Here is a 288,358-nt window from a genome sequence, read left to right as displayed (position 1 = left end):
AGAATGAAGTGAATAGTGCAGTATTTAAGTAAATGTACTTAGTTACTTTCCACCTGCCTCATTGTGACTTGTATAGATTTGATAAAGGAAATCAGTGAGGTATGGTCTCATCTGGTACATAATTGAAGTTAATTTTAAAACTCTTTATGGTCTTCTCCTCAGAGTGTTATGGGAACGTCAGTGGTTCTCTGGAAGTGGAAAGTAACAATCCCACCTGCATCTTCGAACATGTCTACCCAGACGGAGATGTGCACTGGTTTCATGACAAATACTCCAGCCGGCCTGAACAAAACACTTCGAAACGCGTGGAGAAAGGGGGCTGGCTGACTATCCACAGTTCCCTGAAGTTGGGAAATTCATACGGGGCCTTCAACTGTTCCTTGGTGAGCACCAAATCTGGCAGATATATTGCGAGCTATGTGGTCCAGAAACCTGAAATCGGTAGACTCACAGGTGGAGTTGAATCAAAGGGACCTATGAGGACATTTTTATTTATTTCAATCTTACTTGGTGTCTCTCTGCAATAATGCATTTGCCAAAGAAAGTCTGTGTCACAGAGTGTGATAAGACATCAGATAAGGAACAATTAGGTACTGAGATTTATGGGTTTTTGATTTTCAAAATCCGGGTCAACAGCACTCCCAGTTATGTGCGTCATCCAGCATGTTCAAAGGTTTATTATTCTTCCTTTTAACTCTCAATGAGGTCAACAGGGTAATTACAGACTGTTGTGACTGATAATCATTACACTGTATAAACTAACTTGACTTAACTTTTCAGGGATGAGGGATGCACACATACAGAAACACACACACACACACACACACATAGTGTAACTGTAAATGTTCAAGGACTCCTTTTGGCGACTGGTTCAATTCTTAATTTCAGGAGCATTTATTTATAGGGTGTGGGATGAAAATGTCTGTTGTCCACTGTGTGAGTGCACGCTTTCTGCAAGAGCACCATGAAAAGAATATCTGTCCGTCTTGAACAGAATGAAAAGCCCTCAGGAGACGAATGGATTACACGCTTCAGAGAAACAGAAGCCTCTGTGTGCAAAATATCAAATAGTCGGACACAGGAGCTCTCATGGCATGCAACAGCTCTGTTTGTGGTTTGTGGGTGGGTGCTGCCCTCTGGTGGAGTAGATGTGATCACTAAGACGTGTAAACTAATTAAGGGTGCATTTAAAGGGTTAGTTTGCCTAAGATTAAAAAAATAATAATAACTTGCCTCATTATATGGTCATGCAGACACCTTTTTTTCAATCCTCTGAGATTTCTGATAAGCCCAAAACATTGGAGTGAAGGGTTGTGGTAGGCATGCACTGTAAGATGACATCGGTATTGGCCGACTTTACAGCGAAACAGCGGCATCATGTCAAAATGAACATTTCTGCTGATGAGATGATGCTTTACTTATGTGCAAGTGAAGTGAACAGTTCACAAAGTATACCAGCTATCTTAAAAATCCAATATTATGCCTGTAGTTTGTGACACTCACAGGATGAAAATGTGGAAAAACTGTGTAAAAGTAAAAAATAGGACATATTTTTCTGTAGAAAGTAGTTCTAATAAACACTGGGAGGCTTATTTGTGGCTTATCCGGATGGATTTCTGGAGAGAAATGTTTGTTTTGTTAAATATCATTGCTCACTGTTCTGAGCACCACACATGAATTTCAATCTTCTTAGTTTTATTGGTGTGGTTGAAGAAATCTCTGAGATCGATATCTTCAACTTAGGCAAACATGACCAAAACCACCTGTGGCAATTGACCACTGAAAGTAAATGAGAATAAGATATTGTTTGTGCCCTTAAATTAATAGCTTTGCGAAAAATGATATATTTTAAGTCTGACCAGCAGTCAGTTTCCTGGGTACAGCAGATGAGCAGGATGACAGATCACTTCTCCCTTCTTTATCTCGCCCCCCTGTCTCCCCCACTCAAGTCTTAGCAGGTGTAGCTTGAAGCTGAAGGACAAACACAGCTCCGGGGCTTAAACTCTGCCTTTTTAACGCCTCAGTGCACCTTCTTTAGACGGGACATTTCAGAGCCCTTTCAAGTCAGAATGACTCTGTTGATGCTGTTATGAGGTCGCTACCACACAGTGGCAGGTCGTGCTTTCACCGAGACGTTGCTGCAGCTGAGAGCTCGCCGGGTAAACAAATATGAGGTCACCTTGACCATTCTAGCGCATGTGGATACATCCAGATACAGGCATGACAAACACACACATCTTTCCTCTGTGACTCTTTCTGAGGTTTCTTCCATTTCTTTTCTTTCCCTGCTATAAGGGTTTTCCTTACTCGTATCAAGGATCTACAGACAGACAATGTTGTTTACTGTACAGATTGTACAGCCCAATGAGGCAATGTGATTGTGATTTGAGGCAATATAAATGAAACTGGCTTCACTTGACACGACTTGCAGACTTGTTTTGATTTATTTTACTTGTAGCAATGTCTCTTTCCTTTTGGATGCACAACAGACAAAGTTTAAATGAATCTCTGTAAGTTTTTTTGAATGTTTAAAACAAGAAATTTCCTTCACTGATTCTGGTCTTGTTTTAAATGCTGGCGCCTCGACATTCATGACACCAGATTAAGCTTCAACCATTTCATGAATTGTTTAATGTTTAATTTTGTTTTTGTTTTGTTTACTTGTTTTTGTTATATGTGGGGTATTCAAAACATTTTAGCTGACATTAATGTTTACAGAAAAAAATCCTAGTAAGAAATCAGCTTTCAAAATGGAGCTTTTAAAGGGAAATAAAGAACAACTATAAATAAAACAAGCTGTGGTTAGTAGTTTATTCATGTTATGATCTGATGAAGGCTTCTTATGTTGCTTGGATTGTGCCTGACTAGTACATATTTTTTTGACATATACGTCTGCCAAATGAAAAAATGTAAATGACTGTGCACCTTAAAGAAGTGTGTGAAAAAAAGTCTTTAAAACTTGAAATTACAGACTGAATTGTAGGTACAACACTATGTGTATAATGAGGGAATGAGTTGCTGGCACACATCAAAAAATGTGGATAGAAAATTGCGGCCCAGTTGGCAAAATTAAATGTTGGAACTGTGCAACGCTAATATGAGTTCAGCACGTTTAGATTACATGTGACTTTAATGCCAGGAGGTGAATTTGATGGCGTGACAGTTGGCAAGCAAAAGAAACACTGTTTAAGATGACGTTTAAACATTTGTGAGTGGGAAACACTGGATATTTTATCAAGAGGTCAGGACGTGTTACAGCTGTGTTAGTGGCGACAAAAAATTGGTGCAGACGGAACCAGGTAAACCAATACATGATCATTTCCTCACCATAACCAAGTAGTTTTGGTACTCAGTAGAGCACATACTCCCAGCAGTCCCCTTTAATCCAGTCAATCTAATCCAATGTCAAACTTGATAGCCCTGTATCAGTCTAAATTATAAACCCACCCGTAACTGCTTAACCATAATTAAAGCACCTGAGCTGGGATCCACATCAATTATACTCACACATTTTTTTCGTCTAGATCAATGCATTATTCTCTGGGGGATTTCACAAAATGCCCTATCCTGCATTGTTAAAGGCGTGGGGGATTTTTTTTTTTGGATACATCCCGTTTGTCTGAATCCGCCCCAAAAGTTAATGGGGACAGACACAAGTTAAAAGATAACATCCTTGGTGCAGCTAACAATACACTGAACGTAAAGAAATGTAAAGTTTCAACATATCCTGTCTTTGCAGAAATGCCAACATTTCTTCTGGTGATTGGGTTGGAAAAGTGTCCAAACAAACTTTGGAAAATTAACTTCAAGCTTTACAAGTAGGGCAGAAAGTCCAAATGTCATTGCTTGATCATAGTTGCAACATTAACGTAATTTAGGCTTTAAGTTGTTCTTTTATGTCAAAATGAAGCTACACTTGATTCTTGCTTTTGATTTTGTAAACAGGCAATTTACAATCCCACCTCAAGTTACAGAGTTACAGTAACACGTGATGGAAGAAGATCACATTGATTCTCCTCTGATATTTTGCTGAGTCTGATCCAAACTAACATGAACAAGAAGACCTTGAAGTGTTCAGAAAACCAATGACGAACAAACTCCATGTGCAGACGAAGATCATGTGTTATGACTGAAACCTCCACAACAGCTACTGAATGGACCTGGAATGGTATTGTCTGCTTTATATCAGTTTAAAGGGAATATTTTCTTTTATACATCTGAGCATTCTGGTTTTCAGTTAGACAACAGCAACGAACTGCATCAGTGTCTCTCTCTGTACTTGTAACATGCACTTCTTACCACCAGGGGGAACAAGTGACACACTCAACAGTCACCCTCTGTGACTCCAAACTGCTTCATTGATACGAGGGTGCAGGGTTCAAAAGGGCCAAATTACTAATGAGTGAACTCACATAACCTTTTTACTGTGCAACAGTTTGTTCCATTATGAAGGTCAGTGTAACTACTATATAAAAAAAAGTGAAAACACATAATTTACGTGTTTGCATTTGAATTTCTTTCCTTTATTCCTCAATTTTTATTTTGCGATATTAACATCAGTCCTACAACACATGACATATAATACATCTTATTTCAAACAGACTCCCAATTCTCACCGCTACACAACATTGACACAAGAGGAGTCAACCTGTTCAATCTGTTTGCCTATAAAGCTGTTGTAAAGTACAATTCAATTCTAAAATAAATAAATAAATGTAAGAAAATAATAAAAAGACAAACATTTCTCTGATAAAAATGGTTGCTCCCCCCTCGTCTTCACATTAACAACTTGACAGAAAAAATGTACGTGCCACTCTTGATGAGATATTTTTCTGTCCTGTCCTGCATGACGCTCTTTTATATGCAGCTACTTTTCCCAATTCTGCCACCCAGTCCTGTGGAGGATGCTCTCCAGGCGTCTTCCAGTTCCTCCTGAGAATGATCTGCCATCCAATCATAATAGCAGTCTGGGTTAAATACTTTTGTGATTGCAAAGAAACAGATAACACCTGACAATATTTGGATTTATTGCTCCCTTCACTTAATTATGGTGCAATACGTTTAGTTGATGTTGACACTGATCAGCAGGAAACATGGGCCTTATTTTCTGCAAGTGGCCCTGCTGCCTCGTTACATCACCTCTCATTGTTTGAAGTTTGCTTCTCCTCTGAGCACCTCATAGGGGCAAAGTACACACCACTGAGATGTGTGTGTGAGTGTATACAGGGGCTTCAGGTCAAGTTCCCATGGTAACTGCGAGGTGTCTCACTGTGTGTCCCTGGCTTCATCTCTTATGTTTGTGTGTGTGTGTGTGTGTGTGTGTGTGTGTCAGGCCAATTATCCAGGTGGGCTGCGTTATCTCCTCCGAGAGAAGTTTACATTATCACCCCTGACAGCCTGGTGGTCATTGGTCAGGTGAGCGGCCACAGATGGTTATATCATACACAATGAGCAGGAGGAGGGGGAGGGGGGCAGATCAAATGAGACACGATAAGAGACTGACCGACAAACAGCGAGACAGGATGGATAGATGGAGGAGAGAAGAGAAGACAGATGGATGGAGGAATGGAAAGAGGAGATAAAAGCCAGATTCTGTCAACAAACGGGAGATTTATGTGAAGCACTTATAGCCTGTTACCTAACATTACGGTAAATGGGAGTCGGCTCAGGATTAATTGCCCCAAGAGCTGATGTACACAAGGATCGGCGCTGTTGTGACAGTCGTGGCACAGTTTCTGTAGACTTCTGAGAGTTTTCTTGCTGTCTGCATCATGCACTCCTTCTAGTGCTTTTTAGATCCTCTGCATATACTGCCCACACACAATGTTTTTTTAAAGTGTTAAAACCATGTGGAAGATTTATCTTTATTCACAGCCTGCAGCACCATATGTTGAGTTTCATTCAGGTCAGCGTAGGAGCAAAGTCAGATCATTAAGCAGCAATACCGCAAAATACACTATTACAGATAAATGTCCTGCATTTAAAACTTCAGTGAGTGAAAAGTGTTGGAAACAAAATGAACTCATCTTGTAGAATTGCCCCTGCCAGTGTTATATTTTTATATCAATGGACAATGAACGTAAGTATATGTAATATAAGTAGTAAAAGCAATGTAAGTAGCACTTTAAAGTGGCTATAAACGATAAACAACTTTTTATATAATGACATCAAACAACAAAGGGAGAAACAGGTTGTTCGTATTGATGAACCTACAAAGAATTACTTGCAGTTCCCCTGGCTTCACAGAGCTGTACAGTGAGTTTCAGCCCACAGGGACAGTTTTACTTTGCCAGCTATATTCACTTTTACTTTAATATGCAATGCATGACTTCTACTTGGAATGGAGAACTGGTATTAGTACTTCTACTTTCCCTTTCATAGGAGGTTTTGATAGATAGATAGATAGATAGATAGATAGATAGATAGATAGATAGATAGATAGATAGAAATGTATAAATAAGAATAAACATCGATACGCTCTTAAGCTATGCACCAAACGCTGATGCCCCAGTTGTTCTCAGCAGCTGGGAGACCAGCAACAAAGACTATTGTGCCTGCAGAAAGCCTCACAACAGAAAGTGTGAAGTCTTCTGAGCGCCATAATTAGACACCATGTTACGGCCTAAGAGCCGTCAGTGGTTGTGTGTGGGTGTGGCTGCTCTCCTCTGTCTGCTCCTGTGTCCTCCAGGTGCTGCCCTCCCCCACCGGAGCAGGTGATTGTGCATGGCTGTCTCCAGTTGTTAATCAGGGGAATGGTTTAAGCTGGGGCCGGAGTTGTGGGTGGTTCCAGTGGGTCATCCAGCAGCGTCCTTGCTGCGTGTGTGTTTCAAGAGCGGGAGCAGACTGAACCTTCTAGTGTTTTTCTGCTAGTGGAAACTTGTTTGTGGCTTCCCTGTTCTTCTAAAGGGAAGTTAGTTTTCTGTTTGCATTTTCATGTTGTGTGTTTAAAGAGTAAATCTTTGTTTTTTTTTGGGTAACATAATAAAACCTGAAAACTGATTTGGGAGTTACATTTTCTTTTGTAATGTGTTACTCCCCACAGCCCCTAGACCTCCCAGGGGACGTAACACGCCAAAATACTAGAGCTGAATACGAAGACACACAGTTTATGAAGTCTTACCTCCAGGTGTGACAGCTATGATCCTAAGCTTGAAAGTTGTTTGAGTGTGTCCTAATTTGATCTTTCTAGAGTTTTTTCCCCTATTTTTTGTCGGTTTTGATCCCTCCAATGTAGACACAAATAAGGATGGCATATGGCACCTATGTCATTCAATGCCCAGGGCTTATAGCACCCATATGTGACAACACACTCTTGTCCATGTTCCTGCCAGTAAGCTGAGCAGAAAGCTATATGTTAAAGGGATTCACTGACTGAAATCTAGAATAAAAGGATGACAATGCCCCAACAGCAAACATGCGAGCCAGGATTCTGCAGATAACAGATATCTTGAGGATTATGTGTTCCTCCACATCGTACGTTCAACCTTTCAGGCTTTGTCCTTACAGGGACACTTTGCATTCATCCAGCTCACAGATAGCAGCCAGGCATGTTTGTTTAGTTGTGTGTGTGTGTGTGTGTGTGTGTGTGTGTGTGTGTGTGTGTGTGTGTCGTAAAGGGAGTATTTCGAGTGACTGCATGCGCTCCTTGCCTTGGTTGCCCTGTGAGACTACGCACAGTTATAATCCTCACCTCTCAAATCTAGCTCTCATTAACATAATGCTTTGCACAAGTGATGTGAACTCGGCAGATTTGCAAATGCGGTAGAATTAAGATTGTATGTCACAATGTAAATGTATAACGCCTTTAACTGCTCACATTTTGGAGATTTCCTACATTTGAGTTATTCCTCTACAGGATTGACCCAAATAGGACCAGATTAAAATATAGTCAAACACAAATTCATGATCGAGAGGTATTCATGAGAATCTGCACATTTCACATTTTTGAAAAGGGACAAGACTGGTAATGGTGTAGGATTTGCCTAATGCAGCGATCATGCAATGATGGCAATATGGGAAGAAAAGGAAAAATGTCTGTCATTCAAACTCAGCAGCATCCATACAATACGTGTCACAAGGTTCAAGGTAATGTGTCATTATACAACACAGGGTTGCATAATGACACACAAATAGAGCTTATGTACACCTATCTATATACATACATACTGTCCTTAAACACATACTGCATTTTGTGTCGGGTTGGATGTAAACAGCAGCAACAAGATGGTTGCTGATGATGATATGGTCAGTCTACTTTGACTGCATGTGAGCACCGAGCATCAATGACATATATCTGATATCTAACTTTCTGTCACTGGTCAGTACGGTAGAGTGCAAACCACGGCAACTTCAAAATTCCAGATACGCCCTTTTCGCGACAGGCATTTTGACTAGTTAAAGCAGAAAAAGCACAGGAAACATTAATGATGGCCTCCTGGGACACTAATAGAATGAAGCTATTGTAAACGTTACTGGTCCCACCTGTGCTTTTCCTGCTTTGACAAGTTAAAATGTCTGCCATGGACAGGGTCTGATACAAAACAGAAAGTTGTGTGGTGTGATCTCAGGAATCGGATGACTTTAAAAGTTGAGTGAACACGACATAATCAGCCTGGTGAAATGACTGTGGAGTGTGTGTTAATACCAGGTGTAAATAGACCCTGGGAAAGATGTTAATCAATCTCAGTCTGTACACATTCACACTGTGCTGACACAAGGTGTAATGAGCGAACATAAGTGAGAGCACCTGTGCACGTGAACCATGTCACGCTACAGACTGAAAACCTGCTTAGGATAGTGTGGATTTTGCACACAGCTCAGAGCTCTGCAGGCTGGCAAAACTGTGGCATCCTTAATGTCTTTAGTTACACCTGTGCTTAGTTTCCTGCTTTGCGCACAAGTCTGCTTCTAGGATTTAGAAGTTGTTTATTACATGCTGCAGTATACCACTTCAGAGTTTACACCCTGCTGTACTTCAAATCTAAAACTGCTCTAAAGAAGTTAGATTACATGAAAGTATCTTTCAAGTAAGTGAGTCGTCATATTAGAGGATTAGCTGCGCTTCTGCTACTGAGGCACAAATACGCTGAAAGATCAAATTTATATCACAAGCGTCTTCCTGATGTCGAGTCAAAGCATCCTCTGTAAAACGACATCCACGTGTCAAAGCACGAATATCTTTTTGTCACATTCAAGTTCAATCAAACTAATTAGCTCTATAGTTCCCACTGTCACAGGATGTGATGTGATGTGACATTTTTGTCGCACATATTCTGGAAATGGTGAGAAGAGTGATTAATGAAAGGGGGAGAGCTATATCCATTTCACAGCCGGTTGAAAGTCTGTTTGTCCTTCATCCGGCAGTGTTTAGTATAACTGGAAGGGCTGATGGGATGTCAGAATCTCTTTTTCTTTGAAAAAGGAAGCAGCTTGTCTTGCTTGTCTGTTAATGACTTAATAAGAAAAAACAATAATTAGTGGGTTTTTTCCCAGTTTAACACATCTGTGGTGTTGTAGTAGTTATATGTGATTTCTCATTAAATAGACTTCGCACTACAGCTCCAATAAAAAATGTGTTTTGATTATGGTTGTTTCAGTTAGATGTTTAATCTTCACTGTGCAGGGTATGCAGAGTTTGACACTTAAGTACGGTGGCCCTGAGGATCAAAACACAACAACACTACAGAAAACACAACATTTCAGAAATCAAGCTGTGATTTGTGAAACGTCATGTTTTTATTTGAAATCATGTTTTCTGAAATGTTGCAATTCTGGATACGTCTTGTGTTTTGTGAAGCGCTTGAAATGTTGTGTTTCGGGATATTTTGTTGAGTTTTCTGAAATTGCATTTTTCTGAAGTGTAGTTGGTTTCTGGATATATTGTTGCATTTTGTGAAATGTTGTGTTTTGTGAAATATTGTTGTGTTTTCTCAAATGTTGTGTTTTTCCGGGTCTGGTCTGAACCCTCAGGGGATGTATTTCACTTAAATGTATTTGATAAATGTTTACAATTATGTAAGACTTAAATGGCCATAAAAAGCAGCAGACATTGTAAACATGACCAACAACTAATATACCTACTGTATCTTATGACCATTTTGTCAATATGTAGCATTGACCTCTTGTTCTGGAAATATTGATTGCTGTTGTATCTTATCTTATGTAACTACATCCTGAAAGAAAACAAGTAGAAGAGGGATGCTGTATGTCTGGCAGTGAGTATAAGGACAGGGATAGAGGGTAAAGGAAACAAGTGTTTGGTTAAATAATGGGCAGGTTTGATTGTCAACTGGTTTACATTACCTGGTGATCCTTGAGAAAACTCCAGTTGTCCACAACAAAATTCAAAGCTGAAACGGTGAGCCACACTTTGGTCCGTTTGCATGGACTCAGTGATCCCCTGTTGCTCTGGGGCTCTTACTCACATCATCAAAGGAAAACTGGCAAATCTTTTGATCAAAGTGAAATAAAATGGCAAAATTTAGAGGCTTTCTAGATATTGTTGTGCCCTGCCTTTTTCATTAGTGCATGAAAAACAATTATCAGTCTCAAAATTGACTGTGTCCTCTACTTTACCCTCATATGGAGCGGGTATTGGTATTTCCGGGATCCCATCTATGAAATGTGCATATCTTATTGAACCATTCTGAGTAGCACACAATCAATATCTCATCCATCTTTCTATGTAATTGCATCTAAACATATGAAACCAAGCAAACAAATGGTGTCTTACCAGATATTGATGACAGTACCAAGTCTGTGGAGGTGGTCTGTTAGATAACAGAGAGAGGCAGACTTAAATCAAGCCCTTTTGAATCATATTTGGATCAATACAGCTTCATCTACCGTACTTGTTACATAACACGTGGTCTCTGGAGGATCACAATCCCCTCCAGGTCTCGCATGAATGGGATGTTGATGAGCGCACATCAAAAAGTCATCTCTGTCTGCTCCCTGTGTGCATTACCTTCCCATTCATCTCACTTTTCAGCTCCCAGGAGTAGGAGATGAATTTGTGGTAATTTATGCTCATTGTCAGTGTTTCCCTTCAGTCTACAGGTCTCACCGCCCACCACCCACCACCCATTCTCTGCATGAGCGGACTAGAGACGAAACTGGTATCTGATTGACATGGTTCAGTGTGCTCGCAGAATGACGCCCAGATGGTTCTCATTACTCGGTGACCCCGCGATCTTTACAATACGTTCCACTTCTTTAGTATCCTGCCACTGTCTGTTCGCCCATGTAGTTATGTAAGCTTTATGTAACACCTGGTCGTCAAACTTTCAAACCACAAACTTATTCTGGTAATTGCCCTGAAAGCTAGGGGAGCATACCTGGCTCTTTATTTTCAATAAGGAGGTTGGCATATCCATTAGATCTGAGTGCTGCACAGTGTTTGGATGACTTTGAAGTGACCGAGGGCGTAGGAGGAAAGACAGGTGGAGTTGTTTGGTGAGTGGGTCTAATGTGGTTTCCAATTACGGAGAAAAGAAGAAAAGACAATCGGAGGGTCCTGTTTGAAGAGTAAGGAACCTTAAATGGAGGTGGCTTGCTCTTCAAAGGGGATCATCCTCCGAAAATGACAGTCAATTTAAAGGCCACTCTGAAATGATTCTCCTATATTTCACAGTATTGGAGAAAATTCTTGAGTTACTGAGCTCCTACTTTATTTTCCCTTTCTGTCTGATGGATGATTCATTCTTAGGGTACAAGTTCAAAAGCTTGTATGGGAAATTAATGAATAAAAGTCAGAAGCAGGGATTTCTTCCATCTCATCTCAGTTTTCATCTCCCACATATTCACATCTTGTTCCATCATATTTTGTGCACAATGAAAACCACCCAATTAGTGAAAGATAATGGCTCTGACACAACACAAATTAAATTCCATCTGGGCTGATCTTTCACAGATGGTATTTGATTTCACAGTAATTCCTGTAATAAAATGACTCTTATGTTTATGTTGAATCGTCCTTATTCAAAGGATGAAACTGGTACAATTGAATACTCAGTGAATGAATGCAGCATTCACTCCCCGGTGTTTTAAAAGAAGCTGCACCAATACACATTCTGGCACTGTATGATTTTTGAATCCTGACATGTGACATTTCTTTCTCCATCCATCCATTTTCATCCACTTATCGGGGGTCGGGTCTAAGTGGCAGCAGGCTGAGCAGGGTATTCCCGACGTCTCTACCCCAGCAAAACTTTCCAGCTCCTCCTGGGGGATCGTGAGGCGTTCCAAAGCCAGATGAAATATATAATCCCTCTTCACTTGGGGCAGGAGCTCACCCATCAACCGGCATGTGCAATCCAGTGTTTTCCAGCAGGGACCCATTGGCCTCAGACTTAGAGGTGCTGACCCTCGGCCCAAAAGCTTCATACTTAGCTGCGAACCACCCCAGTGCCTTCTGGAGATCACGGACTGAGAACAGAAAAAAAGAACATTCATCTGATAAACGTGACGTCTTTGTTTCCTCATTGATAGAATCCTAACAAGTCACGAGCAAATGGGTTAATAAAATGTTGATGCAAACAGTGATAAGGTAGTCGTTTATACGCATCACACACTCAGAAAAGCCTTCTTCAGTCCTGTGAAATAAATACACACTTGCTGTTCTGGAAAAGTCAACAGAAAACCACCTGATCCGAAGACAGCAGGCCAGACAAAATGTCCTTTGCAAACACACACACAAGGCTAACACACACAGAGCATGCATGCACTCACGGGACGAGCGAGCACACAAGCAGACGCTCATTAAGGTGCGCAGGAAATGTGCATCTGTGAAATCTTTCATGATCAGCAAACAGTCAGATTTCATTCATACATCCTATTTTTGGACTAATGTTTACACAATGCAAAAATAATAGACCTCGTATTTCTTTTATTTCCACACAGATATCACACACACAGACACAGAGAATGCAAATGCACACCTGCACATATATACACACATATTTGTCCAGTAGACTAAGTATTAATTTGGTGTTTGATGTACCAAATCTGTCGCCGGATATACGGTGAACAGAGAGATTATGACCCAAGAGCCACCCCATGTTGTTTTTTTAAGATAATTGTCCACAAGCAACAAAGTAGGTCATTGAGCAAAGTGATGCACTTGGATCGCATTCACATCCTGTGACAGTTCATGAGTCACAGTTTCACATTCAACACCCTTACGCAGAGAGAACAGGACAGGCGCGGCCAAATAGCATTTAGGTAAATACACCACAATTTACTTATCTGTTTTTTTCTGTGGTTTGGACAGTTTTGTGTAGTATTTCCATATTTTCTGAAAATGTCTGTCTAAAAATAAAGAAGTGGGAGGAGGAAACAACACAAAAAACAATATGTGCACATTTTGCAGCCAGCATCATGGATGATGGCACTGTGCATGGCTGCAGAGCTCACCAACAACTCTACGTGGTGCCAGCAATGACTGCCACACATGTACGGTAAACTGGTCACTGAACTCAAAAATCATGCTTATGAATGATGCAAAACTGATTTTCATTATCATTGTATTTGCTTTTATATTATTACAATGAATGACAAAAAATATATACATCATGAGGAACTGACCAAACACTCTAAAACAGAGATTACTGTTGGAATATAGAGCTATTTAACCCTCATTTTGATAAGAAAATAATGCTTACAGCAACTTTAAAGTAAAATGGCAGCTTGTAATGTCAAAATGCATTTAGTACCTATATAGATTGATACGCAAAAGCACAACTACTGTAGATGCACAGACATGGGACTGTCATAATCAACACATTTACATGATATAAATGTCAATAATGTAACAGGGGGCATGGAAATTATATATATATGCAAAAAGGTATGCTTTAATAGGGCAACAGATTTTATAATAAATCAACATCACGTTCTTTTCTTTTCTTTTTTCTCACTGAAATTTGCAGTGAAGGTCTTTGGCAACTTTATCATTCAGCCATGATAGATTGCTGCATGGCTGATTGCTCTATGAACATTTGTGCCATGGAAAAAATGACACTCTTCATTTGCAGGGTCATTCTGGCCCCATCACTGCATTGATAGACAGCCCAGTATAGATAACATTTCTTATTGTAATAATAGTTTAAGATGAACATATTTCATAAATCATAGTCTTTGTATCTGAAAACACATATTATAAAACAACAACAAAGCCATCCTCCGACTTTAGATTAGATGCAGATTCACTGTTGTGAATTAAACATCAGGTCAAAATAGAGTTATAGTTAAAAGTCTTGGCTGCATAAACAGGTGCTTAGGCAGAAAAAAAGCCTGATGTCAGTATAACCATCCTGAACAACACAAACACAACAAACCTGAGGTAAATGCCCAGCGAGAGCCTGTGCAGCAGTGGGGTAAATGAGGCTGAAGAGCTCTGAGGGAGGCCGGTCGAGGTTGTTCTGACCTCTCTCTTCAAAGAGAGATTTCTGAGATACGATCAATCAGGCCTACTTCTCTTTACAGAAGCCCTGCGGAGCTTTCCAGATGGATGAAGACCTTTCGAACTATAGGTCATCATCTCATACTCACGCATGGATGCACACACTCAAGTGATGAGGGGACGCTGCTGTCAAAACCTAAAATCCTCACTGTTTATTTTTTTCTTTTGAACCCAGAGTCACAAGAGGTTTTCTGTTTGTTTGACATTTGATATTTATGCTTGATTGATGTTAAGGGACATGCAGACTGATGGTTGAAGAGGTCGTATGAGTGTTTAAGCTGATGTTTTCCTCTCTCACACTTCAAATTTTCTAGATCATTTTAATGACATTTTTGTGACTGGTAAAAAGCTACGAAGAAAGTGACTACCTTTAACAATGCAGCCACGTTATTGTATTTTTCCAGACTACTCCAGTTCCTGTCGACGATTTCATAACCTTGGTGACAATGAAGTTAACATATGGCTGGATGTACTGTATATATCCTTCCTCTCTTAAGTAGAGTAGGAGCAATCATACAGGCACAGTATGTACTGTTCTGTCCCCGTGGCAGAGAAAAACATCCACCGGTGTGAAAAAAAAACAAATCCTACAGAAAAGAAAGAGTCCGCTGGTTTCTCTGCTCCAGCACAGATGTCACTCATGAGTGCCACAACTGATAATAAAAACTGTAGAGGCGACTTGTCACAGGCAGTATACACAACAAACATCATCCCTGACAGGCAAGAAATGCTGAAGTAAAAACCTGAAGCATACAGGGTGAGAACATGATTCCAGCTCAGCTCTGGGAAATGACCCATTAGGCAAAGTTTTACAGGCATATGGAAGCTCATCTGTTTGTGAACACACGTTTTTGCTTGTATATGAACTGAACTTGATCATGTGATGTTACCTAAAAAAAAAACAACCTGGATGAACTACACGAACGTGACTAAAGGGCTGTCCAAACCGAGAGCGATCACTGTAACATCAACTACAGTATAACAATAACCATGTGAGCATCCACACTGATAAACGATAACGTTCTGTAAAGCGAGCAACACTGCTTATTCATACTTTTTGAGTCAACATCAATTATCCTGCCCATTTGTCTCAGGTAAAATTATGTTTTTTATGTGTAATTTGCATCCTAATAATCAATATTATAACATTATATAGGAGGGAAACGTCCCCAACATCAAGCTAATTGATGGCCCTGTATTTTCGGGTGAATTCTGATTGGCTGTCAGTGTTTCTATCGTTCATCAAATCGCTCTGGAAATGATTCTTACGGCATCGTTCACCTCTGTCACTGTCGTTATGGTTGTGGTATGGACCGATTTTTAAAACGATCTATCTATAATTGCTATTATCGGTCTTGGTGTGGACGGCCCTTACAAGTCCACAGCCTTGCTGGTGGTTCTGTGATGTTGTATGAAGCTAAATGCTTTTTGTTTTGAGTCACTTAAACATGTTTTACTAGAGATACTTTATTTTGTCCAGTTCACCATGATTAAAATAACAAATAGCTTATTTTGCTGTTCATTCTGACATGTCCTTATGCATTCATGTGTGGTGTTGCTGTCTGATTACTGCAGTCATTCAAAACAGGCTCTCCTCAGTCCCTGGCCAGGTGGGCTGTGCTTCGCTTCATTCTCACATTTGTCAGTTAAACAGAGTGGCACAGGGTTTCCATGGCGAATGATAGCTTTAACAGGTATCGACCAAAGTGGTGGAGACTGAGAGAGAGAAAGAGGGAGGAAAATAAGCTTCTGTACACTCCATTAGCACTCTAACATGGCAGAAATGAGGAGAATGAGTTTTCAGCTGCTGTGTCATCTGTTGCAGCTTTCTAGGTTTACCTCTCAACAAGCGTGACCATCATCACCAACTAAAAGCTTCATGATGAAGGACCTTTACGTCCCCACTAGAGCATCCATCTCACTGGACTTGACCGCTTCATCACACCAGTATTGGGAAAATCTGTGTGGTCAGGATTCCCTTTGAGGCCACAAACATGGATGACAGAGCGCCGTATTTACCTGAGTCCTTTTAAAAGGCTGATTGTATGATTGACAGCAGTTTATTCCAGCATTCAACCCACTGTAGCGTACAATAGACGTGACCTCCAGGACTTCAGTGGCTTGTTGATGAAGCTGTAAGCCGAGTAGCCTTGCAATTCTGCAGGATCAACCGAGCAGATAATTGTGGCAGCGTGCGAGAGACCTGTGCCGACTTTGTTTGTCCCAGTGTTTCTGCTTCTGTGTGAAATCAGCACTTCCCTTCTCGGTGGAGAAGATGTGCGAGATGTATGGTAATAAGGGGCATTAGCATTAAAATGCGCTCGTGCTGTGTTCCCTATCTGAGTGGATGTCCTTTCCTTTCAGCACACGTGCTCCCTGCATGCTGCTTTAAATCTCTCGTCAGTATGCAGAACAGGCTTTAATCGATTTCTCCACACCTTCATCCCAAACGTGTGTACCGTATGTCCCATGTGGCTTTGAGCTAAAGTCATTTGTTGGAAATTAGAAATTAGATGTTGTGAGTGATTGCAATCACTGTGCTAAAATGGAAGTATTGATAACTCCAGCCACCTGCATGCTTGCATCTGACGGTGGCTGTGTTTTACATGCAGAATGCAGCCGTGGGGACCCGCACGGCACATGATTATTATGCTCACTGAAGAGTATGAATGCATACTGTGCACACAGTTGCGCTGAGCAGCGAGATTGACATTCATTTGCATTTTGTGTCCAGTGGGTGAGTTTGAAAGCAGCCTCCATTTTCTGCTTTATTCTAAAATGAGTCCCAGATACATTACTCCTCTATCTGCTGTATATTAATCAGCCACACTGTCAATCCAGCTGACCCTGAGGAGGGCACTTCATGTGTACTTTGCTGTTTGGAGAGTCATGATTTTCGCAGAGGATGCATTGTTTAATCTCAGTTACACAACAATGCCCCAGATATTCTTTGCATTAGCACTGACTAAATCAATAAGCCATACTGCTACAGTGGGCGTAGAGGTTGCTCTCGTGGTTGTACAGGCAGTTTCTATGTTTTATGTGTGTGTAGGTAGGTTCATGGGAATGAGTATGTTTTCTATACAGCTGAGCACCTTGTAATTCAAGGTCGTGAGTGGGCTGGAGTCCTGAAAACCCTTATCGGTTGTTACAAAGCGGGATGTTTACGAAGGAGAACAAAGCTGTCTCTGGTCTTCAGCCCGCAACTTCCCAACTGTCAGTCACTCATTTAGCTGTCTCTCTTCCTCTCTTTGCCCCACATACATGTACACAATCACATTTACTCAGCACTGTTCAAAGTACTCATGCACAGGTTTATATGACAACAATACTCTTTGTTACCTTTTTAAGTTGACCTTTGCAATTGCATTCAAATGCTAATATCAGCTTAAGAATTTCAGTGAAAAGTTGAATCTTTAATATCTCAGTATCTTATATGTTCCCCTTTTTGCTTTGATGCAGTCAAGCTGGCATGGACTCCACAACCTCCGGCTCTTAGATCTGAGGCCTATGCGGAAGAACCAAAAACTGCAATTCTTCAAATGGCCACCTGATGCTGCCTCCAAAAGTGAGTCAATCCCCGTAAGACTCCATGTTAAAACACATGTTGATAGCCTGATACAAAAAATTGTTTTGGTCTCTATAACAAACTCATCCCTTCATGGCAACTGTATGCAGGATGAATTTTTATACGACTTACTCAATTAAATAATATTAAGGCTTAATTAGGGCAGTCACTGAACAATCTCTCGGCCATATTTGCTGTGTTGATGCTTTTGGGAGAATTTCAGTTCAGATATCGGACACGTGTCTTTCTGTTTGGTAAGTTGGACTAAGTTGGAGTTGAGGGACAGAGGCCCGTGTTTTGGGGTTAACAAGTGACTCCATTAGCGTTAGCTTCTTGAGGAAAACACGTAGAGTCGAGGAGAGGACAGAGTTTGTTTTATTAAAAAACATTCATTTACTTTCTGAATCTTCAAACCCTCCATTATTTCCAGGTTTAAATGACAATATTAGAGATTTTCAGTGTGGTCTCTGATCACACTGTATGATGTAGACTGGTGTCTGCTGGCAGGAACTACTTCAGCAGCTATATTTCATAGAGAGGGATGCATACAAAACTCAAACATCTGGGTTACCTGTAGCAAACAGATCAAACCATTTACTAATTTGCTGTAATTGTAGCTCATGTCCCTACAAGCCAGAAAGAGATCCCTTCTTCAAGAAACTTCAATGTAAGCAATGTAAGACATAGTTCATGATAAAAACGGCAGGCAACACTCAGAATTGAAGAATATTGCAAAATGAAACTGAAAATAATCCTTCCCTGATTGAATTCACGTCTGGTGGTGGGAAATCTCTTCCTTCACAGAAACGACCCCGTGGAAACGACTACAATGAAATGCATGAATGTCTGGATGTGAATGAGTAGGAAACCCTGCAGAAATGCTATGGAAACCGATCACAGCTCAGTGGGGCTCATTATCTGCCTCGGTGAAGAGATGGAGATGGAGGTGGGGGTGGGGGTTCGCTGGAAGAGGAGACAGGAGACAGGATGATGAGGAGGCACAGACGAGTGAATGTGAAAAGGGTGATGGAAGAAAAGGAAGAGATGGAGAAAGTTTCAAGAAAGAAAGGAGGAGGGAATATATGTGGTCAATATTCTCTCTGCTTTTCAGACCAGGGAAACAATAAGACACTATGCACCATCAGAAGTGGAGGTTATAATGAGTTTTATAGAAAGGATTTATTCTTTAGGTGGTGGACATTTAGTCACACAGTGTGTTAAGCTTTGAGGCGTCCTGTATGGGGAATCAAGCAGTCCGACTGTAGCAGGAGATGAAGCCTCGTCATTTATGAAAAGAGATTTATTCATGGGGAAGAAGCTGGATTATTGATTTAGGAGCTTGCTGTGCAGTCTCCTGTGGTTCAGCAAAAACACTGCAATATAATAATTCAGCTTTCTTTACTATGATTCTTCTACTTTTCCTTATCGTCATATTGTACTTTATATATTGCTTCATGAGATGAATTTAACTTCGAGCTAATTTAAAGTATGATATAACTATTTGCTTTGTGTGAGGTGAATGGGGTCGCTTATAGTGAAAAAAATCAGAGGTTACCACCCAACTGAGCAGCTCTGCAGAGCCTTTTAGCCTCTCTTGTTTTCAGCACATTCACTGAGTGTTTCACTCTCACTGATTTCATCAACCTCCTTTTCAGCAGCAGCAGCTGTTGCATAAAAAAAAGGGGGAAAAAAAGAAAAAAGATTACACAAACATGGCCCAGCACCAAATGAAAAACAGACAACATGATCAACTAACTGGTGAAGAAGCTCAAACTTTTTGTAAGCCCAATAAGATTTTTTTCTGGAGTTCTCTCACCCCCTCCACAGACTCATTCAACCCCGCTGCCTAAAGGAACGGATCTATCTATCTAACAAGTTCATACAACATGTATTTTTTAGCAATTCAACTGCAATAAAAAAAGGTGGAATTATCCAAAGTAGATGAAAGTAAACAGAACCCGATGGTACGATACCTGACAGGTAGCAGTGTAGACCTTTGGCTGCTGACAACCAGACAGTGAAATTAACCAACAGTTGAAGCTGCTGCCTCGATGAAAACATGCAAACATATAGCCTCGGTACATCATGTTTGAACATGTGACTAATGAACCAGAGACTGCCCCCCTCTGGCCATCCTGCTAGCGGAGTAACACCTGCACACCGACACAACACAACCGCAACACAAAAAAGGAACCTGACAGGGGTGAAGATCAAAGCGGAGCTAAACAGAGAGTAATTATTGGAATTAAAATAATCAGGTGGCCAGAAACTCCAGTGGAGTGTACAGTGAAGCCTAAACAACCAGAGTGTGCACAGTACTGGTGATGTGACCTGTATCAAGCTCCCGTCTGACTCTTTCACAAGCAGGGCTCAGCTGTCGATCATGATCTCACACACACTTCTTATGGCATAAAATAACGAATTAAAACTTATCAGAAAAATGAACACTTGAACACACATCAGACTGATAAGAACTACTTCAAATGACTTTTTCAGTTTGGCCCATGTCCCGTCCGCTGCATGGATGGGGCTTGGGTCTATGACCTGTCCTGCAGCCAGCCACTAGGGTGGGATCGAGATGCTTTGACATATACTCAATATAGGCATTTTCGCCAGAACATCTTATTAAGATTATGTCAGGGCTGGGCTGTCAGCTGGTTGAGGAGTCGTAGTAGTGGCTAATAATCCATAATTGAAGCTTTAAAAGTGGTTTGTTAAGAGTGTTGAGTTCCAATGTTGTCATCAAGAGGAGCTTATATCTAGCCGGATTGGTCATCTGTTGCTAGTAGCTGGAATCTTCTTCGACATAACAAATTACAATAATGTAATACTACTTTTTCCCACAATATCACTATCTTCTGCATGAATTCCACTTACTATCATTCACCCTTTAAATTACATTTCTCATTTTCAGGCCCAACCTGTAGAAAGCGATATACATTTATTTAATGCATCGAGATTATTTAGTTCCCTCACCTCACAAAAATGACCTCAATTTCCAACAATGGCCTCATTTCCACACAGAAGCACAAAAAAGGCAATTCCAGAGGCAGCATCACACCAAGTGGAGAGGACCATTCGTCTTAAAAAGAGTAAGTGCCGCCCATATGCTGTGAATTGTCACATGCACTTGATTGCTTTTTTTTTTTTGCCTTTGGGGCCAATCGACTTGCACTTGCACAGTGTTGTGCTGGGACTTTTACCCAATCACTGAGGTACTGTAGAGACGCTTTTCATCACACAGTTCAGTTGACAGAATCGAGAAAGGATAGTTTAATCCAGCTTTCTATGTTGGACCTGTGTTTTGCACCGTAGGGGCTCCCACACGCCCTGGCAGACCACAATGCACTTCAGCAGAGTGTAATAACCTTCGAGATGGAGCACGGAGGGCAGGATAGAGCTGTCACATGCTGCCTTCCTCCTCATCCTTTGGAGGTGCTGAGGGCATTATGCATGAGATGGAAAGAGCCTGATTGTGCACGATGTGGGAGAGGAAGGCAGAAACAAACTGATTGCAAAATAAGGAAAGGCAGGAGGAGAAATCATCGGGCGAGGTGGAGGCAGAGTGGAGGAGAGAGCAGTAATCAGGATTAAGGTGGACGAGGTGTATGCTGGTCTGTGCGATAACAGAGTTGTGTGTGTGTGTGTGTGTGTACATATCAAAAGCTGATTTCCTGAGATATTTGGCGTCCTCTACCCTGTGCAACACACTGACACAGTGTACAGGGGTTTTCAGAATCAGTAAGCATCCGTAATCTTTCAGTAAGCGAGGTGTAAAGAGGCCCTGCGGGGCGGCTTGTTGTCAAGGACAACATAAGGCTCTGCCATCAAAGCTGATGGGAAGCTCACTGTGGTAAAACTGCAAAGCATTTACGGGATTTACCTCCATCTGGTTGGACTCAATACAACATTTTGTTGTCTGCGGCAACATTTTTAGTGCTGCTGTGCACGCAAACACACTGCAGTATATAACACCCAGTCTCTCACTTCACAGGGTCTCTCTGCACCTAAAACCCTGAGCCGGGATTATGTTTCATAAGAGTTTGGAAGAGCTATTTTTCATAATAAGTGTTATTTATAGATGACTGAGACTACTGTCAGAGTTGTAAGCATTTTGTAGGCACAGGTCTAAAGATCTTTTCAGCGTGTTACACCAAAATGTTACTTCATGTCTTACTTCTATTTATGTGAGTCGACAACATGGTATAAAAAGGAAGAAATATTTTTTGCAATTTGCATTATTTACAACAGTTCAAAAAGTAGTTGCTGCTCCAATTTATTACCTTGATGCTCAGTATCTGCATTGTCTACATTTCACAATATCTACACGTGTATCTATATCATTATACTAAATACATCTGGTTACACTGCACTAACATCTGTATTTATACTTTTATCTACATCTGTATTTATCTCGACTCACACAGCACCTATAGGTCTGTGGAGAACATTATTTTGTCTCTGCTTGTCTGAACAGCAAGTTTAAAGGTAACCCAGACTGGATCTGCAAGAAACACCCAGGCATAAACAGAGTAATGTAGTTTCTGCTGTTCAATGCAGCCAGGAATGCACAGATTTGTACATTGGGGAGACAAAACAACCTCTCCATAAACGAATGGCACAACACAGGCGGGCCAACTCCTCAGGTCAAGACTCTGCTGTCCATTTACATCTGAAGGAGACAAATCATTCCTTTGAGGACAACAATGTAAACATCTTGACCAGAGAAGACAGATGGTTTGAGAGAGGAGTAAAGGAATCCATCTATGTCAAACTGGAACGACCGTCTTTGAACAGAGGAGGTGGCCTAAGACATTACTTATCACCTACTTACGATGCCGTACTGAGTTCCCGCCCCAGACAGCTTAACAACCATTCACACCTGGGCTCACCTTGTCTTAGCAACCCACATGAAGGCCGGTTGGATCAACGTCCCACAAGTGGCCCTAACGACTCCATAAGAACAAACTTACACAGTTTAAAAGCCTGCAACTCCCCTCCAGTTAGTTAGAACTGAAGAAGCCTCTTGGACGAGAGGTGAAATGTCTGCAAGAAACTGAAACACCTCCAGCTGCCCATGATACAGCACTCAGATTTACCATGACCTGGATGACTGAGAACCTTCATTAACATTTATGCACAAGCCAAATGAATATGCATAATAAGACATGGCAAATGCGTAGACACAGTAAAATTGACTATAGGACTTTGGTGAAACCTGCCCAGAAACAAATCAAAATCTATTTAATCACAAAAATAAAGATTTTCTCTTATCTGCCTGATTTCCTCTGTACCAAGTATTTATTAAAGCATATGTTGGGTTGTTAAGCACAAAAGGGCATGCAGTCAGCATCAAGTTCTCATTAGCATTCATTACTAAGATTAGAACAGCACCACTTAGCCTCCATATGCATAAACTGATAAGGCTTAATCTTTGTTTTCTTTCTGGCTGACACATATCTGCAAAGTGACAGCCGGCTTATCCTTTTGTTTTGTATGAGGCTGAGAAACAATCTGATTAGTTTGTGCTGAGTTCTTTGAAAATAAAATGTCTAAATAAACATTTTCATAACTAGGCTTTATATTTACCTTTGTCAAACTATTGTCGGCTATATGTGTCAAGTAACGTTAGCATCCATTCCTCTCCAAAAGCTTTATAGTTGGCTGAGGTTCCCTATCAGCTTTAGGCCAAACAAGGGCCAAAAACACAAAGAAGAACAAACCCTGAAGAGGTGGTGGACACTAATAAGCTGATTGACCTGACAGCCCTCTCATTTCACTAATGAACTGTTTACAGAGTGAATACACTGAGAATAATAGTCAGTGTTCTCCCTGTGCCTCCGCCAACAGTAATGTTAACATCCCTCTGGCTGATTCTCAACTGTGTGCTTCATACATCAAAGCACTTAACCAAAAATAGTTTTGAACAGACCCTTACCAACGTCGTTGACCTCTTTGGCTAACGATGACTCAGTTGCTTTGCCTGCATGGGCATAGATTTGAATGTTTTTTAAAGCTCCACGGGGCATCTATTACAGCTAGAAATTCTTACAAGACCTCAAAACCATCAAAAAATTGAGACTATGAGGTCCAGGGGCACTGCACAAAATTCTGGACACCCTTTCTATGGGCCCCTTCCTGCTTCCAAGGCTGTTCATTGTAGTACTTTTATGGGCCCTCCTCACATGAGGGCCCTGTATACTCAGTCCAACCCCCCCATCCCCCATCCTACGCCCCCGATGAGGTCAGCTATGTCACTTCCACCCTGTTTTCCAAATAATGTTACAAACTATTAGAGGCAGCGACACAAATTTGAGTAATGAGCTATCTAATATTCAGCACCAATGTTAACATAATGTTCAAGTGATAAGTTTGTAATAATAATAAGAAACTATGCACTCATGAACACTCATGAAACCCAACTTATTCACAACCTTTTAGTCCTCAGATCTGCATCAGGTAAAATTCACAATCTAATCATTGCAAATAAAGTGAGTAAAAGTGATCAACAGTTTGCAGAACATACCTGTTAATAAGACCATCGACTACAGTTCAAAAAATGATGAAATAAGAGAAATAATATATGTAACGCCACAGCATCCCTTGAAAAAACTATTGCATGTTACTATCAATGTTACAGGCAGGATACTGTTTTCTAAACAGCTGCCTGTTGTGTCAGGAACAGTGCCGATGAGAGCTGTGAGAAACACGGTTGAGTGCCAGAAAACCAAAACAATGAGCTGAAAGTTGCTATACTGTGTCTTTCAGCTCATTGATGATTGAGCCCTTTCACATTACGTTATTTGATGCATTGTTTGTATTAAAAAAAATATTATAGCAGCGTGAAGTTGCATGACATTTTTAAGAAAGAATCACAATATTCATTTGTTTCATATACTAACTAATTTCTATGTTGTGTTCTTAACACAATAGGCCTACTGTAATAGTAGCTACATTTTTACATATAATGAAAAACTGAATAAATTCCATATCTCCCCCCAAAAAATGCACACAAAAGCAATTAAAAGCAGTCAATGATCTAATGGAATATAATCCTGTTCATTCATGCAGAATCAGAAAAATGCATTTAACATTTTTGGAGCATGCTGCCCATCTTCTTTTGCCTGTGAATGTCCCCAGGCAGAATGTAGCTGTAAAAGAGAGACTTCAGTTTAGACTTTAGATATCTGACAGTGTGTTACACAACTGAATGTGACTTGTTAGCACATGGATGCCCAGCAGGCTGTTTCCCTCCGCTGCCTCTGACAGCTTACCTGTCAGCTACACTGTGCCGTGGAGAGGGACTAATACAAGATGAAAACACCACTCCTCTTATCCAAATACACAGAGGGGCGACACACACACGTGCTCACACACTCAGCCTGGGTTCTTTGAGGAGAACAAAAGCTGGTAGATAAGCTATTTTGATTGATTGATTAATATTAATTTGTTTAACATTTGGTTATTAGTGTTGACAGGATAAAGCACTGCCCACGTTCTCTGCCAAGTGACCCAGTTCTGTCACTGTGTCGGCACACCTGAGCAGCTTCTGATGAGCTGGAAAGGTGGAAGGTAAACAATGAGAAAGCCAACAAGGCTTTTAGGCACTCCCCAATTTGCTAAACAATTTCATTTTTAAGGATTTTGTTGTCACCCCAAGGATATTTAGTTTATCACAAAGTTTATTAGTAAAGCGTTTGAACATCCCACTGTTCAGAGGGATGGGAGCAGCGACAAAAACAAAACTACAGCAACAAGCCATCACATCACACCTGCTTAGAAAGTCAAGCACAACAGTTAGTGGCACATTACCTCAAGGCTGGTGTTCAAGATCAATAACTAGAGTAAAAGTACCAGTAACACAAGACAAAACACATTACCAGGAACTTCTGCATCCAACTACTTGAGCAAAAGTACATTAGTCTTACTGTAACGACAAAAGTAAATCATCACATCAGTCATCAGTCATATCACTGGCAGATGCTTCAGTAGCAGAACACAGAGCAGTCAGCAAGTCTCCAAAATCAAAGACTCGCTATGACACTCACACATCAGTTGCCTATCTTGCACTGTTTTCCATTGAAACAAATCCTCATTCATTCTTTTTCTGGGGTTTGCTGAAAAGCATCTTGGAAATGGAGGGAGTCAGAAACTGATGATAGCTCGAGTTCCTGGTAAATCTGTACTGTTACTCACACAAACACACACACACAGTCAGTTTGTACTGTTAGGAGCTAAAATGTCTGTGCTGCCATCACATCTGTCTTTGTGGTTAATTAGTCTTTCACCGGTGGAGCTCTGTCCTCACTACGTTTAGGCTAACAAACACATCAGCACAATAGCAGGTCAGTAAGCTGTGATTGGCGTTGCTATCCAACAGAGGCGTTTTAATTAAAGCAAATGGACTTTCCCAGTAGGGATGTAGGGAATTCCAATTTGTGGAACGAGCATTTCTAGAAAGACCGACTTTAATGCTGCCATTAAGAGAAATACATGGTGTACCTGGTTAGTGATTAAATCTCTCACCTCGTTGCTCCACACAGCCGTTAGAGCACAGTAGATCAGTGTTTTACTGCACAGGCCTGCATTTAAACAGGACTTTCCAGGAGATTGACACACACACACGTGTGAACTCATGCACAGCTGTTATGTTGATCTGTCACATAACGAGACGAGAGGAAGCATGACGAGAGAAGACAGGAGAGTTCCTTGTTCACGCCGATTAAAAGGAGCTATTCGCAGCTCTCACTGTGCTCATTTATTCTAATGAATTAATATTATTTTTGACTCATCATGAGCTCGGTTAAATATCTCTGACATGCATGCAGAGGGAGCTCTGTGTATCCGGGAGTCCTGCTGAGTCTGGGTCGCAGGCACAGCGAGGGCTCAGGGGCTAAATGAAGGACAGCGAGACGGACAGAGGAAGAGTAAACCTTCTGAATCATGCAGCAAGCATGAAATGCGAGCCTGCGAGCCACAAGATGATGTACTTTTGGAGGAAGTTGTCATCTGCAGTATTCTTACTTCCATTGAACTGTATGAGCAGAGCTGACGCCTCATACATAAAGAACAAGAGAAGCTCTCGTTAGACTTTCTAAAATTCTGTAGTTTCAACAGAATTATTTATCAAAGCTCAACCATGACTCATCTGGGTTGTCATGTCCTACTAGAGAACTGCTATAGCATTACTTACGGGGGGGAAAACAGCACGAAACTAAAAACAGACACTGTAACTGAAGGAGTTTGTGAAAATAGGGGAAGACGACATGTATGCATACTTATTTAACCTTTACAACAATCGTTTGTTTATTTCTTTTGGGTCCACCAAAGTAAAAAGGATTCATCGTCAAAAAAGGAAAATAATGTTTTCAACAAAATGTGGAAATCCATCCAATAGTTGTTCCAAAAAGGTGGACCAAGCACAATTGTGTGTAAAACTTACATACCATGGTCATGAACCTGGGTCAGATTACATCTTGATCCAATAACACCAACAGCAAGCATTGCTTTTGGGTCATTGGTAGTGTCATGGTCTGAAAAGTGTGTAAGTAACAAGATAATGCTTTGGAAAATTGTGTACATATAAATAGGACAAATCATCACACATGAAGTGATACAATGTTGAGTCATCTCATGTCTAAATAAACGGGAGCAGGAGGGGGCTGACAGTGATGGAGAGGAACAGATGAAACACAGTGAACAGGAGGACTTTCATTTACTCGTCTCTAACGTCACTGAATGACTCAGGGAGGATTCAGACAGGTGGTGGTAAATTTGATGGATTACAGTCCACAATGCCCACTTTGGATAGATGGATGGATGGTGGTAGTATGTGTGTGTTTGTGTAGATGTGCCACAACTTTGCAAAGTTGCACAAGCCACTTTCCTGTTGTAGACTTCGATGAATCCCCCCAAAATGTTTTAGTTCAGAGTTTATTTGTAGAATCCTTGGATCAGCTTGTAGGTTCAATCAACAGCAATGCAATGTGACAGCTTTTGTTCTGAGGCATCTGAAAGCTACTGCACGTCTCTAAAGTTTATGACCAGGAGAAGTAGGTCAAATCATGCCTTTCATCCACCGTTATTGGAGAAAACTGTCAAAATACACTCAAACAAAAGAAGCAAACTTAAACTGGAATGTATCCTGTGGATGAACTATAGTGATTGATAAATGACGAACATAATAAAAGTTGTGGCGACGATGATTATTTAGGTTAACTTTATTATCATTACCTCACAGACTCTAAGGCAATGTAATGACACAGTGTCCTAGATACGTCTCAATTAGTGAGTCCACAAAATGATAGTCAGCCACAAATTACCAGCGATCACACACAATTAACACAATCATAGCATAATATCATGTCAGTGAGCTCCATTGGCTTCATAAGGGGTTGTGAAAGAAAAAAAACTAATTTACATGTTGGAAATAGAGTCTGATAAGGGCTCTACATGATGTATCAATTTTCTTTTCTGGGTCAGATCTTTAGAACGGCGTGTGTGTGATTAACATATCATCTACATGAGGGTTGAAATAGGTGGGCCATGATGATAGTTACTGTTAGCTTGCATTGCAATAGCGTGGTTGTCTAAGGTTAGGTTGAATCATGTGAGTGGGGAAGTTTTCAAACACAAAATGTGTTTTGAATACACATAGTGAGGACTTAAGTATCTATATCACAGGTCCAACACTCAGTGACCAAAAGATCTCTCAGGTTTCTGCATGTTGTCCACAACAAACACAGCCTCTGAACAGCTGATTATGTTGGTACAAAGGATTATATGCTAAGCAGGACAGTTGAAAAGCAAAGGAAACACATTGGGGGGGTTGTTATTTAGTCTACCCTCATTTACTAGGGTGGCCAAAATAATAAAAACACCTATCAGTATAAAGCAATACAACTTAACGGTGCCACAAACTTCCAAAATGTTGCAAAATGACTGCATTAGTTTTAGGTAGGTGTACCTAATAAGCCGTCAATATATTGTCCTCTAAGTACCAATATACAGAAATCAGCCTGAAATATACTCACCATGTGTACGTTTTTAGCTGCTGTATACGGACTCCCCATGGGTTGCACAAACCCTTACTCCAGAAGAGAAATAGAGGCCACAGTGTCGTCAGAGGCCTTACTTCCAGTCCACATGTTAAATGACAATCATTATTAAACAAACTACCATTTCTTTGTATGACGTGTATGAATGTCTAGTAATACAAGTGACAAAAGGTACAAAAACATCTGATCAATATTATTACTTTAAGGAGTTACACTTTTCTATATTAAAAGTAACACAATCTGCGTGTGTTTTGGTTTAGCCAGGTGTGAAATTTAAAAAGAGGGTAATGAAATGAGCACCTATGAGGAGGAGGCATAATATATAGGGCAATGATTTGGGGCAAGTTACACAACATGTTCCCACTCGGTGACTAAAGTGTCGTTCCATGCACACTCACACCTACAAGAGGACTCTTCTCAGCGTCGCCTGTGGATGACTCTTTGTATTTTGCTGAACTGTATGAAGCTTCGAGATGCAATTTTCTGGACAAGTGAGCAATTATACTCACATAGATGGATCAAACGGCCAACAAAGAACACACAGTTTCATCAGTCAGCCATCAAAACTACAGACGCAAGGCAGCGGATGAACAATCCTGGTGATAATGTCATATCTCCTGAGGGCCATCACGGCCAAAAAGGTTAACTGTGAGTGGGAGAGGGTGACAGACTTTTGGATGGTTCACGCTCAAGTCAGAAGACTATCCCTTCTCCTCTTCGCCTTCATTCACTCTTACCCAGACAGTGCCTCTTGGCTCTTATCCTTTTATGTCTTCTTGCTTCCCTTGATAGACAGCTGCCTACTCATCCCATCCATCCAGTTAAATTGAACTTCCTCTCGCTTAGGCACATGGGAGCGAATTACTAATCAGCATGCCCTTTATTAATCCAATTAGCTGCTCCATCCGCAGTTGGAGTCATGATGGCCGAGGGGAGTTACTGTATGTTGCTGCCCGTTTCTGGGTTTCATCCCACTTAACTAATCCAAACATGTACGCCAAATCTAATCTTAAATTGATCGATGACACTATATCCATTGTCTCTCCCATTGAGCTCTATGCCAATTTTGATAGAAAAGTGAAGCCATTAAATCTGTATCATTTTCAGTTAAAAATAGGATTCTTCTTTGTCTAAATCTCACTTCCATGTGATTCAGCTGTCCTTCCCTATCTGTGTCATATAAGCCAGATGGGTGGATTTGTCACTGGTTGCCTGTGCTCCATCAAATCCACAAAACCATGACAGACTTTCAGATTAAGAGACAGATTTAAGGTTAATCATCATCAGCTATAAAGGAGCTGTGACTAAATTTGCACCTATAGATGGAAATATACAACATACAAGACTGCAAATGCATAAATACACACATACATAAACGGTATATTTATGCAACGAGCGGCTCAAATTAAATTTGGAATTTCTCAAAATGCTTCTTTCCTCCACATTTCCAGTTTCATCATGTGGAAGCTCGGATCCTTGGAACCGCCGCAGTGATGAATCCGCTTGGATGTGGCATGACTGATCGCCCAACTGTCACACTGTTGAGCCCAATGCAGACTGACAAGCCATCTGACTGCTGTTGACTCACACGTGCACACTTGCATGTCGACTCTCACACAGAAAGTGGGAAAAAGCGGAACCCGCTGCAATCCAAAACCCGTTCACCTCTTTCTGAGCTAATAACAGGAAATTCTTTAGGTAAGAGATTCGGAGGTGTATATTGTTTAAATGCATGAAATTGTGTGGATTCTAGACCAACATCAGAGATATACATTGGCTCTTTTTGTCAGATTTAGAAAGGCGTAAATGATTCTGTTTGCTGAAGTTTTGGCTCACATGTAAACTGCATCATGGTATTTTAGGATGTAACCGTTAAATGCTCCAAGTGATAAAATGCGAAACAACTTCTTTTTGGCGTCCATGTTGCTCCCACATTCCAACTTGACACACATGAACACACCAATGTCGGACGAACAACTTCCCAACCTTGGAAAGTAGGACCATCCGAGGAGCACGTGAATGCAGCATTATTCCAAACCTCCTGCTAACATTACCCAAAATGCAACAGTTCAGCCGGGGATTCCAGTGTGTAGTGCTTGTGGCAGGTAATTTAGCATCAAGCCACTAGCCTCAGGCAGAGATGAGGAGCGGGCTACAGAGGTTCTTTCAACTCCCACATCCCCAGATTGTTTTAAACTTGCAGTCTTCATCAACCAAACCACCAGTCGAGCTCATCAAAGAGACTTTCATGTGTGATATCGATGGAGTTGGTCTTTAGTAATTCATTTATTCATCACATCTGTACATGAAAACCATCATCAGCAGTGAGCTTGTACGACAGTTCTCATCATTAAACATCAGTCATGATTTACAGTGCTTAACCAAGAAACAATGGTTTTGACTTTATGATGTTTATGTACTGTGTTGCAGAGATATATATTTAAGTTAGCCGCATTTCTAACTGAGCTAACTAGCTAACAGCAGCTACAGTTAGCAGCAGTTAATGGTTACATGTTGCCCAGCTTGTTTGAGTATGAATTTGACAAGTGGCCTTTTCTTACATATTGCACCTTTAAAGAGCTAAAATAATAAATGTAACACATTAATTTAGGATGCCAGATGACAAAAAAATAATTCCAAAAATATCTTTCAGCTCGATCCAGGAATGTGTACACATGGTCTGAGGTATGAACAAGGTCCACACGTTCTTTTTGATGAATACTAATTTTTATCAACACACTCTCCCTTGGTGTCAGATTTATAATCACACATACTTTTCACTGCTATTCTGACCTATTGAAGTGTGAAACTGCAGACTGTAGCTGTGATTCTTTCCCTTCTTTCACCTCTTTTTTTTTCTCTCTGGCAGGAACACACACTCATGAAGCAAGCGTGCCCTGGAGTTGTCAGGACTGCTCGTCTCGTCTCCAGAAGCGTCTCGTCACTGAGTCACATTTATCCCAACAGATTGATTATACAGCAGGATGCATTAATCCACACTTCTGGAAGTGAGTCATGGGGTTGAGCTGCCTGCTCGAGTGCTTCTCGCTCGTGGATCCATCCCAGCGCATCCACGTTTTTAAATGGAGAGATAACGTGTACTTTAATATTTGATTACAGCCCACTATTTGAGCTATTTATGTTTTTGAACTGAGATATGGTAATGTGATTTGACTGATAATGAGGCTATGAAATTCAATACAGCTTAATTTCACAGGAAGCTCGCAGTAGTAAAAGGAACTGAGAGCGTGTTCACGAAATAGTTTATCATGTGAATGTGGAGACATTTGTAACTCTTCTCCAAACATTTCAAGCACTAAAGAACTAAATGATAATCAGCTTTCAGGGTAAATAAGGACAACAAGAAAGAACATGATTAACGCAGTATTCCATCAGAAATAATCCGATTCATGTGAGGTGTAAATTGCTTTGTTGTGAACACGTGCAGATTAATGCTTGCGTGACCCCGTTTGCCCTGCGAGGCATTAAAATGATTTACTCGCTAAAGAAACGTTTCTCATTAGTGACGCCTTAATCAGCCCTCACTCACCTGACTGATTGTTTTTTAATTACATTAAGATATCAACACTCACTGCCCTCCAGATACCGTCATGTTCTCACATCAACATAAATATTCCAGTGGCATCACTTATAGCAGAGTTCGAGATGGTTTAAATAATTCAACAACTTCAGTCTCGCAGCATCTCTCTTTTTTTGTCTCGACCCCCATCCTCCACCACGATCAACATCTATTTATCACCTGAGCACGTTTCACCAGGAATCAGTATTCTGAAGTTGTAGCCCATGAAGACCAGATATTAACATAATGCCCAGGAGTATTTTTTCCAGGCATGGAGACTTACATACTGTACATCCACACGAGCGGCTCACATCCAGCACCAGTGTGCATAATTCAGGCGCATTAATTTGGGGATTTTCTCACTGATTGATTGGTTGCTGTTGCCGTGTGATGGTTATTACACCCAGGGGGATGTGTGTATTGTGGAGAGGCAGCTGACATATTTGCAGGACAGAGGGAGGTTTGTCTAATAAAACTCTCCGGTGATTTGTTGTCAGCCTCCTTGGCCTTGTGCTGAGATGCTAATCAAGAAGGGCCAGTCAATTATGTTGCCATGAGTATCTCTGCATGGCTTGTGCAGATGCAGGATCACTATGCTCTGAAATATCCTGGTATGTGATGTTCAACATGCGCAAAAAATTAGTTCGAAAACTGCTTTTGTATTTTGTTATACTTTAAGATATTTTCAAAGCAGCATTATTAGAGGTAAACAGTTCAAAAGATTGTTGCGATTGAGTGCCACAAAACATGACAGATGTACACTGGAGAGAAAACTATTTTTGCATATTCCGTTTGAATGTCCAAAATATATAACAGAGCAACTGAGGCTGAAGAAGTGTGGCCTCAGGGAACAACCCTAATCTGTTTAAGTAAGAGTGTCTTGAAAATCAGGTGATATTGTGCTTCACTGCTCTGAATCCCAATGCCTTTAAGAAACAGGGGAAAAAATGAAGCCCTATAAATAGACAGAAAGAAGGCATCTGTGCAACCTGCAGGACACACGATGAGCAAGAATGTAAAGAATCATCTTCTCGAGCCTGTTTTGTCTTATTTTCTTTTGCATCTCTTGAATTGATTTGATTCAGTCACATGAGGAGGATGGGGCAAGTTTGACTTGAGGTAACATTTTTATGTTGTGAAAATGCTGTGCTTATGTTCTGGTTAAGTTCAGACCAAAACCCTAAAAAATATAACAGGTGTACGGAAGTGGCAGGAATACAAAATGGAAAAAATGACAGCACTCACAGAGAACAAATCCTATCTTTTGTCGTGGGCAAAAAACAAATGTGTGTCAGGTCTAAACCTTCATCAGCATGATAGCACATACCACACATGACAATAAATAGGTGAGGTTCAAACAAGCAGCGATGATGGCATCAGTCTGAGTAACCGCCAATGTGAAGAAAATCTTGTTTTGGTTGGCAATTACCCCAGCTGGAAAATTTTCTGACGTCTTGTCAAAAATATCCAGCGGTTTCACGCAAACAAATGTTGGAACATTGTCTTGAACAGTGGTCTCTGGCTTGGCGGCTTGTGTGTTCCTTTCACCTCCTGACCTGATAGTCATCTCACATATAATATGAATGTGATGTGACACAAACTGTAGAAATGTTGATATGAAACACACACGTGTTTTGCAGAAATATAAAATACCAATATTTTATTTCGTGATTTGACTGTGTAGAACGAGAGAGATTATTGTCTTGTTGACATGTTAACAAGTCATTAAATTTTTTTTTATAAATATTTTATTAACTAATCAGGTGTCATTATTGATTAAATTACAACAGCACAGGCAGGTAATAAATCTTTGTAACAAACAATAATACTTCTTCACAGTAACATTTTTATGTTTTTGTTGTCAACTGTCAACAAATCCCATGAGAACACCAAACACAACGAGGCATTCGTCTCTCAATGCTTTATGACTTGAGGCGCTCAGCCCCATTCCCATTGGTTCCTCTTGAGGATGTGTATCTGAAAAGCGGGTCACAAATGTTCACTTTCATCTTTTAAAAAGCTTAAGCAATTTCCTAAAACGGAAGGGAACTGTAGTTTTTAGCAAACAATGTGGAGTAAATGGTGCATTTGGGACTTTTTTCAGCTACGTATGAATACACATTTAGTGCTCTGTGGATCATTGATGTGTTTTTATTTTTTCTTGCAACAATAGAGATCTGTGTCACAGAGGAATGAGGTACAGTTGGATAATCATAATTTAAATTCACTAACAATACTTGTTGGATCCATTTATTTTTAGGGTTTTTTTTGCTGGCAATAGTAAAACATACAATATGAGCAGCCTTAAAATCAGGCTCATTGGGTGGAGCAATAGTTGATCCACATAGGACAGGAGGTCACACATCTTATAATATCTTATAATAGATTAGCTAAGACAAAGTATAAAAATAAGTAAGACAAAATAGAGGACATAACAATGTCACATATTTTGACAGGAAATCTCTTGACCTAGTGTTTGGTAACTATTATCACTGCATGTCTCTCTGTGTGACACTAGGTCTGAGATATGAAGACACTGATAGAGGTTGCCCGGTCAGACGTGTGATTTGACTGTTGACGTATAATATCCTGACAGACATCCTGTCAGCTCAACACAAAGAATTGCACTACAGTATGTTACAACAGGCTGAAGGCTCCATTCCCAAACATAATGACAGCAGGGATGTTTGCTTTATCAGCTACTTGGAATTATGACTCTACTTTCCAGATGAGGCGTCTCGATTCATGCGAAAGGGAAAAAAAACAGATGATTTTTCTACTTAAGGAAGTCATGAAATAAATGGCGAGGGGAACAAAAGCCAGCTGTGCTGTCATAAAGTCAAATCACAATCATAAAGACAGTACGATTTCTCCCATTAACATTTTACTACTTAGTATTTACTCACCTACTGCACATGTACGACTCAATTTGTTTCAACAAGGTGAGATTAGGAACTGACGCTGGCAGACTGAGAGGCCATTTGGAGTACGCCTAAGCACCGTATCAACAGAGAAGATTTTACAGTGGCGACAGATGGCTGTCATGATATACATCAGGGCAGGAAAATAATAAACATGGAAAATACAGAACCAATGGATTCACAGAGGATACCATATCTACTGCCCTTCACTCAGTCTTCAGGTACCTGGAGAATAAGAACAACCACATCAGGATACTGTTTGTTGACTTCAGCTCAGCATTCAACACAATCTCATCCATGAAGCTCATTAGAAAACTAAACACTCTGGGCTTGAGTAAAACACTCTGTAACTGGATATTGGACTTCCTCACAAGCAGACCCCAAACAGTTCAAATTGGCAATCGCACCTCCTCTACGTTAGTGCTCAACACTGGAGCCCCTCAGGGCTGTGTGTTCAGCCCCCAGCTGTTCACACCCATGACTGCGCTCCCAGACATCAAGACAACTATACTGTTAAGTATGTGGGAGCCTAAATTCCCGATCCAGATTCTGGTCAACTTTTACAGTACAACAAAAAGCATCCTGACTTGAAACATCACAAACTGGCACGGTTCATGCACGGCCCAGGACAGGAAGACTCATCAATTCATCATCAGCACTGCATTTTATAAAATAGATGAAGCACAAGGAGGGACTCAAACACTACTACTTAGCACCAATACATTTTGAGGGATTGTTTGCCAAAACAAACTTTCCACGTAGTCAGTCATATTTGCTTAGCAATACAGCACCACCAATTTGCCAATCCCAAAAGGTAAAGTCTGGGTTATTACAGCAGCATAAAATGGACTGTAATTGACTTGGCATCAAGCTATTAGTTGCTGAACGCCAGCTGGTCAGTAACAGGCCAGCGCCTGGGATAAATTAACAACAGAGAACAAAGGACAATGAGTCAGACAGAGTCCATCCATCCATTATTATAGACTCTTAATCTTTAGAGGGTCACAGCCTGGACAATTCAGCATTCAACACGACCATACACACACTCACATTCACCTACGGGCAATGTAGAGTCAAGACTTAATGACTTGGTCACGCAACGCGACTTTGAAAGTCGTCAGATTGCTGCGCTGCTCACACTACACAACTTTCTGTTTTGTAATCAGGAATATTGCAGTCGTTGTGGTTTGCACACAGCATGATCTGCTACTGATCTTTCAAGATCAGTGTGGTAGAAGAAGCCCGCTTGGCCCCTCTGTCTCCCGTGAATGTTACACCCAGGACCACAATGTTCCCTTTTTCCCACATCAAACCATCAACAGCCCTCCTCTGACCCTTCTTGTAAGAACAGAAGTAGGGTAAAGAGTCCTCCAGGAGCAGTGAAGGTTAATTCACACGTAGGGGAATATTTATATTTGGCATCTGTCAGAATTCAACACCATCATGTTGTGGCATCATCTTGACAGGATGACATTGCTGTGCACGAATCCCCACAGGAGTGTCGATGCAGACGTTCAGGCCCAGGGGCCAAGACACAGTCCACTTTAGCATCAATGTACAGAGCTAAGGCCATTCCTGCTCCATGAAACACAAGGGGCTCATAGCCACAAGAGATCGTTTCAAAAGAACACACAAAGAAAACTAATAATAAAAATGAAGAATTGTTTTTCTAACAGCAAAATAACAAGGTGATTATGACTTTCCAGTCAGTGATGAAGACATTAACACAACTAGAGACTGGAAGAGGAATCGCAACACTCGAGCAACAGGAGGGGAATAAAGAAGGAAAAAAAGAGTAGTCCCAGGTGTAAACAAAAGGACACACACACACACACACACACCCTTAGGCAGAATGGCACATTCAGTTGTGTCACGACCCAGGTCACGCAGACAGAGCAACCTGCTGAATAGGCATTGAAGAAGGTGGTTAGCAGAGCAGATAAATAAAGGGATGATTACAATGATAAAATGCATCCACATTTTCTTAAATAACATGAGTTATGGAGGCTTCGAGCATAAATAAATACAGCCTGTTAAATAAAGATCTTTAGGTGCAGTAGAATGCGTTGAAATGAATCGTCATGGCTTTCTTAATGTTCAATGAAGTACAACAGTGACTTTTCTTTACACAGAGCAAGAACAACTTTTGCCATCTGGTCATTATCATGACCACAGGGCAGCACAACCCCAGACAGAAATACAAGAAAAAGTCAGCACCCACGATACCACTTTTACTCTGTGACATGTCAAAATGTCTCTATGAAAAGAATGATGACCTAAAGGAAAACGTACTTATTTATAACATTGTATAGGATCTTCATCGTATTCAAAGACTTAAGTTATTTTTTATTCCTGAGAATCAACTTTCCCTTTAACTGCCTGATGTACACTTGTTATTCATATTTTCCTAAAAATACTTCTCAACAAGGTGACTTAACTTTTTGTGGAGAACTAAACCAGTCTCAGAGGTGGGAGAGAATAAAGCAGCATGTCTTATCTGCATCAATTTTTGGTGGAAATTAATTAATTTATTATTATTTATGTAAAAAGAAAATATTTTTGAGAACTTTCCATAATATAGGAATTTCTACTCCTTTTCCCTTCTGGCTCCATGGTCCATCAACCATGCACACCTCTTCGCCTCTTCTTCTTTCTTTTATGGTCGAGAAGACTGCCAAGCAAGTGACAGCAGTTCAAGACTGCGTATTTGTAAATGTGACACTATTGGATATTTTTAGGGAGACCTCATGACAATTTTCAGCTGTGATTGTGGCAACCAAAACAGGTAATACAAACGCCATTGATCCTTTCCTTACCCTTACCAAGTGGTTTTTGTGCCTAAACTAAACCAGAATATAAGCACAACACTGTCACGGTAAAATTGAAAAGGGGACTTAAAGTAATAATCTCGAAGATTTTCATGTGATTAAATATATGTTAAGTCACTATCTATTGCTGAATGAGGTAACACAATGATGATTGAGCCTAACGCCCACTGATGAAAGTCCTTGCATTTGCTGTTATACCAAAGATGTACACTGGGTGTCGATGGCGACTTTCCCAGAAAATATCACTAGTGGTACACAGTTAATGACACGTTCACCCAGCAGTGGTTGGTCGACCAGAGGGAGTAGGTGGTTCGCATCATAATGACCGGAATAAGTTAGCCTAATGAAGTATGTACTAGGGTTGGGCCGATGGCTGATCCTAATATAGCTGATACTAATCCTTGACCATCGTAACATCGTGATTTAAAAATCTCCCCACCAGAGGGCACAATTAAGTGGTGTGTCCCCTCAGAGTTGTCATAGGGCAAGAGTTGTTGTTTGTGACATGTGGGGAGAGGAAATGAAAATAAGTATGTTGCTGTTCAGTGCACTAACATAGTCTCCATGTCCTGTTTATTATTGTCTTATTAAACCAGCTCAGTTAGGCGCCCCAAGACAGTCCGTTAAATTTGTGGCAGCAGTGTTTCTTTTCCCGCGGGCCACTGTTTCTCTCAGTAATGCCATTTTCATACAGTTTTCTTAGCCAAGCTGCCTTGTTGAGTCGGCCAACGTTGTTTTATGCATATGAGGCTGAACAAAGCTAAGTTACGGACATGTCGTGAGGAGCCGAGGCCGCTTTTAAACCTGGCACACGGATGTATGTCGGTGGAAAAACAGGAGATAATTTCCTCTGCAGGGTGATACAGTTGGAGATTCATGTCAGAGCAATGGTGGAAAACAGCGGCGGGTACAGTGGTGAGCAAATACGCAACTGCTGCCTTACGACAACACTGAGGGGGCACGCTGCCTCAAATTCACAAACAACGATGTCATCGTCCATCGCGATGTTTCACTGTAGACATCGTCATATGCCAATTTGGCAGACATCGCCAGACCCTAGTACGTACATAACGTTACTTTTATAGCAACCATTTTTTATTGAGTAAATAGTAAGTGTTATAATTACTGTCTCAGACAACATCATTCCCTTTACGCTTTCATGTGGTGTTGTCACGGAGGCGTGGCAAAGCTGCCAACTGACAACTGCCAGACATCACAGCTGACACTGGATCTCCCGGAAGCAGTGAGGTCCAAAAATACACCTGCAATTGCCACTTCCAGAAATCTTCAAGATTGCCACTTTAATAAGTTATGTTTCAGCATATTCAGGGTTTGCAGAAACATGCATTGCCAACATTTATTCTGGGTTGCAGCTAAAAGTAGTAGAGTAAAAAGTACAGTATTCACCTCTGAAATGAAGTATAAAGTACTTTAAAATTGACAGTATACAGCACGAGTAGCTCTTGCATAAATGCACTCTGCAGACCCACAAAGATACAAATTATATAACCATACTGAAGTGTGTTCTCCATTCTCATTTGGGTGTGCAGATGCTTCCCTGTCTTGGCAGGACAATCTGACCAGAATCATCAACAGTTCAGAAAGCCTGATTTAAATTCCTCAGCAGTGACTGCAGCCATTAGCAATCCTCACACTGTGTCAGGACAGTGAAGTCGGCAGCTAATATTCCTACAGTGCTTAGCTCTGCTCCACTGCCCATCAGGTATACTGAAGCCCCCTGGGGAGACAACGTATGGGTGCATATTAAAAGTGTGCGTCAGTGGGACAGGGGTTACAGTGTTCCCTGCGGCTTATCGCAGTTCCACGCTGTTGCCTAACCTAACAAGGCAAGGGAGAGTCACGGTGTGTGAGACGATACTAGTCTCAGGGGACATGTAGGAGGATCACGAGTCAGGCTCACTCCTCTAGAACAAACTCTGACGAACTAGAGGCAGCAGGCAGGACTCAGTCTCCGACTGTAAGAGGCAATGCATCATATCTAATTGGACACCAAGGACAGCTGAAGGTGATTCACACAGAGTCATGCGTTACCATGTGTGACTGAACTGATCTAGAAGCTGCTCTCCCTACAGTTTGCGTACGGTAAATGTAATCAGCTTAAGGAGAGATAAGCATCTTCAATTTATTCAGAATTAACACCACAAGGAGCTAATCGTGTGGTTTGAGGTTTTGACTTGCCTTAATACTGGAGAAATGAACCAACACATTGATTATGGAAACAGGCAGACAAAACTAGACGCTACATTCACAAACAAATGATAAAACTGAGGTCAAGAGTCAGAAAGTTTCTTGCTGATTATCATAATATTGACTATCTATGCTGCTGCATGCACTGAAGGATGTTAATAACCAGGTTGCTGCAGGAGTCCACACAAAGACCATGAGAGTGGAGCTTCAGGTCTAGATCATTGCACCGGCTTCAAATGTGCCAGAGAAGACATTTTAAACCCTAACCCTTTCTGATGCATGAAGTACTATATGCCACTATATGCCAGCCACTATGTTAACCATCCAAACCTCTGAGACAAAACGTGGAGTGGCAGCACTCAGTTTTTATGCACTACTTGCAGAAAACATCTGCAACAACGAGGGCTATGTTCCAAATGTCATACTTTTTCTTTTTACTTTTAGTACGTACTGCAGCTGCCCTTACAAACTACATTCTGTTTGTAAAGTATGCATACAACTGTGGCATACTGATACAAGGGCACTGAAGCACCAGGTCATAGGGGCTGTCAATGAGTGTCTGTGTCGTTGCGCTGTGTCCTGCACTTTTGGCACATCGGCCTTTGTTGGCAGCTTTATGGCCATTTGAGCACATTGAATCAGTGGCGGAGCCAGTTGGTAGAAGATATCACTCTGGCTGTTCCGCTAATTGATTCAGTGAGAAGAGAAGAGAAACAAAACAAGAAAGGGAAAGCCCTTTTCTCCACATTTTTTCCTTCGCACCAGTGCCATTTGCAACTTTTTATCAGACACATTTTTAATTAGACTTGGCAAAATTAGCGAGTGTTGTCAAAAAGCGTTGCTTTATCATATAAACATTTTTGTATATCTGCAGTCACGACTCTTCCAGTCTACCGCTCCCTGCTGGTATGGAGAGGTACTTCTCAAGCAGTTGGCCGTCAGCTGTCTTTGTAGTGTGTTCATGTTCAGCTTTTTTTTTTGGCTCAGACACTGGTGATGTGAGGCGACGTAACAGTCAGCCTTTGTCGCCACTAGTTCTTTGATGTCAGTTTGGTCTGGGCCCAAACGTTGCACCTTGACATTGAGCCTTTTGCTCATACATTCATTCAAAAGAAAAAGTATGAGATTTGGAGCTCATCCGTCTGTGCTCTCTTGGCAGCTCAGTCGACTCATCTTCCTCCTGTGCAGCCGATTGTGCGTCAGAATAGCCAGAAATCGTATTTTTAGCTTGTATTTTATTAGATTATTTTACAATTCTATTTATCTCTCTTAATATTGCCTTTTGGTTGTTTTTACACATTATTTTGAATTTCATTTTGCTGCCTTTGTAGGTCTTACGTAAAGCTTTTTTGGAATTGCCTTGTTGTTGAAAGGTTCCATTTAAATAAACAATCCTTTTCTTGGATTTCAAAACTGATCTATAGAACCAACTGTAACTGTGTTACTATTGTCTCATGTTGTGCACAGTGGATACATAAATACAAGCAGGATTAGAGGAACCTAAAACGGGTTTCTCAAAAAAAGGAAACTGACCTTCAAACTAATCCATACATGATTATAGTAAACGGACAGGATCGTTGTCTATTTAATGGGATCTCTCTTCACACAGGTGACCAGAACATTGTGTACATTTCTATTATCCACACTTCTACACGCTGCAGGTGGTAGTTCTCATTCACAGCACATTCAAAAGGAAACTGGGAAGTAAATATAAAATACAAATATTTATTTTTCATCTGATATGCCATTTAGCATTCCTGTCACCATCAGATTCTTAACAGCAAACTAATAACTGGTTGCAGAACATGCTTAAAATTCATACAAAGGGATGTCAGAGCTTGAATCATCAGAATTTATGAGTAAGGTTTGTTTATTCATGGGACGATCCTGTCTAATAAAGTGGAAACACAGAGTTCATTAATCATCCACAAGAGCAGGAGGGATTTGACTCTGTTCTGGGAAGACTCTGCTGCAAGAAAATCTACATATTGATTGATTTCAAGACATTCCCTGGTATGACTCTTTATGTCCTTGTTCCCTTATATTGTCAAAACAATGATGGGCAGATGTCGTCTTTCCTCTGGAGCACTCTGATGTTATAATCAGCACCCTGCTCAAACATTTTCCACGCTCTGCTTGCTGTTTATTCACTTTCAGATATCTCCTCCTTTCTCTCCGTACGCTGATTTACATGCTCTGCCATCATTGGTTGCCTGATTGTTACACTTCAACAGGCTGCCTTCTGCCGATTGGTTGCTGCTGCAGGAGGGCATGGAAGCTCTCTCACCAAAACAGGCATATAAGGCAGCGCGTGTGGGATCAGACAGAGGAGCAACCAATAAGTACGTCTAAGAAGCTTTGACAGAGAGCTGCTGAATTTTAAGGAAAACTACTTAGAACAGTCAGTCAGTGTGAGGTTACATTTGCATTAGGTTTTCTAGCAACTGAGGCAGCTTTTGGTACATTATCTTTGCTCATTTTGGCCCAAAGAAAGATAAAGCCACTATGTCTCTGGAGGTGAAGGAGAAGACCCAGGTGCGTCTAGTGTTTCTGGGGGCAGCAGGAGTGGGCAAGACGGCCCTGATCCAACGCTTCCTCCAAGACACATTTGAGCCCAAACACCGGCGCACAGTGGAAGAGATGCACAGCAAGGAGTATGACATCGGTGGGGTCAAGATCACGGTCGAGATCCTGGACACCAGTGGCAGCTACTCCTTCCCGGCCATGCGCAAGCTCTCCATCCAAAACAGCGACGCCTTCGCACTGGTGTACGCCGTGGACGACCCGGAGTCACTGGAGGCTGTCAAGAGCCTGCGAGATGAGATCCTGGAGATCAAGGAGGACAAGTACACACCCATTGTGGTGGTGGGGAACAAGGCGGACAGGGAGGAGGCGCGTCAGGTGTCCAACGATGACGTGCTGTCAACCGTAGAGATGGATTGGAACAACAGCTACCTGGAAGCTTCGGCGAAGGAGAACGCCAACGTGGTGGAGGTGTTCAAGGAGCTCCTGCAGCAGGCGAACCTTCCCAGCCGGCTCAGCCCCGCCCTGCGCAGACGCAGGGAAACCTTTCCGAAAGACACCAACTTCCGGCCGCCCATGAACAAGACCAACAGCTGTATTCTGTCATAATGGTGGAAGGAGGAGGAGAAGTTTTGTTTCATAAATCGACAAGAGATGAGAGCATGGAGGGTCTGCTGTGCTGCTGGACACAGAGAAAGAGTTAAAGAGGAAAGCCTGACTGACTTCAGTCAGTGGGGGTGTGAAGTGAAGAGCTGACTGACTGAGATAAGTGATTCTGGACTCACAAAGACTCCTCAGGGTTCACAACTGAGAGGAGAAAAGACTGAAGAGGTGAAATGTATTGAGACTGAACTTGAACAGCCTGCCAGTGGAAAGAAGGAAGATGCATTAATTACTCAGTTGTTTACTTGATGTAATGTTGTTGCTGCTTTTTTGGTGACATGCTGCTGGTGTTTAGATCAATGTATAGCGTTTGGATTTTAAATTGAAATGTTCACTTGCATCAAGATATTAAGACTGTTCCTTACAGATTGTTTACTGCGAGAAAGTGTGTATATACATATGTTGTGATATGTGAAGAGTTATACGTCTCATGTAAAAATGTTTTAATTCATCTGTAGCACATCATGTTTACAATTTTTTGTATTCAATTTGAATTTTCCATTGAGCATGCGTCATCTTTGTTTTTAAAAATGTGGTGAAATGCAAATGTAAACTGTAAATGCACTTTTCATTTTGAAATGACGATTCAAAATGATGTCTAGGTTGTTTTTATAAATTAGATTTCTTTTTATATGGCATATTCTCACAAATGTTATAATTTTGTTGTCTATTTCACAAATGTAAGTTGAATGTGGATCTAAATGTGTAATAAAAAGATATGAGCACAAAAACATGAGTTGTGTGAAATTTAATTTAGTCAATGTAATGTATAGATTATGTATTCAAGCTCACTTTTTAGAAGGAGTTTTAACTGGTTATGAAACAGTCTCAATTTAATACTGATGTCTCTTTACAACCTACTTAAGCAAACAAGACCAGCAGAAGATCTCTATTTAGTTTTTCTAAACGCCCGCCACCAGGTCTGCGTGCAGACTTTTCCAGGCAAAGTTACAGCGAGATCGATGTTAGCCATACAAAAAGAAGCAGGATAAGACTTTTCTTTGGATAATTTTATTTTGGGTATTATATTTTGTTTTTGATGGTGGAAACACTACTGCTTTTGTCCACAAAGGCACATAATTCTGTAAAGGAGGTAAGTTATGAAAAGCAAGTAATACATCAATCATTCATTTCATGAACTTTTAAAAAACTCCTTTCAGGTAATAATGTCAGTGCAGCAGTGAACTACTATATATATATATAGAAATAAATTAACAAACAATAGATAATATACACTGAACATGTAGCAAAAATACCATTTTAAAGCTGCAGTACATCGTGCTGTATTGTGGTTCTGCTCTTATTTGGATTGCAACTGGATTAACTTTACATTTGTTTGACGCTGGGATTGATATCTTTGTCCACCAAAAACAGAATTGTGAATTTTTACAATGCATTTGCACATGGGGTCATGAAACCTTACAGCAAATGTTATCCTGAAAGTGACAGATCTCTCTACATTTGTTAGAGGAAAAGTGACTTTTCCAGGCCACAAATATTGAGATGAATATTAAGATGAATATTGAGATGGCAGGAATGGGAAGAATAAGAAGATAAAACTGTGAAATATGCCACAAAAAGTATTCTGTACATTTATCTGTTGTTATCTGATCTCTGACGCCATCTGTTGATGAAAAACACACATTACACTGTCTGACACTAGTAACAACTATGTGAATGTGTAGCCTTAGTGCATCTAATGAGGACTCAGGCTAAAACCTTTGAATTACAGTGGTTTGAACTCGAAGCTCAGGTTATAAATGCTTTGATTTGTTACTTTAATATTGGAAACGTCACTGATTTGTGTTTTATCAGTGTTCGGATAACCAAAACAGAAACATGTGCCGATGTCATCATCCATCATCAGTCTGGAGTGATAGGACTGCATGTCCTATGCGGCATGACAGTAAGTACACAATAAAGTCTGTTGATAACAGTTTTTTTTTCTTAACCATAAAACACATTTTAGCGTACAGTAAACGATTCAAACACTCACTTCTGGAAAATGATTCCAACTGAAGATGACTGCAGGTATGACCACTTAACGATGCAGTGTAAGCTGGCCCAGGGCCTGAGGGGATTGCAGTCAAAACGTTAAGCAAAATAAACCAAACTGTCCTTTAGGATCACAAAATTTGAATACTAACCTTCTGTTTAACCAGTTGACAAAAAGCATCACAGTGCAGTTCCTGAAATAACTGCACGGTTCCTCTTAAAGGCAACCTGCCGAGAAGAGACAGTTGAAGTGCTCAGGTCCGAGCCCCCCCATCCCCCCCCTCCTCCACACTCCACTCGATCAGATAAGACCGAAGTTTCCTGTTTTAATTTGAGGAAGTAGCCGGGTAAACGTTTGCGGGCAGTTCCTCTTTCAGTCCACATTTAAACATTCTTCCGCACTCTGCTCTTGTTCATTTGCGAAGGGAGAGAGGCCTCACAGCTTCAGTCACGCAGGTGTGTGGATTTGTCATCTCGTAACTCAGAGTTCTACTTTTAATTTACGTCTGACATGAAATTTATTTATTAACTTCTGAGGTATTTTAGTAGGTATTTTTCTGGAGTCATTTTACAGCACTAGCTTTACTTTAGTATAATTTCTATTGGCATGCAATGCAGTCAGATTTAAGTTGTAGTGCGGCAGGCCATTCATACAGTTAGGACTCTTTTTCTCAGATGTCTTCGCCCCTGGACTTGGTCAAAGCTCCTCAGCAGATTAATGTGACTCTGAGGCGTTTAGAACAAGTTCAGGGTCTTGGGCAGGACACAGCAACATTATTAAATAGCTTGTAATGAAATATTAGCTGTATGTGTATTATGTGCATAAAAACAAAGTTGTTGTTTAGTCCATTTGGATAACTACAACGTATTTTTTTCTTCCTCTTTGGAAGAGTAAAAATAACCGTAGTATGCGTCATCTGGATATTTTTACTCTGACTGACTGTAGGTCATGGGTGAACGTGTAAGATACACTTGTGAATTAGTCATTTTTTCCAACCATGAATTAAACAAAGGGAATTATCTTTACAATTGCTCTTAAATAAACAAATCTACCACCAATAAGTAATTTAAAGGTTATTTAACAGTGACTGTATACCGTTTACTGTATACTGGTAAGAAACTTGATCTACCATCTAGTTAGTTAGCAGGCAACAATGGTCATTCACCTTCTATCTTTTATCTTCATGCAGGATTTGTTTAAATAAATCAAGGAACAATGCAACAATCAAATCCTAAATCATTTCCCTACACTGTGCTGTATTTCCTGATAAGTGCCATACTCATTTTATGACTGTAGTATATTATAGACACCTAATGCAGTGCAGAGCTTTTTGGCACAGGCTTTGTGATGAGCACTTTTTGAACTTACTGTAACTGAACACTGCAGAATTTTCATACATTTGCATGCTTCATAGCGCAAGTGGCCTCAGCTATGACTGAAACTGCTACTGAAAGTTTAGCTTCAGGTGTGAAGCCACTGTACTGTATATTTCTGACACTTCTCAGAAATCACACTTAAAATGCAAACCATGTGTAAACTTACTAATGCCAGCTGTGATACTGTGCTACAATCCAGCATTTGTAACTTTAAGTCTACATGGTTAAATAAAGGAATGAAAGACTTTTCTCACCCGAGAAGAATTTTTATTTGTCAAATTCTGATACATTATGTTGTGCTATTCATGTTTTCAGATTTAAGGAAGCATATATAATTTCAGTGAAACGGTTTGTATTGTTTGTACAGTCCCACCATGTAACAAATCAGAGAAATAAAGCAGAGTTTGCTTCATATGTAACATACAGTAAATAAAGCCTGTTTCTGTCAACATGTTTATCAATAAAACAAACATTAACAACCTTTAAGGTTAAAACAGACACTGCAGTAAACTTGTTTCTTGGTCATCGGTGCGTTTCTTTGGTCATGGTTACGTTGTGTGTTTAGGAATGTATATGTGAGCGTTTGTTGCCTTAGTCATCCACAGCGATGTTACGGAACAGATAGGCCATAGACTCTCCGTTGTGGATGCGGCGGATGGCCTCGGCCAGGATCATACTGACGTCCACGGTTTTGATTTTTGGACACTGCAGCTTCTGCACTTCATGAGGCACAGTGTTGGTCACCACCACCTGGAGGTGCAATATAACAACATTACTGCATTTGCTTCAGACTTTTTTCAAGATAATACGAGACTGCCCTATGAATAGGGTCTCGGGTAGCACCATGACTTCTCTCTAAAATTGGCTAATAATTTGACAAACACGGGGCTTCTTCTAGACTAAACTTTATAAATCTGTAACTCTAAATATGGGCATTTCATTGGTGGAGCTGGGTGAAGTAGTACATAACCTAGGAATAATCAATGCATGACAAATGTTACATGGAAATTAGATTTTCATGTTAATCTGCATATAAACAAACCAACCATGTTAGTGTAATTATTAGGGATGAGTGATGACACCATTATCTGTATCTGGTCAAACAACTAAATGATCTGTATCTGTGACTGTATGTGAAATGAGCGGGGTGTAAGCATGAAGTAGGTGGTACTAACTCTAAGTTGTTAACTTCAGTCAGCTTCCCAATTATGATTCCCCTTCATCACCAGTATGGATACTGACGCACTGGCTAACACTTAAAAAGAACATTTTCTGTAACAGATACCGCGAGTAGTAACCCAACCTTAGTAACTATTTATTTAATGTCAAAACCTCACACAAGACAGGATTCCACTATGATTAAAGTCATTGCTCATACTGTGTATTCCCAGTATGTTTTCTTTTTTACAATCTTCTTCTATATTCACAACTCAGTGAGACATCAGTCAACGTGATGTCAATATGTCACAAAACTGGCCCCATTTATTTGTCTCACACAGCTCCAAAAAAAGGAGAATAAGAAGGGTCAAATATATTTATAGGAGTGATTGATTATGTCATTCATTTAGCAGAGGAAGGCTGATCTGATATACAGCGTGTATATGTACTGAGGTGGGATTGGTTTACATTGAAGCCTCTGCTAATATTTATTTTACTAAATAACTTAATTTGATTTGTTTACTACGACAGTTATAGGTCGACTTTGAAATATTAAAACACATATGACAAATTTTTTAAGCGTTTTTGAATGTTAACATTAGTGACAAGATAGGAAGAACAGGTATTTCTGTCATTCACTCAGGATTTTACCTCATCGATAGCAGACTCCTCTATTAGTCTTGGTGCATCTGCAGACAGCAGACCATGTGTAGCCATGACGTAGATCTTGTAGGCTCCCCGCTCCTTCAGGATTTCTGCTGTTGCAACAAAGTCCTCCACATCATCTATGATGTCATCCTGAGAGAGTGACCACAGAGTTAGGCATCACGTGGCATGAGGAAAAATAGAAAATGAAAAACACTTGGTCAAACACAAAATATTTCTAAAAGCTGAAGAGGGACCAGTGTTTGATAGCCTTAAAGCCAAGTCCCACACAGCAACCAAAGCTAACATTAGCACGCCTACAGCCAGCACCAAAGAAGTTGTATCCATGGATGACGAAACTTTAAGTGACGCATGTGCAACTTTATCATTAATCTTTAAAGCCACTCCTCACACTATCTTCATAATGCATATGCTTTATGAGATCCTGTGTCTCACTTTGAGGAATGAAGTATAAGTTGTCATGACTCAAAATCATTCACATGAAGCATGAGGTCTTACAACAATGATGGCGATTCTTCCTCCTACGTCTCCAACAACAGTGATGGGTGGCTTCTCCTTTGCCATCATTACTGAAAAGACACAGATGAAGGAACATTATTTTCTAGAAAATACTTAGAGTCTGTCCTGTAACCCCAATCAGGAACGGATTCTTAGAGTGAGGTAAAATTAAAGGAGGTTAGGTGAGAAGGGATTTGGTTAAAAACCTGCAAAAATCATGCAAGAGAGCTCTACCCCAACATGCTTCCAGCTACCACAGCACCAATCTAAAAATTGCAGGCCATTATCGACCATCTGAGGGACAATTTGAATTGACAAGACTTTAGATGGGTTTGCGTGGTGCCACTGTATGTGATAACTTTTGGTATAGTGGTAGATGGACAAGTGGGTGTAGAACTGAGCCTCTTTTAGAAACCAGAAACCAGGATCGATCATTATTTGTAATCTAATCAAACACTTCTGTGACATTAAAATACTTAGTCTCTGAAAGGATTTCAAGTAATAATTGATCCATGTCTAGAAACCACCACATCTGACTTGTAGGGGCCCCCCAACACTGAGGCTCTGACCACACCAGTAACCATCTTCCAAACAACACTAAGGCAGGTTCAGAGTTCCCAAATCCATCACAAGACCATCCAGCAAAGCTTCTGTGCAAAATGTTAGCATGGTCAAGGTTTCTGGGTGTGAATGACCATAAAAAAAACTAGAAACTAAATACAGTTTTCTTCAACAAAACTCATCAAGCAACAAGATGCAAACGAGCAGAATTTTATTATACATCATAAATATCAGGCTGCTGCAGTGGTTATTACTTGCCATGATTATGTTCATGTTAGGAAATTAATGTACTACAATCTCTAGTTCAGTGGTTCCCAACCTTTTACTCTAATGTACCCACACAGAAGTAAAGTGCCCCTTCATTAACATCAACTGTTTAAGTATGTTTATGTAAACTGATTTTAAAATTGTTTTCATGAAGTTGAACTTTCAATGATCAGTTTGGTAAAGTTTGCAGTCGGTCTACCAGTTGGGAGTGGCAGCAACAGAATTTCAGCTATTTATTCATCACTTAAATCCATTTTTAGCTTTCATCAGATCTATTTTCAACAATTTTTCACAACTTTAAATTTAGCTGCAGTTAGTCGTTATTCTGGCGATATGCTGCCCCCTGTTGGTTTGGAGTATGAATTTGAAAGGATGCCAATTCTTGCATACTACACCTTTAAGATGACAATTTAGTAATACTTGATTATCATCATTAATAAATGGTAAATTTATTGTTGGTTGAATCTTAGACCTCATTGTTAACAGTGATATAACTATTAAGTTGTTGTTTACTGCAAAGTCGCGACTGATGTTTGAATGCTGAATATTTTATAACTACATGGTATTTATTAACCATTTACAAACATTGTGTCGCTGCCGACCGCATTATCATCACCATCACCATCACCATCATCATTATCATTATCATTATCATCATATCATCATTATGTTGCTGTTAACAATTACGATGACACTAATTGAAAACTTGCACGATGTGCTTATGCATCTTTTAATTTTCATTTATGTTGTATGACGACAATTAAATTACCCTGTAGCTTTAGCTTATAAAGTTGCAGCTAATGTTTATAAACCTTCATGATTGCTTCATAAACAGTTTATAAAGCATTTCACAGTTATTTATTAACTTATGTCTAAATAACTATAAATGTACCATGCATTACTTTATCCATCTAATGCTTAAAAGTTATGGATAAATGGTTGAACTTTAGTAAGGAGATCATTTGCTGCCATTTATTAATTTCTTTATTTGTTATCTATACACGTCTCTCCTTGTTATGTAGTGGGTCGGGTGTTACAGCTGAATCAGTAAGTGGATATATATATATATACACACATACACTAGCAGACATGCTCTCGGACACCTTAGACTTACTCCCTGGGGAATAGGTACCCCTGGTTGGGAATCACTGCTCTAGTTCATAAATGATAGTCTGCCAAGTTATGTGTAATGTCATAACTTGGATCTCGTTCAGAGGGTTAATGTTAATTAGCACGAGTCATAATAAATAGTGATATTGCACACAGTTGCCTGTCTACTTGTTTTTTTTCCCTCCACACCTTAAATGTAGCTATTTAGCAGCCTGAGGATATCACATCTGTTGTGACTCACATGACATAAGTCACTCACGTCAGATTTTCACACCAGTAAGAATCTCACAAGAACCAAATTCATCACACTGAGAGGACGTGAGACTGAGGGCTTCCAACAAGTATCACTGACACGTCAGGGAAAACAATTTTCATCTTATGATGTAAGCGTCCTTTCATTTATCAGGACAGTGCAGCTCCCTGATATTAAAACAGTGTAAAGTATTCTCCCTTGCTACAAGCAAAGCATAAACAGACACTGTGGGTGATCAAAACAACTGTACGGGCTATATCAATCTGCTGTCTGCTGTGCCAAGACTCTTGTATGTAGGATGGGAAAACCTGTGTCAGTCACGTTCCAAGTGTTTCATTCTCTAATTCATTTAAATTACTTGGTGAACTCAGAACCCAAATTTGTATTGAAAGAAACATCTGAAGATAACCCTTGTATTTCTGAGACAAAGTGCTAACTGAGAGGCGGTAACGCATGCCCTAAATTCCTTTATAACCTCAGTGGTCAGCTGGGGGCAGTGTGTGAAATGTCTTACGTCAATAAGAATGCCATCAATATTCAAAGCAGCTTGGATGTAGCTCTAGGAAAAAGTTAAACATAAAATTGGCTGATGGTTTTCTGCACTGGAAGGGGACATGAAAAGACCTGAACTTGCAGTGAAGTGAAAGGCTGATATACTTGTAAAAGTACTTATATCCTACGCAGTGTGGGGAAACAACCCTCCTGTCGCTGCACAAATTGACTTCATGAACAGCTGTTCACAATGTAATTATGAGGCCATGTATTGATATTAGTGAGTGAAAAATAAAGTTTTCACTGTCTAATCCACTGCTGCCTAAACTTGTGTCTATAGGAGTTTATGTTACTGTTAGCAAGGGTTTTTTTGGCCTAGGGTGGCACAGAGCTATAATTATACTCATTGAAGAATCACTGACACTTTAATTCTCGAATGCCCAGATGTGAAATGAATTGGAAGCCCTCAGTAACTCACTGTCATTCCATGCAGTGAGGCATAAACAATTAACAGAAAGCTCAAGCATTACGATCATACTTGGGAGCTCTATCCCAGGAAAAGTAGTACGGTGTCTGCTGCCTGTGGGGGCTAAAGATAGGATGGTACAGAAAATATTAATGCACAATTAAGACAATCAACAGAACAAACAAAACATTACAGAGCACTTGGTAATATCCAAAACATCTATTTCTCTGAGGAGCAGCTGTGTTTAGGGGTAAGAAGCTATTCTGTACCATTAATGAATGAATGAAATCAATGCATGTGTAAAGGCAGAGGAAGAGAGAGAGACATCTGGAGAGAGCGTGATTCAGCTCCTGCTTGACAGACGACAGACAAGGCTGACATCACATAAAGTACATTTCCGAGCCGAAGGGGAGAAAAAGGCAGGTGGTAAATTCAGCTGAAAAGAGAGCAGACTGGACAAAATGAGATGAGGAGGGAAATACATCCAGCTCAGGATGAAGGCACTGTCAGTCACTGCCTGTAGTATTTCATAGCTGGTTACAACAACGCCTGCGGCAGGGCTGACCTGAATCATGCTGAGAAAAGTGTAAGTGTGTGTGTGTGTGTGTGTGTGTGTGTGTGTGTGTGTGTGTGTGTGTGTGTGTGTGTGTGTGTGTGCGTGCGTGTGCGTGATTGCAGGGTCAGCATGGGCATTACTTTTGTCTTAATCTGACCATTTTAGGCAGCTTCAAGAGAAGACTGAAACCCGAGAAGGTCAGCCCTGCTACTGGTCATCTGAGTACTTAAATTTGACAATTTAGAGAACAAAACAAGAATCTTCAACATTCTGCTGTTCATTTCAAAAGGAAAGTTTCCTGCCTGCATTGGACACTCCATTTTAAATCCATCTACAATTTGTAAAACTGCATATAATACAGCTGCGTTCCAGTCTGCGGCTCGCTTTATGCCTAACTTAACGCTGTGCACAATGACATGATAAACAATTGACCTGTGTGATAAAAATCAACATCTTGCTCTTCAGGGAGAAACTTGTGACTGACAGAGTCAACATAAAAATTCAAATCAGTAATGGAAAATGCAATCAGTCATAAAAAACTGATTTTCAGTAAAGCAATAACAACTATCTGTAAGAGACTATCAGAGGGTACAGGAAAGGGGGAAACAAAAGGAGTAGACACTTGTGAGCATGTATGTAGCTGCTTTGCATGTCTTACATGGCAGCTCCAGGCCGGTGTGTCCTGTGGTGGTGCGGGACAAGGGGGGAGAGTGTCGACCGTCAGCCATGTCCGACTCAGAGTGATCGGCCTCCCCGTGCATCACCGCCAACCCCAGTCGCAGCCTCTCGGCATAGGACTGAGCTCTGAGACACACAAGACACAAGACAAGACAAGAGTCAATGAAGCTGTCAACACATACAGATGAGTATATGGGCACAGAAAGGGGTGAATAACGAGAATAGAAGCTTGAATACATTTACGAAGACATAAAGCAGTAATGTGAAAAGAACAAAGCACAATATGAATGCACCGCTACAGAAATAAACAATGACAGTAGGAAAAGTGAGGAAACTAAGAACTGAGAATTGAGTGTCGCGGGTTTTTTATGTTACCTCTTAGCAGCTGAAGGCGACTTTGCAACAATGATGGCATTTCTGTAGTCTGGAATCTGGGGAAAGAAATACTCTTTTACTTGCTGGAATAAAAAAAACTTTGATCTTGTAAAATTATGTGTACACATTAACTGTGAATTAGTTCCAAAACTCATTCTTTGCATGTACAGTAGAATGCCATCCTTGTCCAATGTGTAGTGTAATATAGTCTCACCTCCTCTTGGATATACTGAATGAGGAAGGGGGAGGCTCGAAGGTTGTCGACAGGGAAGGTGAAGAAGCCCTGGATCTCTTTCTGGTGGAGGTCCACGGTGATGATGTGGGTAAGCCCTGCAACACCAAAGACACCAGCAAAATACAGTATGTACTGGGGTGGAAATTTGTCCACACAACCATAATCTGTATGCAATAAACCAAACATACAATACAAAATATAAAACAAAATTTAGGTAAAAGGTTAATAAATTGAGAAAAAACTGAGTGAAAGCTTTGGGGGAGTTCCTGAATTAAGACATCTTCAATATACATCTGGTAATCAGAATAAAAGCAGGAAATAATAAGGAAGCCAAAAGAAGTATTTTTAAGTCATGTGATGACATTTGAATACCTTCCCTGGCCTGTGCCTGACACATAAATTATGCAACCACACAAGTTGTACCCAATTGCTGGTGACTGATTGTAACTTAAGTCTGGGACAAACCTGAAGACTCGCTGAAACCTCTAAAGACTGGAAAAACCACACACAAAGACTGTTTCCACTATCTTGCGCAGATTTTGTAGTCTTTGACAGTCAGAAAGGAACGTAAACCTTCACATTGAGTAAATATACAAGACAACCTGTGTTTGCCACAGAATGGCTATGTACCTGTGGCAGAATGATGACAGATTGTCCACTACTTAATTGACCACAGATGGCAGTATGTATATAAAATGCTAAAAGGCGTCGCCAACTATACTTGAGTGGCCATTAATATACCAGGGCAACCCACCACAAGTAAAGTCTGTGTGTGGGATACACTGCATGACAACACACTTGCATTGACTGAACAGCTCCACAAACCCTGCAAGAAGACCAATTGTTGCGTAAACTACCAAAACAAATATGGACATCAACCTACAGCTTGCACTAACCTTTGCAGTAACATTTACACTTAAAAGGCCAATAAGGAGTAAAAAAAGGGCAGAGCTTGGATGAGATCTTGGATGGACAGGTGTGGGCAACACGGACTTACACAACCTCAGGCAAAGTTTCATCAGTCATCAGAAAGCTTGTTTTATTTTACTGACTTTGATCTCTGCTTTTTATTCAGTTGGTACAACAAACAAATCAATAATAATTTCAAAACACTGTCCATACCAGCTTTAGCTAACATGGCCGCAAGCAGCTTGCAGACAATGGATCCTCTCTTCCTCATCTTGCACTGCTTGCTGTAAGGAAAGTAGGGAATGACGCCGATGATGTTATTGGCACAGGATGTCTTCAGGGCGTAAGCCATAACCAGCAGCTCCATGATGGCCGTGTTGACATCTCTGAGAAAGAACACATTCAATGTAAGAGACTGTACACAGATATCACGACCCGCAGAAGCACTGTGCCGGTGTGCAACTACTCTGAGCCTGTGGTCATTCACACAGACGATCTAAACAGGCACAGAAAGATATTGTTGATGGGGACTGATGAGTCACATGGGCTGTTACTGAACTCCACCCTCAACAATTTTTCCTCCGAGCCCAAGGGCTAAAAATAACCTTGAATTTTACTGGTTGTTGTCGTACAATCAATCAAGTTTCAAGAAAATGGCTCACTGCATGACTAAACATAACCTAGATATGAAGCTCTGTTCAGGAAAAACACTTGACAGTAAGAAAGGATTTTCTGACAGGGAATTACTTTCCCCGCTGGCAAGAAATCAAAACTATGACACTTCTGATACGGTACCATGACGTTTGTTATTTTGATGACTATGTTTGTTTCACTACTGTAGAAAGATGAGGAGTTGTTGGTGTAACAGAAGACTGTATGTAGCCATTTTGGCCTTGGCAGTTTGTTGAAACCAGATATCTCAGACAGGCAGGACAGGGGCCTGTTCAATCTGCAAACACTCAATACAGGAAGCTGCAAAATGTGAACTCTCTGGACTGGGATCTCTTGTTATCTTTCAGAACATGCCTCCAAGTCACAGTAAATAACTGATTGACAGAGCAAACAAAACTCTGCTGGTTAGTGAAGTGACCATAGTCAGTGTTGCCTTTTCTGTTTTACTTGGTTGCTTGCTGCAGCTGGAAACAAGGCATATGATAGGAACCAAACACTCATTTTATGGGCTTTAAAATTCAGAACAATAAGGCAAAAGAAGCTCAAAAGCTCAGTAGAGCTGCAGAATTGGTTGACGCTTCACTGAGGATTCGTCACATTAAACATAGTCATATGATTCTATGTTAATATAAAACATGATTGCATTAAGAGCATCCTTGTGTCTCACCTGGGAATGGTCTGAATGATAAAGATGTCCTGCCCACGGACAGACTCTTTCACGTCCACTCTAGTCTCTAAAAACAAAACAAGCACAATCATTGTGGGTTCAAGACAAATGCAAAAACAAGTGAGATTACACTATCCACAGCTCATTAATCTCATAACATTTATTGTGGAAATGAGAGATTAGAGGATATTTATCAGTCTTACCTTTATTTGACTCTTGATAAACCGCTGACTTGCCCAACTCCACGCCTAAGCGTCTGGAACAAAAATACAGACCACAGAGAGTAGAAAAACACAATTAAGAAATTGCATAGGGCATGTTCTACTTTTTTGGATTTCTAGTAAGACCAGACAATAAATTGGTTAATTAACTTTGAAAACTATGCAAGCCATGACATGCCATGTTTACATGCCACATATTCTCAAAGGCTTCCACCAACTATCAAAAGCAGTGAATCAAGGGGAAAAAATGTGGCAGCCATGTAAAGCTATAAATCTTAAGGTTGTGTTAGGTTTAATCATGTCATTTGTGAAAATTACTGTAAATCCATTAACCAGTTCCAAAGAGGAAAATGTCAAAACAAAAACAAAAAGCACTTGGCATAAGTTGATATGAAAATTTTGCGCAGAACAGTCTGGTTTAATCAAGCCAAACTCTGAACAAGCCCAGGCATCATGAATACAGCTGTGCCTTGGGCAGAATATTATGCTGTACACCGCAAATATTTGAGGGCTCCACCAGTACAGTCAGCAGGGATCCCACAAGGCAATACAGGCCTGTCTGCCTCTGTAGCCTCGCCCTGTTTACATCTTAAATAAAAACAGCAAAGATATGGGAGTAGTTTTTTCTAACATGGGACAGACACAACCGTATTAAATGTTTTCAATCGCTCTCACATTTAGTGAAGAATAAGTTGTTTGTAAAAAAAAAAAAAAAAGGATGACTTTAGGTCGAGGGGTATACACACAGCCCAGTCACCGCATGTACCTCAGAAAATGTTAATGAATACTAAATATTTACTGTGTGCTCATGTTGTTATTTGACCTTTGCTCCACAATAAAAACTCTGCGTGGCTCCAGAATGGCAATGTAATCTCCCTAATAATGTTCTGCAATGTTGCCAACAGTGAAAACTGAGCAAGTAAAGTTGTTGTTTTCCCCTGTGTGAGCAAAGCAACTTCTGCTTGGCTGTCTGACAGGTCTGCAGGGCTGTGAAAAACATGGCTGTTCCCTGCGCTCAGCAGGCCGACAACAAGAGAAGATATGGGTGTTTGCAGAGATCTGAGTCACACAGTCAAGTCAGTCAGTGTTTTCATAAGGACTACGTATGCTTTACAATGATTTTATTGCATCTCAGTTGCTTTTACTTGTTTTTCTACAGAGACTACTTAAATAATATCTGGCTGGCTGCCATCCAGTGTACAGTAACTGTGCCCTGCTTACTCCCTCGACAGAGTGTCTGCACAGTACACTCCTTTCATCTCAATTATTCACACTGACAGGTCCTCTGAATCTCCCGCAGCACGCCAGGACAAAACCCCTGATTAGTCCTAATCTAATAAAACAGATCTTTCATCTTCACAGCGTACATGCTCAGTGTGTTGTTAATCTGGGATTAAACTTTTAAAGGAAATGCTGATGAAGGAAAAAAAACATTTACAGACTTAATCAATATAGCCCAACAATGAATGTGAGAGGACTTGTTCAATCAATCAACTCTGCAAAGGCTGGAGACGTTTCCTGTACTTTTACCAGTATTTTGTCCCAACATTCAGTGTGTAAAAGTTGGATCATATTCATGCCAACAACTATGTAAATTCTGATTATAATCAGGATGGAAAAGACGGTGAAATAGTAAAAGGGACATTACCTCCTATAGGTGGTTTCATAGCAGTAGCGTTGTCGAAAAAAGTTTTAAATATAGATACATATCAAATCTGAATATTTGAAATGGTTTAAATGCTCATTTTCCCTACCAGTCCTAGTTGCATTTATTCACTCTCCTCCTCCAGAAGTAGATTAACTTAGATGTTGTCGTTCATAACACACAGTACACAAGCCTTGTCATATTGATCTTTTAATAAAAATGTCAATTTGTAGGCCCTCAATGTTGTGTCAGTATTTCCCCTTGGGACTGATCATGGTATAGAGTATTGATACTTTTCAAGGTATTTCATTAACGTTAGAAATACCAGTCTCACGAAACATTAGCAGAAATTAAATCGTGTTTTTAGATAGAAATAAGTGACGCCTATCTGATGTACGGGTGCTAAACCTTGTTTGTAATGGGGCGTAAAAATTGTAATTGCAAATGTAAACCAATAATGTGGTGCATGGAAAAGATAAAGCAAAATAATATAGACAATCAAACTGTTTTACAATGTGATTACATACACAAGCACCCATATGGGAATAAGTGTTTGTGCAATGTTTAAGTACAAGTTTAATCCTCCCTGAGTACAGACTGTTACTGCTGTTTGTAGAAGTTCATATACTAATACAAACACATGTAGCCCCACCTTATTATTATCACCCTATTTTAAGAGTACATTTCCTCCTTCTTACACAGATTCTGGACTATGTTAAGTATCATAGTTTGTTGTGCCATCACACCTTCATCTTGTTGACAACATGTGGTGTGAATGCACGAGTTAAACCTATGATTTCCACACTATACACAATGCATAACTGCAGACACGGCCGTACATTGAACTACATTCAAAACAAAAGCCAACACACCCACTGACCTCCATTCACTTACAGCTATGGCTCCCAGACAGGTGTACTGTCCGGATACGCACATGAAATACTTACAATTGTACTGCACTGCTCAACTTACTCTGTGATCTTCTTGGCTAGCTCGGTGCTGGCGGTGGTGGAGTTGGCAGAGAAAACACGGTATCCACTTCTTGAAACATTCATTTTCTTGTAACCATACGACAGCTTTGGAGGGTGAGAGACAAGAGACCTGTGACCCCCAAAACGCCTAATGGGCATGTTTCTTAGGAGTCAATGCGATGTTTGGTTAGGTTTTCCTCCAGCAGTGCGTTACTAGCCAACCTGAGGAGCAGTTTCCACGCTAAATATCCAAACTACGGGTGGTTTAGACTTCCACCGTTCATCTTTAAGTAAACAATACAAAACTCACGCAGCACTGCATATAAACTAAAATAACAAAGAGCACATGGTCCACATGTAATCGTGGGAGCAACACTCGTGCTGGTGATACCGAGTCAACAACCGCCTTCACATCGAGCAGCACCACGAAAGCCCCAGTCTACCCAGGGGTCGAGAGCAGATGGAAAGCTTAGCTCTGTTTCCATGCGGGTCACTGGGTCTTTATGGTCTCCGGAACACACACAGCGGGTCGTGTTACCGGGAAAGACGAACTACAAGGTAGGGAAAACTTCTCTGGTGCCGCAACAGTCTGACAAACTTCAAACTCCGCCACTGGGATTCAACCGTCGCTGCTGTAAACTTTGTAGCAATGCGGCCGGAGCAGAGGAAAAACGCCACGAGCACACGTTCATTGGTTGGATGAAAAGGGAGAGTGACGTTGAAGAGGGCCAATCAGAGAGTGGATCGAAACAATAGAGGGCGTGTGAGTAAGTTTTGACCAATCGGCGAGTGAGACTCGTGTGACCTAAAATTAAAGCGCAACGACAGAAAAAAAAAAATCCAGTGGGAAAGTTTTTAGGCATTGTTGTAAGAATGTATATATATATATATATATATATATATATATATATATATATATAGCAGCTTTCAGATAAATCTAGTGGAGGAAAAAGTGCAATATTTGTCTCTAACATGTGTATGAGCAAGTTGCATGAAATTAAAAATATACATACGTGATGTAAATAATTGTTGTTGCTACCGCTGGTCTCTTAAAAAGAGACAGCCTAAAAAACATATCCCTGCTAAAGTCAGTTTTACGGTTCACGGGGAAACATAAGCATGTTAAGGCACATCTAGGGTGAAATCTAATTTAAGATAAGATAGAACTAAAGCCAGAGGAAATTATTGTGCCAGTGTCTGCTACAAAAATGTACAGTACTATAGAAAAAACAGGAACAACCAGTGAGTTCCCCAGGTCATGGTCACACAATGGGCCCAGTTTAGGACAATAAGCGTGTGAAATTTAAGTGAAATATCCAAAATATAAAGTGTTTAAGGAGTAAAAAAACGAGTTAACTCAGGTAAAAGAATAAACTATAAATGAACTAAATAGAAAAACAAATAGTTTTGTAATGACATTGAAAGTAAAATTGACAGTGATATTGTTATTGTTATAAATAGTGACTATAAATAAACTAAGCCCATCAACATGTTGACATTCTAATGACTACTCATCAGTACTCTCAGTAGTTATGCTGCTGACAGTCCCTAAAACAAGGCTGAAGCTCAGAGGAGACAGAGCATTTGCCGCCGCTGCTCCCAAACTCTGGAATGAGCTGCCTCTCAACGTTAGACAGACCTCCTCGCTCCCTGTTTTTAAATCTCTTTTAAAAACCCACTTTTATTCTTTGGCTTTTAGTACACCTTGATTTATTTCCATCTTGTTCGACATCCTCTAACATGCCGTGAGCTTGTTTGGTTTTTTTTACGTGTTTTTTTATGTTCATGTTTCATGTTTGTCTCTTTTGTGCTTCTAACTTAACTTTTAAATTATTTTATGTCTCTTTTAAAAATGTGCTATATAAATAAAGTCAATTGATTATGGGTCGGCCCACACCCAACCTTGAACTTGGCCTTCATTTTGATCTCACTTACATACCTGTAAAGTTTCTTGGCTGCATTAAAATGAAGGCAGGTTGTGAACAGGGGTGGGGTGGGTGCAATGGCCCCTTCCCTCCTTCGTACCCTCTTTCTACCAACGCCCTTGCTCAGACCACTCCCATCTTTGAATTGGTCCTCAGTTTGTTCGGAAATACACACCTGTGATGTTTTGTGACTGCGTCGTGCACATAGTGCTGGAAGAACACTGGAGTCATGTGCAGTACACTTTGTAGATGGTCATGAACCTGACTCAACTCAACTTACAATGATTTTTATTTTCAGAATAAAAATTATAAACTTTTTAGGTGAGAAAATTTTCTTTACATGTTGATGAAGGTTCCCAGTCATCCAGGTCATAGTAATTCAAAGTGCTATATTGTAGGCAACTGAAACAAGTCCAATTGCCTACGATATAGCACTTACAATTTCCTTTACATGCTTTCATAGTATACAATGTAGGCTATGCCTATGCTGAGGAAAACTAGCATTTGAGTGCAATGTATTTTTTATGAACAGTATAAATCACAGTATCAGTATCACAGTAGCAACAGTTTATGTAATAAAAGTCAGATAATAAATCATGAGCAGTAAAGATGCCTTGTAAATCAGTGGAACATTTCATAAAAACTGCTTCTGTCATGTTTATATATTTAATTAGAACACCAAAGTTAACCAAAGACAGTTAACTACTACTATAAACTGAGGAGGTCGACACAAATGTGACTAATAGCTGTCCTAAAGCAAAAGGAATGTAGCACATTTGACATTATAACTTCATGTCATTTTTGTTCAAAATGTGTCAATGGTTTCTGTATCATCTATAGAACATGGGCACACACTTAATGGCTTTTTTGTCTGCAGTAGAAAAGTGCGTACTAGCAATGTACAGTAGATTCACAGTCAGTAAATATAGCTTTAGTTCTATTTTAATCAAAATGTCAAAAAAGAAGTAGCTGAAAAAGCATGTGTAAAAACATTAATGTGTTACTATAGGATTTTCAAAATGCTTGAACTGCACCAGCTTAATGTTAATTGCCTAATTATACAGCTTTTCTCAGTTGTTCCTCCATTTATTCAATCCTAGAAGCACAAAGAATGGTGTCTATTACACGTGAACAGGGCTCATACAAACATACTGCTGCTGGTGTCACATGGGGAAGTGCATTCATCTGCTTTTGTTCAGTAGACCAGCATGGCACACCTGTCCACTGCCAGCTTTGGCAGCACCACGTAAGAACAACGCCACACCCAACACACCACACCACACCCTCGTCGCATTCCATTTCTCAGGTGAAGCTCCGGGGTTTTGCGCAGACTGTTGGATCTGTGAGGTTGTTGGCATCTACCTATTGATTAGCTGGTTTTTGAGGCTTTTAAACGCTGTCAACAGTTTTATGTCTTTTGGAACTCGCTCAAGTCGACAACTGCAAATCCTGCATTACTGCCTTCAATTTCAAACCATCTTTGATCTGTTATTTCACCAGACCAGTGATCTACACATAAGCGACCAACAACCATTGATAATTCTACTTCCTGTCTCGCCGGTTTCCTTCCTCTTTTTAAAGGTGTCAACCACATTTTCCCCTGTATTTAATGCTTTGATTTTTTTTCTTTTAAGATTTCGTTAAAATGCAGGTGATACAGTTTGTCTGTCAGCCTTTCAACACCTTCTCTTTTAGTAGGTCCAAGATGACCTGCCTCTCTTGGCTCTCCAGCTCAAATCTGCGTTCCCTCTCTTTTCTCTCCGCTCCCAAACGTTCCCTCTCCAGAGCGATCTTACCTGAGAGTAAAAAAAAAAGAGAGAGAGAGAGAGACCTATGAATTATTGTCCATTTCAGATTTCAGATTTTTCAAATGAAATGGAAACTCACTATAATTCAAGTGATGGAAATAAAGAAGGTTTTTAGAGCATGTTTATCAATAACATTGCATCAGTGGAGAGGATTTATTGCCCCTTTTAGTTACAATTAATATGACTTCATTTGCAACACTAACATAAGTGACAAATTGTGGCTCTAAAACTAATGAAATTCGACTTTGCAAGATAAAAGTAAACCCGAAAATGGCACCTATAACATAGCAAGGACAAATATTTTTACCCCGTTTTCAGGTTGAAATCACACTACACTGCTCTCCACAAATCTTACTCCGCTGAATCTCCAGCTCCTCCCGGCGCAGAGCGAGCTCCTCCTCTCGCAGTCGCTGCTCCGCCTCGGAGCGTTTCTCCAGGAAGCTGAGAATCTCAGAGTAGGTCTGGCAGCAGCACTGGCAGGGCCGCTTGGCCATGGGCGCGGCTGAAAGCTCTGCCATTTCCTCCCGATCTTCTTCCGGTTCTGCTGTGTTAATCATGTAAAATTTTACAGATAGCCTAAAATCGGATTTGGTCAGCACCATCAACTCTGAATTCACAGCACCTTGATTTTCTTTTTACTTTGTGCTGTGGGTATCAAGTGACACGGTCTGGTCCTGTCTTGTGTTTTTTACCTGCAGTGGGTGTTTGTGTGATTGTGATGTTGGGCTTGTCCTGCTCTGGCAGATTTAGTTCTTCCATGGCCCGCTTTCTCAGGTCATCCTCCTATAGATAAGATGAGGGAAAGATTAACACTTCTACAACCATAAGGACAAAGAAAGGGGAGGTCACAAATAGGATGTAACTTAATAGTTGGCCGCTATAACAATCATTTATCTGTTAATCATTAACAAAACATGAAATATGATGGGAATTTTCCATTAGAATAATGTTTAACCACAGACATGATCTAGGTTCGATGGCTACATTAGCAGTTAAGAGAACAGATACAGTAAACACGACATGTCTGACACCTACCTGATACTTAGTGCTTTCCCCGCTGGCCAGGAGCCCCTTCTCAGCCTCCAGCTCCAGAACCTCATGGAGCAGATCCTCCTTTTGGGCGTACAGCCTCTCTGTTCCAAATCTGGGTACACCAAAAGCACACACACATTAAACTTATGTTTTCTTTTCGAACACCACGATCTCCACCACACATCCAGTCCAGGGCCATTATTTCAGGAAACAGCACAGATTTCTCTCTGAATTGAAGCGACCAAACCAACCTGCGCAGACTGGGAAAGTCTTGTTTCTTATAGTAGTCGAGAAGCAGCATGGTCCTCTCCCTACACCTCCTGGCATCCACCTCAAAGTTTTCATCCTGGAGGGCTGCAGTGATGATCTCCCCCACACGGGCCCAGATTCGTCCTGGTATAGAAAGATGAACGAGTTTACACACGTTTGAATACACGGTTCAAACAAAATGGGCCATTCACTTTGTAGCCAACATGTCTCTTCTTCCAGTTGTGTGATGGCTTTCTCCTCGTATGTTTGATTGATTTGATCTGCTCTCTTACTGTTTGATTGTTAAGTTGCTACTGACGTATCAGATAGATATATAATTTTTTCTGGATTAGCATCATTGTAGCTCCACTGGAAACGTTTTGACGAGACCACTCATTGGCCACGCAGGAGCGGCAGCTCTCTGCATCCAATCAGATTTCAGATTTCCTTTAAAAACAGGACTAACCTGGCTCTTTGGAGGCAAAGGGGTTCTGGGCGATAACCTCCCGCAGAAGGATGATGTCATGCCGCGCTGAAAAACGCACCTGCCGCTTACGTGGGGTTGTGGAGGGGCCAGCGAGGGAAAAACCTGAAATTGGGAGTAGAATTCAATAAAATACCATAGATACAGTGAGGTGTGAGAAAGGGATATGGATAGAGAAACCAATCATTCAGATGGAGGCTCTGCTTCAGCATTGCTCTGACCTCTGATCCTAATGAAAAGGAAACAAATAAATATCCCACAGTTACATTATAATAGTTATTATTATAACTCTGCTGTTAGCTAGGAAAGCCAGTGTGTTTATGGGACCAAAGCCGTTATACTTCCTGGCATCAGACTGCAAGTTGTGTTCAGGCTTGGGGAGCAATGGAATATATGTAACAGCATTCACATAGTTAGGACACTAAAAAAGTAACTGCATTTCTTTAAAGTTACAAAAAATATTTCACATCACACGAGTGTGTATTAAGGACTTCCTTTTTTAAATATTTATTTGCACACATTTGGTGTTGAGGTAATCCTAAAGTAACGGAAAGCAATCAAGTTACACTACTTTAATATTGTGATACTCCGATTAGGTTAAAAGGTCAAAAGTAACTGTAATAGAATATATTTCTAAAGTAACCCTCTCAGCCCCGGAAAGCAATCAAGTTACATTACTTTACTATTGTGATACTTGGATTAGGTTAAAAGATAATTAGTAACTGTAACTAGTAACACACTGATCTTTCTTTTCTATAGTAACTGAGTATCTACTTCTGTGACTACATGTTATTCCTGTGTATGTAACTACAAAGCCATGATGGGGAGTACACTGGGCCTGTGCTTTGGTGCAGAGAGGTGAGTGGACACAGCAGCAGAACTGCTGTTTGGCAGATGACAGCAGCTCTGTCACAGTTCACAAGTGCAAGCAGCCTTCAGCTCCGAGAATCCACACAGAGACCCGACACAGACCGCCTGCACAGCAGTGATAGCCCGACAGAGGCTACAGCACGTTCACTGCCGAGCCTAAACGTCAGAGGAGGAGGAGGAGGAGCATTTGTGCACGGATTGAGAAAAGCACCAAAAAGCCGTTTAGGAGATGTTAATACACAGTGAGTGGCTAAAGGCGCGTTAGACGTGCAGGTGGGAATGTATCTCACCGTTGTTGATCGGCACTTCCACCACCACCCGTTCCATGTTTCTGTCCGGCGCATCCGGGAACCGTCTGACGCGCGCTGTACACGTCCACTCACCAGTACAGGTTCTCCACTGACGTGTAACTCAACTTGGCGGAGAATCAGAAATCTGGCGGAAAAAGGAGGAAGCGCTCTTCACTTTTGGATGCGCGTACCGTGTGCGGCCACAAGATGGAGCCAGAGCTCTGCCGGTTGATGACCCTGAGGGGAATGACGTAGCGCGATGTGAAGGAGATACCCACGCCTGCATGTGCTGCTCACACGGCTGAGGGTGGCGTAGAGAGCACGAGGACATGGTCACATAGGTGTATTAGTGATCAGTTTACTCAATGTTAAAAATACTCAAAAGTAATAGGCTACTTGAGAAAAAGATTCCTAAAACATTATGGTTTATTCTGACTGCTGTGAATGGTTTGGAGGCTAATGTATACAGTGAGTAATGATTGAAAAGCTTGTCTGCACCTTCATGCTCACAAAACCATCCTGGACTTTGCAGACGTGTTTGCAGTGACGTCATGGTGATGGTATAAGAAATTTAAAAAGCAATTCAGTGTGTTAATTTCATTTATGACCTCTGGCACGTCCCTAATGAGTCCTCTGCTTTGGCTAAAAATGATTTACTTGTATTTTTTTTTATTTCTGTGCAGCAATCACTTGTTTCTAAGGTGATTCTGCAGCCGTCCAGTGTTAAAAATACCCAGGTATCACTTCCAGACAGCAACTTTGAAATCAAATGGTACAAGCTGCACTTTGTCTGTGCAAGTTGAATGTGTGAAGGTTGTTTGACAGACACTTTGGGTGACTTCAACTGCTGGAAAACTGTGTGCCGTCTATTTGATAGTTCCCTGCAGTGCTCATCTGTTTATTCGACATTCAGGTCACAGCAGCAGATGAGCGATATATTACATATTTATTTGGTTTATCTGCAGTCGGTCAGAAGCACAGCTGCGGTTAAAACAATTATATTTCAGGCATGTAGCCAGAGCTACATGACCTGGGATGAATGCCAATAGAAAATAACCTTCAGTTGTCTTAGCAGTCAATTATAAAACCACCATAAAGGCATGGTGCCACGCTGGTTAGAGTATGACTTCCAACTTTAAGGTTGTGGGTTGAATCCCACTTTGGGCACATGTTTTTCCAGAGATTGTGCTGAAAATTTAAAATGCAAAAATACTTTAATGTAGAATTATTTGCTCATAATGAGTGTACTTCAGAAATTTGCTTGTTTTTAGTCTGCATTTTCTCAAAACAAGCATTTATTTTTTATATTAGGATAAAATCAGGAGTTACAATATTGTGTTGTCTTTTGAGCACATACGCACTGACAGGAAAATAAACAAGAAAGATGTGGAAATATCTTAGGGTCCTCTGGTCTTGCAGGTGCTCACACTCACACTCTGTCATTGCTAGTTTAGCATTTTTTCTGAGTGAAGCCACATTTGCATGACGTCACTGCTGACAAAATGAGAGGGAGATAAGCAGGGGTGCAGACCCGTGACCTGGCAACCTGCCGCATCGTAATCATTTGATTATTTGGTTAGAGATGCTCGGGGAGTGTTTTGAGGACACATTTGGAGGGAGGGAGGGAGGACAGGAATGGAAGCAGAGAGAGAGTGGAGGGAGGATTGACTGGGGGATGAGTCAGAGCTGGTTTTTTTTTTTTTTCAAAGAGAGGAAATCAGTTTTGTTTTCTGCATTGGTGACTTTGGGAGAGAGTTAATAGAACCTGGCAACCTTCCAAGTAAAGGCGCGAGTACTGCCCACGCTCTCATTACCGGTGACTGTGATGTTGAGTGTTGCTATTATTTAGAAACCTCTGGACTGAAGAGAGACACGAACGAGAAACAGTGGGGAACAGAACTGTGTGGAATAAGACACAAACATTTCATCAAATCACTTTTATTGAGTGCGATTATAATCATCACCTACTGCTATCATACAGTACAAATCATCAGTGTGGTTATGCACATGAGAGAAGAGAAAGCTGGCAGGCTCCAGCTGCCTGCACACCAGCAGCTGCTATCCTCACAGCTCTCATGTCACCGGACTATTAATTAGCCAGGACACACAGTCCTGGTCCTAGTAGGATCAAAGAAGTTTTCCAGTAAGGGCTTTGGAGTGGATCGACCTCCACGAGATCAACATGAAGAGTATTTTACTCTTAGCAACAATCTGACAGCCCCCAAATTGCCTCCTCTCTACCCTTTCGCAGTGTTGAAAAAAAGCCTGTTTCTACCTTTGGACACACGTCAGTGCATCTGCTCTCCTATTTTTGCAGCATGTTACATTCGCTGTGTTCGGTTGTAGTTATTTGAGTCATTTTGTTAAATATATCCTTTGCACCTTCATTCATTAAAGGATGAGTTCAGCCAGAAATTAAAATTTTGTCAATATCTACTCTGCTCATCTACCCATACAGATGGAAAGTCGGGTGACGTTTTTGTACAACAGTTTTGAAGCCACAGCACAAAAACTAACAATAACAATAAACAGTTGAGGTCAATGGACTTGCCACACATCACCTCATTAGCTTGTGAGTGGGTGACAAATGTATAATAACATATGTGGTTGTTGTGATCATGTTTTCCCACATGCAGCTTCCTCCCATTACATCCAGTTAGAAGAGAAGCCTTTCTAACCACATGAAGACTGTCATTCAAATTCAACATCAAAGACAAACTGAGAATCATATTCAGCTCCTAAAAGAAAACACAAAGGCTTTTCTATTAAATTTGGTTTCTTTTCTTATCCGTGCAGACAGAAACTCACATCGGCTGCTTTATCAAATTATACAAGTAACATCTTCTTTACAGTATCTCTGAAGTTAAATGGAAGTGAAGGAAAAGCCATTTAAGAAAAATCACGAAAAACCGTCATTAAAGCACATTTTTGAAGGAATATTTTTGGGAAAATGCTTTTTGGGATTTTGCAATTCCAATGTAATACCATGAGTGGCCACTAGGACAAAAAAGCAGCAAGACTGAGAGGTGGCACACAATCAAGCTCTCTTAATACATCCATGAGGCGGGCGTGTGGACCTCCAGAAGTCTTATAATTAGCATGAGATTGCTAGGCAACCAGCTGCAACTTGACGTGTTAATTAGGAAGCTTTAGAGGTGCTTGTATGGGCCTGCAACACTGACGCCCATTCTCTCTCTAAGCAGGCTCTCAGAACGTGAGACCATCACCAAACATTCTTGCCTGATGTGTGAGATCCGGATTCGCAGCGCCGAGGCCAATCATGATTTTGAGTCAGAGCTTCTCAATTATGGAAAACCCTATAACTAAAATTAGAAACCACCTGCCACACATTCACACTAAGTCTCAGGGCCTTTGGCTTTTGAGAAGTCAGACGTGAACATCACCTGCCAGGCAGCCAGCTTTACATGGCTGGGTACGTGTAGAATATGAACCAGTATCTGTATGCATCTTTTAATAGTTTATCAAGATCAACATGATTCTTGTATTTTATGTCTACTGTTTTGCTGTGTACTGCTTGGCAGTGTGTTGATGCTTTAAATCGTGTACATGGCTATATGTGCTGGAAATTGTTTGCTGTAGCTGATTCTTTACTTTTTACTGTTAGTCTGCATGGCTTGTGTTCCTTCTTGAGAAGTTTCATTGCTGCCTTTGTGAGGGGTGGACAAAATATCAATACTGCAATATATTGTATTGATTATCGATACAGCGGCACCAGATATTGATTTTTATTAAAACATTCAGGTACTCTAAACAGATTTCTCTGAACATTTTGACTTACCAGAGTCACTATGTCATAACTCATCATGGTGTGAACTTCTATAAACTTAGTTTACACAGATTGAAAAGAACTTAGTGAACAATAATTGTGTCCTTCCTTTAAACATTTGTACTTCAGATCTGTTCTGCTTTTCTGGAGTTAAGTGTTTTGTCAGTTTATGGCTATTTAGCATTGGAATGACAACATGGACAAGTAGCAGTCAGTGTGTGTGATAAAGAGGCACTAAGCCAACACTGTATACACTGTTTAATACATTGTTTCATCTCAGTTCATGTCGACCTCTGTGAAACCGACATGACAATGCAGTGAATGAACACACACTTCCTCCACTTTGCCCTTTTAGTGGCATTTTGAATTCTTAAGTCAGACAAATATTGCTGTGTATGGTGAGATGATTGTTTTGTAATCTATCGATTATCAAATAATTGCTAAATCATGATACTAACTGTACCATGGGCAATGTATCATGAATTGAATGCTGTCTTCGTTCTGTATATTTTATTACTTGAAAGGTTTCAAAACATCTCACTAAAGGACTACAGTCGGCATATTTACATTAATATTGATTAATGTGTGTTATCCCTATAAATAAGTAAACAAAACGTATATGTTGTTTTGAACTATGGAGAGTTGAGTGCAGTGTTGGAGCTAAACTAAGCTAAGCTAATCGCTCCCTGGCTCTAACTTCATATAAAGCATAGCTGTGAGAATGACACTGATCTCCTATCTAACTCCCACTTAGAAAATTCAAAACATGTTCGTCATCTTTAGTGTAAGTGAGCAACTCTCTTTCACAGCATATTCAGATTACAAGAAAAATGATGTAATAATAAGACTCTTGAGACATAAGATTGAATTTATTACATTTGCAGCTTTAACTGAGAACATTTAGGAACCCTGTACCCTGAACATTATAAAAAACAGTCACATCTCTTATTCATCCCCTGACAGTTTTACAACACATGCAGCTTTGCACTAGAATCCAGCGGGGTTTAAACATAGCACGACTGAATGATACAAGTGAGAGTGTAGCATCGGGTCACAGTAACCATAGGAACAAAGCAGTGACAGCTACTGTACGTTTCGTTATCACGCTCGTGCTCCTAGCTCAGGTACACAAACTGCACGCATACACACACACACATTTCCTTACACGCAAGTCTAAACACACATATACTTACAGACAGTGAGCTATGCAGAAGGTGTACAGGATTATGGTGTTTGAATGACAGTTCTGCCCTTTCCACACGTAGCGTTCACTGAGAACTGGCCTTGTGGGAAATCAGTGTTTTCACTAAGGATGACTCACACTTAAAGATCAGACCCCCACCTACCACCTCCCTGCTTTCGGCCACTCTAACCTTTCTTCTTATATTATCCTCTCTCCCTCTTCTGCGACACGGTGACTCTCCTAAAAGGCTGCATGGTCTCTTCCATGTCTTCCTCAGCCCAGTGAGGGGCTGTAACACGACCTCCAGCTGGTGTGTACAGCTGGGTTTATGTGTAAATGTAAATTGAAGTCCCCACTCAAAAAATAATAACTGATTAAATAGAGGTCTTTGTTATTTTGGCTTGGATGGTAAAATTTTTGTTTTTCCGGGGTAGCTATAGGGTGTTGCAGGAAAAAGTCCTAATACCTGATATAAGTTAGCATTTTTGCACTTCCAGTTCCCTCGTCTCAAAGTCAGTGGTATCAAAGGTATGTGGTTAACACAAGCTTAAAGGCTGATTTATGGTTGCATATATGCTCCAAACAGAGCTGACACCATAACCTACGCAAGTGACCTACACTCTAATGAGCATTTGTGTGCTTGTGAGCTGTACTTTCCCCTTTAAACACACGGACCCCTTCGGCTCACGGCTGGGTCTCTGGGCTTCAGAGAGCGGACAGACAGAGTGTCTGCAGGGAGGGCTGCCTCTCCATTCTCACCAAGCTTGTACGACTTGGTTTCAGCAAGGCGATGTTTGCCACCGGGCTGCGCGTTGAGGGGCAGCCTTCCCTACAGACATCCAGCCTGTCTGCTCTCTTTAGCCCAGAGACACTCCGGCAGTGAAGAACGGCTCTAGAAGAGAAGTATAATTCAAGAAGAGCAGCAGTCGGAGTCACAATCCCTGACTGCTGGTCAGTGTCACTGCGACGTACACGTTACATACGTTACATTTCTGGGGAGGTGCATGTCAGGCTACGGCGTAGTTTCAACACGAAAGCATAAATCAAGTTTAAGAGATTTTCATGTTTTGTTCAACTAAATAAAACATGTCAGTGAATAACCTGCATGTTAATTATAAAGTCTTTACGTGTCTTTAAGAGCGTGGTTGCTAACATGTGGCTAAATGAGACCACATGGGTTATCAAGGTCATTAAATGTCATTATGCCAAACACGGACACTCATCTTGTGGACTGTTGTTACAAACTGTTCTAACTCTAACTTTCCAACTTAAAGATTGATCAGTTTATAGTAGTGTGTATAGTTTAATGTAGGAAGCTGAGTGGTGGTGACACTAAAATCATGTGACCGCCATGCAGTTCGTTTAAAGCGTAACTTTAGCTTTTTATTTTAGCCAACTGCAATTATGCTTCAAAATGAATAAAAGCGGAGCTCGGCTGCGAAGATTATCTTTGTGAACAAAATCATTTTTGGCAATAATCTAAAATCCAGTTGAAAAATCACATAGCCTTTTTGTCGAGGGAACCAGGGCGATGCTAATTTCCTGGTTAGCCTACAAAAATACTACCCTACTGCACTCTACTTGTATCTGTTAATCTAGCTATTACTGTCTTTTGTCAAACACATTTCCTCATCAGAGTGGCACCTCTTTTTACACAATACTTACACACACCCATTAAACAAGAGGAAATCTTTTCCTGCTACAGTATCTTTTTCGTTTTCCTACTATGGCTGTTGCATATAGTGTTTCAGTATTACTGGCACACATCTAATTCCCCTGTGGACCTCACATGACAGCACCAGACATGGTTGCTTGGCGATATGTGACCCAAAGCCTCTATGACAGCGTTGAGACTAAATATGAAAAGATACAGCGATTGAACAAAAGAGACAGCTGTATCCATCCCAAGGACAAGCTGGGGGGGTGAAAATGAGGAAACAGTAACAACTGAGTCAAAGAGGGATGGGAAACAAACCGGGAGATTCACTGTGAAACTAATCATCTATATTGATTAAAGAGATTTAAGAGACTTTAAATTAAAAGCTGTGTTATCTCCAATACTTTCCAGCCAAGTACAGCAGCCTCGTGTTGACTTAATCTCCAAGCAGTTGTTAGTTCGTCTCAAAAAGGGATTCAGAGGCTCAATTATGTTTTTTTGAATCCTAAGTACTGTAAGCTGTGTTATCCCCAGAGTGAATCCAAAACACGAAAATCACCACAATTACACCAGCAGTATTATTCTGTCTTGTGTTATCTTTTATTCGTCAACCATGATCGCGCTCCAGTATTTGTTTTTGTCTCATCTGTCCGATCCATCCAACCTTACACATCGACTCATTGTAAAGATATGGGGTATAGAAGGTTGCTATGGCAACTATTCTTCTTGGCAACACAGAGATCTGCTCTATAGTTTGATTGGCTGTCCCCGTGCCTAACGTATAGGACATGGATACACCTTCTATAGGTACATACTCAAGCCACAAGTTAAGATAAGGTAAGGTGGGAACAAATATATCATATTCATTCATAGTGTAAGTGGGCTGAAGAGTCTTTGAAACATGAAGTACCCACTCAAAACGCTGTCAAGTGTGCCTTAGTGATGCATATGATGACTATCTTTAGCACTGGAGTGGTGACATTCCTTAAAGTTACACACTGATTTTCATATTTTTGAACACATTTGCTTCAAATTAATGGGACCTCTCTACATGCAGTCATGAAAGGGAGGGACATAGACATGAACCCTGATCAAAAATCTAGAGGTGTGGCTAAAATCAGTCTCAGCCCAGGGAGTAAAACTTGTTTCAGTAGTGATGTGAAAATGCAGGACAGCATTCCTGGTAAAATATAATATAAAATCTATGTAATTTCATGAACTTCACTTTAAAATCAAATAAAAGTAGCCTATGATTTCATACATATTAAAGCAATATTATGTAGAAAATCGGTTGTGACAGAGACACCATTCACCCTGTTACACACACTGTACCACCAAAATGATTTTGAAGCTGATATTTTAAGGTACAAAAGTTACATAATGTCGCTTTAACTGTAATAACCTCAGTCTAGCAGTCTGCAGCAGTCCATATCATTTGTGTTTCATTCATGTGTAAACTGTCTATATGCACTAACAACTCATGTTGAGACCACACAATGGACACCCTTAATACTGTATGTGTCCCCAGATAACCCTGCAATCACTATATTCCCCCTCTGCTGTCAGCTTGTTAGTCCTCTCCATACTGAACTATCTCTTCTCATCATAAATATGTAATAACAAACTGAAGCAGGGTGACCGCACAATCTGTCAAAAAGTAAACAATAGTGACTACTGAGGATTAGCAACCTCTCCTAAATTGTATTGCGTGATGTTCCTCAATGTTTCTTTGCAAACAAAACAACAGAGGACACACTGCATCTCAACAGTGCGCAACTTGGAAAACATGTAATTCATTAGTCAAGTTTACTGTTACTAGAAGAAAATGGAGTGTGACGAGACATTAGTTATTTCTTCACAACCACCACTTTTCAATAGGTCATAGCAATTTGGATACGGAGTCAAATCACAGGCACCTTCTTCCAAATAGAGCTCCCGACTAATGTCACTTTCATTAGTGTTATCTCCTTAATGCTGATTATACAGTTCCGGCAGTGTGTCTAGACTGGCCTGCTGACTTCTGCAACAGCAGCTACTTTTTTAATGAGCAAGATGACACTTATCACAGCTCAGTTAGGTCTTTAAATATAAAACTGGTAGGCGAGTCAATCCAATTAGTGTGTATACCATACATGCCTGACTTGTGCTATGCTTTTTCTGCCCTCCAAACGCTGCCCTGTCTGCCTGAGAAAGAGAAGTTAATACACCATGTTGAGTGGCTTCTTTTTATAAACTTATAATCAGAAGAATTTGGATGAACAGTGATGATAACAGAGAGTTTAACTGAAAACAGCGGTGGGACGAGAGGCGTGGGGAGCAGAGACAAGGGACGGAAACGAAAATCGGATATGAATGAGACAAAACGGATCCAACACGAGACAAACTTGGGTGTGAGAACACACCACGTGATCTTTGCAACATCCTTTACTCTCCCGCCAGAGAAATTCCCAACTTTTGTCTGCAGCGCTCCATCCATGCTTCAAAGTCTTTCTCGGACTGAAAAGCTGAAACTGGAAATATTGACTCCCATTAGTGTTCGTGGCCCCCGTGTCAGCCCTGGAGTGGGGGCTCCCATTATGACTCCAGGCTACATGATGGAGCAGGTGAAGCCACAGCACTCCTTCAGCAGGGTGAGGCCTGTCTTGGTGAGGGGAGAAGAGGCCTGCTGAGCCCTGGATGGCACCCGTCGGGGGACACCTGGAACCCAGAAAAAAAAAAATCACACTGTGAATCGCACACCTCCAAAACCTGTTGTGGTTGTATTGTGTAAACTTCATCTATTGCATCTTATATTCAGACGATGACGACAGGTCTGAAAGCCTCAGTACTCTTCTGCTTTATGTTGAATCAGGCAGCGGATGTGTGAAGATTCATCCTTCAAAGGCCTCAAGAGGAAAAAACATTGCACAGAAAAACATTTGGAACCAGGAAGATATTTTCTGCTGCTTATTTCCCATTGTTCCTAAAACTCAGGGGCGTGATGAGGAGCGGCTCGGGCCACCCCTGAAATCTCATCTGGCCAATCCATGTGCCGCCTCATAATCCTAAACTGTGATTGGCTGGCCAGAGGTCCAACCAACTGCTTAAGACTTCAACTTTTTAAATGTCCAGGATGGTTGTAATCAACAAATTCATCATGTGAAATCAAATCATGATTTGAGAGAGAGATCTGTAAAGTAGATTTGAAATTTTGGTAAATTATACTGTCACTATATTTTTGAATGTTTTCTTTCGTGTAGCTTTGTATTAAGGCGTCGCTCTGTTGTGTTGAGATTGGTAGGTCTATTTATCTGTTAAATTCAAATAAAAAAGGTATTTAATAAACTGTAGGATACTGTAGTGTTGGTCATGGCAGTAGGAATGAGCCGTTTAGACAAAAAATGGTAAATTAACACGTGTCTTAATGCCCCCCCCGCATAAGTTAGTGCTCTATACGGCCATGTCAGTCAAAAAACGTCTGGAAATCTCGCTGCTGATTTGGTGTTCCATGTTGACACTTTGATGGAGCACAATGTTACAGCATTAAGCTTAAATACCTGTCTTCTTCATACGTCTCGGGAATTTGGACTTCAGGAAATCGGCCATTTCTTTATCCTCTTCTTTCTCCCTGTAGAAAGAGAGACAAATTGAAATAAAATCAATAGAAATACATGAATACATAAAACACCTGGACTACTTAAGTCTTCCATTGCCTTCAGATCACAAAGAGTAGATATCCTGAGGATAATTGTTATACAGACATAAAAGTCAAGTATGGTCTCTACTTTACACTGCCGGGACTTGCCATCTATTTCACAAGCACAAATATGCTTGAATATTTCTTTCTCTTCTCTTTTCCTCTCTCTTATCCTTGTTGCCTTGTCTTGTTGCCTTGTCCTCCTCGGTAAGTGAGAGACACAGTTACTGGGAAGGACAAGGCGCAACAGCACAGCAGAGTACAAGCAATACAGTGCCAGATACAGGTAGTGATAACTAAAAGGGAGAAAAAGTAATATAATTTGTCATAAATCTGGAGAAACACAAGAGAAATGTGACCGTGAGAGGAAACCAGGAGAGGCCAAAGAAAAACAGGAGTCTCCCGGGAATATGGGAAGGGTTGGTATAGGCATAAATAAATTGGAGAGATGAGACACCTTCCTACTGGATAAGAAACCTAATACACTTCTTGCGATTAGAAAAGATTAGATTTACTCTGAGAGGCTCTACAGAAAATTCAATAAATCTGGCAGCTACTCTTTCTATGAAGAGATTTGAAGATTGAATAAACGCACCTACATATTTTGCATTTTTGGATGTTTGCAGAGCCTTTGGGGGTGGGAATCACCTGAGGCCCCACAGTACGATACTATCATGATACCTTGGTCTCGATGTGATATAATTGTGATTTTAAACAGTTTTCAATGTGCTTGACGACACGATAACATACACTGTGATTCATTTTGTCACCAAGGAAAAACTTTCTCACTGTCTCTAATAAGATTAAGTTTTAGTTTGTTCATATCACCTAAATCATTATTATTGCAGCTAAACGGGATCGTCAAGCAGACAGACTGACCAACACTGTCATGAAACCTTTCATAAAGGCTGCGTCCAACTTAACTGGATGGAAACGTGTGTGGACTGTGTGTACTATTGCAGGGATTTTGAGCAGTGCAACTTTTTCAGCTGATGCAGCAGCAGTAAAAGCAATTGATTTTAATATTCTACTACCAAAAAGCTTCATTTGTATTTGCAATTTTAAAAATTGTTACTATGCCTCCGTAACACTGACTGTACGAACTGCTTAGGAAATAAAAGCTAAAACACGAAAGCTGCAGACAGAATTTTCTTGTGAAAAGACCGTCACAGTAAAAGCAGAGACACACTACAATATAAAACTTCTAAATTTATCAGCGTGGACAACATGGCCTTGAGCGCCGTCACAGCCTCTCCTCCCTGCGATCCATTACCACACTGTTGTTCTCCTGCTTCCTGCCTCTCACCTTCCCAGCAGCCCCTTCAGCCTTTTCACAGCATGCTGTCAGCTGCCAACACAAAGTGTTGATCACACAAACTAACAGTTCTTGATACCTTCTGAGAATCAGAGTGGTGGGAGGATTAAACCTAAAATGATGCTTTATACTGTTAGACCACATCTGGTCACCCGCTGTCGAGTCACATTTGATCACAAGTTAAAAACCTGCGAGGATGTTTACGCTTCACCGCGATCAGCATGAACAACAAACAAAAATGACAAAATAGATGCAACCAGTTTATGTTATTAAACTATTGGCAGCTTGTTTTGCAGTGCTCTCACTGGCGCATGCTGACACATCTTTAATTGAAATGGCTCTCTGCTGTGCGCTCTGAGGTTCACTCCCTCGCAGAGCAGTGCCTCAGGAAATGTTCCAGTGTTTTAACACAGCGCAGTGGGGCGTCTTTGTGGAAGCACTCACATGGATGATACTGAAACAAGACACAACTTTCCCAGCGATACATGCAACGCTCCAACAGGAGCCCGGTCGGTCTTGTTACAATTGTAATGAATCGTGCTCATTAATACGCGTCATCAATGATCTGAGCTCCTTACATGAAAAATACATGTCAAACTTTCAGTTTTTCCACTTGTGTGAAAAATTCCTTGAGACTTTTTTAGGGGGACTGCATGAATGCCATACTGAACATGTGCTGCGTCTCTATCTGCTGGATGTTTATATGTGCAGTAGGATTTCATTTTTTTCCCCCCATTTTCAATTATTAATTCACAGCCTATAGTGACAGACACCAAAGGACTCCTACCAAGCCGTAATGAGGCAGAAACACACCTGAGTCGTTCGAACTCCACATCGTCCACCAGGAAATCTCTGGTCTCCACCAGCTTGTGGATTTGCTGCAGTAGCTCTTCTTCCTTCTGCCGGTCCTCGTTGGACTTGTCATTATCTGCAGCACAAGACAGCCGAGAATCTACTGCTTGTTTGGTAAATGTGTTGATTGGTTGTTATGCTGATAGTTAGATGAGGAGACTGATACCACTCTCATGCTCTGTGCACTTCATTTAAGTCTGGAGCACAGGCAAAAATCCCAGGGGTGACAGGGGGACACGAAACCCCCCATCCTGGGAAAACTATGATTTGCACAGTGTTTGCAGAGGCAAATACAGCAATGTAGCCTCCAAAGTTGAGGCTACAACTCATTAAATGCTCAGGGCATGTAAACACACATCTGTATCGGATTACTTTTTTTTAGCCGCCGTGTAAACAGTTACGTTGATTCTCTACTTTTTCAATCAGATTGAGGAAACATTGTCCATTAAAACACAGCTACTTACTTTTTTGCCTTTTTTCCCCCTCCATTAACAACTATCAACATCCAGAGGACTCCTACCTGGTATGGACACTAATTTATGCAGGTCCTTCTTTAGTCGAGTGATCTCCTTGCACAGCTGAATGTCATCCATCCTGCACCAGCATGATGAAACAAAAGAAACACATATTAGCACTGCACAAGCCGCATATCAGCTCAACTTTCTACTTTAAAAGGTGAAGCGAGGAGTGCAATCTTGACTCTACTGTTCGGGAAAATGAAATTCAAACAACGAAGGCTCGATTTTGATCTTTCAGGCTCTTTCACAGAGGACATAGCACAATCTCTTCTGAGCAGAAATCCCTGTGATGGGTCTGATAGCTTTCACTGGCCTGTCAAATCAGTGGATCATTACTGACACGGAGGTGGGGTGGAAGACCCTGTGGAGTTTGAGGTCCTCACGTGACCCCAGTATCACAGCAACAAGGTCTTTTTTAGAGACACACACATACAGGTAGCCTATTCAAAGTGTCAGATTTAAAAACTACACATTAATCAATGTCAGCGAAGCGAGAGCCTCGTCACCACCGTGCCTCGTCTACCTGTCATGTAAAGATGCTCCCCACAGACGTGTAGGTGGAGAAATGGCCATGAGGTCTGGAATACAAATGATATGCTTTACTTATCCTACTGGAAGAAAACACACCTTGCGGCTTTGTTTGTTTGTGGATGGCTTGGAGAAAATGTGTCTTCAAATCAAGACTCTCCATCTCGGTCCTCTCCCCTCCTCCTCCTCCTCCTCCTCCTCCTCCACCTCCTCCAGTCTCTCATTCTCCCACTTTATCTGTTTGTTTCGTTCTTGCTACTCCTCACACGCCACTCCTCACATCCCCCCGCTGTCTGAGCAGCGTTGCTGCCTATCTTTCAGAGGAGCAGATGAATAAATATCCATGCATTAGGCTGCTTAGAGGAAGCAAAGGTACAGCCATTGAAATTTTAATGGGGGCCAGCTTGGGGCTTGATGGAGAGAAATGAGGGGAGAGAATAGAGGGCAGTGGTGTGTTTCTGAAGCCAAGCTGTGCACCTGAAAAGGAAAAAATGGCTAAAATGGCCAACTGGTCTGGGAAAACCAAAAGCCTGAAGATGGAAACACTTCTTACCTCTGTACTACGGTCTGGTATGGCTTGATCAGTGCACTTTCTTGACTGAGTAATTATTTGAATCATTCTTTTATTCAAATTTCTCACAGTATATAAGATGTGCACCCACTTTGAAAGGGGGGCAGGCTAAAGTTTTTGCTGGTTTTTTAAGATTTCATCTTAAAAAAGCGTGTAAATACCATCTTATCAAATCAATGCAGGATCTTGGGGATGCAGGAGACTTGGACTATGACAGACCAGCTGTATGAAGCCATTTTATGTTTTAGCATTTTTTGCTTCAGTTACTTGGGAGAACGCTGCCACACTAATTTTCCAGAAATGGACTATGAAACCTCCCCAGAGTTTCCATCGGCACCGGGGTGAGTAGATACAGACAGAATATTAATTTTTGGTTGAACTGTTCCTGTTTATAAAAATCCAACTTGTCCATACTTATGTCAGCATGTTTACTCACATGTATCTGAGCTCCGACTCCCTCCTGACCAGGACATCCCTGATCCTCTCGATCTTGAAAAGCTCCCCTTCAATGTCGTCCGCGGTGATGGTGGAGTCCGCCATGGACACCACGTCGTCCTCTGAGAGAGACAGAGAGAGAAAGAGAGAGAGAGAGAGAGAGAGAGAGAGAGAGAGAGAGAGAAAGACACCAAGAATTTTTCTTGCTGAATTTTTTAAAAGACCTAGTTTTTGACCAAAGTGCAACATTCTGATAACTGACAAACACAGAGACACATACACACTCAGGAGCTCCTTAAATGTATCCTGATAGCGACTGCAGAACAATAACGGCACATGAATCTGCATTTTCAACTGTATAAACAGCTGCAGCAGCTGTACTTTGAAATTGCTGCTTGTTGAGGAGCAGAGCATCACAGTCAAATTACCATGTGTCAGTGGCTGGCACAACTCCCATGGCTGCTCTCTCTCGCTCTCTCTCTCTCTCTCTCTCTCTCTCTCTCTCTCTCTCTCACACACACACACACACACACTGATTAATTGCGTCAACCAGGTTGGTGGGTCAGCCCAGGAAATTAGCCTCCCCCACTATGGCTGTCAGATACACACTGCAGCCCTGTCTGCCCTGCCTCATTCTGCTGTCGAGGGATTAGTTCACTGCTCAGTCGTTCAGTGTCAATCTTTCAGAAAAGCATACAGTAATCCTCTGGTGTAATCCTCACACAGTGTCTCTAGTGTGAGGATTTCCTCCCTGTCTCTGTTTTATATCATTGTAAGTGGAACCTCTTTGAGGTTTGGACCATTGGTCAGACAGAAGAAAACATATGAGGATCTTTAGGATGTTATGGTGGACATTTTTCTCAATTTTCTGACATTTTAGGACAAAAATCTGCTGTGAACATTAAATTTCATTGATAAAGAAAACACAGCCAAGTCGCCAGGATAAAATTATGGCAGTTAATGTTTATATGTGTCATGTGTACCATATTGACATCTCAACAGTAATATTGTGTAATATTACATTCACATTACATGTTTATGAGCCCTGGAGTTACAGGCGAGAAGGCCGCCAAGTCAGTGACCATAGTTTGAGACTGCAAAACCACTGGATATTTTTGATGAGAGACCATGGCCTTTCAACATTTGCAGTATCACACCACTGGACATTTTTATGGACAATTTCCAGCTGTGTTTGCGATAACAAGAACCGGATAGTTTTAATAAAAAGTCGGAACATCTCTAGCTGCGGTTGTGTCAACAAATCTGTGCTTTTTTAACGAGACCCCACGACATCTCCAAACGTGTTAGTGACGACCACAAACCGGTGTTTCAAGACAAAACATGATCTTTTCCCAACCCTAACCAAGTGAGTTTTTGTGCCTAAACCTAACCAGAGCGGATAACCATAAGCACAGCGTTGTCACAGAGTAAATAAAAACGTGAACATGTAGAAATGTAAAGTTTCAAAGTATCTGTGGTTTGCAGAAACCTTTTCTGGCAATTGGATCGTGAAAACATTACCTTAAATTCTGGGAAATTGTGATGAAAACTGTTTTTCATTACTTTCTGACAATTCACAGACAAAATAATTGATCAAATAATAATAATAATAATAAAAAATTAAAGTGGCCGTTTAAAGTGATCTCAAGATTTACCTTGGATACAGGAGAAAAAACAGAATAGAATAATCATTGTAATAAATATTACAGTTTACAGTCTGACTGTGCTACAGTATGAACATTCAAGAGAACTGAATGTTCTACATGACTTTTGGAAATCGTTGTTGGGGTGAAATCAAGGCAGGGAAACATCTACACTAAAAGAGGTCTCAAACGTAATCAAAAGGCATTAAATAATTGAAAATACCTCGTATCAAATAAATTCAGCATACTGCATGTTCGGAGGAGCAACAGAATGATTCATGATTATTTCAGACGGTCGTAAGTAAACCCTGTAGAAACGTCCTCTCTCACACAGCGCCTCTGTTTTCAAGTAATTAATAAATAATCTCAAACTGCACAGAGGACGACTTGATGAACAGTATTATTAGACTTAATGCTGTGTTTGTATCTGTTTCATTATGCATGTCAATCCCTGTATTTCTCCTGTTAACTTTATCCTTTCAACTTGAACAGACTTTTGGTAATAAAAATTCAATCAATCTAAAATAAAGGAAATAATATAAACTTGTGAAACGATGTTTGCTAAAATGATCTCAGCCTCCTTTTACAACAATGTGTGGGCCTGCTGCGAACAGCTCTGTAATGCTTTTTAATGAATCTGTCCTTGAAAACGTTTGTCTGGAAATACGCCAGCATATCAAACATTTCACTATACAGCCAATTTTGTTTTATTTAAAATACATATAATAGATTTGATTTACCCTGAGATCCAAGTGTAGTCGACCTTCTTAATAGTCAAAGACCTGCAGTGAAAACAGCAGCTCTGCATTCGAAGGAAATCACCACCGCCTGCTCTTGATTTGTTCCATTTAGCAGTCTTGGATAACTGTCACTTCCCCACAGAGAGCTGCACAACATGGGGGCCCAGACGGACATAACCAGGGAGATATCAATACCCCCACTGACTGACAGTCCCTGACTCCTCCTGGGGCTCTTAATTCCTCTTTATACACTCACACTCACACACTTATACTTAGTAGAGCTCCAGTGTGTAATATCTCTATTCTAGTCACATTTAGCCTTGGGGAAGGTAGGAGCTGACTGGGTTCAAAGTGCTATGAAGACACGTCCTCTGCACTATAGCGTGAAAAGAGGCAGGATAAAGAGAGAGAGAAGGATTGTATGACTTCAGGGTAGTAGTAAAAGCACTGTGGGAAGCATTAACCATGCTCGGTGGTAATTGTTGGTTTACATTCACTCATATCCCTGCTGGCATTAAACTCTTTATTTGGGGGCTTGTAGCTGCGGCCTGTTTTGTGTGACAGACACAAAAGGCATCCTGAAATACAGACAGACATCTGCACACAGACACTCTGTACTCCGTTTCTGTGACAAATATATGATATATAAAGCAGCAAAGAACTCGATTTTCTAAGGACACACTGTTGAAATCTTGTTACTCACCTAAACATAAAAGGAGGACACATTTTATTCACTTTCTTTAACAACAAAATAATAAAGGAGACCTATTATGCTTTTTTAGCCACAAGTCTGTTCTGATGACTTGCAACTTGACTCGACAGAAAATATATCACATTAGACTCCTTACTTGACTTGACTTGAGACATAATGACTTGAAGTTTGGCTTTTTGTAGTCTGGCTGTAAGTATTTCACTCTCAAAGTTATGTGGAGGGAGTATTTTTTTGATTGAGGATAAAGTTCTTTGTTTATTTTTTGTTTGTTCTTGTCTTTTCTCTTTATAAAGACTTGATAGTGCCGGTAAGACTAAAGTTTCTTGGGCAGGGAAAACGTGGCTTGACCAGCTCAAGAAAAAATGACTTGAGACGTGCTTGAGACTTGGACTAATTGGCTCACATCACATTTCTGTTTATTGCCTTTATTGTCAGTGTGCCAGCAATGGAGTTAGAGCCTGGAGGCAATTAGTTTAGCTTAGCATTAAAAACAGAGGCAGGTGGAAACAGTTCACACATTAACATGTTGTATCGCGTTTGTTTAATGTGATTGCTTCTTCATTATAAACTAAGCTAATCACCACCCTGTTTGAACTCCAGTTTGTTTTTAGCTTTATGTTTTGTTATTTTGGTACGTGTGCATGTTTTTACACCCTTTACCATTTTCTTGTGGGGTATTTATTCTCTGTACTGTCTACTGGCTAATATGGAAGCTAATGAATTGCATCACTTTTGAAAATTAACCTTTTTTGTACTGTTGGTGGTGTTTTTAAGAGCAAAACAATCAACTTAATCTAACTCATTTCATTCCATTCACACTGTTTTATTTGCCTTATCTAATAAAATAATCCTTGAAGGTTAACTTTAACGGTTTCTAACTGAAATAAAACCGCCCTTTTTTGATAGCATACAGTGCACAGGTGTAAGAAACAACTATTAATTAAGTGCTGGAAGGGAGCCATCGTTAAAGCTAATTAGTTCCTGTTACCTGTGCTTTTCTGCTGTGATGAATCTGAAAGACACGGAAATGTCTGCTGTGATAAAAGGTCTCCTAGGGTTCTCACAAAGATAGATTGGAGTACGTGATTCATTACATTTTCAAAGAGGCTTTTGTTGTCACGGTAGAGGAACGCACGTCTGTCGTTATACGTGTCCAAAAAGTGGTGTGCGTCTCAAAATACATGCTGATTTAGAAGAAAGTGTGAGATTATTATAAGCCAAAACAGAAAGTGTACACACAAAGAGATTTACTGGAGGTTGTGTTTAGTTTAGTCCAAGGCCGTCTGTGGGTCTAAGTGTGTAACCGGAGTGAGAAACTGAAAGAGAAAAAAAAACAGAAAGCCACTCAGTCTTTGTATTCTCCAATCAAACTGCACAGGGTATTCACACTGCATACTCATTACTTTCCAGGTGCAAAGACGCTGAATGTTAAATTACGACAGTAACACCTACTTCAAAAACCAGATGATATGTTGTGTGTAAAAGTACAAACAACATCTGCTGAAAAAAAATCACATGACAATTGTGAAACCAACTGAGTTCCTTAAAAGAAATGCCACTAAACAAATATGACTGAAAGGCAAATTGCTATCGCTGTTGCCATAAACTACAAAAGTACAATTTAGTTTTATTTAGATAGTTTTAGTTTAATCTCAAGGTCCTACTGGAAAAATCTACTTATTGAATTTAGAAAGCACTAATTATATAAGGCTTAACATAAAGTTGAATGGTTTGAAGGGGTAATTTATAAGAAATGGACAGAATTCAAAGTTAGCACCAAAACTATTTGGCTATCTTTGCCTGTTGCAACTAGCTGCCATTAGCAAGTAGCTCAGTTAGCCATGGAGCTAAAGTCAACCGGCCTCCCAGTGAACAGGGTTGGACACTAGACAGGGACTGAACACAGCCTTTGAGAGAGAGAGAGACTGAGACCAGTCTGAAGTCACAGTACAGAGGTGATTTACAGCAGCTCTGATTAGGACTATTATTCTGGGGACGAGAAGACACGGCAGTCATGGACAGGAGACGATGAAGCATCAGAGGGGCCAGAGAGAGTTGGGCATCAGCAGTGGGCGAAAATGGCGTGTAGAGCTGGAAGATTTTTACATCTTACTCCGTAAATTTAAGATTCATTTCCACTAAACCAGAGCTGATTGTGGAAAGACAAACACCAAGACTGCTTTGGTGAGTTTTTAGTTTATGTTGAGTATATGTTTGAATGAAGTGTGTGTTACAGTGAGTTTACATGGCAGTTAAGCTCATTTTAGATCAATAAAAGATAGAAACTTGACTTTGTATGGTAGTATTTTTTGATTTTTGTATAAAAATATATTATTTCTTGGCATTTTGTGAGTTTACAGTATTTTGTGTTCTTATTAGGCTAAGAAACAAAGCTTTTACATCTCCCAGCTGAAACAAAGTAGAATGAGACAGGGCGGGTTGGGGCTAGCTGGTTAGCATGCTGACTTCAGCAGGCATCTCTGTCACATAGTACATAGACGTCTTTGACATAATGTCTAACACTGTTGTTTCTTCACACTGTTGATGAGTAAAATTTCTACCTGTACCTCATTGAGATGTATTGTATTATACTGTTTTGTGGTACTTTTTGAAGGACTGCACTGGTGGCATTAGGCATGATCTCCCAGAGAATAATAAGGAAGAGAGAATTATCTCATTAGTTAAACCCAGCACAATTTCATTGATGTTGATTAAAATGCATTTTCTATGTCTGGGGATTCCTATGAAGCTGAATGAAACACCAGACTGTGCTGGGTTCAGGTCTCCTGTGCAACCTGAAGCGTTGTTCAGTATATTCTTACATCATTAGAGACAACATGCTCTGCGTCAGAGGCTCTCGAGGACAGGTTATGTTGCCACTGAGCAGTTATGACTCATCACTAGACCTCACTGAAATGTTCCCTCCTTTACACCTTCTCCTCTCTCACAGTTTCTCTTCTCCCATTGCTTTTCCTCATTTCACCCTGTACCACCCTAACACATCCCCTGCAGATGGGAATTACATCATGAGCTCAGTTTACAGTCTTTGCTCTGACTCCATCCCTCCTCTTTTCACGCTGCCACAATGCGCTTTACGCCTAATGAGGTAGAGCAGCATACTGACAGACAGATCAGCCAGATTAGAGACCGAGAGGCAGAAGAAGTGGAGGAGGAAAGAGGAGGAAGGGTGAGGGGAAGGGGGTAAGATGAATAAATGAAGAATCTTCCAGTGTGAAGGAAAAACAGATCTGAGTGTTAAGAGAGATCCTGCACAGCTTTCTTAACTTGCCACCTGACTGATCACGTCAGTTAGCTTCATGGATGGTGTGTCAGTACGACCGAAATGCCTTGGCAACATCTGCAAAAATCAATGGCCATCTGCGATGTAGAGGAATAGAACTGAAACGAAAATCAATCTGCTAATATTTTGATTTTTTGGGTAAAAAATGTCAAACATTGTCTGTTTCCAGCTTCTCTAACATGAGGATTTACTGCTTTTAGCCAGTTTATTCCATTTTAAATTAAAGTTGGGGGGAATTTGGACTGTTAGTCGGACAAAAAGGACATATGAGGACATCTTTAAGAAATTGTAAAGACACTTTTCTCTAATTTCTGACATTTTGTAAACCATGCAAAATGAAGCTTCATCGAGAATGAAAACAACTATAAGTTTCAGGCTTTCGAGGACTGTCACAACGGTGTGAAGCTCTACAGTATGCAATTAACAGCTTCAGGAACTTCTGACTTAATAGCCTATTGAACGCTCTGGCAGGTGCCGGTGTCTCGCATGTGGATCATTATTTCTCACTTGAGGTGCAGTAATGGGCCCTCACTTGTTTCTTACCCAACTACACACGCACACAAATGTTGAACAGACACCTGTGGATTCTTGACATTTTCAGAGCTGCAGTCTGGACTGCAAATAGAAAAATACATTGATTGGCTCTATCAGCTGTTAAAAAAACAGACCCAAGATATAGAAGTAAAAGATCACAGAACTGTAGTAACCAGTTTGCATTGTCGTGAGATGAGATTGAACACAAGCCTAAGAAGCCTTGCATGCACATTATGGTGAAGCCTATGTTGTAAAATAAACAGCATAGAAACAGATTTAGATGATGCCACAACACATTCACAGTACCACTGTCAGACACTGTAACTCCCTGTACCAGCGTGATGGTGATGAGAACATGAGGTACAGTTGCAGATCAGGAGAACTGAGAATGATACATTTTATTATAACTTAATCAATAGTAATAACGCTGCAGTAACCTGGTTTGTTGGTGTCTCGGGTCCATTCTGTGCGCTCCAGTGAACCATACTGATGATGAGGAGATCCTTGCTTCCTCTCCATCGCTCAAGCAGCTTGCCTCCTCTTCTCCCTACGCTTCCAGTTGCAGTGTGTGGGAAACAACTACAGGGGGAGGGTCTTGCAGTGTCAGACTGCTGCTGTGCTTCATTGAGTCATCGTCGGCATCCAACCTGTAGAGGCAGAGAGAGGGAGATGCTCCGGTGGTCCCCACCAGCTCAGGCAGGTGCCGGTGTATGTGTGCGGAGCGCGTAAGAGTCTCCGTGTGTTAACCAGCACTCAGAGTGGAAAGGTAGTGACTGAATAACGGCATCTGCTGGCTGCTGGATGCAGTTACAACACGGGCTGAACTATTAAAAAAACACCCCTTTTAATCAGCTCAGGATTAAAGTTGTGGCAATAATAGCGGATTTGCACTACATTTACGACAAAACACAAACACTGTTTTTACAAAACAAAATCATTTATTTACAGACTTACATTTTGATTTTAAAGGTGCTCCTCTTTGGATGAAAATAATGTGCAAAATTGATTATGAATATAAAAACTCATGATTTTACTTCCTGCCCGGCTGCAGACACACACGCTCACATGAGTTTATGTTGTGCACTAAATACCTCATCACTTCCTGTTTCTGAAGCTGTTGACCTTTACTGTTTGAGATCATACCTGTGTGTGAGCATCAGAAATAGGCTCCTGAGCTATTCTTGAGTACAGTATGTCATCTAATAACTTGTATATTATATAGAATGTGAATAAATAGTTATGTTAAATCTTGCATGCCCGTAGAGGATATCAAAAATGTATGAATTGCAAAGTAATGGCGGTCATATTGCGTGCTTTAGACACAGCTGCTGCACTGTTGCTCAACTCCCTCAAGGAAATTGATTTAAAAAAACTGCCATTTTAGTTTCAGTTTATCATTTCCCACCGACTGTACAAAAACAAAAACAGTGTCAGGGGGGATTTTCACACCTCCAGGCTGATACAGTTGTTTGTGTGCAAGTTTCAATTTGAGTGTCTCCAAGTTGAGCTCTTCGTGTTGTACATCATCAAGCATGCAACACAGAATCTTGTATATTTGATAAGTAGACAGTGGCGCCATGGACAAAGTCAGCGGACTCGAGTCTTACAGCTACTTTATATGTAGAATGATCTACGTCCCTCTGACAGACTAAAAGACAAAAGTTGCTTCTGTTCCGTAGTAATTCGTGACTTGCACGTGGCTTGTGCACTGAACATAGTGTGGTTCTTGAAACTTTCTAAAACAGCTTCCAAACACTAAACCCAAGGCTTATATCAAACGTCTGCACCTTCATGTTACAGTTATTTGGGAGGTACAAGAATGGCTGGAGTTACTTGGATGATTCAGCTGAGACGAAGGATACTGTGAACAGTCAGCTGTCATCGTACCAGTTTTTCAACAATCTGCTTGTTTCAACAGCTGGCAGGGTGTCGGTGTGTGTGTGTGTGTCTGTGTGTGTGTGTGTGTGTGTCAAGGAGGCGGTAAAAAAGTAGTGTGTCTAAGCCGTAGAACAACTGTTACAATCGACCTTTCAAATCTGATTTTACAGATTCCCTGTCAAGGATTTATGATAATGTCACATGATTAGTGATCCAATTGTCAGTGGTCCTGAAAGGTACATACCCATTGCTTACTTGTTTTTCCCTGCTGGTTTCTCCAGTCTTATAGGTAATATTGTTCTTAAGCATCATCCCAATCTGCATTTATTTACAGACTGTCTTAAAGTATGTGTACAGTAGTATTTGACTCTTGAATGAGTTCAACCATACCCTGCAGTTAAATAACATTTTGTTCCTGTGAAAGAAGCACCGCTGATATCCATCGGCTGCATCCAATGTGCTCCATTTGGCATCAAGTTGATTTTGATTCACAGTCTTGCTCCACACATGGCGGTCAGTCCCGACTGACAGAAGTGAAACAATTTGGTGTCAGGAGCAGCTCACTATGACTCAACAGCGATTCTTTTTGTCTTTCCGTGTAAGACCAGACCAATAAGCACCAGTCATTTCCTCAACTAAAACCTGAGTGGTTATACTTGAGTCTTTGTAGGGTAACTCCATCGTGTCAAGTGATGATGCCAGCAAATGTGTTGATTGGTAGAGGAAGTCCTTTGTTCATGTATTTGCTCAGTCCAGCGTCTTTGTCCTCTCCCAGGTTGAATTTGGACCTCATGGTTTTCTGGACGCAGTATCCAGGATCAAGACAGGGGGAGACCTCGATGCTACAACACAGAGATGTTCAGAGTAGAGACATCAATTTGGGTCGAACACAAACCAGATTCATGATTTTTTTTTATTTTTTTTATTAACTGACCAAATTAGCTACCTCTTCTAAGTTTGCAAACTCTTCTTGTTATAAAGAAAAACATGCGATCGAGAAAGTGGAGTAAATCAAGCTGTGGCACAAAGTAGATCCTAACAGAGGCCTTCATTCATTGAAGATCCCTTTGGTCTGCCAGTGCTTTATATGACCTTTATTCAGTGATATAAAAGTTACTTTCAGTCCAGATGAGTCTGAACTCTCTTACCTCTGCACATCTCTGTATGTCCTGCGACAATCTCTGTCCAGCGTCACAGTGAAAGATCGACTCTCCAAACTGCGAATCTTAATGTTGTTGGTCCGAATCTTTGATTCCTGAGAATTTCGCAATGAAACGATAAAAGGATTTATTGTTGTACATTTTACATCCCATTAATCTTTATGAGGATAATCCTCTACAGATATTTGAGAGGTTTGTCCTCAACTCACCACAATGTTGTTCTTAGTTTTTGTTGGAGATTCATTCAATGTCAGTGTCAAACAGTTCAGATCTATGAGAGGAAGGGAGAGAAACAAGAGGCGTGAGAGGACAACACAATCATAAAATATAAAACAAACATACAGAGGAACTTGGAACTTTTGACTCCAAGTAAGAAATACTGATCGGGTTAGAGAAAACACTGAACCTTCTGTTTCACTGGAGGGAATAGCGTTGATCTGAGCGCCTGATGTCCTGACTGAGATTCCTTTGTCAATGTCTCGACCACTCAGTGTTACCTGGACACACAGAAACGCTAACAATAAATATAGTACAAGCAAATATAAAGAAAGATGCAACAGAACTGCAAACGAAGAAGCATAAATAGAAATTGACAATAATGTGGAAAAAAAACAATATATTAAAAAGACAGTATAAAAAATATAACTAATTTAAATGAAAGAGCTGTACAGTTTTATCTTAATCAGACTTTGTGAAAGAGTACAGTATTAATTTAAGGACTATTTGCAATATGCAATACAGTAATCTAATAGGCAATAAAGAATCATATAAAAAAACAACTTACCTTCCTGTAATTCATCGAGACAACAGCTCCACATACCTCCCCTGTGCTCTTCTTCGGTTTATCTATTTGTGAAACAGGCACGTTGTTACATGCAAAGCTGTGCACATACAGTAAAAGCACAAATAGGCCAGAAAACATTGGAAAAATAATGTAAATGAATACCCAGTTCACCTCTGAGTGACGCTGAGATCTGTCTGAACTCAGGAAACTCCATTTCTAGATGAGTAAGAAACACATCTTCCACAGGATCCTTTGTCCCGCTGGTAAATGTGATCTGATAGAAACAAACAACTTTTTGTGAAAAATGTGACTGTATGTAATGTAAACTGCTCAGCTCAGTAGAGGCTTCAGCCTGGAAATGACACACAACACTTTCAGTGCTCAGAAACTGACACCTACACAAACAACATATCATACTACCTTAACAAAGTAGATGGTGAAGTAGACAGGCTGCTGGCCGGTACGGACGTAGTAGGAAATGACATCAGACACAAAGGGGTCTTTTGACCTCCCTGGATTGGCCTGTTGGTAGAGAAGTTAAAAGACATGTAAAATTAATCCACCCGCCTGCATGATGCTGGTACCTCAAACTCATTTTGGTCCTATCGAGGGAACATTATGAGTCACTAAAAGGTCAACCGCTTGTTATGTAACACCGTTACAAGTTCTTGGTAATGAGTTCAGTTGTTCAATAATCGGCCCTGGCTTGATTTAGTACAGAGGTAACTCAGCTGTACGTTTAAAGTGACTTAAAGTTAATGGTTTTGCAGAAACAAAAAAAGATCAGTGACTTGAAAAGTAGGTACGTCAGATTAAATTTAGTTGAGTATTAAGAGAAAATGAAAAACTCATTAAACATTTTCTACAACAAAACATCTATTTAAAAAAATAATTCTTATAAAGAAAAGTCACCTCGAGCAATTAAGCAATCTTCCCTTGGACTGTTATTTCATTCACATATCGTAATATTAAACTAAATTCATTTTCTAGAGATTACTTTGCATATTTTTTTCAATTTCATGATAATTCTGTTGCTTGTTTAAGGCTTACAGTGTCAGCACCGTGTCAAAATGTCTCAGCTCACTGTAGCTGTGGTTTCAGTGAAATCAACATATTTATTTTCCTCGCGGTAAAAGATGTTATGCAACTTCCTGTGTTTCAACTTATGCAGAGAACAGTCCCCCCGCTGACTAAATGGGATGCGGTGAAGTGATGACATTTTCGTAGAGTGAGAATAATTAAGACAAGACAAGAGTCCACGGTTCCTATATCTTGCAAGTCACTCAAACTAAAAACAGACTTAGTAGTGTTTTTCTTTAGATTTGTTTCCGTACCATATCAGCCAGCTTTGGGATCATGCTGCCTAAACTCTTGATGTTCGAGTTGTACCATGGGTCCACCATGCTCAAGTAGGAACCGAGAGTGCAGGGATTCACCTTGGATTGAGGGAGAAAAAAGGAACATAAAAGGTGAACCAAAAATACATCAAATTTTGCAAATGAACAGCAGTGAGGAAACAGAACAAGTCTGAAGGTTTTATTTTTTGTTTTGCTTCTGCATGTTTTTATTTCTGCCACCAAAAGACTAGTGCTCCCTTGTTTTTATGCATTGACGCTGCACCTGGAGCTGTACATGTTCAGCGAAAACCATTCTGAATGCGGGATCTGTCTCATATGAGGCACACATTGTGCGTCAGCAGTGAAGAGTGCCTCTGTCCTCTGCACATACTTGTTTGAGGGAGGACAGCAAGTAATGAAAGAAATGACGTGTTGTGAATTCCACTGAATTTATGAAGGTTCATGTAATTTTTTTGAGGGGCAAAACAACTCAAGAAAACAGTGACTTTAGAATAACAAATTACATCAGATAAAGAGAATAAATATGATAACTAAAAACAGATTCTTAAGAAGAAAAAGAAACTACCGTCCCAAGAACAGCTATAGAGTTTTGTACTCATGGACAACTTAATCTGTTGATTATATTCTTGATTAATTGATTAATTGTTTGGCCAAAAAAAAGTCAAATAATGAATAATGTCGCTCAGTGTTTCCCAAAGCCCAAGATGACGTCCTCAAATTTTTTTGCACGACCCTAAAAATGCTCAGTTTCCTGTCATAGAGGAGTAAAGATACCAGAAAATATTAAATTTTAAGAAGCTGCAATCAGAGAATTTGCACTTATTTTTTTCAATTATCGAAGTGATTGTTTGCAATTAATTTAATATTTGACAAATAATCAATTAATGTTTGCATCTCAACTTGACACTCAACAAAATGCAACAGTAAAACCACCAACAAGTGTGTATATTTTCAGGAACAATTATATCATTTATTTTCCTCATCCTATGTAATTCTATCCTATTTTCTTCAACCTTGAAGTTTGTTAAATCACGTGAACGCTATCATATTAATAACATAAATAGACAGCTGTTCTCAGGAATGTTCTTTGGAATATCGTCATTCATCACTAACCGGTTTCCCAGCATTGTACATTATTCCTTAAAAAAACACACAAAGACAGCATTGTAATGACCACTTTGACGCACTGATCCTCTTTTACAACACGTCATTCGTCTTGTTAGCTCTACAGGTGAAGTGACACTCACACAATAATGGGCCGTTGGTGTGTAGACAAGAGGAAGTTGGTTTACCTTGACGGGGGAGAGGGGAGTTGTGGCCCTGCAAACAGGGATGTAGTAAAACTGGAGGTTGACTTTCATTGTAAGAAAAAGCCTCCGTGCTTCCCTTTTCCTGCAAAGACAAACCAAAGACATGTGAAAAATGTGACAGTGGCACGGTTAACTGAGCAGTTTGAAGAGGTTTGGGATTTCAACACCTGACATTTGTAATAGAAGAAGTAGTGGTTTAATAGTTGTGCAGTTCAGTTAAGTAATCCAATTACACTGTTATGGGGCTTAAATGACTGTTAGCCTTCACACAGTAAATAAAGAAACTTAGGACACATCTTGCTTTCTATTACTGGGATAAAAATGATTTCCACCACCAAAATAAATATAACAAGCAAATATTTATAGCATATTTTATATCCAAAAATATTTTTCCATCTATTGTATATACTTTTTTGTATTTACTTCTTTAATTTTCTTTTTTTAAACTGTGACTGCAGGGACATAAATCAAACTGTGAGCAATATATTCAATCAGCTCAGTCACACACTAATCTCCAGCTGCTATAAGAGAAGGGACAACATGCTCTGATATGATGACTTCCTCACTTGAAGAAGAAGTAGGCCTTAGCCAGGCGACCGAGTACCCTGTCATCCCCCATGGCGACTATCCTGGCAGTCAAGTGTCTCTGCTGTTTGGGGAAAGGGTTCTGCAAGGCGTTGCTTCCTGCCCGCCTCTGCAGAGTCGCCCCTCTTCTTCCTCCTCTCCCTCCATTTCCTCCTCCTACTGCGAGGCTTGCGTTGTCCTCCAGGGTGTTCTGCATCAGCACCATACTGTCCTTCACAGATGGCTTCATCTTGATGCCTCCGCGCCGCGACAGCTTAGACGTATCCGGCTCACTGGGAGAGGAGGAAGGTTTATTGTCATACTTGGAGTCCTAATTATTCTAAAATGATGTAAGGCTTGGAAACCAAAACAAGTGATGCAAATAATCCCAGTATCAGCGTAACTGATTCTTAAATCTTTCAGTTTCCAGGATTGAAAAACAAGTGACCTAAAGTAAATGTGAGGTGAAGATTACCTCCTTTGTTTCAAGTGAATTCAAAGTGACTTCAAGATGATCAACATGGGAGAAATTGACTCAAAAAATCAATAAACTAAAGCAGATGAAGACCTGTTTTAAAACCTAAAAAAATAAACAAAAAAAATACATAAAATAGCTCCATATAGCTGAAGCCACGAGATCCCGACTTGATTTTAAAATACTTTATTTTCACCCTTGATGCATGGTAAAGCTCATACATCCACTTCAGACGAGGTGTGCTCTTACTCCTTAAGCGTAGCAGCTACAGCGAATATTTCGGCTTTATAAAGGGTGTAAATAACCTCTTTTAAAATTTGTATGGAGCCACTTTATGTAAGGCAATTATTTTTTTTATCAATTAATCTATCGATTATTTTTTCTATTAAACGAACTATTATTATTTTATTACTCGATTAATATATCAACACATTTACCCCAAATAACATTTTAAAACTTTTCATTTATATTTCAATATTTTATTCGATCATCTTTAATCATCAACAAACAAATATGATGCACTGCAGGGCATTATTCCCCAACAAAATATAGCCCAGTCTTAATTGGTAATCTGTGTAATCCCAATATATATTACGTTTGGGTGGGAACAAAAAGTAACTAGTAACCAGCATGCTTAACCTACTGTGCATGCTTGGTTCCGCACCAACCTGCAGCGTTTTGCTGCACCGCCACATCCAGTGTGAATCCAGCCGCCCCAGGATGCTTCTGCTTCAAGTGCTTGAGCATGGCGATAGTAATGCTTACATCCGACACGTCGACGCACGTGACGTAAATCAACATATTTATATAATCGATAATGTCAATTACGTCGTGTTGCACCGACCCTATTTTTTTTAATTTTTTTTTGGCAGTAGTTTTAAATCAAGCTACTTCGGTTATTTAGGAGAGTGCATTAACACTTTTTTGCTGTGAAGCTCCAGAGATGTTTTGAGGCCTAGGAAACTTCACCTGACCTTCCATCGGTATGAGGGTGAGTAGATTCTAACTGAATTTTCAATTTTCTGGGTGAAGGTATGCTTTTGAAAATGGCTTGCGTTTAAGTTTTTACTACAAAGGCTGCAAATGAAGTAAACCACACGAAACTAGCAGTGGGCCATTAATTAATACGAGATAACAGGTATCAGATTTACCTTTTGATTTGTTCCCATGATGCACTCATGCTGGAAGTGTCCAGAGATGACAGCAGAGAGAGATCAGCACTGGGGGGCAGGTCTCTTTCGATGCCGCTGTCGTTGGACATGACAGAGAATCGAGTCATGTCAGAGGGCGTCAGGTCGCCAGGCAACTCACCAAGCTCAAAGTCGTCCTGCTCCTGGCTGAGGGAGAACTGCTCTGACATGGAGCTGGATCGAAACCACCTGGCCAGTTCTCGCCCTGTCAACAGTTCAACATTCATCACTTACATGTGATTCAGAGGTCAACACTCACATGGAGCAAGGCAGCATGGAGACACAGCAGACAACAGCACTTAGTGTAGAGCACAAGCACATGCATACTTTGCATGCAGATGTATGCATCATCTTAAACAGACCACAGACATGAGATTTCTGCTATGTAATCCTGTTTTGTTATGGAGCTGCAGGGTACACTCTTCCTCTTCCTCTGAGAAATAACTAAAGTTTATCCACAGAGAAGGAAGCTCTTGAGTGAAGAATTACCCCTTAGATGCATACCTCAGGTCTTTATCGGCTTGGGACTACATTACAACCTGTCTAATTGATTCATTCAAGTACGGCTTCCTGCTGTTCCTCAAATGATTTGCTTTTTAGAATGTTGTGTTGTCAAAATGTCAAAAATAATAAACATTGTTTTTCTAATGTTTTTTTACAGGGTCACAAGAGACCTGAGCTGAATAAGAGAGTGTTTTTTTCACTGTATGCTGGATGCAAGTGATGGTGGAAATTGTTAGTGTAACCCCACTCCCATCTCACTATAACAGTAAGATGATGGTGTAGCTCCTGGGTGTTTGGGTTTAGTGCAGAGCAGCATTTTATTTTTTTTATATTTGAGAGTTTTGATGAAAGCAGCTCTGGAAATGAAGATCTACCTGAGGTCACTGGTGATGAGGACATGGTTTTATAAATGAATGAATGAGATCTTTTAAAAGCAGAACTGGAACCTGAGAATGACGAAGATACCTCAGATGATATGAGTTCCAATGCAGCACTGTTTACAGTAAATAGGCAACAGTCGCTGTCCTTCATTTCCAGTAAACATTGTGTGATTGTAGGCAGTTATCTTAATCATGCAGGACAGGACATATCCTCTTCATTTAAAAATGACATGAAGCTATAATAGGGTTTCACCAAATATACAAAAATGATAAGTTACATAGAAAAAGGAAGCCCTCGGTCTTTCGCTCGAAAGGTTTATCCAGAAACAGAACTGCTACATCTGTGCAAGTGCCACAAGCAAGATTTGTGATAACTGTACTTACAAATTTAGGTTTCGTAGTTTTCTGTCTATGAGAAAGTAAAAATAGGCTATATGCGAGATGGTACAGTATGAACATGAAATGTATGTATTACTTTTGCTATTTACAGTATGTAGAAAAAATAAAAATTTTAGGATGTCCTTAAACACTTTAGTGTGTTTGGTATTGTTAATAATATATTCTGAAACTATTTGAATGTATAGAATAATCTGCATTATATAAGTGCTGAGTCGCTGAAGACCCGAGGTACAGTTATATGTGTAAAACCTCCCAGGCATTTAAGGGTTATTAAACTTCCATTTGAGAATCTGTTCACAACCCTGTAAGGTTATATGGAGTGCCTGCCTTGTGATCCCTACACATTTAATGCTTGTTAAAGCAGAACTGCATACAGTACATATGTAACAATGATTGTCTTTTATTTACAGTAAACATTGTATGATTTTAGACAGTTATCTTAACCATGCAAGACAGGTCACATCCTCGTCAAAATCACATGAAGCTATGAGAGGTTTTCACTGAATGTTCAACCAATGATGATTTATACTTGTACTGCATGACACTGTGTTCTGAGAATACAGCGACCATACTGTAAATGTACACAGTCACAGGCAAAGTCAATTTCACAGTTCCACTGATTCAATTCAGATCGGTTTGGATTGAATCAATTTGTAACAGTAAGTAAGGCTCTGACAAACTACGTTTAACTGTGTTCAACAACCTACCCCTCACACTCTGACAGAGTGCTTAATGGTATAATTAGCTTTCAATTGAGGCTTGCATGTTCAGACTGCCTCATACTTCTGCATGAGTCATTTCCGACATAATTCAGACCGACTTTCAAAACCTCTGTGACGCCATCAAGCTACAATGAATTTAATTCATGAGAACCTTCTGATGAGGAACTGTGCCCAGTTAAGGTTTTCAATAGTATTTAAGGTACTTCAGTTTATTCAGTTGAGTTTTGAGGTAATAATTTCAGTTTCAGCCTTATTTAGTTGAGCTGACTGGTGGTTAAAACTTCCTCAAGACCACCCACAGTGTCCAGAGCCACTCACATATATCCAGGTCCTCCGTCCACAGGTGGAAGCTCATCTCTGGGTTAGGAAGAGGGCAGTCACACAGTGGTCCGCTAGACAATGGCTCTGCAATACACAGGCACACACACACACAGAGGAAGAGAAAAGGAAGAGACCAAAACTGTCACAATGACACTCAAAACAAAAAACACCCCACAACTTCCTCTCTGCAAACACTGCTGTCTGTCCCTCAACCTCCCAGCTGGGATGAGGGAAGAGCAGGTTCATCGGATGGGTCGCTGACATGATAATAGGGTTGAAACGAGTGGATGTCATGAAAATAGATATCCGGAAAATTATAAAAATACAGACAACTGACTCGACTGATTTGGCCATGGAGGAAACCGCTAAATAGAGGCAAGGTCGCATGTTTAATCTCAGCTACAGCCGCCGTGTCAAGCCCGCGTGGACACAGAAAACATGTCCATCACCGACAATGTGTGCTTTAACAGAACACTGAACACTATGGCCCTGGCTTGACAGTGAAGAAGCTCAGTTACAATGTGTATGAGCTCAAGAAAATGTAGAAATAGTAATGACATAATGCCTCTCCCATGCCTCTCCCATGATGACACATTACAGTCATTATATCATCATCACAAAGGAGAAGAGCAAAGGGTTTGTTTACGATGACATTTTGTATAACATTTCTGTTTTATTGGACCATATTACTGAGCAATAATCTGATTGTGATAAGACTAATGCTTGAAACAAATGTTTTGTTAAATTACTAAGCATGCATTTTTCTATACCTTGTTATAATTTCCATGCTTTTGCCTATTTAATGTGATTTGATGCAAGAAAATAGCAAGTCAACCCAATGTAAGATAAGATTCGTATGGTCAGAAAGATTTCAGTTAATAACAAGATTGCTAGAACTTCATCCAACACAGTAACATCATCATCTTATCTTAGGCTGCTTCATCCATTTGACTCCAGTCTGTTACATAACCAGATATGACTGATTCTTGAGGTTCGCCTTCCTTTACTGATGTCAACAAGTTGATTTATGCCTAAGACAGAGCAGCTGTGCCTCAGAAACACTTGCAATGCTTCTGGCGGTACTTCCTTTCAGGGAGCCCCTACCCGAGTGTGTGTCGGCAACGATCTCGCTGTACAGCTGCTGAAGACGACTCCTCAGCGCTTTCCCCTCCCCTCTGCCGCCCTCCTCCGTGCTCTGTTCAAGAGTCGCCAACACTTCCTGAAAGTACGGCTCGACGTCTTGGCCCATGTCCTGTCCCAAAACACACAAACACATGTGGGTGAACACACTTGCACAGGAAGTTAAACACATACAAAGACTGTATTAATAGCATTGAGGCGAGGGGTCAGTAACGCGCGTGTGTGTATGCAGTCGTGTGTGTCCTGCTGAGGTGTTACTTTAGGATCAGTGCCAGGAGACATTTCCACTTGAGGCTCACAGACAACAGACCTTCATTCAGGATGTTTCATATGACACGTATATATGGGGCAGGGACTTTTAGACTACTACTAATCCAGGAGCAAGAACTGCTAAAATGTGCTGCCATCACCAACCATCCTCACCTGACAATATTATTCTACTAACACCACTCTCAAGCTTAACATTAATTGTGGTACAAAACTTGCAGTCACTTAAAATCTCCTCACATGCTCTACGTGTCCTGACCATAGAGGTTATGCATGTGCTTTCATTGTACACAGAGGTCATTCACTTCCCCCGAGCGACAACAGTCAGCATTTGTAATTGTGCACTCACATGGGGAAAAATACAATTTTGCTTAAATTACAAAAAGGGTGTTGTGCAATCAACTGAAGAAACAGATTTAATCTGTTTTCACTTTACTAGACTGAGAAAGGCTTTGCTGCTTGCATGGTCTATTTGCTTCCTCAGATAATCAGAAATGGATTTCACTGAATTACGTTGGGCGATCGATCTTAAAGGCGTCACAATGTTATTTTCAGGCGTATCATAGAGATAGTGGTTTCTAATGCCCTCTTACTTCTGTTTCAAACTTCACAGAAGAAGTATCTTTAATGAAATACTGTGTTTTAATGGTGGAAATGTAGAAATTCATATGCTCCATACAGTGACAACTACAGAGAGCTATACACTGCAATGACCACAAAAGACAAGCAGAAAACTGAAAAGAGAAAGCAGTAAAAGAGCCCAGTCAAACAGTGCCGTGCAGTCCCACTGACCTTTAGGGCTTGAGCCAGTTTCTGCCCGTGGCACTGCTCTGCTCCTAAAGCAGCCTGTATGGAGTGTTGGACCACACTGCGCATGTGATCCAGAGGACACAGAGGTCCACCTGAAGCTGAAGCCTCAATATCACCTGCCAGGACTTGTCCCAAAGAACCAGAGAAGACTTCAGGGTCCGCCAGAACAAAGACCCTGTAGTGATTTACACAAAATATGTGATGTGACGAACAGGAAAGGTAGTCGGACTACATGCAGCAGTATGAGGAAATAAATTAGCCTTCGTAAATCTTCAGTTCCCTGAGGGTTTTTATTGTACGCTCAAAAATGTGATACATTTTTTATTCATGACTCACCGCTCCTGAAAAGGATAGTGCTCATTCTTTAGTCTCTGCTCTGCTGTGAGCATCCTCTGGTACATCAGGCCTGTGGACCAAAACTGGCATTTAATGACATTAGGCGGCTGGAAATGTTCTTGGCAGTTTAACTGAAGCATGCTTGCTGAATGGACAGTTCATTTAACATAACTGTAACCATAATCTTGTTTTTGTCATCTGGTCTGACCTGCTGCCAACGTCTGTAGTCACCTAATTTTTGGTTAAATGTAGTTTTTACTCTCTGCATTAGGTAAAAATAAATCTTTAAAATAACCATAGACTGTATAATTAGTAGTGGACATAGCCACTGTGACGCACCCGTTGGTTTGTGGTCTACCATTTTGAATCCTCGAGCTTGGCATTACTTGGGGCATTCTTGGCTGTCTTGGTTTTTTGGAGTCTGACTGAGAACCATAGGGGACTACCAAGGGACACTGTCAATCCCATGGTTGCCATACCCTGCTTAACTATCTATTTTACACGAAATGAACCATCATTTGCATAATGAACATCACGCTGTATTGAAGAAGACTTGAAACTTGTGATTGAGACCACAAACGCATTAGGAAACTATTTACTGAGGTAATAAATCAAGTGAGAAGATGGGTCAGATGCTATTTCTGCTATTCATTATACAGTCTATGACAATAACAAAGTTTATTTTTTCTGCCTTTATTGTCATTCTTGGAAGTGGGTTAAGATGCAATAAATATAATTCCAATGTCAACGCTATGAGTAATAGATAATTCATGTTTTGCTTCATCTGTCTGAGGGATTGGCCTTTGTGGGAAATGACAGCATGCAATCATATCATTATGACATAAGATCAATGAGTAAATATCACTGTCATCATCATCATCTCCTGCTTGTTGAGCTCAATCCAAATTATGTGTTGTATGTACAGGCATTAGGTGTGGAGTGTGTTTAAAGATGACACTGATTTAGCAGCTGGAGCTCCTCAAGCAGGTTGTTCTGAAGCCCTGACATAAGATGAACATCTTCTTTTAAATTTTCAGCCTGACTGAAATGTCAAGCTGAGTGTTAAAGAGTACCTGGATTGGCACGTTCAGTTTTGATCTGTCTCGTGTAGCTGAGGCCTACGGTGCAGTAGGGGTGAGGGTAGGTCAGGAGTCTCTTACAGAAGTCGTAAACCCGCTTGTACAGCTCATCTGGAATGTAGGCTGTCTGGAATATCAATAACCACACACGGACACCACACACACACAAAAATCCCCATAAGAAAAAAAACTAAAACAATTTCCTTGAACGCTAAGTCCAAGCATAATTATCTAATCTTTGTTGCTTAAATATGAGGAAAACTTTATGCACAGGCTTAAATTCCACTTTATAAGGTGTCTACTTCCTTACTGACATTTGATCCAGGGGATAAAAAAAAACTTTTTGCAGGAACTGTGCTGAAAGTCCCTAAATTTCAAGCCTCAAAGAGACAGTTTCTATTTCTCCTCATACCTGGAGTGCTATTCATCCATTTACATCATTTTGGTGTGATTTGCTGAATATTTGATCGGCTGCAGAGATTTCTGCCTTCTGTCATTACAATGGAACTAGATGGCACTCAGCTTGTGATGCTCATGGCACAAAAATACATTTAAAAGATTTGTTTTGTGAGCAATTTCATGTAGGAACCATCTTCTTTCTACCGAACTACAGCCGCCAACTGTATGCCCTTGCAGGAGGAAACATGCACTTACTAACTGATGAGAGTCTGACTAATGATTTGCAATTTACAATTCCTACATGTACGCATTCAATGAACAGTTTAAATAAAAGTGTAAAAAAGAAACTGAGAGAGATTCTCACAGTTCAACAGTGTAGCAGGAATACTTTACCTGAATGATGGCATACATCAGTGTGTGAAGCAGAGGGATGATGCATTTGCGAGAGTCCCATCTCTCAGCCTGCAGAGAACGCACACACACACACACACACACACACACACACACACACACACACACACACACACACACACACACACACACTATGTCAGGGCTCCATTCAACTGATGACAGACTGTGGACTGTACAGTGCTATAACAGCTGAAATAATTGTAATTAACAGAAAAATAATCATCTTTAAAATGCAAAGATTTTGTGATTTTATGTGTTTTTAATCATATATCATAGACCAGACAATTAACTGATTAACTGAAAAAAAACAAAAATAGGAAAAACTTTTTGGTTAAGTATTCCTTTTCAATTCAGAGCATCAACAATGAGATCAATCACCTTCTCCAGCTCTTTTATCAGCACCCACACCAGAGACAAGCTGTTGCTGGGATTATTTTGAACCTTCTTATGCAGTGTCCATCTCAGCATGCCTGCACACACAGATGAACACACACAGAACATTAGCAGATGCAAAATTTCCACAGGTCTAACACAAACTTGCTAAATGTGTCACACTTTTCTCCATTACAGTGCTAATACAAAAGAAGCCTGGTGACTAAACCCTCACACTGCTGACACATCTGAATATTCCACAGTGTGATTAACACAAGCAGGGCCAGCGTCATTAAATATCTATTTAGGGTGGAAAAGTTTACGGGGCAGAATAGGTTTGGATACAGAAAAACACTTAAACAAATGGAGTCTTCAGCAGAAAATCAAGTTAGTTTCATGACGTCTAATCCACACGTTCAGATATACTGAACCATTGCGCATGTGAATGCACATGATGAACATCATAACATGGGTCTTTTTGCTGTCGTCACTTATGCACGCAAGGTTGGTGAGCCACCAACCTTTTGTGTTGGTATTTGGTAACCTGGAAATGAGACTCAACAAACAACTCTCTTTCTCTAGCATCACTGATGTCCTGCACAGAGCAAATAGCAAGAAAATAATAAAATACAGGCAGATGGCAGGGTTGGGGTTTGGAAAATCCTGCATAGTATACCTCAATGATCCAGTGATATCATGTGATCTAAGAGTCGTATATTATGTGTAAAGGAAGGAAAAAACACTTCACACATAGGAAAAAAACTTCTCAAGTATCTCAATACTTTGTGTTGTTGTGATGGATCATATTGTACCTTTGTTGAAACAGTCTGGGGGCTGCTGATGGTCCGTTTCCCTGGGCAGTACAGCCTGGATGCTGCGGTAGAGCTCTGGCTCTGGAACTGTTGGGGAGCAGCCGGCTAACAATAAAGTTGAGATGTTGAATATGAAGAATGATCGTTATCTTTTTTGATGCAAAACTCCAATTCATTATATTCATTCAATAGAGATTAAACAAAAATTGCTTTAAAGCCAAAGTAATGTTACCAATTGACTGCAAGTGAGTGCAACAAAAAGAGAGATTCATTCGTTTTTCTGTACATATTCATACATTGAGTACAGTGCTTGTACAACAGTGTGTGTGTGTTTTGAGTGTACCTATAGGCTCCATGCTGCGCATACTGTTTGAGCTATCCCAGAGGGCCTTGTTGGTCATGTCTCACACGCATTGTGGGTGTATCAACTGTAATGAGAAAAGGAGACAGGGACAGGAAGTGTCAGTCATGTCGTGTCATGTCCAAAAATTGAGTGGGTGGCCAGCCTCTCACTCTGTCAGTTAGTGTGGGTGAGCATCTTCTTTTTTTTCTGTCCACTTGCTGACAGCAGAGTTCAAAATTGCACAGATAGACTGAATGATGCTATTTAAAATCCTGTCTGTTCACAGGCGGCCTGACAATAATATCACCTCTACCTGTGTGTTTCTCTTTGTGTGAAATATAGAGCCTCCACTTAACATTTATGCCAGTCTAGTCATTGCTGCGAGATAAAATTAAAGTTTCGTGTTTAAGGTTCACCCACACCTACACCTACACACACATACACACCTACCAACACAAACTGGTGGCTAACAGGTCACAGAAGGTGCAGTGATGTCACACTTCCCCAAAAGGTGTTGCTATAAATAACAACAACCTACTTAAACCCTTAAGCCACTGACTTTATACCCAGTCCCACACAGGTTTGTGAGTCACTTCTCAAAACTCCACACAACAAAATTCATAGTGAAATTTGGCCATATCTACCAAAACAGAAATCCTCCACATGGCATTAATATAGCCAACATAAATAAAATGTCAGACCAGTGAAAGAAAAGGTTGACACTATTCGCAGGATGCATGGCAATGAGGTGACGTATCTACTTGTGGCTATGTAAGATCAATAACTGTACATCATCACAACGGTGAAACAAAACTCTGATCTGTTACTTTTATGTTACATGTAATCCTACAGCTAACAGATCCGGGTGCTCAGTAATAGAAATTGTGTTGCACTAAATCTAATAAAATTACCAAATAATGTTATGCGGTCATAATAGCAAGCCACAGCAAGATATAGAGCAAATGTTGGTTGGCTTTATAAGCTATTGGCTAGTTCTGATGCAGTCTGGCAATACAGAAGTGTCCACTGCTGTCAGCAGATTACAGAACTGTGAGACACATGAATTCATCCTCAGCACTCCACCATACAAAAATCATATTAATTTTTGGAATCTGACCCAATAACAGGCATTAAAATAACTTCACAGAAATAGCCAGCCTTCTCAATGCTGGTCTTGTTTGCTTGTGTAGATCATAGAGACATCCGTATTTAATTGAGACTGTTTCATAACCAGTTACAATTTCCTTGTAGTAAATCAAAATGTCCACATCTGTGCCTGTAGCACTACATGAGGCGATAAAAGTACCGAAACCATCCTCACCCATTTCCCTCACCAGTCAGAGCATAACAGGTGTAAACTACAGATCACATTACATAAACTTACCCTGTTCTGTGCAAGCACGGACCAAACAGTGCTGCAGGTCTTGTACATCCTCACACTACGCTCTCAGTACTGAAACTAACAAGTGTGTGACACACACACAGAGAGGGGGAGAGAGAGAGAGAGAAAGAGAGAGAGAGAGAGAGAGAGAGACTGTCAAGTGAGTACAACAACTCATTGGTGAGTGTATTTCCTCTTGTGAGAGTATGAGGTAGCAACATTGAATAAGCGCTGTGTGCGTGTGTTAGCTGAGTCGAAGGGGGAGGTGAAGAGAAGAAAGAGGGGGATTGAGTGTTTGTGCAGGTGTGTCAAAGAGTCATAACCTGTTTGAATCATGTTTACTTTACTTGCCTGAATATTTTTGGATATGTTTCTATTTTTGGACTTTTGACTCACAAACGGTTTCCTAACTTTTCTAAACTTTTACTCAGAGCACTTAGCTCTGTTTCAATGTCAATTTCTTTCATTCTCACTTACTCATGTACACACACAGACACAGACACAGACAAACACACACACACTGCGCTAGGGGTCAGTCCACAGGCTGTTTGTGTACAATGAAAGGAATTTGTGTGATGTGATTTAACCTTGATCCCTCTAAAAAAAAAAAGCTTACTTTACGAGTTAACTAACGGCAAGTCAACAGCGCTGCCTCAGCAGCTGAACGCTGCCTGTTTGACCACAAGTTTCCGGTTGCCTCCACTGTATTCACTCTCTTGTCTCTCTTTCGTTGTTTCATTATTTCTTCCCTGTCTCTCCAACCTTCTGTTTACATTCTTACTTATCTATCTTGAGTCTGAGAAGCACATGATGTCTCAAAAGATTTTTCCAGTTCTTTCCTGTCTTTTTCTTTCATGCACACAAAAACAGACAACAACACACTAAACAGTATTTATATACTACACATGCACATACACATACATGCAAAAAGCATTCATGTGCACGCATTGACCGTTACCAACGCAAACTTAAACTCTGTTTTCTACCTTTCTAAAAGGAACTATTGATGCAGTGTAGGAGCTGACACATACGTAGCATTTCCTCTTTGTCAGAATGAGTGGGCATGCAACACTCTATATTTAGACAGAGAGAGAGACAGAGAGATGCTGAAAGAGAGCGAGACAAAAGGAACCAGAGCTTTAAAAAAAGTTTAAAAATAGATGTACCACATCATTCACAACTTTCCAAATAACTAGCTTGACAAAAACAGTCTGCAGAATGTTTTCTGCAAAAATGTAAGCCTCTTAAACAAAACAGCAGCAGCAACATACGCTTTTTGCTTGTATCTCACACTATAAGACATACATTTGGTTGACTTTTTTAAGTCCACATGCTTTTCCGTATATTTCTCTTTGTAGTTTGTTAAGTATTAAATTAACTGAGGGAGGGAATTTACTGCACAAACACAAAGCACTCAATTCGGCAGCTGCACACAGAATCAAAGCCAGATAATACATAATATGCACTCAATTAACACAAAGTACATGGAAACAATGCAATGACATGGTGTTGCAAATACTGCAGGGCCCGGCTCCCCCGGCTGCATGTCGCAGTAACCTTGAGCAAGATACTGAACCCCAAAGCGCTCCTAATGAGCAGGTCAGCACCTTGCATGGCAGCCTCTGGCAGCACTGTGTGAACATGTGTGTGAATGTCACAAGTGTTGTTAAGTGCTTTGAGCAGTCAGTAGACGTGCAAACATGATTTTAATCACTGCAAGACACTTGATTTGTACACATTGTTTCTGTCACTAAAGTGCCAGTCATACCTGCCAAATGACCCAGAAAAGTGCTAATACTTAGGCCAGAAGCTGAAATGCTATTACGGTTGCCAAGGACACATGCCATTGAAACAAGTTTCCCTTATGACTGTTGACTAGCTACTCAAAATAATTCAGTTCCTCATCTAAGATTCAGCTACACCTTTCTTATGCGAGCAGCCGCTGGCACGCATCACGGTGGTCAGCTAAAGTCTCAAACAATGCGGCCAAACAGAAAACAGGGGCGCTCAATTTCCCTCAGGCACGCTGCAGACATCTCAGAAAACAGGAAGGACCTGACAGCGATGTGTGGAAGTGCGTTCATAGAGCAAAAGAGAGGTGGTGCTTGGGTGCTGCAGTGGGGGTGGAGTTATGTTTGCGTGATTGGAAATCCCCAACCTAGGATAGCATGGGGTCTAATGGGCCAGATGGGCCTCATCGTCTCTCACACAAAGACCTGGACAAAGTGGAATAGCGAGGAACGTTTGTCTCCCATGTAACTAGCATGCAATACCTGAAAAAAGTACATAGTGACAGCACTTCCTGACAGGGAAATTCATGTGTGTTAGCGAACTGTGTATTATGTGTTTAGCGGGCTTATGGCAAAAACAGCGTCATGAAATTCCTGAAGTTTTTTTTCTCTCGCAAGAAGATAACAAATATGACACTTTGAAAACGTAGCTAAATGTCTACTGCCCTCCTCTCACCATTGAAGCCTCTCAGGAAGACCGAAGAGGTGAAATTTGAGCTATTAAAACAGTCAAACAGCATGTCACCATATAGCCAACAGACAGTTTATAATCATGTTAAAAGAACTCAGTGCCGTGAGGAACACACATTGAGAAGTTGCAAAGAAACCCTTGAAACAGACGTCTAATTCAGTGTGAGCAACAGGGGATATCAATCAAAGTGATTTCCTGCATCAACATGCTGGACAATATGAGGAAGTCCTTTTGGGACGGTGTGTGTGTGTGTGTGTGTGTGTGTGTGTGTGTGTGTGTGTGTGTGTGTGTGTGTGTCCCTAAACCTGCCTGGCCTGACAGACCAGCGATTATTTCCTGTTCAGGGCCTGCAAATAGCGTGCACAATCTGTAACAAACAGGCAAATGTGTCATAAAAAACTCAACAAGTGTCAATAAAAAGTCCAATCACAGGTCGCAAATGACACAGGGACGATTAGTGCCGCTGGGCGTAGTGTGCTACAGTATAACCATCAGGCAAGAGGAAGACAGATAGGAAAAGGTAGAGATAAAAAGGGGTTTCCCGAGGTGTGTGCGTGTGTGTGTGTGTGTGTATTCATGTGCATGTGTGTGTGCATGTGTGTGTTTGGTCCCTTGTGTGGGGCCTAAGATGGTGAGAACTGGGTCAATTGGTCCTTTAGGGTCAGTCGTGGATGTGGCATTTAGGTTGGATTAGGCAAAATACATCAGTCAAGAGTTTTGAACAAACGCAAATGCAAAGAGACACACACACATACTACTGTGTGATCACACATGGGATGCGTGCAATTTAGTGTGCATGCAACTCCCACTGACTCACACACTGCCGACTCTTAGGATAGTAGCATTTCTGTAGCCTTAAAAACTTTTATAGTCAATGTACAGTAGTTTTTGTGCTTTCCTTGAGCCGTGCACTTACATTATATCCTGTGCATGTGACCTTTTGCTGCAGAGATTTCCACCAGCTTTTTGGAATAGTGATTACATCCATTATTTATGCATGAAATACTTCTAAATCCATTCTTGTGGACGATAAAAACAACGAACAAAGGCAGCACTGTTACCATAGATACAGCTGTGGCCTCAGGGCGAAGGCCAGTGAATAACCAGAGGGCTGTGGGGGAACGCTGATTATGCATCTTTTATATTTTACCCTTTTTTCACCTTTTAACTCTGAATGAATACAAAGCTATGTTGTGAAGAAAACTTGAGAAACTTAGGCTGTGGATCTCCGTTTGTTTCAAGTATTCAGTTTGCTTGTTTCACCATAAATCTACAGATTTCCTCTTATGCTTTTCAAGAAATTGCTATGGTGAAGTTGTCTTGTGGTTTGTAAGACTATCCTTTAAACAGATGACATTAATTCAGTTATTAAGTCACAGTTTACGTCAGTCAGCACCCAGAAAAGCTCAGCTGTCTGCTACATTTGACACATTCTCATACCAAATATTCTGGATATTCTGCAACTGACGTGTGTGGAAAAACAAACATTGTTTCCAGACATACTGAGAAAAACATAGAAAGTACGTAGACGAATGTGAAGATTCCAGTTTTTCGTCAGTCTGACCACAGGGCAGACCTTATTTAGCAAATGTGGGCATAATGAGTCGTAGCACAGCGGTAGACTTTCACAGGAGGTCACTGGGTGTAAAGTGATCCAACTGCTACAAGCACAGGATGTACCAAGTGCGTCACATAGACATGATCAGCACACAAATAGATACTCACACACACACTTGGCGCAAAATAGTCTCAGCCACGATGGAGACTGCTTTCCAAGGAGCCCACAGGCACACGAGTATGCCAAGAAGCACTGTCATTTGTTTTCATATTCCTCACAGGACAAACAAAAGGGTGGCGTCTCAAATTGAAGAAAGTCTGCGGCTGTCTGTATTTTGGGAGCTGCAGTAGTGGAATTGAGGGTGTTGTGTAACAAATTTTGGGAAGATTGTCATTTAAAATGTGGGGTCAGGTTTTCCAGGACAATGCAGTAGTTGGGCTGGCTGACAAAGGCCCAGCTCTCCAGGGAATCATCTGCCTTCTGTGTGAGGCAAATGTAGTCTTACATTTTTAGGCTCTTGGGCTGGAACTAAAGATAGTTTTAATTACTGATTAATATTAAAAATATTTCTCAATTTATTGACAAATACTCTATATGTACGTTTTTTAACAGTGCAAAACCTAAATATTTGAAATGTATTATCACATCTGTTAAAACAAAAGCAGTTAATCCAGTTGAATGTTTGCCATTTTGGCTTTTAAACATGACTTAAACGATTAACAAATTATTAGAATAGGAGCAGAGTCCTCTTTACAGAATTGATTAATCGATTAATTGACTTATCGTTAAACCTCTTCAACACTGTAAGGTTATGTTGTCAACAACACTGACTGTTAAAGTGTGCATTGTGAACACTGTATGCAGTTTGTGTATGACTACAAACATTGGTATGAAGGATTCTGCTCAGCGCTTTGTTTATAAGGCATCACGTCGAGTGACTAAGTGATAGCTTGAATTAATCAGGTCATCTGACTGAGCTGAAATGGTCAAAGCCTCAGCTGAGGCATACAAGTCTTGTGTCAACACAGCCTAGAGACATGATCTGTTTGATCCAATTGCCCTGACATATTCTCTTGAACCCTAAAGGTAAAATGTGACAACAAAAGGGTTTCGTGAGTTGTTTTCCCTGCAGGGAAAAGTTCTCCAAAATCATAGTTCAAAACAAGTGCACAGTCTTAGCTGAGTTTCTGGTCAGGTTGGTAAGAGAAAGCAGTTTTCAAATTGCAACCACAAGCTTACTCAAGCACCCACATGAGCTTTTGCTCATGTTTGCCAAACTGCTTCTCCAACTTCAGCATTCCACCCAAAAGCCAACACTTCCCTTTAGCGTACAAGTGTAACTGTGTGTCCAATCCTCAGATACTGCTGACCTCATGTGGGCTGATTTCCCAGTATCACTTTTTGTTCTACTGATCAACAAGAGTACACAGATTATATTAGTGTTAAGATGCCTTTGGGATCCAAAACATTGGTCCAAACATTGCTTTGAAATTATTGACTTTTTTGTGGAGGACTGTGAGGTCTTTGTAAAAGTCCCAGACTCTAAAAATGGTGACGCTCATGGGGTGGAGAAGCACAATGAGACTCCCCCCGCCCCCAACCATCTATCCATGTATCCAATTTGAAAAAAAAAAATGGCTAAGTTAATTTTGGTCAGTTATTGAAAAACCTGCCATTTTTTTAAAAGGTAAACTTAAAAACTGTTGGTCTTAAATCTAAACCAGTGTTGTAGCCCTACCTTAGATACAGGATGGCTGCCAAATGCGAAGCTAAAAAGCAATCACGTAAAAGAGAAAAACCCAACTCCTCCATAACCTTGTGGCCTCCATGTTGTGTCTTGACAGAAGCAAAACAAAATTTGAAAATTATTGCTCTATTAAGACTAGAAACCATTTTGTGATGGGATCACACCAGCCGCGACCAGCCATCTATATGGTCCTGTTCTGACCCATGACTGCTCAGAAGTGATTTCTACATTACTTTGTGAGTTCTCAGTTCTTCACACTGACACATATACACCTGGCAAAATACTTAAAACTACTTCTGTGGTAGTTGCTGCTACGAAGGGGGTTTCCAGGACCACAAATGTAGGCCAGGGGCATAAAATGTGGGATGGAGGTGGTGGGCACTCCCCTACAGACCACAAAAGATTGACCTTCACTTTGATCTCAACTACACACCATTAAAGTTTCTTAACTGCATCTTGCACAGTTGTAACACTACAATGCTGAAACAATCTGTCCACAACACCTGACTGACCTCAAAGACCTTCTTCTTTGGTGGTTTCTGCTATAACAGGTGTCTCCAGGATCGCATTTTGCCATGATGACACACACACAAACTGAAACCTAGCCGATGCTGTCAAGGGTAGGTGAGTCTTGTGTTTTGTGGATGTGTTTGGCAGCAGTTTCATCCTCTCAAGGTTGACTGACATGGTGCTTCATCTGATTTCCTCCAAAGCTCCATCCTCTATCCCAAATGCTGTTTTTCCAGCTCCACACAAGATGGGATCAACGTGTAAATGCAATTCCAGCTGGATTCACCTGTTGTAATCTTGACACATTAGTAATGACTTGCAATATGATGATATTGTGGGACAATAGGAAGACGTCTATCGTTTCACATTATACTCTCACACTCCTAATGGCACTATTTTTTGTCATTTGGACAAGCTTTCTGTTCTTCCACATGGATACAGGCAGGAAAATTGAATAAAGGTAAAACAAACAAACGTGGAGGAGAGTGAACATGACACAGAACTGGGTAATTCCAAAAAGGACAAACCGAGGGCCCCGTACCTAAAAGAGGGGCTACTTTGGTTGCATATAGCAGATGGATTGGGTATGAAAAGTCAGAAAAATTGTTCACTTTAACTTGTTAATTCTGTGTCCTATTTCTACTATGAGAAGGTAAACTGAGAGGAATAAGGACAAAATAAAGTGGCTTAGTTATATGTTGTGTGAAGTTTTATGGATTCAGTGTGTTCATTACCGTTATTACATGCTTAGGTTGGGTAGGTTAAGCGTGTGATTTCAAAAAAATGTTTTCCTGTTGATGTTGTGATGCAGTTTGAATTACAATCCTGCAGTGTAATGGTGTACCTGTGTCAGTCATCATCACCTAACCTACCAACTAACAACTACCAACGAAACAAAACATGTACTTTTGCTCTATTATCTCTTCTTATCTTTGTATCATCGCAGAAACTGCATGTATGAGTGATACACTGTGTGGTCATAGGATATTTTACCATCATGATCACATGCCCTAATGATAACCATCACTCCGCTATGTTGACTAGCACTTATTTTGCTCATCATGCTTAGTAGAGTTATAATAACTAGTTATTCCTTGCAGTTTTACAGTGTTACCCCCCTTATGTTTCAAGTTATTTCTTCTAAAACCTTGCCCAAGAATAGATTGGAAGCATTCAGCTACTAGCCTAAATATTTTAAAGCACTCCGTCACTGTTTTGTTGTGCCTCACCCAATATCTGACATCACCAGTATGATGTTGATCTAGATAAACAAGATGGTTTTTGACTGGGCGTTGCATGTCGCCTGTGGAGTGCTTTATTAACATTTGCATGAGCTATGAAGATTTAGTGCACTCCTTATTACTAAGGACAATCTTCCAACACTGTGAGTTGTTGCCTATAAAATGAAATGATTAATGGCTCACTTTATTAACAAAAATAGTGCTTACAAAAGGAACACACACACACACACACACACACACACACACACACACACACACACAGACTGGAGCCACCGTGCATCCCCTTAACCCCAAAGTGGTACCAGGAAGCTCGGATCTAAAACAAGGAAGCTGGAGGAAATACAGCTGCGCTCTTAGACTCCCAACAGACACAACAGAGAGCCAGGGCTTCAATCAGATCAGGCACTGTTATCAAACCCGTGTTATTATCTCAGGAGGGAAAAAATAAACCGCGGTCACTCGTGTCTTCCCGTGTCAGAGGGCACGATGGAAGTTTTATTATAGCCTGGCTCGCACGTAAAGGAGCCCATTCACAAAAAAAAAGGCAGATGAGGGGGGGAAATTAAGGCTCCCCAGATGAGCAACTGAGATGTGTGGTGAGATTATGTCAGTCAGGTGCAGCGCAGTGAACCACACTGCCTGTCTTATCTGGTCAGGACAGAAAGCAGCACGCTGTACCAGCTACCACTGACAGAAGCAGATAGATCACGTCTCGTCAGTACAAAACGCAAAAATCATTAAGACTTCAGACAAGTGAATTCAGAAGGGAGGAGTAAAAGGTATAGGATAACCCGAGATAACATCAAAACTGACAAGTTTACGTTGAACGGAATTGAACGCGCTAATGTTCATTTCATCATCCGCAATATTAGCTAGCAACAATTAATAGTCGTTGACGTTAACTTTCCCGCGAGTAAAATACACAGCAAACTATACAGCAGAGATGTAAGGCGTTATGAAACTGTTAAAACATCAAGTATTTCTTTATTTTTGAAAACTTACCCGTAGTTACGTCGCTGAAACAGCGCCATTCACCAGACGTGTCGTCTCTCTGACGGTGACAGCTCACACACGACTCCTCTCAACTGACTGACAGCTAGTCCAGTCCTTTGGCCACGCCCACCGGCGAAAGGGACCAATGGTGTTTCACGCAGGGCTTGCGTTGTAACCAATCAGAGCAGCGATCCGTATAAACTATCAATTACGCCACAGGTGCTTCAAAGTTTAGACAGATAGATAGATAGACAGACAGACAGACAGAAAGACAGACAGATAGACAGACAGACAGACAGATAGATATATAGATAGACAGACACACAGACAGACAGATAGACAGACAGACAGACAGATAGATATATAGATAGACAGACACACAGATAGACAGACAGACAGACAGACAGATAGACAGACAGACAGATAGATATATAGATAGACAGACACGCAGATAGATAGACAGATAGATATATAGATAGACAGACACACAGATAGACAGACAGATAGATATATAGATAGACAGACACACAGATAGACAGACAGATATATATATAGACAGACAGACAGACAGACAGACAGATCTATAGAGACAGACAGATAGATAGATAGATAGATAGATAGATAGATAGATAGATAGAGACAGTTAGATAGATAGATAGATAGATAGATAATTGCTTATATTATTAAGTACCACCATGTCAGATACATGTACATAAATTATTAAAGTAAAAGTAATTTATTTGTTTAATTCTCTATGCAGTTTGTTTGAGTCTGTGACATCTTCAGCCTGTTGATGCATTTCTGTAATCAGCTGGTAAGCCATTAGTAGTTGTCCCCTCACACCACTATCCACTTCTGGTGATGGTTTTATAGTAACAGTGCATCATCTTTTAAAATAAGTTTATCACACAATCATATGCTAACATTTTCGCGAAAACTAATCAGTCACTATCGCTGTCACATAAATGTAGTGGTGTGAAAAGTAAAATTATTTGTCTGTAGAAGTTTCACGACTGGGCCTGTGTATGCATACACAATCAGGTTTGTAATGTACAGAAGCACTTCTTTAAATAAAGGCAAATATCAAGATTAAAATCAATCCCCCGGAGAAGACATGTATTTTATTGAAGATTAAAGTTGAGATATTGCAAAGGTGATACACATACAGTTATAAATTCATTATTGCATTTGAAGTATTCCCATCAGAAATGGCAGGTAAGGAGAGAACAGTGGTGCCATGCTGTTATGTGAACATGAAAGTACCTAATTAATTTAATCTAATGTTCAAGTGCTTTAATTACATAAAAGATATATATACTGTATTTATATATCTGTGCAGTGCTACTTTTTCAATCTCAGTCAGGCAATCACAAAACAATAAGAATTTCTTTAAAAATGTCATAGTTTACAGTATGCAAAGTGCAATGAATCAGGTTTTTCTTTTACAAAAGAGTATGTACATCTGAATGTATTTTAGCACCATAATATGATTTTTATATTTTACATGTCTGCCCTTGATGAAATAAATGTTATCACTTTGAAAGAGCAAAAATATGTTCTATACATAAGTTACATTACAGTTATTACAGTGAGACTTGACTTGTTGAAGTAATCTGTACTTCACCTAAAGTCAAAAGGTCAACAGAGCCCCCTGCTGGTCATATTCATAACTCCAGAAAAACCTGTGACTTCATTGTAACTCCTTAGGAGAAATATTATCAATCCAGCCCATGTATAACAGACATAAAACATTATGGTGTAACATTCAAGCATGCAATAAAATATTTTTCAAACATAATATTTACATATTGTGTAAGTCCATAGTGTCCATTCTCAGATACAGGCACATAATCCCATAATCTCCCCAATGGAGGCATTATATAGTACAGTCTGCTCAGCAGGTGGAAACATGTTCTGTGGTCTTCGAGTCTATGTAGGTTGGTCCAAAGAAAAGTTCAGAAACCGACTCATAAAGTGTCTCTAAAAGGATCTTTAAATGTTTACATTCCATCTCTTTGTATCAGGGTGTCTCCTCACCTCAGATCATGTGCTAGATTAACCCTGTTTGACCAAATTACATTCTAATGTTGCTGTGGGTAAGGTCACTTCTCTGCCAACATAGAAAGAGGAATTGAAACCTGGACAGTTTCCTTAACAACAGTTAATGATTGCTTTATACAGAGAGAACTGGACGCATCGTTATCACGACTGTATCTTTTGGTTTCTCGAGAAGCCCCGTCTGCAGTTTCCTGAGCACTCCCACCGGGCCAGTCCTCCTGTCCTCCAGTTCTCCTCCAGCAGTTGCATCACCTGCCATCATATGAACTTGACCCGAGCTGCTTCACGACACCAGGCGGAAATGAAAAACCTGCATTTCCTGTGTACTTTCCCTCTGCAGTCAGTGTCTATTATTCAGAGCATATAAATAACAGAGCACAGAATCTTTCCTTTCGAAACCATCCAAACCGGTGGTCAAGAGTCTCAGGGAAGAGCCCCACTGAAGGTGACTATGGGCAAGCAGAGGAGGGAGCAGAAGGTGGGGTTTAGAGGCTGGATTTGGGCTGAGGTCTGAGATTTTCTTAGCCTCCAGTCAGCGGAGCTGTCAGGTTTATAGCACACTGAGATGTCACATCTATATGGAACAGAGGGAGACACGTCTGTTAGATAAATAACAACACTTTTTCATCTATAAATGCATGTTCACTGAGATGAAGACGATGAAGATGTCAAAGAGATTGCTTTGATAATGCAACAAGAAATAATAAGCCTGTCCAGTCTGTTGCTAAAATGAGAAATAATTTCTCTGACATGTGAAACTCTTCAAAGGTGATGCTTGAATTTAAGTGTGTTGAAGACACAGAGGCCTGTTCAGAGGAGCTACCTTAGGCTAGGCTACGCAAGGTCAGACATATAGTGCTATATCCGATTTCAGTTTTTAACCTTCGTAGAGGACCTTTTTCATTGTGAGGACATTTTGTCTGGTCCCCACTACTTCAAGTTGTGGCTGTTTAAAGGCTAAAACACGCTTTTGGCTGGAGCTTGAGTTGTAATGGTAAATGTGAGCGAAGGCTTGAGCATTTGATACACCAGTAAGGGTCCTCACAAGTATAGGAGGATGAGCGTATGTGTGTGTGTGCATTCATCTTAACCCCACACCTTGTGACACTCTGCAGTATTTTTTTCTCATCCTGGTCCAGACAAACAGCAAAGGTTGTGTTTTCAGCACCGCTGACTTGAACCTTGTCCACCTTTACCTCTGTGGTGCTCAGCTGCTACAAAAGGAAAGAACAGAGAAAGCTAAATGCATTGCACCTCATGAATAAACCTTTTGGAGAGAGAAAAAAATGCTATATGGTAGAGTATTCCTCTAAAAGTGTGTCAATGTGTTTGCACATTTGTGTATAATTTCACATGATAGTCATTGCTACTGCTGCTTGTCTGAGTTGTTTTTGTCTCTGAGTTGTAAAAGACACCCTTGAGCGAAAAATCAACATATAAATACATCTCCGTTCTGCTGAGGTGTTATGACAGTCGCAAATCAAGGGCTGCAAATCTAAAATGAGGTTAAGAGATTAAGCGGTGACAGAGAGCAAATAATATTATTGTCAGAACACAAACGAGCAAAACAGACTCAAGTCTTGCCTGTGTTGTGGCTTTTTGTTCCATCAAGCTGTCAGTTTGAAAAACCTTGTTCTCAGCATATGTGAGATGAGAGATTCAGCTGTGATGAGTTTGAGATGCTATCAAGAATGCAATGAGGTCTCTGTCTTTACATAGCAAATGTGTTGCAGAGTTGTTTATGAAAACGTGCTGCTGCGGAGCATTTTCAACCACAAACCACCGAGACAGGCTGATGTCACGTCTAGCTCACCTGGTTGTAGCCCTTCTTGCTTTTACCGCTCTGTCTCTTCAGGACTTCAGTCATTGTGAGCTGCAGGCACTCCATCTTTGAATCTGACAGAGATTGTTTCAGTCAAATTATGAAGACACTTACACAGCAATTGCTTCATTATCACCTGATGCAGGTATCAAAAGGAAAATATAATTTACAAGTAGCTGAATCAATACAGTTCCAACGAGATTAATAAATGATCTTGTTGACTTGCTATTAAAAAAAAATATTAAATGTAATAAACAGTTGTTATCTTGTTTTGAATTTCCACCCAGGTAATGTGTTGTCTCAACTAAACACAGTTCAGTGACTCAGTATTATAGCAGCCAGTGGCTGTAACATACCTAGTTCCTCAGGATTCTTGCACGCTTTGGTTAAGTTTACCGAAGTACAAACTTTGGTTTCTCTTTTCCACTGGCTTCTCCCACTAATCACCACCTGAATGGGAAGAGAAGGGAGAATGGGATTATTGCTGTTCTGGAAAAACCCTAATTTACTGGGGAATGAGACACAGATTAAAGTGTATAAGTGCAGCCTAACTAGCACAGGAATTTTGTATTGGGAATATTTTTTGTAAGATAAGGGACAGATAAAAGATTAAGAGCTATTATAACATCAGTAAAAGAGAGACATCATAGTCTCTAATGCTTCATACTGCAGACAGGGACCACTAGGTTTATCAGGTCAAGGCATGTGCTCATTGCTCTTTAGCAGACCTTGCATTTTATCACTAAATTTTAATGTGTCATTTCCTGTGTGTGCAGAAGTGTTTATAACCGAAACCAGTTGAATAAGAGTAAACAGCATGAACCTCCACTCTCCTGTGTGTGTGTATGTGTGCATGTATGTGTGTGCATGACTCACACACTCACACACTAGACTGTGTATACATGTATGTATATATGTATTTTTTTTTCTCTTTTTCTCCCTCTTTCCCCCCTCTCGCTACACTATAATCACTCCCTCTGCACAGACTGACCACATTATGTTTAACTGTTTGTTATTGTTTGTATTTTCTATATACTTGCCCATTTTGTCTCCCTCATTGTTGTTTAGTGTTTTATGCTTCTTTTTTTGCTTTTGTTTTGTTTATTTGTTTTTGTTTGTTTGTGTTTGCTTTTGTTGTTCTGTCTGCACTGGTGAGTTATGTAAACTTTATCACCAGTAAAAAAAAAAAAGAAAAAAAAAGAACCTGCACTCTAACCAAAGAGATAATAAAATGTTTTTGTGTTGATAAAATGCTGTATTTATGAGGCAATTCTTGCAAAGTTGCAGCTTCAATATACCAATTTTGATAGTGAATAAAATCAAACAGCATCTTACCCTGTTGTACACCACCTCCAACTTTAGAGGAACTGCTTCTCGGTCACCGTCAATACCAAACCGTTTACTGGCAGCACCTATATAAAATAAGAAAATATGTTTGTTTGTATGTTTTAGTTACAGTACAAAATAATCCTACTACACTGTTAAACATGACTACTAACATCTAGCATCTATTATGCTTGCACTGCAGCACTGGAGAGTATGAGTAAACAACTTAAAGCATGTAAACCTATTACAGTGGTAACCCAAAACAAAATTATGTACCTGAAAAGCATAATATGTCTCCTTTAAAATTTATGAACAGGTGAAACAAAATTAAGGTTTGATTTTTTGCATTGGCGTTTTACAGACAGAATTAAATGTAGAAAATCTTCAACTACATAATTTTTGTGTGAAGAATATTGTGAGCGACAGTAACCACCCAAATGAGGAATAAAACACTTTCCCTGAATTTTTTACCTCTCAAAGGAAATCAAAAATCAGAAGTGCAAGTAGCGGTGGCAACAAGTGAAACCAAAAAAAAGTAGAAGTAGACTGAGTCATGATATAGAAATAGCAGATGTTCCTCTACCATAAATTTAGTCCAGTCTGGACCTCATAAAAACTGATGATGCATTTCACTGCGTTGAAAATGTGGAGGATTTTATTTATTGTGGAAAGGTTGCTAGGACATGTGGGCGTGTTTGGTATGTGTGTGTCACACTCACCCATGGCCTTGATGGCTCGTGTTCCTGCGGTGTGACCCAACTCCAGGGAGTGGACGAACACCTCAGTCCTCCTCTCTCCACAAGCTAACGTCAACTACAACAGCAAAGATCCTCAGTCAATGACTTCATTTGAACCAGTGTTTCATAAGTTAGCAAAAACACCCAGAGGGAATCAGGGTCCTATTTCTGCTCACATGGGTGCCAAAGTCTGGCTCCAGGAGCCAGTTGTACCAGCTTTGTGTAAATCCAAACTTAGCCTAGCAATGATGTAAATATTATTAGTAAGTTGTGATTTATACATTATCATGAAACTGGTTGCATCAGACAGATACGTTACAATATAACTCTAAGTAACACGTAAATAGTTACACATGCCTCTCGGGTAGGTGCAAATCATAAGATGCCAAAGAATTATACTCCCTAATGGTAAAATGGCACCTTTTCTGCTACACAGCATCATTTTTAAATGCACCACTTATATATAGCTGGTGCAACCATTGGGCAGAAAAAAAGCCCAAGAAAAGGGCTCTAAGGCAAAGATGTATACTGTTTTATAGTGTAAGTGTTCATGTGTTTCTGTGTGAAAGTGTGTCTGACCTCAGCCTGGTAGAGCTGGATCAGAGCTGGCCGGGCAGCGTAGCGGCAGTAGTACAGGACCAAGTCAGCCAGGATGGGCAGACGCTGCTCATATGAGCTATCATATGACTCTGACTCTGTCTTTGAGGTTTGCTGCAGAGAAATACAGACCAATTTAACATTTAATACATTTATACAGCAGGATGATTAACGTAATACATATTCTTTGACTACATCGGAAATCCGTCATGTTCTCAGTTGGATAAACCTGAATAACAGACTTTTGGATTAGCTATGATCGTGCAGTGTAAAAGTAATATTGCAGTTGTACCTGGCAGACAACGTTGGCAGGCAGTTTTAGCAGGCTGAGGGTGTTTCTTTCGTACCAAGGGTCCAACATGCCGAGGAGATGGGCGATGTCATTAGTACTATCCCCTGTGAGGTGAAGAACCTGCTGTAGCAAAGGTTACAATTACAACCAAACAGTGGAATTATCCTATAGATATGTGTTTTTGTGCATCTACATCACAAAATCTGTTTTTCTTTACTCTGTACGGTTCAACTCAGCTCTTTGACAGCTTAGTTAATATGAAAAACCGGTGTTGAATGTATGGAGTTTGGGTAGAGTTTTCTTCTACTTACGTTAGACATGACTGCTCCTTTTACAGGAATAGAAGACCTCCGACTCCCTGGCCCTGCCGCCGAGTCCTTCTTCACAGGCACAAAGTAGAACTGAAGCTTGAAGGCCCTGCTGAGACGTGGACATGCACTCTCCTTCCTCCTCAAGCTGTTGTAGGCCCGTGCCACCTTCCCTGCCACATGATCAGCACCAAACACCACCACCCTCAGTGTAATATTCTTACTGTCCTCATCACTACTGAGAATAGGCCTCCTTCGGAAGCAGACGTGTCTGAGAGTTTGACTTTGTAGTTGGGGCTCAGGACTACGTAACTTGACTTGCTGTGGTAGGGAGTTGGAGCGCCTGTCTCGCACCACTAAAATGTCTTTTGATTCTGTGTTTCCTAAGCTTTTGGCCCGATACAGTAACCGAGGGCTCTTGGGTTTGATGAACAGCCGGTAGAAGTGCTGACTGAGTCGAGCAGAAGTTTTGACGGACTTTGGCGAACATTTGTCAGCAATGGGAGAGGAGCATATGTAGTCATCCGAGTCTTCATAGTAGTCACTATCAGCTCCAGAAGTGACAGAGAAGAGGGATGGAGCGTAGGACTCTGAGGTTACAGACAAGGTTGAGAACATGGAGTCTTTGGAGGCAGTGGACACCGAGGAGATGGTGGAGAACGTGGACGCACGAGGGTTGGAGTTGCAGCCAATTGGGATGAGAGACATTGAAGGCAATTCCACACTATGTTCCTCATTGTCTTTATCTTCTTCTTCCTCCTCTTCCTCTCCATCCATCTCTGTAAGATCCTCCTCCTCATCATCATCATCATCGATGTCTTCCCCCTCTTCCTCCTCAGGTTGCCCGAGAGTCACCAGTTGGTCAGGGTCATGCTCCAAAAGGGTGTTCAGAACATCTGCATCAGAGTAGACACACCAATCATAGTTAGCAATAAGAAAAGACACAAAATCTACTCAAACAAATTAAATACTCTTTGCATTGGAAATATGATTTGTATTTCTCTTATATAACATTTGGGAATTGGATGATGCTGAAAGAAGGAGGGGAGACTGATAATTCCCATGTATGAATTAATAGTATCAGTGTCATGCAGAGTACTTTACCAAAATTGTCTTTTTCCCAGTGAAACATGTAACATTTGGCTGTAGGCAATGGTAGAGTTTGTAGCATTCCTGAAAACAATGATAGCAAAAAGAGAGAAAAAAGAGAAATAATTGAAACTGAATATCTTTATCATGTATAAACTGTCTATATTATATCCCCCAGATCATGAAACATGCCCTCCTACCATCAGACTTCCTCCCATTGGATGCTGGGATTCTCATCTCCTCCCTTAGTAGCTCAAGTTCCTGGATTACATGACTGCGGCCCTTCAGAGGGTCACTCATTGCAGCGGCCGCCTCTAAGACATCAGTTACTGTGGAGAAGATCTCCCCCAGTTCATGCACAGTTTTTGCCTGCAAAGAGTGTTCATGATACGGTAAACGTAAAACGTCTTGACACATTCTTGTATTGATTTCTTGTCTAATTCTTTACACTTGCAATTGACAAGTTTTTTGCTGTAACCCTAACCCTGTAACATATCTATATGAAGTAAATTTAGATTGCACCATGCAATATATATAGAATAATGAAACAATCTGAGTTTTGATGGCTTCCCTTTAAACTTTGTCACAATTTTGTCTCCCACTGGGCACGAGGGCTGTTGCCACTTTGAATGATTACACACTTTCTAATGGTTCATATTAACCTCTTCCTCAAAAGTATGGATGCAGTGAAGAGTACATTTATGATACAGATTTTGTCATTATTGCTGGTATAATGCATTTAATATCTTGAAATGCTTTAAACTCCTGGTAGTCTGTTTAAATGCATACAAACAGGTTTTGAAGGTACAGTGTGCTGGACTTAGTGGCATCTATCTTTGAAGTTGCAGAATTAAACCAAAAAAATACACCTCCCTCCACAACAGTAGCCACTTAAAGTGTGAAAAATGTGAAAGGCCCTCTCTGGAGCCAGTGTTTGGTTTGTCCGTTCTGGGCTACTTTCGAAATATGGTGGACTCCATGGAAGAGGTCATGTTTCCTCTGTAGATATAAAGTCTCAATCTAAGGTAACGAAAACACCACTCTTAACTTGAGGTGACTGTACAAAAGGACTGTCAGGATTTTGACAATAAAATGAAAATAAGCTTTCAGTTTTGATCACTGGATCAAAAGCAGGATCAGAAATCCCTTCCCCACCCCCAAGATGTCAGGGCGTAAAACCAGTGATCTGTTATCTTCTCGATAGTCCAACAATCACATAGCTGTCAGTGCTGGAAAAAAAATTATTGGATCCTGACCTTAAAGATCGAATTTGTAAGAAAGTGGATTGATGAATCTAATTCAACCTACCAACCCAAAGCTTCAGTATGTGACAAGTTGGGAAATAGACTCAACAATCAACTTTCTTTTAAGTTGGACTTTAAATTTAAAAGATAAATCGAATCCTGGATGTGGAGAATCATGAAACTACTATTATACACTAATGAAAACACAATTCTGAATATTGTTTTCCATTTCTTCTAAGAGATCCGCTTAAATCCTACACACTAGACCTTTCATGGACAATATAGTTCTTACTGATGGGTCAGATTTCATTATAAACTCTCTCTGTCTGTAAATAACAATTGATTTTATAAAGTAACGGCATACCACAAAGGACATTTTTCGCAAATTAAACTTAAAATATAGTGTTTTTGTCTTTGAGAACTGTCTGCAGATTCTGACTCTGCTCTGAGAACATACCTGCAGGGCTCTGTGGATGTGATGGAGGGGGTACTTGGTGCCTAGTGTGGACTGGAAGGCGTGTTTGATCAGGTTGATGTAGGTCTCCTTCTCCGAGTGCTCAACGCGACTGAGCTGACCAGCCACTGAGAGAAAGTCAGCCGGCACCTCGCTCGGGTTCATCAGCAGCACGGTCCTGCAAGGTAACAGACGGACGGAGTCATTAATAACATGGACACAAATTCAGAAGCGAAGACGCAAACAGGATGCTGTTGCGGGGTTAGATGGTGTTGGGTGTAGAGGGGGATGAACGGGGACTTTCCTACTGTAAGTGCTAACCACCTAAGTGCTATAATTCAGATAACTGGAGGAAACTGTGCTGATATCTTAACTTTACAAGTATGGCGCCAGATCAGATAAGTTCACAGTGAGCTACTGACATGTATTTCAACAAGAAAGCAGAAGGTGTAAAGATGACAAACAGGCTGAACTGGACTGGAAATAGATTTTCATGCAGCTTTTAAGAGAGGTAAAAACAAAGTTTGCATGTGTACTCAATAGGTTTCTTTGCAAATACAAACCTGTTAAGCATGAAATAAAGAAGAGCTTCTCAATTACTATAAATCCTAAATCATGTAAACTCTAGTGCATTTAGTTTTGTTGTGTGGACTTACATGGTCTTGGAGCACTGACTAGAGGTGATAAGGCCCTGCTCCTCTCTGACCAGCCTCTGAAAGGAAATGCCTGTGAGGAAAATAGAAAAATAATTTGATTTGATCTATTGATGGTTTTTAATGAAACATCTTGACCTAATACAACGTTGTGAATCACAGGGTCCTGGTGCATTGGACACATGAAATTACAGCATTTAAGACATTTGATCAATGAGCTGCAGCGCTGAAGTAGTCAGTGTTTTATTTACCTAAAAAACACAATTTGACATTAATTATTTAGGTTAATTCAAATACATTCATTCATGTCCGTTGCTTTGTTTTTCGCACTTCCTTTGACCTTTCCTCTGAGCTTCACCGCAGGGGGCTTCCGCTTTTAAAAAAAGCTGAAGTTTCATCCGCATTCAAATCATTTCAGATCAGTATGAAGAAGTGCCCAGTTCAACCTAAACCCTTATCATCTTCCTGTCATTGCCATTGTTGATACTTGTGTTTGTGCTATAAATAGTGACCTTTTGCACGTGTCTCTCTAAATGCATTTCCTTAAGTGGTCACTAGGGGGAAGACCATTACAAGAGTTGACAGACAGCAGAACAGCACAGAAACAGGAACACACACTCACACAGAGAGACCCTTAAACAAAATGAACCCAAATATATTTACCTGGGGCCTTCATCTCCAGCTGTAGTGTGGAGAGGAGGTTTCTGCACACACTGCTGTAGGGCTCAGGCCAGGTGAGAAAGCAGCGGAACACCTGGATAGCTTCCTCCAGCAGCTCAGTATCTGCTGGACAGTGCGGTGTCTGCAGGCAAAGATAGATCACATATTTTACAGTTTAAATTTGGGGAAGAACCTGTTTGAGGCTTCATGGGTTATTGTTTAGCATTTAGGGGGGTTTTATTTAGGTTTGGTGGACAATGATACCAATTATGTTGAATGTATGTGGTGCAATGTGCATGTATGTATGGTAAAAGTTCAGAACATGGTTATCAGTACACTAGTGTGGACTAGAGATGCCGCCTTGTTCATTATTAGTCCATTTTCAATCTTATGTTTGATTGACAAATATGAGTTGCCCAAGTCCAAATGACACCCTATTTCCCTTGCCAACAGTTAAAAGACACTCAAACACTAAAAGAGAGAAGTGAGATCAGTGTCAAATGCTAAACTTTGAGTATAAATGAATGAGACTAGTCACTTGACCAATCACTGGTTAATTGAAGCAAAGTAGCTTGCCTCACAGCAACTTACAATAAAATTGTTTCGTATAAATGACCCTCTTGATGGATCTGATATGTAATAAAATCTGTAAATTCGACCAGTGGCTTTTGTGAAAAAAAGCTTAAACTGACAATATGATGACAATATTGGCTCATATGAGTGATTCTTCTTCTTCTTATCCGTTATTACATCATTAACTAAAATCACGTCACATACGTTTTGAGGTAATTCACCCAGTTCAGTGTAATAATGTGCTGTTGTTTCACCATCCAGTGTTTTAGCATATTACAGGCTTTATGACGAACAACCAAAGGTACATTTGTCGCGTCATTACAAAACCTCAAAGCTGTAACATGATCTGTTGCTACACAGTTGAAACTGAACTCTGGGTTCTCACTTCCTACTGAAAAACACAAGGACAGTCGCAACAAGTATGTTGCATTATAGTCAAACATGTTGATGAGGGTCATCCAGATCATGGTAATTCTAGGTGCTGTATCGTACGCATCTAGACATGTTTCAGTTTCTTGAAGACGCTTCACCTCTCATCCAAGAGGCTTCTTCAGTTCTAACTAACTTACAGAGTCATTAGGGCCACTTGTGGGTCGTTGACCCAACAGGCCTTCATGTGGGTTGCTAGGGCTAGGTGAGCCCAGGTGTGAATGGTTGTTGAGCTGTCTGAGGAGGGAACTCAGTACTGCATTGTAGGTGGGTGATAGATGGATTCTTTTACTCTTCTTTCAAACCATTATGTGTATAAAATCATGTTAACCTAATGAAGCAATCAGTGTTGGCTCTGACAGCCCAGTGTGTTTTCTCTTCACCAGCCAGCTGTCTAACCAGCAATGAATCAATCAGATTTCTAATGACGTGGTGTTTTTGCTAGAGGCTTGTCTAGCATTAAAGAGATTGTAGTGGTTTGAATTGAGGAACTGATTGACCTTTGGATGGACTGTGCTCTACACATGTGAAACACCCTGAGAGATAAAAAGAGGTGTCAAAAGGTTAAAGGCTTTTATAACATTTGGATGATTTGTACCTGAAGCAGCGTGGAGGAGAACATGATGGCGAGGGGAGCCACCAGCTCATACTGACACTGCTCCTGAGCCTGAACACACACACATTGGGAGAGACAGAAAGACAACAAGACATTAATACACAAACTATACAACGCACAATGTATCCTCTTTGACCATGGACTTTGACCTTTGCCCTCTCACCTCTTTGGTCTTCCTGATGATCTGTTGTAAGAGGATGAGGAAGTTCTCAGGGTCCCTCTTCACCATCTCCTCCAGGCTCCAGCGGTTCATCGACTGACCCGCCGAGCACATCAGCACTGTAAGGGTGATTCATGTTAATGCACAAATATAACACACACAGAAAACCACACCAAGCTATGTACCACAACAATTTTAGTCCAACCCCAAAAAGACTCATTGCTGCATGTGAAAGCAAACACAAAAATTTCTCATGGCAGAAAAGCTTATTTTACTGTAACCTCTCAAGTCCTCACCATAAAATCTTCTGATAATATGAGTAATGCTACGCCCTATTACATGTTCTTGTGATAGATCAATCGGTGGGTAGAATTAAAGAAAGTACAACACTACTGGTGCAGGGTTCAGTCTCACCTGTTGCTGACCAGTGCAGCGGGAGGGTTCAAACTTTCTAGGAATGTAAACTAAAAGGACTAGTTGTTCTTGTAAACTGTAGTTACATCTGTATATGACCATCAATATGAAAATATATTATTTACTGTGGTTATCACTGCTTAACTTGGCTGGTGTAAATTCTGACAACAGCAAAGCTAATTAAAGAACGCTCTGATCAGCGATGTATTGATAGTTGCACATTGTGGTACAACTAGACAGGTTCTGCGTTCGTGCTTTTAACATGCAAGCAATAAATGCACACTTTCTGTTGAGACAGGGAGCCCTGACTGAAAAACGTCAAATGTATCTAGCTTGTTTAGTGATTACAATTTCTGTTTTAAGAAGGAAGAAATCACCATAAAACTTAAAATACAGACAACATAAGCAACAAACAGTTAACACTTCTCCAGTGACTATCCAAATAGAACATAACATTGATAAAGAGTGCTCATTTCCAATGATTTAACATCTTTTAACAACATTGGGAGGGACCATAAGTGAGATAGTTTGATTGCACGGCCATATTGGTTTTGCTTTCTGAGAGTGTAGAAACCAGTCTAGGTGGAATATCTGAATCAAAGTCACCCAGTGAGTTTGTCTATGCACTTGCAGTGATGACCACTCAGTTGTAGCATTGATAACACTGATCGATGGTGTACAAGCGATGAAGCTTAAGAGCACAACCATATACAATATCCATAGTAGGTGAACACACTTTCTGCATATTATCAAGAAACAAGAAGGAAACAATTACACCAACGTTTATTATCTATTGCAACCTGAAACTCTGGTTAACATGAGGTATTTCATTTCCTTTGTGAAATCAAACACATCTTAGCTTATAAGACTGAAAGCGCACCTAACATACAACATTGTGTTTACGAAGAAGGTGTCAGACAACGCTTGGGTCTCAGGCTGGCATGAGGCATATGCAGGTTTTGAGCTACTCACGCCAGGGCTTTAAAGCTCATAACTGTCAGTTCTGGTGTACTTCACGGGTGTGTCTTTTTTATCACCTTTTGTTCAGTGTTTCAGTTAGGATGTTTGTACACTGCCAGGACAGATTTCCTGTTGCAAGAAAACAACGTTAAGGTATCCTCCCCGGAGAAAGTGTTTTGGAACTTTGCGTTTCAAAAATAAAGAAAATTTGAAGGATCAGAAGGGAATAACCAGACTCACAGGTTGGACAATTTTATAAACTGTTGAACACCTTTTTCAACATAAGTCCACTGGAAACTTTTCATGTAAACGCAAATGCTTTGATTGCAAGTTTTCTATTATGGGGTGAAATGGAAACATTAGATAAATACAGATAGAGATAGAGAGCTGCGACTACAGTATCTCAACGACACCAATCTCAGATCTATCACACTCACAAAAACAACTGAGCGTTTGCTGACTCCTCACAAGCACCTTACTTTCCATTCGATCCCTCGGTCTCAACGACTCCGAGGGCGTCTCTAAGGAGCTCAGTTTCCAAGGAAGTAGCACATCAGCAGTTGTTCAGGTTACACAGAAATGTTTTCCAAGAAACATGTCGGTTGCTGTTTTTCTCTAAAGTTCTTTGTGACCATCATCAGTATTTACTGAAGGACTCTCTGGGTTTATCTATTTATAGGATGCCAGCACTGGAAATGAAGCAGCTGGTGAGATGTCAATTTGATTATCTCAGTTCTTGAGTAGATGGCTACTGGCTAACAAGTGCAAATTGATAACACTCATACACAACATACACATACCTGGACATGAAGGCCTATGTCATGAAAAAGCAGTGAAGTGGAGACAAAAACATGAAAAGCAAACTTGTTGAGATCACAACCTCTCAGCACAACCTACAACATGTGTGTGCATCACTCCATCTGGCACAGGTCAATGTGCGGGAGGCTGATGCCAATTTGATCAGCGATCTGTTTTCACACCCTACGCCACCGTGGCTCCTGCCTCGCGATGCCTCACTCACACAGTGCGGTCTGTACCACCACTTCCTCCCAGCTGTCTATTCTCACAACTTCCTCCAGCACCCAATAACATGGTCCCCGGATGATCTTATAGCAACAGTGTCATCAACAACAAGCTCAGACACTTCTTTGCTCATATGCCTTGTGCGCCTGTCACACGCCGCACTTGTGTTGAAAGAGTGAGAACAAACAACTGCCTTCTGTTCGAGTCAGCACTGCAAACAGCACGTATGACATCCAAACGTGTGTACTGGGGTTGAAGTTTCTGAGAAAATGTGTTGCTTTTACTTTCTTGAAAACAGAAAATAACAGGTTTTAACCTAACTGTAAAGCCACAAGGACTTGAGCAGAATGGCTCAATAGCTGTAAGTGGCTCTGGATCAACACACCAGCCAAAAAACATGAATAAAAGGCTTATATTTGATTTCACATTAATTTGGCTGAGGCACATGACAACTAAACTAAATTAAATTAAACTTTCAGAGCTGGCATTTTGACTTGTGGCAGGAAACACACAATAGCTTATCGCCTCCACACATAGTCATACATAAAAAACAATTCTAGTGTGGGTCTGACATGAGTTTTGCAGGGAAGCCAAGTATAATTACCGTCATGATTATGAGTTTTGTTGCTCTCAGTGGTGCTCTGTAGAGGCTGGGCGTGGCTTTCCTTCTGGCTGGAGCTGCCTACTCTCACACACCTGCAGCACATCTGATCATCAGTGTCATCTTAAATACTCTGCTCTTCTCTCTACTCACTGCCAGATTATATTGTCTCCCTGATGTGGTCCACGGCTTCTTCGATTGTGCCATCTCCTATGAATCTAGTCTCTTGTGTCATTGTGTTTGTTACCTCACAAACATTGTCTCCCCTAGACCTTTCCAGTGATCGACCTAACTCCAAGTTCCAGCGTCTTTGCCAACCTACCACCTAGCCTCCAGCGCCTCTGCAACCTGCCTACACTCCACTGCGGATCCTCGGTGTTACGCACTCCAAAGCCTCCACCTACACCTCAGCCAACACCACTGTGAGTCTCTGCCACAACACTTGTAGAGCCACCTGCGTTACCACCTGCCTGAGCCACTTCCACTGCCCTCCACCTTTGCCTTTAAAATGATTTTCCTGTAACCATCTCCCTGTCTTGGTGTCCGCGTTTGGGTCCTACAGGAACACTGTGAGCTTCAAGTTTCCAATTCACACGTGGGTTGTGCTGAATATTGGACCAGGATTGGCTCTAAATGATTTGTGATGTCATAAATCACGCCTGCAGGCCGGCCCCTTATAGCTATATAATGTAACTTTTTTTTTACCTTTTTAAAATAACAGCTTCAAATCATGTTGATGGTACAGTGTCTTGTAATAGGGTGAATGGTGTCTCTGTCTCAGCCAGTCTGCCGTCCTATCACTTGCCAGGATGATTTACACTTTCAGCAATAATTGTGAAAGTGTCAAACTGCACAAAAATCACTCTATGCAGTGAAGCTCAAACATTCAAATGAAGAGGACAAACACATGTTTGACTGGAGGAGGACGTTAACAATAGCTCAGTGACTCAGAAAGGTATTCCAGTTAGCTGGCACACACAGTTTCGGGACATCCCCTAAGTGGAGGGCAGCCATAGTTAATGTTATTAAATACACTTGTGCTTTTCCTGCTATGACATATCAACATTCCTGATGTGAAAAAAGTTGATAACTTGCTCTACCACCTGAGCTACAGCGTGCTGGAAACACTAGACATAAGACAACGAACTGATATAGTTTGGTGTGGCTGCAGATACAGTGTATTTTTTTGTTTTTTGTGCAGATCTAGATGCAGATGTGGACAAGGTGCATCTTGCCAGAGTTACACAAATTTAGCATGTGTAGCTGGTAGATTTGCTTTACTCACCAGCCAATGGTAATCTATTGAGTAGTGTGTAAAATATAAATATCCACTTGCCATTTGGCCTATAGACAAAAACAATCCTTTTGAACGCTGTACACAGCAAAACAATTTCTAGTCAAATATATCATATAACATTTACTATAAGGAACAGTGACCTAGAACGCAGTATTTCAGTGATAAAGAACCTTGTCGTTAGACAGTTCACTTGTTTCAAAGGCAAGAAACTGTCTAACTGTCTTGTTGTTTTTTTGTTGTTTTTGCCCCAAAATATTTTGTAACCATACAAAAAAAACACTTTTTCATCTCTAAGAAGTAAAGTTTTGACTAAAAAAGATACACAGGAATTCAATCCTCCTCATTGTATCAGTGCAGAAACATATTTAGTCGTTACACGCTTCACTGCTGCCTGCCCTAATCTCAGCTGTGGTTCTCATCTCTAGCTGCTGCAGTCTTACCGTTCCAGTGGTGTGCAGCTGTGGGGCTTTGTCTCAGCCCGTCCAGACACCTGTCCAGAGCATGCTGGATCCTGTCCTCTGTGCACGAGGTGTGCTGCATCTTCACCGCTCAGCTTCTGTGGAGGGATGAGAGATCGAGCGGGTATTAAACATCAAAACACGTTACATAACTCCACTTCCATTCATGGATTCTGTGGAATATTATCTAAACATAGATAATATTGACATGCATGCACAAACATGCTCCTCTCTGTTCATTGGCATTATGTGTTGCAGTATGTTTTGCATGAGGGCTGATCACCCGCTGAGTATGGAAATTAGTTGAAAAAATTTGATACGCAAACCATAAAAGGAGCTTTCTAAGGGGAAGGAAAACAGACAAGGGGTTGCTTGTTTTGCTTTTCTGTTGTCATAGTTCCTGAAACATCAGTACACATGATTGACCCCTGTCTCTAAAACTCTTAAAAAATATTGACGGATGCCACGTTAGCAAATCATGTTCTGTGATACGTTTAAAATGTTAAATCATACAACAACAAACAACATCTACCTCTGCAAAATACATCCAGACATTGACATTTGCAGATATACCCTTTTACTGGCAGTAAATACATTATTAGTTGTTTGTTTCCTGAATGAAATTTAAACTTTACTCAAAGCAAAACAAGCCCACAATTTTCACTGTATGACTTTTATTGTGAGAGAAAAACAGTCATCAGTGATTTCAGTTATTAGATTCAGTTGTGAAACAAAGCTGTGGATCAGAGACGCGGTGAATAGTGAAATATATCATTCCAGTACGACCACAACATTATAAGTACAACATATCTACAGTACACCACACTGACTCATCAGGACATGCTGAACTTCACTTTTATAACTTTCAGTTTATCAGTGCATATGGCTGTTCTTCACACAGCATCTGAGGACAACACAGGTGTGGTGACTTGTTTCAGTTCTGTTATGAACACATCCCATCAGAAGCTATGTGCATAGCAAGGTGCCAGGGAAGTCCCATCAGTGACTGAAAAGTTGAGTTTATAAATCCTGGCTGCTTTTAGATAAACAACATTCATAGTTTATAGACTGCTTTCCAAACCAGAAAAATGCTACAATAAAAACAGAAGCCACATGCTCAAAATTTTCAGTGACCACTTCTTCATGGTTACTACAACATTGGTAGATTTCTGAATTCCCTTGGAGGGGTGCAGGTGTCACTGAGGGGGGACTTCTCACAACTGATATGATCAGTCTCAATAATCATCACAAAGTGCACATGCGGTATTTTGCTGTCCTGTGGTGTTGGGCTCTTTGAGGTTTGGAGATGTTTTTACTTTGATGATCATCAGCACCACACTCCACCATCCCTCACCTAAATCTACTGAATATCTGTTTATTTATTTATTACATGAAAAAGACTTCCAACAGCTTATTGAGATGGAGTCCAGCTACACAAGATTAACCCTGACATTATTAGTAACATGAAAGTAATGTCATCGAATTTGGCATTTATCACACAAATGGTGTGTAGGATGTTATGTCGTGTAGGCAGCTAAGACGACTAAAGCAATTTGGTTAGATCTGATCCATTTAAACTATAGCTTTTCAGACGAAGCCTCTAGCTTGTGTCAGGTTTTATCTGATAGTTTCCAATATTTAATTATCCACATATTAGTAATTTCTTTGACTTTCTGGTAAGAACTAGATTTCATCACATTGTTCACTTCAAAAACACTTGGATGACTTTGCTCAATGACTAACAACCTCTGTAGATGGGAACATGGGTGTGACCTGTGATCAGTTGAGAGATGATATGAACAAACATGTTTTTGAGATGTCTGTTTTTGAGAATCTGATATATTTTGTCACAGTGTGTAAGGCCTTGGTGTTTTAGACAAATACCAGCATTAAAAATATACTGCAACAGTTCATAAATATTCATTGGGGTGAGATCAGAAGAGAAGTTCCATGGTGGTTGGTAATGTGATATGTCAGTGCTTGATATATTTTTAAAGCTCCTCTTACCACATACACTTTTCCATAGTGTGTGTTTATTGGAAAACATCCAAATTTACGAAGCGGAAAAAACATACTTCCCAAAAAAAAGAGAGCAAAGCTTTATAAAGATTTCCTGTTTGAGAAGTTGAGCAGCTCAGCATTTATTTGCTGTTGTCAGTGACTCACAAAGCCAAATTCTCAAAAAATTGAATTCTCTTCATCGGAGCTAATGTACGTACATTATTCATCAGCTTGTTTTGATGATGGAAAAATAAGCAATCTGGCTGATAGCTGAGTTCTTACAGAGCGAAGTCAGAAATGAGACAGAGGTGAGCAACTCTGTTTTTGCCTGATTACATCTTCTCAAACTTTCCCCAGAGCGTTTAACGAATTCCCCATTTCACATGAAAGCTAGAAATAAATGGTGCCTGTCAAATGAGTGTTAATGGGTGACTCACTTGCTCTTACACACCCACTCACCTGATAACCCTACCTGACACACACACATACACACACACACACACACACACACACACACACACACACACACACACACACACACACACACACACACACACACACACACACACACACAGTAAACTTTAAACTTTAAACCAATAGCATGACATTTTGGGAAATATTCATATTTTTTCCATCACCCTCATTTGTCTGTAGCTAATATACTGTCTGAAGGTTACCAGAATTCTTCTACTGGCTAACCAAAGCTCAGTATTATGTTATATCTTCTTTGTTTTGTATATACAAAAGCAAAGCATAAAAACAATATTATCTGGACTGCTTCAAAGATTTCTGGCAAAATCATGATGATACCAAAACTTTCACTTAGTGCACCGAGCTAACAAACCCTGTAAAATGATAATGTGTTGTTTTTATTGTGTCTTTTTAAGATTAATTAAACAAACAAGATGTAACATGTAATAGGTGAGCTTTAGATATGTATTTTGTCACCCTGCACAGAGCCAGGATAGCCTTTTCTCCACATTTTCAGTTTGAATCCGTAGCCATTTCCCATCTAACGCTCGACGAGAAAGCTAAAAACCTCTCAAACTATTCTTTTTGTGTGGGGAGTGATGGACTGCAGATGCTCAGAGAGTCGGGCTGGGTGCAGAGCCAGACTTTGTGGAGGCATAAACACCTGCAGTCACTTTGGATTCTGCTCTAATCTGGAGCCGTTTACCATCGAAGGAGAGCTCCGAGATTTCTTCACTTTTGGGATTCACTCCTGTTTATCAACCTGACTGCAGCAGCGATGTGCTGAGGTGATCTTCATCGTCAGGTGTTTCTGTAAGTACTGTATTGTTGACTGCCGACTGAAGCTGGAGGGGAAATACCTTACTTCATGAACAACATTACAGAGCAGTGAGGGGAAAAGAAGAAAGAGAACCAGGGTCTCTGGTGAGTGCTGAATTAAGAGAGGCTTGTCCTTAATTTCAAACACACAGACCAACCTTGCTTTGTGCTGTTACTCACTGGCTTACGGCTAACACACAGAGTCATCTGGCTGTTTGGGGCTATGCCAAAAGTAGCGATGGGTGACCAAATGAAACGCACCCTTACCTTGAGAAAACTTGTGGTTTTCTCTGGGTTTGAATATTCAGTAGTCAACACATACATGCCGGTTACATGTGCTACACAAACAATAGTGCACATAATCACACACACGTATGCTTGCACAGACATAGTATACAGTACTGCCACACACACATACTGTACAAACATCCGACCCACCGACCTCATCATTACCACCGGTGAAGACGTGGGGCAGGAAGCTCGTGCAAACCCAAGTTCAGGAGGCCAGAGGAATGAAGCTCAATTATCCCCCCCACCACTTCACTCTTTTTCCTACAGTTACCATTCAATAACAATACCAACAGCTTAAGACATAAACACATCCATGTAGCTCCCTTTTTCTCAGCGGTGCCTCCTCCCCTGAGAGGTATTGTGTCTAAGAGGTGTCCCGAGTGGCACTGAGCAGGGGTATAGAGCCGAGCGTGTTGGACACTTGTGCTGAGGGCTCCGGTCATTGTCAGGGTCGGACAGAGCTGGACGAGAGCCCGGTGAGAGTGGAAGGAACTAATAAGTCAGAGCCGTGATGACTTCTGCATTCAGGATGCGGTTCAATGGACATATGTAAAGGTAATAAAGGAGGTGATGACCTAATATGTGGTGGCACCATCCAGTGAAAGTGTTGTTCTCAACTCTATCAGCACTAACTGTGGTAATATTTCTGCTGACGACAACAGAGTACTGATTTGATGTACTTGTACTGGTGTTCTTCCTCAGAAAGCTAGGGTGCCATGGTAACATGAGTAGTGCTTCAGTAAAGTTCCGTCCGAACTCCAGAGTGTCATGACAGTTGTTTACGTAGATATGCTCGTGGTGTTGCGAATGCATGAGTCTGTGGTGTTTCATAAGAGGATGTATGCAGCACATCCCTAAGAGTCAACAAGGTCACTTCCACTTTTTCTACTCACAACAGTCAGACAATAATAAGCAGCGTTTGTGTGGTGGACGAACAATTTGAAACAATCCTTACAACAGATTTACACTGGACTGTCTCGTCACACTATAGTCCATAAGTTGAATACTGCAATGGTGCAACATTTTGACCATGAAGGTCAGGCAAACATCCATGTGGTAAGCCTTAACAAGCACACAACTTCAGAACATGATGTTGTGGAGACTCTTCTGAACACAGACTACATTGATCCCCAACACTCAAACTTCTACGAATAACTGTGAGGCGTTACAAGTTTCCCACACAAACTGAGCTCTGCCAGCACTCCACCTCCACCTCCACCTGTGTCTTTCTGTCTCATTCTCATGCCGATCTCTTTCTCCCCTCCTTCCATCTCCTCACAGGCTGCTTCCCATCTCTCCCACTGATCCCATTACCAACTGCTTCCTAACAGGAAGAGAGCTTCCCTGCTCAGCTGAGGAAGCAGGTGCCTCCCTATTGTTGTGGTGTGATCAGACTCTGAGATATACTCCCACAGACCAGGAGGAGAGCTTGTGTGTGTACAGTATGTGTGTCTGTCATTTTAGCTGAATTAATAGAGTCTGATATTCACATCCAGTCTTCCTCTGCTGGCCCACAGAGCTGTTACCCCCCCTTTCTCTCCACTGACCCACTGGATGTGAACCGGCCTCTTATGGCTTTAGGAAACAACAGTGGTCCAACTCCAAAGCTCCACTGTAACTAAGTGCTTCCTTTTAGTTCAAACAACCGCTACCGGTGAGAGCTCAGCAGTCAGATAGACTGAAGCTGGAGTTTAAGGTGGACCAGTGTGTGGCATAAAACACATCTTTTGTTTTTGCCTTCGCAAAGCACTGCAATGAATTTCACAGATGAGTATTAAAGTGTATTATTGATCTACGAAACAGCAGCTGAGTTTTCGTTCATATCATGTGATCAGCATCAGCAGCAGACAGAGTCTGCCCAGTTGTCATGGAATTGCAGATGTTGAAATTTCCATTTTTGGCCACGTCATGTTGGCCATGTCTTGTCAGAGCTTGGCCATGAGCAGAGATTCTTCTTCTGTTCTCATAACTTCTGCCACTAGGGGGATCTCTACCAAACAAAACAAAACAAAAGATGTTTGCGTGGAGGGCTGGGCGGAGCGGGAGGGGGACAAGAGCCACTGCTTAGCTGCTAAGAGCCAGCTCAAGACTCTGAAATAGAGCCAGAAGCTCTGGATTATAAACACCTGGAGTCCCTTCAGATTCTGCGCTGATCCAGAACTGTCTACAGATGGGAGGAAAGCTCAGAGATTACTTTTAAACTTTTAGGATTACAAAGTGGATTTATCTTCACTCCTGTTTATCAGCCTGACTGCAGCAGCGATCTGTGAAGCTGACCTCCATTGTTGGGTGTTTATATACTGTAATGTTGATGTTGATGTATACGCCATTAAACAACCACCACTGCTGACGAAAATCTATCTGATGTGACTCGGCTGCAAAAGTTCACAGATGAGGTAATGTTTTCAAGTTTTATTCGCCGTAATTTAATCTTGTTTGCCTACTTCCCTATCCTGGAAGTAGCAGCAGTGATAAAACACACTGTTACCTTGAGTAAACTTGTGGATATTCCCTGGTTTGTGCAGAATTAGTTAAAGGGTAATGCAGAATTAATGCATATTACATCTTAATGCCTTTTTTCTGAAGTAAGTTATACAAAAAAAACTTTACATCTAATGCAACTGGGAGAAGATTCTTCCCTGCAATACCTTGCTGTATCTCGTACCTGTATCTACTTGAAACTTAAATAAACCTATAGTGTATTCTTATTTGCAACTGCATTGAAGTGACTCAAGTTGAAAGTATCAGCTTTAAAAATAAAGTGAGACGCAGCAGTCTAACTACAGCACCAAAACATAGAGGTTGTTCTGTCGCTTAGAGAACAGAGAGCCACTCTATATAAACTTTGGGCTTCACTTCCTCAATAACACTGATAAACACTTGATGAAACTATCATGAATGCAAATATCAGACGGCGTTACATCAGCTTATGACACGCAACTCCAGAAAACAAGGAGTCAATTGTGACCCTGTTACAGAGTACTTGTCTGCTCAGTTTTACACTAAACAACTCTGGGTTTGTCATGCAGCAAATGATGAGGATGCGGGTATCCATGATTTCCAGTTGAAATCCATATCCTGTAAAATCTGTTCTAACGTGCTAAAAATGTGTGCTTTAAGGCTTACATCAATGAAACTACATAGTTTTGCAGCAACAGGTGTGTTGTGCATGTGCACAAATGCATATGCTCACACACACACACACACGCACACACACACACACACACACACACACGGGGGTGTTGACCTCAAAGTGTGTGCCGTAAAGGTGAAATGCAGATTTTGGTGATACCACAGCCATAAAGAGACAAACAGGAAGCAATGTTGTGAATAACACACAACAGTGTTGCACTGGGATACTGCAGTCATCCTCTGCTAGCTGTGAAATAAGAAAAAACAACAGACTGTGACGGCGTTCGCTTCATATCTAATATATCTGCGGTAAACAACAAAGGGAGGCAATATCTGCTGCCTCCAATGAACGTCATCAATCTGTGTAATTTTTTTCTTTGTTCGCCCGACACATGACCTACACTGGCAGTTTTTATTTCTCAACAGGATGAGAGCTGATGGTACTGATTGTGTAATTGAAGCATTTCTAAGAAAATTAGATGATCTCTTCCTTTGGTTACACAGGAAGGGTGTGTTGTCATCTGACAGGCAGGCATTTAATGCTTAGGATTTTCTTATGGAGAAAAACTTGTAATGTTGGTATTTATTCAGTCATTAAATAGTTGGTAACCACTGATGGGAATCAAACATGAGGCAGTATCTACCTCGGGCTAAAGACATTGACCTAATTTAAGTTAAGCCACTTGTTATTTTGTGGAGTCAAATCTTTTATCCAGAGCAGAGCTGTATAGATTGTGAAACTGACATGTGGACTCAGTCAGAATCACAAAATGGGAATTCGACACTTGAAAAATGGACAGACTCGCCGAAGACTTGAGTTGGTCCATTTATTGAGACAAACTGGTTCCAGATTAAGGAAACAAAAAACTTTGAAGAACAGTTTAAAGGTCAGCATTCTGATCTGAAAGTCCTGCCATTTACTTTCTTATTTGCTTATGAAGATCTGACTTGGATCTTGTTTTGATGAGACTTGCTACTTCACTGATTTAAGACTTAAAGGAAAACCACAAATTTTACACTTTACAGCTGTTTACTACTGCATATCTGAAAAAAGTGTTATAAAGCCTTTTGTTGCTCCAGAGGGAACTGAGCGAGGCTGATAAATTACCTCAAGTGATGTCACTTGAGTCAGTGTCGGCTGGGTCTGAAGACTACATGTTTGAAAAAACTGGTCAAGCTGAATCGTGGGTAATGTAGGCGACAGGTTTTGTGAGTGATGAAAAGGTCCATATTTTGGATTCTGGTTTTAATTCTTTTTTTTTTTAAATAGTCCATCGTGAGTCCGAAAGAGTGCAATGTTTAAATGGTGGAGTAGCTTGCTCAACTTGAGACCTGAACTAGACAAATAAAGAAATGATTTGTTTGTCACTTTAGGCCACAATTTACCATCTTTAGTTATTACCACTTATGAATACCTGAATTAAAAGTCAGCTCCTCTACAAAAGGCACATGTACTGCACCTGGTCTGGCTGACAAGTCGTTGGTTTATGTAGTAAAAAGGATGTTGAGTTCAGGCGTTGGCTCGGTACAGTTTCTATAGGGTGGAGTCCTCAAAGACCACTGACAGACTGTCGTGTCAGACTGAACTTATGCTTAATGACAGTGAAGAAGACTCAACATCCTGGTTGCCACTTTTCAGTGCAGTATTTGTAAAACCAACTACAGCCAATGTAATTACCCCATGACCCTATATCACCACACCATACACTTCAAGGTGCTGACACAGATCACGCTATCTGACAAATGTTCCCTTTAACAGATTCAAACACAGACACAGATGAGATAAATAAGATAACGTCCAGGCGACTAACACGTGCCTCTGCTTCTCCACTTCCTCAGCGTTTATTAAAAGCATGAATCATATCGAGCTTATGAAAAAGCAGAAGTTCCCAAAATGGTATCACAGTGGGGGGTCTGTGGGCTAACAGAGGGCAGAGCTGTCAACATCACAGCCCTGCTTTTCCCATCACTGCGAGACTGACGCTGCCCATCAGCCCCTCTGACAGAAAACAAGACACCAGAGGCTTTCACATTGCAGAGAAATAAAAAACATATTTACATGAGTCAAAACAAGATGACACAGAAAGTTGACTGACAAAATCAGCTTTAAAGAGTCTCCAAGATGTCAATATAACATCATAATAGATAAATTAAGCTATACAATATTGCCACAAACCATCATATTCTCAGATATTCACATGTTTATGCAAAGATGTTAACTCTAGTCTAGTGTCAGTCAGGGAGTCACTGAACTCATCAGGGTGACAGTCAGTGACTGCTGTCCCCGTCCAAGCCCAAAGAGAAGGGAGCACATGCCCTTCATAATAAAATAAACCCATCACTGCCTCATTGTCTTACCTGCAGTTTACTGTCCAGCATCCATAGCCTCTGTATGTGTCCAAAGAGTCCAAAGAGTCCCAGGCAAAGTGTCTCCAGCTCAGTGCCGCTGCCATTCATTCACCACGCACACATCGTTTAACAGACAAACCCACATCCTGGGCACGGCGGAGGAGTAGTGCAGGCAAACAAGACTGAAATCAGCCGCTAGTATCTGGTTGTAGCTCTCGGCTGCGTTCAAACGCTTCTGCGCTTCACAGTCACACACACTGCGGCTCACAAACAGGGCAAACAGGAAGTGTATGAGAGAGGTGCATGTGAGCACAATGAGGGAGGCTGCTGGCGTGTATAGGTGGGAAGTGCAATTGTGTGTGTGTGTGTGTGTGTGTGTGTGTGTGTGTGTGTGTGTGTGTGTGTGTGGCTCTACATGCGTGTCTGAGAGGTTGCATGTGGATTTTGAAGGGATGTTGGCCCCCAAAAGGAAGTCATCTGTTTGACGTGTTTGTTTTCATGCTATTTTCACAGTTGTGAGTGAAGTGTCTTTGTTCGTTATTTTCTGAAGCTGGACAAGTATTAGTAGTTTAATTGTTTTTACACAATAAACACAAAATAAGCTTCAGTTTCTTAGTGATTTTTGACCCTTTAAAATCAGTGATCAAGACCATTAATCATCTTCTAATATTTTGATATCGAATCCTTACAGATTGTGGCCATTAACACTATTATATACAGTATGTTAGTGTAAATGCTACAATAACTTTAACTTTGATTCTTTACTTTGATTATATTTGTATACATATCAAATTGTGTATGTTAAAGGGGCACAATGTAGTTTTGGAGAAGAAATTTTACTATTTATAATATTAATGAGGTAATAATGCAAACTCAGAAATATTAATTTCTTCCATAACTTAATAAACAAGCTGTGCTCAGAGGAAGATAAGGTCCCCAGAATACTGTTTGAGGGGAGAAAGGTGGCAGGGTCCGTCAAATACAAAACAAAGTAAAACAGTATGAAATTGTGTTGTGTTGTGTTTAAGCTCAGTTTGTTTATTCAGTTTATTCAGTCACAAAAACAAAGTTTGTTTGTTGAGTTTGTTTAGGCATAAAAAAAATCTGTCTGAAAATCTTTCTCTTCTGATTTTTTTCCCCCTCAAAACTACGCAGTGCACCTTTAAGTAAGAATGCATCAGTCCTTTGTATTTGTTTTCACTGAGTTTGTGAGATCCATATTCCCTCTGTCTCTGCAACCCCCTCAGTCAGGGAAACACTGGCCTTACTTCCCCCTCCTGCTTTGACTCTCATTTACATTTCATGTATTAGTGCAACTGTGAATTCCCCTTCTCTTGAAGAGAGGGAAACGCAGTGACAAGCCAAACAAAACAGTGACAGTAAACCCTGAATAGTGTTTTTGATCTGAACATCTGAATTCAAAGCTTCAAAACAGTGATTTAAACACATGAGGAAACATATGAAGCTAAATTGATAATAACTAGAGAACGTATTATTTTTATGTTATGAAATAATCTTTTGACACAAATGTATTTACTTCCATAGAGCTACAAGGTCGCTTATTTGATGTCAGTCAGTGTAATCATACTTTATTTGATTATGCAGCCAGGCAAGTTATCCCAGACACTATGAGCTCCACTTAAAAAAGATAAGTTTACAAGAAATGACTGAAAGAAAGCAAATGCAGAAGAGAGAAAAAACAGGTTGAGATTTAAAAAATCCAGGAAGATGAAATTGAGGAAAACACAGAGAAAGTGAGTTGCTGACTTTTAGAAAAAGAAACAAAAAACAATGAACAGGGTCCTGAACAAAGACACAAATCTGAAATTTCTGCCCACAATAACAGATCTTACCATATTTGTTTCCTTACCACACTTTTTTTAACACCTTACTATTGGCAAACCCATTGCTTTAATGTCTAAAGACATGTTTTCTAAAGGTCTCTTTATGATTTCCACAGTGGCAAAGCTCATGCATGTGTAGGATTTTCATTATGTTCAAATGTGTTTGGTTAAGCTTCAAAAACCAGCTGAGTTCCTTCTCCACAGGTTTTTTGTTTTTACAAAATTTCCTTCAATTCCAGATGATTTCCAGATAAGGGAAGTCACTCATTCTCGCAAAATTCGATTGAATACACATTGTGTGTTTTAATATAGCAGTTATTGTTCTGTGTGGTTTTGCTGTCGGTGTAAACTTGTTGTTTTGCCTCAGCTTTCTCTACTCTACATGGACATGTTATTCACCCCAGAGGCCAACAGCCGTCAAACATCTAACCGGCTTTATTTCTCTTTCTAGCTGGTGAAGTGCGTCTCTACAGCAGAGCTGAACTGACTGAGATTAGATAAAACTGTTTTACAGATATGAAGCAAATAGCTCATACCAGTGAAACAGAGAAGTGAGGGCAGAGCAACAGCTGCAGGGCTGATAATTCCTCTTCATACCTGAATATGGGAGGAGGAAGGAGAGCGGAAGTTAGAAAACTGATGTAAAGGCTTTTGTTTAAACCTAATGAAACACTTTTATAACACTGAAACTCTTTTACAAGCTACTTATTTACATCATGATGCATCCTCTATTTCTATACTGTGTTATACTTAGTGTGCTCTTGACATGCGACCCTATGAGCTTGATTTCAGTTACCTAACACTTTATTTCAGAGCGATGTATTCGTTCAGTCTCTCTCACAGCATCGGCTGGTATTGTTTTCAGTTTGTGAGTCTGTGTGTGTGTCATCATCGCAAAATCTGGTCCCGGAGACACATCTTGTGGCAGGAACTAAAACAGAAGCGATATTCAGTCGATCCTGATACTGAAGCGATACCGTCTGTCTGTGATAGAGTCATAACCGTGCAAGACACTGTCATGAAATTTTACTGGTAGCAGCGTTTGAAAACTGAGCCGTTTCTTTCTTTCTTTCTTTCTTTCTTTCTTTTTGATTCGGCAGTTTGAGTCCTCTTTTCTCAGGGGCAGACATTATTATTAAATTTTTTTTATTATTATTTAAAGTTGAATTTATTAATTCTAATTTAGTCTTGGCTGCTCTTTGTTATTGTTACACAACTTTTGCTACCAGGACAAAATTTGACAAAAAGAAGTTTGATGTAACCTATAAGCCCAAACCAAATAAATAAATGAGAAAATCTCTCTCGTCATTCGGATGGACCGACCACTTGAGATGTGACTGTAACTTTTGAAAGAAGAAATAAAGTTTTTCCTCTTTTCAATGACTAGTTTCATAAACAATAAAACCAATACACTCATTATTTTTGCTGCTACAGCTGTACTTTATATCATTTTTGGTGCATTTAATGGCATATTTATTTATTTATTTATTTTGTTGGCAGCTTTAGTCCTCCATACAACACAAGGGAGGAATATGATATGAGATGGAATATAGCTTGTTTAAATGCTATACAGTTACATAAATAAAAAATACATTTTAATCAGGCCTATATAATTTGTACTCTTATTATCAAGTGTTACCAGGAAATCTTCTAAATGCAGTGGTGACTCTTTATAATAAAAGTATCTTGAATTCCGCAGGAACATACCTACCATACTACCGTTTTGCATCGGCCAATCAGCTTCACGCTCAATAGAACACGGTGTTATGCCTCCACCGCCTGGGAAGAGTAAGAGGCAGCGCTCTCTGCACAGGCCGGACTGGTTTGTCTTTCTATGGGCACAAGATGGCGCTGTTACCTCTGTGGCCACATTCAACAGGTCCAAGTGAGGCTGACGCCGCAGCAGGTCGGACTGCAGCAGGGAGCCACAGTACAGGAGGGATGTCTCCTGCAAAACAGTGCGGTTAAATGTGGTCAGGAGATGTTTTGTTTTTTTCAAGACTTAATGTTGTTTGCAGGTAGGCAGAAGCTTTTAGCGTCATTTCATATCCTAATGGTCTCCCAAGGGCGCCCAGTTGATCAGGACTGCGAGGGGTTTGGATCAGTAAACCTCCTGTTAGAGACCAAAACTAAAAAAAATACCTGAAAATTGAATAATACAACCCAACTAGGGTCAATTACAAATGATCACACTTTAGGATATTTTATTTTGAAGGAACTCCTCCATATATTCGAAGCTGGGCAGTGACTCATTCAGGAGCTGATCCGATCATCTGGTGTGTCGTGTTTATGGTTTTCAAAGTGCCTTTATTTCATAGGGACATTTGTTTTATTTTATGTTCTGAAGACACCACTATAATGATGTTCCTTAATTATGTTTTAATAATTATAAACCGATTATAGCCTTGTTGAGACGTGACAGCAATTAAATCCTTCAGACAGTGTTCATCACCTGGATAAATAAATAAATACAGGAAAAAAAGAACAAAAAAAATAATAAAGAAAATAATAAGTAGTTGATGGTTTATTGTGTAAACGGTGAAACTGCGATAATTATCGCTTGACTGTAATTTGCTTGCGGTAACAGGCCTAATAATAGTCTTCTTTTTTTTCTTTGCTCGATGTGCTTCGCTGCACATCCAGGTGACTAAACTACAAATTACCGCAGGTATCACGATGCGGTCATTCGCGCCAATCTCCTGACGCGCCACCAGTGGATGTCGTTGTTCCGCTTGCACGGTGTGTCATCCCTCAAGATGAGCTGACCTAAAGCAGCGGTGCCAAGCCAGATCCGATCCGATCACACACACACACACACACACACACACACACGCAGAGAGAGAGAGAGAGAGAGAGAGAGAGAGAGAGAGAGAGGTTGTGGAAAGACCGGCAGGAGGAGTGGGACTTGCTATAAGGACACTAGCGACTCTTAAAATCCAGCCGCTCTTCTGTTTTTACGCAGGAGATCTGAGGAAACAAACAAGAAAACAGGAGCAGCTGTGATTGAAGCCCGATAGAGAAAAAGTGTTTTGACATTTTTTTTTAAAATTATTCTCAGGTAAAGTGGGACTTACAGACATGCATGCGCTGTGACTGAATGTTACTTTTATATGACCGTCAACTACTAAATTCTCGCCCCAGCAGCCTGTCCACGACTGTGCCATCACCAAACTTAACTCTCTCTCTCTCTCTCTCCCTCGCTCTCTCTCTCCCTCTCTCGCTCTCTCTCTCTCTCTCTCTCTCTTCCCACATGCTCTCCACTTTCTCCCCCGGCGGCACAGACACTTGAGGACCTACCATGATAAGGGCTGTGGATATTGTGCTGACTGCGCTGCTCGCCGCGTCCCTGTCGTGCCGGAGCGCCCTCGGCGGCTACGGGATGAGCCTGTTCGCGGCGCAGACGTCTCCCCCGGACCCCTGCTACGACGAGCACGGCAACCCGCGGCGCTGCATCCCGGACTTCGTCAACTCCGCCTTCGGGAAGGAGGTGAAGGTGTCCAGCACCTGCGGCAAGGCGCCCGGCCGCTACTGCGTGGTGACATCGGCGGAGAAGGGAGACGAGAGGACCAGGAACTGTCACACCTGCGATGCCTCGGACCCCAAGAAGTACCACCCTCCGGCGTACCTGACGGACCTCAACAACCCACACAACCTCACCTGCTGGCAGTCCGAGAACTTCATCCAGTACCCGCAGAACGTCACCCTGACTCTGTCCCTCGGCAAGAAGTTTGAGGTCACTTATGTGAGCCTGCAGTTCTGCTCGCCTCGACCTGAATCCATGGTGATTTACAAGTCCATGGACTACGGTAAAACCTGGGTGCCCTTTCAGTTCTACTCGACCCAGTGCAGGAAGATGTACAACAAGCCAAACAGAGCCGTGATCACGAAGCAGAACGAGCAGGAGGCCGTGTGCACGGACTCCCACACCGACATGTACCCTCTGACCGGCGGGCTCATCGCCTTCAGCACGCTGGACGGCAGACCGTCGGCGCACGACTTTGACAACTCCCCGGTGCTGCAGGACTGGGTGACGGCCACCGACATTAAAGTCATCTTCAGCCGGTTGCATACTTTCGGCGACGAGAACGAGGACGACTCGGAGCTGGCCCGGGACTCGTACTTCTACGCCGTGTCGGACCTGCAGGTCGGAGGGAGATGCAAATGCAACGGCCACGCGTCCCGGTGCGTAAAGGACCGGGACGGGAGTCTGGTGTGCGAGTGCAAGCACAACACCGCCGGGCCGGAGTGCGACAGGTGCAAACCTTTCCACTACGACAGACCGTGGCAGAGAGCCACAGCCAGGGAGGCCAACGAGTGTGTCGGTAAGTGTGTGCTCCGTGTGATGCTGAACGTGTTGGATGCATTTTATTTGTGTTTGCTGGACAATCTCAGTTCATTTAAAGATTAACTGCAGCGGGAATATTTCGTAGTTTAATAGAGAACAACGACCAGGAATTGTTAGATTGTAATGTAGCTGCTGGTTTTTAAATAAATGTAAAACACATATTTCTACTACAAATAATAACTATAATAATTTATATTTTATGACTAATCTGCGACTCGTTTTAAAGCCTCTCATCATTAATCCCCAAACTTCATCACTCCCTTTAAACAAAACCACCGCAAAGCCACTTTTTTTTTTTTTTTTTTGTGGAGCATAAAATTGCGCTGAAGACATTTGCAACATGAAAAACTGAATTTGACAGTTCATTTAGCTGCTGCGGGCCATGATTGCAGCTTTCCAACCACCTCAAACGGGACCACTGAGCCTAATCACCCACAGGAACATTTCTCAGAGCTCGACGCAATAAAGCGACGCCTTTTCATTTATGTGAAGGATCCGGCAACAAACCCACCGCGCTGGTAATTAAACGCATATTTCTCTATAATCACGCAATTATTTTTCCAGTCGAAATCAAGCTGACAGGATGTATTAAAATGTCAGGTAGAAAATATATATGTGTGAATTAAATTAAATTCATCAAAAACGTTTTCATAATTGCACATTTCAATAATGCCACCTGGATGAAGTTGCGTTGCATTGATTCTATGTTTTAAATATAATAAACAAAATAAGAACAGTGAAAAATACTTGAAAACAACCTGAGAAAATGTGCATTTAAATATATCATTTCCCCACAGAGCTTTCTCTCCCTAAAAGAAAGCTGGTGTCACCAGAAAAATAAATCTCCTGATGGCATCTTTGTGCCTCAGAGCCAACATGTTTCATCAGCTGCTGAGAGATCAAAGTGATCGGAGTAACAGTAGTTTCAGTAGTTTCAGTAGTTTTATTAAGACCTGGCACAGGCGCAGGAACCTGAAGGTTGCAGATCCTGCAGGATCCACGATCACTCGCCAGGTTTCTGTCAATTGTAAAGTCTCTACTGTGCAGACAGACAAAGAAAAGCAGTCTAACGTAGTGAGAGGTGACTGGAAGATTATTTGTACGGATTGATGAAATGTATTCTGAGTAGAGTGTGCGTCACCAAATTGTGGGAATATCACACAAAATGTGCTTTTAGTGTTCCTGTGTGAGGACTTGTGATGAGCTCTGTGATCACCCTCCACTCTTAGGCCTGTGATCTTAGCCTTTTCTTCAAATTCACTGTTTGTTTTCATTAAAAAAATATATATATTGGACAGAAAAGTGTTTGAATTGTAACGACTGCAGGGTAGCAAAGACTTGTTGTAATTTGTCACTGACGAGATGTGCAGTGAGGAGGATGACGAGGGACAGAGAGGCAGGGACGTATTCACAGAAGACAGTCAACACCAATGTAAACCTGTCTGTTTCTGCAGGGAAAAGAGGCTCCATATTGTTTGACTATCGCGGCACATGTCAGCCACTTTGACACTTTGCAGCGGTCTAAAAGCTTTTTGTGCGCTGGTGTTGTCCGTTTCTAAAGCTCTGGCATATTCTCACCGGCGGACGTGACGGTGGTGCGAAACCAACAGTCGCAGTTTCGTGGAAATGTGCATACTGTGTGAGACACAGCGTGTCAAAGAAAGCAATGAAATTAAGGCATAAAGTGTCATCTCACTCTTTAAATTTGGGTTGTTGTCAGGTTACAAATGGCAGTTTGCAGGCTCTTTTTATTATTTAGGCCAACACTGCCCTTCAGTAAATTTAGATGCATTTTGACACAGGTGGAAGTTTTAAAAACTATATTTCAAAGTGTTTTGCAGAAAGAACACAAATGAAACTGAATCAGAAAGTAATTTGTTTCTATTTGTCTGATAAAGCTTTCTCTTCTTCTCTCTTATCAAGAAAAACAACATAATGAACTTTAAGTTCATACTGGCGAACATTAGAAGCATAAAAAAAGTGTTTCCTTTTTTTTTACAGGGCCACTACGCGTACAATTTCATACTAAAGCCGCGAAAGCCTGTCACATACTTCATCCATTATGTTGTCAGCAAGATCGTTCTCGTTTTTTGACATTGTGTAGGTTACGGAAATGTGTGTCTGTGTGTGTCTGAGCTAAAGCAAAGCTCTGAGTCCTGAGGAGAAGAAGAAATAACCCCTCTGTCAGTGCCATGAACAATGGAAGGAGGTGTGTTCGAGTTATGGGTGTGTTCAGTGAGACAACTTTGGGGATCGCACAGAAATTCAAGAGTTTGTCGCTGGACGCCCATTAATGACAGAGCTGTGAGTGTCACTGGGCTCTCATAAGGATGCAGTTATCACAGAAGTGTAGTAAAAGGTCTGGCACTGTGTGGGGTCAGAGCTGACGTAAGGCACTGAGTCCTCCGACAGTCCCTGATCTTCACTTTCGACCAAAAAAAGCAAAGAAAGGAGGAAAAAAAGCACGTTCGGACACAGGGGTTTGTCTTGAAGTGCACTTTGCTGATTACTTCCATCAAGATGTTAAAGGACACTCATGCGCTCCTGAGTGTGCACCTCGATCCATTTGGGTTATTGATTCTCCACAGCAAAGGAAAAGCTTCTAATGCAATGAGTTCATCCGGCAGCACTACAGACGTGACAGAGACCTGTTTCAGCCTCAGATTCGGAGGTGTTAATCCACGTATGCAGCAACAGAAATGTGTCGTTTCACTGTGAGAAAATGATGGGTGCCCCGTGAATCCTCCTGCAGGCTCCTACACAGAACCCCCACTCAACTCAGGGTGACATTGTTTCAGCTGCAGTCAGAAGAGAAATGATTTCACTGCATATGAACTCTCGATGTCATTTTTATCCCCTCAGTTACCCTGTTCTCAGGTTCGTAGTTTACTTTAGGTGTTGAAAAACAGAAGAAGAAGAAGAGGAGAAAGTCCTGAATAATTCAGGAAGATTAGAAAAAGACAGCTTGAGGGCATGAAGAATGAGGCGACCGGCGCCGCGAGAGAGAGAGACGCAGGGACAGAGGGAGGGGCTGGGGACGGAGCTGGACGACAATAGTGAAAATGAAAGAGACGGACGTAAGCGAGAGGGGGAGTATGATGAGGAAAATGTGTGAGGTAGAGGAACGGGGGGAAATAAAGAGGCAGGAGAGTGACATTTCCATGGCCTGTGGGCCAGCAGAGTATTTTGACAATTGTCTTTTTTTTGCAGGTGCCCCTTATTCAGCCAGTGGGAATGTAAATGCTGAGGGGACAGAAGAAACTTTTTCTTCCTTTCTTCCAATTCACAGTTGCCTCGCTGCATTGTTACTGTAAAGGATCAGTGACTTGGAAAAGATTTGCCGTAACCTTCTTCGCAGCCTTGCTGCTGTTACCTGTTTGCACTTCTTGCATACTCCTAAACCCATTATCATCTGCATGATTTGAACAGACCTGCTGCTTGTTTTGCCTCACTGTCTCATAATCTACACTGCAGAAATCAAACTCAAATGTTCCCAGGTGCTGCTCAGAGGCATCTGACTGACAGGAGCAAACATGCAGTGCAGAAAAGTTGACATGGCTGATTTGATGCCCATTAAAATAATTGGGTTTTAAAGCCCCGTTTTAAATACTTTAAGTCATTATAATGACTTGTGATGTGTGGGTGCATTTCCAACTTTGAAAAAATCTTGAACAGGTCTTCTGAGTAGCCTGACTAGATGTGAATATTACCTCAAGCAAACATACACAACCACTTAAAAACATCTGTGCCTTAACTAATGCTTGGTAGTGTATTTTTGTTTATTTTCAAGGATTACCGCCCGGACCTTAATGAGGTTTAAGATAATTCCAGAACAACTTAAGTGGACTTTGATAACAGAACATTTTCCAGGAACATTCAATTGAGGATTTCATGCAGTTTTAAAATAAAAGACAGAGTTTCTTGCTAACTGCCAACGTTTAACTCTTGGTTGGAGGAGAAATCTAGCACAGGAAATTGCAGAACATCATCAGATAGTCAACTGTTGCTGCCCAGTCGCCAGGATAAAATGTTGGCAGTTAACATGTTTCAACAAAATGTGTCATATCTCGTTCACAGAACATGTTTATGACCTGACTTCCGTGTCGGAAGGTGGAGAGGATGGCTGCCAAGCCAGTGACCGCTACTCAGGACTGCGTTTCGACATTTTTATGTGTGAAACCAGTGGATGATGGCTTTGGCAATAGAGAACCCAAATGCAGAACACCGAGACAAACGGGTAAAAACAGAAGGCGAGCTTAAATAACATAAGCTGATAAAAGGCAGGCAACAAAAGTGCCAAAAGCAGGCTGGGAGAAATACAAAGCTAAACTAAGTACAAACCAGTAGAAGCTCGGGGAACACAAGCAGGACTGCAGAAAACACGAGAAGCAAACACGGAAGTGACACGAGGGAGAAAACAGACAAACTGACAAACAGAGTGAGAAACACAGACTTAAACACACAAGTGAGGGAAGACTAATAAGGGGCAGGTGAAATGAATAGGGCAATCAGAAAAGGCGGGGGAAAAAACACAAAGACAGGAAGTGGAAGGAAGACACATGAGGATGAAGCCTACAACTAAAACAGGAAACACTTTAAGGAGACCTTAGAACAATTTCGTGTCTGTAGCGACAAAAATAGGTATTTGAAGCTAAAAAGACAAAAGTCATTTGATAGTGTCTTTCAAGAAGCACACTATCAAAGATCAAATAAAGATAGTTTTCCTTAGTAATCATTTTTGCTTATCGGATAATGACGATGAAACTGTGATCAAGTCTTCAAAACAAAGGGCAGAATCACCTGCATTATGTACGATCGTACCAGTCGGACATGTTAGCACATAGAAGCGATGATTTTCATGTAAAACACATCGAGTCAGTGGGGTAACAGAGATGTTCTACAGGCCTTTCCTCAGACACATCCTTGCCGTCATGTTCATTCAGCACCTTTCAGACGTGACTGAAGGTCTGGTTAATGTTTGAGCTGCTAACCGTGCACCTTTATAAACCGGCATGCTTCATCTTCAAAGGTGCCGGCATCCTGATGCATTGTTAGTCCCGGGCCACAGCAAACAAAGCTGGGAATAAACTGACTGAGTAGCTTTGTACTTTGCACTGTCTTCCTCACCTTCACTTCGTCTTCCTCAGTCAGCACTCACCTCTCTCTGCGCACACCTGTAGGCATTCACACACGCACGGTTTTTCCTTCAGGTCTTTAGCCGCCAGTTCAAACAGGGGGGAACGGCCTCGCTCTCACTTCAGGAATCTCTTGCGCCTGAGCTCTTATCAGTGTTTATGACTCGTTTTGTAAACCGCCGCAAAAATAAGTCGCTCGTGGTCCAGACGACCGGCTCACCCTTCTGTTTTAGATTCTGAGAGCTGTTATATCTCTCCAACAGACAGAAACATGGCCACTGAGCCAGCACATACTGTAAGCAAGGTTGACGGTTCGGTTTATCAAGTGCTGAAACCAAACAGAAGAAAAGACAGCCAGAAAGATACACACAGATGCACACCAACACGCAGTGAGAAGGCAGGAATAATGGGAAACTCTCTGCAGCATGGTTTGGGATTACAGGAGACTCTTTAGGTCTGCATGTGTGTTTTGAAACGTTCATTTGTTGGCAAAATGTTGGCAAAAATGTATTCATATAATTTAATTTATCCTTTCAAAGCTCAGCCAATGACGTGCTCTGAAGGGACACTTCAGGGGCCAATCAGTTTTCAGCTAGGGCCAGTACCCCTGTGCCCCCGCCCCTGCATCAGCCTGTTGGATTGTTCGGTCATTGCTTTTCGCCTTGTGGATAAATTCTGTTTCTGGCCCATGAATCCTCCTCTTGGAGCCAAAATAGTCACCAGGCCTGGGTCAAAGGAAGACGGGAGTAAATCCAATTTGGTTTTCCAGCGTCATAATTCTGATGCCTGACTCGAGAAGGATATCAACGATGCTGGTGATTAAATAAAGCCATTACAATCAAAAGACTTTCATAAAACTGCTACTCTGAGCACTTCTGTAACCGCAGACCATCCACTCCCAGAAGTGAGATCATTTGTAATTGCAATAATTCAGGCTCAAATGGAAGCAATAGATGTGACAAATAATGCAGATACTGTTGAGTATGTTGAAGCATGGGAGATCTTGAAGCTATTAATGTCAGTGTTTGGCAGCAGCTCGTGTGAGCTGGAATTTTGGAGCTAGTTGTTGCTTGTCATGAGGCCTGTTTAAGAAACAATTCAGTTTCAATGGAATTCAAGTTTTCCACAGATAATAAATTGTGACAGGCCTTTGAAGATCGTAAATGAGTTTGGATTAAAAAAAATGTCTGAGGGTAATAATACACAGATAAGGTAGGCAGTAAACATGCACAACGGCAATTAGAAAGTGTGCATGTCTGTATCTGTGCTGAGAGAAATACAAGGAAGGCTGCCACCATTCAAGCTCCAGATCCAAAATACATCAGTAACTGTGTTTTATAGAGCCATATCTGCGTGTTTTCTGGTGTCAGTCTGCAGTGGAAAAATATCGTTTTCATTACAATCCATTTGACAAAGCTCAGGTGGCACTGCTTGGGGTGGAGGAATGTGTTCACTTGTCAGAAAAGACAAAATCTCTTCTGAGATTTCACAGCCGGGGTGACTTGTTGTTGAATTCAGGGTCCTTTGGGCAAAGTGAACATTTCTGCTGCTGTGGTTTTGTTTCATTGCTTTGGCTACAACACATAATGCAACACAGATCCCGCTCACAGTGTGAGTCCGCATTTTTCGCCAGTGCCTGTGTCCAAGAAATGGAACCTCGGCCTTGTTTTTGAGAAACGGTTTGGTCAGGAGCCATATTAATTCTGAAGGAAAGCCATATTGCGTTACTCCGTTGGCTTCTGGCCTGCACTCACTTCCTCTTGTCACCCTGGCTGGTGCTTGAACTCAACGTGGACCGTTGCTGGTTTATCACAACATTCAGCCAGGCCAGAAACTCATGATTGTCCCCATCGCTATTATCATTACTCTCCAATTTGTTCTGATCAGAATTATCGCAGCTGCACACCTGCTGTAAAATGTTCCTGTCCAACCTGCGGCAGACCAGCTGGTGGTAATTGGATCTTTTCTCCTTCTCTCTGTCCGTCAAACACTCCACACCGCTCTTACCGGTAGTGCAGAAACAGCTCACACTCACACACACTTCCGTACTATGTTTTTACACTGTCAGGTATGTTCTCGAGAGAGAACTCCGGGCGTGCTGCACACTCAAGATTTTCATCAATCTGATTAATCTCTTTCAAACCACAGACATGAAATAGGCTGTCTTTACAGCGATGACAGCTGTTTCATTATTTTCATTGGACGGCACGCTCTTTGACAGCGCTGAACGCCTTAGGTGAATAAAGTTAAATGCATTACAAATTAACCAAAACAATCCTCAAACATGACCGGGATGGCTCCCAAACATCTGCAAAAGCGCCACTAGCTGTCGCAGAAAAGGTGTTTGAAGGACACGAGGCACACAGGCAAGATTTCCACACACACACTTGTAAACACTACTCAACAAGTCTCTCTAGACACAAGATGCCGTCTCTGTCTCTGCCGTCTGCCGCTTACCTGTTTATGTTTGTGTGCGTGATTGTGTAAGTGTTTCCATGTGTCTTTCTTCACCGGCAGTATTCCTTGACATTGTACAGCGTATTCATTTCTTCTGTACAGTGTGAATGTGTGTGTGTGCGACAGGGAGAGAAAGAGATTGTGCAAGCGTGTGCAAGTGTGTCTCCTAATCGGTGTTGTCTGCCAGTGGGTTTTTCTACAAACACTAATTCTGTCCAGGATGTGAGCAGCTATTCAGCGCCTGGGGAGACGTCTGTTAATGAATTAATTGGTGACTCGATGCCATAGTGAAAGCTTGTATTAGCCGAGGGAGGATCTCTGTGCGCTGTGGGTTTGGCATGAACCAGGGGATGAGTGTGTGAGACACTGAGCATGAGGGAGACAGAGGTGTTTGTGTGTAATGGAAAGGTTTGGTGGGTACCAGATGATTAGGGGTAATCAAAATCCACGCCAGACAACATCAGCATGTGTTCACACATTAGACACAGTGCTTCACTCATCAGCTCTATGAATCACAGGCTGCCTGTCTCTTGCATATATATCAAACAGCCACATTTGGACCGCAGAGTAAACGCTGTCACACAGAGGTGACAGATGCTAATCAGGTCGTTTTACTGGAAATGAACAGTAGATATGTTCTGACAGTGTTTGGAGCTCTGTGTCTGGGATTTGGGAAAAGTAATAAGAAAAACTGTTTTTCTGTGTCCTTGTTTTATTCATTTTGATACAACAGCTGGACACAATCTGTACACAAACAACCTGCGGCGCTTAAGTCACTGTTACTATAAATGTGAGAAAGATACAGAAGGCTTTACCGCACGCTACACTGAGTTCATGTGGCACCAAAGCTCAATTTTTGTGCTCCATTCATAGCACTAAAAGACGCTTTTTGCTCCAAAATGCTTTTGTGAACCGCAGGGGATAAATAGCTGGGCACCCAGTGGCTCTACTGGAAGTTCGAGTGAGGATTGACGCCTTACAAGAGACTGCTAAAGTGGCTACCGCCGCAGCTGTTTCATTTCTTTTAAGGAGTCCTCTGCCAATTTAGCATTGCACTCCTATTACATTGTTGGGCTCACGGTGGGAAAAAAATAATCAAAATCAATGCAGCTGAACCAGAGAAACCAGCGTCTTTTTTATTCCACGCATTCTCCATCCAAAATCAACAGTTCAGTCAGAGATTCGGGTGTGTTATGCTAGTAGCGGCTAATGTAGCCTGGAGGTGCTATCCTACATCAGAGATGAGGAGCGGTCTACAGACATCTGGTAGGTTAACTTCTTTCTGACACCACAACTGCAGATTTTATTCATTTTCAAACGTGTAGACTTCAGCCCTAGCTGATGCTGACTCACATGACATCACTTGAGGCAGTTAATCAGATTTTACGTAGCTTCCTCTGCATCCGGAAAGGACTTTTTACAACTTTTTTTTTTCCTTATATGAAGTAGTACTCCCCTGTACACACCTGTAAACAGACTTTGATGAAAAAGATCAGTGTAGTTCGCCTTTAAACTTGCCAGTTTATGCCTCAAGCCAGCATCACTCACTCCTCCAATCATCAGGTCTGAAACACACTGGTAGCACGGTCCTGATTAATTGCCGCCATGATAGAAAAACCAGAGCGCTCTCAGTTGTTAACAGGAGGTCATAAAGGGACCAGTAAACAGGGCAGGAAAACACCGTGCGTGAGTGTCTGTGAGAGCGCCTGGTCCTGTGTATGTGTGCGAGATGATGAATACTTGCGCGCTGGCAGCTTTTTAGAGTTAAAAAGCAGCGAGTGTGTGTTCGTCAGTATGTGAGACCTGATCCCCAGGCCGGGGCCAGCTGTGCTGTAGAGGATCAGGCGTGATGACCTCAGCAGCTCTGTGTGGCAGCGGGTTACTGCACGGTTACCAAGAGGAGGGCGAGTGTTTGCAGCCAAAGCAAATACTGTATATAAGGTGGACTGGAGGCAGCGACAGCGAGAGGAAGAAAGGAAGCGAGAAAGAGAGATTTTAAGCTCTGTGCCCTGAGCTTTGCCTTGCCGTGATTAGTCGATGCATTAATAACGAAATTAACTGTTAAATATCTGCATGATGCATTCCTCCCTTCCCACTTTCAGGTAGAAGAAACACATCACAGCAAGCACTGAAGCTGGTGCAGCGTGTGTTGTTACATTACGCTGAAATTATCCGAGTCTGTTCACACTTAAAAATGAAAGCCTTGGCACAGCTTGTTACAACTCCTCCAAACTCTCCCTGTAGCTGATAGGGGCTGTAACAGCATCAACAACAACAATAAAAAACAGACCCTTGCGTCTTATGTGTGTGTGAGAGAGAGAAATAAAAGAGAAGGAGGCTTTTGTATTTGCTACAGCTCAGCGTTTGATTCAAGGTGAAAGTCCTGGCAAAAGCGTCTCTCTGGCAACAGTCGCGCTGCTCGCCGACAGGACCACCTAGCACGAGCGTGAGCACATCGGGCCCGAAGCAGGGGTCCTTAACACTCACTGCTATCGATGATTAATGGTTGGACGAAGTTAAACCCCCACACAGCAGCCTGCTGTGCAGATCAGAGCGCCCCCCGCTGTTGCTGTAGCACACTGCTGTCGTCATCTGAGTGAACTGTAACCAGCTGGAACCTGCCTCTGAGGGATAAAGTGTCTGCGGTGGTTAATTATGTTGTAAATGTTTAGACTGTAGATGCACATTAAGTCGCAATGGGTCTCTTTAATGATAATGAATTTTAGTGAGCTGCATAGGCATGAGTTAATCTCTCCGTTTTCCTTTTTTAGGCATCTCTCATGCACATTTTCTTTCTCTTTCTCTTTCTCTCAAACACAAACTCACACAGAAAGCACCTGTGACAAATCAAGCCGAGTCAAACAATTTCATTTTGCGTCAAACATGCTCACACGCTGCCAGAAAAAAACCTTCCCAGGAATTTCTTGTGTGTGTGTGTGTGTGTGTGTGTGTGGGTTGGTGAATAGCCGACGGTGATTTATCACCAATGTCTTTGTCTTTCCCATATAAGTCATGGCACAGGCTGTGTGTGTGTGTGTGTGTGTGTGTGTGTGTGTGTGGGTCACCAGAGGTTTGTTGCACCCGGTCGTCATGGATGCCTTCAAGTCACAGTTGCGTTTGTGTGTGTTTGTGTGTGTGTGTGGGCCTGTGATCGTCTCTATAACCAACAGTAATGCAGGAAGTTGCGAGTCATACATCAGCTCCTCATCTTTGTTTTTTAAGGACGGCAGCCTGTTGGACCAAAGCAGGCTGGTAGATTAATTTGCAGGCAGCAGGTTGACACGGTTGCACAAAGAGATCTCAGTCAGCAGAGGTCAGTACAAAGTAGACAGATTTACAATAAACTTGAGGAAAGGATGCTTTGAATGCAATGCTTTCTTTGGGATTCATGTGTGTGATTTTCTAATTAAAGGAGAGAATCTTCTAGCTTGTTCACGGCTATCAGACTTCACAGTTTCTTTGCAGTCTTGACTTTGGTAAAACACGAAATTAAGCTTTCCAACAGGTGCTCACATGCAGATCATGATGTAATGTTTCTTTCTTTCTTTCTTTCTTTCTTTCTTTCTTTCTTTCTTTCTGTCTTTCTGTCTTTTCCTTCAGTCTACAGTAGGTTGGTGGTGGCATCTGGCATACTGTATTGTCTTATTGAAGTTTTGAATATTATAGATCATTGGTTATTCTCTTTAAATGTGATTAAATTAATACTTAGATTAACTTCATATCATTGTAGTTCTGCAGAATTATTAAAACAATTTGGCCAATCTAGGGAAACGTCAATAAAAGGTGAGGTCAGGGGAGATTGATTGAACCTTTTAAAGGTTACATGAAGAACCATTGTGTTTAGCAACAAAGAAGCCCAAGTTTTCTTTAAAATGAACCTCTAAATGATTCTATATCAACTCGTTCTCACTCCCAACTCATCAAATACGTAGTAAGATCAGTGGCCATTAGCTTCAAACTACGAAGGCTCTACTTACCCCTCTACTGTCAGCTCTGTACATGAAAGGTTCTGCGGTGAAGTTAATGTCGTCGAAGTGTCATGGTTGGGTGAGGTTTAGGCAACAAAACTACTTGGTTAGGTTATAAACAAGGTTTAGGCAACAAAAATACATGGTTAGGTTTCGGAAAACATTCTGCTTTGTGTTAAAAAAACAAAACTCACATTACATACATTTTACGTAAACTTACTTAAAGAACAACTTCAAACCCTTCAATGTTGACACTTTTGCATGTTAACTCTGCGCTGAATTTAGGCAATAAAACTACTTGCAACATCCAGTTAGACTTTCACAATAAAGCTTGCTGCCAAACACTTAAACACATATAATGACATCTTATGACATTTTTACAGTTTCTGACGTTGTTAAACAGTCATGGTTTGGTTACGTTTAGGCAACAAAACGTATTGGTTAGGTTTAGGAGAACCCAGTCTACTGCGGGAAAGTATTGTGTATTACCCATCCTGACCACCCCGACTTTGACTTCTCTTGCTCTTTACTACACTAAAGGGGAGCTTCCAAAAATGAATTTGAAGGGGTACCTACAGCATCAAACATGAAGGGCAAGGCTAGAGCATGTGAACAGGCTGCTGTATTCTGAGTACTGAGAACGTGATAATGTTTCCAAAGTCATCCAAAGACATCAGGATCATTTGAAAAATTGCTAATTTTTATACTTTTTTTGTCTAATGATTGACATCATAGCCTCATCTCTACGGATCCCTCCTTTTAAGGAGGATGAGATTTTCCTGAGAGAAAATAAATCACCAAAAGCCGGTGTATGTGTGTATTTGTTTGGTTGTGTGAAGTGGAATGCAGACTTCAGGCCGGGTGCTTGGGATAAGTTTGCGGGGTCATCTCAATTTGCCAGGGGTGATCCCAGGTTAATCCATCACTCATTAGCTCTCACAGATAAGACACATAGTGGGGTGAGGGGCTGCGAGCCCATACTTTCTCTCTCGGTCGCCGTACAGGAGAGCACACAATGTTTTGCTTCTCCGTCTTTCGGAAAAAGACTCATAAAGAAGAAATGCGGAGCATCTGATAGAATAAAAGCCATGCCCTCCGCTGCTTTGCCCAACACTTTTTCTCCCTCATTAACCTCTTCCCCTAGCTGGCCCTGCTCCCTGTGGGACAATGCAGCCAAGTTAAACCCCCACACAGCAGCCTGCTGTGCAGATCAGAGCGCCCCCCGCTGTTGCTGTAGCACACTGCTGTCGTCATCTGAGTGAACTGTAACCAGCTGGAACCTGCCTCTGAGGGATAAAGTGTCTGCGGTGGTTAATTATGTTGTAAATGTTTAGACTGTAGATGCACATTAAGTCGCAATGGGTCTCTTTAATGATAATGAATTTTAGTGAGCTGCATAGGCATGAGTTAATCTCTCCGTTTTCCTTTTTTAGGCATCTCTCATGCACATTTTCTTTCTCTTTCTCTTTCTCTCAAACACAAACTCACACAGAAAGCACCTGTGACAAATCAAGCCGAGTCAAACAATTTCATTTTGCGTCAAACATGCTCACACGCTGCCAGAAAAAAACCTTCCCAGGAATTTCTTGTGTGTGTGTGTGTGTGTGTGTGTGTGGGTTGGTGAATAGCCGACGGTGATTTATCACCAATGTCTTTGTCTTTCCCATATAAGTCATGGCACAGGCTGTGTGTGTGTGTGTGTGTGTGTGTGTGTGTGTGTGGGTCACCAGAGGTTTGTTGCACCCGGTCGTCATGGATGCCTTCAAGTCACAGTTGCGTTTGTGTGTGTTTGTGTGTGTGTGTGGGCCTGTGATCGTCTCTATAACCAACAGTAATGCAGGAAGTTGCGAGTCATACATCAGCTCCTCATCTTTGTTTTTTAAGGACGGCAGCCTGTTGGACCAAAGCAGGCTGGTAGATTAATTTGCAGGCAGCAGGTTGACACGGTTGCACAAAGAGATCTCAGTCAGCAGAGGTCAGTACAAAGTAGACAGATTTACAATAAACTTGAGGAAAGGATGCTTTGAATGCAATGCTTTCTTTGGGATTCATGTGTGTGATTTTCTAATTAAAGGAGAGAATCTTCTAGCTTGTTCACGGCTATCAGACTTCACAGTTTCTTTGCAGTCTTGACTTTGGTAAAACACGAAATTAAGCTTTCCAACAGGTGCTCACATGCAGATCATGATGTAATGTTTCTTTCTTTCTTTCTTTCTTTCTTTCTTTCTTTCTTTCTTTCTGTCTTTCTGTCTTTTCCTTCAGTCTACAGTAGGTTGGTGGTGGCATCTGGCATACTGTATTGTCTTATTGAAGTTTTGAATATTATAGATCATTGGTTATTCTCTTTAAATGTGATTAAATTAATACTTAGATTAACTTCATATCATTGTAGTTCTGCAGAATTATTAAAACAATTTGGCCAATCTAGGGAAACGTCAATAAAAGGTGAGGTCAGGGGAGATTGATTGAACCTTTTAAAGGTTACATGAAGAACCATTGTGTTTAGCAACAAAGAAGCCCAAGTTTTCTTTAAAATGAACCTCTAAATGATTCTATATCAACTCGTTCTCACTCCCAACTCATCAAATACGTAGTAAGATCAGTGGCCATTAGCTTCAAACTACGAAGGCTCTACTTACCCCTCTACTGTCAGCTCTGTACATGAAAGGTTCTGCGGTGAAGTTAATGTCGTCGAAGTGTCATGGTTGGGTGAGGTTTAGGCAACAAAACTACTTGGTTAGGTTATAAACAAGGTTTAGGCAACAAAAATACATGGTTAGGTTTCGGAAAACATTCTGCTTTGTGTTAAAAAAACAAAACTCACATTACATACATTTTACGTAAACTTACTTAAAGAACAACTTCAAACCCTTCAATGTTGACACTTTTGCATGTTAACTCTGCGCTGAATTTAGGCAATAAAACTACTTGCAACATCCAGTTAGACTTTCACAATAAAGCTTGCTGCCAAACACTTAAACACATATAATGACATCTTATGACATTTTTACAGTTTCTGACGTTGTTAAACAGTCATGGTTTGGTTACGTTTAGGCAACAAAACGTATTGGTTAGGTTTAGGAGAACCCAGTCTACTGCGGGAAAGTATTGTGTATTACCCATCCTGACCACCCCGACTTTGACTTCTCTTGCTCTTTACTACACTAAAGGGGAGCTTCCAAAAATGAATTTGAAGGGGTACCTACAGCATCAAACATGAAGGGCAAGGCTAGAGCATGTGAACAGGCTGCTGTATTCTGAGTACTGAGAACGTGATAATGTTTCCAAAGTCATCCAAAGACATCAGGATCATTTGAAAAATTGCTAATTTTTATACTTTTTTTGTCTAATGATTGACATCATAGCCTCATCTCTACGGATCCCTCCTTTTAAGGAGGATGAGATTTTCCTGAGAGAAAATAAATCACCAAAAGCCGGTGTATGTGTGTATTTGTTTGGTTGTGTGAAGTGGAATGCAGACTTCAGGCCGGGTGCTTGGGATAAGTTTGCGGGGTCATCTCAATTTGCCAGGGGTGATCCCAGGTTAATCCATCACTCATTAGCTCTCACAGATAAGACACATAGTGGGGTGAGGGGCTGCGAGCCCATACTTTCTCTCTCGGTCGCCGTACAGGAGAGCACACAATGTTTTGCTTCTCCGTCTTTCGGAAAAAGACTCATAAAGAAGAAATGCGGAGCATCTGATAGAATAAAAGCCATGCCCTCCGCTGCTTTGCCCAACACTTTTTCTCCCTCATTAACCTCTTCCCCTAGCTGGCCCTGCTCCCTGTGGGACAATGCAGCCAATTAATTAGGCTCGGTGTCCAGCGGAGAGCAGAGAGAAGCAGCTGATTTAGCTCCTCTGTGCAAGGCCCATTATGGAGAGAGAAGGAAGAGAAAGAGAGACCATGGGGTGGTTTGACGAGGCAGAGAGAGTGAGGGAGGGTGAGAGAGATAAAGACAGAGAGGCTCTTGACTCAGCGTGCTACCAGTAAGTGCTATTTAAATAGCTTCCACTGCTGCTGCTGGGTCTTGGTGTTGCAGCATGAGGGCTGCCTCTGTAGGCATAATGTGGCGTGTGCGTGTGTGTGTGTGTGTGTGTGTGCGTGTGTGTGTGGGGCTCCCCAGCAGCTGTGGAGGCAGAATCAGTCATCAGGTTCCCGTGTGAGCCCCCTCTTTGCTTCTAATAACAAAAGGCCCGTATCACTGGAGAATAACAAAGCAAACAAATGGGAATAATTACAGGGGGGGTTAATGAGGAAATTATAAGGAAATTGAGTCATTCATGGTAATATTTGTGTTATGAGATGATAGTTCATGGTGAAAATTAATTTCCAAACGGGGGCCCCTCTGTGTTTTCTCTACGACTAAGACCTGGACCTGTATGACACGGGGAGATACACTTGGTTTCTGCCTCGTTCTCTCCGTCTATCTCCTGCTTTCTAACCTCAAGAGACACTCGCAGATATTGAAATGATTATGCACCAGGTCCCTGTAGATATCCAGATGTCCATCTGACGATAAAAAGAACCTGGAGAATGCATTTTAACCTTCTTTTATTCTCCCCTCGGAGCTGCCCTCCCTTGTTTTGGTTGCCTTTTTCTTCTCCTATTTTCTCCTGCACGGCCAAGACAGGTCGTTGGCTAGACATGAAAGTTGAGGTGGAGCATGAGGGATAACCGACAGGGGATGATTCTCCTGACTCCAAGGCTCTCGGAGGAAGACAGGAAAAGCGGGGTGAAGAAAGAGGTAGATGGATAAAGAGATGGAGCCCAGCCAGAGGTAGCGGCGAGGGGATAGTGTGCTCCCAGCGTTCATCTTTCCCCTGGTCTGTGGGAGTGTCAACAGTAGCTGATGCAGCTCATGTTCCTCTCAGTAATTTGTGGCTTTGTAGGATTTTAATGCAGTCTTCTTTTTTTATATAAGCGCTCATTTATCCTTACAACCCCTTCTCCTGGAAAATACACTGACGTACTTTGGAGAAACATAATTTTTGCCTGACAAGATTTTTTCTTCCACAGTAGCACTTCACTTATGTATGCACTATGTACCAGTCATTTAGAGGTGGTCAAGGTGGATGTCAAGTCAAATCAGGTCACTTTTATTTATATAACCCAAAACCACAAATCACATAGCCTCAGGGGGCTTTACAATCTATACAATATGTGACACCCTCTGTCCTTAAAGCCTCAAAGAGAACCTCTGGAAGACGGCGGTGGATGTCGGTTGTACAGAATATACAGAAGACAATGTCAGAGTCTGATACAAGAAGATCATGCATGCATGCAACCTCTACACAACAGTCACCTTAGCATACTTGAGTGTACTTGTAGCCAGACTAATGATGAGTAAACTTCAAGTATGTTAATAATTAGTTAACTTAAAGTTTGCTTTTTTGGAAAACCTTATTTTGTATATTATGTATATTTTAGTTGTAATTAAATTGTAAAGAAGTAAAATCAAGTATACTTTGTACATTGGAAGTATATTGCTGTCCGTGTACTAATACACATGCTTGCTTAGTTAACTTAAAATCTAAGTATTTGTGTACATTTAATTTTCATTGTAAGTGTCTTGCAAATATACAAGCAATATACCATTATAAATTATTATTGTAGTAATAGTATGCTCAGTTTACTTCAGTTTTTTTATTTCAGTGAACTACAAGTACATTGTAAATATACTTTAAATTAAGCAAAAAAGTAAAAGGCATCGAAGGCACTTTCAGGTTTAGTTTAGGGAAAATTGTGCTTTTGATGCCTAAACGTTAATAAAGTTCTTCAAGTCACTTATTTAACCAAGAACACAATCCTTCCCCAACCCGCACCCAAGTGCTGCAGGTGCCTTCACATAACCATGAGAGAAGAGATAGCAGATGATAGGAACATATTTGCTTTTGCAAATTATTAGAAAATTAATGTAATTTCTAGGAGACAGAGTTGATGCTTGGTATTTCAATTGTATGCGATGGTGGTGCAGCAATTGGTCAAACATTAGATATTTAATTGTTTGAATCAAATTATTGTGCAACATTTTGCAGTGGTTTTTAGTGAACTTATTTTAGTTCAGGTCAGACATTTTGTACATCAACAAGTGGTTTCAGTCCGTAAACCAAAATGAAGAATTACTTTAAGTCAAGGATCCTTGTCAGGATATTCTTAGACATTTCATTACTCTTCCCATCAGAAGAGTTAATAACTGATTTGTCAGACAGATACTTAAAGAACGTAATGATTACTTCAATAGTTAGTCTTTAAAGCTCGTCCTGTGTCCTGTGACAGCCACCGTTTTATTGTCCAGGACACATCGAGCAGCACAGTTTCCTCTTTTAGAAAGAAAGACAGTATTGGGTTTCTGTGAGCGGTTTCCATAGCAGTGGGCGGGAAATGAAAATTAACTCAGAGCCCCAATAACAAACAAGGTCAGTGAAAAAATAAAGAATGAGGCGATGGCAAACAGAGATAGAGAGAAAAAAGAAACAGAAGAGTGGGATTTAAGGAAAAGAATAACATTGGCTAGTGTTTGGGTCGCGGCCTGCGCCGGTGACCTCATCGGAAATGACACCTCTCTTGCCAACGTGGAGGATTTCACATTTTAGACACAACAGTGCAGATTACAGTACAATGGGCATGTTGTGAATGTGTTGACGGGGGGTATTTGCACAGATGGGGAAATAGATATTGAAGCAAATGTTTTCAGAGACACAAAAAGTTGATCTATATTGACAATGTGATCACGCTGATCCATATCAAATGTCATGGAAACAGCCGTCTGTTGGGATTTATCAGCTGCAAGATGTTTAGACCAAAAAAACCTGCATTAAGAGGTCAAACTATTTTCTGAAGTCACTTATTAGACTAAGTTTAAGTGGCCTATTTAATAATTATAGTCAATTTTCTAGGCCCACTGAGCAGCGCAATCATCCTGTAGCTGAGTATCAACCTCCTGCCAGAGCAAATATAAAGAGTATCTACAGAAACAATAACGCATTGGGGGTAAGATTATTTTTGACATAGATTACACAACCACTCACAATTCACTGGAAAGCACAGCGTGTTCATCAGCCAGTCCGCTCACAATAGTCCCATGTTTTCAATGGAAACCTGTGAGCTGACACAGGAAGTGGTTGTGGCCTCTTATTTCCTCAGTACACTGATAATTTTTAATTTTTTTATAATCCTCCAGTCCATGATAACTGCGATTCTGCACCTCACAATTAAAATGGAGCCCCACTAGGACTTTAACACAAGTTTACAACTTAGTGTTTTCTACACTTTTGGGTCATGGATGTTTTACTACCTCTAAGGAGGTTAAGTTTTCACTCATGTCCGTCTGCTTGTTGGTTGGTTGGTTGGTTTGTCAGCAGGATTTCACAAAAACTACTAAACGGATTTCCACGAAACTTGGATGGTGGATGGGTCTCGGCCCAGAATAGACCCCATTAACTTTTGGTGCGGATCTTGGTTAAGGGACAGATCCAGGAATTTTTTTCTCACTTTCTTTAACATTGTGAGCATTTTTCAATGCTCGCAGTGTTAATTGTCAGGGAATAACGCATGGCTCTTGATGAACAAAATGAGGCATATTTAGTTGGCTGGTATCTGTGAGTGAGCACAGTTTGATTTGGATCCAAATAAAGATCCAGATCTAGCTGATGGAAAGATGTTGATTTAAAAGGGAATGTTTGGCCGTTGTGGAGGTATGCGAGTGCCGTTCTAGTGTTTTGGATCATTTTATTTGAATAAAGCATACTGTGCATTTCATAATGTTCTTCTCTGGTGTTTGACATATTATTGGAGTAGCATTTATAGCCACCTACTGGTTCAGCATGTTTGTTTGAGAGTTTGGGATTGTTATTGTTTCTCGTGTGTACAGAGATACTTTGTAAAACCAAAGTTGTGTGGATGGATTTTTTTTAAAAAACAGTGGGGGGAAATTTTGGAAAAAATCTGTAAACATTTGTCTTTTAATTTTGTTTGTCAGGCTGGTGTCATTTTCGGATATCTCATCTTGAAATGAATCCTTTCATACAGTGTATCCACAACCACCAGCTAGACTGAAAGGTGTAACTCTTTTGTCACCCAGGACTTAGTTTTGTGGCTCTGCAACATCTAGCTGCTGCAGTCGTCTCCAGTAAGTATGAACTTTTGGCCTGGCCTTGTCTGCATAAATCCTCATTTGAAATGAGACATATGACAAATAGAGAGGCGTTCCAACTCTTGCCTTTAATCTTCTGCGTGAGAGGGGACATCAGTAAATCTTCAGTTCATTTCCCGAGCGTCGCAGTCTTTCTATTCAGAAAATGCTGCTAACCTCCTGTTTGCTTTTCTTTCCACTGAGATAAAACTGTCTTTGTTCTTTCTTTCTCAGTTTTAACTTGCACTTGCTATTCTCCTAAAAATAACAACCATTGTCTGTTGTCACATTATTAGCTCAGCAAAAATGTGCTTTCATTACAAAACGCATAGCTTGCTCTCAGCGTCTGTCAGCCGTTTGCTTGCTCTGGCAAAGACCAGTCCTTCCCTCACTAATTGCCTTCTACCGATGACTAAATTACAATATGGGTTTTGGGTTTCTGGATCACAGGGGTCTCTTTTCCTCCTTCTCCACTTCCCCAACTGTATCCTTCCTGCCTGAGTCACAAGTGTCACATTCGGTTACGGAAGACATGAAGCGCTGCGACTTTTGTTTCCCCCTCGAAAAAAAGAATCAACCTTGAAAGGCTACTGTTCCAACGCTGCAGTCAGAGCAGTGGATGTATGTAAATGTGTGTGTGTAGAAATATCAGCCCATGATTGCTTGTGTGCACATGGACCAAATTCGCACCGCGCAGCAGGCACTGTGCCACAGCAGACGAGTGAAGTAAATGTGGTTCTGGAGCCAGTACAGTAAAAACATCTCCGCTCCATCAGTGTCAGAAACAATCTGCATGGACCAAACCAGCTGCCACACCACCGTAATACACAGAAACCCGTCTGGTGGAGCTGCTGCCGGGTGCCAGCACGGTTGTGTTTGTACATTCATAATGAACACCACCGAAACTTTACCGAGTTATTGGCAGATTCTTATTCTGAAAGAGAGCTGCTCACTTCTTACTAAATGAAATGTGTGCTGATTGAAAAATCAAGTAAATAATGAAAACTAACCAAACTGAAATGAACAAGAATGTGGATTCCTTTTTTAAACTTTTTTTTTTTTTTAAATGTCACTAAAATATCAAATCAGATCAACTCAAACATGCATTTGTTTTACTTTATTGGTAAAAAAAATATTAAACACAGACTTTATGTATGTGTTGTCTTTGGCTTTTATAATTGGTTTTCAAATTAATCCTGGTCGAAAATTCTCATGATTTTTACATTTACATTTACATGATTTTTTTCTCAAGCAGATTTATTAATTGGATGAAAATGCCAGCTCTTCTTATTCAAATTAGCTAAATTAAATAAATAAATGAGGTTATAATACAAACTCGGAAATAGTTATTTGATATATTTCCATATAAACAAGCTGTTATGAGGGGAACAAGGTCCCCAAAACATTGTTTTGAAGGGTCCTGCAAATATAAACACAGTGAAACAGTATGAAATTGTCTTGTCCTTGTTTGTTTTCCCTATTATTATTCAGTTTATTCAGTCATGCAAATGAATCAGTGAAGATTTTTCTCCTGCTTAAATTTCCTTCCCGAAACTACTGCACCTTTATTCCTGGCAACACCTTTCTGCAGCTTAACTCAACCAAACAATGACAGATCATACGATCTTCTGTCTGACTGTTTTTTTTTCTGGTTTCCTGGTTCTTAAAGATCAACTCACTGAGTAGTAATCTAACATGAGATGCTCTGACAAACAACACCAAATGTGTTTGAATAACATTTGTAGCATCATATTCCTGATGGTGATGGTCTTGGATTCTGAATCATTAAAGCTGAGTTTGAAAGACTTCTATTTAGATCCCAAAGACAACATGTGGCGTAGAAAATGTGATGCATATGCATGCGCACACTCTTGCCACATTCTGATCCTTTTGATCCTCTCCTTCTCTTTGAAATGTGCTGCTCTGTTATGCCTCTTTGCACTTACTGTCACTGTGCGTGTGCTCACTTTCCACATAGTTTCACGGGGCAAACATATTCACATCAAGCGCTTGATTAAAGTTGTATGTTGTAGTGAGTCTTAAGCCTTGTTTCCACCAAAACACATGTTGTATAGTACCTTTTGAATCATCCATACGCATTCTTTCACTGTTTAAACAGTTGCACCTGAGCTAAGCTATGTACCTCAACAGTAGAGTAAATTGTCACTCACTGGCCTGGCCCCGCCATCAATACACACAGGCCATCTCGTTCATTATCAGCCTAACTGCCCCAGCCTGGCAAAATCTTGTGTCTTTGTGAGCTAATCTCTCTGCTCTCTGCTGCTTCTTCCAAGAAATACGCCTGAACTGTGACGGATGCAATGCCTGCTTCTGGCTTCACACTCCATTTGTGACCGAGGCATCTAGACTGGGGGGGGACCTTAAAAACCGCGAACATGGGCGGAGAAAATAGAGGCTGCTACAACGACAAATTGTTCCCACCCGCCCACACACACACTCAGGTACACAACCTGAGGGGCTATAAATAAAAAATGTGCAGGACGTTGAGGAATTCGTGTGAAAGTTTAAGAGTGTGCCGTTTTCATAAAAGTGGATGAAGGCTGGGGACAATATAAGGAGAAGGGGAAAATGAAAAGAGGACAATAAACGTGTCACAGAAGTGAAGGAACTGTGCTGTGGGGTTTTCTGATTTATGGCTTTCAGCAGCTTCCTGCTCACTCCCTCGTCTGGATAGGAGACTCGGTGGCAAGAAGTCAAAAATGTACAGGGCGCACACACAGACACACACACAGAGATCTCTTCAGCTACACTTCCCTCATCATCCCCCCACATGCTGCTGTCTACATGAAGCCTGCCTTTAAGGGCCAGATGCAGTAAAGAAGCGCGATATGTACCAAGATGATTAGTGACCTCAGCTTGTGATTTATCTCGGCTGAGACAGTTCAGATGTCTCTCTGATTGCACACGTTCACATCTCAGCCTCACCGATGTTTACAGTCACGCTTATATAGCTGGAGGATGATGCGTTGCTCCTATAGAGCACGATGTGGTATTTTTTTAACTTTATTGATCCGGAAAAGTTTGTTTTTCTTTCTGTTCCTCTTTGGATTTCTTTTGTGAGGGAGTGGGTCAGTGTATGATATCAGGCAGCTTGGCCTTTGCGCTGCGATTGAAATACTGACATTCAACAAACAGTTTGGAGAAATCCCACAAAGTGATGCACAAGCAAGCACGTGTACTGTCACTAAATCAGCCATTTCCACAATGAACTCCCGTACTCCAGTGATCAGGGAGGGCTGGTGAGATGATTTCCACTGCAACCTGCCCCCTGACAAGTGTTAATAGTAATTGTCAGCTTGTAAAAGAGCTACAAAAGGTCAGGCAGCTAAGTAGTGGAACTTCAATTCATTGTGAGTTTCACCAGGAGGGAGGAAAACAGAGGGATGAAGAGCAGAAGGAAGAGCACTGCCTTTTTTTTTTAATAGAAAGAGTTGAGATTTATTTCTTTTCCACTCCTCCGTTCCCCCTTTGTCACTGGATGAACTTGTGATTCAGATAATTCAACTCCTCTCCTCTCTGTTTGACTGCCCAACTGAAGCCGTTTTCATGGCTTATAAATTTTATGGAGAAATTTGTCTCACAGTCAGAAGGAGCCACACTCGCTAATGACATCTGCAGCAGGGAAGGCCTGGTTTTCCCCAGAGGAAAAAGGAAAGCAGGAGGAGGAGGAGGAGGGTCACGGCCCATTTCGGAGGAGTGGTAACGCAGTGATGGGGACTTGACAAAGGAATGTGGGGGGTGTGTGAAGGTCAGAGGTTTCCCACCTGCTTAGCATGGCCACGGTGCTGTGGTTGCTAATGAGCCTCCAATAAAATGGTGTTGAGCTTAAATTAAGCATTTACTGCCCTGTGAGGTGAGGGCACAGGGTTTCTGTGGACGAAGGTTATTTTTCTGATCAGGAGCATCCAGAAGTACTATTTCTCTCTGTATATCAAAACAGGTGCGTAGGAGAGGAGCGGGTTATAACCTATCAGAAGCAGCAAGCAAACTGTCTTGCTGTCTAACCTTAATCAAGCATAACCGTTAAAATAGTTTGAACGGTTTTGTTTGCTTTTTGAATTAATTAAAAAAACTTTGATAGACACTTTCTATGAAGACCATGTTATAAACACATAATCCTGATGCTCTATATAAGGACTGCTCAAAGTGGGGCCCGCAGGTCCGATTTAGCCCGTCATTAGGTTGGATTTGGCCCGCAAGATGTTTCTATAAAAACATAATAACAATAATTTAAAATTTTAATTTAATTTAAAAAATGATAATATAAGTTGGTTTATGTCATGAGATAAAAATGCTCATAAAATATGTAGGACCCCTCATTATTATTTACATTTTATAATCGCAGCCCTCCAAAGAAAACAAGTTTGGGTGTCCCTGCATTGTATCAACCATCAAAAATCATTGTAGAAGTGATTTATAATGACTTTTAAATACAAATGTCTTATGGATGCTCTTAAATAGTCATAAATTAGAGATTGCCGGTGGGGCTTATAATGCATTGAACTTAATAATTCATTATAAGTTACTTCTATAATGTTTTATGACTGTTGATAGTGTATCAGAAAGCGCTGTGTGGGTTTATGAGTGTAGTCATGAAGGATTATGAATTAATTAAAATAGACTACACTGCAACAACTCAAAATCTCACCGAGTATATTTCTCTAAGCAAAATATCTCTTTACACTTAATATAAGACACAGTCACCATGAAAGTAGCATTTCACTGAACTAAAGTGGCTTTTTTTCCGGTCCCTATTATGCACTATAGATGTTCCTCATAGAGAGCATCACCAACATTATTTTCACGGAGGATTATGTTTCCAGTGTTGGTGTGAATGAATAGAATAAAGTCCTTAAATTGCTCAGATGAAATGGAAATTCAAATATCTGTGTTTCTCAAACACCTAGGCAGCTCCATCTTCAGAGAACGACCATGTGATTTGTTCAAAATGTCCACAACGTCTACAAAGTTGACTTTTATTTTGTTAACTGCGTTTTCCAAGGTCAGGAATGAACTTTGAGTTGAAATGACGAAACTACCTGCGTCAATAAATTTTGTCATATTTTAGACACTTCCGAGAAGAATGCATCCAGGTCTTTGGCATATGTAAAGTGTATTTAACTAAGGAGTGGAAGCCATAAACATTTACCCCGCAGAATGAAATCCAAGAGAGGATTCCTGTAACGTCCTTGATCCAAGACTCATCTGCTTATCCTTAAGGCTGAGCCTGTTCATGATGGGAAAACTTTCCAGTGCAAGGTAGGGAGCGCCTTCTCCCACAGGCCTCTCTGTAGGTTAAAAAAAGAAATGAAAATAAAACCAAGCAAGAGAGAAAGAAAAAGATGAACAATTATGATAGTTGATGAAGATTTCCAGTGTCTCTCTCAGAATCAGAGAGGAGGAAATTCTCTGTCTTTTCCTGCCCGAAGGGCCAAATTAACTCATCTAATCTTCTAATCATCTAATCTTCAAACACTGTTTATTTTCTCAGCTCACAGCCGCCAATCAGTGTTGGCCGACTGCTTTCTGTTCTAATGCGACGGGTTTAAAATCTTTAGTTAACGTTGTTGGAGCAGAGTGATTGCCTTAATTGCAGAGGCTGTGGGATTAGTATGAATCACGGTTATGGAGGAGCGTGAGTGAGCCCAGTGTAAGCTCCGTCTCATTGTCTCGCACTGACAGCACCGGCCCATCCCTGTCAGCCTCCGGGCCAGCAACGCACAAGACGACCTGCCAGGAGTTATGTGAACCCTAAACACTGCAGATCTGCTAGTCCCATAGAAACCAAACTCTCAGAGTAAATAGACTGGAGGTGATGTTTGACATGAGCAGGGAGAGCTCTTGTTTAGGGAAGATTTGGTGATCAGTCTCGCGTGTTTCCGATGCGCGTCCTCTCCGTGAAAGCCTGAGCGTCGTCTTGTGGATGTGTGAGGGTCTAGGCGGAGGAGACAGGGTTAGGTAATGGCTGGATGTAAAACAATAGAGAGGCCAGGGCTGTGGAGAAACCTTATTATGCTTGGCTTTGATAGCCAGATTGATGGCAAGGAGCTGCGCAATTGATTTACAGCAAATACTCGAGGAGGAGGAGTCTGAAATAGTTCACACTGTGATTATCAGATCAGACACTGATGGCAGAAAGAAACGTCAGCCACTTGTTCCAGTAATCCGCCTTCACTTTGAAAAGGAAACATTGCTCCATCAGTCAAACACAATACATTTACACACCGTTCCCACTCATAGCCTCCTAATAAAAACAGTACCGCTCTATAAGTGAAAGCAGAGGTTTTTCCTGCTGAGGAAACTGTAAATCCACTTAGTTCCAATCGTCATCCCGCTCACGAAGGTTCTTTTGCTGTCGTGCCACCGCATCCGTTCGAGATGATAACGTCTCTGCCAGCGCTGTCAGCTCAGGTTCTTTAAAGACTCACGTGTGATAGAAACATACAGGATGCATCCAAACTATCTGGCAAACGGTGCAGGATCCTGTTAGACTGTATTATGTTGTCACACAGCAGAGCGTTGTTTGGACCAAAGTTTGCACGGATGCTGCTCTGAGCATCGCATCGCTCCTAAAGCTGTCACTCCCTCACGCTATTAAGACAGCTGCTCTTAGTGGGTATTGTTCGGCGCCGAGCTATGGGGACCTGACAGGCCTAAGGAATCTTTTTTTCCACCCTTAAGGGCCTTTCACCGCTATGGCCCTGAATAGGACCTGCCAATGTCATCCTCCACCCATGGCATTTTTATGGCATAGCTGACATACACACAACACACTCTCGTCAGGGCTCCATTTACCCCCGCACTGTATGTCAGCTGGTGTTTTCCCATAGACATGAATCGGAGGAGATCTTTTCCAGGCAGCAACACTTTATCTTGGAATTACTCACGCAAACACACACACACACACACACAAACACACACACACTCTTGAGAGCGATGGACGCACAAATACAGACAGATGGGCAGAGAGAGTCTCTCTCAGGCATGTGCACACACTTTCACGCACACACACCTTCACACACACACACACACACACACACACACACACACACACACACACACACACACACACACACACCACTCAGACAAAAGAGCCTTGATTACTCAGCAAATGGATGCACCACTGATCACAGGCGAGCCCTTTTACAAACTGGCCTATTATGCGGTCTCAGCGTGGGGTGGAAGTGTTGCAGGGGCCTGAGGCTGTGTGGCTGTGGAGGGCTAAAGGACTGTGTGTGTGTGAGTGTGTGTGTGTGTGTGTACACGCACTGAGGCTGAGAAGTGCTCCCATGCTGCGCTGCCTAACGAGAGGGCAGGTCAGCCATTAAATGGGCACTAATGCGGGAAATTGGAGGCCATTAGGCCTTTCTTTGTTGTTGTGCCTCTGTGTGGCTAGTTAGACTCTTGAAAAAGGAAAGGCCTTATTAGCCCCCACATGAAGACAGAGAGTGAATATATGGGCCACTTTGCTCGGCACAGAGCAGACCGGCCTGCTGCTGGAGGCTGCTGAAGATAGCAAGGCCGTCTGCGCACGAAAGTAACGTACAATTGAAACGGTGTTAATGTGTCGAAGGTTTTTCCGATCGCGTTTGTGTTTTTCATTTTGTTTGTGAAAGTTTGCAGGTTAGCAGGAGAGTAGAAAAATGCACTTGCACTTTAGCTTTATGCCTCTCTCTTTCAACAAATGATCCTATGGCAAACATCGCAGAACACATTATATTCCCATGCAAGTTTTTTTTTTTCCAGAAAAGCTTGTACATTCACTCTGAAGTAAGACCAGCATTTCCATGTCTATTCATTTTGTGGCTAAGTAATACCAGCTTTATGCGCCTAAAATGCATTCGCTTCAGTGTAAACATTCATGGCCCCAGTGTCCTTCTACAGGCCTGCAGGATTTTCTAAATATACTGTATGTCCATACAGAAAATAGGCAATGCTGCAATAACATAATGTGTGAAAAGTATGATTTCTTTTGCTGCTATTAAAGTGACTTTTTAAAAGTTGGAAAGATGCTGCACAAACAGGAAAATAAAAGCAGAGAAAGGACAAGAGAAGGAGCATTAAAGCATACAGAGCGACAAAGAGAAATAAAAGAGAAAAAATGATGAAAGGTGGACATCATGAGAGCATCAAATAATGAAACACCAGTGGGTTTAAATTGTGTGCAATTTGATTAATGTTGTTTAGTAGTTTATTCAGTCTTAATGACAGCAGATATTTGTTTTCTTCTACTAAAAGACAATGTCCATTTTTGATTCATATTTCAAGCATTCAGTACATCACGATCGTTATAATACTGTAAATACTATATTTTTTTGTACTTTATTTTTATGGTATCCAGAGTGGAGGACAAAGGAAGAGTTGCATTGTACGGGAAAACTTTTCTTCAGCTGTCCATACGACAACAAATGCTTTGAATCTTGAATACTTGTGCTGAGCGATGACTTGTAGAAGGAGCTGCATAGATATCCAGTCGTGTATTTACTTTTCCGTCTACTGTAAATCCGTTGCTCAACATTAACCTTCGCTCCACTGCTAAAAGCTTCATGAGGGATCCCTGCTCTCTCAGAGGCGAGGCGGTTCTCACAGCTCTTTAATTTGCGTCAGTCTGATAATCAGACTATTTTATCACCCGCTGACAGAACGTGCATCGCAGACTCTGTCTGCGCTGCTGGGAATCGCATAATTTCACCAAATATGAGAAAACATCTGAGTGTTAAATAATGAAATAGAGAAAGGAGAAATAAATAAACAGTCAGACCAGTGTGTAAAGGCGGCCTGACGGCGAATGGAATCTGTCCACTGGAAATCAGTCCTCACCGCATATTTTAAATGCCTTTGATAACCCTGCAGGACTGATGAATATTCTGTGTGACTTGATCTCAATTAGCCAAGTCTCCTCGAGTCAGGTCTGGGATTTAACAAGCAGCGGGCTGATCTCCTTCCCTTCCTCTGTCCACCTCATCTGTTCTATTCCCTGCTTTTCCCCCCTCCTTATCTCTCTCTATATTTCTCTCATCCTTGGTACAGTGTCTGTGAGGGTTATTAAAAATACAGCTGCAGCGGTGAAACATGGCCTTCTTTGGGAGCAGCTGAGCTCCAGAGTTTAGTTGGGGTCATTAGAGACCGAGTGAAGAGGGCTGGAGGGCTCGCAGGGGGCTAAAGTGCTGCGGCTAATTGGCTGCAATGAAGGAATTAAATTAGCCTGATATAATCTCTGCAGTGGGCGCCTCATCCTCCTCTCTCTTCCCTCTTCCCACTCACCCGTACCCTCGCTCCATCACACCATAGTTTTGTGGCATTTCTAGCGCACGCTGACCAGTTTTGCACACTTGTTGACCTTAAACTCTGCTCACAAACCGCTCTTTTCTTTGTTTGCTCTGTAGATGTTTCTCTCACACTCTGCAGCATTGTGGATCAGCAAAAATGAAGGGTTGAAAATGTAATTGTTGGCTAATTACCTCTGTCAAGGAGGTTATGTTTTTGTGTATTTGTTGGTTAATGAGTAGGGTTACACAAAAACTGCTGAAAGGATTTCCACAAAACTCAGATGGAGGATGGGTCTCGGCCCACAATAGACCCCATTAACTTTTGGTGTGGGTCTGGACAAAGGGACGGATACAGGATTTTTTTCTCACTTTCCATAACATTGCGAGATAGGGCAACATTTTTGTTAATTTCTCAGGGAATAATGAAATGATAAAAATCAGGCATATTGAGGTGGTTGGTATGTATGAGTGAGTATAATGTGATGTGGACACAGAGCTGTTGAGTTTGATATTGGATTAGGCCTGATTGAATTAAAGGGGACTGTTGGGCCTTGGCAGAGATATGTGCTTTATTGAGTGCCACTCTAGTTGTTGCTGTAATTTTTACAAATCTGACAGGGTTAGTTTTTGATAGTGCTGCAACTAAAGATGTTTCTTCACTGTCAATCAATCTGTTGATTATTTGCTTGATTAACTGATTAAGTGATCTGTGTGTAAATGTCAGAAAATGGTGAAAATTATTCAAATAATATCCAAAGATATTCAGTTAACTGTCTTAGGGGAGTAAAAAAGAGGACATTTTCACATTTAAGGAGCTGGAAACAGAGAACTTGTAGAATATACACTGTCTCATTTCTTTGTGGATTTCAATGCATTTGTTTATATAAATGTATGTTTTATAAAAGCCAGAGGGTTGTTTTGGTCACAGAGGATTTTGGTTTCCTAATTATCCTAATTTTAAAAGTTTAAAACATCTGGCAAAAACTTGTGTCATTGCTGGGTTTTTTTCAGGCCGTGTTGCACTGTGTTTTGTTTCCCGTTTTTCTGTATGTGGATTTTTTTTTCACTCGAAAGAAGAAATGTGTGGCGACGCTTAGCAGCATTTTAGGAAGGGGAGCTGATGCATATCAGAGGAAAAACAAGCACAGACTTCCTGTGTCTCTATGAAGACAAATAATAGTTTGATTTATAACGCGTGAAAACATTTATAGATCCTTTCTGCAGTAATTGAACATAGAATAAACATAGAATTGAACTGACAATAGTAAGTTATATTTATATAAGGCCATAATTGTTTCTAAAGAGAACATCGAACACAAAACACTGTGTGTTTTACATCTATCATCAAAGCCCTCAATTAGCTCTCATTTGATTCGGAATTTCCCGCCTTTCTCATGCCAGCGTCTGGATCAACAAACACAAGATATAAAGCAGTATTGTTCTAATTTATAAGAGGCTAAATAAACAGTGGCCGTGATTTATAAGTTGATATATAACAGAGAGAAAAATACACAGAACATCCTGGTTACTGAGTGTGTGTAAACATTACTGTAATCGCCCAGTGTTTTGGCTCGACAGTTCTAATGGAGGGTGTAAAAGGAATTAATTCTTCAGTTGTTTTGGGAGAAACAGTCATTATCAGCCATTATTTCTTCATAGTGGATTTCCATCATCGCTGAATCGCATTTTCTTCATTCGTGTGGTCCGACGTCAGCCTAACAAGAGGCACCAGAGTTACTTGTCACCAAGGTAGTGTTTTTAAATCATTCCTGCCTGCCTGAGAAAATATCAACACTGAGTTAATCTGGCCGCAAAATGATTGTTTGTGATGTCTGTGTTTAAGAAGAAGTCCCAGACATGAAAGGATAATTAATGCCGGCGTTGGTTTTTTTGCCACTTTGTGCCAATCGTTGAAATGTTGTCCCGCTATCTGTTACTTGCAGTAACATTTTTTCCTGTCTGTCTACAGTCGGAATAGTTATCCAAGTATGAGAAAACATTATTTTATTACAGTAAACATTACACCAGAATTGGCTTCTTCAGATCTGCTTTTTCATGTTTTGTTTTGTTTTGTCTTTTCTGTACTGTGTTTGCTTCTGTCGAAAGAGGTGGAGTACTGTACAGTAAGCACAGAGTAGATGTACTGCCAACTTATATTTTGGTATATACACTTTTTTTTCTCAACAATTTTTTGATGGTTCATTTTATGTTTCATTGTTACACGTTACACAACTTAACTGTATATAAACTGGTTCAACATGAGCTTCGCCTCAAAGTACAACAGTAAAATGCGGTGAGGTGACCGTGATCACTGAGCAGAACAGAACAGGAGTTGGGAGTAACGGGCCGGCCACATTGGGTGCTTGTGTAGTGCCTAGCAGCTGTGTCGCTGAGCTGCTCACTTGCGTGTTTGTGTTCTCGAAGGCAGTGTTGCTACACTGGGCTCCTGCCTGCCCAGTCTGCTTACACAGATATAATGATAAGTATCAATAAATATGATGACGTGATTTTCCTTTACCCCTGTTAAAACAGTGAGAAAGCCGGAGGGGGAAAGAGATGGAGGCAGAGAAAGAAAAAGAGAGTGCACAGGAAAAAAAACTGCCCTTCACCTGTTGTCTCTTCATGTCTGTGACATGTTCAACAGATACAGACATTAAAACTGTAGCAAAATGCTGATATGATGTGGATTTGACTGCACACAGGTTGTTTTCAGGTCTTTCTTTGCTGCGGTAAAAATAGGTGAGACTCACGCAGCCAGTGCAGCTGCTCTAACGTGGACGGTGAAATGAAAAAGCAAGATGTTACGCCACGCACACGCTGCTCACGCATCCAGTGTGGCCAGCCATTTGAGTACTTTAAAGGACATTCTGCTGATAGTACTCATGCTCTTTTCTTGTAAAGCAGTGTTTTTAGAGTGCACTGTTGCTACTCTTACTCAAAGGATCATCTTCCACCAGTGCCATTCAGTGACTTGACACCTACAGGGAGAAATGAGAGTCTCTGCCAGGAAATAATCCTCCACACGTATAATGCTTTTACAAACCTTTCAGTCAGATTTATGTCTTTTTATTTAAGAGGTTTTCATTATGTATGACTGCAGACAGACAGCGTGTCTTAAATGCCTTACTATGTCTTTGAATTGCCCTGCTGTTGAAAGGTGTTATGCAAATAAACCAGCTTTGCCTTTAAAAAAGGTAAATATCAAAGGATGAAGGGAAATAGGCAGTTTGACATCAGTATTCTTTAATCTGTAAAAAAAACAAATACACATTAAAACTAAAGGCAGGGATTTCCTTGAATTGCTTTCGTGCCCTGTGCCTGTGTGTGTGTGTGTCACACGACCACACACTTGCACACCAGTTGCTCACACACGGACTGGATCTCCGAAATGGATCGAAATATGGTGTTTGGTTCGGCACACATCTGATCCTGTGTTTGGCTGCAGCTAGCAGCAAACCTCCCAAACTTTCCAGGCATGTGTGTTAGCTTTCCCCATCGTCCCCCAGAGAGAGAGAGAGAGAGAGAGAGAGCAGGCATTACGGCTGTGTGTGTGTGTGTGTGTGTGCGTGTGATGGAAAGATGGATGTCTTACAGACTGCCATGATTTAATTTAATGCACCATACCGTACAGGGAGGTATCGAGTTGTTCTAGATATTTCGGGGCACAGTTTATAAAAACATTTGCCAAAATAATTCATATTGAATACATACGTCTTTAAACTTTCTCTTAAACCTCTCCCAACCCTGAACACGGCAACATATATACATATACATATTGGGAACAGGACACCCGATATTTTTTCATTCTCCCTTGAAGGAGGGGGTTTAGAAGTTAATCTGATTACTTTTGGGAGCGCCCGTTGGATTAAAAGTAAACTGTCCATGTGAAGACTCCCCTTGGTGTTTGTTTAAAAGTGGGGGACAGAATAGCAGAGCTCCTGCTGCTCCCCTGCTCACAGGCGGCGGTGTTGGGTTTTGGTTTTCTGCCCTGTTTTGGAAGGAGCGGTGGCAGCAGGGAGGCTGACATCTCCTGAGAGACTGTGACCTTCTTAGACCTCACAAAAAGACTGAAAATGTCTATTTGATTGACAGAAAAGACAGAAGAGTATTGGTGTGGACATCCAGTTTTCTGGGTTTATGTAGCTCTTGTTTCTTCATTCGTCCCCCTAAATTCGGGGGAAGTGAGCAGCCGCAAGTGCAATCCAGCAAGTGGAATTAGCGTGAAAGTGGCAGAGATCAGTGGCTTGAGTTTCTCTTCAGACCAAATCAAGGCTGTGACCGACATTGCTCAATTACCAGGCTTATCGTTTAAGTACGACGAGCTTAACCTCAACCTCCAGCTTTGCTGCTTGAATTTTCCCTCTAATTAGCGTCGGGGAGACTGCCTCTGCGCTGCCTTACGAGGCTGAGGTCAGTTGATAGAGGCTGGGAACCACTCAAAGAAACTAATTATCCAACTTTCCAAAACACACTCAGACACCGCGCTCAGGCCCCCGTGTTTCCTAGGATGAGCGGGAAACATAAGCGGCGGATAAACAAATCAGTTTCCTGTTAATTCTCCAGTTTGAGGCTAAAACAGCCACAAACCAGCTTTTTTTGTTGTTGTCATTTCTGATACATTACTGAGGGTGTTGAAAAGCTTTGGGTAAGCTTAGCTTTATCCAGATAACTCAATTACTCTTGTTTTAAAGGTATCAGTTCACACTTGTTTTTACTGCTCACCTGGGGGCGGTTACAGCCGCACACTGACACGCTGATCCAGCCTGAAGCAGTTAACTTGATTGAAAACAGACCAAACATTTTAGGGTGTCCCATAAAGGAAATGTAGTCTTAGTTAACATGAATTATGAAAATGAAATCTCAGCACTGTATAGATTAATAGAGTTACAGAGTCATTCTAGAGTCAGTCTCATGTGATCTATTGTTGTCATATTACCAACTAAGGGAAATGTTGAATCACAGGAAGCTCGGAGCAAAACTCTTTAAAGTGCACCTGGTGTGCTCGGCGTGTGTGAGTGTGTTTTGGTGTGAATGGCAGCAGTAGCTTTTGTTTGCTGTGAAGATGTGTGAGCTGATTGCTTGGCTGAAATAAACTTCAGCTTTTGTGTCTCACTGAAGGGCAAGAGCCCTGAATCCTGCTGCTTGTAAAGAGCAGCCGCGAGGAATGTTGTGTGCTCCTGTGTGTGTGTGTGTGTGTGTGTGTGTGTGTGTGTGTGTGTGTGTGTGCGCGCTTTTATTTTGCTGTCCTTCTGAAAAGAGATGGCAGGTATTTGGGCAGTGTTTCCTGAGGTAGTCCACTTCAGTATTGTGCTGTTTCTTCATAGTTGGTTCTCTGTAATTTTACAAGTGATGGGCTGGATTTAACTTAATTTTTTTGCCCTTCGAGAGTAGCAGGAGTGATCTCACTGGTGGCTTGTGACAGGTGTGTTTTTTTACATTCGAGGATCGGGGTCATTTTGTACAACACTGGATTGCACAACAAGATTTAAGACTGTAGTCCCCTTCATGCTACACACGGGGAACACAAGTAATTGAATTTAGTGTAGAAAAATAAAACAAAAAATAGCAACATGAACATTAATTTATATACATATATTAGAGCTTTACCAATACTAAACATGTGGGGCTGTGCCAATATAGTAAAAAAAAAGGGAGTAAAAAAAAATCCACTACCAATCCAAATATTCCAGTATATTGCCCAATACGCACACATTTTTTGCTATGATCCCTCCCATTATGTAATGGAGGCAGGTTATCTTACAGTCAATTATTATCCCAAGCATCTTTTTCTCCATAATAGTGCTTTAAGCACAAGTTGATTATTTCTTAGATAAATGAAAGAAAACTCCACGTTAAGGATAACAATGAGACGCCTCACTGACAAGTGGTTGTTTTATAACGCTGCAAGAAACCTGCGAAGCTCCCACTTTACAAATCTTCTATTGTTTTTAATTAGATGTGCCTTCATTTGGACGAGGCTGCGATGATGTAATTTTTAAAACAGAAGCTGATGAAACACTTGGAATTGCTCCAGCGAAAACACGCTTCCTACTTTGTTTTGTTCAATGTAGACAGTGTAAGGGATATTGTGTGAACAAGCTCCCATCATGCTCAGTGTCAGCGAGTTTAGATAAAGTGCCTCTCACTCGTCCCCATTATCTGACATAATACCCTCTGAAGCTTGATACCGTCGAACACAATGTGGCCTCCTGCCCCACACCTTCACATCCAGCCTGTCACCTCCTCAGTATCCAACATGCCTCCCAGGACAGCAGCGTTATTCTCACCGGGGCGGTGCTGTCCGACAGAATTCCCCCGTCTTCATTTAGCGAGGGTGTGAAACAATCTTTGTAGTGTAACAGAGAAGTGTCTGTAGGTCTGAGGTCTGCTGTCTCTAGTCTACAGTGATCCCTGTTACCTGCAGGCAAGCTCACAGATAGCTTTCACCAACTGTGGCCCAGAGAGACTGAGCCTGCCCTCTGGCATTTACAGGCTGGATTGACAGCCGGCTCAGGTGTTTCCGCACAGTGACACAGATCATTTCAGAGCTGTCTTAAGAATTTGATTCATTGTGTTATTGATGTATCTCTGTGGATGAAAAAAAGGCCAATGCAGTCACTAAATAACTATGAAGGCGAGAACATTGATCCCTCAATTCGCAACAGTTTTTCGCAAAGACACACACAAACACACACACGCACACACAGGGCTGTGAGGGGGCTTTAGGGGTTTTCCAGTGGAGCCAGGAAGCAAAGAATCTGCTCCGCTGTATGAAAGGCGGACAACATGAGTCATGCTCAGGTGTAAATCTAGCTTAAGACAACAATGAAAACACCAGATCTGTGTCACTTTAAGCAATGGACGAGCCTAAATCCAGTCAGGTGAGTCCACAGGAGTAAAGATGATCGTTTTAAGATGAATTTCCCAGAAAATACAACGAAAATATCATTAACTTGTGGTCTCATTACATTAAAAGTTTATGCATTGCAGTCATTTCACACTGAAGCTTAAGACCAACAGTATGAAGCAGAGGGAGAGAACAAGCAGAGACACATCACTAATTAAACCCCTGCTGTCCTGCAGAAAAGACAGAAAGTCACTACTGATAAGGCACAGAGCTGCTCGTGTGTGTGTGTGTGTGTGTGTGTGTGTGTGTGTGTGTGTGTGTGTGTGTGTGTGTGTGTGTGTGTGTGTGTGTGTGTGTGTGTGTGTGTGTGTGCGCTGTATGTGTATTTTAGAAAAGATATTGTAATTAGGTCCTTGGAGTGGAGAGAAGGAGTCTCTGGGGTCCCAAACAGGCACACATCCAGAAAAAAACAGAAACTCACACACTACACACACACTTTCTCACACACACACACCAGTTAGAAGCCAGGTTGAGGGATGGTGAGGGAAGTGAGCGTTGTCCCCCATCGTCCTCCATTATGACGGGCAAATGATGAGAGGAGCTGTGTGAAGAGGTGGTGCAGAAAAAAATGCACAGATGAACCAACCAGGGGACCCCAGCTGAACCAAAATGTTCACACACACACACACATAGTACAGTATGTACCCCCACACAGTCGAGCCACAAACTGTATCAGAAGTGTTGCAGTTAATAATGCATGAACATGTCTGTGGTGCTGGTGGAGGACCAGTGTCTCGGACGGCCGGCCCTAATGAAGTTGGGCACGTCTGCCTCACTCCGCTGCCAGGAAGTCATGAATAAACATCAGCCGGCTAATTAAACTCAGCGCGGGCAACTGTACTCATCAGTAAACAAGCGGCAGCGAGGGGTCTCGCACACGCTCACAGGGACTTGCAGAGAGCATAGGAGAGGATGGTAATGCCAGGCCTTCACTTTCTGTTTAGTACAGTTCGGACTCCGGAGAGACCGAGAGGACCTTGAGGAAAAGAGTAAGAAAAAGGGAGTGAGGAGTGGAGAAGTAGTTGAGTAAGGGATGTAAAAAGGCAGCTGGAGAGAAAAAAAGACGTGTTCGACCTCATTCTGAGAGGAGTTTAAAATCCCTCACCTTCGAGCGGCCGTTTTACCATCATCTAAATACCTGTAGGCCTCTCGTTTGGTGTTCCACTGACTTAAATTCAGCTTTATTGTGAAAAACCCAACGTACTCATGAAAACTTAAATGTAATTTGAGCGTCCACTTTTATATCTCAGTCTCTATTCATACTCATAATGTTATATCTGTTACATACTGTATCACAGCATCAAAAACCTGTAGCGCTCCAAACCTCCACTGACTTCTCAGCATCTTATCAGCACCATGCTGCCCAAATCTCTCTGACCGTGCGCATTAAAAACATGCCGGCATTATCACCTGCCACAAAACTACCACAATATAACTATGAACACTTTATAACAGAGTAATAGGAATAGAAATATAACCAAGGCATAGTCCCCTATACACAATTTACATTGACTATTGTATAAACTTAAACATTATTAGAATGTAAATAACATATCATAACCATGTACCAACCCCCTAACTAGTTTACTGTTGATAACTGGCACAGTAACCTGCTTGTTTCTCCCCTACTTAACCTGTTTGCATCCTGTTTTGTTTCCTCATGCACAGCCTGTAACTGCAACCTTCACGCCCGGAGGTGTCGTTTCAACATGGAGCTGTACAAGCTGTCGGGGAGGAAGAGTGGAGGGGTCTGCCTCAACTGTCGCCACAACACAGCCGGACGCCACTGCCACTACTGCAAGGAGGGCTACTACAGAGACCTGTCCAAACCCATCTCACACAGGAAGGCCTGCAAAGGTAGAGTGCTCTTGATATGTTTTCTGGCCACCACACTCACCTCTATCCATTTCCTGATGTGGCTTTAACACGAAGCTTTTGCAACAACATGATTGGAGTTCTCTAGAATTGTAGTTACTTTCCAAGCTGAGATAGTAAAGGAAAAAAAAATCTTGTGTTTTTACACACTCAATACACTATTTAGGTCTGATAAGAAACAGTCTGAAATGAATTACAGGAAGTGGGGGAAGCCAGCAGTCTTCATTCCAGAGCCTGTCTTGCCCTCATCTCCCTCTGTCAGCAGAGATGAGTTGGGGGTCTGTTGGGATTGTGGAGGTCGTGGTGGTATGGGCGGGTCGGGCTGGGTGTTCCCTCATCGACAGTTGAGTTATTTGGCTTCTTTGGGAGGGGGAACGGGGGGGGGCGAGGGGATGACAGGACAAGCAAAACAAACAGAGCTGAGGTGTGAAGTGATCCCTGGTGCAGGTCAAAGACGAATGAGAACCCGGGGAAGATCGGTGAAAGGGCTACAGGACTGAGAGGAAAGGAAAGGAGGAGACAAAACTCAGGTCCAGAGGGGAGGCGAGAGAGTGAAAGATGGCAGGGAGGAAGGGTAGGAGGAAGAGGAAGAGAGGAAGAGGGGAGGAACACGCCCCCACGCAGGTGTGCTCGCTACTTAGTGCTGGATGAATCGCCTGCCATCAGCCCTCACCATGGCTAATAAGGGTCAAAGAAAGAGAGGAGGAAAGGGGGGGAGGTGATTGAAAAGAGAGAGGGTATGTTTTCTCACCTCTTCTATAGCTGCGGGGAAAGATAACAGGAGCTGAATCCCTGTGCAAACAAGTCTAGAGACACCTCCGAGTCGCTCCGTGTAGATCCAGCTCACACAGATATACATGCATACCTGTCCGAGGGCTCCGGAGCGCTCACGTCCGAGGGCAGTTCATGAGGTAATATAAGCTGCCTGCTGACAGTTTAAGCCCAGAGTTTTCTCATATCATTCACCAGGGAGTAAATAAATAAACTGACCGAATGGTGAGTTTGACAGGAGGTATGTCTGAAGTGTAAAACATCTGCAAAAGAATCAGACAAGACAATGATTGGTAAAGATGTGTTTTATTAAAATAATCTCACCTTAATGGTTCAATACTGATTCCTCAGTTCATTTTTTTTAATCTTTTCCTTTTGCAGAAAGTGCTGCTGTAGCAAAAACATTCATCAAACACCTCTGCATGAACATAAATCCATAACAAAAGCTCTCCGACTAATGCATCCATTTATTCACCCCTCCAGCCGCTCATGAGCGATATTCCTAAACTGACATTAACACCTTTCCGTGGCTTTGGGCCCATTCTCCTGTCGGGCAGGAATGCAAACACACATTCATCACGGCGGGACGTTGTGTATCATTAACCCCTATCCTCCGCTGTGTCTAGCAGGCGAGCTAATTGTGGAGATTTAACCTCTTTCTGTTGTTTTTGTTTTTACATCCCTTCTCATGTGTCCGAGACTTGATTCTTTCAGCATCCCATAACTCACTTTCATGGGGGTTTGTTTCTCGTAGCAGAAAAGGTTTGGTGCCTCAAGGTCCTGTGGTGCATTTCACTTACAGACAGAAAATACAGTTTACAGTATGCAGGAGACAAAACATTAATGCAGAGCATAAAAGCTTAATAGCTGTTGCAAATTGGGAACTTTTGTGCCAAAATACGGCGTTCTTGTCTTCGTTTTATATTCATGTCTTGTAAATAATTCAATATTATTTGAATTAGTAATTAATTGTATTATTCACAGATTTTTTTGAGTCTTTTGCATTTTTAATCAGCAAACAAATGACAAATTTGACGATTACTGACTGCTTTTCATTACTTTTTTATGCTGGTGAGTTTCTCAATCCGCTTTAACGAGAGACCTCGGGAAGCAAGCAGGAACATTCGGTTCACCAGAAGAGAGCAAATTCATGATTGGTTTTGCCACAGAACCAAATTAAAGCAAAAAAACATGAGTGAAAACCTCAGCGCATGTAACGATAAAATGTTTTCACCATCAGAAAACAGCCTGCCCGCAGTGAGAAAAATCAGTCTCCACTGATGTGGAAATCTGCTCTCATACCAGCTCATATGATAACTATTTTGATGTTAGGAAACTTTGGATAAATGAGTCATGAAGTGAAAGTCAAAACAGCGAGTCAAAGGCTGTGAAAAATTCACCTGGTATGGACCTCTGGCATGTGGAGTAAACTCATGTATAGTGTATCTGGATATGTGGGGCTGGCTCTGTGTTTTATGTGTGTGTGCAAAGCTTTTTTGAAAACTGGTGCTACTGATTTTTGAGCCTGACAGGATCTCCTTCATCTTCATCTGTCCTCCGTGCATGGATTCTGTCTCTGTGCAGGCTGCTTTTCTCATCTGTCCCGATGAGGGAAACATGCCGCTTGTTTGACATGTACATGCATCATTTAGTCTTATTTCTTGTGTGTATTTGACTTTTATAAGGAAACTTGTATTAACTGTTGGAGCAGTGTTGCAGTCATGACCAACTAAACAGAGACCGAGTCACGACAAAGAGTGTCCCACATTGCATGATACGCAATAAAATGTGGAACATGCAAAACATAGGCTCTCCTAAAATTGATCTGATCCATATTTGCATCAAAACACCCACAGGAAAAATTAAAATTCCTCTTCAATCACCTCTTTTATTGCCATAATAAGTGTACCATGAGATAAAATAATCAGAAAGCATCGCCGGGATGAATTTTATGTGTGGGAAATGTTACTGTTTTGTATAAGCAAACAAATACAAACAAGAAGGAGCTGAAATCAACACTTTTTCCATGTTTTACCATCGATCTAACATGATACAATGTTTCTGTGCAAGCATCAGGTTTTCTGGGTCACTCTTGTCTTCTCACAGAAACCATCATTAAGTACAGTATGTATCAAACAGTTCAGTGATATCCCTGCAGTTGTGTTCTTGACTGGTCTTAAAATAAATCCAGAGTCCTCTTTTTGTCTGAGACAAGACCAAGTGTGGTCGATTCAGGCAGGAGACCTTCATAAAGTAGAGACCTGTGATCGACTGAGACCTACACTATGTTTGATTCACTAGTACTCTTGTGCTTGTCAGCACTCAAAAGGCTACAATAATGTTAATTAATAACACTTTTAGAGCTGAAACAACAACTTATTGTAGTTGTATAGCACCAAATCACAAAAAGGATCTCTCATGACACTTTTCACATCAGGTGTAGACTCTGTTTTACTAACAAAGACCCAACATCCCCCCATGAGCAAGCACAAGCTGAAACAATGAGATAATAAATCAATCAGTAAATTTACCATAATTCTGATAATCAATCATTCATTCAAATCCAAAACATGCTCAACTTTCAGCTACTCAAATATGGAGATTTGCTGCTTTTCCTGCTATTGTGTGATTTTCTTTTTGTTTTGGACGAAACAAGAAATCTGAAGACTCCTGAGAGCATCGCAATGGGTATTTTGGTAACAGTTTATCAAAGAGGACAGAGGCAGGTAGATTGAACAACAAAAAGCGAGATTTGATAATACAAATAAAAAAAATCAAAACTTCCAAAAGGCAGTCAACAAAAAGGCAACATAAGAATCCAGAAAACTAAACAATAATACAAAAAGGACAAACTGTAAAGGGACGGGGAACAAATTAGGAACACAGGGAACGCACAGGGACTGACGCAGGGTGAAAACAGACGAACCGAAGAACAATTAAAGTAGTGAAGTAAATGAAAAATGATTGTCGGATTGATCAATAATGACAATAGTCCTTTGTAGTAGCTCACTCAATCATTTCCCTGAACATAATTCGTGTTATTCTCATGACTTAACATCAGTCCTGCCATGCATAATTTCACTGTCATCATCGTACAGCCTCAGCATCAGTTCACCACCCTCAGTGGAGTTTCACACCAATTAAATAAGCTCTACAATAGTATTATTGTTATAAGATAATGACAGTCCCATAGGATCATAGCAGCAGCTCAGTCACGTTACACACTCATTACATCAGAGTCTCCACACTAAATACTAAATCTCCTCACCCACATCAGAGACTCACTCCTGACTCCTTCACATTCTCCGCTGCCTCTCACCGAACTAAAGTATAAACACATTTCATCATGATTTATAAAATTGTCAACTTACCCAAACTGTTTTGTTCAATTTAATCCATGAAATTTGCCAGAGTTTTTTGCGCCTCCCACCTCCCCCAGCCATGTGTAATAATAAGCAAACACTGTCCAAGTTCTACTGAGGTGTTCAGTTACATCAAAACAGACTTACAGTAAAGGAGCTGCGCTAATTACCCCGAGCTGACAAATGATACGAAGCATGAACTGTTTCTTTTGCCAATTAAAACATTTTTGCAAACTATATTTGGAAGGTTACAGATGAAGAGTTTGAAGACGTGTGTCATTGTATTACATAGTCTCTCTCTCTCTCTCTCTCTCTGTTAAGGCTACCACACACAGCTTTCTCCCCGCGTCAAACACCTATATGTGCTGTCAAAGTCTCGCCCTGCCAAATTCTCTCAGGTTTACCACATCATAACTCAAGATAATTCAATGAAACTTAAACCGCAGAACTAATTTCTGTCCGCTCCTCAAGCAGCACGAGCGCTGCGCCGAAGTGACAGCAATTAAGAGGTTTGGTTATTTATTGAACTTGCGGAGAAAGAGAGAGAGAGAGAGAGAGAGAGAGAGAGAGAGAGAGCCCTTTCGCCGTGTGGCTTTTGGAAGAGAGTCAGTGCAGGTCGAGGAGCACAAGAGTTTGCTTTTATATGCGTAATACAATCCTCCCAGAAAGCAGCTCATTTCCATAGGAGGCCGTTACAAGTTGAAGAGAGCAGCGGCTCATCCACTCAAGAGTGAGCTGTGCCCGGTGGCTACATTTACACGCCGAAATGTATAACTTCACCCCTCATTGAGTACGAGTGTAAACACAGCGTTTGTTTCAAGCAGCTCTTGTTTGTATCTTAACCTGTCTCTGACATGCACGAGTTTAAGTTAAAAAGTTGATGTGAGATCTGAAAAGACGAAGAGACGCAGCGCTCTGGGTGGTCTTTGAACACTTATAACTCAGCTAACAAATGTCACTCAGCTGCCTGTCGTCCCTGTTTGTCATCCTGGTACTGATTTTATAACCCTGTCTGAACTCTGCGATAAAGACCAGAGATACTGTTGTAGATACTACTGTTTCTACTACAAGTACTACGATTGTTAGAGTTAGAACACAGCTACTACTGTACTACTACAAAAACAACTCTTACTACTGCAATAACTACCACTGGTATTCTTGTTACTGCTATAAATACTACAAATACCACTGTTAGTACTGCCATAAGGCTACTATTGTTACCTCTCTATACTACCGATACTACTACTGTTACTACAAGAAGTACTACTCCTCTTACTACTAGAACTTCTGCTACTACTGTTACTGCTATAACTAATACAAATACTGCTCTACTACTGTTACTATTGTGACTGCTAAATACTACAGATACTACTACTGTTACTACTAGAACTACTGCTACTAAATACTGCCATAAATACTACAAATACTGCTGTTACTTATTACAATAACTACTACTGATACTGATCGTACTGTTATAAGTATGACAAATACTACTACATATACTACTACTGTTACAACTACAATAACTACAACTTTTAGTACTGATATAAATACTACAGATACTACTACTGTTACCACTACATTAACTACCACTATTGTTACTGGTATAAATATTACTGTTACGATAACAAGTAGTACAAATACATCAACTACTACAAACACCACTGTTACTACAGTTACTGCTATAAGTACTACGGATAAAACTGTGACTACTGCAATAACTGCTACTTAACTGACTGTTAGTGAGTTCCTGTTGTTGCAGAGTCAACAGAATGATGGTGATAACCACACAAGAGGCCAAATAATGAGCCCTGCTCCTGATCAGTCCTCCTCAGAGGCTCGTCTTAGCTGTTCACAGGTTGGCACTGTTTCTGCAGCTGAAGGACTGAAATCAGGTCTTTAAGTTGGAATCTGAACATCAACCATCATATAATTACATCGGTCAGTGGTATCATGAGGAACGTATTTAGCATAAAGGCAAAAATTAGGCTTTGATTGAGGGACGGTCTGTTTCAATCAGAATAACATGCCTAAAAGCCCTCCACTTCCCTCGCTTCAGCATGTGTCTTCCATTGACTAAGTCGGGTTTTTTTTATTGACCGCAATAAAATGTTTTCTGCTTGGGATTTGAAAAATATTGTTTTTCATGACTTCGCTTTTAGCTTTGGATTTCCATCAGGCATGCTGGCATCTGTGTGTTTTCAATTTAGACACATGTGCATCAAACATCATTCACAAAACACGCTCGCGTCCAACATTGCTCGCTCTGTGGCCAAAAGCATGACTGTTCAGGCCCATTATTCTGATCAATAAAACAGTAAACAGCACAACAGGCGCGACGCGCCCTCTCCGAGATAAACACGTCATTAAGTGAACAACCCTATAACACTATCTTTTTCTGCTCTCTTGCGGAGGAGCAGAAACCTAATTATAATAGAACACAGACTCGGGTAGCTTGGCTTCACTCCAGGGCCAACAAATTATTCTTATTGGCACAGAGCACACAAAACCAAAATAGGGGGAGCGGAGTTCAGACTTCAAACACCAGCTTTATGGTAAACGATTGGCAGAGTTCAAAATTCTCACATTGTGCAATCTCAGACTCGAGCTGCCTTTGAAAGCAGCCTTCAACTCCCCCCGTCAACCGAGAACATTTCTCATTCTTTCAAATGCATTCCGGCTCTTAGAACTTCTTTTAGGACTTCATTTAGAAACTTGACAGCTTTACAGGTCTAATCCCTTAGATTCAGTGTTGGAGAGGAGCACCGGTTCCCTTATATACACACACCTTCGCTTCTTATCATAAACTTCTGTCACTTTTCCTGAGACAAAAAAGGGCCCGTCTTGCTCTCTTGTCCCCGTATCTCCCAGAGCCATCTGTAGTAGCCATGAAGCAGAGCACACAGCCACTTAACCGTTAAGTGGACACACACTTCAAGCACAAACTCTCACTCACACCTCCGGAGTAAAGCCGGTCCTTGAGCCAACAGGTGGGTCATCCAGCACAGGGAGTCAGGCGATCTGTCATGTGAAGCGGACAGCGGGTCAGGCAGTCAGTCAGAGGAGAGAGGGGAGGCTGGAGTGTTTCCCCACCTGTAGACCATGTGCTGTGCACCTTGATTTACTGGCAGGCTGTGGTTGCAGGCAGACGCTCTTTAAAAATATAAACGGAGTTCTCTGAAGCTTCAACCAGACACGCACTTTGCCCTTCTTAGCCTCGAACTCCTCTGACATGCTCCGAAATTTACAGGCCTGAAGACGTGCTGCACCAGCCGCCATGCCGTTTATTGGGTTTCTGAGCGTGTGTGTGTGTGTGCGTGTGTGTGTGTGTGTGTGTGTGTGCTGTTACTTCTCACTGGGCTAGACACAACTAAGCAATGAGAGCGGTGACAGATTTGTCTGATAAAGGTACCAATAGATACACACACTTTTAAGGAGGCCTTCTCTCAGTCTGATAAGAAGGTACTCACACACACACACACACACACACACACACATAGGACAGATAAGAGGCGCAACAGAAGCTGAATCACAGGAAACAAGCAATAGAGATAAAAGCAACGGTGAATGTGTGTGTGAGGAGCGAGGAAGTGGTCTGCTGAAACCCCAAATTACGGGAGAATAGAGCTGTCTTGTCGTATTTCACTTATCAAAATATCTCACAAAACAACAACAACTATATTGTTTCCAAGAGGTCAATCATAAGGAGAACAGATTCAGTGTTACATTACAGCTTTACAGCAGTCTTTTCCCTGAGGCTCGCTGTAATGTGGATCTCCCAGAGAGCATGTTTCTCATACAGGCTGACTTGAATAACAACGCTCGAGGTCAAAGTAAAGCTAAAGAACAGACTCGCACTTAAAACGATCACTCAGATTATTTAATCTGTTAAATTAATACATAGTGGAAATCTGTGGCTAAACTTTACAATAAATTAAAATTTGTTTTGACATTCATGTGTATTAAATACTAATTCCATTGCAATGGGCAGAAAGAAACAGATTGTTTTGAAGCTGTAATTTTGTACCGTGGGCTGAACAGACTGTGCGGTTAAAAACAAAACAGGCCAAACCACTAAATACCCCTCCGAAACCTCAAAGAACATAATTCAGCTTTGGCTTTGAAGGCTTTCATAGTGACAAGTGACACAACGCAGAAAAACATCTTTAGGGAGGGGCGGCGAATGAGCAGACCCAACCCTAAGGCAGAGAGTCAGCATCGCTAGTTTTCCATAAGAAATAAAAAGAAAATACAACCCTTACGTGGTTGGAATTATAGTGGTGATAAACAGCGTTTTGTCTTTGGAGTAAAGAAGTGAAAATGGCGACGGATTATCACGACTTGTTCTGGTCTGGATTTACTGTACGGACTGTGTAGAAGACTGTTAATTCCACTACAATTCATATCCAGAAATAGATGAAAAGAAACAACCCTCAGACAACTATTATTCAACACTGAGTCCAAACCTGACAGGGGTTTGGCTGTGAAATAAATTAAGGGCTTGCATTGGGGGAGAGCAATTGGAAAATGATTACATTCCTGGAGCATATGTGTTCGATAGACCCCCCAGTTTGGGAGGAAGTGTGACAGACGTTCTCGGGCCGGCGTTCAAAGCCGGGCAGAAATCAGAAACAGGCAATTAGGATTATCCTCCATTATTTTATCATTTGGTAAACATGCGCAACCCTTTCTCTTTACCTCACACACACACACACAGCCGCGCTCCCACAGAGTGCTCACACACACCAAGGCCAAACAGCCACATGAAGAGCGCACACACACACGGACACATTTGTGATTCAAGAATATGCTGATACTGTATCTTTGCAGCTTTTAATTATGGTAGATGGTTACTATTTTGCAAATTAGCAAACAAGGGCAAAATGTAAATTTGCCAACAACGCTGAAATGTCAAGAAAAGTTACCCTTCCTGTCGCGATGCCACACGCGATTCAAAATGGAGCGCTGTGTTGTTGTCTGTCTCTCTGTGCACGCCTCCACCTGTCTCTCACCACTCTATTATTGTTGCCACCACTGCTGCTGTGTACCCACCTGCACTCTCTATAGATAGTATATGTTTGTATCTCCTCACATGTGTGTGTGTGTGTGTGCGTGTGACCACTCACTGTGCCTCTCTTTCTTCCTCTGTTTCCTCACAGCATGTGATTGCCATCCCGTGGGTGCTGCTGGCAAAACCTGTAACCAAACCACAGGACAATGTCCCTGTAAAGACGGCGTGACTGGTATCACGTGCAACCGCTGCGCTAAAGGCTACCAGCAGAGCCGCTCGCCAATTGCCCCCTGCATAAGTATGTGGAAACCAGTCTTTACCACACCTGCCTCACTGTAGGAGCAAAACGGCCTCTACAACATGTGCACATTTAAGACATAACACCAACACACACTCCTACACTGCTTAAACTCTCTCATCCTTTTCTTCAGACAAGTGCTTAGTGTTCGACTGTTGGTTTTCTGACCAGTAAATCTGCACGCTTAAGTATACACACCATTAAACTGAGGCTCAAGGTTACGGCAGCGCAGCCTTCTCGGCTTCTTGGTGTCCATAAATCTGAGTAAAGACCCGGAGCTGTTAACATCTCCGAGCCCTGAAGTGTCCCGGATAAAAGAAAGCTTTGGGTTGAATTACAAAATCAATCTTGTTCTCAGCATCCAGTGACCATTTATGAGCCAAAACATGCCCTTGCATTTTAGGCAAAATGAAGAAAAGTATAGGAGTGCCTGAGGGAAGCCTGAAGACTTAAAGCGGCGTAGCGAATGACAATGTGTGGATATTTATTGGCTCTTTTGTCTCACTGTGAAAACCCATTTTAATTGGTTCTCTTTTCATCGTAATTAGATACTAGGAATTAAATACTTAGGAGGGATTTGCATGGCTGAGATCCCATGAAGTAATAAATGAATCAACTTATCAGATATCTTTGATTCCTGTAAGAGCTGAGGTGTCAAGCATGCAGCAACCCCTCTCTGATCCCCGCCGTGTGATCTTGTTTAAACTTTAACAGCCTGACGTTGGATTCAGCGATAGCGCTTGCCAACTTTCATTTTAACAGAGAGTCATATTATATCTTTGACTTCGTGCGCACCTTCCATTGCTGTCAGCCATAAATCTGCACGGGTCGATCATGAGAAACAGGCTCCTTATTTAAACTGGCACGCGTGGCGGCTGAATGCTGATGGAAGATTACTGATCAACAACAACATCAGCAGAGGGCCCTCCGGGCTTCAGGCGCCATTGTTTTGGCAGCGATTGTTTTTTCTTTTCATTATATAGATTGATTCGTCATGGGAGAAGGCCTAATTATGTCCAGAAGTCTACACGTCATTCCACGGATTCTGATTTATGCTGCACAATAGACATACATGTTCAGTGCTTTCAGACAGCTGGAGGCAGGTTTGCTCAATCCCAGCTGAGAGAGTCTGATTTTACTCGATCAAAAGACTTGATTCTTTCTTTCTCCCCTCATAAGCACACTTCACCTCTGCACAGCTGACACCACCACTGTTGTGCACCTCTTTCTTCTTTCTCTGCATGTGTCTCTGATACAAATCTGTGGTTTTTCCTTTTTTGTGCCCTTCGATGCCCCGTACAGACTTTTTGATGAGGCCCCTTCTCTCCCTCTTGCCCACAGTAACAAAAAGGCATTATATGTGTTTTATATCTCCTGTTGCCATCCTGTTCCTTTGGAGATAAGAGAGCCGCTCTTCATGCATGGTTTCTCCGAGTGTCAACTTCCTACCCACCTGTGAATACGATGGAGCATGAAGGAGGGCTGAGAGAATCAAGTCTTTGGAGGATCACACAGCTCTGTTGGAGCTTTTCTACAAGGGAGGAGGATGAAACCGAGAAACAACAACTCATCATAAAAGACTTTTAAAAATATTTTTTGTGGATCAAAATAACAATAGACAAACATCTAAGTGGGAGTCAAGCAGCAGTGGGTAGATGATGGAGCGTCCTCAGCAGTAGACAAGATACAAAATCAGGGGGCAGAGAGACGAGTAACCACAGATGTTCCCCATCTGGATGCAAAACAGGGAAGTTGCAGTTCATGGTTGTTGCCATGATGCCTCCAGTGTTAAATAGTCCTCTATTCCAAGAGTAATCACTCTTATAGAGTGTTTGGTCAGTAACCCACGTCTCTCCTCCTGCTTATGCTGAAAAAGAGAAAAGACATTTTCTGAAAGCCCTGCTCACTTAATCCATTCAGGACAGAGAATTCCATAAAGAGGCGGTCCGGTCTGCTCGTGAACACATAGAGAGCAGGATTCTCCCATTTGCTTCTATGTCATGCATTCATCCGATGATGTAGAGAAGAGGAAGCAGATTGCTAACTGCAAAACGGACAGGAAGATAGCTATAACGACAACAACGCTTACAGCAGCTTTCACCTTCCTGACTGTACCATCAACAGTTTTGTGTAGGCACATAAATGGTTTATATTTCAGCATGTTATCAGTAAAATGTATATTGTATATTCAGCGTGGTATGCGCGGACATTGACAGCATATTGTGGCCACCTCTAAATATCACTGGGCCACCCCAGTCAAAAAATCCTAGAACCGCCTCTGACAAGAAATAAAATACATTTAAAAAGTAAAGAAAATAAAAGGGCACTGGATGAAAACAACTTTGTTTATGTGCAAGTTCATCCCCGTGCAAGAGTAAAATGTTGGCATTGTACGTTTCTCCAAACCACTTGTATGTTTTAGACTAATTATATCAACATATCTACAATATATATCATGTTACATTCAGATTATAGGTATATGAGCTGGCTTTCTTATCAGGAGGAGGAAGAGCCAAAGAATGATGATGCTTTTATGCCTTAACATAACCAAAGAGGTTTCTAGAAATGTAAAATGCCAATATTTGTTCTTGTAATTGGGGTGAGATGTTTCACAGTTGACCACCAGGTCATACAAATTATTGCCCTTTGTATTTTAAGCCTTAGTAGAAAGAAGAGAGTTGGCACAAAATTAGGGGAAAGAGACAGAAAGCAACAAGACTTTGGGATGTTGCAATGTCATGGTTGGCATCTTAAACCCCCTTTTTGATCAGACATATCCTTGTGAGAGTAAAGAAGAAAAATATAGCCACAAAACTCCCTGTCAGTATTTAGTCAATTTGCTACTTACCGTCAACCACAACATTCACACTAAAATCTTGTCTGTTGAAAAAAAATCACTGAGCAACTGATATATTATCATTTCTTTGAATTGTTTTGCATTAATCCTTTCTTATCAGATATGCACATTTACGCACTGCACCAACATGCATGCACACAAAGAGAAAAAACACATGTGGATTCACATAAACATGAAACTGATCTTCATCTGTGTCTTCCTCTCGTTTTCTTTGGGAGTAGAGATTCCGGTCGCACCTCCTACGACCCCATCCAGCAGTACGGAGGAGCCGTCAGGTGAGTACCTCAGAGAGTCAAACATTTACTTTGCTTTTTCTTATAGTTATCTTTATATTTTTGGGGCCACGCATGCATACAAGATAAAATAAAGATGAGCGGTGAACAGCTCCATGCCTCGCCAACGTGATTTTATCCACAAGAAAAAGAAAAAAAAAAGGGAGACTGCTGGATAAATTGGATCCCTCATGCCTTCACCCTCCTTATTAAGGCTTCATGAATATTAAATCCATTAGCAGCAACCCTGGGATGTGCCTCCTTTAATCTCTCACACTTTCACAATTAATCAGTCTAACTGCGGCACAGTGGGGTGTTGGTCCAGAGTACAGCGCGGGGGCCTGGCAGTTTGTTTGATTTGAGCAGTTTTCATCTCTTTCCCAGTCTGATCCAGTGAAGTGAGGGAAGAACTGTATCCTGGAATGTAGCACAGGATTCAATAGTACTTTATTTCATTCATTCGCCAAATGAATAATGTTTGAAATTATAGTGGAACTTTGTGGATTTTGCTTTGACAGGATATGACGTCAGGATCTAGAGTGAATGCAGTATGACTGATTAGAGATCCTGGACTTGTGTACTGGATTTGTGAGCTAATTTATTGGCTGAATTTTCTAGTTGTGTGTTATATAATGTTCCAGTAGAATTATATTACATTATACAAAAACAGCTGCGCAGTTTGTGGCATGAATTCTGCAAATGTGAGACACAAAAACGTGCATGTTGAGCTCACTAAAACGTACCTGTACAAACCCTGTTGGAATAAGTTCCGCATTTTATCTTTTGGCCTCGTGCGTGGTGGGGAAAATTGAGTCATCTGGCACTGCATGTTTGCTCTGTCTCACCCGTGAAGTTAGCAGGAGGCCCGAGGTATATGTGCATGTGAGGCTCCTGCAGCTGTTGTTGGGCCCTCTGAGGTCCCAAACGTTCCCTGGACAGCTTCGATTGACAGCACAGTCAGGATACCACGAACCCTCCTCCACCTCTTTTCTTTTCTCCTCCGGTCTCTTTTCACTCTCCTCCACTTCCTTCGTCTCCCTCTGTTTCACGCTTTGTCTCCACATAACACTGTGGGTGGTGCCGAGCTGGAATATCTGGAGTTTCTCTGGGCCCCCTTGTCAGGAATCTGTCCACTTTTTGTGGTGTAGGAAATTTTCCTCACCTCATTGAGGGATTACTGGATAAGTGAGAAAGGGACCTGTATTACTCTATCAACTTGACGAAATGCAAAGTTGATCAGCATATTTATTGCTTTTCTGTTTTTGATTTCAACACTGAAAGGAAAAGATAACATGTTTTTTGTATGAAAGCGATACCCTTACCTCTCCCTCCGATGCCTGTTGAATGAAATCTTTGCCTGTAGCTACATCCTGGTTTAAGGCTAGTAATCCCATTGAATAAATGCTGTCATTGAACTAATGTAAACACATGCTGAAGGAGACTGTGTAATGACTCGGGCCGTGTAGCTGTACACAGATAATCTAATCACGGCAGAGAGTTCTGGGAATAGGTGTAATGGGCACGAGACTGTTCAGCCCAGAGAGGTTGAAATCAAGCAGATTGCAAGGTGGAGCACCTTGATGGACGTCCTGCGTCGGCCATGTCAGAATCATGAGTAGCCAAGGGTCCCACAGGACCACCTGGGCTTGAGGCCCAGAGGATACATACATTACCCTCGGAGCCTCCACAGAAGAACGAGTAAACGCACCTCTTGCTCGGCAGCTATGATATCACCTAGTATGTGATCGCAAACAGATGTGGTGATTTTATCAGAACATCAAACTATGTTTTAGTACCTACACCAGAGTTAATATTTATTTTATGCATTTTTATTATTATTATTATTAGTAGTAGTAATAGTAAAATAGTTGTAGTTGGTCATGGATATGAAATTTATTTACTCAAGGGAAAGGAGAAGAAGAAAGTTTACTCAAATACTGCACACGAGTAAAATTTTGAGGAACTTGTACTTTATTTTTTTTCCATTTTCTGGAAATATATATAATAATAAAAATAATAGTAAAATATAAAAATATTAATTAATTAGAATTGTGCTTTTACTTTACTCCATTTATGTGATAAATGTAGTTACTAGTTACTTTGCAGATTACATGATTACAGAGGCAAAGTAGTGCATTTTGAAATCTTTTATTTTATCAGCAATCATATAAAAAAAACACCGATTCTGATAAATCAAATACAATAATCGGCCAGATGATAATCAGTCGACCCTTAGTACACAGTGTATACATGCATGTAAATACACACTATGTATTATTCACCAGTACTTTACTTTACTTTACTTTAGTACATTTAATATCAGATACTTTAACACTTTTTCTCAGAACTATTTGTGCAGGTCACTTTTACCAAAGTAAGATTTTAACGCAATATTTTTACTTTTGCTCAATTACGACTTTTGAGTACTTTATACTACACTGTTTATTTAAGTCAAATTTTAAACGCATGACTTTTACTTGTAACAAACTATTTCTACGCTGTTTACTTCAGCACAAGATCTGAGTACTTCTTCCACCTCTGAGCTTGGAGAAATAGGAAAAAAGAGGATGAAGAGGACAAAATCAATAAAACCGAAAGAAAAGAAAAGAAAAGAAAAACATAAAGGTAAAGAGAAAGAGTAGGGGAGGAAGTAAAATCAAATTAGAACACATTTTGAGGATTAGGTAGGACATGAACACAGATCATTTAAAAATGAATGTGGAAAAGTGAAAACAGGAGTGTGTGTGTGATGCTAGGGGGGTGCTGGGCTGACAGCTGTGAGGCAGGTGCCTTGTTGAAGGAGGGGACGTATTTTTGCTGTGACGGGGTGGGGGGTGAATGGAGGGCGTGAGGGAAAATGGAGTGGATATTAATTTGTCTCCTGCAGCAGGGTTCTCCCCCTCTCGACCACACGGAGGGCTGGAATGCATGGAGAATACCTCCGATGGTGTGGCCCAGACAAAACACACATTGTGCTGGTAGGTCACGGATGGTGTGAGTCGCCACTCCCACGGGTCGTGACAGAGACGTCTGCGCGGCAACGAAATGTGGAGGAGATTAACCGCTGATGACCTGCGATGGCCGCCCGGCCCTGTCAGGATACACAGGATGTGAAAGTAACTAATGATGATGAGGAGAGGGAGAGTTGGAGTGACGATGATGAGGCTCATAAGGGTAACGAGGTTCGGTTTTAATGTGTGTGTGTGTCTTGTCTGTGGCTGGAAGTGATCAGAATCTGTAGTGGACCCCTCCTTGGATTTTTTGGACATGAGTCTTGCTTCACACTCCCTGTTACTCGCCAGCTCCAGTCGGCTTCACAGTCATATCAGTGTGAGAGCTAACTGTATGAGAGAGGAGAAATAACAGTAAAGGATATTTTGCACTACGCACGGCCAAAAATAGAACAGCACAGTATCAAATTCTCATCATCAATATAAATCTTTTGCATGCAATCTACCCTTTTTAATGGCTTGAAAACCTCGGCAGGGTTATTTCCCCTCCCTTGGTTTGTACTCTTTGGGCGATAACCAACAGGAGTCCCCGCTGACTCATCTGAATCTCATCAGTTACAGTAACAGAGGGCGACACAACTCATCAGAGCTGAATGCACGCCACCCGAAAAGTAAAATCTCAAACCAGGTCAAGATCGCTCAAAAGCCTCTTCACTGGCTGTTGTCTGCTGAAAACAAACCACCTTTTACTCTCTGACGATACAATGAGAGACGAAGCGAGGGACTCCCTCGCTTTCTTTCCTCCGTTCTCGCTCCATCTTTGCTGGACAGGATCCAAACTCACGGCTCTGGTGCGAGAGCAGAGCGGGGCAGCACACTGGGCTCCATAATCTAATTACATGCTTTATGTGCAGCAATTTGTTTCTCAATCAGTCTGGTTGAGAGAGAAAGCCCTCCTCCTGGGCTGTCATTTACACCTCCCCGTCTCGGTGTGCTGGTATCTCTGATGCCGCCCTGCCTCTATGGCTACGTTCACACATACTGTATATCCAGTGTGTCTAGATTCATTTGATAAAGATCGCTGTTCACACCTGGCTATGACTCAAGAGACCACTTGTGATCAGATTTCATTCCAGCGAGGCTACTTTTGATTTTATCTGTGTGGAAACTGTGAGAGCAGCTGAACAGAAACAACAGAATGCATATTTGTATGGGGTGGTAGTTATTCACCTTCAATACCTTTCATACTTGTCAAATCACCTGTAATGGAGGTGTGTTGTGTAATATTTGTGCAGCAAAGTCCCTAGGACACCTCATTTGTGTCAGGGGTGCCATACTGTATGTACTGTATATGCAGTCATACAGTGTGATGGAAGACAGTTGGAAATCCCAAGATTTGTTTATTGACACTGCAGGAAGTAGTGTGCCCTTTATGTAGTGAGCTGGAAAGCAAAAAGTGTTTGGGGTCATATGTGGGCATGTAGCATGTCTGACTTTCATGCTGGAGACCAGAGTGTCCCTTTAGATACCTGCAGAAACACGGCCCATGCACGTACCCGAACGCACACAGAACACAGATACTTCAAGCAACGAAAATTCGATTTCACATGTTGTTGCGTTGTGCAGTGTGTCACCTTAAAACCCTAAGACAACGCAAGTGCGAGCTGCAGTTTGACCGCTGCAGTCTGTGGGTGCCTCAGCATGAAACAAGGGAAAGGTGAAACTTTAAGACACTGCGTCACCACTTCAACCACTTCTCTTTGTTTGCTTCTCTTTCTCTTCCTTCTGTACAGTAGTCACATCAGTACACATTCCTCCACACACGGCATGTTTGTTTACTACTGTGGTCAAGAGAATGCACCGATTAGCTCTATATTGGCCGCTTAAGGACAGGCGTTGTGTTGTGTTACCTCCGCCGCTGCGTAACAGCGGACATGCATTGGTGCTAGCTAGGCCAGGCATTGTTATTTGCGTTTGCATAGTTGTGTAGACCATGTTTCTGGCCTAACAGTAGTTGCCATGCAGGGATGAATGAAGAAAGAGGGTTTTGCTGAAATCATCCAATGTTGGCGTTCTTGTCTTGTTAGGATTGCTTAAAATGTTTATTTCTTCTGCTAACTTCTGATCAACATACCAAAGCTCATTCTAGTGCCAAGTTTGAACAAGACTTACATTACATCTGGCCTGCAAGGAGACACCTCAAGTGGGTATTCAGAATACACAATGATTTATATACTAAATAGGATTTTACAACTCTTTATCTTTGGGAAACTATTTTATCTTGCATAGCAACAATTGTGAGGTAAACAGTAGAAATACAACGTTCACATAACAAAGTAATCCACCAGGATTGTGCATGCATTTGATTGGCCAACTCAGCGCCTTGCCAGATGACATTGCATTGCACTGTGACAAAAGTTGAGCCAGGTTTATTGCCAGAGCCTCCTCCTCCTCCTCCTCCTCCTCCTCCTCGGCACCCCGCTGTGCCACTGGACTGGCTTCATTCAAATGAATGAGGCTTAAGGAAGGAGTGACCCTCAAATCTCTTCATGTAAAAATGATTATCTTGTAGGAAGAACTGAATCTGAGTGTTACAGAACCCTGTCGAGTTCTTCCTGACACGAGGACAAAACACAGGCTGGTGGTGGTTCTAGACTTTGCAGTGTGTGCAGATTTCTGGGCTGAATGTTGAATTCTTTGCACACCAGTCCTGCTGTGTTGTGGAAAATATGTTTACTTGATTTGCCTTAAGAAAAGGGTACTTGTTCCCTCTTTTGTTTAAATTCTGCTATGGATCAGTGGGCCATTGTCTTCCAGATTTAAGAGAGATGTTGGGGAGTTTGAATCTAAACAAGTTCAATTGGTTCGATCTTTTTTGTTTTTTTTGTTTTGATTGTAAATATCTTCAGGTTTTCTAGGTTACAGTACATATTACCTCAACCCGGTCGTCAGGATAAATGTTAGATAAGTACGTTTCTGCAAAACCACAGATAAGTTCAACCTTGACGTTTCTTTATGTTGCTACTTTAGGTTTGTTTAGGTTGAATTTTCTATTTCTCTTTTGTCACAAAGCTGTGCTCATGGTCCGATTAGGTTTAAGCACAAAAAACACTTGGTTAGGGTTAGAAAAAAATCATGGTTAGGCTAATAGCCTGCTTTGGTCTCCCAAAAAATGTCCCCCCGTTTTCTGGAAAAAAAAACACCCAGTTTTGTCATCACAGAAAGGTTGGACATGTCCCAAGGTTTCCCCACAAAAAAGACTGAAGATAAGTATATAATGTGAATGTGACATGCCACGTTTGGTACAAATGTCAACCATGAACGTGCCTGTGGTTTGTAGAAATGTTAACTGCTAACATTATATCCAGGCGACTTGGCTGGTTACCCACACCCCGAATTATGTTTAGGGCCAGTAAACAAAACTGCAGTCGATGTACACAAGCATGTACACATCATTGATCTATCTAACAAACCCAGGCCTAGTTTTGCTCCCGTCTAGCTTTGGCTCAAACGCACAGAACTGTACAGTACTGTATTCCGTCTCGGAGCAGCTTTAGTAAGAAGCATCCCAAATGAAAACGATTAGCTTAAAGGGCTGTACAGCACTTTGATAGAAGGGCCAAAGGTCCACCTCTCAGTTACGCACTCCTCTGTGCTCTGAAAGGCAGTGAAACAAAGCGCTGTAGTAACTACATCTACTCAGAACACCCAGAGCACATTTTAGCTCCGTGCTACAGGACTGCTCCCACTTCCCCTGCTTGTAACGCACGCACAAAGGGAACATTTGTCCTCACGGTAGGGGACTGCCTGGCCCTAAATGGGGATCTAGGGGTGCTCTCAGCGGGGCCCGGAGCTCTGTCTCAGGGGTACACTAATGGGGAACGAAAGGCTATCAAAGGGAAGTATCATGATGGCATCAAGGGGGGTTATGAGAAAACAAAGCTTCCTTTCCACAGCTCCCCCTTCCATCATTTACATGGTAATCAGGTGCAGCTCATATAGACTCCTCTGTTTCATTTACTTTGCCTATTTTCGTTACTCTCTCTATTTACTACCACCAGCTCCAGCTTTGCAGCCTTGCCACACAGCTTTTTGCTGATTTGGGGGTTTCACTTAAAAATCCTGATCCTCCTCCTCCGCTTCTTCGTCTTCTTCTTCTTCCCACCCCCCTGATAAACTTCACTCCTGTCTTCTTTTTTCTTGTCAACCTCTCCACCCCTTCGCTCTCCTACCAGTATCCATTCTCCCGCCTCCCTTCCCTGCATTTTTTCTTGCTGTGGTGTTCCCCCGGCAACCTCATTCAGACAGAGTATAAAGGAGAGTAAAGGCATGGAGCAAAGATCTGGTCACAACAATGAAGTTTGTTCATATTCAGGCTGCCTGAAAGCTCCGATCCTTCTTCCACCGCCACTCGCTGTCCGTCCATCTCTTGCTGCCTCCTTCCTTCTCTCTTTTATTTTACTATACTCGTTACAACTCGCAGAACTGAAGTGTAAACCAAATCAGTACTCTGGATTCAATTTATTCCAGTTGGGAGAGCGCTGAAGGAGCAGAAAAAATGGGATAACTCTTTTTTCTTTTCTTTTTTTTCTTTACAATAATATGGCCTCACGTCACATTATGCTGGCCGGCACTGTAAGTGTCTGGCAGCGTGACAGCATAGCATGGGGCAATCACTGAACCTATATACTCTCTGGATTGCTGAAAGTGGAGGGAGGGGTGGACTGTTGCCTCCTTCACCTCCTGGTAATCTATCATAAAATTGATGGCACATGCACATCCCCATGACGAGGAGCAGTTATACTCTGCAATGGAGCGGTGGCCGACAAAAATACTTCCATTACTTGAAAACACATCAACCAATGGAGATACAGTACAGTATATGAACAAACTTATCTCATGTATTTATACCCTCAAATACCGTATTTCGGTTTATTTCTAACCACAAAGTACGTCATTAGTGAGAGACTCATATTTTCTCCATTTTCACATGGAATATTCAAACTTGAATTTTGGCTCTAAACCTGGTATTAAAATGGGATCTGTAGCCGGATACGTTATTTGGATTATAAATAGTCTTGCCTTAGTTTTTACACCTGGTAACCTCATTGAGACCAGATCTCTAGTTTCCAGAGCAAAACCATTATTTCATAAGTAACTTTATAAACTTTGCGAAACTCTTTCTACGACAAAATTCCAAAGTTTTAGTGTAAATCTGGAACATTTAAGTTATTCTTTTTTGTTTCAGTTTGTTCCCTCTGCTCAGATGCGTCCTTTGGTGCTTTCATGGCACGGATCAGATGTACAATCGGTAATTAGAGGCACGTCTCTTTCAACCATCTTGCTTTCTAGCTCTCCGAATAAAAACATATATTTTACGTTAGCTAAAAACAACTATCTTCATGTGTGTACAGATTGCGTCAACATCTGAACACAATGAGAGCCAGACTACCTCTAGATCAGGCTTGGGGAGTAACTGAGTACATGTAAGGGGATTGCGTAATTGGGATACAAAAAGGGACACTATAATCTGGTTGCAAAATTGCAAAAAAATAGAAGTAGTTAGATTACAGATACATTTAGTAAAAAAAAGTGGATTACTAACCTGATTACAATTTTAAAAATAAAGAAACTCGTCTGTAACACATGACAACAAGTGTGTATTCTCACAGAAGACACACTCGTTATTAGGATTAAATAAAAGTCATCTTATTGATATTTCTTTTCTCTCGTCTTTCTTTGCATGTTTGGTATTGAGGTAATCCAAAAGTAAGTAATGAATTAAGTTACCTTATTTTCATATTGTGATAATTGGATTACATTACAGATTACATTTTTGTAACAGGTAATTAGTAACTGTATCAGAATGCATTTTTAAAGTAACCCTCCCGACCCTGATTAACATGTTTTTCCTTATTTGGATAATGTTAACGGTCACTAGGGCTGCGTGGTATGGTAAAAACACGACATTGCGTTGCGTTGTGTTTTGACATATGTAGCGATTGTGATATGATCCATGACTAGTGGAGATTCCCCGCAGCAGAGAGCTGTGAGGCGATTTGGGTGCGTAAGGGTATTTGTTCACGGCTCCAGAGAGGACACCCCCCCCTCCCAAAAAAGGCTCCTCTGCCTAACGCTTCATGGATGGCTAATTTTCCCTTCCTGACCTCCCTTTGTGTGCCATTGACCCCCTTCACACCCCCCACCTTCCACTCCCTCAAATAGCTGCCAGCCGTCAGCGCTCTTTCCCCCTGTCCGCACTGCAATAAATGCAAAAGCTTGACATGGTCCTCGCTGGGGCCTTGAAGTGATCGCGGGGTGATTTTTTTTTGGGAGGTCGGGGGCTGAGGTGACAAGCGAGGTGAGATTTGGAGGGAGGTGGGGGGTTGAACTGGGTAGAGGAGGGTGGTCTGCACAGGCCTGACTCATTCCCACAGTCTGACAGGCAGTGAGTGGGTTGAAGGAAGGTTTCTCCTAAACCGCTGCTCCATCCTGAGTTCTTCACCATCAAACATGGAGGTTACAGACACGGTTGGAGGGTAAAGTGCCTCCGACCACAACCAAAACACACACCGCTTAATAATTCCAACAGTGGCCCTGCAGACAACACAATCAGACCAGACAGATGTGTCAACCAGTCAGCCAAAAGAAGTGTTGCCAGAGGTTTTTCTGTCCCTTTGTAAGTGACAGGACCCCAAAGCAGATGATGTTTGTTTTTCTTTCTTTCTTTCTTTCTTTCTTTCTTTCTTTCTTTCTTTCTTTCTTTCTTTCTTTCTTTTTCTTTACTAAGCTGCATTCTAGTGAACAGAAATGCCAAAAACAAAAGTGCATGATAGGAAAAGAATCAAACATGAGCTTGATTCTTCTAAAGGTGGTGCTAAAGCAGCTGTGTTAAAGTGTTAAACTTTGATATTTTGTCAAAACTCTGCCATTCATTTCAAACGTAGGCCAAGTAGAGGAAAATATTTCATACACTTCAATATTGTATAAATTATGAAGTTTATTGTGGCTTTGGTTTTGAACAAAGCTCATCTATGTGTGTTTAAATTTTACCGCCATCTTTAAAATTGCTTTAAAAAAAATAAATAAATAACATGAATAAACATATATATATATATATGTTTTATATTGCAAATATTTTCCTGATTTGTTTTTTGTTTTGTCTTTTGAAAGAGGACATATGGTAGATCACTTTATTATGCGACTTTATTTTATTTCTTTTTCCAAATATAAAGCCTTGATGTGTTTCTTATTTTTTATAAATGTTTTAAGTTCGTAATAAATGATTCATTCTCCTTGCTTTTTAATTTCACAAATTTCTGGGAATAATTTCACACATTGTTAAGTTGTTTTTTTTTAAGAAGCTATGCACGCTGTGGATTTGCAGCCTTTAAAAGATGTGCACGCTAACACGTTTTGTATCCTTTCTTTACGGTCTGAAAATTTGTTAAAGTGAGAATGTGCTTAGCCGCTCAACAATGAATTCTTAAATTCACAAAACCCTCTCCCCCCATTACTAACGATTCATTTCTTTTCTCTCGTCAGCCTCCTAACTGTATTCTCTTCTTTCTTATTCTTGCAGACTGCGACTCTTATTGCAAGGCGTCCAAAGGCAAACTGAAGATCAACATGAAGAAGTACTGCAAGAAAGATTACGGTGAGTCAACGGACAACACGCAGTCCATTTAATGACATGGATTAACGTTCATTTCAACAGGAAAGCTTAAAAACATGTGGTCTGATGGAAGAAACACACAGTGTCCTTTTTCACTGACTTGGCTCTGGATGAAAAACAAGTTTCTTATTCTGCAGGAACAAATAGTGTGTTTGGGATATGCATTTGTTTTGCTGTGCGCCAATTTCTAGACCCAGAATGCATCCCATCTCATCCCAGTGCAGCACGTTGCGGAGCTGCTATGGTTTACAGGGGGAGGCATATACTGATGGCTTACTCCAGCTTTCTGAGGACAGAGACAAAGGATCAAACAGAAGACAGCAGATCTTCAAGGCGGAAGAGAGAAGCAGACAAACAGAAGGAGAGAAAGGGAAGGATAAAGAATTAGGCAGAGGTGTGTGTGTGGGGAGGGTTGTCTCCGAGAAGGCATTTAAGACCCGGCGGATAAAGCAAAGACAGTGTGACGGACAGTGGGTGCTCTCTAAGAGATCCTCATTAAGGCAGCCCACTTCCCCCCACAATTGAAGCGCTTCTCACTGCATTCCTGTGACCGTCCGTCCGCCACGCCATTCAAGGTGTGGATAAGACGTATGACCTCTCCCCTCTTCCCCTCCCTCTGTCCCCTCCCCTGATTGAAGTCAGGCTGCTGAACCGGTCAACCAAGCAGCAGCATCCTGCAGCATACCTCAGCAGCTTGACGGACAGGCCTGAGCTTTGTTCTGCAGGGATTTGGGGGAGTAAGGGGGTCAAGCTTATAGACACCTCCTCTTCCACCAGTGCCTTTACCTTGCTGCTGATGTCGTGAGAAGAGCCTTGCCTCTGAAATATGTATCAGTTCGTGCATGAATGGCTGCGTTCATTTTTTTTGGTTTGGCCAAATAGCGGACAGTGTCGCAGGTTCCACTTTTTCGTTTAAAACTACAGTTAGTGGAGAAGTAAGAAGAGACACAAGATGTCCTGCTGGAGAAAGCGTCATTCATCATGTTGCTGAGTACCCTCATGCATGTACAGCTCAAGAGTGAAACGAGGAGAGCCTCCCAACTGATTTGGCATGTGTTGTGAGTGTGTGTGAAGTGTAGGGGATCTGCTGGTACTGATGGTCGAGATAACACCGAGCAAAAGACAAATGGAAGTTCCTCTTTTCGCGCCAATGTTTGTGTAGATGCAGGATATTTTTATATGGGGGGAGACAGATCGTGGCAGAGTATTAGGGAAAGCTCTGTGGTTCAGTTGAATTCAATTACAAGACAAAAGGGGCTGTTGTTACTCATCGGGTCAACACATGGACAGTAATTATATACAGACACAGATTTGATTTCTTTGTATTTCAAAGAAGAGCAAATAATTACTCCCCCTCTCAGAGTAAACCGATTTTAAAACATGTGCTGTCTGAAGAACAATGTAGGCAGGGTTGGGTCAGATTAATATGAAATATAATCAGTCACAGAATACAAATTACAATGCCGTTTTGGACTACAAAAAATGCTATTTCATCTGAATACATTTGGATTGCTTCAAAGTCGAGAATTGAAATATTGCTACAAAATAAATCTCCTTTTTTAAAAAAAAATATACTTCAAATATTTTCAAAGGAAATATAATTCATTTGGCATATTCAGAAGAGTGCGCTGTGTGCATTCGTCAACATGTGGGATGCTGTTTTTTGTGTAATTTCTTTTGTTGCTGCTGTTTCTTAATCCAGCGCCTCATGAAGTGCTTTGCTTTTGTAATGCGACGCACTTGAAACACTGTACGACAGATGTGCTTTTCACGAGTTAGAGCGTCATTTATAATGAAAAATAGTTTGCCATATTTCAAAGATGCCAAGATCAAAAATGTCCTCTAGTAACCCTGACAACGTAACTGCAATGTAATTACACTTTTTTCAAATTAATTAGACTGATTGGTTACTTATTTTTTGCAGTCCGAATATGTAATCCCAATTATATGTAATCCGTTACTATCAAAGGCTGCCTGTAGGTTTTTTAAGATTTTTTTTATAGTCAGGCTTTTGTTGAAACACCTCATCTGGTCCATCCTTCCACCGCTACTTTTACATGCTGCATCATCCTCTGTGTAATCCACTTTCTCCTCGCCTTGCCTGCACCAGGGGGGCTTTGTGCTGCCGATGTGCACAAGAGCATTAAGCTTCTTGTCATATCAGTCCTTAGTTTGCAGCAGCATGTTCAAGATTCATAACAGACCAGAACAAGTTCCATGTACAGTATTCACTGCACATGAGCTCAGCGAAGCTGATTGAAAAGTCAAACACAATGTAAATATACAGGATAAGTTTGGAGAGCCACAGCTTTGGTCTGTTTTGAAAAGATCAGCAGGGGAGCTGGGCTCCATGCTGCGTATGGAAGCGATGCTACAAGCTTCTGTGGTTGACATACAGACGCACATAAAGAGTCACAGGAGGGAGTGTGGTGTAGAGAGGGGATAGAAATGTCTGAACTGAGAAAAATCCCTGGTACACTGCTCAAGGCATTTCAGTGTACAGTGATTGTTGACTAAACTCAAACAGAGAGGACAGCACTCGGTGGCAGCTGGTCGGGGCAAGGTGGTGCCGAGGTCACCATCGGGTCACAGATGGGGCCTTAGTGGACGTGCTGTACAACCAGAGTGAAAATCAGCTACAGTACAAACACCAGCAGAAGTACACATCAAAATAATAGCCCGATAGAAGCGTAAATGGGACGAGGTATTTTGGGTGCCACTGGTTCGAGAAGTCCCATTCATTTTATACACTGACAAAGGTGATCAGGTAGATCGATTTTACAGCTTGGATGGTATTTAAATCATCAGCACAGAAGATCAACAACTGAGGTAGATAATACAGTATTTTGTAGCAGTAGTATTTTGAGCTGTGCACCATAAGAACTAGTGGCCATAACTTGTTGTTGTTTTATCATCCAGGAGACCCCCAATTTACTCCACTGAAGAACAATAATTCAGAGTGGGTAAAATATTGTTTTGGAAGCAGCAGTTCCTCGTTGTTGATGCAGTTCCACATTAGGAAAAACCCAGTATGCTTTACGAAATATTAAAAAGGAGAGACAGGAAAAAGCCATTCACAACTGCTGTCACAACATCTCAAGTGCTCAAGAAGCTTCACCAAATGTTGGATTGACTCTCAATGCAGCAACAATATCTAAACAGTACTGGAAACTAAAAAGTATAACCTAGAAACAGTTTTCTGTTTCCCCTGTCAGTTTTAGAGCTTCACCATCCACAGAGTGCAACTCCCAAGGTGGTGATCCAACACGGATATGGATAAGAAACCTGCCCTGAATACAGGATACACTCCTAATACCGTCATGATGTAGAGCTCCATTAGCTCCATGCTGAAGGTGAAACCAGTGACCCTGTAACACAGTGGTTCATTTCAAAAGCTGTCCCCTAAGTACAGTGGAAGTATAATGGAAGTTAATAGAGATCTGGTCAATATAATACATATTGATACATGTCGGGTTAGGATCCACGAGAGGCAACCCTCTCCTTCCTCCCGCTCGCTCTCTGAGGACCATCATGTGATATCACTGAGTGTCTTTCCAGCTAACGTCTCAAATAGCTTAATCACATTACAAATCACACCGCTCTGTCAGTCGTAATGGACATAATGCACGTGGAGCTGTATATATCATAGCTAGACCGTAGACCAGCCTTTTCCACTGAGGATAAAACAGTGGCCAAACCATGTGTGAAGTAAGCGAGCCTGTTGGTTTGTTGGTTTCGGAAGAGTGTCGGATGCAACCTGCGCATTTCAGATTCTCTTGGATCCTCTAACAAGCATTTAGTACGAAGCAAACTGACCCTGTAAGACTCTTTGTTTGCTTTAATGCAGTGCAACTGAAGAAATCCTAAGCATAAGAGGCTTTTGGAGGACACTGAGGCCGAAACAGCGAGTCCTCCCAGAAGGTGTCAGAGCTCTGCGTACTGTGACATGATCCCTCTGTGCTTCAGCATGGGTCAGCACTCACTGATGTGATTTTAGCTGCCAACTCTACGCTTGTGGTTACGAGCCGCGAGGACGGAGTGTGCTGATGTTTGAATAACGGCCACGTTTGGAGAAAGAGTCAGCGTGCTTGGAAGAAAAAAAAAACCCTTTCCTTCTATTGTGACAGATACTTCAATCTGGTGTTTCTCCAATGATGCAGCAAATAGAAGCAATGAGCGAGTGCTCGTAACAGTAATAAAAACAGCTGCTTATCTTCATGCATGAGAATGGTGGTCAGTTGAGCTACAAGGATAAATATCCAATGACAGAGAAAATTAAGTGGAATAGGAATTGTTAAAATGGGAAAAGTCTTTTCCTTCAATTACCATGTTAAAGCATGGAAAAAACATTGCAATGAAAAGGTAGAAGCACAGCATGAAGCAGGAAGCTGTGGACAAACTGACACAGCCATCCAAAACCAATACTACCATACTTTAGTACGTCTCAATACATAATATGTCAAAATGCATTATGCCAAAAATACCTGGATGTCCTACTACATCCAGCTGCATTATGCAGAATGCAAGCCATAATGCTTTTCTGGCTATTCTGACCCACAATCCTCTGCGCAGTGGAAGATACATCACATGGACTGAGCCGCCAACGAGCACAGATGACCATACTTTGGATATTCCTGGGAGACTCACGTCTTTCATTGCCCTCTCCCCGTTTCCTCCAAGGCTCATTGTTCTCCTGCATTTCTCCTAATTTCTGACAATTTTTTACACAATATTAATGAAATGCATGAAAACTGATGAATATAAGTTTGTTTCAGAGATTTACATAAATTCGCACAAGAGGGGCAAATTATTCTGCTGTACTTTTTGAAAGATTCAAAGTAAAATTAAAGGTATTTAACATAAAAATGCTGCTGCAGTGTAGTTGTTATTTTGTTTTATTTTCATCCTCATGCAGGAAGCAAAGTCTCTAAAAACTAAACGGCTGCAGACTCTTAGTCTTGTTGAGAAAGTAACCTTTAATGCTGATATTCATTCATGTGCCATCTCCTTTGCTCCCCGACTTCACTCTGCAGCTGTCCAGGTGCACATCCTGAAGGCAGACAAGGCCAGCGAGTGGTGGAAGTTCACCGTCAACATCATCTCCGTCTACAAGCAGGGCGAGAGCCGCATCCGCCGCGGGGACCAGTTCCTGTGGGTCCGTGCCAAAGACGTGGCCTGCAAGTGTCCCAAGATCAAGCCCGGGAAGAAGTACCTGCTGCTGGGGAACGACGAGGACTCCCCCGGGCAGAGCGGAGTGGTGGCAGACAAAGGCAGCCTGGTTATCCAGTGGAGGGACACGTGGGCACGCAGGCTCAGGAAGTTCCAGCAGCGCGAGAAGAAAGGCAAGTGCAAGAAGCCATAGGCGGGAAAAGATGGAGAGGATGCCGGAGATGGGAGAGGGATTCAAGAGGAAAGCTGAGCGGGTCATTTTGAAAAAAATAAATGAATAAAAAAGAAAAGTGAACGAGAGGCAGACGGAGGACCACGGACAGACAAGAGACTGTTTATGTCGCTGCTTTTTTGTGTAGAAGCATGAAGAGAATTATTTAGGATGATTTGTTTTTCTAGTGAACTTTTGTTGAAGGAGCTCACCTTGCAGATTTGGTTTTATGGTTTATTTTACTTCGAGATTTTGTCTCTCTTGTGGATTTGCCGAATTTGCACCTATTACCAGCATATAAAGTTATTTGTGTTCGTTTTTCTTTATCTCAGTATGAAATCATTATATTTTATGTTTTAATTTTATGGACAGTTTCTGCTGGTGCAAAAAAAAAAGACACAGAAAAAGCCACTTAATTACCACTGCAATTTTGCCTCTGCATGGTTTTCTTGTTGTATTCTTAGCTAAGAAGCGAGCTTGTCTTCACTGATCTGATTGAGGCAGTAATATTTCCTCTGTTGAGAATTGTGCCATAAAAACTATTGTTTGTAAGCCACAGAAATGCATAATACATTTAGCTGTCACCGAGACTCCATCCATTCCCCCTGTTGTACAACTCCAGAAGCAAGATTTCTGTTGTCCCACATTTTTAGCTGTCAGGACATTTAGAATAAGCGAGTGACAGAAGAGAAGCTAAAGGATAAAAATCAGTATTGACTTCAGCGTTTTTGACCTCGTTAATCTTGAGCATACTTTCACTCCATATTTGCCCCTTCAGACTTTAATGGTTAAATTTTGGTGGTTTCAGTATTTGTACAATTTATTGATCAGTTCACTAACTGGTGCTGCTCATGGTACTAATGTTAAGCGTATGCTCTGTGGGAGGAAGAACTGCATTTCAAATCACTGATTTCACTTTTAGTACTTTGAGTAACTGTGATTTAAAAAAAAAAAAAAAATTTCACAACTGACATACAAAAGTACAAGAGGGCCCGCCCCATCGATTGTGATAAAACACTACGGAAATTTTCACAAAGCCATGAGTGGTTGTTAGGTAGCACTAATAGAAATAAATAATAACGAATATGGGTTAAAGTTGCTACAAAATAAAATGTCAAATGTTTGTTTTAATTCATTCACATTCACACTTTAGAGATGTTATTTACTTGTTCTACAACAAAATGATTAGAGCTGTTACCCGAGGTAGGTCATCGTGCAGAGTGGATGCAGCGTTATTGCTGTGCAGTTGTAAGTACTGCATGTTCTCAGAGGATACTGACAAAGAAGTGCATATAGTATGTCACAAGTGCAACTATGCAGATTTATGTTATGTTTTATCTCTTTAGAAATGTATTTCTTCACACCAGCTCATGAAAACAACTTTGTAAAATATGACAAAACACATCTGAAAGAATTTGAACGAGTGAGACAAAGGAAGAAACTCATCTCACTCATCTCACTAAGATACTTAACTAAATCAAAATAAAAAAAGGCTGTACTGTATGTGCTTATGTGGAACGAGACGTTTTATCGAACTCAGTAGGAGGAAGCGATGAGAATGATCATAATGAAAAGGAAAAAATGTCCTTACCTCGAGTGGTGCAGAAATTAATCCGAGTGCATAAAAATAAAAACTTTGCCGCGAGCTGCGCCTTGAAAAAGCGCTCAACAATTACTTAAATGTATTTCTGAAATCCACCTCACACTGGCTTGTATTCATCTAGAATAATTCCTACAGTACTTTGAGATTGCAGATAAATACCGTTACAGTCCACACACTCTTTTGCCAACACAATGCATGATTGTACATTCACTAAAAAAGGACACTGTGCGACCAGTCAGGAGCTGCAGTCTCCCATTGACCTGTCACGTTAATTCTCTTCACTTCAACACTTGCACAGGGAGTGAATTGCATTCACTTGACGCTGCTCGATTCAAACCACATTGCTCATTTATTTGTATGCAGTTCAGTTTGGATTCCTCCAAGGAATGCGTGGTAAAAGCTCAGGTTTGTAAAAGCCCACAGTGCATCTGATGTATCATAAACTGGGGTTCCTTTCAGTCCGACCCAAAACACTTTGAGCAACACGTCTGATGTTGACGGTACTTGTATCTGTAACACCTTTTAAACCGTCCAACAGCATGAGTAACTGTACGAAGGGTTTTAAGATCTTTTCAAGACACATGGTCTTAATCAAACGGACTTTACTTCCTTTGTTTTAAATGGGAATAATTTCTGGTTCCATTATCTCATAAATCTACTCATTTGTCCGGGAATTGTCTGAATGGACTGAAATGCCTCCGAGATGATGACAAATTTGAAGGGCTTATTAAACCGCGAAAAATCAAAATCACCTGGGTTCAGTTGTACGATAAAGAGAACAGATGACCTTGTTGCTGAGGTACTTCTCAATATTTACATTTAGGGTTTGACAGAGTTTGTTCTTTCTTTTCTGTACAATCGATCAATCAGTTCATCATGATGCTACACGCTGGTGGATTCTCCAGCAGACTTACGTAAAGAATATTCACATCTTTATTGTATAACAGTACATGTTTTCTGTTTGGCACAATGTAATCAGTAATCACACCTCTCTTAGTCCCTGTAGCCTCATCCTGTTAATTCTACATCTGTCTCCTGAGCAATGGTTTGACAAGCTTCCTGATGAAACGCTACACACACACACACACACACACCTGTCAAAGCATTGCTTTGTGTTCATACTATGAATTGTAAATGTTGTTTAGTTGTCATCATTGCCAAGACTTTTTGCAATGTTGTTTTACAATGCGTACTAATATATTATGGTTATTATATATGAATATATTTAATGACACAAGACATTGTGGATTTTATTGTCTTTTTCAACTTTTTTTTTTTACTTGTTTGTGGTTGTTTAGATTGTTGCCATTAAAGAAGGAAATAATAACTACTGAACACACCAACCTGGTAGAACTTAATTCAGATTTTCAGTTGAAATAAACTCTTGTTACATTGAAAAACCATTCGCCTCTGTTAATGTGAATTTTCTCTGTTTATTTTTCTAGTTATTGAGATAATATTAAGTTGTATAGTAGGGCTGCGACTTATGATTATTTGTATTATCGATTAATTTTCTTGTCTATAAAACATTTCTTGTCTCTCATTTGTCCAGCTACCAGTCCAAAACACAAAGACTCTTCATTTACTATCATGAGAAAAGTTGTAAATCCTTACAACAGTTTAACAACTGACACATGAAAGGACAAAAGGCCAGCCACATTGATTGTTATAAAATACGGCTGACAATATTCATAAATGCTGAGTGGTTCTTGGTAGCACTAATAGAAATAAATAAAAATGAATATGGGCTCTTAAGTTGCTACAAAATAAAATGTCAAATCTTTGTTTTAATTCAATCACATTCACACTTTATAAAGATATCATTTACTTGTTCTACCCCAAAGTAATTGGTAATCTGTTGGCTATTTCCACAATGATTAATCGTTTAGTCTTTAAAATGTCATTAGAGTGTGAAAAGTGACATTTCTTTTAAACCAACCAACAGTCAAGAACCCAAAGACAATCAGAGAAGATCCGAACATTTAGGAAGCTGGAACCTGCAAATGTTTGACATATTTGCTCGAAAAGTGACTGAAACATAACATTTTAATAGATTATCAAAATAGTTGGCAATTAATTTTCTTTTGATTGACTAATCAATTAATCAACTAATCGTTTCAGCTCTAGTAAATAGTCAGCTTTATAATCTACAATATTATGCATATATATATGGAAGTGGTACTAGTGTGTTTGAGCTTTGTCAAAGGTCCACCTCAGCTAAATATCATGTTACAAAACACTGCAATCGTGCAGCGTAAGCCCTCAGCATTAACACAGACAGACTGGAGTCCAGGGACTATTAACTGGAAATGTCATTTATTAGAAATTACAAGCTGAATTGATTTACAAGGAAGGAAAACAGGCATGTTAGTAACACGGCCGAGCTGTTTGTTTTGGCTGAGAGCTATTCTGTAAACGTTATAAAATCCCAAGACAAATGATAACATTACAACCGCTGCAGTAATGCATGGGTAAATATAAGTGAGTGTGAATATTGCAAAGCTTGCGGAATTACCATACCCAGTCAGAGCCTCAAGCCAGACCACAGACAGACGTATGAAAGGGAAACCCCTGCTGCCTGCGGGAGGTCCTACTGTTGGGTCAACATTAGCCATAGTCCAGGCTAAAAATATTTTTCAAAGGCTTACAAACCTCCAAAATAATTTAACTATTTGATACATTTAATGAGCCAGACACTTATTAAAGAGCACAATTTACATTTATGTACTATATTTAAAAAAACACATCTTCTGCAGGGTTACCAGTGTCTTTCATCAAACCAGAGGACTTATTGTATTGGACAATTTAACTGTGCACCTACAGAACTTCAGTTCACATCGCCTTGGTTAGGCAGTCACCAGTGACCTTTGTATCGATGCAAATAAAAAAAATAAAATCTTGATGCGAGACTGTGTTTAAATGAGTGTCTGTACATGTGTGCACTGAGGATGCAAAGGTTTAAAACATTGTAGTTCAGCGCAGATCCTGATCACTGCTACACAGGCCACACAGCGATCACTACGATGGCTATGAGAAGCAGTACGATCACCACCAGCATCCCTGAAACACAAAAAATGAGAAAAAAATAATAAATCAGATGGCAAAAGTCAAATCAGTTGTGCAAAGTCCTTTTTTTAATGTAAACGAACTCCATGAAAAGACTCAAACCAACAATGAATTGACCCTGCTGCCAAATCCTGTGTATCCAAAGCCTGCTGCAGCTCAGTCCTCTGTGCCAAAGACCGTCAAAAACATAAATTTCACTTCATCAATGGATGAATATGGCCACGGTTTATTTTGACTTGATCCCAAAAGCAATGTCTCTGTAATATATTTGTATATTAGTCCGCAACTGAAAACAGTTCCCAAACAAATGCACAACTTTGTCCTGTTTGAGCAACATTTGCAAAAAACTTCAGTGCCCGGCTGTTTAAGAAATTTAAATGGCAATTTGCAAAAATAATGAACCTGCAAATTTGTAACCTTGTTTTGAAATCTCTTTCGCGGGATCATACTTGGGTCTGAGGGACACAGAAGTCGGGAAGCGTTCACTGATAGACTAATGCATTGTTGGTTTTGGTCTTTTCATTGGATTTGCTACGACTAAGATCGATACAGAAAAATGCCTGACCTATCCTCAGGACTTCATTAGCTAGATAACCTGCTGAATAACACCACGACATCATGCTAACTATTGTAAGCTAACCAGTTTGAAATCATCTAACGAGAAACTCTCTCTGATCTGAGCACTCTTGCCTGTTTTAAGAGAATGATGTATGTAGGTTAAGCATTTTATGTGACACTTGTATGGATGTAGTACCCTTTAAATTTCTAAGTTTGAAAAACTGATTTAGTCACAAGTAAGTATGAAAATGAGATCAGTGTGCGGAATATAAATGCAGGGACAAAGGGGAAAAACTAAGGAAGGAGACTTTTTTTATCCCCTTTGTGATAAAACCTTTGCAGTTCACCTAATTGTTCCTAACTTTATTGTTAAAAATCCCAAATGTCAAGCAGCTGAGGAACTCCAACCTAATTTGAGACAGACTCACAGAGGAGTGGCATGCAGCAGACACAAGGGAATACATTTGGAAGAGGTAAGAAGCCTGCATACCTCTCTACTAATTTTCAAAGTCCTTGATCTTACCCAAGCCCCAAGTGCATATGCCCTCACAGCGTATCACCATTTTTCTCTTGATGACTTAATGCAATTTACATGCATTCAACAGCCACAAAAGCTTTATTGCCACAGATTGCACACTGTGATAGGCATATGTTTCTGATTCGGCCTTGAGAGGATAATCATTGTTTTTCACTGATACTATGGAGGCAGGGAAAAATGTGCAAAAGCTCACTCACACTTCATCAAAGTGCTTTACCCCAGGACATGAAAATATTACAGTTTTTATTATAGCCACCACCCAGGGACAAAAAAACCCCTCTCCGTTGTAAAAATCCACTACAGGTGGAATTTTCATCCTTCGTAAAAAAAAGACGTACGTCTTTTGGGAACTTTACAATCCAATTTTATTGGCTCTGAATCATTTTGGACACGTTACTGAAACTAGTTAGGTGTAGCCTTTAACAAAGAAACACCAATAACATAATTCTCAGGGTATTTCCTGAAATGATTAACATTCAAAGGCCTTTCATTGTCACGACTTTCAAGGACACTTGAATAGTAAAGGGATATTGTTGAGGTTTTTAGTGACTTAGTGTGCTTTCTTCTACTATGACAGCACAAAATCTTTGCAAATTAAAAAGAGAGGAGATGAGAGACGAATAACATTGTAACTGTATTGAATGTTACCAACTTGGAAACGAATCTAAAGCCCAACCAGGCTGATGTTTTCACCATTACTAGGTAATTGCAGATATATCAGTACCAAATAATTACCAAGTTGTTACAATGTAGAGTTACCTTAGTGTGTCTCCACCAGAGAGCACTGACAAGTTTATTTTCCTACTCTGAAGTGTTCAGCTCAGTCCTTATCTTGTTAAAATCACTAAATTTAAATGAAAGGAAATTAATATCAGTGATTTTTTTTCAACTCTCAAATATCAACAAGGCAAAGAATGTATTTATATTGGTGAATCCATAACTGAAGGGGCTATGGAAACTCAACCCTAGAAAATCTGTGACATGACGAGCAAAAAGAGAACCGTCTTTAATGCAATACTGTGTTTTAATGGTACAAATGGAGAAAATCACTGATTTTTTTTCAAGTCCGACCGTGATATTTTATGGCCAGATCGCCCACCCCTAAACAGTTTATATTCATGCGGCTCAGCTAGTACAGACTCTTTGAGGGGTATGAGATAGAAGCGATGGTGAGTGGCTTTATATCATGCACATCATAAACACTCAAATGCCTTTCGGATATAGTGGTCGATCCCTCAGTATAGTGTATTTATTCAATAACCTTCACCACCAACAGTGCCACACACATGTAAGATATGGAAAATTCTCCAAGGGCGTGTTCACCCACTGGTCCCCCCTTCGAATATGGCACAGGGGTGAAGATTTCAAACAACTGCATCTCTGGCTGGTCTGAGGGCTGTCGACAGTCCCCTCACTGACTCAAGTTGTCCATTGTTATTTAGCATGCGGCTGGTATTTTCCCCAGCCTTTCACTTTGGGTTTACATTTCTCTCATTCTTTGGCTCTCTCCGCCTGCGCTCCCCTCCGCGGCCTAATTGGTCGTCTTTCCCACAGGGAGAGAGACATGGCAAGATATAAGCCATGCTGAACTAATTGCTTGTGGTGGTAGTGGTGGTGTGGTGGTCTGATGAAATGTGAGGCTGATGCTGGTTTCTTTGCCAGGATATGGGGTATGGCAGTAAGGGCTCCAGATGTTTTTGTGCCACGTTTTTCTATCTCTTTTGTTTCTTTTAGGTATTTGCGGCTGATTGTATCTTTCTCTGCACGTAGTTAATTCTTTTAGCACTGCGTTTCTAATCTAGTTGAGGGGAAGGTGTTCGTATATGGATCCTGTATGTTACAAGTTATCCAGGTCTAGACAGAACCTCTCCCACTGATAACTTACACATGTGAGCATAAAAGAAATGTGAAAGTAGAAATATAAATAATTTTTGTGATGGCTCTTTAAAAGCCTCATGCTTAAAGCAAATACACACACACAAATTCCCAGCAATTATCTGTGTTTGGATGTAAACGATACCAAAGCAACACACAGTCCACATTAGATTCAGACATCAGAATCTCATTCAGCCTGGTCAAACATCTGTCAGCACCTCTACATGACAACGCCATAGCAACAATAGCAATAAAGGCTGAGATGTATAACACACGCATATGTTAGTATGGAGAAAGGCTCTCACACCCTCTAATGTCATATAATAGTCAGTCACGAAGCTGCATTAGACACCCACAGTGACCCTCACCCTCCTGTTCTCCCTGGACCAGCCCCGTCTGCCTCAGTAACTAAACAAGCTACTCCTGACCCTCAGGAGGCCTCCGGAGACTAATGACAATAATGTCGTTTGCTTGCCAAATAGATTAGGGCTCTGGTGTGACACTGATGCTGAGGGAGATAGTCGGTATCTCCTGACAGACTGACCACCCAGGAGTTTTGGAGGCCAGAGTCTGGGTTCATCCCATCTTAGCGATTTTCAGACACATCAGTAAGACAAATCACGGAGAAAACGAATAATTGGCGAGAGCCATGGACAGACCGAGACAACCCCTGAACCTCCCTCGCTACTCCCTCTGTGCCCCTTGCTTATGGTTCAAAGATCTTTTTGGAGCACAAAAGGCGAGGATGACCTTTGAAAGAAAAAGGGACGAATTTTATGTTAACAAGGTTAGTGGGATGCTCATCATTTTTCTCGCAGCACAATGGAAGAGGACAAAAACTTTAAGGGCTTTTGACTTCAATTATTCGATACACATCTAATCATGGGGATATCCTATGAGCATTTGTCCGAACACAACAAGACTAATATTCTAAAGCAATGGCTTTCAAACTTTTTGGTGCCCAAGGCACACCAAAGGGCACGCCAAAGTCTCAAGTCACACATCCTGTATATTGTAATAATAATCTCTGGCTGTAACTTCCGATGAGACTTTCTGTAAAAATGAATGTCATAGCATCCAATGGAACATAATAATACATAATTAATATGTTAATGTTAATAATTATAACATAATTGAACCTCACAGTAGCAATACAGAAAGAGCAAGGAGGATCAAAAGTCAGCAGAACACAAAGATCCTTAGGATTCATCTTCTGGGCATCATGAATGTCGGTGTCAAGTTTCATTCTGATCCATCTGATAGTTGTTGAGATAATAAGTCCGGACCAAAGTGTTGGACAGACCAACCGGCCGACCTTACAATCTATAGAGCCGCTAGCATGCCTAAAAGTCTTCTTTAGTCTTTTCATACGGTTCTCTCACAGCCGTGCAGTTTGCCTCACTGGTGTGCCAATAAATTACCTTGTTGAGGTATTATAAATGAGATTAAAAAGTCAGATATTTAGCTGGTAGATGAAACCATATGTGCGATGGTGTAATTTTGTGGTGTGTGAGCACAATAAGTAGAACTAAATTGTTCTCGCTGTAAGTTTGGCAAAAATGAGATGTGAAAAGGTTTCAAATATTTATAGATTTTTCAAGGCAAGTTTAATTTAACTTCACTGAGAGGAATATCAGATGTGGAAACATCATTAGCAGGATGTATTGCTTTAAGCAATGCTTTCATCAACCATATGACACATATTCAATTGCATTTGCTGGTTTCCAACATTATACCATATCAGGGCAATAAGAGGAGCTGGCGAAGAAGATCTGACTGATTAAAAGTAAAAAAAAAAAAAGAGTTTTTAAAAGTTAGACTTCATCATTAAGCAAAATACGTGTTTCATTGACAACTCCTCCCAGCTAAAGATGTGGTAAAGTAACTTGCCCTACACACTTTTCTCCCAACACTGTCAAACGCTGCCCCTCACCCACAGTCTCTTAAGACATTGCCTCTAGTCCAAACAGTACAAAACCCACTTGAGATGCGAGCCACCTGCGGGATTCACGGGGTTGCAGAAGTGGCCCTCTACAAACTGAGGATTAGCTTTGTTGAGAAGGGCCGTTCAAGCACTGATGTTGCCTGATGGTGATGCCTAAGCTCTGGGGAACTCACACTACTCTCCAAGAGACCCTTTGGTCCCGTAGACTAATCTGCCACACTAATCCAACCAAACTCAAAGCCCCCACTCCTCTATTCCCACCAACAGCATCTAAAATAAGCGGTAATGACTCTGTGAATAAGACTTAGCTAGTTTAAGGCTTAGCTAGTTTAAAAGTAAAAATAAATGTGTGTTTCTGCCAATATAGGATTATAAATGTATACAAATTAGAATATAAAATAATTATCATTTAAATGAGTAAATGTTTGATGATAAATAAGTCAACAGGACTGAGCAACGCTTCAATACTAGATGCTATGGACACATGGACAACGCTGCTTGTGCATCCTCAGCTTTTGAAGAGCTTTTTTAAGTTTTCAAAAGCCTTTTTTTTTTTATCTATTTATTTTTTTTATTCATGTGTGTCTACGTTCTGTCTTTTTTTCTATTGGCCTCTTTTTGCGAAGACTGTTACAACTATTGAAAACTTGCACCTACTGAATTAATAACAAGGTATTTTGGGAATAACAGATGATTGGGAACTGTGTTATTTGACTTAAATCAAGTCTTAATCTTGTGTACATTTATGAGTTAAATGTCTTCACAAGCCTGCCTTGTAAAGGAATCTAGTATGTTTGAGCACCAGTCATGCACAGTACACCACAGGAACCACGGTCGAGCAATATGTGGGTCCTTCCCTTCAGGTGAGATGATCCTTCTCATAGCTCAGTTTACTCTTCTTTAGGAGACCTCTGGTGCATCCACGCACACAAAAATGTTTGCCTCGAACTCAAGAGTGCAAATGTCTGATGATTAATATTGATATTCCTACATTTTTCAAATAGCTGGAAATGTTTCCAGCTTTTAGGACAACTTCAGACTGTAAAAACTAAGATGCCTCTTTTACAATGAGGCAGCTACCAATAGTTATGTTAAGTATTCTCTCGCCTGTCAGAGCCAGACGTTTCTAGCTTTACAAGGACTCGGGCTGAGACATAACACCAAGCGCGGCTCTGGATGAGAGGTGGTTTCAAAAATAAATAAAGCCTTAAAGCTAAGGAATTATAAACACGCTGCCATGGAGAAAGGGGGAAAGCCCTCCAAACAATTTGTGGCATGTAGTATTTTCAATTCTTTCTCTGCTTGACACAAAGACGAGTGTCAAACAACTGAGGAGACGAACAGGGGGATGACAGAGAGGAATGGAAAAAAGAAAGAGAGCATTGAGGTGAGAGTGAAGAAGGCCACGGGGGAATTTTCCATCCAAAGAGTTCTGAGAGACATACGCACACACTCGAATACGTAGATGCATGTGCAAGAATATATACTTTACAAATACTGCTTCAGTGGACAAAATATGCACATACATACATGTGACACATATGGATATGCAGGTGCACACAGGCATACACATGCTCCATGAATATCCTTCAGCCTGGAACTGAGGAGAGGGAGGAGGGAGTTTGGGTGGCAAAAGAATGAGTTAAAGAAAAAGAAAGACGGAAAGAAAGAGTCCTGATTCTATCACAATTTGAGCTCTGGGATCTTCAAACAAACTCGCGCTCGGGCACCATGGGGACACAACCAACAGAATGAAGCATCCTGAGGGCTGACCTCCCTGTTGCCTGCTCTGCTTCTGTCCATGACCGCCAGTTAGCCAGGTCTCCTAGCACAACAATGCAGCCTTTACCATAGCAATGCTGTCTGGCGTTTCACTGGGCAAACTGAGCCTGGCTCAAGCTCCCACGTTTCATTGATTGGCTTCAGCCAGCTAACACACCTCTGAGGCAGCCATTTTCCTCTGAAAGTCATAACCCACAGAGAAAAGAAAAGACAAGTCTTTTTGTAAAATGAGCAAACAAAAGTTAAACAAACTGAAGCAGACCACTGGTAATGGCGAGGGAGGGCCATGGGATCACAAAGCCCCTCAGTGAGCATCTCAATTCACTAAACTCTGGAGACAACAGAGGCTGATAGCTTGCCCTGTGTCCACACTGGAGGTGTAGTGTGAGCAGCGTGTTAGCAGAGGATCAGCAGCAATATCAGTGTCTACACAGGATGCGTTCAGGCTCAGTGTTGAGTTGTAGGTTGCATCTTGGCAGTGCTCAGTGCCCAACACCCAATCATTGTAGCTGCGTGAGTAAAATGGAGGAAAACCAACTTGAATAATAATAATAAATAAGTTTCTATAAATCAAAACAAAAAACATAAGTAGTTTGGAATCATGGGAGTAACTGTCTTCACTGTTAAACAACCAATATTGTCAATGAAAGTCTGACCTGACTGTGTCATGAACTGGGTGATTTCTAAAAGTATTCTTCATGTTATGTTTAGTCACGTCCTCCCCCTCACTCTCTCCACCTTGAGTAAAATTAATGATTTCTGTTGGTTTGAAAATTACTGGAAATAATATTACACAACTCACAAAAATATACAGCTAATCGTTTCCAAGACAATTAAATGCATATATGAAATGTAACATATGCCTTCAACGCGCATGCATTGCAGCTGAAACACGAGCAGTTATGCGGCCTGTGTACAGCTGGATTGATGAAAAGAGGAGTGTAACTGTTCTGTCCACCATACAGGCCTGATTTGCAACCCTCAGTACACATTCAAAGGGAGACCCCGTTTTAAAGTCCAGGACACGATGTTAGCAGGCGTGTCAGACAGAGCCAGTCCACCCCACCATTCACCACCCACATCTTCTGTGCCAAGAGGGCTTGTCCCCATCAACATCACTTTTTCTGCTCCATTAAGCACCACTCTTTCTGGAGACAAAGGCCAAAGCAGCAATTGCAACAACATTGCTTAATTTCTGAATGATAAAGATGATAACTTTGTACCCAAGATAACACGCCCTGTATGACGGATACTATATCTACAGGAGGTGCAATTGTTTTCATCCAACTCTATGTCTCACACCAGCTACAGGTGCCTCTTCTACAAAAGCTCTGTAATTGTTTGTAAGACACATCGTCTGTGAACTGCTGACAGAAAGAAAAAAACAGGAGAAACCTGATGCTTGGTAATCTCTCACATAAATAAACAGATTCATTATGATTTGTTATAAAGAAGAGATCAGATCAGATATCGAGCCTGCGTTGGGCCAGAATGCTCCTTAAAAAAGAAAATGGGAAGGCTCACCACAGGAGGCTGACTTTGTCTCGACCAGCTTCACCCTTCGTGTCTCATTGCGAATCCGGCCGTCTGTATTGTCCACAAGATGTGCAAGGTCGTCAATGATTTCTGAGAGAAAGAAAGAGAAAAAAGACAGAAGTTCAAAAAAAGTTAATTTCTGTTTTGTAGTATGCTGCTATTTGCCATTATTAAGACATCATAGAGTTGTTTTTTTTTTCGTTTTATTACATAAAAGACCTCACAATATGTTTTGTGTAATGAAAGAAAGGACTCAAAGTGAAAAAGTGACAGGTTCTGCAGGACTTAACACTAGAGCAGTCAACAACTTCAAAAGACAGCGGCTGCCAACGCACAGACACGAGGAGTGGTGGTGTGTGAAAGCACTCTCCGCACTTTCAAATGGTTTCACTACTTCCTGAATCCATTCTGGATTTAATCAGGCCCTTATTGTTCAATAATTTTAAAGACGTAAGCCCAGGCTTCAGGAACCATGCCTGGGCCTCCAAAGAAAGAGAGTGTGTGTCCCCTTTGTGTGCGTGTGTGTGTGTGTTTGGCTCTGTGGCTAGGGTCCTTCAGTAGGAGTTCCTGACTTGAAGGTCGTCCAGATGGAAGCCTGTGTGATTTGTTAGAGCTAGCCACTGTGTTGACATGGCATCTCCAGAGGTCTGGCCCAACAACAAAAACAGATAACTGTTGAACGATTTCCAAAATTCTTGATTTGTTCTAGTTATGTATTGAAATGAGATATTGGTTGGAGAGAATATTAACTTGGCAATGTGGTTCTGAGTCAAAGGCCAATCAAGATTTGCAAATGCAACCCATGGCTAACTTATAATCACAAATATAACGTAATTTCACTATTACTTCATCAAATCTGCACAGGGAAATTAAGGTGAGTGTAGGGGTGGGTGATCTGATGATTTTAGAACATGATTGATCCTTAAAGCCTACTTACTAGGCAGTCTACTTTTCAGGCAAATTGTAGAGATTGTAATTCAATGTCCTGTCACTTCTGTTCCCAAACATAAGGTGACCTCAGTAATTAGGAGACCTGCGCAGTGTACGCATAGCATTAGAGTGATTAAGCCAACTAGTTATGCTGATGGGACAAATTATTTCACATGCCTCTCTGACTCAGAAAACATAACATGAGTTATAGCTGGCAACATGGCAAATGAGGAGTTTTTGCCAAGAAGAACTATCTTACAACATTGAAATATTTACAATATTGTGTTTTAATGACGCAATGGAGAAATTCATTGGCTATTTCACAACTACAGGACATTTCAAAACGGAGTAAAGAAGATCGCAATTTAGATTGTGGACCGTGATATTTTTTGGTGAGATCACCCACCCCTAGGTAGGTTTAACAACAAAATTAACAGCAAAACTTCTCTTTATATTAACTAAACTCCATCAGTCTCTCATCATTTCAGCTGCCACAAATATGCAATGCTAACAATAAATACATTCAGAAATATGTGAGCAATAGCATTCAAGACAACATACTTTTGTTATAAATCAGGATATTCAGCGCGATACAGAACTCAAATTGGCCATTTTATCTTAAGCATGTGTGTGTGAACGTCTTGTTTTGTGGCCTGTTTTTTATTTATTCTCCAACAGTGATGATCATTCTTTTCCAGGAGCCTTCTAAATTGAAAAAGACAAAACAAAAACAAAAATAAGTGGCTGAATAATAAAGAGGCCAGTAAAACAGAAACCAAGGCCAAGTCAAAGAAAAGGGAAGTTCTTCACAGACTCGCATCAGCCTCTGATAAATGGATGTTTTACAGGAGTGGGAAGCTAGACTCATCCACAGTTATGGCTCAGTGCCAAGTTAAACAGACTGTCCATCCAGGGAGGGAACAACCTTTTATTGCTGCTATATGGTTAGAAAAAAAAGTACTCAGTCAGTATGATCTAAGCTTTTTTTCGTTGTCAAAAAACTGGGCTATGTGACCGAATTCCCACAGGTGAATGCTCAGGGTCATCTGCAGCATGTGACTTGTGAGCACAACTGTCTTCAGCTCTGGTTGCCTTTAAATTGGATTGGTGAGAAAACATGTTTCTTCAAGAAGGAGCCATCACTGTTTGACAAGACAGTCTGTGTTTCAGCTGACATCAGGTGATTAAGTTGCACGAATAATTCGAGGAAGGAAAGTTAAGCCTGTCAGCTTGAAGGGCCAGAATGTGAAGGGGCAAGGACGAGGAGATGGGAGACGTGAGAGCGCCGTATGTACAGTGTCCCTGGAGACCCCCACATCATCAGCGAAGCATCAGGCAACAATTTGGAAGGAAGAAACTCTTCCTTTACTGGCAGGGAGGGGGTGTAGACACTGAACCATTTGTGCCACGTGCCACTTCAACTAGTCATAAAGGATGTTTTCAGTTTGCCGGTGCCAAGTTTTTTGATTCAGTTCTGGCCCTGCAATAACATCTCAATTCATTGATGAACTCTCAACCGTGCCAAGGAGCAGCAATGCTGGGACATAACCTTTAACTACAGCTGCAGAGAAATGCTGAAATGGTATCCCAACAAGGTACTTGCATTTCACATGTATGGACCTTCAATTCGCCCTGTTATCAAGTCGCGTTTCTAACAACATAATTCTCAATTTCATTTGTAACTTTTGCTTCCATGTATGACAGCTGTTGGCCCTGGTTTGGATCTGCCAGACCACAAAGAAGGCCCTATTTCAGGCATGGACTGTTTAAAATGCTCTTACACTGGATAAACTTCCTAAGCCACAGTGTGGGAGAGCATGGCACATGCGCAAACATACACACAAACAAATTTTCCTTGCCAGCTGCTTTAAGATGCATTTATTTATGCTAATTTAAGTTCGAGAACACAATGGACAATGTGCGCCTTCACTCTAATCATACAGTACCTTGGATTATATGTAAATGAATGGGACTATACATTCTGATGATGGTTGGCTCTTAAAAGTCTTCAGTCCATGTTTAGTCTGCATCTTATTAAGCAAATTCTGTATAAAAACAGAAAACACACTGACATGACTACTTGACTTCCATTCTTATTTGATACACATCAGTAAAAAAAAAATCCAAGTAAAATGCTTTACGCCATTGGCTAGATGCTTAAGTATTTCATGTTATTAACATACACCCTGAAGTGATGGATTAACAAAGATCAAACACAAACAATTAATTCTGTAGCTCCCACCATCTTCAAAACTTGGGATGGCTTCATGACATTGTGTCTGCAATATGGTTTTATTCTATCCTCTGCATGGCTTCATACCTCAACAAGGGCGTTTCAGAACTGAAGCATTTTTGTCTAACCAATTTTCTGACTTGCTCTGATTTTAATGATTTTCCTTGATTTTGTGATCTATCATACAACTTTTTTTTTTGGTCTGTTTTCAAGGTCAGAGGGTTTTTGCACAGACGGTTTAATTTTGAAAAAATAAAACTTCTCCTCTGTTTGTCTTCCTACCCAGCTCAACTAGTTATGTACAGCTTGACGTGGCGTCTATCAGAACTAGACTAGGAGCATAATTTAACCTGAGCCGATTGGAAAGTTGCTTCAAGGATCTTCTGAACTGCACTGTGGTGTGTCTGGTGGAATCACAAGCATTGTCTAGAATGGCTGCAATCAGCCCGAGAGCAACATACCCGTGCCTGATGGACTCAATCCACTGTAAAAAGTAAAAAAATGGCTCTGCGATCTTGAGAGAAACTTCCAAATAAAGTCTCCTCAAAGCTCTGTCTGTCTGCACTGTGAACAGCAACTGAAAATATAATCAGCATTTCAAATTGTTTCGCTATGGAAGAGTTCGACCATGCCATTTCCTAATTATATCTATTACGTGTACAAAACAAGGACATTAGCAACCTATCTTCGGGCCAAGATACTTGTTACCATAGTCTCTGTTGTGTTCTTTTCACAACAAACAGAAACAACAACCGAAAAGTACGGAGTGGTTTTGTGAATAGTCATTGTGAAAACGGGAACAATTTTTTGGCAGCCAAGAGACTGCGCCATCGATACTACGACTGGCAACAATTTTGCAGCACTTGGCCAATCAAAGTTCAGCTGAAACACAGATGGGGCCTATCAAATATTGCTTGAATGACATGAATTTTTACTTCCTGTCCATGAATGGTACTGGTATTTCTTTTCATATAGGTTCCAGCAGATATGTTCTCCCGTTAAGTGACGAATATATGCAACAATTTGCATAAAAGCATACAAATCCCATGTCATTATCGTATATCAATTTTTCTGTAATACTAGGTAGCAAATTCTCCCAGAGCATATTAGCCCATAGTAACGTCTAAATACTTAGGTTAGAGAGGCAGGAATGCCAGCTCTCTTTTCTGTTCCTTTGCTACCAACAGTGCCTTTTATTAACACAAAAACAATGTACGTGAAACCTGGCCTTCTGTGTAGAGGCACGAGGGCCCTGGAGCACACACCCACCAATAGGAGACAGATGCTGCTCTCATATGACGTCACCTGCTTCCTCATTCTGCTGACTCTCTGCGCAATTACAACGGCATAGCATTTCTGTTCCAAAACTTTGCAGCTTTTATATAAACAGCTTCTCACCATGGCCATCCTGCCCAATGGGGGCAACAAGTTAACAGGTCTGTTTCCATCCATGCTTTCAGCGTCATCTGGAACCATAGACAGACACCTACTATCCACAGGATTGGCTACTGCTGGTCTGGGCTCAATGATTGTTAGGTGGCCAAGGCACGGACTGGAAGGAAATACTTAAGGGCCACTGAATGTCTTAAGTCACTCACAGTTTTGGTATACTAGTCCAGGGTGTGCACAGGCAGATGTGGCTTCCCCTCTTAATTTCTGGTGTGTTTACAGAATTCCCACCCATCCGCCTCATAGCTGGACTAAAGGTGTCACACAGACACAATAGTCCCTCCAGCTGCTGTCTTCTCTTGGCTCAGCTCTTGCAATGCACTGCAATTTCTGTAAGTATCATTAAAGAGTAGCCGCTAACGAAGCTCTACAACATAGGCTTGTTTGCGGGCAGAAGAGGAGTCGTCACGGGTTGGCTGCAGTTGGGAGATGTTACTGCAGCCCGCTTGGAGGTGGAGCAGGCACGTTTTGGTCCCACTTCGGAGAAGGCCCATCTCCAGCGCGGCTAGGCTCAACACAGCGCAGTAAAACTGGTAAGGGAAAAGCCAACCAGCACAGTACGGCTTGACTCAGGGAGGCTAAAATTTCCAGTGGAAAAGCCATTCATCTAAACTCTGTTGCAAGAGAGGGCCCTCTCCCGTCAGCCCAGTTCCTTCATCAGAACTCATAATGGTGATAGCATACCTCACTGAGCGATCAGTGGACTATTTGAATCAACTTCTGGAACAGCAAAACAAGCCAGATCCAAGGTCTCTGGAGAAGTGTAGTGCTATGATACATTATCCAGACTGACAAAAGCAAGTGGAGGACAAGGATAACGGAAAACAATGTCAGGCCAAAAAAACAGACAACAAACAGGCCCAGCCTTCACTTGTGAAAGTATGTTGGTCAGTAGGTTTTAATTATTGTTCACTAAACAGAGAAAGTTATTACACATGTTAAGGTACAGGGGTTTAGAAATTCAGCATCCTGTGTGGAATTTCCTCCTGAGGACGTGATCCTGACAGGTAGCCAGGTCGCACTGCAGTGCTTGTGATTGTGCAATCATGACAATTAAGAGTCTTCACCCATTCCTTTACAGATACTCACTGGATTCCAGTGTATGAGGCCTAAACATACATTTTAAAGTAAATGTTCACATGATATAATAAAGGCTAATTTAAGTCAGACAGCAAATACAACACCCACACGCAGGGGGCATGGTGAGTAGTTTGGGAGACGGTCTCTATTTTAATGATTAAATTCCCACACCCCAGATCTATATCTGCCCCAGGCCTTGAAAATTGCTGACTCATCTTCATAGAGGCTATAGCAGTGGCGGTTTTGGTTTCTGTGTGTGTGCATGTGGTGGAGGCACTGCCATAAACAGTGACACCCCAGCATGCCTCCAGGATGTGCTGTATTAACTCTGTGTGTTATTGTAGGACTCATTCCCAGAGCAGGCATAGCGCACAGAGAAAATGCTTGTTTTCTCTCACCGATTTAAACACAATCTGACTCAGTGGGGCTAATTCTGTTGTGCTTATTCAGGACATGATTTCTCCTGAGGACTCGGAGAAAGGGGGAAGTAAAGACAGACAGTTATTTCACCCAGTCCTCATCTTGTACCCCTTGTTGTAGTGCAGGGGGGTCTGACCACAACTGTTACCAATTGGCCCTGGTGTGACTGACTTTGTATAGAGGGTAGTGCTTTGTTGCCAACCAAAACACACACATCTCTGGATGTAACTGGAACTTCACTTGGCACACACAGAGGCACTCAGCGTGATGATACAACTCAGGGCAATTATGGTATTTACAAGAAGTTGCACAGTCTTGGAAGAGTTTCTTTCAACTTCTCTCTTTTTTTGAGCCTGCTTATTGTAAACAAGCTCACCCCGAGGGTCTGTGGAGAGTGAGGATTAGGGAGAGTTTCACTAGAAACCTCAGAGTTTTACCAGTATTTAAACAGGGTGCAAAACCCAACAAATCATTTGAATGCCTGCCAAAAAAAAAACAAAAAAAACTTGAAATAACGACAAAAAAAGCATGTATGTCTACAGAAGATGAGCGTCTGTATAGGAAGAATCCTCAAAATGTGATGGCCAAGCTGACATTTTCGGAGCGAGGACACATAAACAAAGCCACTTTCTTTTCCTAACAATCCTCTAGCACAACAATAAATATGTCAGTTTATTTTTTCATAATGGGCTTTCCATTATTGTTTAAATATTCAGACTGGTGATGGATAGTTAATGACTTGATTTCTGATGTCGTGTCCAACACCAACAGTTCCGGAAAAGCGTTGATATTTTTCACCCAGAGGCCGACCCGTCTTAACTTGATACTGAAGAAATCAATGAATATTAAGTAACATTCCTCTGAAATGCAATAGGAATATGATACACAGAAATGCCCACTTAAGCAAACAAGATGGGGAAATCTGCAATATTATTGCTGTTGGAAACAATGTAGGCTACAAGGACCATTTTCTCACTTGCCTGTATCAAATCCCCAAAACAGGTAACATCCCAAGATAGGAACAAATCTATGGCGATGTATAGGTAAACATAGATTCCAATTACACAATTCATTGACCTATTCTTCATGTGAACAATGATATACACACATTTTCTCATCATCTACCCTGTTTTCTGTCTCTCTGAACACATGTGCGGGAAGGGTTTGCGAGGGCATCACCATACAAACAATTCGCCCTTCTAACATCTGGCCTTCTGAAGTGCCGGCCACATGTGTACAGATTAGTCTCACTGCTGGTCACTATTGGGCCCCACTGGCCCCAATGAATCTCTGCTTCCATGCAAATGGACTGACAGGCTCCCTCGGTCAACACGTTGGAGGTAAGATATTCTTTATTGCATCATTGGACATTTTCTCCCTCAAGGATAGCTGAGTGATGATAAATGTCTTGTTTTATGCTGCTTATCCTAGGTTAATGTGCCAGTGATCAAAATATATTATATTTTAATCATACTATGGTGGCAACACATTCTTTCAATGAAAACTTTGTGTTGGCACCATCTTTGTAAACTTTGGAATCAATGTAACTTTACTACTCCAGTTGGAGAACCTACTGACAATGGAAAGAAGTAGACTTCCAGCTCTGAATATTGAATGAACAGTATTGGCGAAGACTCTCAAGAGGATATTAAGAGGTGTAAACTTACCAAAAAGCTAGAACAGTACTGACCCACCACTTTGACTATCATTACAAACTGTTTGGCCGTCACATTTGCAGCACTTAATCCTGACCATTTGTGTGCCTATATTGAAACTGAAACCGGCTGTGTGTCCATGGACAGTTTCACCTCCCTAACCCTGCTACGGTTACCCCGAGATCCATCATCCCACATGACAACACCAAAAAGAATGACGAGCTGATGAATGAATTTCTCAAAGTTGAACCTCCATTTGAAAGAACACACTTCAAAGAAAAGCACATAAATTGAAGAAAACCTCCACGCTAGTTCAGTTTTAGCACGTACGGACCATTGGGTTTGTACTTGCTTGACTCCAAAGACGAGGTGCATGTGAATAATGGGAATGAAGTCCACCATAGTTCTGCTGGAGGATGCCATTAGTTTTCTCCATACATACAAAAACGCACATATGCATTTACATATATATTGCATGACATGGCAGAACAAGACAGACTGTGATTCAAAAATGGCACAGAAACTACAACACACAGAAGCTAAGGAGCAGTTCCTACAAATTGTAATTCAGGGTTCCGGGTTGCGATTATTTTTGTTGCACATGCGCCCAAAAATCTGTCAAATGTGAATAAAAACTTTTATTGGTCGCACCGGTGCTCCTGATATCAGCGGGTCAAATGGAATAAAATGTAGGCAATGCAACCAGTGTACAAAGCCCGGAGCCCTGTAATGTCATCCAATTTTTAATTTAAAGCATTTTAAGATCATGGTGATAACACTACCCTGGTTCTTCAGCCTGACATGATGCTTGACAGCCTGACAGGAAGTATGGGCCTTTTCAGTAGCATGACGAGAAAACCACTCAAGCTTTTTTTAAACAACCTGCGGAGTTTGAGTCTGCAAAGACTAGAAATGATCAGCACTGTGCATGCGAGTCATGCTGTCATCTTATGATACCGGCTGAATAAAAACAAAACCTCATCAGCAGAATAAGAGATGTCATCAAGATGGTTGGGCATGTGTTGACCATAATTGGTCGTCCAAGACAGCTGGAAACCATCAGTAGGATGTGCACAATTAATTAGGATCAAACCCATATTGTCAGATGCCAGATAAATAAATACACCTTGAAAAAGAAAAGGAGTAACATCTGTGTGGGGCTGCCAGAATCCCCAGTATCACTCATACTATATTGCATCACTGAAAAGTAAATGCAATGAACTTGAACTGAAGTTACCAGTGTATTACATACAGTTAAGTCACACTCTGTCATTTCAGAATTAATGAAAACAAGGATTCAAAAGTATGAAAACACAGTGCCACGACCAACAGCATTGGGGAGAAGTCTGATCATAACCAGGATTTTCACCATCACCCCTCTTATGGCCAGGTGCCACCGAACAATGTGTGCATGATGAGCATGAGGGTGCCAGCAGCAGCAGCAGCAGCAGTGTGAGGCAGGGACCACCCTGTCACTGGCACGGCACCTCCAAACCAGCCGCTGTTACACTTCATCACTACCATCACACTTCATTAGCAAGGACACCCAGGAGGGGGTGACACATTGAGAAGTTAGAGCGAATACAAAACTTGAAACGGAATAGGTTTGATTGGATGAGATTCATAATGTAGGAGAGTCAAGTGCAGAGTGGATTTTGGCACAGTCGCCAGTTTCTCTTCTGTACTGTCTGGTTACTGGGCTGCCAATAAATGATGACACGATTCATTAACACCCATCCAAAGTCTATAAAAAGTCATTTTAGCCATTCATGTCAGAGGAAAAAACAAGTAGGCCATTTCATCACTGAGTGAATAATTTTCTGGTTGTCACAATATATTTAATCTTCAACAGGAATTCCCTGAAACCAGTAGATTTTCACAGCTATTATAAACACCCATAAATAACTGGTTTAATATCGACCTGAGAATGAGATTCAAAAATCAACTATCTTTGAATCCAAGCATGTGTGATTGACAGTAGACAGGAGGGGGAGAGCGAGAGCAGATTGTCCAATAGTTAATCGATTGTGGAGGGCATCATACTGTCGGACAGATTCAAAAAAATGCTAAAATGGGTTGCCAAATATACATGGCTGTTAATAAACCTGGATGGCCCTCGCAGGTAAAGTCAATCAGTAGGAAACACTGACTAGATGACACTAAACATAACTAACATAGTTCATAAACTCAATGATTATAAAGAAGTAAATAACTGTTATGGGTTATTTAGGATTTCATGCTTCGGATTGTCTACAAAACAACTTTAGAGTATAGTGTATGAAATTTGGATAATATTGAATTCAGAATTTTGAAAATGTTAATGACAACAATGATTGAAATATTGCTTCCACGGTCTAAGAAGCAGGCTTGGCAAGGTTAGGTGTCAGTGGTATGAAAACCAAAATAACATGGATATTTTTTGATCGTCATGTAAAACATTTATTGTCTTTCTACTGATCTATGGGTGTTACTCAATAACATTACATATTTGTCTTCCTGATTGTTATGGACCAAAGTGATTTAAAAGAGAGAACACAAAACAGAAACTGAGTTTCTCACTAACTGAACAACTGTGCTCTAATTGAAATGATCTGAGTCTTATAACTCAGCATCCCCCATGGTGAGTGGAGCTTCCTGGCAATACGCTGGCCGGCCGACTCACTGACTGACTGAGGAGTTATGGAGGGGACTTTGATCTTTATGCCAGGCTCTGTTTCACTCATAATGCACTCACACGCATGGAGACACATGTGCTCCCATGCACAGACGCTGACACAAACATGTGTATACACTCTGGTCTATGAGCATCATACAGACAGGCACACCCATAGACGAACGCACACACTTCCCGGATATGACATGCTTCCGACAAACATTTTTGTCCCAGACTGAAGAGTAGTCATCTACACAGTGTTACTTCACACTGCTGTTCAGAGGGAGAATGGGAGCAGTAGGAAACACAGGGCTATATCACCCCTGATAGAGATGTTTTATTGCGGAAAAGTGAGTTCAGGGCCAACTGGGATTTATCTGCTGGAGATCAGTCGGGATGCGGAACATGAAACATCACAGAGTTGTTGTTGGACTGGAAAATTCTCAGATAACGCGGGATCAAATCTGGGTGCTGTCAATGGACTTTACTTTGGATCATGCACTGGGCATGAGAGTCATTTTGAGAACTCTTTCAATATGGATCTTAAGTTCAAAGTCCTTATAAGAGGCACGTCTGATAGAGAGGTCTATCAGCAGCCTGAAAATAAGAAGCAGTTTATAAAAAGCAGGTCAAGTGAGCCTGCTCAAGCACACGTCAAACAAAATCCAAGTGTTATCGGATCTTTGAATATCATTGTTGTGTCATGGCAATACTATAGTTTTATAGAGGTATAAAGGTGTTGTCTCAGAAGCCGCACAAGATTGTAACACTTGCAGCTGACTGAAATATGCAATATGACTTTGAAAGCAAATTTCATATTAGTGAAAGTTATTCTCATATTGCAAGTGCATCAGACAGAAATAGAGAGTGGTCGGAAATGGGAGGACGCGCATAATTTGGTGATGAGGGAAACATAGCGTACAGACAGGCGCACCATGCACGGAGTGAGTTGCAGGACATTTCTGGTACATTTTACACGGATTCTGGTAATCCCCTGGCCAGTGGCACTCTCCTCCCACTGTGTTGTAAGGCGAGTCCCACAAATAACAACAGGTGCAGGAGAGGGACAAAGCTCTCTGGGCCACAGGTCAATGCTCCATCCTTCTCTGCACAATGTGCTCACATGAGGACAGAGGCCAAACACAGATGAAGACAAATACAAACCCAAGCGCTAGTTGCTAAGAGCTCAACATCACATTGACCTCCATGTATTGTGCTCAGTTTTTCTGTACCTAGCGCTGATTATATTCTCTCCTTCTAGAACTAGAAATAAGATGTTTGGTATCGTTCACCTTTATGTCTGTGACATTTGGAACTTTTTACAGCCTGACCCAGAAATACTGAATACACCGATGCCAGTAACATAACAGAGAGAAGGGCATGGCTTACTGGGGTGGCACATGAGATGCTCATAATTGCTGAAAATCTTAGTGAGTATGCGGTGGATTTAGGGTAATTGCTCTCTACTCATGTAGGCCAGAACAAATGTTTGGCCAACAGTGTGGCTGAAACAACTTCCCATCCTGTGAGGAAACAGCCTCCCACATAGCTTGAGGACAGCTAGGAGTGATGCAGGGCACTAAGCAAACATCAAAAATATGACGCAACAAGCCCACATGCTTCACTGTGGGCTACATGAGCTGAAAAACATGGCTGAATGCACAGACAGTTAGACACAGAATAAAACCACATGCATTCGCACAGTTGCACACACATTAGTGTGGAAATGTGAGTGTAGTCTTAGTAGCTGCACGCTCTTTCCCACACAAGACCCATGAATGAACAACACACGGCAACACTGCAGTACAAGTCTCATCATCATTCTGTGTAGCTAGGACGTCTGATGGTGCACTATAAGCTGCAGTCATTTAAACAGCTGCACCTACAGCTGTCATGTAATTACCCAGCTCCTCTGGCTGATGAGCAAAAAGTAGGAGGTGCTGATTACTGGAGGAGAAGAAGCAACCTCCTTGGAGGAATTAAACAAATTAACAAATCTTGTGAGAGATCCTGTGACTCCATCTTCATCCGCCCTATACTTGGATCACTCCACCACCATAACACATCCATCCCACGGAAGAGAGAGCACACGGCCATTAATCATTCCACTTGGTAAGTGTAAACACCAAGAGTTTCACTGAAGACCACAAATAGTGTGCCGCCACTGCCACCCTCTACTGCCCACTAGTGGGTTGATGTATGGGCTGCATGAGAGACAGATAGCTATTTTAACTCATGATTCTCCCCCAATTTTAATTCAATTTCATGAAAGTAAATGAGCCAAATGCTAAATTAGGGCAAATTACTGCTGAAATGTGTACTGGAACCAAATGAGCCAGTAGTCTAATAACACAGTATATATTATTAGCAGTAATTCAGAACAAAAATGTGTTCTGTGATTCCTTTATGGATTTCTTACATGAGCAGATACAGTTTTATAACTATTAACCAACAGATGCTGAATGACCACACAATAAGAGACTGTTACCTTAAGTAATAACCATGGATCACGTACAAAAATGCCATAATATTAAGGAAATTCTACCCCAAATTATATAAAAAAATGTCCCACAGTCTCATGTCTAAATAATTTCTAAAAACGCTGAACATTGTCCTGTGTGCATGTGTGTGTCGCTGGTCTGGACAGTGCAGGTCTATGCCCACACTAAAGCACACAGCACGGTCTGTCTCGAACATGAAACAAAACGGAAACAAAATGGGAGGCTGGTACTCAGCCAAGATTGAAACAGATGAGAATGATTAGATAACAGATCAAAAGACTTTCTAGAAGCATGCGTTTGTTCAAGCAGTCTCGATCTGTGCATGTGTCCATAACACGTAAAACGGACGTCAACATTTTACACAAATACATAAGGTATTTTAAATTGTGAGGCAAACCCAGGCTGGGGGGCTGTAGATTGTGTCTGATTGCACACATGCAGGTTTATCAGATAACAGATGAGATGGAAGGGGACATAAAGTGTTTCTCACTTGAAAGCTTTTGTTGTAGAAAGGTGACATTTTGTAGCATGATTTAAGACTTGTTACAGTGTCTAAGTGGACAGATAAGTGCCGTGTTACTTTGATGGTTAGTAGATAGCTATAGCTTAAAACGTCTCCTGTCAGATCCCTCTTTAATGCAATAACAATATGTATGTTATGTCTATTCAAGATTCAAGAAACATTATTGTCTATCACACTGACAGAAAATTATCTTTGGTTAGGGCTCAACAACATTAAAAAAAACATTCACACCCATAAGACACATAAAATCACATAACAGTTCCATAAATCAATAAAAGTGTCCAAAGATATATTACAAGAGGAGGGTCTATTTTGTCTTGTTTAAATGCATATCGCAGTGACAATAGTTACCTTCTGCAAATATTTTAAAGGAGAATGTCAGTAAAAATTGTTGACAGTACAGTTTTACAGTCGCAAAAGAAGTGTGTGTCAAACATCAAATGCTCTTGAAAACTGTAATGTGAGCTTGGCGTGTCTGACAACCATTGTTTCTCCCTTGCCCTCCTTCCATCTTGCCCCCTCACTCACCACAAAAAGATCTCAGACTCCCTTTGCTGCACAGTCTTTGCACAGTTCATTCCCAAGATCCCAAGATTTGCCCACCCTGCTCACTCCCGCACTGTGTGTGTGTGTGTGTGTGTGTGTGTGTGTGTGTGTGTGTGTGTGTGTGTGTGTGTGTGTGTGTGTGTGTGTGTGTGTGTTCGGTCTTGCACTGACGTCTACCTCAAACTCCATCCCATCTCAGGCTGGCCACTGGCCTCTGAGCTCCTCATGCAGATATAAATATGGCCTGTGTGCCAGTCGCAACCTGACAACATGTGCTGGACATGTGGTGTAGACTTTCAGTACAAACACAATGATCTCACACTCAGACAAGGCACTTACACTCTCAAGCATACGCACACACACACTGGGTGCAGGCTGCTAAATAACAGATGTATATATGTGCACTTGCACACACACATAAACACATAAAAATGCACAGCAGATGAAGGTGCAATCTTCCCCCTGTGCTTAAATGGGAACCACGTGCTGGCTTTTGGTTGAGGCAGACTTAGTAAAGTAAGTCCTTCCACTCATTATGTGGGATGACCCATACTACCCTAAGGCTGAGGGGAACGCGAGGCAGCTCTCTGCACATCGGCCCTTTGAACGTGGCCTCCAAACCGGAGCGGTTAGCAATTAAATAAACAGAGGAGGAGATTTGTTCCCGCTGTCACTTGCGTTAGCCAAAAGGAACCTGCCGGGCCAAGCTTGAGTCAGTCTAAGGTACCATTAAATGGCAGGGAATCCTTTGCCCAGAGCCAAAGGAACTGGCAGCTGAAATTGCAGAGATTCCCAACCACCAGTACCACCAACACATACGGCTAATGTGCTTCCTTGGACAATCTACCCGCAAGAGCTCTCTAGGGAGAAATTACAGCACAGTATCAACATCGGCTTGCCGTTAAATTGTACACATACCACATGAACTAGGCAATCGCTCAACCTAAAAAAACAACATGGCAGAGGCTTGGCTGTGCAAACAAAATTCAGTCAAATCATAACATCCTCATTTTGAGCAGGTAATCCTGTGAGGTGATGCTGACTAGTGGACTGTGACATATCTGTATGTGTCATTTTCTTCATATGATTGATGTATTTCCACACAGTCAGTGTTATACACTGCTGGCCAATGGTGAAGTCTTTCTATCTCTTTAACAAGTGATTCAGAAGAGGATACTAGTAACAATGCAGCAATAATGCAACTCTAGCTTTGTAGTGTTATATTGAGAAGGGATTCTGGGCAAATAGTAAAAGGCTGTGTTTGCACTATGCTGTTTCTGGTTGTGAATATGTAAAACTCTGTAAATGATCAGCTGCTGATCATACAAATTCAAGCGAGCAATGCAGTTTAGCTCCCAGCCACTACTACTTCAGCTGCTTCTTCATACAAACTTAAGTAGACTATGTAGTTGAGCTCCCAGCCTACGATATATTTTGCATCCTTCAAAATCAACTATTTACAACTATTCATACTTCAAATAAATTAAAACCAGCAATGCAATTCAGCATCCGCTGTTCAACATCCAGCAGTCACAGTGCAATTCCTTCAGAAACTACCTTCTCAAGCAAAACTAATAAAGTACGGTTAGCTAAAACAAAGCTGGGTTACAAATTACCAGAACGGAGCACATTAATTAATTTTTGTCAAATATTTCTTTGTTAAGGTCTTGATGGTCTGCCGTACCTGACTTTACTGGTTTCCTTTGATCTATGGTTAAAGTAAGTAAATTACCTAAAAAAAATTAAATACAACACTTAATGTCATATGTTAATAATATTAACAATAATGCATCCGTTTGCATTTCAAATAAAGTTATGATTAATATATCTATATTATACATTTTCTGCACTTTGCCCATCCTAAGTGGTATGGTATATAATGATGATGTAAGACAGTAGGAGCAGCTGCTGTAACATTAAGTAAAAAGTTAAGTAAAACCCGTGTATTGGCAAGAAGAAGTCTCCTTCAATTGGTTTAATACAGAAAGGCCGACAATAACAGGGCTGCGGCACCCTTACTCAGCATCCCTGATCGAGTGAGTTAAGTGTCTGGCTACAGTAGCATGTCATACACCAACCATGGACCAGGCACCCTGCAATAACTCAAAAAACTAAAATATGAAAAAGCCACAGCTGAATGAACTGTAGATTAATAAGTAGAAGTAATAGTAAGTCAAATGGTCAATTAAGTTTTTTCAAAACCTTGACTGAAATAATTCATCATGACCCAATCCAAAAGCTAAGATGAATGTAATAGACGATAATAGATTGTACAGATTGCAGATCTCAGTATTAGCATCACGGTAAAAACGCATAACGCTGGCCAAACCCCCTCTAATGTCCACTAAGACAGTATTAAAAAGACGGATTACTCAAAGACATGGTAATAAGACCAAACCCTTTCAAGAACACACACAGCTCAAGAGGTGTTTGTTTCCAAGTGTTGTGTCATCCTCTGCTTTAAAGACGGTGTTGGGAAAGAACCAGTGAAATCATACCTCCCTAGATGTTTTTTTCTTTCCTTATTAGCGTATGCGTTTTCTGGGATAATGCACAATTGATAGTTTGTGAAAAAGCTTGCGACTGCCAGCTTGGTGGCTGTGCGTGTTGTGGAGGATGGATGGAGTAGGGAGTGGAAGGGAAACAACCTCGCCCAGTCTCTACACAGGCCTGTTGGCGGACATCTGGATGTGATCCGGGTCTGCAGATGAGCTGAGCAGGACTGACCGCACCTTACTCCTGCATCATTCTGTATATTGGGCTCTCAGTGTCTGTCTGCATTATATACAGAAGGCAAGAGGTGTGTGAAGGTAAGGCTAACAGAGAACTTCAGTGTTTAAAGGTGGTCTTACAAATCTTTCAGCTCCGTTGATACCTTTAAACTATAAAGTGGGTTGGAAGTAACGAGAGCTAGCAACATACTTAAACATTTCAACATGCGGACATCGTCAAAATCTCAAGAACTAAGAGAAAAGCATCCGGCAACTGAGCCGTCTCACCTGTCATTAGTAAAGTCGGGTTGTTTCTGGATTCAAAACATATTTCTTCTTTTCATTTACTGTTGTATCAGATACTTTACAATCCATACGGAATTATTTTCAATGGAATTAAGAAGTGCTTCTTTAGTAAAGGAAAGACTTTGAACACTTAAGATTTTGTTGTCTATCAACATTTGAAGGTAGTGGATTGAGTGCAGCACCTATTGGTTCCTCTTAGGGCTCTCTACTCTAGCCATTTTGTTTTATACACAGAACACACTGATAGCACCACCTTCGCTTCCTTTCAGTCGGCTGTCATGCAGTTTGAGCAGTTCCATGGTCCAATTTCCATCACAGTTTCTCCCAAAAGATTGATTATAAACTGTCATGAGCTTGTATAAATGTTATGGAGGGTTTATTTTATCTTTCATCTTAAGAACTGTAGTTATAAGAATGCTGTGTCTCATGATTTTATTTGCTTGCTCATGAAGTCGGGAACTCTTTGCATCTCCATAAAAATCAAACCATCAAACTACCCTGTGCCTTGAAAATAAGATGCCAAAAGCACTTTGAAAATTACTCAGAACAAACCTGTCTGCTGTCATTTATCCAATTTATGTGCTGAAAAAAAATGTCTGCAAAATCAACTGCCTTCTAATTGTTTCTTAGAGAAGTGTGATGGCACCAGTGTTGTGCTAAGCATGAAATACTTGAGTTGAACAGATGCAAATGGGACATTTTTCCATAGCCATTTCAAGGTAAAAACACCCAAAGAAACATCAGCTCCCACAAACATGCTGAATCAGGATCATTTGATCCACAGAGCTGTCGGGTGAATAGGTCTTAATGTGTTATAATATCCCTTACACAACAGCACACAGAAAGATCCAGAAATGCGTCACTGTGGTCTATGAAATTGTGATTATAATTAGCGCATTGTCTACAAATGCGGTAACACAGACAACAATCCAATGTTCTCTATACCTTCTGCATATTTTCAACATAGATTTAACATAAGATAACCTTTCAACATGCTTTAATCTGCCATCTACTCAGCAACAATTTACCAGGCCTCAAAAAAAGAATTCAGATCTAAATGTGTGATCACATTCTTGTCAAGCTGCTATCAGATTATTGGTGCCAAATGGCACAGAAGAGATGCACAAAACATACAAAAAAGTATTTCCTGTTTTGATAAACGCTGGAAGAATCATTAACTTTGGTTGCTTAATCAATACCTGAAAGCTCCTCAACAGTGGTATGACATTTGAGCACAAACCTGGAACCAAAGCTTTCAATCCTTTTTATTTCCCATCAATGATTGCAAGGTCAAGACAAGCGGTATCGTCTAAAAATTCATTTGGCTCTGAAATGCTTTACACATGCAACAACTTTACCACATATAAATAAGTCCTAATGCTTTAAACTGTATATGGGGTCACCTTAATAACCATTACTAGGTATGACTATATTGAATAACATCTCTTCTAAATAAAAATTGAGCGTGTGATGAAAAATAAGCTATTGGCACCGAGTCATTCATTCAGAGAAAAAAACACATAAGGAAACATTCAGGCAACTTTTTGTTCAATCCATCCCAAAGACCACGAAGAAATTTGACACAATCAAAGCCAGAATCAGTTCTGTGCACTTTTCTGACATCCATCTGAAACTCTCAAGAGAAGACACATAAGACCAATCAGGGGCATAAAAACAGGTTGCATTTCAAGACAGTGAAGAAAACCAAAGTCTAAACAGACACTTTCTGAGTGATAAAAGGGGGCACCAATCCACTGAGAAAACAAAAGAAGGCATGATTGATGAAATGTCTTGAGATGTTTTCCTGAGCGTCCCAAAATGTTAATTTCCTCGCTGCTTGGCAGTGGTTGATGTGACCCAAGTCCCTCATGTCATTGTTAGCCCCCTCTTCTCCCCAACTCTATCAGTGTGACACCAACAGGCCAAAGACAGAGATGGATGCCGAGATGGATAGATAGAGAAATAAGGACACAAGGACTCATGATTGATTGTACCCTGGTTAGGATGCGTCACAGGAGGAGTTTGGCCTGGTGACTTGCGGTAACATCTTCATTTGGCCATCTTCTGACACTCCATCACACTGCCACAAACCACTATAATCTTCAACAAGTGTGAAGAGTGCGGGTTGATTGAATATAAAACAGTGTAATTAAAACTATACTTTATGCATTACTTGATATTACTATCTGGTGATAGTTTTTAAGGGGTAACTTTTTCATCCTGGAACCTTTATTCCTATGTTTTGTGTTCAAGTGTCAACAGCAAAAACAAACACTTTGACAATGTGGAATTGCGTATGGGGATTTTATTGCAGCCTGTTGGCCTGTTGTAGCTGCTGGCTACAGCGGCCTCACTCAATACTGGGCCAATTTAATATGTCACTTAGAAACATAAAATAGGAAATGGGAAAATGGATTCAAGGTTTTAAAAAAAAAAAGCGATTAAAAAATACAATTTCTGTATGACTCACAAATTGGAAACTTAATCTACTGTTCCCAATTACCTGCTCTGAAAATCAATGAGTTCAAAACAGATGGTTTTATGATATAATTATCTGTTAATTAATCCCAGAAAGCGGCGAAATATGGGCTCTGAGATAAGACTATATTTATAACTTTATCACAGTAATTGGAAGATGTTTTGTGTCCTTTTTATAGCTTGTGTTTTGGATACTTTGTTTTTTAATTCTTGCTTAGACAAAATAAACAACTGTCATACACCCTATTGGGATCTGATTACCTGTCAATGGGCTTCTGTCACAAATTTCTGGTTAAAAAACATTCACAGAAGGAATAAAGAACAATGTAAATAATCCTTATTCGCAGCTCTGCTTGTCATAACAATGCACATACACTAAAAGATGAAGAGATTTGGCGTGTGTATCTAAACTATACCTACATTAATTATTCTGAGTCGCATTTTGAGAGCAGCTTAAAGTTGGCACTTTCTTATGAAAAATGAGACAAAAGGATATTACAGTGTGGGTGGGTTGTCCCGCCATCATCTATAGTTCTCAATAATTCACAAAGTCAAACACCAGCCAGCCGAACCAGTGGTCAAACAAAATGATGCGGCTCATTGGAAGCTTGACATTCCTCTGGTGACAACACTCTTTTGAACATCACATGACGACTCTCTGCATTTCCATGCCATCTGGAAAACACTACTCACTACTACCAGCCTCACTTTCAAGTGGAGCGAATCAAGCAAACAATAAATCAATCTACAACTCTTACAATGCTGAATTTCTGCCGAGTGCCATCATTAGTATGGTTTATTTGCTCACCGAGCGGTTTCTTAAAGCAGAAGCAAGCAGAGGCCTGAGTTCTCTGGGGCGGCTGCTGATGTCACTGTGCTGCAGCAGTTAAGTGCCTGTCTCCTCTCACTCTACTGTTTATTTGGAAGTCATTAGTGTCGTCCAACTTGGGCCCTCTGCTGACGCAAAATCAAATCAGTGATCTAATTATTAGCCAGAAGTCCATCATAGGAGCAAAGCCAATTCTGTTTCTTTAGCGGCTGGCCGACTAACAGAGAGGACACTTGGAAAGTAACACACTTATACTTTAAGAATAATCAGGCTGGTTGACAAAGTGATTTAAAAACACTCCAATTACCAAAAAGGTCACTAACTGAGTCAGCCATGTGTTCTAATAAAGGTGGTCCACAAATGACACATGATGTCCAAAAAAGGGGGAAGTACTTCATTACAATTACAAAAGTAGCCAGAGGAATTTGGCTTACTGATGTAATAGCTATTGCTGTGTTTAATGTGTTGCAACAGAGGCTCCCATTGGCAGTAGCAAGCCTTTTAAATTCATTACAAAGAAACAGCCAATAGTTTCCCTTGTTTATGTTGGGTTACCCCAAGGCATTACACAAAGACTGGTAAAACAATGAGAACGTCTGGAATCAACATCTACCTTGTCTTCCTTAAAAGCAAAAGCATTTAGTGTGAATAAGGGTTTAAGGTTCAAGAATTCAGAAGCGCTGTTATACTCGTTTATATATTGATCGCATTTTCAGTGTTTTTGTCCACTTATTTAAGTTCACTCTGTGTTAAATGACTCTGGATAATAGTGAAAGGTAAGTGAATGGCAAGCAATAAGCAAAGGCTTGTAACCAGACAACACAAGATTCAGCCTGGACCAAGCTGCTAGGGCAAAAAAATACATCCTTTTTTCTTATCTCTGGGTTTTTAGACAAAATGAGAATGCACATGTGGTCAGACCTGTCACAGAGCCTAAAAGGAAGCATTTCTTGCCTCCATCTAAAATTTGCTCCAGAAGGTCTCAATCAAAATGAGGATCTGTTTCTTTCCCAGTCCCAGATATACTATACACACTGTGGTTATTGCCGTGTTCTCAGTAAAGATATGAGTTGCCAAAGTAATACCAAGCAGCCCAAAGACTTATTATCGAAGAGAGGGGAAAAAAGGGACAGGACATGGAGAAGCCATGGGTGTGATAGTTAATGGGGGAACACATCTGCTAGAGCTGTCAGAGGTCTAATCAAAATGAGGTCTGGAGGTGGAGACAAATACCGAACAAATACAGTGGCTTAAATCAATTGAATCCGAGGAGCAGATTGAGTTTAGCTTGAATATAGATAAACTCATCATTCTCTGATTGGTCCATCCTCACTGCGTAATGCCTGATCTTGAAGAGGCCATAACCAAAGAGATACACCTGAAAATGCCCTTTTTTTGTTTTATTGTGTCCCTATGTGTCTACATCACATGGTTTTCAATCACTGCAACTGCAGAAAGGATCCTTTTACAAACTTTGGCATTTGTCAGAGATGCAGTATCACAACACCAATACACCAGTCAAATCCAATTCATTCAGACACCCATAAAACCCTGACAAATGAGACAGCCTCAAACTCTTGCTGTCCCCTTTTAAAACTGAGCTATTTTAACAAGCAAGCCACTGTCTGTCACTCACAAGTACTAGACATTGACATGGAATGATGTCATTGTTCCAGGCCACAATCTGAGAAATATCAACACTAATAAAGGGGAAATTAATGTTGATCTTTCTTGGTGGGAAGGGAGTCTACTGCTGATGCAAGCCATTTCGGCTGGTATGTGCCGGACTATTTTCTGCAACATTTAATGTGGAAACGAAAATAAACTAATCTTTAGTAACATGTTAGAAATAAAGGGGAAAAAAACTTGATGACAGAACATCGTTTAACTAATTTTAAACCACTAACAATAATGACTGAATTTCTCTTTTTGTTATGACTGGCAAGTAAGAAGGGAAAATCTTCAGTAAGCAATGGATTAACGTTATGAGCCATAAAACAGAGGTTGAAATTGAGGTAAACCGTCTGCACACTCATTTTTAGCTTTCAGTCCATTTTGATCCAGTTAAGACTGAGAGAGGACTAACTGAGGGCTTTGGGTTCATCTCCAAACCTCTAAAAAAGGGTCATCTTCCTTGCTGACCTCAGCCGGATTTGTTTCCCGAAAAGGAAATGACTGCAACCTCCACTGCACTTGTGTCATGAGCTAGACTGGAGCAGCCAAACTACAAAGAGCTTAATCTATTTATAGCAAAACAGTGCTACAGTACAGTGATCAGGGGTAAAAGGAACCCCACAAGACAGAAAGACAGTCGGACGCCAAGGTTACGCGCCAACTGTCAAGATCAACAAGGAGCTTTGCCATTCCCCTGCTTTATAACTAAAACCCGCTTTCCCTGCCTCTCTGACAACATTAAACTATCGCCTTACTTTTTATATTGTCGATTTTGACATTTAATACAAGTAAGAAATGCAGCACCTACAAAACTGTCTCATGCAATAATCCAAGTAATTTAAGTACGAGTGTAGAAGGAAAACATTCCAGCAATTTTTATTTGTCGAATGCAGAAAACATTGACTCATTGAGACTCAATGTCTCATAGAAAGAAAAACAGTACTAGGACAGACCACACTTTAAATGTAGTTTGAATCCGTGCAGAGTTATTGCTATGATAACAAGGATATAACACTAAAGGAGACAAACTACGTTCCTCGAATACTGGATTAACCACCAAAGAGAGCTGCAGTGAGGCTGGGTCTTTAGGTTGGCATAGGCTGAGGGCATATAACAGAAAATGCACATAAATCTCTTCATACGTATTTTTTGAATTATATCACACAAATTTTTATTTTGTATTAAATCAAACTACCATAGCAACAGTACGACACTGTAGGTTTGTACGGCATGTAGTAATGGGGAAAGACGTTTTCTAATTTGCCACGTAGATTGCCATAGCGACTCCAGAAATAATATTTACCATCCGCATATTTGACAGTGACATTGTTCAAAAGCAGGTAAAACATAACTAAAAGTGCAGATGTGAAACAAAAAACAGAGGGCTGAAAGCAAAATCAAACTGGCGGATAATCATACTGTTCTACAGACGCCAAGAAGAGTTAAATATTGACAAAGAAGAAAGGGAGCAACCTGCTGGCTTGCTTGTCCAACAGACTCTGAAAACATCACTGTCGGGGATGTTACATCTGTTTAGAGTAGTCGCTTTCCAAACGTTAGTCTGCACTTTGAACTGAATTTCTACACATACTATTGAAGCACAGCCATAAAGTATTTCTGAGGTTCTGTAATCTACAGCTACATGCATGATATATCCTTATTCTTCAACCTGTCAAACACTAAGGAACAAATATGTCTCCCATAACTCAGTATAAGACAATACAGAAGAGACACAGAGAAATGGAAGAAATGTGAAGAAGGTTATAAAATACAGGACTGTTGAAAACAGGCAAAGGAGAGCAGGGAGTGAGATGAAAGATGGAGGGGCAGCAAAAGGTCCCATAAAGGAAAGAAACACAGGTAGGTAAAGAAAATCTGTGGAAAGCCAGAGCCCTGTAGGCCCTGTGAATCATTGCCTGGTGTCAGCAGGCCTTATGGACCTGAAGCTTGGCTGTAAATCGTGGAGACAGAGATCCAGGAGAGACTGTGAAAAGCTCTGACTGGTCCTTGAGGAGGATCAACCATCTGCATGAGCACAGGGACCAGTTACACTGCATGCACCATTAATGTATTTTGTAATAAACAATAGGTCATGTTTATACCTCAGGATTATTATATCATAATACTAAGACATGCTTACCTTAAACCTGGGGAAATGTGTGGAGGCTTCTACAAATATGTAACATTTGGATTCAGATCAACACATGGAGCCGATTACAATTCCCACAGGTGGCAGAGATATTTTTGGCCATTACAGAAATAAAGACTTTGGTTCGCATCAAATGTATATTTAAGAGTCATGTGGGGTCAAAACACAGCAGTGACAAGCCATCGTTTCCAGGGCCAAAATCATTTGCCTTCTCCCTCATTTGGAGTGGAACTGGTGTAATTCTCAGTTACAGCTCTCCCATCACCCATTCAGGTTCATACTATTGGAAACAATGACAAAAGGCTGAAAAAACAAGAAGAAAAACACGCCAGTCGGAGCATTAGAGCAATGATCCATTTCTAGTTCAATACGGTAACAGGAGAGCCGGCTAAAACAATCAGCTTTCCTTTCTTTCCCGTTCCCTCTCCCATCGGTGTCAACTAAACATCTGCCATTACTTCCCAGCAGAAGGGAAGGTCGTTTGTTTCCATGCCGAGATCACTCGGTTATACAACCTCTGGACTTGTTTGGGTACGACTGCTCAGACAGGATATTACAGGATAGTACAACGCCTTTCTTTTCCCAACTGGAGGCTGGTCATCAGGGTCGAAACAGACAATAACTGCCTGTGCTGTAGGTGTGTGAGACATCTCCGGATAAACAGCTTGTTAGGAATCTCGTCTGAGTTCACCACAACAATTAACAACAATCTAGTCCGCTCATTTTAATGTGTGTTCGACACTTAATATTTGTTTTTTGGAGTCTAACAATCCCTCTGTTGGGATTTAGGATTCATTACTTGTTTCATTCTAACTGTACAACCCAGAGTAGCGGTATTAACTATCCCACTAATTAATCAAGCTCTGAGACTGTTTATTGTAAGTCGAAGTTGGCTAGCCATGGAGACAGGTCTAGACTCCACCCACTCCTACTACAGTGCCTGTGGCAAAGACTTGAGAGCGGCTTGTGTCGCATTTTTCTGACAACCGGACCAAGTTCGAGGGAGTAATAACCGAGCCCGACCCGAACTGGGCAGGCGTTCTGTTTTTAACAAACGAGATGGACCCAAGCCTGATGCAGTTAGTGTAAGCCGAAGCACAGTTTGTGAGTTTGTGTTACCCTGTCAGCAGTTGTAACCATGGTTACATCTTGCCTGTTTACCCTGTTTACAGACATGTACAGTGACCATGAGCATGAAAAGGCATCGTTCTATGTCAACTGACGTGACCAACCCGAACCAAAACCTGACATCATTTATACATTTTGCCTGAAATCAGCCCAGCCCGTCCAGTCCAAACGGGTTCAGGTCAGGTATCCATGCTCTAACCCAAAAGGAGACAAGTAGTCCCCTAGCCTAAATCCTCTCTAATACATTTTCATTTTAAAACGGTGTTCTAAAAACAATCTCCGTCCAGATGAGCATTTTAGCAACGTTTCATTAAAAGTCTCCAACTGATTACACATATGACATGACCATTCATGTACACTGAGCATGTGCGTGCAGGTGTAAATGGAAGCAGATAGTCAAGTCTGTGGTTGGTTGGTTGGTTGGTTGCGGTAAGTTAGACAAGGACATACAGCAATGGTAAAGAAGTAAGAAAACAAAATGCAGAATTTAACTGCACAATAGCTGCAAACATAAACAACAAGGTCAGCAACACCTGGAATTTGCAATGTTGAATTAATTGGAGGTCACTGGTAGTCAAGGTTAGTGTCGTTTGTTTGCTATTGGGGAAAATGTCACATGATAGGGTCATGACGAATCAGGAAAAGACACGTTGTGATTGATAACACCCAATCAGGATGTGAACACGGGTTTATTAAAAGTCTCAGATTTGGGGGTTTTGAAAGAGTACTACTGGGATGCTAGGTGTCAACGTAGGAAAAGTTATTTGTTTTAAAACAAAGACAGCCTCAGCCTCCCCAAATTATTATTACTATCAGTCAAATTGTCCACTCTCCTCTGAAATTGACCTCCAGATAATGAACTGTGAAGTTTCTTTCCTCTCTTTGTCAGAGGACAAGCTGACAGACTAATGCATGTTCTTGTCTCACTGTCAGTGTAAACATCAGAGAGAGCACTCATGATTACATAAAAAAACAATAGAAATACAGGTGTACATCCTCTTTGTAAGGTGACACTCTCAGGCCTTCGCCTAGTAATTTGCTGCAGTCGTCTGAGAGCGATGCATTAAAGGATCTAATTGTTCACCGGTCGACAGATGATCGTCCTAAAGTCTTACATTTCATGTACCGCCCGTCTGAGCTTAAAAACAGTCTGAGGCAATGCACTCCAGTCTGTATGGCACGTTCTACCTCTGATGGAAGCTATTTCTGCACTGATGAGAGGCATTTAGCCAAAAATAACTCAAAAGTACCATTATCTCTGAACAGATCTGATTCCAGACCACAACACAGTTTTAAGTAGCATAAGGAGAGAGGGGTCACTTTGCTCTGTGGGATGCATGACAGAGGACAACTTGTTAGACGTGATCATGACCCAGCTGCACTGACAATGATAGTTTGAGGGCGTGTGTGTTAATGTCAGAGTTGTGGGGGTGTGAGGGAGTATCACTGTCCGGCAAGTGACATGAGGCAACTCGTTCCACTGCCGTGCAAGTATGTCTGATTGCTTTCACACTGCTGTGTGTAATCCGTCTGGAATTTTTTTTGACAAATATGTACAGACGCAAACTAAACTTTACCGTTCTGCTCATCCAGCTCGTTGCCAATCTCCTGGCCCATCATCTTCTGTCGGCTGATGACAGCGGCGAGTGCATCCAAGCCTGCATCCTGGGCTGCGAAGAGAGAGAAAATAAAAACTGTTGGACCTAAAAAGTAAGAGCACCAAGATTATGCAAAGCAGGACAACAATACAGAGAAAATAAAATCTATGTGAAATACATGAAATCACAGAGATCTATGTCAAATTTAGCAGTGGGGTATGATGAACAAAAAAGTAAAGCTGCAATCCCATTTGAAAACGCTTGTAAAAAGAGAGCAGTTAAGAGTATGCTGTAGTTCTGATTTAATGAGGCAACTATTTGGGAAATAGGAATGACAGGCTGTTGAGGTCCAGCTCAGCTCGCAGTGCCACATGTGAGTCATTCAGTACTTTACCCCACTCAGCCTTACTCCTGTTATTATAACTGTGGCGGGCCAAGGTGGAGAGGAAAAACTGTGAAGCTCAAAAGAAGAAAAAGGAAAAGAAAAGATTTGGCCTCTGTAGGTTTCCAAGTTTGACACACACTCTACCACTGGAATTTTTTATGACCGCAGGTTCATACGCTCACCATTACCCAACTCGACCAGAAATCCCAGAGGGGACTAGAAACCTCCATGTGGTTTGGTTTCACTGTCTTTACAGGGATTTCTGATCCCAAAATGACAATAACCAGAGCCGTAATGGAGACATGGCAATGAAGTGTCACACGGAGTCAGGTGAACTAACGTCTGGGTGTTCGAGTCATATCAGAGGCATTCAGGAAATGGAAGAAAAAGTAGGCATGGACTTACAATATGTTTTGTAGATGTTATTTATAACAATCACATTTTATGTATTAACATACAACAGCATAGCCAATACTAATAATACTAATAATTTGCATAGATGCTCTTGTTATCTTTCAATCGTACGTTACACAACTGTCTTTGTGCACTTAACCGATAGAAGGAAATGTGCATTGTTTTTACGCACACATTAAGAGATGTTACATAATGTGCATGATAAGACTGCGATACTATTAATGATGAGAAATTACAAATAAGGGAAGAAAAAAGAAAAAAGAAAAAAATGAACAGCATATTTAAGAAGACATTTACTCAATTATGCTAAAAAAATTCCTGCCATTTGAAAATTTAACTGCAGGGTTGACTGTTCGGTCAGTGGCTCCTTCAGTCCAAATGTCAAAGCGTTCTTAAGCAAGAAACTGAACCCCAAATGAATGAGAGGCAAATTGTAAAGTGATTTGTCAGTTAAGGTTGAAATGCTCAATCCAAGTGCAGTCCATTTACCATTTATTCAATCATGTGTAATTACCTTCAATGATTCGTTGTTGCTGCTGTTTGATCTCTCCAAAGTTCAGCCCTCTGGTCTCCTCCGTTTCGTTGACCAGCCAGGGGTTGGCCGCAACACCTCGACTCGCTCCTGCCCCTTGGGCCATCAACGTTGACCTGTGAAACATGATCATGATTTGAATAGGTCCTTTCAAAATCGCTTCCACCATATAAATCAATAAATGTTTTAGAGACCATGAAATGACTATTCCTTCCCAAAAGCAGAGCGCCAGCTGTTAAAGTTTCAAATTCAAGTCACCCAACAGTGCCCTACAACTAAATGTAGATGGAAAAAGTGCCTGTGTTGTCTGTCAATCACCATTCCATCACACAAGTCTAAAACACTCATCTGGCATCAGTGACTTTTAGCTATATAAGTAAACACAGTCAGGTTAGGGTGGGGGTATAATGCACATCTGTACAACTCTTACAGCAAACACATCTGTACAAGGCATGTTCTCCTTTCAAAACTGTACTCTTTTGAAGATTTTTTTTACAACAAAACCCTTTAGATCACAGAAAAAAACATTTATTTACTCATTTTTTTCTTCTAAGTGTTTTGAATGATTGAAAAATTCCAGGTTAGCTTGCAGTGTGTAAACAGTGCATGTTAATCTGTCACAGGACTGTGGATTGCTGGGGAGGTTTTTGCCCCGACAAAGTGACAGACCGGAGAGCTCTCTGCACTGTACTGTGCTGTGCTAAACACCGCTGTGTGGTTTAAAAGCTATTCTTCTGTTAATAGCTTAAAGCTGTGCTGCCTTGCGGTGACGGGTTCAGAATCTCTGTGTGAGGCTGGATTTAACCAATGTCTACTGTGAGCATGTCGTCTCCTGGTCAGGCCCAGGAAAAGTGACCTGAGCCACGTGTAGGCTTATCAGAGGCAGAAGAAAAATTAACATTCCTATACTAAACTGTATTGCTGTGATTTTGGTGTCCTGCTCAAGTAATTCTGTCTTTCACGGGTACATTTAAACATTATCTTTCAAATTCAAAAGAGAAAGCTTTTTTGGTTAATCTCTCTAGTTAGTTGAGTCTGTTTTTTTTTTTATAGTAATGCATAATGCTGCTTTTATCTCACCCAAACTCACACATCTGTGTGTGATCACTTATTCCAGCAGTTTTTGAAGTGGTAAGTAAAGCATTATGAGACCACTCACAGTGCTGGCTAGCTGAGACTGATACCATCAGAGAGGAGTGGGTGAAACGAGGCATTCGCTCTAATCTCTCTGACATGTTTGATTACTATGAGACTGTGTGCCAGCCCTCCACTTCCTCCATGCAAGTGCCCAGTGTGTGAAGATCCAATTAACCAGTCGGTGGGGAGCGCCAAAATCAGTCAGGCACATCTCTTGCACTAGACTGCCGCCATCGGGGCCCGAGCACCCACATCCTGAATGAATGACTTAGACAGGTGAGATTTAACTAATTACAAATATTTCCAGCACAATCAAATACAAAGGAGAGGTTACCGAATAGTGGAGGAAAGGTGGGTCTGAGGGGCAGCGGGGTGAACCGAGCATTCAAATGTAGGCGCCATGTCCTTTTCTTTGCTTAGTCTGAAATGGAGATGCTTAAAATGTATTGTTTCTGTCTGTAACCTCTATCCCTTTTCTTCTACCCAAAGTTCTCACAAAAAAAAAAAAAAAGAGCAGCTTAGATTATCCAAGCATGGCCAATCCACCCCCTCCCACGTTCTGTCCTCAGAGACCACACAGTGGGAATGGGTTCTACCCACAAATCCAAATTACCCACCACATATCACTATTAAAGTTAGGTCTCAGTGAGCAAACTAAAAACCATACAACCACATGATTATAGTTCGCCAAGCTAATATATTAGCAAATGTGATTTGAGATTTTTTTAACAGAGCCTTTTATGTAATTGGGTGTGTGGTCTGTAAAAAAAGATGAAAGCCCGTACAAAGCACCGCTAAGTAGATCAATCCCAAAACCAAAGCTTGTGAAAGATATCAGAGAAAAGCAGTCTCATATCAAGGCATCCATAAAAGTGGTTCTCCACATTCTACTGATCTGATGAAACACTGATGCCTGGTCTCACTCTATTGTCATTTCAGGTATTCCTCCATGAGTACTACACTGTAAAGGAATTGAGAGTGTACAACCACTATTACAAATAAGTTGGGACGCTGTGTAAAACGTAAAAAAAAATAAACAATAAAAATGCAATCATTTGCAAACAAACTGTGTTAACAAAGTGTTTCCAAAAACATGTAATATTATCCATTGTAGAATCATGTGTTTTACAAAGTGATGAACCTCACCCCATCCTTGTTTGTGAATGATTGAGCCTTTCAAGTATGCCCCTTTCATACCCCATCATGATACTATCAGCTGTTACCAATGAACCTGTTTACCTGTGGAATGTTACAAACAGGTGTTTGTTGAGCACTCCACAACTTTCCCAGTCTTCTGTTGACCCTGTCCCAAATTGGTTGAAATGTGGTGCACCCATTAAAGTCAGAATAAGCACATACCTAGATAAATCAATAAAGTTGATGAGGTAAAACATTAGATCTACTTTCTTTGTACTGTCCTTAAGTGAGTATATATCAAAGGGGATTTGCGAATGATCACATTCTGTTTTATTTATGTTTTACATGGCATCCCTTTTTTGGAATCAGGGTTGTATAAAAGCTGAGCCTCAGCAATATAGAAACTACACTGCATAGACCGTAAAGCCCACTGAGGCAATGTGATTTGTGATTTTGGGGGCTAAACAAAAAAAAAACTGACTTGACTTGAAATTGACTTGACAGAGGTACCATCTAAAAAACACTAGTCTATAACACAGACGTGAGAAACCGGAGGCAGTTAACAACATGACACCATTTCCTCTTCCTGTCCAAACAAATATCACCTGCACCAGACTAGGTCAAACATTACACAGAGTAATGACTGCCTGCTGCCTAAGGTTTTCAGCTCTGTCACATTGACATGATATCAGAAGATGAAGAGGATATAAGATGTGACATCCAGCTCTTTGATTTGCTCCACAAGTATTCGAATAAATGTTCAGTGGAGGGTAATTAACTGTAAACTTATTCCTTCTATTCTTGTTCATCAAGACACACACACTGCTCAAAAGAATTAGTGTGTGCGTGTGCGTTCTTTTCTCAGGAGGTGCCAAATGTGTGATCAACAGTGCAAAACGAACAAATCTCCCAATAAAAAAGAATTAGCTATGAAGTTTAGGATGCCCTGTCAAAGTGGCAGACAGACAGACACAGGAAGAGGTCACAGCACACAGGATGTGCAAAGACTTTCACAGAAAGTTAGTGACCGGTGACATCTCATCAAAGCAGAGAACCGAGCCTATGACCTCTCTGGTCAAGGACATAGCCAAGAGAATGAGGATTCATTATTTTTAATTGGGCAACTAGCACCAGATATTATAAAAGAAAAGATCTCGGAGAGGAAAAAAATCAGAAAATGAAAGGTGGCATGTTCTGAGCAGGATGCCCCCCGAAGCATCATGGGTCAACTCTTTATTTGGTCATTTTGACACTGAATGGCAGTGACAGACAGAGACTCATGGTGGAGAAATATTACACAAATTTCTCAAACTACTTAAGAAAAAAGCTGGCTATCAAAGAATATTTTCAAAATAAAAGTGCTTTAAGAAAAGCATCAATCCAGACTACTCTAGAATACACTATTTGAGGCAGTAATGTGTCTGAGTAGTTTACGAAACCATCCTTCATATACAAAAAAGGGTGGTTCACACTCTGCATTGATGAGGATTTGCTGGAGCTTTCTCTTTACAAACATGATAAGTGCTCCTTAACAGTTAAAAGGGACACATAGATGGGGACATTTGAACTACTAGTATGGATTTAAGTGAAGTATCACAGTGATCATTAATATGTTAATATGCTGAGATTCACCTAAGCCTTTAAAAACGTTCAGAATGTCATCCTTGTGTAATCTGGGGCAGCAACTATGTTCACTGTCAATTAATCTGTCGATTACTTTCTCAATTAATTGATTAGTTGTTTGGTGAGAAAATGGGGGGAAATGTCCATCAGTGTTTCCGAAAGTCCAAAATGACATTCTCAAATGACCACTACCCAAATATAGTCAGTATACTGAGGAGTACAAAAACTTTTTTTCCTTAAAAAAAACCCAGACCAATTAATCGATTATCAAAATAGTTAAGGATTAATTTAATTGTTGACAACTAATCAATAATTTGCGTGCAGCTCTTGTGTGATCCCACTCATTCCTGTCATTCTGGATAAAATACTATGACTAGATTTTAATACCTGGAAGGTTCAGGCTCCGTGGCGTCTCCCTTGAAGGTGGCGTTGAGCTGCTTCTCTCTGGTTAGCAGGTCATCAATAAGGTTCTGCCTCCTATCAGCCTCCGACTGCATTCTGATGAAGCCACGTTAAAGTCATGCAAAAGGTCAATATTACTTCAAAAACTGTCAGTGACAGTTGGCAGAGGGTCAGTTTGGAATTAACCCAGGAACACAGAAGCCTCTCTAATAGGAAACACTTTAGTAGTTAGGGCAGATCTTTTCAAAACACTCTACCCCCCTCTATAGGAATACTATTGCTACTGAAAGCAAGAGAAACCCTTCAGCCCAAAATGTAATCTCAATCTCATGACTTCCACTGCCTGGAGCATTCTCAGAAGAAAGGATACATTCGCCGAGCCGATGATGCTCGTAACAAACCGTCTTTGAGCTGGGCAATATTCTGTTTGAGCTTCTGCAGCGATGCCCGTAGAGTCATGTTGATCTGTAAAGACAGAAGATGTTCACACCAACTGGCAGCAAGCGAAACCTGACTATTTCTGAAAATATCTGTGGGCAATTCCACTTGAATGTAACAGCTTTATTAATAACAATACACTGCCCACACTGTTTGTAATTACACTGTTTATATTTGTACATATTATGAATATACGATTCTATTTCTGCTCTAGCTCTTCTTCTTACCTTTTTATTATATTGTTTATGTTTTACTATTATTATCGTTATACTGAACTGTCCTTTGGCTGCTGTGACACACAAATTTCCCCGTTTGCGGGACTAATAGAGGAATTTCTGATTCTGATTCTTACCTTTGCAGGGTTCCCCCCTGTTCTCTGCTGCCCGTTCCGTTCATGAATGTTTTCTGCTATTTCCTGAGACAAGCGACAAGTAGCATCATAATTCTGCAACCTACAGCGCAAAGAATGGGATAAAGATGTAAATGTAAATCATTAATGACACATGATAATACAGCAACCACAGAGTAAATTATAGAGCAACATGGAAAGACCCATGTTTAGTCATCTGGTTAATGTGCTAATGAACAAAACAAAGGCGTGATGACAACTGTCTTATCTGTTTACTAGTGTTGTGCAACCTGCAGAAATGTAAGAATTGTATTTTTAGAATACCATACGATACAATCAGTACATACAAGCTAGTTTGCCTAACTAGCTCATGATGTTCAGTGTTCAGACTGCCAGAGGGCTTGATGTCATGCGTTTTTGATACTGTAGTTCAATGTTCAATACACCGGTGAGTGTCTAAAAACCAGAATGAACAATCCAAAGAGCCTCAAAAGCAGCTAATGCTGCGCTAATGTAGGCTACTGCGAGGTGTTTGTTTAGTTGATTAAAACGTCAGAGAATGAGCCCAGGCTTTATATTTATCATGTGACCTTTTTTTTTGCATCACCTTTTCCTCTTTCGATTCTGCTAACGTTAAAGTTTTAGGTTGAATAGTTGCGACAGGATTGCACAACGGCTCAAGGACCACCATGATACATTTCTCAACACATAAAGAGCTGATTTTGTAACGGCTTTTTCAAAAATGCAAGTTACTGCTATTTGGCTAACGCTAGTCTTTAAAGGTAAAAGCTAGCTATCACTTCAGCTAGCAGGATACAGAGAAAGTAGCTAACTGGGTCGTTAACGCCATTTGTTGTCGTGTATTTTACAGTTGAGACAATTTATTGTAGCCTTGGAGCATATTACTTACCACGGATCCTGAGACATTTTGATAAAAGTAAGCTACGAAGAGAAAATCCACTTAGTTTGAACCATCCGGCAGTAATCACCACCAAACCTTTTCTTGTTTGGGTGCGACGTCACTACGGGTCGCTGCGAGGAACATTTGACTCGAGGGCCGCGGTTTGTACAAAAACGTAAACAAAGGTAAAAATGTGCTTGAAAGGGGCACTATGTAAATTTGGAGTAGACAATAGGCTACTAATATTACAATATTAGAAAGAAATATTTATTTTTTCCATAACTGAATAAACAAACGGTTTTTCATAGGAAAATAAGGTCCCCAGAACACTGTTTGAGGTGAGAAAGGTGGCAAATATAAACAAAGTGAAACAGTGTGAAATTGTGGATTGTTGTCCTTTAAGGTCAGTTTGTTTATTCCGTTTATTCAGTCATGAAAACGAAGAGAGTTTGTTTGTTAAGTTTGTTTAGGCATTAAAAAAATCAGTCAGTGAAGATCTTTCTCTTCTGATTAAAATGTCTTCCCCAAAACTACACAGTGAACCTTCAAAAACATTATAGATACTTCTAATTTCCTAAATAGCACATGACTTCTGCTTCTATTGGTTGTTTTCTCAATGATATGTCGGGGTAAGAGAGTCAGCATGCAGTGCCTGAACATAACTACACTCCACACAAGGCAACACAAGATGTCACAAGTTCTGAGGGAGCATGCAATTAGCATACTGACTGCAAGAATATCTACCAGAGCTCTTGTCCAGTGACACTGTGATATGTGTTGTATCTGCAGTTGTTCGACAGATTAGATGTACTGCCAGATTCTCAGAAACCACGCTGGGGGCGGCTTATGGTAGTTCTGCTCTGGTGAAGAATCCTGCCGCCAGCTTGTTTACTGCACGCTCCCTCTAACCTTGTGTGGCACTGTGTTGTGTGATTAAATTGTGCATTTTAAAGTGGCCTTTATCAGGATCTTGATATGCCACACCTGTTAGGGAATAGATTATCTTGGCAAAGGAGAAGTGCTCACTAACACAGATTTGAACAAATTTGTGGTCAAAATCTGAGAAAATCAGAGAAATAAATCTTATGAGTGCATAAAATTTAACTATTTAACTTCAACTTAGAAAAATGGGAGCAAAGACAAGTGTTGTGTTTATATTTCAGGTGTATGGTTGATGCTTTTATTGGAGTTACTTGCATGCTCAACAGAATTAAACCTTTGCGGAAAGAGAGAGGAATGTTTTAACACCTCACTTATTTGACTTATTTGAAAACAGTTGCAATTTACTACTTACTACTAACAGAAATGATGATCAGTAATTAAACTGAATCATGAAAACATTTAGCATGTTTACTCTATTTACTATGTGCACACAGCCAAAGATTCATCCCTTCAGAAAAATGGAAATTTACAGTAAGGAGTGAAATGCAAAGGCTATAGGATGTGTGCATTTCTCTTGATGAGAAAGGGGTATTTTGGCTGGCAGTACAGAGTAAATTATATGGGCTTTAATTTTTCAGATGATTGGTAATTTTTTAAGAAGCCTTGTTTGCAGGCTACCGAGAAAGTAAGAAACCCACGGCACATTTCTCACAGTCCTCACAGACTTGGTCTTCACAGAATAGTTAGTCTCGATGTTTTAACTGCTTTCATTTCTTGCATTACACTCAAAGTACATGTATTAGTTTGTATTGTTCCAGCCTTCATGGAAATTGACACAAAGGAACGACAGCTGACTCCTCCACTCATGGGGCTGAGTGTTTTTCAGCTCTATTACATGTGGAGCCCACATATGAGGCAAGTACGTGTAGAGGTGTTGTGTTTTATTACCAAACAGTAGTTGTTTGGATCATAACATATATGTGTTGTGTAGAATAATAGCTGTTGGACGAATTCTTGGAATAGACTCATTTGGCATTTTGATGCGACGCATGAAGCAGTTTTCGGAGAAAGACCAAACATCATCGGTCTGACGGCCTTATTATGCGCTATCAATGTTTTGATAGGTGTGAATGTAAAAATAAACCCATTTCAAGCAGTTTGTGAATTTCAATAGCAATCACAGTCTGTTGTGGAATGTGAGTGGATGTATGTAACATATCCTGTAAATAACAGTTACATACATAGCAGTCATGAGGGTTATTTGAAGGACATTTGGTCAAATATCATGTGTTTTAAAAAAGTGCCTGTGTTATTTTTATTCCTTGTTTGTGATTTCATACTTCTCAGAAGGAGAGACTGTTTGGTAAAACATGAGAATCACTGGATTTCTTTCACTCAGCTGAACTCACCACAAATAAACAATACCTCTATGCTGTAGCTTACCTCATATGGACACAGCCCACAGGCTTATATAAGGCCCTGATCCCCTGACGGTGCAGCTAGTCTCAGGAGACGCAGTACCTACCAAGTTGAATTTCTTCGAAGGAGAAGACTTGAGATGATTCATGTTTCAAGAACGCCAGAGTTCTCCAATTGTGGAAACATGAATTCAATTTCGATGTGCACATCCTCTGACCAAGACCTGGGCTCTATTGCAGGAGGCAGAAGCAGACAGAGGTCGCACTCTTATTACAGTCGTGAGGACTGTAAGAACTACGGTGTGCAGCTGCAGACAGAGGAAACCTGTGTAAGACCTCGCTCCAGGTATGTTATATTATATTATTAATTCTACAGGGATTTTTACTTACATTCATATGGATTTGTGTGTTATTGTTGCGGTAAAATTGGATAACAAACACCCAACACAAAAAGGGACTAAAAAGAGGAAGTTATTACTAACACTACTAAATTAACTGCTCCCCAGGTCCTTTTACAGTTATGAGACATCAGAGCTTTACGCCGACTATGACATGGGAAACTCTACAGGGGCCAGTCCACTGAGGGTGGACAGGCCCCTGTATCAAGTGAACAAAAAGGAAAAGAGAGAAGGTGAAGGAGCTGGTGTTTGTCTCACCTCTAAGAAGTCCAAGTCTAAACCAAACAAGCTCTCGCCATCAAGAGAACTTAATGGTACTGAAATCATGTTCCTATCATAAAAAATAAAAATATAAAAAAATCCATTTATATTGCTTATGAAAATGACAAATGTTCGTATGCATTTTTTACTCAGGCAGTAAAGGCAGTCTGAAGTCAGTGTCCATGATCACCATCTCTGAGTCGGACAACTGGGAAATTAACTCCTGCTCTGGGATGAAGTACGGACAGTTCGTGGACTGGGAGAAGATTGACCCTGAACCAGCACAAAGGTACCAGCAGATCCTGAAGAGTGATCACCAGCAGCTGAAAACCATGGGCCGAGAAGGATTCTGGGCCATGCCTCACACACTGAGGGCCAAAGCTTACTATCACATCATCCACAGCATCAATTCCAGGTTAAGACCACATATTTTATTGTCATGACCTTTTGCAAGATCGGTGTGTACTTTGGGCCAAATGGTCTGAATGTGTATTGCTGTTATATCTGCAGTGGGTGTGTGACTCCAGACAGAGATGTCTACTATGAACTGGCCAAGAATCTGTTTGGAGAAGAGAAGATCATCACCCATCCAGTCCCAGAGTACATGGAGGCAGTAGAAATACCCAGGTACGGCATGATGAAAACATGTCGTACACCGTTGTTCAAAAATCAATAGTCCTACTGTATGAACCTTGAACTGGCAAAAAAATAAACCTGTCTCACTGACATGAAAGTCAGCTAATGTGATATGGCAGATATTGTAGAATTGTGTGAGTCATTGCTTATTCTTCTCTTGTCCAGATACTGTCTCAACAAAGCAGGGCTGAACTCTGTTAAGAAGATCCTTCTCTGCCTTGGCAAATACTTCCCGGACATGAACTTCTGCCCCATTCTGCCTGAACTGGTCTCCCTCATCCTCCACTTCAGTGAGGACGAAGCTGAGTGTTTCCACAGTGTGTCCCGCCTCATCTCCTACAATGACCCCAACAAGCGTTACATCAACCAGACCTTCCTCACCTACCGCGCTTCCTGCATGACCTTTGGAGACCTCGCCAACAGGTGTTGCAGAGGCATCCGTAAACTGATTGCCAGCTCCCACCAGAACCTCTTTGAGTTTTACTCCGACTGGATCATGTGGATATTTGCCGACCTCCCGTTCACGTACGCCATCAGAGTGCTGGATGTCTACCTACTGGAGGGCTACAAGGTCCTCTACAGGTTTGTTGCTGCTGCTACATGCTAAACAAAATCCTTCAGTCTGAGTGTGAGATTTCTCAGAAGTATTTCGCAATCATTCCTTTAGGGTGGCACTGGCTCTGCTCAGCCTCTACAGAGTATCCGTGTCGTCCCGAGTGGCAGACGTGGAGGACTTCAGGACAGATATGAAGAGGTTTGTGCAGAACGTAGCTCGCCACTGCACAGCTGAGACGCTTCTGGAGAAGGCCTTCATGATTCCCATGGCCACGCGGAGGGAACTCAACCTCCTGTTCAATGCCAATAAGGACTCCCTCATGCAGAAAGGCGTCAGCATACACCAGAAGAGGTGGGTTAGTAGAAAAATACAACAGCCAGTGAGAGGCATATTTCTAAGAAACATTTTGAAATTAAAGGAAATTAATTAGTTTAGATATTTAGGTTCAGAAATCAGGTGTGTGAGATAAAATATAGTCTGGCTATGCTGAAAAATGAACTGTTCACATCTGTCTTATTTAATTTTTCATGTTCTCATCATTGCTATTTCTATGTTCCTAAAGGCAGTCGGTTGAGACGGTGGACTTCAGCAACTTCACCTCCAGTGTTGTGACTGGGACTGGGATGAGAGTCGTCTGGGCCTGGATACCTGAGCGCTTTGCCCTTTTCAGTCCCATCAGGCTGTTTAACACAGCTGAACATGGAAGAAGTCTCGCTTCGTACGTAACATTTATCCAGCACTTTCATCAGAGATTAAGAGTGGGACAGAGATCTAACGAGTTGTCACTCTCATACACCAAAAGTCTTAATATCTTTCATATCCGTCTGTTCACACCAGCATTATTAAATGAGGCCAGGTCTTTATGGATCAATAACTCCTGAACATCACGTCCCAGCAGTGAAAAACAGATTCTCCGCTCTAGTTACGTAACAATGAGACGTGTGTTTTCACTGTCAACATGTTTGCTTTGACTGTGAAAGTCAAGTGATGCATCGACTCACAGTTCAGTGGTGGAAAATGCTGTTTAAGTAGAAAAACACCTCAAGTTTCTAACTGAGTACTAGTAGTAGTTTCTAACACAGTACAAAAAAAGCAATGCCCTATATAGACAGTGATCATTTTCAGAATACAAAGGACATTCGGACTATTATGGAGCACCTAAAGTCCCATAAGGTATTTTTTCAGTGACCCTTGTTTTGACTCTCTCCTTATTTCCTGTAGATAATAAAAGCATCAAATATCTAAAACTACTTTTAAATACTGGTCTTACTATCCATTATTAATAAATCATATATATTAAATTATTTAAAATTTTACATCTGTAATATTACTGTTGAACAACCATAAATCCATATCCAATGTTGATTTTTCTCATAACTTTATCCCATCTTGAATGACACAAACAACACCTCTTGACTGAGTTTCAACTATATAGTAGTTTAACATGGAAAGATACAGTATTGTTATTATTAAAGTTGTGATTTTGTCAGTGACACTGTCTGGTTGTATGTGTAGCATGTTTAAGGGATACTAAAAACAACGCATTGTTTTGTTTTTTTCTGGCATATAGATTTTATTCACATGTGGAGGGACACGAACCAGCGGTCGTGATCATCAAAACTGTGGATGAAGAGGTAACAACATTGAAATAAGGCTGATAATTTTGATGTCTCTTTGATTAAACCTCAGATATGAACCTAAGATTTCTTAATGCTAATAATTATAATAGTTAGTTCACTGGATACACTTTGCATTGTAGTGACATATCAATATTTCTCATTTCTCAGGTTTTTGGTGCCTTCCTGTCAACAGATTTGATTGAAAGAAAAAAGCAGGACTCTGAGGGTCTTGCATACTTTGGAACTGGGGAGTGTTTTGTGTTTACGGTGAGACATATTGCCGCTTCATCCTTCTTGAATCCAACACTGGTACACATATTCAGGTTTGATGTAACATGCATCAAGTCAGTGGATTTTGTATCTTTATTATCATTTGCTTGAAGACATTTTCTTCCTCTTTCAGCTTCGTCCCAGCATGGAGCGCTACCAGCAGGCTATGGTCAACATTATGACCAGACGAGCTTACCCTCAGCAGGTTCAAGAGATACCAGCCACCGCAACTCTGACCTGTCCTGCTGGAACCCCCCAGGACCCCAGCTACCTGACGATCCCCTTCACTGCCCCGTCAGAGGAACCCATGACTGCCAAAGAGCCGAAGAGACCCAAGGAACAAAAAGCCTCCATGTTCATAGCGGGCAGCGACAGGCAGCTCATTATTGGTAAGTCAGGTGGATATATTGTGAGAGGAGTAAAGCGGGTCTTTAGGGAAAAGTCTAGACAACAGTGATGTCTGATGACAGGGGGGTTATTAATGCAGTGCTGATGGATGTGTCCTCTTTAGGTGGCGATGGGGGCCATGCACTCTGCCTACAGGAAGACCTAGAGGGAGGATACTCAGAGGCGTGTGACACATTCAAGAGCACCCCACTCTGCAAAGGACATTTCAAGATCCAAGCCCTGGAAGTGTGGGGCATCCAGAACTCTATCTCCTTTTCTCACAGTTTACCCTCTCAGTTGAAGGGAGAGCTGTAACTTTGCATGTCTTGGTAAACGGTCAGCAAGTTTTTCTCGATCGTTGTGTTGTAATTGTTGTGTGATATTTATTTGTGTAATACACATTTATGCACATATTATGTGAGGTGATTGAGAGAGATTTTTCTTGACCTGTTTTATACATACCAAGTCAAGTCTATTTGTGATAGCTGTATATCACTTATATTGTCTAACTGGACTGTTTTACTTCGTATTATTTTGCCATAAGTCTGAATTTGATACACATAAACGTCATGCACTTTTTATCATGTGATGATCAGTTGTTTGTCTTCTCGGTGTCTTATTCAGATATCTGACCTTTATTTTGAATAGAATGCTTTTTTTATTACTATATAGCCTTTGTAATGCGGTCAAAAGCAACTGAGTTTCAGACTGAAAACATATTTTTACGTAGCCTTATGTCTTTAAGCTCATAATCTTGAAATTGTTAATGTGTGTAAAATGTAGATGTAGTAAAAATGTATAAAAAAAAAAAATTAAAAAAAAAATTATGTGACACTGACATTACTGACCCACCATGCTGCGTTTGTGTGCCGTTGGAATTATTGTGAGCGTTAAGGGCCACATTTGAATTGGGAAAACGAGTTTGTTGTTTTGTTGTTGTTGATGTTTGTATTTTTTGTGATAACAGACAAAAAAGTTTAGCGCGGCTCAGTGAAAGGATGTCGAAAACAAAAATAGTCTACATTTCGGTCTGGAGATGTAAGTCAGTGTATGATTTGGATGTATCTACTGTATCTAGTCGTTGTTTAAGTTAGTCCGCACATTTTTAATAAAAACACACTTGGTACATGATGCGTACTTTCTTCTCATTAGTTGCTCTGATACCACTACACAAAGCAGCTAAGACTCTGGGGCGCACGAACAGTAAAAATACGGACTTACGTGCAGCCCATGAATGTGTCATGCAGGGGACGGGCTGGTGTGCACTCTCACTGCTGTAGCTTGTTTAGCAAGCTTCTGCAACTAGCTAACTTTAAATGTGAAGTAGGTTACATTAAAAACGCTGCGGACAAAAGATGTGACAGCCTTCGGTTTTAAGGAGTATTAGAGAGGTGGGACTCAATCTTATACGCCCTGCTCAGTCTTAAACGGTTCTGTTTGTTAACGCGACAACAACGTTAGCTTTAGCTTAGTTAGCTTACGTAGCTCTGTCTGTGTTGCATGTGTGTCCCAGATAATCATCTACCCTTAGTTTTTAATGCCACTTCAGCAAAAAAATGACTTGCGTTAACCATATAACAGTCAGGGGTTATCTGTCATGAAGCGGGGTCGTGCTAAGCTCATCTTTAAAAACTAAAAGCTTAGTTGCCCTGCCCATTTGCAGATGTTACATTCATCATTACATCAACATCTGGTCTTTTATCAGTCAGCACTGGCTCCTTTCCAATCCGAGATGCATTCACTAACGTTACTTTATATTGAAGTCTATTACGTTTCCAGTATTAGTGTCGTTTCGACTCTCATCCCCTCAGTCCTCCTCTTTGAAATACTGTGAGCTACACGTTGGACCCTCAGAAGTCAGCATTATGAATAGCTTTACATCTCTGGAGGGTGGATCATATTCATTGTGTCTGTCTCGAAAGGCGATGGTGCTTTAAAAATGACCCAAAATGGAGCCTTTTAAATCCTGCTTGGTTGAAATCATGACCATATATTTCTTTCTTTCATCATGTCATCATCATGTTTGTACACATATAAATCATGACACTCGTGTACACTGTGATCTCTCAAGTGTAAGATACAATTTTGCATGGCCTCTAAACAAATTGAACAGGATTTCACAGAATAAATATATATCCAGTGTGCACATTCAACTTGTAAATCTTGCACTTAACTATATTTACACCTTTTCAAGTCATTAAACATTTGGATTTGGTATTGATGTATCAGTCAGCCAATAAGTAAGGAGACATTGCAGTATAGAAAACTACAGTCACTCAATACTATGTTATGTGTTTTGAATTAGCCAATATGTCATCATCAGATTTACATTATGAACTCTGAACTATTACATAACTAAAAAGACCAACACTAAATCACTGCCCTACAATACTGATGTAATCTTCCAGTTCCTCTGTTTGTGTCTGATCATGTGTATCTAAATAGGCTGCAGCATGGGTCCAGACACTGCATCTGCCCCTAAAACAGAATCTTCAGAGGAAAGTAAGTATTGATACTTTTTTGCATTTGAATTTTTCTTTATTATTCTTTGTAATGCAGAAGATTGCTAGATTGCAGAAGATTGCTAGATTGCAGAAGATTGAATGTCCATTCAGTAAAATGTCCCTGCAACCCTAAATGTGGATTGCAGGTGTTGTGATAAAAGTAGTTATTGTATTCTGCTGAGAGTTCTTTCCAGTCAATTTGTTCATTGAAGTATTCAGAGGATATTCTTGGATGTGGTTGGTCCTCAGGTCCAGGAGAAGTCGTCGTGAAGGTCATCTCAGAATCAGATTCCAACGATGCTTCAACCGCCACTGAGCCCGAAAACTCCAAACAGCCAGGGAGCAACATATCAGACAAGTGTTATCCTTGCTCCATCTGCGGCAAGGTATTTGACAGACCATCAAAGCTAGAGAGGCATAAACCTGTACACACAAGGAAGCCCAAGACTCTTCATCAGTGTCAGCATTGTGATAAGACTTTCACGCAACAGGAGAAGCTGCTCAGACACCAGAATTGCCACAACAGGACTAACAAGCACCCCTGTCCTGACTGCGGAAAAGTTTTCAACAGGCCTTCAAAGTTAGAGAGACATAAGCGCACACACTCAAAGAAACCAAAGGTGCCTCATCAATGTTCGTACTGCATGAAGACATTCAGCAAACTTAATAAACTCGTCCGTCACAAACGGATGCACACTGGGGAGAGGCCTTTCACGTGCTCGGTCTGTGGAAAAGGATTCTCCGAGTCCGGTCACTGCAAAGCACACGAAAAAACGCATGAGGAGCAGCCAGAAAAACCTCACTGCTGCGCCGACTGCGGGATGTGTTTTTTCAAGGCCTCAGAGCTCCGTCGACACTTCCGCTCGCACACAGGAGAGAAACCTTTCAGATGCACCCTGTGTGAGAGCTGCTTCTCCCGCTCGGAAGGACTTAAAAGACACATGAGGAGCCACACAGGAGAAAGACCGTACAAATGCATTATCTGCGGGAAGGGATTTTATTCCCGTCAGGATTTGAATATTCACGGATTGACGCACTCGGGGGAGAAACCACATCTTTGCCCAGTGTGTGGTAAAGGCTTCTCACAGCTGGGCAACATGAAAGAACACGAACAAAATGTTCACATTAAGTCTGAGAAGTATATTTGCAACGAATGTGGGGCGACGTTCACACGGTACAAGTCACTGACAAAACATCAGCGGACACACACAGGAGAAAGACCCTATCTGTGTCTCACCTGTGGTCGTAGGTTTTCATGGAGCCATTCTCTAAGCAGGCACCGGAGGACACACGCACACAGACAGATGTCTATGGACACATCTAAAGACACATCAAGTTTTGAAGGACCCTCTGAGAATCCTAGTAGTTGAAAATGACATTTCCTCTTAAAACAATTTTTCTGGAGCTAGAGTCAAGTTAAAATTTACTGATTTATAATATTTGTTTTGTATTATCACTAATTTTGAGGTGTTGCCTGTTGCTGCTTGCTCTGTATGTCCACAAAATATGAGTCAGGGCTCCGGTTATGTTCTCTTCTGGTAATCGGGTGAACGCAGATTAACTGAAAATTTAAGCACACTGCTGTATGTGTGGAAGCTCTGTTTACACCTTTTCTTCCTGACAGATTTTAACTTGCCTTTAAATAATGTAAAAGAATATCGACGCGCTAACAACAACAGTCACTTCTGTGTGGAAAACTGTAGCGTTTAAAGATATATAGTAAAACAAGGTGATCCAATCTATCTGCCATTTCTGCTTTTATGTTTTATGTTTTATATTTTATATAGCGGGTTGCTTTGCTAGCCTCTTTGGTATCTACACTACAGCAACGTTTCAATGTAGCTGCTAATTTTAGGTAAACTCAAGCTGTCATTTTCTTTAGTCTTTGGCTTAACCGGTAAATTAGGTCTGCAACCTTTCGTTGGTGTTGTTAATAATGAGATATAAAAACATCAAACATTCATTTTAGATAAATTAGATCTATACACTTTGAAATAATACATTTTATGTAAGCTAATACGTGATGCAGGGGTTTTCTCCCCCAAAGTTATTGTAAACAAACATTGTGATTCGGTCTATAGTCTTGACTAAATTTCTGCTTTCCAATGGTGATTAACTTTATCCCATGTATTCTGCTACCTCACAGTAACAACTCCACAGAAAGCACAAATATAAACCAGTCCAAGATTCATGCATGGTACAGCTCACACCAGTAGCTCAGTGGTTTTCTTACTGCATTTGATTAAAGGAATTTCCTTTTTCTGCACATCTTATACACAAAGTGGCCAAAAATAGACAGTTTTTATACACTTACAACAACTTCTCTTTCATAATTAAACCGTCACAGAATTGTTAATGCTAATGCTGGAGCAGAAAAAGTGCAGTTACACTATATTCTTTACACAGGTACATTACCTCGCACCACTAATGGGAAACACCTGCTGTGAGATCACTGATTGCAGTGTCATCAGAAGTTCGATGTTGGCAGTGGTTTGAGAGGAGAGTGCAGCAGCTGTGTAAAATTAAGATTGATAGAGTAAGTCTGTCCTATAAACATTTTTTTTAATCTCCATTTTATATTGATATGTACTGTATAGCATATTTATTGTGTAGTTATGTAATCCATTGTTTTGCTTGTGGATACATTCATTATACATAGTGCTGTATAACTGCACAGTAACAGAACAATGGGCCCCCTACTCTTCTGAAATACATACTCAGATAATATTCTCAAATCATGCTTTAGTTGTACCGATGAAAATGTGAAATGAACTTTGAAGTCTCTCAGATGAGGTTATCTCTGAAGTTATTTCATATAAAACACGGCCACCAATGAACTGTCTATTGTGTTTATTGTGTGTGACGTCTGTCTTTGTGTACTTAACAATTCTGATGCATGTTGCTTGCCTGTAAAATCAACAGTCGAGTTAAAGTTAGAGTTTATCTGAAGGTTTTTACGTGCACCACTTTGAAGATTAGAAACTTCCAACAGCACGTGAAGGCAGCGAAGACGGTCAACTGACCAATGACAGTTGCCGATAGAACCCCAGCTGTTGCTAGGCGACGTTTGTTTGTCGTTAGTTGCCTGTTAGATGGAAACCCGTCAGGGCTGTTTTAATCCAGCAAACTTTGAATTATTTGATGAAAGCAACCCCATTTTAAACACTTTACCGGAGAAAGCGATAATACATTTAGTTTCTCAGCCATGGCTATTGAAACACACGGCGTGCCTCAGCTTGAACTGGAGGCTGTCATTGGGTTCAATGGTAAGTTGTCTTGCAAACTTTTCAGTTGTGACTAGCTAAAGTTAGCTAGCAGTTAGCTCATTTTTAATAGTTGTGTAAGATGCTAGTTAGTATGTGTATGTTAGGTTATATATTTTTATGGTTAAAGCTGTGTTTTCAAATATATAAGGAGGTGTCAGAAAAGAACTATATATAAATAAACTTAATATAGGCTAACATTTTTCCTGCAGGAATGTAGCTCAAAATGCTTCCCATTGAAGTAAAAATTATTATAAAATAAATTACAGGCAAATTAAGAAAAGTGCCAATCATATTGCATAATCAAACCAAGCAATTAAGTTAATAACAAACGAAGGAATGCTAGAAACAATAAGATGTATTAAAAATAAAACAGGAAGAATGGCAGTCAGGTAAAAGAAGTGTTGGGGAAAAAATCTGTTTTAAATTGAACCTGCTTCTCTTATAATCATGGGTAGGGAGTTGCTGATTTACTTATTTGCATGATATATTTTATAAGAAACAGTAGCAGAGTATACAATAATTATAATAAAAAAACTAAAAGATAAGAGTTGGCCCCAAGCCATTAAGAACATTGTAAATAAGTAATAAATCAACTCTGGAAGATACAGCCAGCTCTCTCTGTCTCTCTTGCATTATGGTAGTCTAATCTACTTGAAATAAATGCATGAACAAGTTTTTCAGCATCTTGTTGGGATTTGAGCTACTGTGCCTTTGCAATGAATTACATTAAAGAACACTACAAAACCTGACTACCAGTGTTATCTAACTTATCTTGAGAAAGACTCTATTGGGTACTTGGTTGCATTAGTTACTTGTTAAACAGTAATAGGTTGCACATTGTGACTGCTGTCTGCTCATCCACCGTTTTAAACAAGAGCCATCCATCATGATTACCAACAGTTTATCTTTGTCCATTTCCTTCTTAAAACATGTTAGATCTCATGTTATGCTACACTTTGTTTCATCAGGGCATGTGTCTTCTGGTCTGAGGGTCCATCCAGACGGTGAGCACCTGATTTACCCTCTGGGAAGCACAGTTATCCTGAAGAGAATCAAAGATGGCAAGCAGGAGTTCCTGAATGGACACACAAACAATGTATCCTGCATTTCAGTGTCCAAAAGTGGATCGTATATTGCCTCTGGACAGGTCAACTTTATGGGCTTTAAGGTAGCCTATTTTTATTTATTTGGACTTGAATCATTTTACAGTAAGGAATGGCAAAATAATTGTGTAATTTATGTTGTTAAAAAATAATAATAAATATGCACATATGTTCCAAGGCCGTTATAATTATCTGGGACTACGCACAGCGAACAATTTATGCGGAGCTGCTACTCCACAAGGCGAAGGTAGAGGCACTGGCCTTCTCCCCCGATGACAAGTATCTGGTGTCCCTTGGGGGTCAGGATGATGGCAGGTAAACATCACGCACATGTGCTCCCTCCCAAATAATGACATTGTGTTGTGTTGCACAGGAGTTGGGAAAAGATACACACAGTCAGTGGAAAAGCAGGATAGTAGTTTCAAGAACTCAAAAATGATACCTTCTGCACTCTTTATTTTTATAACACTTACCAGATCATAACAACAAGATTTTTCAACGGCCAGAAGTTTATAAGAGTAAAGACAGGGTTTACTGCAGAGGCCATTTTTATGCAAATTGAGACATTTCTCACACTTGAAAAATACATTCATTTCCTACAAATCAGTTCTTCAGTGGAATTCCTCAAATTCTCTATTTTGCTGTAAATGTCATTGAATGGTCACACCTTAGTTGCACATGTTCAAACTTAACAACCCCATCCTGAGTTACTAAAGAAACATACAGTATGTAAATTATCTCTCTGTTTGAGTGTGTGAGGTGTTTTCTGTGTGTTTTTTCAGCATAGTGGTGTGGAATGTAGAAACCAAGCAGGCCATCTGTGGGAGCCCGGCTTCAGCTTCCAGCGCTGGCCACTGCCTCACCCTGCAGTACTCCAACACAAACAATATCTTCGTTTCTGCTGGGAGGTGAGACTGTAAACCAAGTCTAAGCCTAGTTTAGATCGTGAACAAAGACATTACATTTCTCAGAACGTTTGCCAATAAATGTAATTTTAATGAATCATTATAAGACTTCTGATTATTGCTTTTTTTCCAGGCATACCCACCTTCCAAATGTTTTTCTATCGTGAAACTTCCAGTAAATGCGTCCTTCTGATGATTCTCTCTTTGTCTTTTTTGGGCAGTGGAACATTGCGAGTCTGGGAGCTGGACCTCCGCAACGGGAAAATCAAGCCGACAGAGTGTCAGATAGGCAAGCTGAAGAGGATCGTGAAATGTTTAGAGGTATGATGCCATTGCCAAAAATCAGTAAATGATTGGGGTGCAGTTGCAGTAGATGTGTGTGGGGAGATACGCAACTAATCATCTGTGAACATGACTAACGCATGATGGAACACAAACACGCCACAGAATAAGATATTACACAATGATTATTTTATTTTGAATTACCCCTGAACTTACTGTACCCACATATGGCAATATTAGATAGTGTTGCTCGTTATGTCATTATACAGATTTCAGAGGATGACCAGTTCATTTACTGCGGCACCACCAGCGGAGACATAATGAAAATCACACTAAAGACGGGATTTCTGAGTGACTGTGGTCCAGCTAAACCAAAATACAGCCAGGTAGGAGTCATTACATACCCAATCTAGCTCTGTGAAGGTCATTTCAGCTGTTGCTCACTTGTATTCTGACTCATAGTTGCGTATGCTGCTGCGTATATAGATCCGACTGAATCGATGGAACGCTCCTTTGAAAATATATGCACTGGCTTATGTCATGTCATGTATGGATCATTATGTACCATCTTGAGGATGCAATTAGATGGCCCTTCGACCAATCAGAGTGACAAACGTGTGACACATGCATGTTTGAGCGGTTCTTGGTTTGATTTCATGCAGGAGAAAATGGCAGCCTGGTCAAAAATGTTCTTGGTTACAGCTAAATGTGTTTTGTGAGTCTCCAGAGTGACATGATTTGAATATAGTGTTAATAACATTATATTATATCTTAAAACCTAGTGCTCATGCCTTTTCTGTGCAGGGCGTCAGTGTCCTAAGGGTACTGAAGTCTGGGGACCTGCTTGTAGGATCTGGATCTGGCACCTTCACTGTGTGCTCCAGGACTAACTTCAAAACTCTTAAGTGAGTCCTTTTAACAGTACCACTTGTACTAAAAAAAGTTCACAGCATTACATTAGGATAAATATCTAGGGAAGCAATATGATGTAAAAACTTTTGTGCTCATTATCTCTTTTGCCTCTTCTCCCACATTAGGGAAGTCCAGCTGGAAAAGGGTGTGACTTCCATTGCTCTAAGAGGAGAGGGCCAGCAGTTCTTTGTTGGCACAGAGGCTGCTCAGATGTACCGCTTCAGTTATGACAACTTCGAAGCTGAACTCATTTCCACCAGCCACAACAGTGCCGTCAATGATGTAGCCATATTATTGTAAGTGGCACACATACAAGTGAAAAAAGAGAAAGAGTGAAGAGTCAAAGTCATCAGTCAGTCTGTTTTTTTATGGTTTTGATCTGAGACCCACCAGAGAGAATATAGAAACTGGCACATGGCTTTAATGGAAGCTTTTGAATTTGGCAAAAAATATCCATCCTCCATCCAAACGCCATCATGCTGTAAAAGAGTCACTTTGAAAGGGTAGAAGTACTAATGCACTGTTTAAAATCAGTACATTTTGGAGATTAACATTTAGTCGAGGTAATACAACCGTTTTGCACAATGTCTATACAGGACCACTCTAAAAGTCAGAGTCATCAAACAGTGCCAGGCCAGCTGCCTGTTCAGAATCCTCATAGCAGAAACTTCCTATGTCTCAAATGCTACCTTACCTCAGTTCAGGACAACATTTTCAACTTTTAGTACGACAGAAACATGTTTCTTAACTGCACTGAAAAAGGGTATCTTATCTTATAGGAATTTAGCTATCGCAGAACCATCCTAACTGAAGATTTCCCAAGTTAGGAATCCTAAGTTGGGATGGCATAGACCCTGTTCTCAGGCACCACTGCTGTTAGGTCTGTATGACAATGACAGTGAAGATGACATGAACACTGAAATATTATAATTAAGATTGTAGAATGTAGAATCTCAAAGAACCTGACAGAGGTTTTTAATCATGGGTACAGGCAGTCTGGTATACATTCTAAACACAGATCCAGACAGGGTGAGTGCCGATTGAAAAATCAAGTTTACACTTCTAGTTAGGATTTCTTAAATTAAGATGAAATGTCTGACATAGGATAGGACACAGCCATTAATTTAATGCTTCTCCATAGGAGGATGAGGATTTGTTCTGTAATAAGGCCCCACATCTGTATAGGACTGTTTGAGCTTCTATAAGCATGTGTTGCCTGACTTTCGTGAACCTGCCTTAGATCTACAGTAGATAGGCAGAGAAAGACCTGGTTCACTATTTGCATGGCCGCAGTTGTTTTTACGTTTCCCTCACAAATAAACATTTCTCCTAAGATTACAATGAACATAGCAAGTGATGGTTCAGAAACCTTCGGTATGAGTAGTTCTACGTCTTTTTAAGGCAAACAGTTTAAACCCCATTGATCTCCCATAATGCATGACTTCAGTACCCCATTGTGCTCACTAGAGGGTGACATAAGCATGCCTCAACCATGTCAGTCCATTCCAAGCTTAGAAAAACAGTTTTGTTTTGGGTATATTGTACACCTGGGTAATGTATTGAATCTGACTTCATCATATCATTAATAATATGGATACTAGGTTGAATGTCTTTAAATAAATTTGCACTATTTTACAACAGATAGTCATACCTACATTCACTGTAATGCCACATCTCTCTATTTTTTCTGTTTCTCTGCTAGTGGAACATCTGAATTATTTGCTACCTGCTCTGGAGAGGACATCCGTGTGTGGTACATAAACAAGCCCAAAGAGCTGCTGCGCATCACTGTACCCAACATGACCTGCAATTCCCTGGACTTCATGACTGACGGACATAGCATCATCAGTGGTAGGAATCAGAGACATCTGCAAACTTACCCACTTCCACTAAAATTACTAGTTACTACTGAACTGTACTGAATTAAATTAATCTTCTCGGTAAGTGACTGTTAAAATTTATTTCACTGTCTTCTAGCCTGGAATGATGGTAATATTCGCGTGTTTGGTCCAGAAAGCGGCCGGCTCATGCTCATCATTCACTATGCACACAAGAGTGGTGTGACGGCCATCGCTGGCACCAGGGACTGCAAGAGGATCATCAGTGGAGGGGGAGAAGGGCCGGTCAGTACACAAAACAATGATAAACAAACATATAATTGATGAAATAATGTTCAGTGATGTCATCAGTTGTAAGCAACGCGCTGAATTTTGCCCATTGAAAGTCAAAGTGCCCACTAATTCCTTCAAGATGTCTGCGATTGTGTGATTCAGTTGGTTGCACAACTTACACTATTTATTTCAATGAAGTTATAGGCTTAAAAATGGAATTGTTATTCTCCTTAGTTATTTGTAAGGAAGCTGACCCTGTTACCCAGCCTGCTCATTTCCGAATAGAACTTAGAAAAACTGACCAAACTGATCAGAGAAAGAAAGATATCCTGCTTGATGAGTTAGCGGACAACATATTCCTGTCACAGTCATGTCTAGACTATTCTAATGAAGCTGTTTGTCCATTTCTGTTGAAGATCTTTGCATCAATGAATGTGCAAATAATTGAAACGAAGATAACAGAGAATGTTCCTCAAGTGTCATATCTGATGTATAAAGGGATCTCCTGTGAGGTTGAATGAGTTTGGGTTCACCTGCTGCAGGTGCGTGTTTGGGAGCTGCAGCCACATGGCCACCGGCTGCTGGAGACCATGGCAAAGCACAAAGCCACTGTCACTTGTATCAAAGTCAAGAGTAACGACAAAGAGTGTGTCACTGCCAGCTCTGATGGTGCCTGCATCATCTGGGACATAGTGTGAGTAGCCAGTCTGAACGCCCACTAATCTATACACTACAACACTATACATAAACACATACAGTATGTTTCTTCTTTAAACCTTTCATCTTGTGTAATTACTGCATAAAATGCTCCTTTGGGGGCTCTCATTTGTTTGTTTTGTTTTTAATAGGAGTGAAATACTGTAAATAATTACTAATGATATACATAAGTGCAAAAACAGAGAGTGCTGCCTTCAGGTCTGAGTTGCAGTGAGAGAGAAATACTGAAGCTGTTCATCTGTGTCTGACTGGTATAGTAGGAATAAAGAGAAATCCAGTGCACTCTTCATGAAGAAAGCTTCAAATCCTTTAATCCTTGGGCTTCTTCTGTGAGGAGAATAAAAACCTTTAAAAACTCTGACGGTGGTCATATTTTTTCACCGTTTCTCCTCTTCGATGAGCAATTCTGTGGATTAAAGGCTTCCAGGCTGTGTTAATCAAGAGTAGCATGGATTTGTTTTGTTACTAGCAAGCTGATGTTTGAAAAGACTATTAGTCAGACAGACAAGAGCCTTCAGTGCATCTAAATCAGGACCCGCTCCAGCTAGACACATGATCATTTTTGCAAAATAAAAAATGTGCTGTACTGGAATTGTAAACCTCAATGGGAATCAAATAATTATAAATTACCCTAAGCATATTCTTCTGCAATTTGTTATGTATAAACAAAAGTTTTCATATTGGCCCATATCGGACAACATGTACGCCGATACAGATATATCTAATATCGGCCAAACAGTATATTGGTCGGGCTCTAGTTTATTTTGTCTGCGTGGAAAATGAAACATTTTAAATCACTTTAAACTGCAGTGGGCAGTTAGGGTTACTATTATGATTACTACTAATACTATTACTACTATCCTCTGTCTCTTCTGCATCATTTCCTGCTGTAGGCGGTTTGAGAGTCTTCAAATGGTGATCGCCAACACATTGTTCAGGACTGTGTGCTACCACCCACAGGAATACCAGATCATCACCGGTGGCACTGACAGAAAGGTGTGTTTTGGTACTGTTCATACTTTTAGTGCTTAGTGCAGCAAAATGTATTTTAAGGCAATCCCAGTGGGCAGGTTTTCTGAGTTAGTGTTAACTTTAAGCAACAATATGTAGAAATTGGCATTTTGTGCGATTTGGCGCCCCCCACAGTTTCTGAGTGCAACACCATTGTCATAAATATAAATCCCAGGTCTGTTACAATTTGTCAGATGTAATGTAGCTGCTAACTACAAACAAAACTCATTACGTCATAACAATGTCATGTGTAACATGTATGTATAGCTGGGATCCTACCCTCTCACTGAAGTGACATAGTGCAGAAAAAAGTGATGGGGGGCTTGAAACTTTCAGCAGTGAAAGTGACTCTAGTGACTCAGAGTGAGTCACTTCACGCACAGTGAAGCTCAAACATTCAACCGTAGGAACAAGAAGAAAAAACACATCTTTGACTGGAAGAGGACTTTTATTCATGTACATTGATGTGGTCTCAGAAATCTGCGCAATTATCTTGACTTCAACATTTGTTTTGGTTTGTTTTATGCATTGGCATGTGAGAGTGCATAAAACCCAGAAGGAATTCCTCACAGTAAAAAAAATGTAATGATTGTAATGATTGAATATCCCTCAGGGTGCAAAGAGACTGGCACTCAACAGTGGTAATCTAGATGTCTCATTATGCTGTTATTGTTATTATAATCTCCTGTCAGCATGCATGAGAGAAAAGCCTGCTGCTCTTGTAAGATCAGCCTCGAGGAGCACAGTGAAGACTCGCACAATCTCACACACACACTTGCGTGTCCATAGATTAGTTTGAAAAGCCTCTAATTTGTTTCTCAGCTCAACATAATTAGGCCATTGTGTTGGCTTCTAGTCACAGTGACAAACACGCTCAGCCCCTTATGTCTGTTATTTTGTGGGTAATTTTGATTAACTCTGCACCACTTATGTGCAAAAAGGTCACAAGTTCATAATGGCAGAATGAAATGCTTGTTTGCTTGATTGTGCACTTGATCCACACCCATTGAACCCGGCCACACACACTAGAACCCATATTGTTGCCCTCCCATGCATTCTGAGAGGTGAGGACAAGTTGTGCTGATTAACGCAGCGCTGTGGATGTGGGAGAGAGAGTGAGAAGGAGGGATTCAGAGAGAGGGGAGGTAGACGGAGGGGGGGTGCCGTGGTGTTCGTGCCTTCCTGCGGATGTGCCTGTGCCACCCGAGTGCCAGCCAGATCCACCATCTGCTCATCCCAAGACACAGGCGCTCTGTCTGGGAGAACAAATACCAACACTCTGCTCTCTCTCTCTCTCCTCTCCTCACTCCAAGCCTTCATCACATCACACATCCCAGCATGCCTCTGTGAGTAAATTCACAGAAAGTTAACCAATAGAAGTGAGAGGAGGCGTGAAGAGAAAGAAAATGGCTAAGAGAGACGAATTGGAGGGCCAGGGGGAGATGATGATGATGCATTGTGTGATGGTGGTGATTGCCGTTAAAGTTCAAACTGAACATTTCTTTATGTTGCAACATTTCTTTAGGTTATTTCTCTCGTGTCACAATGCTGTGCTTATGCGCTGGTTAGGTTTGCACACAAAAATCACAGGGTTAGGGTTAGGAAAAAATCAAGGTTTGGCATAAAATACCTGTTTTGGTCACCACGATCTTGGAGGGAGATGGTCTGACTTTTGGTCGCCACCCAAGTGGCTGGAAATATGCCCTGTTTTTCGGAATAAAATCATCTGGAATTGTCGCCAGGTGTCTTTAAAAATGTCTACTGGTGTGACTCAAACTGCCGCCTGCCGTTTGGCAGCCTTGTTGGCTGTAATAACGATACTACCAAACCCTCCATCTCCTGATTTTAAATGTGACTAACAAGCATGTAATGTGAATGTCATCGGCCATGTTTGGTAGAAATGTCAACCTTGGACGTACCTTTGGTTTGCAGAAACGTTAACTACTGTCATGGTGACTGGGCTGGGGGCACATATGCGTAATAGATATCATGCTATTAACAAAATAAGCTGCCCTATAGTACTATAAACGTTTGTGGCTCATTTTAAATGCATATTGCACCGTGAGTGTGAGGACTTAATGATGCTGATTTTGCCTGTAGCTGAGGCACCTGTCCTCTGAACTCAGGTCTTTTCTTCTTACCAACAGTAAGCCTGACGTTTCTTGCTGAATGTAATTAATTTCCTGGTGGCCCGTATTGTGGCTGTAGGCCAATTTCCCAGGCTGAGGTGGAGGGAACACAGATGGGTCAAAACAACTCAAACAGGTGGGAGTCCCTAATAAGCTGCTGAAATTAGATAAGCAGTGGAGAGAGGTCATGACTGTGACAAGAAGGAAGAGATGACATTCAGGAGAAGAAGGAGAGGTGTTACAGTAGCAGGTCATAAACATTATTTTCATCTTTCATTCGTGGTATTCTAAGTTCTATTTGTTGAAAAGATGTTGCTTTCATGTTTGTAAACCTGCCACAGCTGAATTAATTTGCATATTGTGTATAGCTGTAAGCCTTTCGTCATTTGGCAGAGAGTTGAATAAGAAAAGAATTTCCGAACTTTGCATTTGGTGTTTATAATGAATTGTTTCCCCCCCTGGTTGTGGCTGTGTTTTTCCTAAATTATGTTATTTGGTGGAAATAAGTGTCAGAGAAGTACTGCTGTATCAAACTAACCCCACAGAAATGCTCCTGTGGCTTGTAAGGGCCGGAGAGAATCACTCTGCAGTTCTGAAACTATAAATAAGATTATTTTTCTTTTCTTACTGAGCCTGTTGTTCCTCTTTCATTACATAATAACCAACAGTATTTGATATGTCTGTGTTGGATCACATTTCCTCTGCTTTCATTCATTATAGGAAAAATGAAATCCTGTCTCAGAGTCTGTTTTGCTGACTTTAAAATGACATTTGGACTTTATGAACACACATAAGGACTGAGATCATTGCCACTGAATCTTCTATTAGAAACTCATTCATACAGGATGACTCACAAGACTTATTTTAATGATACCTAACTGTTGAGATGTAATCAGGTTGGTCATATAAATAACAAGAAAGGACGCTTGGTGGTGTGTGGTTCTCTGATGTTTCTGTTGCCTGCGCTATAAATAACTTCAGCTAACAACTGCCTTTTGTAAGACTTGATACTTTGACAGCTACAAAGCTCTGGGGATGATTACATCTAATTTAGATCAGCAAATGTGTTTTCAGTAGGTGTGTATGTGAGAGGCAGTGGCAGAGTCTGAGTAAATGTACTCAAGTGATCTACTTAAGTACAAATTTGAGGTACTTGTACTTTGCTTGAGTATTTCTGTTTTATGTAACTTTATACTCAAGTACATCTCAGAGGCAAATAATTCACCTTTTCCTTGACTACATTCCTCTGACAGTTTTAGATACTAGTTACTTTTCAGATTACAAATTTCCATACCCTTTTTTCCTTCTTCCAGTGAAATGTTTTTCCAAATTAGGTGATTTAGAATTTAAGTGTTTCTTTAAGGGTTGAGAAAATTCTCCTACTTCTCGACCTAAATAAATTATTTAATAACCCTCTTGGATTAGAGGTAAAATGAAATAGTCACAGAGCCGTTATAATAAGGTATATATAAAACAGGCTGCTATTATGAGCTCATGAAATGCTGGCTTTTTAGAGATATGTGAATTTCATAGGACAGTAACACTATAAACATATGATGACTTCATAGGATACAATGCAGTGCTGTGGATTAAACTACTTGACGGTATATAAAGTGGCTAAGATGAGCTCAATTTTAAACATCTACAGCAGTAAAATCCAAAACATCAGATATAATAGATACCACTTTACTGCATAATGAGTACTTCAACTTGTCGTACTTAACTTGAATTTGTACGTTTACTCATAGGTGCCATGTACACTGCGGACATGTCGCCACTTTTTAAAATGGCTGATTTTGTCCCAAATCACATTTGACTACTGTATTTTTCTAGGATTGAATAACCTGTGGCCTTGTGCTTCTTGTAAACACTTTCTCTAATGTCAAAAAAGTGACTGCTCAACGTTGTTGTGCATTTTATGCTGAATATTTTCATAATTTCAACTTCAAGGCTATGTGATATCAATGTGTTGTTATGCAAGATTTTCCCCTTTTTGAATACTTATTGAACCACTGTTAAAAGGTTAATAGAATCTAACCATTGATTTACACATTTCCATACAGAGTTAGAATAATGGGACAGTAAGTGTAGTTTGGGGTCACATATTGCATATTACCAAAATAGGAAATATTACAGTTTATGATGCTGTAATAGAACATTAGCTCAACAGCACAGATATGTCATTTTTGATGCATTTTTGATCATTTATGAGAAGAGACTTCACAATATGTGCAGTACACAGGCACTTAACATAAGTTTGTATCTCCCTCCTTCTTGGACTCTGATGATGAGCAAATGTGTGTTACGTACGACACCTGCAGCTCCATGTCAGGGTTTCTGTGTGTTAAATTCCTCCTCAGGTTACCTACTGGGACGTCTTTGACGGCTCTGTCATCAGAGAACGGGAGGCGTCGCTGTCTGGGGCCATCAATGGCATGCACATCTCACAGGATGGCAAACACTTTGTGACAGGTAATGGCCCATTACTCATTTGTTGCCTGTTTTGTTGTTGTTGCTGTGCTCCTCCTTTTAGCGATTTTTCTATTGATGTAATTCAACTGGAAATAAATGAGTCTAAATCTACAAAATCTCTCGGGTACGTGAGTGCTCGATACCATCCTTGTACACGCCCCAGTTCATGACTGTCTTTTCTTGTGAATAGAGTTTACATTAGTGCCCTTTAGTTAAAGAACTGCACTAATAAATTCTTGGATTTTTCCTGATTCTCGTTTGATTACAGGAGGAGATGACAAGCTGCTGAAGGTGTGGGACTACACTGGAGGTGAAGTAACCCACATAGGAATAGCTCACGGTAGCAGTATCACCAGCATCAAGCTCTGCTCCAACAACAGAACCCTAATCAGCACCAGCGCAGACGGAGGCATTCTCCGATGGAAGTTCCCTCACCCTTCTTCCTCTTAATGTGACGCGTGGACGCAATACAACATGCTTAATGTACGCAAAGCCACAGTGGAACTACAATTTATCCAACATTCCTCTTCAATCTCTGAGCAGATGTTCCTCTGAGAATTTAACAATCTCACTAAATGGATTTACACTCTGACTAAGGAATAAATTTAATTTCATTAAGCATCAGTGACTACATGAGATTCTCTTTGTCAGTAGAGATAGGATCTACAAAAGTGAAGACTTCTTGAGCAAGTGGTGGTTCCACGCAGGCTGAATATACTGTAGGTGGGAATCCACAGACACTTCACTTGAATTCAAAACTAAACTTCAAGGCACAAGAATTCTTCACATCAAAGTGTCTGCACTATGCTACTTTATACCACCGACTTCCTCAATGCACATGAATCCAAAATATATAAAAAGGCTGTAGTATACAAAACATTACATTTACAGATATGATTCTCCTCCTGCCTGCTGCTGTAGAGGCAAGCAGGAGGCCCAGATTCTTGGCCGCTTAAGCACAAGGCTGTTGTCAGCTAATCCATCAACAGCGATCCCCTGAAGGATCCTGGTTAAAGAGGGGAGGCAACGTGCAACAGAGAGCCTCTCTGACTGTCTCTGATCTGAACCCATTTTCCTCACCATTGTTCAAAGTGGCCTGTCTAAATAATTTAAAACTCACCCCTGCTTCCTCAAAAAAAAATAAAAAATAGTGAAATGGCAAACCCAAATCAGCAAAAACATCCCGGGTTCAGAGAGAAAGAGCATCTCTGGAAGAAGCACAAGAAGTCAGATTTAGTTTACTGGTTACAATGGAGTACCATCTGTTCTAACAATGCTGGAAAATGAGCATCAGGGAAATTATGGGAATATTGGATAGGACTCTGACTATCTATTTCAATAAATCAGCACATCTGGCCCACTAAATTCAATCTTTAGTACTGGTGAGCTGTGAAATTAAGCTTCAGATGATTAGAATGAGAATAAAGCAAAAAAAGATGCCGGAGCCCCATTGATATCCAGACCTGCACAAAACGTGTCCTGGCTTAATGGTTCTCTAACATCCATTCTACTTACCTTTGTGGAGCTTCCAGGGTGTTGTAGTGGCAGCGGCATTAATGAGTGTGAAGACAGCAGCCAGGCTATTTATAGGATACTGTCCATGTGTCTGTAAATGCTTACGTTATGTAGACAGGGTATTCAATAGCAGGACGCTGAAGCAGACGAAGACGCTCTGTGCAGGTGAAATCAGGGATACATGTCAGTTAGAGCTGCCGCCTGCAATTATTACTCAATCAAAAGAAAATTTCCAACTATTTGTTTTCATTCATCATTCATTTTAACACAGTATGTGTATGTCTTTTACCAGCATATCCAAAGAAGGTTGTCTACGTCTTTAAAAAGAAGTCATCCGTTTTACATTTAAATCCGAGTGTTGGATATTCGGTTGGTAGTATCTCAAATATCAGTTTGTGCCAACTGACAACCATTTTATTTTTCAGCCTTCTTTGATGTCTTTAATATGAGGAGTGGGCAAACCAAGAAGCAAAACCTGGTGTCCACTGCTGATCTTGACAACAAAAATCAGGTCAACCTCTCTGACAACACTCCTCAATAAAGATACATGTCCACATACAGTGCCTATAACTGTCCACCTCCACTTGACATCTGGAGCACATTTCAGTCAACTACTGCCAACTATTTTGATAGTTGATTCATCGTTTTCAGTAATTTTTCAAGCAAAAATGTAAAATATTTGCTGGTTCAGGCTTCTTAATTTTAAGGATTTGCTGCTTTTCTTTGTCATGTATGATAGTAAGTATGATCTTCGGGTTTTGGACTGTTGGTTCGACTAAAGAAGCAATCTGCAGACGTCACTTCGGGCTCCGAGAAATTGGGGTTAGTGTGTATTGTTTATTCAGATCCTCATTAGCGTCTGAAGCAAGCAGTTGCTATTCTTCCCACGGTCCAAGGGTGTCACTTTGTTTAGAAAAGTGGTGGGAACTTGGATGGTTAAATGGTCATCAACATATGCATTTTGGCCCGGTCATAAGGGGATTGTATTAGGTCAGAGTAGACAAAAAATGCCTGATGCACATCAAGATTGATTTAATCTCATTTGTAAGTTAACATTTCTTGGTGTAAGCCCATTTTTAACTGATTAGGCTTTTAAAAATTAACAGGGGCAAAACTGGTCATTCGCAGTGTAAATGACACATATTACAGCACAGACATACCAGCTGACAGTCACACAATGACACCCATCAGTCCAGCCAGAAATAACATAATTAAACATGCATTAAACAACACTAGCACAGGTTATCAAACAAAATAATTAGGCCCAATATGCATTATTATGCTTGCGTGATCTCGCTCATTAGTTTCTGTTTGAGTGATTTTGTTGAATAGGGAAATGCTTCTGATTTGCTTAATGTCTGTAGGTAATGAGTTCCACTGGCTGGAGGCTCTGCAAATGACTGCAGTGAAGGTTTAAGTTGATTTGTTTTTGGCTTTGAAATATCAGGATGACCCAAGCTGACCTGTCTGGTTTGATGATTGCGTCTGTACAAGTTGTTCAGTGAGGATTTTTCCATTTCGGGTAAATATGAGAAGACTGGATGTTACATTTCACCTCAGTGGTCAGCCTTGACAGACTGCGGTGCATGTTTGCAACATTATGATGAAATTGGGGTTTGTTTTTTTTGGCATTTTAGACTAAACTATTAATTAAGCTATTGTGGAAATGGTTGCAGCCATACTCTCAGAACAAGAAGGCGGGGAGATCTTTATTTGAGATGTGGTCATAGTCCATATTCAAATCTGTTGATGATAATGCACCACTGAGAAGCTTTCACTGGTTAATTTGTCATCATTTTAAGGGCTTGGGGTTGGAAATCGGGTCAGGTTGAAGTTTTAGATTCAAGATCAGTAAACAAATGCCAGTAATATCTCCTTGACTCCCTGTGAGGCTGTAGAAGTCGGTCAGGTGATGCTGTAATTGGTCCTACAGGGG

General features: G+C 40.9%; 11 protein-coding genes and 1 long non-coding RNA gene across 17 annotated transcripts in view; 6 read left to right on the top strand and 6 right to left on the bottom strand.

Moving 5' to 3' along the window:
- LOC311272910 overlaps window positions 1–2,764 on the top strand; it is a 4,958-nt gene extending 2,194 nt beyond the window's left edge. Inside the window, exon 4 of the long non-coding RNA XR_014624618.1 lies at window positions 163–2,764. This is a non-coding gene — a long non-coding RNA (uncharacterized lncRNA). The remainder of the gene's footprint in view (window positions 1–162) is intronic.
- A 40,143-nt stretch (window positions 2,765–42,907) lies between these two features.
- Window positions 42,908–44,534, top strand: rasd4 (rasd family member 4). Its single transcript, XM_084368409.1, has one exon. It carries the CDS (start codon window positions 43,129–43,131, stop codon window positions 43,753–43,755), a length of 627 nt encoding a protein of 208 aa, XP_084224535.1. The 5' UTR covers window positions 42,908–43,128; the 3' UTR covers window positions 43,756–44,534.
- Window positions 44,535–47,426: 2,892 nt separating this feature from the next.
- Window positions 47,427–60,239, bottom strand: LOC311250841 (phosphoribosyl pyrophosphate synthase-associated protein 1-like). Its single transcript, XM_084342932.1, has 10 exons — window positions 59,583–60,239; window positions 56,948–57,000; window positions 56,745–56,811; window positions 55,619–55,791; window positions 54,476–54,591; window positions 54,262–54,317; window positions 53,867–54,012; window positions 49,504–49,574; window positions 48,991–49,137; window positions 47,427–47,931 (listed from the first exon to the last, which is right to left on the bottom strand). Exons 1-10 carry the CDS (start codon window positions 59,738–59,740, stop codon window positions 47,773–47,775), a joined length of 1,146 nt encoding a protein of 381 aa, XP_084199058.1. The 5' UTR covers window positions 59,741–60,239; the 3' UTR covers window positions 47,427–47,772.
- Window positions 60,240–61,777: 1,538 nt separating this feature from the next.
- On the bottom strand, window positions 61,778–66,321 carry LOC311264420 (uncharacterized protein). The gene is made up of 7 exons (XM_084365270.1): window positions 66,240–66,321; window positions 65,062–65,184; window positions 64,598–64,739; window positions 64,350–64,458; window positions 64,007–64,097; window positions 63,670–63,858; window positions 61,778–63,302 (listed from the first exon to the last, which is right to left on the bottom strand). Exons 1-7 carry the CDS (start codon window positions 66,274–66,276, stop codon window positions 63,175–63,177), a joined length of 819 nt encoding a protein of 272 aa, XP_084221396.1. The 5' UTR covers window positions 66,277–66,321; the 3' UTR covers window positions 61,778–63,174.
- A 4,553-nt stretch (window positions 66,322–70,874) lies between these two features.
- pik3r6a (phosphoinositide-3-kinase, regulatory subunit 6a) lies at window positions 70,875–88,385 on the bottom strand. Of its 2 annotated transcripts, none has more exons than XM_084344379.1 (6): window positions 88,129–88,385; window positions 80,763–80,883; window positions 79,230–79,303; window positions 78,671–78,785; window positions 76,403–76,473; window positions 70,875–75,563 (listed from the first exon to the last, which is right to left on the bottom strand). In XM_084344379.1, the coding sequence occupies exons 1-6, from the start codon at window positions 88,208–88,210 to the stop codon at window positions 75,454–75,456; spliced, it is 573 nt and encodes a 190-aa protein (XP_084200505.1). In that variant the 5' UTR covers window positions 88,211–88,385; the 3' UTR covers window positions 70,875–75,453. The 2 variants fall into 2 exon arrangements, with proteins under 2 accessions (XP_084200505.1, XP_084200506.1); XM_084344380.1 differs by lacking the exon at window positions 88,129–88,385 and adding an exon at window positions 85,096–85,156.
- Window positions 88,386–88,615: 230 nt separating this feature from the next.
- Window positions 88,616–114,709, bottom strand: pik3r6 (phosphoinositide-3-kinase regulatory subunit 6). 2 transcript variants are annotated; one of them, XM_084344361.1, is made up of 22 exons: window positions 114,626–114,669; window positions 106,090–106,164; window positions 104,706–104,790; window positions 104,363–104,467; window positions 103,557–103,648; window positions 103,161–103,229; window positions 102,363–102,495; window positions 101,290–101,359; window positions 100,936–101,128; window positions 99,841–99,988; window positions 98,734–98,820; window positions 96,372–96,615; window positions 94,748–95,038; window positions 94,164–94,263; window positions 92,848–92,949; window positions 91,934–92,035; window positions 91,685–91,787; window positions 91,514–91,575; window positions 91,136–91,226; window positions 90,939–91,000; window positions 90,718–90,824; window positions 88,616–90,411 (listed from the first exon to the last, which is right to left on the bottom strand). In XM_084344361.1, the coding sequence occupies exons 3-22, from the start codon at window positions 104,761–104,763 to the stop codon at window positions 90,255–90,257; spliced, it is 2,376 nt and encodes a 791-aa protein (XP_084200487.1). In that variant the 5' UTR covers window positions 104,764–104,790; window positions 106,090–106,164; window positions 114,626–114,669; the 3' UTR covers window positions 88,616–90,254. The 2 variants fall into 2 exon arrangements, with proteins under 2 accessions (XP_084200487.1, XP_084200486.1); XM_084344360.1 differs by lacking the exon at window positions 106,090–106,164 and having other exon boundaries at window positions 114,626–114,709.
- A 992-nt stretch (window positions 114,710–115,701) lies between these two features.
- Window positions 115,702–141,714, bottom strand: pik3r5 (phosphoinositide-3-kinase, regulatory subunit 5). Of its 4 annotated transcripts, none has more exons than XM_084380788.1 (18): window positions 141,460–141,714; window positions 132,370–132,485; window positions 127,638–127,753; window positions 127,457–127,525; window positions 125,860–125,998; window positions 125,200–125,269; window positions 124,547–124,721; window positions 123,046–123,214; window positions 122,861–122,929; window positions 121,760–122,652; window positions 121,449–121,571; window positions 121,139–121,270; window positions 120,542–120,635; window positions 119,832–119,908; window positions 118,853–118,946; window positions 118,488–118,570; window positions 117,773–117,888; window positions 115,702–117,248 (listed from the first exon to the last, which is right to left on the bottom strand). In XM_084380788.1, the coding sequence occupies exons 2-18, from the start codon at window positions 132,467–132,469 to the stop codon at window positions 117,098–117,100; spliced, it is 2,670 nt and encodes an 889-aa protein (XP_084236914.1). In that variant the 5' UTR covers window positions 132,470–132,485; window positions 141,460–141,714; the 3' UTR covers window positions 115,702–117,097. The 4 variants fall into 4 exon arrangements, with proteins under 4 accessions (XP_084236914.1, XP_084236917.1, XP_084236916.1 ...); XM_084380791.1 differs by having other exon boundaries at window positions 117,773–117,885; XM_084380790.1 differs by having other exon boundaries at window positions 121,449–121,568.
- A 4,509-nt stretch (window positions 141,715–146,223) lies between these two features.
- ntn1a (netrin 1a) lies at window positions 146,224–216,988 on the top strand. The gene is made up of 7 exons (XM_084369532.1): window positions 146,224–146,352; window positions 146,576–147,616; window positions 185,201–185,389; window positions 194,700–194,849; window positions 197,928–197,981; window positions 208,512–208,586; window positions 213,638–216,988. The coding sequence occupies exons 2-7, from the start codon at window positions 146,593–146,595 to the stop codon at window positions 213,964–213,966; spliced, it is 1,821 nt and encodes a 606-aa protein (XP_084225658.1). The 5' UTR covers window positions 146,224–146,352; window positions 146,576–146,592; the 3' UTR covers window positions 213,967–216,988.
- Window positions 216,989–217,881: 893 nt separating this feature from the next.
- Window positions 217,882–261,204, bottom strand: stx8 (syntaxin 8). The gene is made up of 8 exons (XM_084369552.1): window positions 261,078–261,204; window positions 260,171–260,270; window positions 259,751–259,845; window positions 259,366–259,476; window positions 255,064–255,197; window positions 253,730–253,822; window positions 226,876–226,977; window positions 217,882–218,647 (listed from the first exon to the last, which is right to left on the bottom strand). Exons 1-8 carry the CDS (start codon window positions 261,092–261,094, stop codon window positions 218,583–218,585), a joined length of 717 nt encoding a protein of 238 aa, XP_084225678.1. The 5' UTR covers window positions 261,095–261,204; the 3' UTR covers window positions 217,882–218,582.
- A 2,304-nt stretch (window positions 261,205–263,508) lies between these two features.
- Window positions 263,509–268,270, top strand: LOC311270669 (TBC1 domain family member 24-like; the record flags this gene model as incomplete). The annotated part of the gene is made up of 11 exons (XM_084375721.1): window positions 263,509–263,714; window positions 263,875–264,080; window positions 264,181–264,442; window positions 264,538–264,654; window positions 264,829–265,245; window positions 265,331–265,570; window positions 265,782–265,937; window positions 266,790–266,853; window positions 267,007–267,105; window positions 267,242–267,497; window positions 267,620–268,270. 11 exons carry the CDS (start codon window positions 263,509–263,511, stop codon window positions 267,808–267,810), a joined length of 2,214 nt encoding a protein of 737 aa, XP_084231847.1. The 3' UTR covers window positions 267,811–268,270.
- A 482-nt stretch (window positions 268,271–268,752) lies between these two features.
- On the top strand, window positions 268,753–272,836 carry LOC311270484 (uncharacterized protein). Its single transcript, XM_084375390.1, has 3 exons — window positions 268,753–268,886; window positions 269,941–269,997; window positions 270,249–272,836. The coding sequence occupies exons 2-3, from the start codon at window positions 269,949–269,951 to the stop codon at window positions 271,367–271,369; spliced, it is 1,170 nt and encodes a 389-aa protein (XP_084231516.1). The 5' UTR covers window positions 268,753–268,886; window positions 269,941–269,948; the 3' UTR covers window positions 271,370–272,836.
- A 225-nt stretch (window positions 272,837–273,061) lies between these two features.
- cfap52 (cilia and flagella associated protein 52) lies at window positions 273,062–285,528 on the top strand. The gene is made up of 14 exons (XM_084341502.1): window positions 273,062–273,265; window positions 274,234–274,433; window positions 274,547–274,683; window positions 275,151–275,276; window positions 275,495–275,594; window positions 275,825–275,941; window positions 276,360–276,460; window positions 276,593–276,763; window positions 278,170–278,318; window positions 278,445–278,590; window positions 279,121–279,272; window positions 280,189–280,291; window positions 284,796–284,907; window positions 285,176–285,528. Exons 1-14 carry the CDS (start codon window positions 273,205–273,207, stop codon window positions 285,355–285,357), a joined length of 1,857 nt encoding a protein of 618 aa, XP_084197628.1. The 5' UTR covers window positions 273,062–273,204; the 3' UTR covers window positions 285,358–285,528.
- The last annotated feature ends 2,830 nt before the right edge of the window (window positions 285,529–288,358 follow it).

Source organism: Pagrus pagrus, assembly GCF_965226575.1.
Source record: "Pagrus pagrus genome assembly, chromosome: 2".
Taxonomy (NCBI): domain Eukaryota; kingdom Metazoa; phylum Chordata; class Actinopteri; order Spariformes; family Sparidae; genus Pagrus; species Pagrus pagrus.
This window is presented reverse-complemented; position numbering and strand designations above follow the sequence as displayed.

Coding starts and splice junctions, on each gene's coding strand:
- LOC311264420 (XM_084365270.1), bottom strand. CDS start 66,276: ATGGAACGGGTGGTGGTGGAAGTGCCGATCAACAACG. Junction 65,185..66,239: donor GGAAGTGCCGATCAACAACG/GTGAGATACATT, acceptor TCCCAATTTCAG/GTTTTTCCCTCGCTGGCCCC. Junction 63,303..63,669: donor GGAGCTGGAGATTCAGCGGA/GTAAGATTTGTG, acceptor TTTTACTCTCAG/GTAAGATCGCTCTGGAGAGG.
- pik3r5 (XM_084380788.1), bottom strand. CDS start 132,469: ATGCAGCACACCTCGTGCACAGAGGACAGGATCCAGCATGCTCTGGAC. Junction 127,754..132,369: donor AGCTGCACACCACTGGAACG/GTAAGACTGCAG, acceptor TCACCCTTACAG/TGCTGATGTGCTCGGCGGGT. Junction 117,889..118,487: donor GCAAGAAGGGCTACAACCAG/GTGAGCTAGACG, acceptor TTCCTTTTGTAG/CAGCTGAGCACCACAGAGGT.
- LOC311250841 (XM_084342932.1), bottom strand. CDS start 59,740: ATGCCCATTAGGCGTTTTGGGGGTCACAGGTCTCTTGTCTCTCACCCT. Junction 49,575..53,866: donor CACCGGCCTGGAGCTGCCAT/GTAAGACATGCA, acceptor GTGTCTTTTCAG/TAATGATGGCAAAGGAGAAG. Junction 47,932..48,990: donor AGGAGTCTGCTATCGATGAG/GTAAAATCCTGA, acceptor TTGCACCTCCAG/GTGGTGGTGACCAACACTGT.
- LOC311270484 (XM_084375390.1), top strand. CDS start 269,949: ATGGGTCCAGACACTGCATCTGCCCCTAAAACAGAATCTTCAGAGGAA. Junction 269,998..270,248: donor AACAGAATCTTCAGAGGAAA/GTAAGTATTGAT, acceptor GTTGGTCCTCAG/GTCCAGGAGAAGTCGTCGTG.
- pik3r6 (XM_084344360.1), bottom strand. CDS start 104,763: ATGACCAACAAGGCCCTCTGGGATAGCTCAAACAGTATGCGCAGCATG. Junction 91,788..91,933: donor TCACCATCTACTTTGTTAAG/GTAGTATGATAT, acceptor TGTTTCTATCAG/ATCACATTTACCAGCGGGAC. Junction 90,412..90,717: donor ACATACAGAGATGTGCAGAG/GTAAGAGAGTTC, acceptor TCTGTGTTGTAG/CATCGAGGTCTCCCCCTGTC.
- cfap52 (XM_084341502.1), top strand. CDS start 273,205: ATGGCTATTGAAACACACGGCGTGCCTCAGCTTGAACTGGAGGCTGTC. Junction 274,684..275,150: donor GGGGGTCAGGATGATGGCAG/GTAAACATCACG, acceptor GTGTTTTTTCAG/CATAGTGGTGTGGAATGTAG. Junction 280,292..284,795: donor CCGGTGGCACTGACAGAAAG/GTGTGTTTTGGT, acceptor ATTCCTCCTCAG/GTTACCTACTGGGACGTCTT.
- rasd4 (XM_084368409.1), top strand. CDS start 43,129: ATGTCTCTGGAGGTGAAGGAGAAGACCCAGGTGCGTCTAGTGTTTCTG.
- stx8 (XM_084369552.1), bottom strand. Junction 259,477..259,750: donor GCATCATCGGCTCGGCGAAT/GTATCCTTTCTT, acceptor TGGCTTCATCAG/AATGCAGTCGGAGGCTGATA. Junction 255,198..259,365: donor ACGGAGCCTGAACCTTCCAG/GTATTAAAATCT, acceptor CATGTTTCACAG/GTCAACGTTGATGGCCCAAG.
- pik3r6a (XM_084344379.1), bottom strand. CDS start 88,210: ATGGAGAGGAAGCAAGGATCTCCTCATCATCAGTATGGTTCACTGGAG. Junction 78,786..79,229: donor TAAATTAGTGTCCATACCAG/GTAGGAGTCCTC, acceptor CTTGTGCTGCAG/ATAATGACAAGTCCAACGAG. Junction 75,564..76,402: donor GAGACGTATGAAGAAGACAG/GTATTTAAGCTT, acceptor TCTGGGTTCCAG/GTGTCCCCCGACGGGTGCCA.
- ntn1a (XM_084369532.1), top strand. CDS start 146,593: ATGATAAGGGCTGTGGATATTGTGCTGACTGCGCTGCTCGCCGCGTCC. Junction 197,982..208,511: donor CAGTACGGAGGAGCCGTCAG/GTGAGTACCTCA, acceptor TTATTCTTGCAG/ACTGCGACTCTTATTGCAAG. Junction 208,587..213,637: donor GTACTGCAAGAAAGATTACG/GTGAGTCAACGG, acceptor TTCACTCTGCAG/CTGTCCAGGTGCACATCCTG.